Source organism: Lagenorhynchus albirostris, chromosome X, assembly GCF_949774975.1.
Source record: "Lagenorhynchus albirostris chromosome X, mLagAlb1.1, whole genome shotgun sequence".
NCBI classification, from domain to species: domain Eukaryota; kingdom Metazoa; phylum Chordata; class Mammalia; order Artiodactyla; family Delphinidae; genus Lagenorhynchus; species Lagenorhynchus albirostris.
In genome coordinates this window covers 687,034-905,449 of record NC_083116.1, presented here as the reverse complement: position 1 = coordinate 905,449, position 218,416 = coordinate 687,034, and the positions used below count along the sequence as shown (strand labels likewise).

Below are 218,416 nucleotides of genomic sequence, written 5' to 3'. Positions count from 1 at the left end.
CCTGTTGCTGGAACTGTCCGGATAACAAGTGATCGCTCAAAAACGTGGCCAGTATGTAACGAGATGACCACTGACACCCTTTCCAATCACTGAAGTTTACAGAACTGCACTGCGATCGGGCTTACAGACCACCCTGCTCAACGGCCCCTGTCTCTCTCAGACGTTTTAATCAAGCAGTCGAGAAGCCCCAGTGGTTATCTCTCTAAAATCATTCTCATATTCTTCCTTTTTGCTGCCCTCCCATTAATACCCTTTGTTTTCCAGTCTCCCTCACAGCTGGAATACAGACTCTGATGGTCTCTCCTGCCAGATCGTAAAGCAAAAGGATGACAAGCTCCAAGACTTAAATTCTTGGCTCGAAGCACGGTTGGAAAACTAGGCTTTCTATGATAGTGCTAAGACTCTCTTCTAGCTTACGTGCGCAGGCTGAGGTCATCCACAACAACCCTGGGCTTAACACTGCGAGTTGCTGAATTATTCCACCGGGTCTTGTAAGTGAAACAAAGGGCACGCTTCGAAAAGACTGGGCCTGGAGGGTTGGAACGGGGACATCGGATGGCGTTGGGCTGAATCTGAGCCCCACTGGGAGGACCACCAAGGAGTCAGACTCCTCGGGAAGGAAGGTTTCGATCACCTCACCAGGCCCACAACGCTGATCAGCTAAGGCATTGTCTTTCCCCTTTCTTTTCCCTACTGTTTTCTGTAGGATGGGTTGGTGGCAGTGAACTGGAGCTAAGTGGCATCGTTCAGCCTGTCAGGCACCCGCAGTAGTGATAGCAGGTTTCTCACCAGAACTAGTTCTGAGTTGTGGTTTGGGGTGTTTTTTCCTGGCTGTTTAACCTCAAAGCTGGTTCTCCAATCCTCTCACCATTTCTGTCAGAGACCCAATATCATTCTGATCAGCTCTTTTTCTGCTTAAATCAGTCAGGATCAGCTTCTGTTGCTTGCAAATTAAAACCCTGACTAGTACAACATCTACAAAGAGTGTGTGGTCAGTCCAAGTTTCCTCATCTCTAAAACACGCCAAAACTGAATGAAGAAATAACAAATATAAAAGGAGAAATTAAAGTTAGAAAAATTAAAAAGTAGGACTTATTAATAATCAAAAAACGGGTTCACTGCCAAAACAAAAATCAATAAAACAGAAAACACCAACTAACCTAACCAACAGGGGAAAAAGGAACAGAGCACAAATGCGCAATGACAAGGAAGCAATACCTCTGAGAAGAGTAAAAACAAATTTAAAAAATCAGAAAAGCATTTCATAAAATTATATGTGATAAATTTGATGGCTTGGATGAAACAGACACTTTTCCAGGAAGAGTATAATTTATAAAACTGACTCAGGGAGAGATAGACTAAACAGACCAATTTCCATAAAAGAAATAGAGTTGACAAAGATCTAAACACACACAAAAAAGCAACAGATACAGTTTAGAGGGGAATTCTGCCAAAATTTTAAAGGGCTGTTAATTCCAACTCTACTTAAAATATTCTAGAATATGGCAAACTTCCAAATTTTTATATGACCCAAGTATAACATTTATGCCAAAATCTGCTAAAGATTGTACAGAAATAAATAAAGCCAAATTTAAAGCCAAAGACCAATCTCACTTATGAATGTTGATGCAAATATCCAATATAAAATATTAGTATGAATAATCCAACAACACAATGAAAAATACACCTTGCCCAACTGGGGCTTATTCCAGAAATGTAAAGGTGGTCTAATATTAGATAATCTATTAATAGAATTCATTGCTTTGCTAGATTTAATGAAAAAGTCATATGACCATCACTAGAAATGCTGAAAAACTTCTTAATAAAATTCAACAATGACTTCTGATTAAAAAAAAACTCAGTAATACAGGAATTGTAGAATATTTCACTAACATAAAGAAAATATATTCTCCTAGCCCCAAAGTCAATATTTTTCTTTCTTTCTTTTTTTTTAAAGTATTTAAAAAGAAAATTGTTTTAAGATTTTTTAAAAAATTTGTTCTTTGGCTGTGTTGGGTCTTCGTTGCTGCACATGGGCTTTCTCTTTAATTGTGGCAAGCGGGGGCTACTCTTTGTTGCGGTGCGTGGGCTTCTCATTGTGGTGGCTTCTCTTGTTGTGGAGCACGGGCTCTAGGTGTGCAGGCTTCAGTAGTTGTGGCTCGCGGGCTCAGTAGCTGTGGCTCGTGGGCTCTAGAGCTCGCGGGCTCAGTAGTTGTGGTGCACGGGCTTCATTGCTCCGCGGCATGTGGGATCTTCCCGGACCATGGCTCGAACCCGTGTCCCCTGCATTGGCAGGCGGATTCTTAACCACTGCGCCATCAGGGAAGCCCTCTTTCTTTTTTTAAAGAGCAGCTTTATTGAAGTATAATTGGCACACAAAGAACTGTACATAACTAATGTGTACAATTTGATGAGTTTGACATATGTAGACACCTGTGAAATCATCACCACAGTCAAGGTAGTAGACATATCCATCACCTCCCTAAGTTTTCCTGTGTTCCTTTGTGTGTGTGTCAATGTGTGTGCAGTAAGAACACATACATGACATCTACCCCTCTAACAACTTTTAAGTGCATAATATAGTATTGTTGGCTATAGGCATTATGCTGTCCAGCAGACCTCTAGAAATAATTTATTTTGTATAACTGAAACTTTATACCAATACAGGCCAGCAATTCCACTGGTGGGTATATGCTCAAAAGAATTGAAATCAGGATCTCAAAGAGATACCTGTCCTCCCATGTCCATCCATCAGAACATTGTTTACAAAGCCAAGACATGGAAACAATCTAAGTGTTAGATGATGGATGAATGCATAAAGAAAATGCGATATGTCCATACAATGGAATATTATTAAGCCTTACAAAAAGGCAATCCTGTCATTTGTGACATATGGATAAACCTGGAGGACATTGTGTTAAGTGAGATAAGCCAGACACAAATGGACAAATACTGCATGATTCCACTTATATGAGGTCCCTAGAACAGTCAAACTCATAGAAGCAGAGAACTGGATGGTGGTCACTGGGGGACAGGGGGAGAGGGAAATGGGGATTTGTTGTTCAATTGGTATACACTTCTAATATTTTTCTTAATAGGAAAACATTGAAGGCATGCCTATAAAAGTCAAGATCAAAATAAGCTTGCCCATTGTCAATACTACTGTTTCACATTGGGGTGTTAACCAACACATTTGGACAAGAGGAAAAAAACCAAGATACGTAAGAATTGAAAAAGGAAGTGGTAAAACTCTTTCTATTTTGGGGACTTCCCTGGTGGTCCAGTGACTAAGCTCCGAGCTCCCAATGCACGGGGCCCATTCCGTCCCCAGTCGGAGAACTAGATCCTGCACGCCACAACTAAAGAGCCCACATGCCGCAACTAAAAGATCCCGCCTGCCACAACTAAGACCTGGCGCAGGCAAATAAATTAAAAAAAAAAAAAACTCTTTCTTTTTGGGATGACATGATCTTATACACAAGAAATCCCCAAAGAAGAATCAACTGAAAAACTACTACAAAAAGTAAGAGAATTCAAAGGTAAGAGGATAGAATATTGATATGTTGGAATTATATTGGACCAATTTTGTGCATCTTGGCGCCACCTGCCTTCCAGGCCCAGCTGCTCACTCAGTGGGGAGCCATGGCCTCTGCTGAGAGACCCTCCCACCCTTCCCAGGCCCGAGCCAGTGAACCCTCAAATACTCCAGTTCCTTCCACCACTTCTGGATTCAGATGAGACACCAGGCCAAAAAACACTGGCTTTCCCAGTGGCTGCCCCAAAAGGCACTGAGAGACAGGAGCCGTAAGGGAACTGGCAGATACATTTATCTCCCTTCTTTGTTGCAAAAGACGGTTTCAAGGTGAATCGGTTCTACAGAGCCTGTCCAAATCCATCCAAATATCCCAACCAGTGGCTGTGTTTTCTCACGAAGCTATGGCCAACTCAGTAACACACGAATTTGCACATTCTTTCCTTTCTTCCTTTTTCCCATCACTCTCACTGCACTGAGATTACAACCCCAACAAAGCCTTGGCAAAGAAGCCTTGGCGCAAGTTCTGTTTTCTAAGGAATTCAGGTGAAGACAGAAACCAATAGCCCTATGAATACAAACAAACAAACAAAAAACCCCAAACAGGCATAAGCCTAATAAGAATTGTGTAAAGACCAATGTGAAAAAAACATAAAAGCTGACTTGGATAGAAAGGCTCTACACCATGATGTCAGTTCTAAGTTCATTTAAAAATCTAACTTAACTCTCCTCCCCAGTAATAACAGGTTTTGTTTTGAAATTAAGCAAGCCGATTCTCAAGTTCATGGGGGAAAATTAAATCAAAACTAAACTCTAAAAACTCTTAAAACTCTATAACTCTAAAAACTCCAAAAAAAGAACAATAAAGGGGGACTAGCCATATCACTATTCAAATCAACTGTAAAACCTCTATAATGAAAGCAGCTTAATAACGGCACATGAATTGACAGAGGGAGCAATGGAAGCTGAACCAGAAACTGAAACAAAAATAAATGTGGTATTTGTCTTTCTCTTTCTGACTTACTTCACTCTGTATGACAGACTCTAGGTCTATCCACCTCATTACAAATACCATACGCTAACACATATATATGGAATTTAAGAAAAAAAAATGTCATGAAGAACCTAGGGGTAAGACGAGAATAAAGACACAGACCTACTAGAGAATGGACTTGAGGCTATGGGGAGGGGGAAGGGGAAGCTGTGACAAAGCGAGAGAGAGGCATGGACATATATACACTACCAAACGTAAAACAGATAGCTAGTGGGAAGCAGCCGCATAGCACAGGGAGATCAGCTCGGTGCTTTGTGACCGCCTGGAGGGGTGGGATAGGGAGGGTGGGAGGGAGGGAGACGCAAGAGGGAAGAGATATGGGAACATATGTATATGTAAACTGATTCACTTTGTTATAAAGCAGAAACTAACACACCATTGTAAAGCAGTTATACTCCAATAAAGATGTAAAACAAATAAAAAAATAAATGTGGGAATTTCATATATAATAAGGAAGGACAGTATCTCAAATCAGTGGGGATACAGATGAACTTTTTAATAAGTAGTGCAGGCAAAACTGTACAGCCATTTGGAAAAAAATAAAGTCGGATCCATTCCGTACACCTGCACCAGGATAGACTCCAAATGGACCCCAAATCTCAATGCTGCCATCCAGCTGCCTGCCCCAGACTCGGCACCCAAGGGCCCGAAGCGCTGAGCAGGTGACCTCCCTGGGGAAGAATGGCCCTGGGCCTTGCCTGAAGGGCGAGAAATGTGCCAAGTCGCTGCCCTGATGGGGCCACACCCAAAGGCAACCACCCCCGCAGTGCAGCCACACTGGAGTCCCAAGCCTTTGGTGGGATGGAGCCGAGGGCCACACTTTCAAGTCAACCCAGGCTTTGGAGACCCCATCCCCGGCCACGTGCAGACACTTGGGTCTCCCCTGTAGACCCCCATGCCCTCAATAAACCTGAACACTCAGGGAAGAAAATGAATACAACAAAACAAGGGGCTTCCCTCGTGTCACAGAGGTTAAGAATCCGCCTGCCAATGCAGGGGACACGGGTTCGAGCCCTGGTCTGGGAAGATCCCACATGCCGTGGAGCAACTATGCCCGTGCGCCACAACTACTGAGCCTGCGCTCTAGAGCCTGTGCTCCAAACAAGAGAAGCCACCGCAGTGAGAAGCCTGCGTACCACAACAAAGGGTAGTCCCTGCTCACTGCAACTAGAGAAAGCCCACGCGCAGCAACGAAGACCCAACGCAGCCAAAAAATAGATAAATAAAATAATTAATTAAAAACAAACAAACAAAACCATACAAGCACCAGAAGAAACCACAGGTGAATCCCTTTAAAACCAGGGAGGGGGAAAAGGCCTTCCTAAATCTGACTGAGAATCCAGAAGCTGTAAAAGAAAATACTGACACATTCTACTACATACACTTTTTCCCTTTGCACACACATACACACACACACACACACACACACACACACACACACCATAAGCAGAGTCAAAATACAAGTGACAAACTGGGGAAACGTATACAAATCTCTTCTCACAAAGGACTTATCACCCCTCAGAAACTGCGACTAAAAGGACCAACATGTCAAGAAATGTTCAACCTCCCTCCGAATAAAAGAACTGCAAATTGAAACGACGCAGAAATACCATTTCTCACCTATCAGATGGCAAAAATCCCCAAGTTGAACAACACATGCTGGAAGGAATGCAAAATAGAACATTTGTTAATGTCTACTACATGTATAGATTCATAGCCCCAGCAATCCCAGCTCTGGGAATCATACAGATATACCTGCACAAATACAAAATGTCACATATACCATGCGACTAGTTGTGGCAATGGATGCAAAATCAAAAGAGCGGAAACAACTCAGGTGTCCAAAATAGGGAACTGGTTGAATAAACATGCTACAGCCACACAGCAGGACATTGTACAGCTGTCAAAAATAGTGAAGATCTCTGCTCACTGACATGGGCAGAATTCTAGAACAAAATTTTTTTTTGAGAATTTTCAAGATCTACTCTCTTAGCAACTTTCATATATACAATTCGGTGTTACTAGCTATAGTCGAGATGCTGTATATTATATCCTTAGGACTTATTTATTTTATACCTGCGAGCCTGGACCTTTGGACCACCTTCTCCCACTTCACCCCCCAACCGCCATCCCCCACCAATCTTTCCTCTGTATCTTTGAGTTCCTGCTCAACATTTTTGTTTTTTAAGATTTTACATAAAAGTGAGATCACATGGCATTTGTCTTTCCCTGTCTGACTTACTTCACTTAGCATAATGCCCTCAAGTTCCATCCATGTTGCTGCAAAGGGCAAGATGTCATTCTTTCTTACGGCTGTATGTATATGTATGCACCACAGCTTTTTTTTTTTTTTTTTTTGCGGTACGCGGGCCTGTCACTGCTGTGGCCTCTCCCACTGCAGAGCACAGGCTCCGGACGCGCAGGCTCAGTGGCCATGGCTCACGGGCCCAGCCGTTCCGCGGCATGTGGGATCCTTCCGGACTGGGGCACGAACCCGCGTCCCCTGCATCGGCAGGCGGACTCTCAACCGCTGCGCCACCAGGGAAGCCCTGTACCACATCTTTATCCATTCATCTGTTGATGGGCACTTAGGTTGCTTCCACACCCACCTTGAATATTGTAAATAATGCTGCAATGAACGTGGGGGTGCAGATATCTTTTCAAGTTAGTGTTTTCGTTTTCTTTGGATAAATATCCAGAAGTGGAACTGGTTGATCACATGGTAGTTCTATTTTTAATTTGGGGGGGAATCTCCATACTGTTCTCCGTAGTGGCTGCACCAATTTACATCCTCACCCGCAGTGCAGGAGGCTTCCCTTTTCTCCACACCCTCTCCAGCATCTGTTATTTGTGGCCTTTGTGATGGTGGCCATTCTCACGGGGGTGAGGGGACATCTCACTGCAGTTTTGATTTGCTTTCCCCTGATGATTAGTGATGTTGAGCATCTTCTCATGTGCTTGTTGACTGTCTGTATGTCTTCTTCTTTTTTTTATTGGAGTATGGTTGCTTTACAATTTTGTGTTATCTTCTGCTGTACAGCAAAGTGAATCAGCTATATGTATACACATGTCCCCTCTTTTTTAGATTTACTTCCCATTTAGGTCACCACAGATCTCTGAGTAGAGCTCCCTGTGCTTGTCTGTATGTCTTCTTAAATGAACAGACTAAGATAGAGAATGGGATACTGTGTAAGAAAGTGGGGCGTAAGAAGCTATGAACAGGGCTTCCCTGGTGGCGCAGCGGTTGAGAGTCCGCCTGCCGATGCAGGGGACACGGGTTCGTGCCCCGGTCTGGGAGGATCCCACATGCCGCGGAGTGGCTGGGCCCGTGAGCCGTGGCCGCTGAGCCTGCGTGTCCGCAGCGTGTGCTCCGCAACGGCAGAGGCCACAGCAGTGAGAGGCCCGCGTACCACAAAAAAAAAAAAAAAGAAGAAGCTATGTACATATGTCCTCGTATTTATAGAAAGAAATACTGGAAGTGTGAAGGAAAAAACTAAGAAAAATGGTTACTTGAAGGCTAAGGGCAATTAAGATGGATGAAGACAGAGGTGAGGGTGAGATTTTTCATTTTTGAATCATGTAAGTGTGATACTTATTCAATAACAGTTTAAAAGCTGAGATAAAAGCAGAAGAAGCAACTGAACAAAATTGCCCCAAAATAGACCCATGAAAGGATTTAAGACTTAGGTTGCAATTAAAATCATGCTGTACAAACATAAATACAAATGTCTTTTTTATATGAAAAGATGTTCAACCTCACTCATAAAGAAATTCAGTTAAAATAAAATACCATTTATCAACTATTGACTTTACAAAGATCAAAACGTTTGATAATACACTATATTTGGGGCATTGCAGAGAGACAAGCACTTTGATATCTATTGGCATTTTACATTCACATACACTTTGACTAAGAAATTCCACTTCTAAGCATTTTTTTACAAGCAGAATTAATTGCACGTGACTACACAGACCAATGTACAAAGATATTCATGGCAGCATTGTTTATAGTAGCATGGGACTGGAAACAAGAAAAGGTCTATCATAGTAGCTGCATACAGTGAAATATTATGAAGTTGTTAAAGATAATGAGAAAGATCTCTATGTGCTGATATGGAACAATCCCCAAAATATACTAAGAAAGAGGGTTATAAAATAGTGAATATAATATACTACCATTTGTTCAAAAAATATGCTTGTATATGCATGGAATATATCTGGAAGGAAAATCCGCAATGCTTGCAGCTGGAGGGGGAAACTTACTTTTCACTGTATATACTTTGATATGCTTTGATTTTGAATCATATGCATATATTCCTTAAAAATACACTCTCTCTGGCAACATATAATGAAAATATATAGAGAGGAAGGACTCTTCAACAAATGGTGTTGAATCAATTGATTAACTATTTGTAAAATACAGTGAGTACAATAAATACTAACTGAAGAACATGAAAACACTAGTTAGAAAAGGTATCTGCACCCCTATATTCATTGCAGCATTCTTTACAACAGGCAAGATTTGGAAACAACCTAAGTGCCCACTGATGGATGAATGGATAAAGATGTGTATACATACACGATGGAATAGTACTCAGCCATGAAAAAGACTGAAATCTTGCCATTTGCAGCAACACGGATGGCCCTAGAGGGTATTATGCTAAGTGAAATAAGTGAAAGACAAATACCAAATACCATATGATTTCACTCATATGTGGAATACAATAAACAAATCAAACAAAACATACAAAAACAAACACATAGATACAGAGAAGAGAGTAGTGGTTACCAGCATTATGCTAATGTCAAAACCAGAGAAAGAGTACAAAAGAGAAAAACTACAGACCAATATCCCTCATGAACAAAGTCACAAATACCCTCAGCAAAATATTAGCAAATTAAATCCAGCAATACATGAAAAGGGGCTTCCCTGGTGGCTCAGTGGTTAAGAATCCGCCTGCCAATGCAGGAGACACGGGTTTGAGCCCTGATCAGGGAAGATCCCACATGCTGTGGAGCAACTAAGCTAAGCCCATGTGGCACAACTACTGAGCCTGTGCTCTAGAGCCCGCAAGCCACAGCTACTGAGCCCATGTGCCACAACTACTGAAGCCCGTACGCCTAGAGCCTGTGCTCCCAACAAGAGAAGCCACAGCAATGAGAAGCCCGCGCACTGCAACGAAGAGTAGCCCCCGCTCGCCGCAACCAGAGAAAAGCCCGCGTGCAGCAACTAAGACCCAATGCAGCCAAAAATAAAATAAAATCAATTTATTTAAAAAAAACAAAAACATGAAAAGGATAAAACATCACAACCAAGTGAAGTTTATCCCAGGAACTCAAAGCTGGCTCCGGATACAAAAATCCATCAGAATAATTCACCATAGTAACAGACAAAAAAAAAAAAAAAAAAGAAAATGCATATTATTATTTTTACACATGCAAGAAAGGCACTTAACAAATCCAATTCACGATAAAAAGTTTCAGCAAGCTAGCAATACAAGGGAAGTTCGAACTGAGAAAAGGCACCCAACAAAAAACCTACGGCTAATGTACTTAAAAGGTGAAAGACTAAATGCTTTCCCCCTTAGATCAAGAAAAATCAAGGGTGTCTGTTCTCATCATTTTTATACAATATTGATAGTATTGAAAGTTCAAACTATAAATAAATGAGTTTAGCAAGGTTGCAGAATACAAGGTTAATAAACAAAAATCAACTGACAAACGAATTCTAAAACTGGTATGGAAAAGCAAACGACCAACAATAGCCAAAACAAATCTGAAAAGAAAAACTAAGTTGGAGGGCTAAAACTGCCTGCTTTCAAGAATTACTATAAAGTTCTTGTCATCAAAACAGCATGGTGTTAGCATAAAGATGAACAAAGACATAAAGGGAACAGACTAGAGAACACAGAAATACATAAATATGACCAATTGATTTAAAAAAATTTTTTTAACATCTTTATTGGAGTATAATTGCTTTACAATGGTGTGTTAGTTTCTGCTTCATAATAAAGTGAATCAGTTATACATATACATATGTCCCCATATCTCTTCCCTCTTGCGTCTCCCTCCCTCCCACCCTCCCTATCCCACCCCTCTAGGTGGTCACAAAGCACGGAACTGATCTCCCTGTGCTATGCGGCTCCTTCCCACTAGCTATCTGTTTTTCGTTTGGTAGTGTATATATGTCCATGCCACTCTCTCACTTTGTCACAGCTTACCCTTCCCCCTCCCCATATCCTCAAGTCCATTCTCTAGTAGGTCTGTGTCTTTATTCCCATCTTACCCCTAGGTTCTTCATGACCTTTTTTATATTTTTCTTAGATTCCATATATATGTGTTAGCATACGGTATTTGTTTTCTCTTTCTGACTTACTTCACTCTGTATGACAGACTCTAGGTCCATCCAAGTTGCAAAAGTAATTCAATAGAATAAAGACAGTTTGTTCAATAAATGTAATTGGTTTGCAAGAAAATGAATCACAACATGAATGTTACACCTTGTACAAAATTTTTAACTGAAATGAATCATTGGTCTAAAGTGTAAAACTATAAAGTTTTTAGGAGAAAAAACACAGGAGAAAATCTTCAGGATCTAGGGTTAGGCAAGAGTTCTTAGATTTGACAGTAAACATGATCCATAAAAGAAAAATTGACAAATTGGACTTAATCAAAACTTTAAAATCTTTGTTCTATAAAAGATACTGTAAAGAGAAAGAAAAGACAAACTATAGCCTGGTAGAAAATATTTGCAAATTATATACCCAACAAAGAACTTGTATGCAGAGATAAAAGTAGTACCTGGATCTTAGTGTTGTTTTGAAGATTAAATGAGATAATTCAAGTAAAGTCCTTAGTGTAGTGTCTGGCACATACAACCACTCAATAAATGTGAAGTATTATAATTTTATTATCATCATTGTTACAGCATTCTTTAAAGTTGAGAAAATAAAAGCAAGATAACTGTTCATCAACAGAGAAATTGTTAAAATATGTCATGTCTATGACCAGGAATGTTACGCAATGGTTTAAAAGAATGAAGCAAATCTATACATACTAACTTGGAAAGATGTCCAGGATTGCTGTGAAAAAAGAAAATCGCAGGACAGTTTGTATAGTATGATCTCATTTGTGCAAAAAGAAAATTGTATCTTCTTCGAAAGTTTTAAAGAATAACACTAACCAAACTTCTAACAGTTGTCATCCCTAGGGAGGGGCGTGGAAGGGAATGAGGAGGGGTGCACAGGAAGGGTAGGATGTGGGGAAAATTAAAGAGGGTCTTTCACTTTTTACTGTATTTATTCCTAGATCGTTTGGCTGTTTATAAGAATAAGTTCGTATATTTGTGAAAGAAAAAACAGAAAAGCATCAACCATCTTTTAAAAGAGCAGTAATTCACCTGTCAGAATGGCAAAAAGTCTACAAACAATAAATGCTGGGGAGGGTGTGGAGAAAAGGGAACCCTCCTACACTGTTGGTGGGAATGTAGACTGGTGCAGCCACTATGGCTAACAGTATAGAGGCTCCTTAAGGAAGCAGAAATAGAGCTACCGTATGACCCAGCAATCCCGCTCCTAGGCATATATCTGGAAAAGATGAAAACTCTAATTCTAAAAGATACATGCGCCATAGCAGCACTATTCACAGTAGCCAACACGTGGAAACAACCTCAATGTCCATTGACAGAGGAATGGATAAAGAAGATGGGGTACGTATATCTACAACAGAATATTACTCGGCCATAAGAAAGAATGAAATATTTGCAGCAACATGGATGGACCTAGAGATTATCATACTAAGTGCAGTAAGTCAGAGAAGGACAAATACCATATGATTTCACTTATATGTGGAATCTAAAAAAAAATACAAATGAACTTACAAAACAGAAATAGACTCACAGACGTAGAAAACAAACTTATGATTACCAAAGGGGAAGGGTAGGGGATAAGTTAGTTCAGGATTAGTAAATACACACCACTATATATAAAATAGATAAACAACGAAGACCTACTATATGGCACAGGGAACTATATTCAATATCTTGTAATAACCTATAGTGAAGAAAATCTGAAGGTGTACAGCTGAAAGTAACACAATATTGTAAATTAACTATAGTTAAATTTAAAATTTAAAGAGCAGTGATAAAACTATCTTTCATAGATTCGAGAATGAAACACCAGCTTACCTCGGACTGAAGGACTTACCTAAATACAGACTTAGCTTCCATCTGTGGTTTACAAACATTAACAGAGAGCTACTTGGCTGGCAGCGCAAAGAACTAAGTTATTGCCCTAGTTGTGCCACTAAGTAGCTTCGTTATGTCATTGTGTAACACATGTGAGACTCTGGACTTCTGGAGGACAGGGATAAAGTCTCTTTTGCTCTCTCTAGCCAATGGCATAGGGCCTGGTTCAGAGTTGGTGCTCAATTAAAAGGAAGACGGAATGAGCACTCCCGACAGGATCTGAGTGAAAAGCGGCTTGTGAGCACTGACAAATGATCGCCATCTAGTGGCAATACGGGATTCCTACAGAACTTAAAGACGAGCGGAAACTGACTATGGGGTGTGTTTCAGGGACTCCTTTCAACCAAAGAGCATCGACTGTCGAAACGACTATGTCCCTCATTATAAAAAGTTCCCAACCATAGCCTGAGAGGCCCAGGTTTATGTCTTGGAGTGTTGGTAAGATGATATCTAGGTAGTCTTGTGTCCTAAGTCTCCTCCTTCACCACCCCATCACATGCCCCACACGCCTATAAGCTGTGCAAAGTCCACACCTGCCACACCTCCACTGCACCTCAAGAGAACGAAGCTCATGTAATAAGAGGTATGGACACCCATGCCTTCCCGAGGTGGATGAAGTACTAATAAAGTTTCCTAAGCCAGTCTGGTCAGGACAAGATAGAAAACAGGATTGGAAAAAAATCTGCCACGAACTTTGCAGTCCAGGTTCGGCACCTTCCTGCATCATCTGACAATATGCCGTAAACATTTAAGATGTCTCACATTCCGAAGGGCAACAAGGAAAGCTACCTCGAGCTGGCTTTGTAAGTGCTGCGCTCTGTGACAGACCCTCATCTGAATATCATGAGTCTTCAAAGCAGATGCACCGTTAGCGAAGCAGCTGGTGCCTTAGAGGCTGAGCAATAGTGGACCTCGTGTCTATAGACTCGGGGACTCAAAAAGAATGATGAAGGTAAACAGTGGTAGTAATCAGAAGAATCTAGGTGTGTCTACATCTATGGCATCTACACGCTAAGTGGAACATGCCTCTAAAACGCTGCTCAGCAGAACAAACGGCAAAAAACTTCGCAAAGAGGGCTTCCCTGGTGCCGCAGTGGTTGAGAATCTGCCTGCCAATGCAGGGGACACGGGGTTCAAGCCCTGGTCTGGGAAGATCCCACATGCCGCGGAGCAACTGGGCCCGTGAGCCAAAATTACTGAGCCTGCGCGTCTGGAGCCCGTGCTCCGCAACAAGAGAGGCCGCGATAGTGAGAGGCCCGCGCACCGCGATGAAGAGCGGCCCCCGCTTGCCACAAGTAGAGAAAGCCCTCGCACAGAAACGAAGACCCAACACAGCCATAAATTAATTAATTAATTAATTTAAAAAAAGAAAAAAACTTCGCAAAGAGTCGCAAGAGACGGACACTAGTGTAGTCCCGGGTCAATGGAGAAAGGGGTCTGAGCAGCTGTACGTTGCTTGTCCCGAGGACGCGGGTGGACATAATGAATGTTCGAGCTGTGGCTCGTACATTTAAGGTGGGCTCTCCCGAGTGCCCCTTGTCTCATCCTAGCAAAAGTCCATGGTTACCGGAGGTTCTCGAAAAGTGCAGTGTCCGCAGAAAGGAGAAGCTGAGAAGCGACACCCTGAGGAAGGCTGTGGACGGTCGTGTCCGACGACAGCTCCGCGGGAAGACGGTGCTCGCGACCCCGGGGGAAAGCGGAGCCTCCGCGCCCGCCCCGTGCAGGCGGCACGTCCCGGGGTCCCCGTCCCTCTCCCCCACCGCGGCACGGCGACAGGGCCGCTCTTTCGGGAGGTTCCCCCGGCCGCTCCCGCACCGAGACGGACGCCCGGGCTCGCCCCACCCGCCTCCCTCCCGTCGGCTCAGCGCGCTCCGGCTCGACGTGCGATCTCGCTTTCCGTCCGCCGGCCTCGCCCGCAGCCCGAGCGCGGGGCTCCCGGGCCACTCCGAGGCCACCCCGCGGCCACCCGGGGCCCCGAGGACGCGCGGCGACGCCCCTACTCACGTAGCGCTGCAGCTTCCTCTCGGGGGGCGACTTGACGAGCCAGCCCGTGCACACGGCGTCGCCCGCGCTCATCGTGCCGCGCTTCCTCCGGCTGGGCCGGCGTCCGCGGCGGGAGGAAGTCGGCGGGGATGCCGGCGGGGCGGGCCCAGCGCCTCCCGCCCGCCCGCCCGCCCTCCAGCACCGCCCCCGCGGCCCCGCGACCCCCGTCCTGAGGGGACGGGCGCCACCCCCGGCCTCGGGCAGGAAAGCCCTGCGGGCCAGAGCCGGTCCCCCGCCGCCCTCGCCCCCGCCCGCGGTCAGCCGCGTCTGAAGGGCTGGTGCCCGGGCCTCGGGGTCACGAGAGCCGAAATCTAGACCCCGCACCTGCAATGTCAATGCTTAGGGATGAAGAAAAGCCTAACTGCCCCTTGACTTCCCGTTTCCACTTGGTGGTTTGCAAATTACTGCTTCTGCTGTGCCCCTCCCCCGAAGACCTCTTTATCCGGTGATGAGCTCTGCAGCAAAACTAAATCCAAATCATCCATAATCAAAAGGTTCAAAACTGGAAGTGCGGTTTGCAGTCTCTTTGACCCGAAGGCTTTAAAACATGGATCCAAGAATGATGGTGCAGGCGGTGTGCTGAGCCCGGTAAGTAACAGCCACGCACATGACACTTACGCAGACATGCGGCTGCAGGGCCGGTGAGTGTGCACACCACTGGACAGGCATTAGCTCCCTGGATTCATACACACTATCAAGTGGGCTTGATCATGATCTCAGTTGTGCGCGTGAGTGAAATGAGAAACAGGATCATATCACCCTCCAAAGTCGCACAAGTAGGAACTCAGCTGAGAGGCAGCCAGGCCTCTCTGTGCTGCTCTTCGAGGCACACTCTGCCCTTTATGAACACACTTTATAAACAGAAAAGCACGGATATCAAATTTCGGGGCCGCATCCACAATGCTAATCCAAGTGATTAGTATGGCGTCACCTGGCCAGCTCCCTGACCTGTAGTGCTCTTTTCCCTCGGCGTGACACCTCTCCCTTAGAAGTGACACTTGGAAGAAACAAATGCCACATCTTTGACTTACAAAAAGACTTCTCAGCCTCCTACCATACATCTGAAATTTCCACAGTGATGACTCTTGTATGGTCGGGTTCGTGTGTTGTTCTGTAATCAGTCAGGGTTCAGTGGAGGGAACAGAGTTTGCTCTAGGTGTTTCAAGCAGAAAGGGATTTAATTTAGGGAAGAAGGTGCTTATAAAATCAATGGAGTGCTGGAGCATTGGGAGTCTGTGGGCGCTGAAAGCAACAACAACTCACTCCTGGCAAAATAATACTGCTATCCTATCCCTCCTACAAAACTAAAAAGCACTCCCTAAAACAGGACACCAAAAGGCCCATCCGTCACTGTAGCCATCTCTAGTTCAGACACCACCTCACTTCAATATCCTAAAACCTAAAGAAAAACATAAAGCTAACCTCTATCAGTCTTTATTTGACATACATAAAATCTGGAGAGAAGGAATATGGGAAAAGTTTATATGTTCACCACACACACACACACACACACACATAGACGCGCACACACAGCTACTACAATTCTCCTTTCTATAACTGATCTTGAGATCATAATTTCATTGGTCTTTATAACTTCCTTCTTCACTACAGTCCCTGTCCTCCTTTTGCTCTCCAGCCTCAGCTGTTCAGAATTCTTTACCTGGTAAGTCAACCAAACCTTTATTCCCACTGAGCCTGAATCCTTAGTGGTCCTGCCTGGATGTGACAGTAGTAGGAGATGCCCCAGAGGATCCCTTGGATTTGAGACATAGTCCTTCCCAATCCCCTGGTATAACAGTGACCCTGTTTCAACTTGGCAATCAATGTCAACCATCCAAGCCTGCTCAGGAGACCTGTGGTTCAGTGGCATAAAGACCCTAAATGGCAATATGATGGGACCAGCGTGTGGGTCCTGGTTGAAGCATTCCTACCTTGGAAACCAACAGAGCTCTAAGCTGCTCCACGCTGGGAGTAGATGAGTAGGTGTGACGGTGAGAGGAGTCCTTCCCACTTCTTGATTGTGGGCCCGTGGATTCTGGCTAAGGAGGAACAGCACCATATAGCGGCCACCAGCTCACCTCCCCCTTTCAGTGTCTTTTCACCCACCTAGCGTAGGAAGTGAGCCTTCACTAGACTGACCAGCACAGATCCTTTCAGGCCAAGGGTTTCAGGGCAATCTCTCAGTGTCAGCACGTAGCACACGTCTTGTGTCTTATAGTGATTGCCTTGGTCGGAAGCACTGTTATGTGAAATATTGTGAAACTGAGTGCAGGACAGTAAGTCTACGGGTGGCCATGCTAGCAGAAAGGTGGCCCATGACAAGTACCTATTCAAGTGAGGACAAATTGTGGCCCCTTCCCCACAGATGTGGTCTGATTTCATCAGTCGCCACAAGGTGGTGGGCTCGTCCCCCAGGGAAGGCTACCTTATTGGGAACTCGGTGTGGGTCTCTGCTGTGGACAGGCAGAGTACTTAGCAGCAGCAGTGACAGTGGCCATGACCACATCAACTGATGGCAGTTCCTGGGAGGGGAGCCTCACCCCTGCTGATTCCTTTAACCTCTGTAAACAATCTCCCCATTAGATTCTCCTCAGTTCAACCCATAGAGCCTCTCATTTGCTTCCTTCGGAGACCCTGACCAACAGACCTATGAGGTTACACGTGGGAGTCAAGGGCAAGAGTGTCACCCACAGCAGGGGCCACAGAGGTTGATCAAAAGGAAAATACGATGGCAGTAGAGGGCATGATTTCCTTCAACACTCCAGGAACCCACAGTCTGTTTCTCCTTTTAGGACTTGCCAAAGCTCCATGTAACGTTGCAGTGCATCGAGTGGCTGGTACCTGCCGCAGAGACTTTCCTTGCCTGGGGTTCCACTAAAAACACGTCACCTTACAGATTACTTGCTGAAGCACTGGTGGCACAATTTCATGTCGTATATGTTGCCTGCAGAATCTGAAGAGCCCCAGCAAATGCGGTGCCCCTTTCTGAGTGGTAGGTGGTATGCAGTGCAGCAACTCACTGAATATCCAGTATGGTCCAGACCATCTCAAAACATCACTAAGGGTCAGCCTCTTGAGTTTTCATGGGCTTTATCTCCCACACTCTGGCATACAGGTGTCCTAATGAAGCATCTCTGCTACCTCTTGTCCACCAGGTGCAGTAAGCGTGATGTCTTCGGTGTAATGGCCCAGCATGATGTTCACCGTGATTGTTGAAACAATCGAGTTCCATTCATCCGAGATGATGACAGAGAGTCACAGGATGGCTTGTTTGCACTCCAGCCTGGGGAGACTAGATAATTTGAATAGCAAGTGGTTTTTTGGAACCTGGATTCCCTTTGTGGCTTACCCATTTCTCATTTATTTAAATTAGGTTTAGGAAAAACAAATACCGTATGCTAACACATATATATGGAATCTAAAAAAAAGGGGCTCTGAAGAACCTAGGGGCAGGACAGGAATAAAGATGCAGACGTAGAGAATGGACTTGAGGACAAGCAGAGGGGGAAGGGTAAGCTGGGACGAAGTGAGAGAGTGGCATGCACATATCTACACTACCAAACGTAAAACAGATACCTAGTGGGAAGCAGCTGCATAGCACAGGGAGATCAGTTCAGTGCTTTGTGACCACCTGGAGGGGTGGGATAGGGAGGGTGGGAGGGAGATGCAAGAGGGAAGAGATATGGGAACATATGTATATGTATAGCTGATTCACTTTGTTATAAAGCAGAAACTAACACACCATTGTAAAGCAATTATACTCCAATAAAGATGTTAAAAAAATAAAATAGGTTTAGTTTGAAATAGATAACCAACAAGGATCTACTGTATAGCACAGGGAACTATATTCAATATCTTGTATTAACCTATAATGGAAAAGAATCTGAAAATAATATATATATATATAAAACTGAATCACTGTGCTGTACATCTGAAACTAACACGATATTGTAAATCAACTATACTTCAATAAAATAAATGAATAAATAACATTTTTTTAAAAAACAAAAAAGAGCAAGGCTCCCCAACCAAAAAAAAAAAAAAAGGTTTAGTTTGGCAGTTCTTTAAGTACTGTAAATCTTGTAACTAGGAGGACTTATGAAAATAAATATCCACTATTAAGGAAGAGTTTCTATTTTAATTATGTTATGTGGGGCCAAGTGGCCATGCATCTAACTTATTCTCTGTGAAAAGAGAGAAAATTTGAAAAGAAAATTCTCCAATTTCTGGATGAGGGACAAACATGAGGAGATAGCTATACGTGTGTGTGAAAGGCCAATAATGTAAAATCCGCAAGTAAAATCTGCAAACAAAAAGAATTATACACCATGACCAGGTGGGGCTTATCCCAGAGATGCAAGGCTCATTCAGTATATGAAAATCAGTGATATCCACCATATTGACAAGCAAAAGAGGAAAAGTCACAGGATTATATCAATTGATGCAGAACAAACCCAATATCAATTCATGACAAAAACTCTCACAAAACTAGGAATGGGGGGAATTTCCTCAACTTGTTAAAAAACATCTATGGAAGACATATGACTAACATCATATGACTAACTTTGTACTTAAATGGTGAAAAACTGGGCACTTTCTCCTAATGGTTGGGAACAAGGCAAGGCTATGTGCTCTCACTACTCTTATTTAACGTAGTGTTGGAAGTTCTAGCCAGTGCAATAAGGGAAAAAAAGAAAAAAAAAGAAAGAAACAAAAGGCACACAGACTGGGAAGAAGAATTAAAAGTGTCTTCATTTGCAGATGATATAATTGTCTTCATAGAAAATCCAAAGGAATCTACATGAAAAATTCCCATAACTAATAAGTGAGCTTTACAGGATTGCAGGATACAAGATCAACACATAAATCTCTGTACACAATTTCAAGGCTCATTATATAACTACAGTGATCAAGATTGTGTGATATTGGTAGAGGAATAAACACATAGATAAATGGAACGGAGTAGAGAACCCAGAAATAGACCCACATACATTTACCCAACTGGTTTTTGACAAAGGTATAGAAGCATCCGCATGGGGTATGCCACTCCCAGAAAGGGGCCCACCAAGCATCGTACTTTCTTCGTGACAGTGGGTTCGAGGTACAGCAACTTGTTTTTCTCTTTGGAGGGACAATGCCAATATGCTTCAGTCCACTGGTGCCCAGAAACTTCATGAAAGTTTTGGGCCCCTGAGTTTTTATGGGGCTTATCTTTCACTCTGTGGTGAAATATTTGCTACTGCCCGTGCACTAGGTCCAGTCAGCGTGACGTCATTAACGTGGCAGACCAGTATGATGGTTTGGGGGACAATGAGATGATCACGTCAATGCCCAGGGACTTCATTATGGTAATGTGCCCGATAATTGAAGGGACAGTGACCGGGGCTTTCTTTTGACCCTCTTTCCATAATTGTGCTCAGTCCTTCAGGAAGCCTCTGTGGGAATTCATCCAGCTGCCAATTATGCGATCAGGAACTGGGGAAAGAGCCACAGGGGGTCCACAGGGAGAAAGACGCAGACTAAAGACTCCATTTCCGACCAGTGGACCACAGTGGAAAGTCGGAGGAAGGTTTAAAGTACCCAGTTGTGTTATGTGTACCTGGCCTCACCTTCGCTTGAGGGCTGAGTCTGTGAATTGATGGGGTCCGGGAATTAGATGAGGGGCCATGATTTTCCATCGTGGTGATTCAAGGCAGGCTGCCGTTCACCAGATCTAGAGTTTTTGTTGGTGGTGGTCTACTACAGGTGGCCTTTTAACAGGATTCCATGATTCATCACCCTGAAGATCCTTGGGGATAAAACATTCTTGCCATCTTTACATGGCCTTATCCTCTTCTGTGTCCTTCTTCTCTTCTAAGGATACTTGTCGTTGGATTTGGGGCCCACCTGAGTCATCCAGGATGACCTCATCTGTAGATCCTTAACTTCAGTACCTCTACAAAGACCCTTTTTTCAAGTAAGTTCGTTTTCATAGAGTCCAGGGGTTAGGTCCGAAGTGGGGGGCCAGTCTTCATCCCACTATAGATGTGAAGCCATTGAAGGGCTTTGAGCAGAGGAGGGACATGGCCTGACTCACAAGTTAATGGCTCTTTCCAGGGGCTGTGTTGAGAAGACAATATAGTTGGAAAAAACAGAAAGAGGGGGTAAGTGCAGGAGGCGAGTGGAAAAATGTAGGAGAGCCATGGTGATGACATGGACTCCAGTGACAGTATTGAGGGTGGTGAAAAACTACCAGATTCTGGATCTTTTGAAAGCAAAGCCGAGAGGATTTGCTAACAGATCAGATGAGGAGTGTTGGAGAACCATTAGTGAGTACCTGAAATTTAGCCAAATATATACCAACGGAGCATTATAAAATTATGGGATGGGGAGTGTAATTAACTGCTCGTGGATTGGTTGATATTGAGGACTTTGGCTATGTATAAAAAATCAAGTTAGAGCATTAATATTATTACTACAGGAGGGAAGAGGGCTTGAACCTGGAGCTTGCTTGGCCGTTCAGTACCACAGCCACGAACCCGCTTTGACTGTCCAGCAGTTCACATGGAGCCCCGTCGTGGAGCTGAAATCTAGCTGTGCTGTAACCGTAAAGCGCACACCAGAAAGACTTGGTACAGAAAAAAAAACACAAAAAGAGCGTAAAATATGCCATTCACAATGCTGTGTATTGCTTATATGTTGAAATGATAATATTGTGGATCGCTGCGTTAAATAAAGTTTGTTATTAAAATCGATTTAACTTTTAACGTTGTACTTTCTTTTCCAAATGGCTGCTGGAGAATTTAAAAGTCCACAAGTGGCTCGCACTCTTGTTTCTATCGCCAGTGCCACTCTAGCTGGATGGGAATTACAAGCGGCAAAGGACGCTATGCGCCTCAACGTCTTCATTTTGCCATCGGGACTGATACGACAGCCACCTTCAAGGGTCGGCGAGGAAGCAAGGAGCGCTCAGGCGGGTGCCCGTGCGCTCCCGTCCGGGTAAAACCTCAACGAAGGAGAGCGAACCGCTGCCGGGCCATGCCCACAGACTACGAGCCGCCCCGGCGAGCTGCGCAGGCGCTCCTAGACCTGGCCGCCGAAGGCGGGGAGAGGCCCAAGGCGCACGCGCGGACGCGCTAGCGTCCCGGCCGCGTCCACCAATGAGAGTGTGCAGCCGTCCCGCGCGCGCTTGGGGCTCTGTCCCGCGAGCCCGGCCCCGCCTCGCCCCGCCCCGCTGCACGACACGCACGGGGCGGCGCACAGGTGGGCGGGCCCTAGTGGCGCGGCCTGACGGCGGCGGGAGTCCGCGGTAGCTTCCTCGGCGCTAGCCCACGCGGCTCGCACGCTCAGCGGGGCAACATGGCGGACGCGGAAGGTACGGGTGGTTCTCTCGCGGGTGGCCGGGCGGGTTGCCGCGGGCCGGGGCCAGATCCTTCGGCTAGGGGAGCCGGGGGTGGGGGGACAACTTCGAGGCCCGAGCTTTCCGCTAGCTCCAGCTGCCGGGCCTCCTGCCGACCTTGTCGCTTGGCCTTGGCTCCACGGGTGAGGGCGAGAGAGCGAGAGGCCCCCGCGGTGACGTGACGCCACCAGCCCGGGCCTCCCGCCGACGGTACAGTCCCCTTAGGGCCCGGGCCGCCGCCGCCAGCTCGGACGCCGCGGTCAGCGCCGCGCGATGAGGGGAAGCAAAGGGGCCGAGGGGCTCGGGCGTGCGCGGAGCGCTAAGTCGAGAAAAAGTTCTAGGGGCCACCAGCCCTCGGGGACCGTTGGGCGGTCGCTTACGGGCCCGCGGCCAGAGCGCCGTGGGCGTTTCAGCCCCGCGCGGCCACGTGGTGAGCCGGGATGGAGGGCGACACGTGCGGCTGCTGTCTGGAGCCCGCCGTGCAGCCGCGCACTCGGCCTGACACCGGCGGCTTCCCCTGTGATCCTAGACAAGCATCCGTTTTCTACCTACCCTTGTTTTAAACTTCATTGTCTTTATTTTCGGGGAAAACTCCTAATTCTTGTGTGTGTGTTTTTTTTAAGTACTTATTTTACCGAAGAAGCATAAGAAGAAAAAGGAGCGGAAATCCTTACCAGAAGAAGATGTAGCAGTGAGTACGAATATGTTGTACTTTGCTTTGACTGAAAAGAAAGGTTTCTTAGCTGACAGATTACAGAAAAGAACTGTTTTTAAAGGCTTTGGAGGAATGGGCTGTAATTGAGTGGTCGTCGTGTAGAAAGTACTTTCTTTGCGGTCAGGCACACCCTGCTAAGTGTTGCTGGCCGCACCAAGTGCTCCCCCTGAAATTCTCTTATCAGACCCACTGCCCCGCTTTCTCTTAAAATTGCTGTGCCCGTCGTGGTGGCACTTCGCTTACGCTTCTCAGCTCTTTGTTCATTTCTTTTTCCTTTGGAGGTCCCGGGGAAAAGGCATAGACTACCTTGCTTTTTATTTCAAAGGTATAGACTTCTGTGGTAGTAGTGGAACTGTTCAAAGTCAGGTGGGAAGTCTAACAGGCTGTGTTTCTGTCCTGTGGAAGGAAATACAACACGCTGAAGAATTCCTCATCAAACCTGAATCCAAAGTGGCTCAGTTGGACACATCTCAGTGGCCTCTGTTGCTAAAGGTATGTGTTTCGCATCAGGTCAACGCTTGGCTTTTACATTGTTTTTGAGTATTAAACAGTTGATTGAGAGTGCATCCTGGACTTAGGAAATGCTAGATGAGGCCGTCTAAAACACTGTTCCTCAACGTGTCTGAGATGAAGGACCAGGGTTTGTTCGGGTTTTTTCCCCCTTCATTTCCAATGTACCCAACACTTGTAGAATACAGGTAAATTTTACAACAGTGTCACACTGCTATCACATTTTATAATCAATTCTCAATTTCTGTACTTAGCCTCACCTTACAGACCTGTCCTGGTTTGTGGAGTAGAACATGCTTGAGAGCATACGGCCAGTGCCTGGCATGTTAACTTGCTCCCTAGAAGTTACTGGCTATCGTGTTGGGTTTTAACTAGGGTACTTCGGTGATGAGTTAAATTACAAGTTTCACAAATGACATAATGGGCGCCAGCTACGAGATTAGGAGGCAAATTTATTGAAAGACTCCTTGACAGACTGTTTGAGTAAATCACTAAATATGAGGTAAAAGAGAGATTTGCATATAGAATTGAATACAGTTGAGTTTCTGCTTGGCCAGATGTGTCTGCCATTTAGACAGCATCTGCTTCTCTATTTTTACCTGCTGGTAAACCAGGTTGGCAATGTCCCTACTGTCATGGAACTTAAAATCTAGGGGTGGGAGATACAGTTAAAAAAATCATTGCTGCTTGTGGAAAGTACCAAGATGAAGCTAAGGGGCTTCCATTGACGGGAACCCTTTCAGGCTTGTGGTGGAGCCCTGGAAAGGAGAGTGAGAAGGGGCAGACGTGAGGAAAGTGGGGTAGGAGTGCCTGGGGCAGGTGCAGACCAGTCAGGTGTGCGGAGCCGTGTTGCCAGTCCCCCTCCATTTGGTCCCGGAGAAAATCAAAGCTAGTCCATATTGTACTCATAAGCCTGCACAGTGAAGCCCAGTTTGTTCTGTAGTACCCCAAGAGGTCTTTCTGGAGGAGGATCAAATTTGTCGTATTCTTACTCATATAGGTAATTTTTCCAGCATGTGGGGAGGCTTAGCGGTCTGTCACAGCACATAGTGGAAATATAGGAGTAAGATCTAAAACAAGAAGCTGAAGCGTCACCATATCATGGTTCATGGTGGTCCTGATTCTTGTTTCCCACATGTTAATGATTTATTGTTTGTTTTGTGTTGTATCATTGCTTTCTAGAATTTTGATAAGCTAAATGTAAGGACAACACATTATACACCTCTTCCTTGTGGTTCAAATCCTCTGAAGAGGGAGATTGGGGACTATATCAGGTAAGTGTGTTGGAAACAGCACTGTCCAAACTTCCGTTCTTTTCAAAATGACCCTTTCACATCAGTTATTCACGGAGGTAGCGGTGGCATCGCCCTAAATACACTATCCTGTACCCATGGTGAACTCTTCTTTTTCACTCTTCAGATTTAGTTTTCATTAGAGGACCAGAGCCAATGACACAGTAATTTCTTTCCCATTCTAGGACAGGTTTCATTAATCTTGACAAGCCTTCCAACCCCTCTTCCCACGAGGTGGTAGCCTGGATTCGGCGAATACTCCGGGTAGAGAAGACAGGACACAGTGGTACCCTGGATCCCAAGGTGACTGGTTGTTTAATAGTGTGCATTGAACGAGCCACTCGCTTGGTGAAATCCCAGCAGAGCGCAGGTATGTGGGAGAGGGAGGGAAGACGGGGCTACTTTGAGATTGGAAGGCTTTCTGTGTTTCCTTTCCTTTCTACCTTTTGGCTCTCAGAAATGATTTCTTCATTAGTAAAATCATAAAACAAAAACAGAAAACAGAAGCAAGGGATATTCTTGGTGTGTGTGTGCCTTCTGTCCTCAGCCAGACCCTGGTGGGGCTGCCTTGTTTGGAGTTCTAGGTGCTTTTTATGCACACGTTGAGCCCAGCTCCAGGCCTGTCACTCCACGCTCCTCTAACCGCCCTGCTGCTTCTGCCTAAAGTGCCTCTCCTTCATTGGCATTGGGGAGAATTCTACTTGACCTTCTAAGGTGGTCTCCAGTCAGGCTCTCCACGGGCGCTCCGGCTGTCCCTGTCAGCATGTTGAAAGTTGAGCTCTCGATGAGATAGCGTCTTCAGTCCTTTCTCACATCTGCACCGTGAAATCTGTCTTAATGCAAATTTTACAGAAACAGGAGTTCAAATTGCCTGCTTTTTCTGGCTGTACAAAATGGGAGTGATATAATCATATAGAAAATACAGAAAACTCAGTGGCCACACCTGACTACTCTTTTGTCATTTTACAGGCAAAGAGTATGTGGGAATTGTCCGGCTGCACAATGCTATCGAAGGGGGGACTCAGCTTTCTAGGGTAAGTCTGTAATTGTAGGGAAGGCACCTGTTAGCAACTGGGGTCTCTGAGGCCCTTGCCCTTGTCAGTGGGCTGCCGTGGCCAACCTGCTCATGTCCTTTCTGAGGAGAGGCTTCTGCTCAGCACTGAGCCATCCCTATGTAGTTGAAGAAAGAGTCAAAAATTGAAAGGCCCTTTTAGATCCTAAATGATTGAAAGAGACCTTTTGTGTTTCAAGTGTGCCCTTAAACTCCCCAAATCTGCCCTTTGATCTTATTTGAGTTTTGCTTTGTGCTTATTCTCAGGCCCTAGAGACCTTGACGGGTGCCTTGTTCCAGCGACCCCCGCTCATCGCTGCAGTAAAGAGGCAGCTCCGAGTGCGGACCATCTACGAGAGCAAGATGATCGAGTATGATCCTGAAAGGAGATTAGGTGGGTCCTTAGGCCTGTGAGGCACTGAGCCCACGTAGAGCACACGTGCGTAGGAATGAATTCTGGAGAATTAGTCTCTTAAAAGTAGATGCCTTTAGTATGTGGTGTAGTCGTGGCCTGTGTCCGTTGTCTCTAGTTTTGCTGGTGCAGATAGAGAATAACTCTGGGTTTCTCAACCAGTGGTGTGTTTACTTGGGAAAATATGTACTACTTTTGCATGTGTCTTAGGAATCTTCTGGGTGAGTTGTGAGGCCGGCACTTACATTCGGACGCTGTGTGTACACCTTGGTTTGTTATTGGGAGTTGGTGGTCAGATGCAGGAACTCCGGCGGGTTCGTTCCGGAGTCATGAGTGAAAAGGTACGTCATCGCGGGGCTAAGAGTTTTAGAGCCGGCTGTTACTTGGGTCCTCCAGCCCTTGGTGGAACTCTACCTGCTTCACATCCAAGAAAAGGCAGTTTCCAAAGTGTTGAGTTCAGTTCAGGGCAGCTTCCCTGTTCTGTTAATTAAACTTTGGGACATTGAAACACAGGCTGGCGGGGGGGTGACTGGATGGATAGCATTACTCTATTCATTTACCTCCTAGCCTACAGATATGCCTCCTTAGATTTAATAGACCAACAGGTAAAGAGTGACTCCGAAGAGACCGGAGACTAATGAGCTTGGACTAGCAGACGAGACTAAATTCATTCCGTGTTTGGAAGTGTGAGGTCCGTTTGCCTGTCGGGGATACAGTGGCACTCGAGTAATTTTCATATGTGGCTACTTTCCAGGACCACATGGTGACGATGCACGATGTGCTGGATGCCCAGTGGCTGTATGACAACCACAAAGATGAGAGTTACCTGCGGCGAGTTGTTTACCCTTTGGAAAAGCTGTTGACCTCTCATAAACGGCTGGTCATGAAAGACAGTGCGGTAAGTTCTGTTTGGACCAAATGTGACCTTGAGAGATGAGATATGGTCCGTGTCCTGAACACTTCATTCTGTTTAAAGAGATGAAATTGGGCTTTGTGAACTTGTAGCTATTATTTTCCCTTGGTTTATTTTCTGGTTTCGTAGATTGGACACTGGATTCATTTATTTGTTTTTTTGTTCTTGGAAGCATTTATGATTAACTTTTTATTAAATCAAAAAGAAATATAAATTAAAGTAGAAGTTTAATGCTAGGAGTAATTTCATTTCGAAATAAGGCAAATACTTTAAAAGTAAGTAACTTGGTTCAAGAAATAGACTATCAGTGGTACATAAACTTTGCCCTCTTGTAAACTGGTAGTTCTGCATGTGCCTAAGACACCTTGGTTTATTTAAATTATTGCTAGAAAAGGTTGTTTTGATGGGGATAAAAGGTTGAGACTAAAGAGTTTCAGAGATACGATAAGTTAGTTCTCCATTAAAGGCTTTGTTTTGTTTAAATAAATCCTAGTTTGAGGTCATAAAACCTAAATGTCACAGAGATTATCAAGCTTTTTTTCTTAGTATACTTACTAAATAACCTTAGAGTAATCTTAACGATGAAAGGAAATCTGCAGTTATTTGTGTTGCTTTGGGTTTCCTCTTTAGTAGTTGTTTAAGGTTGAGTAGTCCAGAATTGTAAATAGCCTTATTTTTAATGGTATTATGGTCAGAGAATACGGCCTTCTGTAAGTTAAGATGCTTTGTGGCCTAGTGCGTAATCAATTATTGTTAAACAAGTAGCAATAAAAATTTTTTCTAACTTTTAAAGATATAAATTTTTGTATATATTTAATAACTTGAGCTTGCTCGTTCATATTTAGATCTTAAATTACATAGATGTTTGATGACTGTATAGATGTTATAGTTTGTAGTAAAAGACATAAAAACTAATGAGGCATACCAAAACATGCCCCTATAGCGACTGAAAAAACTTAATCACGTAAAACAGAACAACATAAATGTGATCCCCCGTTGCGCTGGGGTCAAACTGGTCGCTTCTGGGTGAATTTCAAGGGAGGGTGGAATATGGTGAGTGAAGACAAGGTGGCACGAGGCGGGTTGGACGCATGGAGTGCTGTCGAGCTCGGGGAGAGTTGGCCTCGGCAGTCTTGCTTGTGAGTTAACTTTGGGAACCTGTCATTATCCAGATTTCCCAATAAATCTGATACACCTCCCAGCTCTGTCAGAGGTTTTTCCCTTAATGATTAGAGGCATAGAGAAGAGCAATTAAGGAAAACTGAGGCTGGGTGTTGGTTTAGTATGAAGGCAGCTCTAAGTGCCCTGGGTAGGAGTGGCTGTTTACGGCCCCCGCTGACATTTCTGAGTCGACACGCGTGAAGCGCCTGGCCCGTGCTGGGTGGTTGCCGTGAGCCTGAGTCCCTTCATAAGCTAGACCGCGGCCAGTGGCCATGGGTGTCATTGGTCCTCTGTCACGGGTGGGGGCGGGGTGCAGGGCGGCGGCCGCCTGGGGCCGCGGCGCTCACCAGGGACACCACCCCGCAGGTGAACGCCATCTGCTATGGCGCGAAGATCATGCTCCCGGGCGTCCTCCGGTACGAGGACGGGATCGAGGTCAACCAGGAGGTGGCGGTCATCACCACCAAAGGGGAAGCTGTCTGCATGGGTAAGAGGCGAAGGCGCCCTTGGCCCTCCTGCGCCGCTGCAGCCAGGCTCACTAACGGGCTCCCCTGGGCCTGGCCCCTCGGGCTCATCCGATCGCTGTGTCGCTCTGGGTCTGTCGGGGTGCTCACAGCAAAGGGCCATGTCAGACAGGCATAGGCGGCAGGGAGGTAAGTGGGGCTTCCTCTCGCCCCACTGGCTGCTGTTAGGAGCTGTGTCTCAGCAGTTGGGCTCTCCTCGGCTCTCCAGTGAAAGGAGGAAATCATCAGCGAAGTGGGGGTGAATGGCTGTGGTAATTAAAGAGCCTTCAGTCCACTCCTTGTCTGCTTGCAGCACTACCTTGTGAAAGTTTAGCTACTGTCGGATTGTCCCTGTGTGTGGCCTGAGCTCCAGGCAGGACACGCATGTCTTTGGGGTTCCTTATTGAGGTGTCCCTTCCCCTCTGGCTGCTTGCTCACAGCTGAAAAGGAATTCTGATGACATGCTTTATTTCTTGTGCAAATTACACAGGTTAAATAGCTGTGGTTTACTTATTAAGAGGTCCCTTCTGAGGACCTAGGAAGCATTGATTTTTATGAGTGTGATTAGTGTCAGTATTTTTTGAACTCGATAAGTAATGTGATTTCACAGCCTTTCTTCCCCTAATGGTGGATTTCCTCCATATGCAATGCTCAGCAAAGGAAACCTCAAGGCAGGAGAGCTTAAGAGTTTTAAATAGGTTTTTAAAAGTTGTGTAAAACAGTGGCATTCGGGCTCATTGATTATGGAGTCTTTCCCCTTCAAGTCGTTCTTTTATCTCTTTCCAACGCCTGCAGCTATTGCATTAATGACCACGGCAGTGATCTCCACCTGTGACCATGGTATCGTAGCCAAGATCAAGAGAGTGATCATGGAGAGAGACACTTACCCTCGGAAGTGGGGTTTAGGTCCAAAAGTAAGTGGGACTGGGCGTGTGCCCTGCTGCCTTATTCTGTTTTGCCTTGTTGAATCCTCACTTGGGCAGCTCCCACTGTGTGTCCACTGCCACGTCCTAGCCTCGTGCTGGGCTCTGGGGAGTCAGTGGTAAGGAGAAACGGGCCTGTCTCAGACCTTAGAGATTTCAGTCTAAGGGGGACAGTAGATAGGCAGTGCTCAAATTGCACAGTGGCGTGGTGAGGGCCTTAGGAAGGGGTGTGGCGGGTGCCTAACGCGCCAATCAGCAAGGGGTGTGGCGGGTGCCTAACGCGCCAATCAGCAAGGGGTGTGGCGGGTGCCTAACACGGTCCCCGATGAAGCCTTCTGAAGCCTTCGGCCTGGCCGGGGAGTCAGGCTGAGGGATCTGGAGCCACGCCCGTGTGCGGTACGTAGTGTTAGATGTTGAGGTGAAGCGGGGAGGGAAGAGTCCAGGGCTGCTGGAATAGCATGTGCAAAGGCCCTGTGGTCAAAATGACACTGCAGAGGCTCCCACTGGTACAAAAAGGTTTGCAGCCTTTCGTAAGTCCCATGTTTGCTCCTATTAGAGGGAGGGTGAGTTTGGAGCACTCTGCTGAGAACACCCAAGGGGGGCACCTTAGTTGCTGTGTGTGTGTGGTTGTGGTACATGCTTTATGTGTTGACACTGTACTAACGTTGAAACCCTGACGGTCCACCAGGCAAGTCAGAAGAGGCTGATGATCAAGCAGGGCCTTTTGGACAAGCACGGCAAGCCCACGGACAACACGCCTGCCGCCTGGACACAGGAGTACGTGGACTACAGGTAAGGGCGGGCGGGATGTTTCCCAGCCACGTGGTGGGCAGAGGGCACGCTGGCTGCAGTGCTATAGTGACCGCAGGGGAGGAGGGGAAGGCGGGGAGCCCAGACGTGGGAAAGGGGTGGATTTAGTTTGGGGGAAACGTGTAGGACCTGAGGGGACTGGCCTTGGGGCGTGTGGAGTAGCCGCTTAGGGCGTTGGGCAGCACGACAGACAGTTAACCCTTTCTAGTCTGGCTCATGGCACTGCAGCAGGAGTCAGTCTGCGACAGCAAGTGGTGAGTTGTTCTGTCCAGCATCAGGGTGTTGATGGTGGCCTTAGGCTTGCCGGATCTGCTGGGAACGACTCTCACCTGTCGCTCCTCTTTCAGCGATTCTGCCAGGAAAGACGTCAAAGCCCCCCAGGTAGTTGCCGAAGCAGTCAAAGCCCCAAAGGTGAGTGGCGTGCTCTGAGGGCTTCGCCATGTGCCGTCCAGCCACACGTGCTGGCTCAGCGGGGTGGGCCTTCCTGCCCCCCTCGGGCTCTGCAGGCTCCAGTTCACGTTCCCTGTCGTGTCTGCTGGCAGGGGTGTGGGCTCAGCTGAGGCCATGACCCCGGAACAGGGTTGGGTCAAGGGGCGGCACAGGCATGTTGAAGTAGAGGCCGTGACGCTCGGGACCGGACAGACCCCTCCGGACGGCACCAGCTCAGTGTTGGACCGGCCGCGGGAAGCACTCGGGGGCTGCGGGCTGTTGGTGTTAGACTGCAGGATGGCTTGTCTGTACCTCGGGTGGCACAGAGTGTCCTGAGAAGAGCTGCTTGTGCCCTGCTTGGGGCCCGCGCTTGCCTGTCTTCTCTGAGCACTCGTGGGAGCGCCCCTGGGGGGCATGCGGTCCTGCCTTTGGCTTCAGTGAGGACGTGGCCTTTCTGGCCCGGCCCTGTGTTGCTGCCCTGGCGCTCCTGCTGTGCCCCTGGCTTCCTGGTCTTTGAACCCTTGGTAAACAAAGCCCTGTTGGGGTCTTTGAAAACTTCCTGTTGGATCCAATCAGCGTCTTCTCTGCTGGCTCCTCCCCTTTTGACTTACTGAAACTTTCTCATCCGCATTTGCCCAAGATCTTAACATTTGATCAATTGTCTCCACCTTAGCGGAAGCGAGAGAGTGAAAGCGATGAAACCTCTTCAGTGGCTCCCCAGTTGGTCAAGAAGGAAAAGAAGAAGAAGAAAGACAAGAAGGCCAAAGCTGCTCTGGAGAGTGTGGACGAGCCGGGAGATGGGGTGTGTACAAACACGTCCAGGGCCCAGGGCTCTCTTTGTCCTTGAAGGGGAAGGAATTGCCCGCTGGTGCCGGCTTGGTTACTCGGGGAGTTGCCCTGTGGGAAGGACGGGGCCGGGCCCAGCTTTTTTATAGTAGCGGCTCAGAGTTAGGGTTGTGTTGATGGTGGGTGGGGAGGGTGCATGGCTGGGGGATCTAAATGCAGGGGCACCGTGGAAAACGCGGGATTTGTGTTATGTGCAAAATTTACGTATTGCAGGATATCCTTACGGATCCTGAAAAGGCTTAGTTGACTGTGTGGAACTTCCCTGATTTCCTTTGGGGAGAGTGGCAGTGCTTAACAGACGCTTGCTTTCTCTTTCCCCCAGGACAGTGACACCACCAAAAAGAAGAAGAAGAAGAAGAAAATAAAAGTGGAAATCTTCGCTGACTAGTGGACGCCACTTGAAGCACTGTGTCCAGGTGGGAGGAGGAATTAAAGCCTTATTGAGAAAACATAACTACATTTGTTCTTGAGGGAATGAACCTGAGATCCCGGAAAGGGCGGAGAGTCCGGCGCGTTGGAGCAGCTGCTGCGACCTTGCTGACGTCCCCTGGCGCGGTCATCCCATCTTGTCCTGTTTTAAGGACACCGGTGAAGGGGGCGGGTGTCTCCCCTTCAGACCCGGCACTGCCCGGTGAGCATCCGCAGCTGTTTCCTGGGGGCCGTTTTCACGTCATGGGCCTCTCCTAGTTTGCTTCCCCCTTCCCTCATCAAAAAAGTTTATAAAAATCAAGTCTGCTCAGCAAAATGGTATAGGGCAAGTAAAAAAAAAATATAACTGAATCATGTTATTAATTGAGGGGTAATCATTTTTCCAGTATCTTGTGAGGACTCTAGTGTCAGTCTCCTCTGTCACCCCGTATTTCCCTTCTAGATGGAGGCCTGGCCAAGGGCTCTGTCGTTCCATCTCATGAGTTATTTCCAGTCACTTCTTCACTGCTTGTGTATATAGGCACCACTTCAGACACTTAAATCCACCTGTGAGAGAACCCCCAAAAAACCATGTCTCTGTTCTTTGTTTTAATCCTCAGTTAGCTTCATTGCTGGGAGAAGGTTGTAATTTTTACTTATTAAAGTTTACTTATGAAATTTTTAAAGTATTCCTGTTGGATTTTCTGATTGTTGATCTCAAACTAGGAGGACAGAAAATATATTTTGATTAAAAATGTTGGGTTTCCCTGGTGGCGCAGTGCTTGCCGATGCAGGGGACACGGGTTCGAGCCCTGGTCCGGGAAGGTCCCACATGCCGCGGAGCGGCTGGGCCCGTGAGCCATGGCCGCTGAGCCTGCGCGTCCGGAGCCTGTGCTACGCAACGGGAGAGGCCACAACAGTGAGAGGCAAAAAAAAAAAAAAAAAAAAAAATGTAGGGACCTTTATGTCCTAGTTGAAATTTGATGCTTTTGCTTTATGTTTGGTTACTTTTCTTTCTCTGGTTCTGCGTCTTGTAACACTTCCCTTTGGGCCCGTCATCTGGCATGAGATCAGATACTCTGGAATCTTCATCAAGACACTGACGAGATAAGAGGGGACTCATCACAAATTAAGTGATGTCCAAACTACTTGAGAGGAGAAAGGTTCTCAGTATTACGTGGTGGGTGTGCAGGGCGGGAGGTGCCAGTGCCTGTGTCTGTTGACAGCCCTCAAGTAGCTGCAGACACATCTGGGCGCAAACTCGACGAAGGGAGCCGCTGAAGTTTTTGCTTGGGCTGGAGGCCGGGTGAGTGACAAGAGAGGGCGCAGTGGTGGAGGATGTTTAGGAATCTGAGGGCCTTGGTGAGAGGTCTAGAGCAGTTTGTGGGGAAGTGCTGCACTGCTGGCTTGTCACGGCCTCTGCTGCCCGGGACCCTGAGCGCAAGTTGCACAGCTGGGCCCTAGACGTGCCAGGATGTACGCCTCCGGGAAGTTCAGTGTGTGGGTTCCCATCTGGGGTGCTCGTCTAGATTCAGGAGGCCTGCAGTGTGACTTCTGAGGGCACAACTGCATCTTAGTTCTTTGGGGCTAATGTGACTCTCAGCTGTGTGAACAAGGGAGCAGAGTATTTTGTTCTGGACACATTAGTTTAAATCTGGGCAGCAAGTCTGGGGTGCTCTGAAAACCATGTTGAGAATAGAAGACAAAGCTAAAAGGAGTGGTTATTAGGAGGAAAGATAGATCTGGTAGACATGTCGAAACCAAGGCCAATGCAAGTGGAAGCAAGGACTTCAGAGCACTCTCCCCACTGGAGCAGAAACTGGACGGTCCCCTTACACCTTTGCTCCCAAAATGTTTTTTGTTTGTTTGTTTTGTTTTTTGCGGTACGCGGGCCTCTCACTGTTGTGGCCTCTCCCGTTGCGGAGCACAGGCTCCGGACGCGCAGGCCCAGCGGCCACGGCTCACGGGCCCAGCCCCTCCGCAGCACGTGGGATCTTCCCGGACCGGGGCACGAACCCGCGTCCCCTGCGTCGGCAGGCGGACTCCCAACCACTGCGCCACCAGGGAAGCCCCCAAAATGTTTTTATATGTTACACACACGTATGTGCTCACATGCACATGCCTGGCCCAGCACACAGGCACCAGCCACGTGCATGTAGGCTTTTAGCCTGACTGACCTCTATAAGGTCCTCACAGGCCTGAGGGAGACTTGTGAACCCAGCAGAGGCGTCTGGTGTTGGTACCATCCTCCAGCAGCTGCTCCCAGAGGCTTGGGGCACAGGTCGAAACCCAGAGAGTTAAAAGGTACAAGGTCATTGGCGTTTTATTTTAACACAGCAACACTTTTATTGCTTTTGAGGGTTTCGCTAGAGCAGACCTCATCCTATTGCACAGCTGTTTCATTTGGCAGTTTAGAAAGTTGCAGTTAAAGCTTTCTTCAAAGCAAAGACAAATGAAATGCCCAGTGTGATTGAAGGTAAAGGAGTGCAGGCTTCAGAGGGACAGGGTCCATTGCTTTTCCTCCCCGTGTGTACCATCTTTGATCAGCAGCTGTGTTTGGATAGTACTTCCGGACCCCAATTTCCAGAGATCCTTTGGAAATCCTGATCCACGGGGCCCCATCTATCAGGGAAGTCAGAGCCCAGCCCTTCAGAAACCTGAACAAGATGGATACCCACTGGTCATGAGGATAGTTGCAGAGAGCTGGAAGCTGACACAGAGCTAGCTGGGGCGATCCTGTTTGTCGTAAAGCAAGGGGAATGGAGTTCCTAAGGCTCGACAGGGGCCCATAGTCGTTCCCCCTGTTCTGCAAGCTTAGTAAACCCAGGAGACGGGCACCCACTGCGGAGAACTGCATGCCCGGTCAAAGGCTTCTTGCAATTTCTTAAGGGTTTCATCGACGCTGTTATTGACCAGTGAGAGGTCAAAGTAGTGAGCATACTGGCCACGGATGGCCTCGGAGTCCTTCTGCAGCTGCTGCAGGGCTTCCGTCTGTGGAGGAGACAGAGAAAGGGAGGGAGGGGGAGAGAGGGCGTCATGGATGGAGCAGGGATCCACCCGTCTGCACCCCAGCACCACCGACTCCAGTAAAACGTACAAGTACAGTGAGATTGTGTTTCCCCTCTAGCAGATTTCACCGAAGATGAAACTGCATAACATGCTCCTGGCATAGGGATGACCTCTCTCAACGTTCCCAACACAATCCTGCCTGGAATCTCTCCTACAGATATATTTGCACGTGTCAAACGCCGTACGCACAGGGCCATCGACCGTCGTATTATTTATAATAAGTTTTAAACCTAAATAGCCATCAAGAAGGCAATGAGGAGACTAAATGAGTGTCTGCTACATCCACACGATGCAAGACCACACAGCTACTGAGAAAGACCCGGGGAGGTCCCCACGCACAGGTTCAGCGCAAAGCAAGGCGCCTGCAGGGTGGTGGGTTTGGGGCGGCTCGGCTCTGGGGAGCGGGGAGGCCTTTCAACACGGTCCTGGCCTCCTTCCCGCCCCTCCCCGCACAGCACGCAGCACGTGGGCCCAGGGCCGCCTCTGTTCTTCACAGTCCCTGCCCTGCCCCCAGATGCCCCTCTTAAGCCCATGTCGCACCAGTGTCAGGATCTGCTCTTCTGGAACAATGGCCTGGCTAGTGCATTAACAACTGTGTGCTGAACAGACGGAACAGGCACACGTGCTCTGGCCCCTGGCCGGGCGGGAAGGGGACAGCAGCAGGCAGGGTTAGGTTTAGGGTCGGGAAGCTGAGCTCTGCCGGCGCTCTGGCCAACGATCCGGACCGATGCCCGGTCCTCACGGGCCTGGAGAGCGGCCCCCACCACCACCCAGCACAGACCCTTCATCCCACCTGAGTGCCCTGGTCAGTGGGTGCGATGAACACAATGAAGGGTGAAAGTTCTGCCGTCCGAACAATCTTCAGGGTCTGGAAAAAGGGAGTGGAGGAAGAAGAGAGGGGAAGAAAAGGAGTTAGCTGTCGTGACGGACCTTTGCGATTGGCATCTTCGGGCCTTGCCAACCCCCGCACCGTCTCCAGCATTTCTGGTCCTGCTGTTCTTCCGCCAGGTGATCCCAGGGAAAGCTCGTGGCACAGATCTGCACTCGTGGGAGGGTCCCACGAGCTGTGCCCTTCAGCACCCTTTTCCCATCTGCTCCTGCCTTCCATGCCTACCCACCTGGGGCTCAATGTCAAGGATGGCGATCTTGTCCTGCTCGTGGATCTGGTGCACTGTTTCAAATTTGGTGCCAAACATGTTGCCCTGGTAGCTGCCAAACTCCAAGAACTCGTTGGCAGCGATGCTCCGCGTCATCTCCGCTGTGGAGACGAAGTGGTACTCCTTCCCGTCTTCTTCACTCTTCTTGGCCGGCCGTGTCGTATCTGTGCACGAGAACCCAAATCCCTGAGCAACTCAGGGCCTCCTGGGCTCCCGAGGGCTCGGACGCTGGCGTCGCCACCGCCACCCCAGCTGCGTTTAGCGCACGGAGTTTCCCGGAGGGGTGTCTCACACAGGACCCCGAGGGGCTGACTTTGGGAAACAAAGAGGACCAGGAAGTCCCCCATCCGCCCAGAACACATTTCACTGTCAAGAGCCAGAGTACCATCCTCCTCCCTTTATGAAGAAGCATCTCTCAAACACCAACCCCAGGGACACGGAAGCTCAGAAATGAAGAAATGACAGCTGAAAATATTTTAGAAACAGATCTCCGGGCTACAGTCAGGATTTCTGGGAAGTACACTGAAAGTCTCCTTTTCGTTGTTGGGAAAGAAGAGTACTCTGGTTTGCTTTAAACTCACACTGTTAAATGCTGGAATGTCCTTAAGTCACAACGTTTACGATTACTCATGAAAGTGATCCTCTGAGTAAAACGTGCTACGGATGCTGTAGCTTGAGACGCGACCCCCTGGTCGCCTGCGTCATCCTCTGGTCTGTCTCAACGGGCACCTTCTCCTCAATCCACAACTGCCGCGCGTCTTTCTTTCCATCTTATAAAACGATGACTCTTCTTTGACCTGAGTTATCCTCACCTCTTACCCTTTCTAACTCACTTCTCATTCTAACTTACTGAATGATGGAACTGTCGTGGTTATTTCTACCTCCAAGGCCTTCTGCTTTCTGACCCCAGTGTGTCACTCTGTCCTCAAAGGCAAAATGGAGAAGGAATAAAAAAAATACAAATAACAGGTTTAGAATCCAGTTTTCTACACAGATTCGCTCCTGGGAATGCAACTAATCTAAGCGTCCGCCTGACTGCTGGCCTGACCCTTCTACAGCAGCTGCTGGGGTTACGGGGGCCTTACTGAGCGCTACTTTGAGAAAACATTTCATGAAAATTGGTGGCTGTCCTGTAATTTCCTTAGCCACTCAATGGACCGGAAGAGAGCTCTCAGAGTGATTTAGGCATATGAGAAAGTGTTTATAATATAAATTAAAATGAAAGAAAGTAACATAAGTTTTTAATAACATATTATTTGTTTAATCTTTTAAAGCAGTATAAAAATGTTGACCGCTGCTTCTCTTATGTAGACAAACAGCACAGCTACTTTTTTAGTGGGAGCAACTATGGGCACAAATTTGTATCTTTCCAAATTGGCTTTTCTTTTTATAATCAAACATTTTTTTAAAAAAAATCACAAAGGAGGGACTTCCCTGGCGGTCCGGTGGTTAGGACTCAGCGCTCTCACTGCTGGGGCCTGGGTGTCATCCCTGGTCAGGGGACTAAGACCTTGCAAGCGGCGCGGTGCAGCTGAAGAAAAACAAATCACAAAGGAAAAGACAGATGGGCGGCAACGTGTCCTTGAGGCCCCCGAGCTACTCACACGGGGCGGGGTACGCGAACGTGTCCGGGCTCTGGCTGAGCAGGGCGCTCTTGATGTGGCTTCGGCCCACGCCGCTGGCTCCTGCAGACGGGGAGACAAAGGCTTCCATTCCTTGCCCCAGGCACAAAGGCGGGGCTAGGAAGAGGGAAGGGATGGGCTTCATCTCTCAGACCCTCGAGATGAGCTACAGGTCAAAGCGAGTTGCGTGGCTTCTGGGCTGGTGTCAGGAGGGCGGGGGCTCCAGGCGCCGGGGTCCCAGTTAGGATTCCGAAGACAACTGGCATTTCCGCAGAGGAGCCAGCCACCACATGGCATTTTCCGTTTATTTCTGAAGTATATTTGCCTTACTGGACTCTGAATGGAACTGACTTTTACTGGAAATTTAAACAGAACCCTCATACAGGTCCTCTAACCAACTCATGTTTTCACTCTAAAGATGGGGAGGACCCGGAAGCATAGGCCTGGAGCACCCCTACTGCCGCCAGACGGACAGACAGCCCGAAAGAGTTAGTTGCTGAAAACCATGTGAGGTTTACCCTATGTTGTAACGTGAACCCGGTAAGGACTCAGAAAACTCCTTATATCTGCTCCACGTGGAGGACCCAAGACACCTGCCTTCCCGTTTCCTTTTCTTCCTCACTGCCCTTGTTTTTTTGTTTGTTTGTTTGTTTTGTTTTTTTGAGAGAGGGAGTGAGGGAGGTTACGTACTGCAGGCAGGGAAATAAGAACAGAAATGCAGAGATGTACTCTAAGTGGCAAAGCAACGAGAAGATACCGATGAGCACGAGGGTCTTCCTCTTGAACGCAGGGAGCCGAACAACTTCCTCGTAAGAAACAACATCCAACTGATCAAAAACTAGAGACAAAGGAAAGCAAGCCGTGTTCATGCCAGAGCTGGGCACACAGCGAAGGCTGCGACCGGCTACACCGGCTCGGACAGCATCAGGGACAACCTGGATCGTGGATGCCCTTCCTTGGGGTCTATTTTTTGGTTTTCCCAACCCCCGCACCATATAAACTCAGCACGGCTGTTGGTCAGTCCTCTGGACTCGGATTTTCTCTAATCTTTTGGCCCCCAACCTCTCCACTTCTTCTCCACAGTTCGTTACCCGACACGCCTGTCATCTCCCCTTATCTCCAGCTCGCGCTGCTGTCCCTTCCTCTCTGCCACCAGCGCGATGCTCCGGCCACATCTGCCTCACTGGAGGCCCCTGACATAGCTTTTAGGCCCTGTGCTTTGCTCCTGTCTTTCTCTAGAATGCTCCCGGCAGGAAGGAGGCATTCAATAAATAGTGGCGCAATCGCAGATTATTCTTCACTTGCTATCTACAATCCACTCAAACGCATTTATAATGTTCATATATTTCCAAACATGGCAGCTAAGGGACAAAGTGTGAATTAGTTCTAAGGAAAACAGGCCACTGTCTGGGGCTGCTCAGACCCTGCAGTTGGCCACACTGATGGCACTGATGTACTGAGAAGGGTCTGGAAGACTGTTGGGTTGGCTCCCTGGGGGTGAGAACGATGTGCCGGGCAGCGGGGAGGCTGGGGAGCGTACTTGCGCTGTGCTTGGCCAGGTACTTGTCTTTGTACTTTTTCTTCTTCCCGAAGGGACTGCAGCTCGGAGCCTCACTCGGAGCAGACTGAGCCCCGCTCGCCACGCGCCTGGAGGGAAGAGATGACCGAGGACACTGGTGGCTTCTTGGTGTAAAAGCCCGGGGTCATTCGCCTGTGCCGTCCCTTCTACACAGAACCCCCAGACCCATGTGCCTCCTGCCCTTTGTGTCATCCCAGACCCCGTCCTCCTCCGGCAGAGAAAGAGGGGGCTGCAGTCCCAACGCGGGCTTAGGGACCTAAAGCTTAGGGAAGGCATTTGTGGCAACACAGATCCACGGATGAAGGGAGAGCCAGTCGTCCTCCTTCACCCATAAGGGCCAGTCAGGCTCATCAAGGCATCATTGGCCCCCCCCACCCCGCCCATTCTTCCAGGAAAAGTGGAAGGTTGGCCCGGTTGAGAAACAGAAACTATACACAGGATGAGATTTCCGTAGCTGAGCAGCGTGGCGGCCATGGGTCCCCGCCATTGGCAGCTCACCACTCCTGCAGCTCGGGGGAGGGGATCAGGCCCGCCGACCCCTGGGAGGATCCTTCCACCCGTCCCTGCCACCAGTTGCTGTCATCCTTGTTGATGATCTGGATGACGTCCCCGGTGACGAACTTCAGCCCCGCCTCCTTGCAAGGGATCAGGTTGTCCTTTTTGGGATCATAGTCAAACTGTGCTCTCATGAACATCTGAAAAAGAAGGCTACTATCTGAAATGCACTTGTTTCCTTGTGAACGCGCCCGAAGTCCTGACCCCACGATCTACTTCTACACGGAAGCTTGTCAGTTACAATACACGGATACACGTGCTCACCATAGCATTATCTATGAGAGCGAAATATTAGAAACAATCTGATTTTCCAAGAATGGGGAATTAATTAAATACGGCCATCTACAGAAATATATTACCATGCAACTATAAAGATCAATTTGTAGAAGAGTATTTAATGTCCTGGGAAAATGCTGCTGATATAACATTAAATGAGAATATCATTAAATAAAAACAATACCTAGTATGCTTGAAATTTTAAAGGAGTATTTCTTTCTACATAGAAACAAAAAAGACCGAAAGAAGCTATATCAGAATTTAATACCAGTTACCTCTGCTAGGAAGATTAAGGGTAAAAATCCAACCCAAAGAAATAAAGAAATAATAAAGAGCAGAAACCAGTGAAACACAAACTAGAGTTGAAAGGATCAAGAAAGGCAACATTGGTTCTCTGAAGACTCATGAAATTAAGGCTGATTAACAAACTAGAGAAGACACCATTTCCCAGCAGAGAGCACAACGTAACACCACTATCACAACGGCCAAGATGAAGGAAAAAAGCCCAGATAATTCTAAGTGCTACAGTGACCACGTGGAAGAGCTGGGACTTGCAGCCGTGAATGGAAAACCCTGGAAAGTAGTTCGGCAACATCATGAAAGAGGCACGCAGACTACAGCTCGTCAGAAATGCACCAAAACTCAGGTACAGAGAGGTTCATGGCAGCACTAAGTTTTGTAAGAACTAAAAAGCTGGAATCACAGAAGGCCCTCCAGAGCACAGTCATACAACAAATGAAGAAGAAGGAATCACCTGTTGCTACAGCACAGACTTCACACCGAGTGAACAAAATGAGACACTAAAGGATTCATACTGCATGAGTCAATTTACACAAATTTCAAAAAGGGGCAAAACTCGTCTCTGGAGTTAGAAGTCAGGGCTGGCGGGACTGGAAATGGGCACGGGGACTCTTACGGTGCTGGTCACGTGGGTGTGTTCAGTTTGTGAAAATTCATCTACTTTTACACTTACGATTTGTGTCCTTTATTGTATATGTGCCCATATATACCAAACCTTCAATTTAAAACAAGTTTTTTAAAAAAGAAAATTATACCATCATACGATAAGTGACCCGTGACAGAAACTTCAGAGTTATTTTTTTAAAACTTCCTTCTTCCACATTTATCTGTCAGGGCCCCGCAGCCTGCCAGTTTGTAACACATGTTAGTTTGGTTCAGAGAGTACCTGGCAGCTATGCTTGTTGAGATATTTACAATCACATCACTTCAATCAAATTCGAAGAATACACACTGGGCCTGAATCCTGCCATCATCACAACAGAGAAGATGGTGCCACCTACCTGCAGTGCAGGAAGCCGATTTTGCTGGTTGGGAATTACTTTCAATGAGATCATTCCTTTGGTTTCTTTCTATTAAAAAAGAAAGGTGAAATAAAATCGTCATGTAAAACGAGCCGGGGTGACTGGGGGTTTCATTAAGTCATTTTTCCCCTCCCAAAGTCCTGGGCATTTTTTTCCCAATAGCCATCTTTACTGTACACTTTGAAATCTTGTAGCACAATGCTTCCTCCAAGACAGAAGTGTCATGTGCCCCATAAACCAGCATAACGAAGAATAACGAACAAAGGCTAATAGTTTTCCCTCCTCCGCGCAGTCGGCCCCCAACAGGTCCCTGGCACACGGACAGCCACACACTTCTCCACAGCAATGAAGGGCCAGTCATGTGCCTAAATACTTACACACAAATTCAGACATGTGTATGTTTGCTAAACAAAAATGGGATTATACTATATGCATTACTCTATGACTTGCTTCCAGGTTGATACCTGACGACCTCACTCACTCTGCCTCATGGCTCTGCCGCATCCCTTGCTCAGCCACCATCCCCATTACTGGGCGTGTCCACTGTTGCCAGTTTGTTTTATTACAATCTGCCGCAGTAGACACCCTTTAACGCGTGTCCTTATATATTTGCATTTGATTTATACAGAATAGAACCCCATGATGGAAATGCAGAGTCAAAGGATAAAAACAATTTTATAGCTATCCTCAAATTACTTTTCTAAAAAACTATAAAAATTCCACTCTCACCAGGAGCATATGAGAGTCCCTTTCCCCTGAAATTCTTGCCAGAATTACATGTTAACGTTCGTTTTAAATTTCTGCCAATCTGATGGGTGGAAATTATTTCACGGTTGCTTTATTTTGTAATTTTATTACCATAACCAAAATTGAGCACTTTTCAAGAGCTCATTGGCCACATGCTTTTTCTTCTTATATATTTTGCCCAGTTGTCTAGTTGGTTGGTTGTCTTCTGAAAGCCCAGAGTCCTAACCACTGGACAGCCAGGGAACTCCCTAGTTTTTTGTCTTTTTATACAAAGTTTAGAAGCACTTTAAATATTAGAGTTGTTAACTGTCTACCTATTATATGCACAACAAGTATTTCTCCAAGTGTATTGTTCATGGTAACTTTTGCCAGGACACAAATTACCTTTTACATAGTTGATTTTATTTACATAAATCAAAAAGAAGCACAAATGTTGAATGTTTGCATACTTGAAATGGTTTTTAATGCAAGACGAAGGGATACAGCTGTGCCATCGGCTCAGAGAAAACACGTGCATCACGTTCTATTGAGAAGCAACCATTAGGCCAAACTGCTCCTCGTGTTGGTGACCATGAAACGATCCAGCCAGTGTCCCGGTGGGAAACAGGTGGCCCACTCCAGAGGGTGGGAAGACGCTGAATGAAGGGTCTGGGGCACGTGGTCCGACACTGTTTGCAATTGGTGGATATGTCTTGTAAGAGTCGAATTTTCATCTACCTGTTCTCCCTGCAGTGTTTTCTTTTCTAGTCTTTTCTTTGTGGAAGGAACTGGGTCGTTGGTCCTATAGAGTTGCTCATAGGTGGGTTATGCCTACTTCAGAGTTATATCTTACAAACCCCTTCACCCTCCACATTCATTTACCAAGGTCCTGTCCATTCTATTTCGGTTGTTTCTTTTCTTCTGCTTGTTTTGGGTTTCATTTGTTTTCCTTCTTCTAGTTTCTGTGGGTAGAAGCTGAGGCTGTTGACTGAAACTTTCTCGTTTTATAATCCAGGCGTTTCCACCTTGGTCCGAGTTCAGTGGCATTCCACAAAATCTGATACACTGTGCTTTCATTTCTATTCATTTAAAGACAGTGTCTAATTTGCCTTGCGATTTCTCCTATGGCCTGTGACTTCTTTAGAGGTGTGTTAACTTCCAAATATTTAGGGATTTCCAGGTATCTTTCTGTTTTTTATTTCTAATTTCATTTCATTGTGGGTGGACGGTGCATTTTTGTATGGTCTGAATCCTTTAAACCTGTTGAGGCTGTCATGTGGCAGAGGGTACACAGTCTATCCTGCAGGATGTGGCAGTCCTGACAGTGTTTGCTTCAAGTATTCTGAATCCTCTGTCATCAGGTACATGAATATTTAGGACGTGAGGCATTTCAAGAAGCAGGGTAAACCCGGTCCCTGTTATTTCATCTGGGTCAGAGGTGAGGTCTATCCTTAAACAGCCATGCTTCAGAGCTCTCTAAGGTTCAGTTTCCTCAGCTCTGGTTCAAAGTAAACTTTTCCCTAAGTTGCTGTTTTCTGCTTCATTCCCTGGCTGGTACCCTGGCATCTCCTTGCTGAGTGCCTGAGGGGTGCTTCCTACCAGCCGTGACCAATTACACCCGACTACCCCATGTGTTTTTTCCTGCTTTGGTTACAGGAAGGGTCTCTGCTGTGTTCAGGGGCGGACAGGGATGGTGAAGAATCTCGAGAGGCAAACACCCAGCACGATGCCCGGCACAGCTGCGTCTAAAGAGCACATTCAACGTTTCACCTATTATAGCTCAGTTGTTCTCTGTAACAAATCTATGACATAAGAACAGCAATTACTACCATCTTCATTTTACAGATGACCTAGAGAAGTGAATTCACCTGCTCCAAATCACAGGGCTAGAGTAAAGGAGAGCGGGATTCAGAGCTGCCATTGCAGTCCAATGCTCTTTCTAGACAGACACTCTGGGTCTTTTGCCTTGTTTTAGAAGTTTACTAAATGAAGACAGAGAGCTGTCATTTCTTGCACAGAATAAAGATTAGCAGTGGTAAGAGGCCCTTCAATGAGGTATAAACACTTTCACAGAAAAACAAGGTACACAGACACCAATGCGGATCGATGCTTCACGAAGACAAGGGCATAGTGAATACCCACCATTGCCTTCTGCAGCTGATCTACTGAGTGATTAGTCACGTTCGTGCCGTTGATTTCTAGGATCTCATCTCCGACGTGAAGGGAGCCTACCAACAGAAGAACAAACGTTCAGACGAAAGAGGTGTCAACAGAAGTCAAAACGCCACAGAGAAGAAACCATGATCTAGAGCATGTTGTACGACAGACTGTAGAACACACAGGGTTGAAACCATTCAACCATGAGAGATGGGAATGTTCTGTTCATGGCCTTCAGGGACCTAGCAAGACAGGCACTTGACGGTTTAAGATTATGTCATCCTCCTTGACCTCAGGACTCCAACTGCAAAATAAAAGCACTTGGTCCTGAAAGTGTCCTGGAACTAGAGTCCCCCTGACGTCAGGGGGCTATGACACAGCTGAACACACTCCAAGGAACAAGAAAGCTCAATGTTTCTCTGTTGTTTAGCTAAGACCTCCAAATGCTACCAAGTGGTAAAGTTAATCGCTGTTTAGATTCTATGTGAAGAATGGGTATCAATACCTGTGCTACCCTTGATGCACAGAAAAGCACTTTTACTCAATGACGCATCTGCAAATTGACGGCAGCTTCACATGGCGATACAACAGTTACTTGTCGTTATTTGTTAATATCTATTTTCTCAGTTTATTTATTTTTCTTTTCTTTTCTTTTCTTTTTGGCCGTGCCATGTGGCTTGTGGGATCTTAGGTCCCCGACCAGGGATGGAGTCCGCACCCTCGGCAGTGAAAGCGCGGAGTCCTAACCACTGGACCGCCAGGGAATTCCCTATTTTCTCAGTTTAACTGGTAGCCTCAGGAGGTCGAGATGGTCTGTTTTCTTCACTGCTATGTGTTCACAGTCTAGTGCAAGGGGTTGCATATAGTAGTTGCTCAAATGTTAACTAACTGCAGAAGTATTGGCATAAATAAGTGTATGAGAATGCTCAGAGGGAGCGACAGTGGCGCTGGGCGATTCATCATTCGAAAGAGCCAGTCATTACGGTACAAAAAATCTCTCGGCACGCACACAGATGCTCCCTGTTTTGAACACTATAAGCTTCGTGCCCCTCGGCCCTGGACAGGGAGTAAAGGATGAATCCCTGAACAAAACACGCCTGCACCTTGTCTGTGAATCATGCCGCCGTGGAGGATTCTGGCCACCGTGCAGGACTGCTTCTCATTCAGCTTCAGCGTGATTCCCTGGAAGACAGACGAGGGCACAGCAAGCTTAACTGCAGGCTCTTTCTGAGTTGATCTTTAAGACAACTTAAGGCAACTTCTTGGGAGAAATATTTTGTCTGCACACGAGGTGTCATCAGTTGGCAGGGGCAAGAAGCCTGCCATGAGGGGCCTGGGGTGGGGAGGAAGAGGGATTACCATGGGCTCCGCGGTGACCTTCTCGAACTGGATGAGCCGCACCTTCCGAGCCTCCTGGCCCTGGACCCGGGTGGGGCTCCCCGGGGCGGCGGGCCCGTTGGTGTACATGTCCTCCGTCACGGCACTCAGCTGGGGTGACACAGTCTGTCGGGTCAAAACAGCAGAGAAATGTATGAAGCAAGCAGCCGTCGGGTCGTTGTTGCGCGTCCAAACCCCAAAGGCTCAGCAAACCAACGCTTATCTCCTAAGGCTGGTGGCCAGTTGCATTAGACTTGATGTGAAGCATTATTTATCCAAGTGGCTACCCCTGCCATCAGCCCGAGACGACACATCAACTGTGACCCCTTGACCCCGACCATGAAGACAGCAATGCTGGACGGATTACACTCTAGAAAGATGTCTTTAGTATAAATCTGAAGTAATTTAAGGCCCGTGGCCTTGGCAGGAGGGCACACAGAGGGATGGATTTTGTAATCCATGGTGTTGGGTCAACCCCGCACAGGCCAAGGGCACGTTGGTCCCCACATCACTTTATATACAGAACCAGTTCCAAACGTGCAAGGTAAAACCACCAAGCTTTGAGAAGAAAGCACAATACATCTTCAAAACCTGGGAGGAGGCAGAGAACTGTAAAAAAACGAAAGCTAAAACTACAAATACTTTAAAGTTAAGAATATCTGTTCGTGGAGAAACTCCACTGAGACAGGCAAAGGTTTAGTAGACACAGAGAGCAATAATCAAACAGCATACAACTGATCTCATCAAAACTAAAAACTTCTCACCAAAACTCTCAGCCTGAGAGTACAAAGACTTATACCTACAACATGTAAAGAATTCTTCTCACTCAATAACAGGATGATGAGCAATGAAAAGATGGACGAAACGTCTGAACAAACTCTTCACTAAAGGCCTGTGAAGAGCCAACATCACCATGATACCACTCCGCAGCCACTAGGGAGCCTACAGTGAAAAGGACAGATGTTGGAAACGCCCAGACATCGCCGGTGGGAACGCTAAATGGCGCAGCCCCGTGGAAAAGAGTGTGGCGATTTCTTATATCAAGTTAAGCATTCATTGACCCTATGCCCTGGCAACCCCACTCCTAGGTGTTCACCCACAGAAAGGCTTGCACACAGAAGTTCACAGCAGCTTTATTCACTATAGCTGAAAAGTCCACCTGCAGGAGGAGACCATTCATGCTGTTTTAGAACAAGCAAAAAAAACTACAGTAAAAAAAATTTAAGACAGTGGTTGCCTCTCATAGGATGGGAAGGGGTAGGCTGGGTAAGGGCATGACAGACCTTCTGGAGTGGTGATGTTCCAAACTGTGACCAGGGTTGCGTTGCACAGGTGTATGCATTTGTTAAAACTCATCCAGTGCATTTCACTGTATGTAAACTTAACCACAAAATTTAAAAAAGAACCATAAATACTGAACCCTAGCCGATGATATGCATGCTGAAGCTTTTAGGGGTGAAGTGTTCTGATCTTTGCAACTTATTTTGAAGTGCAAAACAAAAAAAAAGGTGAATGGATGGTTTTGGGATAGATATGTGATAAAGCAAACATGGCAAAATGTTAATGGTAGAATCTAGGAGGTATGGCTAATGGAAGTTGCTATAAAATTGTTTCATCTTTTCAGTGAGATTGAAAATTTTCAGATAAAACATTGGAAGGGAATGGCACTAAGACAGTGACAAGGCCATGGAGCAGGGAACTGGAACCCTCGTGTGGTGTCCTACTGTGGATGGACTTTGGGGTGCTTCCAGGTTTGGGCTTTAAGAACAGTGTCGCTCTGAGACCACACGCCAACGAGAATAAGTGGCTGCTGGACAATATGAATAAATCTCCTTGAAACGCTCCTTCTCCTGATACAACAGTCAATCAAAAACCATATGCAGAAGGAAGAAGCCCGACCCTGGTTTATGTGAGGATTGAGCTGAAAATGGATTGTGGCTGCAATCCAGCCACACCTGGGGGTGCCCCTCAGAGACCGTGGGGAGGGAAGATCTTCCCAATGGGTGGAGCCGTGAGCAGGACACCTCGTCAGCCACTTGGTGGCAAAGGAGAAGCGGGAATATCCCCAGGTGGGAACAGCTAGACCTATCTGTCTGTCTACAGAATGAGGGAAGTACTGACAAAGAGAAACTGCCTTGTGTAGCAACTAGAACTTCGAAAACCTCTCATGCCGTTGAGTCATGCGGCACTGCTATTAAAGCAGAATTGTCTAACAAAGGGCCATACTTAGGAAAGTGACTTATGAAACCTGGGAGCCCAGAACCACACAGAACTTCAAGGCCGTCTACAGTAGATAAGCCATTAATACAGTTACCACTGCATCTGTGCGGGGGCGTCCTAGCACACAGACACCATGTAGCCCTGAAAAGGAGGTTCAGAGGTTAATCTGGAAGACATATTAAGTGGAAAAAAAAGAGTGAGGAAAGGTATGTTATCATCAGCATAAACCGTGAAAGATAAGAATATCTTCATATTTGCTTGTAAATGCATCATCTCCCTCTGGAAAGAGACATGAACAACAGGGAGGAACTGGGTGACTAGAGAAGGAGGTGAGAAGTAAACTGTATTCGTTTCATTTCAAATTAATTTCTAAACAGGCAAATGAAAGCCTATTATTCCTAAAGCCCTACAAAGTACAATGCTTTCTATTCTGGCAAGATAGAATTTTCCTAAGTGACTGTGATTTAGGTTCAAGTTGGCAGCCTAAGTACTTGCGTGTAGCCTGGACCCTGTTTAAATGAGACCAAAGGGGGAGGGTAAATAGAAACCCACAGACAAAAAACAGGAAGTCATCAGGGATGAGAGATTTCAAAAGTTTTTCCAGAAGACAGCAGAGCCTGGAACGTGCACACAGGAGGAATTGGCCGGGGCAGAACGGGCTGGGGCTCGGGCTTCTGAGAAAACGTCTCCTGAAAAGCTGCCCACCCAACCTACAGCTCCACTTTCAAGGCAGGAAGAAGGAAGAAGGGCCAGGCCAGTGGCATCTGTCCCAGAACTTCCCTAGTGGATATCTGCTCATGGCTCATCAGCCAGAACTGCAGAACACAGCGTGGCCATCCCAGGCTGCAAAAGGGGCTGAGAAAATAAGAACTGAGTTGGGCATCTTGCCGCCCCGAACAAGATCAGGGAAAAGCTGGGTCAGCAAGAAGTGGACTAAAGCTGTTGGGTCAGCAACCGGTCAGAATAATACAAAAGCCTTCACTAACTTTCCCTTTTTACAATCTACCTACAGCAAGTCACGAAACGACATTAAGGTCCACACACACATGACAGAGAAGAGATGAAGGGAAGGGCTACCGATCCTGTGACTACAGTGAGAGGGAAAGTTGACGAAGGAATGAATGTAGAATTTAAGGTTCTGCTTTATTTTGTTTCGTTTAGTAACAATCAGAAGACCCGTCCCTGTGGAACCTGCCCCCCTGCAGATGGGCACACGCTCTCCAGCTCACTCTCCACGGCACCCTGGGAGGAAAGCTAAGCATGAGCTGTGGATCCTCCTGCATCTGGGATGTTATTTTTTACCCACAAGTGGCTTCACTCACCCGATCCCTGCAGGTTACATGAAAAAAGTACCTCTGGACGACGTGTAATGTACGTGATGTAAGGGCACAGGCCCTTGAACAGCTGAGACAATTTTGAAAAGGAAGACAGTAGAAGGAATCAGTCTACCTGGTTTCAAGATTTATATGGTTACAAATAATCAAGACGGTGTGGTCTGGTAGAGGGACAGACATAAAGATCAATGGAACAGGAGAGAGAGCCCAGAAATAGACCCACACAGATACGTCCAGTTGATTTTGACAAGGTGCAAAGGCGATTCAACGGAGGAAGGGTAGTCTTTTCAACAAATGATGCTGCAGCAATTGGACACCCATAGGCAAAAAAAGAAACACTGAACTAGACTTTAAAATGGATCATGGACTTAAATGTAAAACGTAAAACTACAAAACTTTTTAGAAAAAAACAGTCATCAGGGTTTAGGGCTAGACAAGAGTTCTTAGACTTGGCACCAACAGCGGGATCCATAACAGGAAAAACTGATAAATTGGAAAACTTTACCCCTGTGACAGCCTAAGTGAAGATGATGAAAAGACAAGATGTGGACTGAGAGAAAACATTCCCAAAGCCCACATCCAATGGAAAACTCTAACGTCTAGAGTACATAAAGAATGCTCCATACGCAACAATAAAAACAATCTAATTAGAAAACGGGCAAAAGACATGAACAGATATTTCACTAAAGAGGATATGTAAAAGGAAGGATGGCAGATGAGGACATGAGAAGACGTTCAATGTCATTAGCTATCAGGGAGAAATGCAGATTAAAACCATAATGAAATATACCACTACACACCTATCAGAACAGCTAAGATAAAAATTGGCGACAAGACTAAATGCTGGTGAGGGTGCAAAGAAACTGAACCTCTCATCCATGGCTGGTGGGAATGTGAAATGTTACAGCCATTCGGGAAGAGAGTTGGGAACTTTCCTAAAAAACTAAATGACTACTTTACAACCCAGCAATGGCACAAGACAAAAGTTTGTACAAAATGTGTACATGAAGGCTCATAACAGCTTTATTTGTAGTAACCCCAACCTGGAGACAAGGAGAACAGCCTATAATAGGTGAGCAGTTCAACAGACTGTGGTCTATCCATACCTCGGGACGCTTCCCAGCAATAAAAAATTGCATACAATATGATTCCAGTTATATAACATTCTAGAGATGGCAAAATTATAGAGGAGGAGAACAGATTAGTGGTTGCCAAGGGGACACGGGGAGATATGACTATAAAGGGGTGGCACCAGGGAGGTCTCTGTGCTGATGGAACAGTTCCATATCTTGATTGTGGTGATGGTTACATATATTCAGACGTGTGACAAAATGGCACAGAACTACACTCACACGTCATACCAATGTCAAGTCCATGGTTTTGATGGGGTACTATTTTTGAGCTTGTAGTAGACAGAGGAGAAGTTATTGCATAAAAGAACTAGCAAAATGGCTGGCAAGTCGCACTTGTCTGCAACCGAAGAGCTATAACTAAGAGCACAGTACCAAAGAACGGACAGAGGCAACAACCAATCCTTGAGACATCTGCAGGGTACAGGATCAGTTTCCAGACTCTGGGATGGGTAAGTAAGAGGCCACAACACACAGTGACCAAAGAGTTCCTCAAAGCATTGCCCATGGCGACCTGGAACCATGTGGTTAAAACTCTTCAAAGCTAGGTAGCTATTGCCACAGACCCATTTAAAGAGAATGAGATCAAATAGCTCTCTAAGTAGACTCAAGAAAACCAGAGGAAAAGCAGCGTCAAGCTGGAAGGAAGAATTCTTTCTCTCAAATTAAGCATCTGTACTAGTTGTATATTTTTACCATGCACATGTGTTAAGAGATTGAATGTACAGAATGAGGAATTCAAGGATTGCTGACTGAATGACTGCTGTGAATACACAAAGAGCTCAAGTCTCAAATCTCTGGCCTCAAAGCATGAAATAAAACTTAGGACTTTCCTTGATCCTGACTTACAAATCTTTTTTCACTAGTAGTTGTGGGGCTGAGAAAGCTGAAAACCCAACTCAGAAATTAATCCTATGGACCTATCAGCATCTACCATTTATCTGTGTCAGTAACCAAAGCAGGTACTGGTGGCCATAAAACCTGAAAACATAGATCAGATTATTTTATCATGTGCTGTAAAGTACCACCAATAAACCACTTATGATGATTCACCTGTGTTTCAAGACGCGCTGGGCCCGTCTACAGTGACAGGTTCGAAAGTCTCAGTCCACGGAAGACAAAATGACCTTTGCAAGGGGCCGACGCCTACGTGATTGTGTGCCTGGAACAGGCAGATAAAGCGGCACCCTCCGCTCATCGCCTTCTCATTCGACTCCATGACACAGATTGCTTTTAACACATCAGCCTTTAAATTAAGGACTCAGCACCCAGGAAAGTTCAAGACTTGCTATCTCAAAGGCTGGTCTTTTAAATGTGCTTATTCATCAAGACGTCCCCCTTCGAGATGACTCAGAGCCACTATCATGCTCACCCAGAAGCTGCAAATGATGAGTAAGATAAACGGAACCCTCCGACGTGGCGACCAAAGAACCAACTAGCAACAGTGAGGCTTCCCTGACTGCTCAGCAAGAGGGGGCCAGCCTCTCCTCAACAGCACCTGACATGCAGGAAACTCCCTCAACCAGCCCCCTGCACCCCTCACCACAGACAATCCCAGGAGCAGGGCTAGACAGACAGACAGATGCGCACGGAGTCAAGGTGCTTCCTTGACCCCAGCCGTGGGTCTGAGACCACACCAAAGGCAGGACACGTCCACAGAGTTCAGCTGGCCCAGACCCAGCTTTGAAGAATGGGAAGGTTACCCGCCTGCCACTCAGGGTAACTAACTTGTCCAGGTTGACAACTTAGACTGCAGTCTGTCCCCTGTCCCATCTGTCCATCCGTCCACTGGCCACGTGCCGGGCACCTGTCCTGCCCCTGAACTGCTCTAACTTTTCTTGTTTCCATAGCTGGTAATACATTCATTCCAACGTGCTACAAATATTTCGTTTGTTTACTTTGTCGCCCCAAAGCTGAGCCGTCTTTCAATCCTTACCAGCCCACGACCACCAAGTGATGCTGAACAACGTGGTCAAAGGTACTAGATGGCATTTCGCAGAGTTCACTTCACAACTTTGAGACCAGCCTTCTTCCCCGCCGCCCCAGCAGGACGGGGGCAGCTCTGCAGCCTCTCGGCCTTTAATCACACACACTGCTGGGGTGGCAACGCCTGTGCGCTGAAACCCCCTTCGGAGGAAACATCTGCAGCGGGTTCAAAGGGCAGAGGCAGTGGCTCAAAGGAAGTTGGGATTAAAAAAGAGATGAAAAACAAACTTGGCAGCGGGTGGCTTTCCCACCCAAACAGTCGGATTAAGAGCCGGTGACAGCGAATGGAGGAAAGAACAAACATTTGTTCAGCCTACTGTTAGGCTCCTTGCCAACTGTTTCCATGTGGAGACTTAGAAGAAGGCCCAGGCCAAGAAGGCAAGTGATCGCCGCAGACGGCAGGCAAGGTCAGGCTCCACTTTGGGAAAGAAAACAAGAAAGACTATGAGAAAACCAAGAGGGCTCAAGGTACCAGAAACAGCTGAGCACTGTTTCACCACAAATGACAAGAGCTGGGGAAGAGTTGGGGAAAGAGGAGCGCCTCCGAGCCAGAATTTTCCGGCAAGTGACTTTTGAGCAAAAACCTATACAGACGACCCTTGAGCGATGACGGGTTTGAGCTGCACGGGTCCACTGACACGCGGATTTTTCCCATAGTAAACACTGCAGTGCTACACAATCCGTGCTTGGTGGCCTCCGCGGATGGGAGTTGTGGTCACAGAGGAGCCGTTCCAGCGGCAACTGCGTATGTACTTTGCTCATGTGTATTTCTCTATGGGAAGGAAAAATGGAAAAGTGAAGACTCAGAAAAGAGAATGTCATGTTACAAAAGTTGTATTCTGGTTCCCTAATTCAGAGCATTTCTTCCCATTTCCCACCCCTGGGGTCACTTCCCCTCCTTTTTTAGCAACAGTGAAAGATTTGAGCAACTCACTGCTTAGGGGAAAAAAATCTCTGCAGTCAATGAAATGTCAACTGATTTCATCTCCCTTTGCCCCAGGGGACATTTGGTAGCAGTGTCTCAAGACCCCCGTCAACCCTGAATGTCCCCTGCCTGGAGCGCTATTCGCCAGTGACGTCCTGGCCCCTGCACAGCAGGTGATGCTGCGTCTCCCCGCCCAGGAGCCCACAGACAGCTCTTCTGAGTGGAAACTCACCTGCAGCCTGACATTTCTTAGGTCATTTCCCATGTGGGACAGGCCCAAGTGAACTTTCAGGGACTTTCAACGTATTGCTTCAGTTCATGGGAGAAGGGCTACTTCAAACAGGACTGAAGAGAAAAGTAGGAATTTTACAACCAATCTTATGTGCACTAAGGGATTGCAAAAAAGAACAAGGTCAGAGAGAGCTCATAAAACGTTTCTCCAAGGAAGGAAACATGTACTTAAATATGGGAGACAGGCTACACTTCAAACCTACTGCAAAATTATATTTTGACAATACTTTTTTTTTTTTTTTTTTTTGCGGTAAACGGGCCTCTCACTGTTGTGGCCTCTCCCGTTGTGGAGCACAGGCTCCGGACGCGCAGGCCCAGCGGCCACGGCTCACGGGCCCAGCCGCTCCGCGGCATGTGGGATCTTCCCGGACCGGGGCACGAACCCGTGTCCCCTGCATCGGCAGGCGGACTCTCAACCACTGCGCCACCAGGGAAGCCCGACAATACTTTTTCAATACCAAATGTCGACTATAATCAGAGGTGAAACTTTGGGCTTCCAGTCTTTAGAACTTTTATAGAAAGCAATCTCCCTAAATGAAGCCTTTGGCAACGTGAGTTTATGAACTCCTTTAAAGCCAACAACTTCCTTACAACTTTTCTTGGTTCTTGCCAGGACAGCAAAACGTGCTACTGCTGCTGGACAGGCACTACGTCAGGTCAACATCACCGCAACCCTCTAAGCAGGTCCACTTTACAGAGAAGAGAAATCAAAGGCACAGGCAGAGCCCAGGGTTGGCAGCAGAGACTGCTAAGAGCCCCAGAGGGAGGGTGAACGTCAGGACGTGAGAGTCAGCAGGTTCGTGGGGTCAGGCCACCTTTCATCGTGTGGAGATTCTTCTTCCAGTCTCCACACCTCGGCAGGTCTGGACGCTTTGCATTCAGTGCTTTACCAGGTTTTCTTATTTCATGTTCAAATCCTTTCATACACTCAAGCAAAGTGACTAAGCAATAGACTGTATCTGGTATTTTTGCAGGATCAACTCACAGCTCCACAAAAACTGCTTATTACTGAGGGCAGTGAAAGGGCCTCTTTTCAAAACCGCACACGACTTCTCCAGCCTCCCCACCAGGCGCAGACAGGTCTACACAGGGTCTGGGCACGGAGTTACAGGTGACACTCAGGTTTTGCTAAGTGAAAAGAGCCAGAAAGAAAAGCCTGCATATGTTTGGAGTCTATTTATAAGACAGTCTGAAAAAGGCAAAGTGGTAGTGTTTTCCAGAAGTTGCCAGGGTGGCTTCCAGGTTTCCGGGGAAATGAACCTAAAGGACCATCAGGGAACTTTCTGGAGTGACACAAATGTTCTACATTATGATTACGGTGACGGCCACATGATGGGATGCATCTGTCAGATGTCATTGAACTGCACAATCAAATCCGTGAATTAGATGTATGCTAGAGTAAACCTCAATAAAGTTTCCAAAAGAAAATTTAATAAAGAGAGGTGGTTTTTTGGGGGGGAGTGAGTTAAGGCTCAGCCAAGTGAGCTGACTGTGGGGAAGAAAAAAAAATCCCGTGTCCAAACTTGTGAGGAACCAAGTCGTTTTAGAGCCTGAGCCCCTCCTAGGGTACATGCTGCTGCATAACTTCCAATTTTGTCTTGGCAGCTGAATAACCAAGGCCTTCCCCACGGGTTCATCCTGACTTGCAATGACAGACAGGTGTGAATGCGGAGACCTGAGCTGATGCCACCCAGCCCAGAGTCCACAGCTCCACAGTCTGCTTTACTTTGCGGATCTTCAGTTTCCTCATGAGTGAAAGCGGATGGCTACGCTGAATCGCATGTCCACCTCTTAAGTCACTTATTAATTCAGCAAACATTTCTGAGGACCCACTTACCAGGCATTTAAAATGTAAAAAGTGAGTGTGAAACGGCCCTGCCCTGGAAGATCTTGTAGTCTAGGAAAAAGATTCACACTGTGAGTTCTGAGGCTGAGTTATCAAAGGCAAGATAGCTTCTGCCTGGCCCTCTGTCTCTGTCTGTGTGTCTCCGTGGACATCCTTTCTTGGAACCTGGCCACCGTGTTGTGAGAAGGCCAGGGGACATGGAAGGGCTGCTGGCCGGTGCTGCTGATGGCTGACAATGAGACAGAGCGTCGGCCTTCAGATGAGTGAGTGAGCGAGCATCCTGGTGGCCGTGCCCTTGTGGGAGAGACCCTGAGTGACAACCTTACCTTGCTGGGTCCTCGCCACACCCAGAAGAATTAGAGATAACAAGAAAATTATCAACCCTTCCCTCTGGGAATCTTTGAGGATGGAGGTGATGAGCTATTTATGGGCCATCATAGGAATCTGGGGGGCAGAGTTACCTGTGAGATGACTGCCCACAAACAGACACAGGGGTCCACCCACCTGCACCCCAGCACCAGGGGCCCTGCCTAAATGCACAGGGACGGTGAGTGAACACTTTGGGGCCAGCGTTGGCTTTTACAACCCTTTCTGCTGACACAACCACCAAGCAGTCCTACTCTCGGATCTGCTCCTTACAGTCTTTCTGTGACCCTGACTTCCGTCCACGAAGAAGTTTCCCTTGACCTTAATCAGCTCTCGGTCGAGGCCGCGGCCTCTCCCGATTCTCGCCTAGAGGCGCTTCTGGGGGCCACCAGCCACCGCGCCCGGAGTCCCGCCCGAACCCCGCCGCCCGCCGCGGCCTCCACCCCGGGGGCAGGACCCCCGAGGGCAGGGCGGCGGGCGGGAAGGGACCGCGGCCGGAGGCGCGGCCTAGAGACGAGGACCGGCCTGCATCCCGCGCCGGGCCCCGGGGGCAGCTCACCTCGGGCCGGCTGCGCTTCTGCAGCAAGTGCTCCAGGTAGAGGTCGGAGAGCGCCGTGCGCATGGCGCCCCCGCTCTCGCCCTCGCTCGCCTTCAGCGTCATCTTGCGGGACCTGGGACGCCGGGCGCCGGGACGCGGGGACGCGGGGACACGGGGCCGGACAGAGCCTGGAGCGGCAGGGCCCCGGGCCTGCGGCGCGGAGGCGGCTGAGGCGGCGAAGGCGACTGGGAAGCGGCGCGGCTGGTCAGTCACCACCCCGCAGGCTGTGCGCCGAGAGCGCGGGGGAGGAGCTCCGCCCACGTCCCACCCTCGCCACGCCCCTGCCCCCGCCTCCCGTCTCCCCCCCCCCGGGCCCCGCGGGCCCCTGGCGCGCTACGCACCTGAGGGCCGGAAGGAGGCGCTGTTCCCGCCGAGGCCCCTGCGGCTGAATCCCAGAGGGGTCATAGGAAAAAGCACACCGCTCCCAAACCACAGAGGACCCACAGCCTGGGGCGGGTTGAGCGCTCGACCTACACCCGGGCCGAATTCGTGGGGATGGCAGGGGAGCATCCGAGGGCTGCGACGGCCGCCCCTCCGACTCCAGGCTCCACCCAGAAACCGATGTGGGCACAGGACTTCGAGAAAAGGCCTTTTAAGGCTCCTGTGCTGCTGTTATCTGTCTTAGGCTACAGCTCCTACTGCTAATGCCACAAAAAATTGAGGGATCAGTGGAAGCGAAGAAAGCCAACATTCCTTCCGAATCCTAGAGCAGAATTCCTTATACCCTAACGCCTTCGTGGCGTTAAAACAGAAGCCTAGACGACAGACTTTCTGAACAAAACAAACATTTTCTGTGCTTACAGAGCTCAGGGCTGTCCACGATCTGTACACACCTTTGCCTGATAAACACCTGGCCCCTTGACCCCAAGGGAGTAACCTCGCAGTATTATAAGCAGTTCATTACTCTATGTAATCTTATTTGGACCTTCCAGTACCTCATAGACAAGAAGGGCAAATCCAGGGGCAAGAGTTTGCAGCCAGATCATCCAGTTTTCTCTGCTAAGAGGCTGAGCTCACGTGATTGCTGGCTCCCTTCCCCAAGATTACCCTGAAGGAACTATAGAAGGCTGAGATACACACACACACACACACATACACACAGAGGCAGAGACACAGACACAGAGGGAGAGAGAGCTATTGAAATTAAGACAGTGCGATACCAGTGCAGGGATAGATTAATGGAGCAATGAGATAGATTAGAAAACGCAGAAACGCACCCAGTCATGTGTATAACTGTGTATACGATACAGGTGCCATGTTAGGTAAGTAAAGAGGGACTTTTCATTAACCAAAGCTGGAAAATGGTTATTTATATTGAAAGAGATGAAGCTGGAACCCTCCTCCATGTTATATGCAGAAAAAAAATCTATTCCAGATGGATTAAGGACTTCTGTGTCAAAAACACAACTTTAAAGCTCTTGACAGAAAACATCAGCAAAGAACTTTTAGACTTTGGGATAGGGACAAACCATTGACTATAAAACAATATTGATCAGTTTGACTTTAGCATTAAGAACTTTTACTCATCAAAAGACAAGCTAAAAAGCAAAAAAGATAAGTTGTGCTTTTGCAGAAAATATTTTCAATACACACAACTGACGAAGAAGTCCTACTATGAACATATAAAGGTCTACAAATCAATAAGGAAAACACAAACAATCCAGCAGATAAATGAGTAAAAACCACGAATAAACATTTCACAGATGGAGAAACCCACGTGAACAATAAACATATGAACAGATGTTCAACCTCATTAGTGATCAGACCACAATGAAATACCACTGCACCTCCATTCAATTATCAAAAATTTAAATGTCTAACAATATCAAGTGTTGGAGAAGATGTGAATCCATATGAGTTCTTGAATATTGCTGCTGGGAGTACTGCTGTTGGCAGTACTATCTAGGAGAACAGTTTTGCATTATCTCATAAAACTGAACAGGACCTTCTGAGCCAGCAATCCCACTTCTGGGATAGGTTTTGTGAAACTTGATAATCTAATTTTAAAATATGTGTGGACTTGTAAAGAACAAGAATTGCCAAAGCATTCTAGGAGAACAATGTGGGGGAACTGCCTTCTAGATTGCAAGACTTATAACAAAGCTATGTTAATTAGGAGAGCATGGTGTGGGCACAGAAATAGACAGACCATTGGAACAGAAGAGAGACGAGAAATGGTGACATGACAAGAGGCACTGTAGAGCAGTAGGGAAAGGACACGCTTGCAGTAAGGGCGACTGGGGAGCCATAGGATCAAAACAGAAACCGAGACTGGTTACAGGTGCAGGCAAACACGCTACCTGAACTACTGCCGTCGGAGACTTCCGAGGGAGTGAATTCTCGAGCAAAATGTAGTTAAAAGTTTTTGTCGAGGCAAAGCTCAGCGTGGAAAAGTACTGGGAGGGCAAGTCGGCTGACTCAGGATGCATGGTCATACAGCTGGTCTTTTTTTCAACATTCCCATGCCTTTTTCTGCTCGGCTGGTTCCAGTTCAGGGTGCTCAGTGCTCAGAATCAGGCTTTGCTCCTTGGAATTTATTGCAGCTATCTGCTTTTCTCAATTCCTAGAACTGCCTTGAGGCACACAAATTCAGTTCAAAGTTCATGACTGGAAAAATATAGTTTCTCGCAATGTTTTTAAAAAATGAAATTAGACTTTACCTCACACCACACAAAAATGTATTCCGAGTAGCTGAAGGACCTAAAGGTGAAAGGCAAAACTATAAAACTTTTAGAAGACAATATAGGAGACATCCTTTATGACTTTGGGGTAGAAAAGCACTTACGCAGAGGAAAATGATTGCCAACTCGCACTACATTAAAATAAGCACTTCTGCTGATCAAAATACGTCATATCGAGAATGAAAATACAATCCTCAAACTGAGGGAAGATATTTTCCACAGCTATAGCCTACAAAATATTAGTATACAGAGTATAGAAAGAATTCCTACTGACCAATAAGGAATAAATGAAACTAAAATTAGAAAAATGGGCAAAATTCATAGAAGAGGAAGACAAATGTCCTATAAACACATGAAAAGGTCTTCCATCTCATCAGTTATCGGGGAAATGCAAAGTAAGAAAACAATAAGATATCATTACTTATCCGCCAGATTGGCAAAAATTTAAAAGGCTGGTGATGTTGCATCTTCTCAAGGATGCGGATATATTTAATAATTGGTGCCTTTGACTCAGAAAGTCAATCACAGTGTGATAGTCTTCAGAGGAACTCTTGCACTTGTACACTACAAGACATGCATTAATATTTAGAATAAAAAAGACAGAAACAATACAGATGTCCGTCTACAGTTGATGGTGTAAATGATTAGAGGTCTTTTCTTACAACTGGGTGGAAATGGGCTACAGGCATCGACGTGGAGGAATCTCAAAACAGAAAATCACAGGAGAATGCATGCCTATGATTTAGTTTTTATAGTTTAAAAAGAGGCAGGGCTCTGGTGTGAGGAGACAGGATGGGGATTACAGACCCAATGCAGCCAAAAATAAATAAATAAATACATTTATAAAAAGAAAAAGCAGCTTAAAAATTCTGGGGCACCAAGCCTAGGGGTACTTCAGGAATTTTTAAAATACAAGCAAAATTAAATAATATATTGCCAAACATAACTGGCAAAAATGTAAAGAAAACCAAAGAAACAACGCAATGTTCAAGAGAGGCGGAACCTGGAAACTCGTACAAGCGCTACGTGGACCAGCGTAAGGCTTTAACATGCTCACGGCCTGTGACCCAACGACTGCACGTTCAGCAGTTTGTCTTAAGGAACAAGCTGGGCAAGATATAAAGACTATAAAGATGTGTGTAAGGATGCAGCTCTTCTTTTCATTATTACTTAGACTTCCCTCCCCGGCTCCCATGTGCTGAGTAGGGGGGGAGAATTTAAGTAAACATCCAATCTGATTTAAAGGTTAGTGCAAGCTGATAAGTTAAACTGTCACTTCAAGTTTGATCAGAGGATGGTCTCCTCCTGCTGTGTGGAGTGTGGGACAAAGGGTGTGTGGCTGGATCTCACCTCCGCATCAATGAGAACATCCATTCGGTCTTTCTTTCTCTTCGCATTTTTCAGGAGTAAATTCCTAACCCCGTCCGTGCCCGTGCTTAGGCCCAAAGTCTGGGAGGCATCCTCAGAGCCTCCCTCTTTCCCACCCCTCACCCGACCCATAATCAAACCCTGATGCTCCTTCCTTCACCCTCTGTCTGGATTCCGACTCTTCCTGCAACTCCGCCAATTCCCACCCTGGTCCCAACGAAACTGTCTCTCACCTGGATTTCGGTAAACCTCCCAGCTGGTCTCCCTGCTTCTGACCTTCTCAACGTGGCAACTGAGATGACCCTTTAAAGACACCCATCAAATGACGTCCCTTCTCTGCTCCCTGCTTTCTGTTCGCTCCCAGTAGAGCCCAGATGCTTTCTGAGGCCCACCAGACCTTACTCTCATCCCAGCCCCTGGCCCTGCTGTGCCTTCCACCCGAGCCAGGCTTGGTGTTTGTTTTGTCACCTTCCCAGGACAGGAGGTGTTCAATAGTGCCCACGGAGTGAATGATTTCCAACTCAGAACAGCAAAGGGGAAAGCAAATGAATAATGTGTAAAACTATCACCTGCATTACATTTGCAATAGTGAACAAGTACAAACACCCTAAATTATTATTATATGGGGGGTGGTTAAACGACTTCTGTCGAATCCACTGCAAGGAATACTATGCAACACTTCCTGATATGGAAAGATAGCCACGATATGTCATACAGTGAAGGAAATATGTTTAAATTTGTTTCAGCACCTCTCCAACTTAATTGGCCACAAAGCCCTATTGTGTCATAACTTTTTTGTTTGTTTGTTTGTTTGTTTTGTGGTACGCGGGCCTCTCACTGTTGTGGCCTCTCCCGTTGTGGAGCACAGGCTCCGGACGCGCAGGCTCAGCGGCCATGGCTCACGGGCCCAGCCACTCCGCGGCATGTGGGATCTTCCCGGACCGGGGCACGAACCCGTGTCCCCTGCATCGGCAGATGGACTCTCAACCACTGCGCTACCAGGGAAATCTGACAATTTAATTTTACCTGATAGATACTTCCTCAATGCACACAAATAGCACACTCTGCACTCTCTTGGAATCTTCTAGTACTTCATTGGACTGGTTCACCTATGAGGATACTGGGAAAGGAAGAGAAAATGACTGCTGAACTGAGTTTAAATTCCAGTACACTGTCTTGGTCTGCACAGAGCTACTTTGTAGTTACATCACCTTTTCCAAGATAGGATTTTGGACAGCTTCTTTTCTTATCACGAACCAAGTAATTTCATATTGCAAAAACTGCGTTCATGACTTGAGAAAGTAAGAGTAAGAGTGTGGTATCAGAGTGTGATCAGATAGTTTTTCGTCTTTTGTTTTTAAAGTTTCTCTTAAAAAACTTACTAATTAAACAATACGTTTTGTTGTGGAAAGATTGGAAAGTGCAGACACACAAAAATAAACGTGAAACTACATAACAACAACAATAGTGATAATTAAAGTCACCTATTCACTATCACAAGGAGATGACCAATGTCTAAATCTTTCGTTAGGTCCTTAAAAGTTTTTTTCCCTGTACGTATAGTTTTTCACAACAAATTGGGTGAAATTGCATATCCTCTGTTATAATCTGCTTTTTTCCACTCAACAATATTTCATGAATCTGATTCCATGTAATTACCCTCCTACAGCAACGTTTTGGTGACTGTATAGCTCTCATTGTATGAATGTTCACTGCTTTCTTTAACCAGCCAAGAATCATTTAAGTTGGTTCTATTTTTTCACTAGTATAAACCGTACTAAAAATTCGTTAGATTGAATACGTGTGTTTTTGTGTACTTGCCAGGGCCCCGAGAGGTTAGCCAGGCTTCCATGCTGATTTCCTCAGGCAGCAAGCAGCTAGCCTAAGCCTTCTTTACAGCCACCGCTAATGGTTATAGAGGGTGAATAAAGAGGCGCAGAGAAACTGTTTGCAATCCTGACTGTGAAATGCACTCATAAAAAATCAAGTATTATTCGGCGTCTAGCATGTGCCCAGTCCCAAGTGCCAATTTTTCCTGGGACTTGATGCACCCCGTATGACTAGAGACTCAAACCTTCCTTTGATTTTGCAATATTAAAAAAAATTAGGCCTTGAAGTGTTTTCTTCTGTTGAATTATTTTGGTTGTTTTCTACCAAAAAATTAATTATGTCTCCTGCATCTATCATTTTTTTCTCTAATCTTACTTTCACTAAGGTCTTTGTTTATCCAGCTTTTTGGATCCTTTTATATTTTGTCATCCATGTCTTCTTTTGTTTTGTTCTTACTGTCCTTGTTTGTTCCCAGCAAGCAAGGGTTTACTGGTTTTTCTCGCCAGGCTGAGCCATTTACTTCACAAAGGCAACATTTCTCTCGGCCTGTTGCCTGCCTGTCTTCACAGAAGTCCCTCCGTGTGTGCGTGTTTCAGCAAAGCCTCAGATGTTTCTGATGCAGCCGGCCTGTTGGCCAGAGTTTGAGCAACAGTGATTTAAAAGATAGAGAATCAAATGTATGTTGACTTGAGTCCTGGCTTCTTTAGTTGTGAAATGCAGTCTTCCTCTGTGCTTGGGAAGAAGGAACAGGGTTGGTGAACACAGAGCCTGTACTTCCTGCGGCGGGGGAAGGACAACTCTGAAGGGGGTCACCGGAGGCCTTGCAGGGCTTGCAAGGCGGTTCAGCTTCTCCCTTCCTGCCCCTGCCCCCCGCAGGCGTTGATCCCTGATAATACCCTGCACACCACACTCCCGCCACACAGTCTGCTTCCAGAGTATCTGGTTCTCTCAAGTCTGGGTGTGGCTCTTCTTGGTTAAGAGAGCTTTGAACCGAAGTAGACCATGTGCCCCTGGTCTCCAGCTTCCACCCCCACCCCTGCCCCATACAGTGATGGCGCAGGAAGAGGGCAACGGCTGTAAACCCTTCCCTTTGAAAAGAGGAAGACCGGGAGGCCTACAGCACTCCCTGCTCTGTAGTCATTCTGGAATCCTGCTGGCCAGACATTGATCAGGCCCAGCTCTTCCTCCGAGAAGGGGGAGCTCCCTGCCTGTGGCCCATCCTCCAGGACGCTCCCCGGTCCACTATTCTCTGTGGCCATGCCTGAAGCAAGTGTCCTTCCCATGGCCGATCCGAGCTCTGAAACAGTGAATAGCTCATTTAGTTCTGTTTGGCTCCTGTGAGTTCTAGGTGCCAGGAACCATATCCAGGTTTGTTTCCTAGACATGGTTCTTGATCTGTGGTCGTTTTGAGGTTATCAGGAGCCTCAGGTGGGGATGCCACACCCTTCACCTGATCTTTGACCTCGGCCACTTTATTGGAGTCCGCAGTTTGAACAGCCCTGAGCCACCAGGTTGTAATTATTCAGTTGTCTTATTTCTCTGTCTCTAGTAATCAGGACAGAGACAGGCAAGTGGTCATGTCTTAGTAAATACTGATTGAATTAATGAAATTCAGGCTTTGCTAGCTAAGCTTAAGTATTTTGTTAGCTATTTCAGGAATCTCTTTGGCTTCATATGATTTAATAATAAATATTCCAGCAAATTTTCAGGCAGTTGAAAAGTTAATCATATGTTTTCCATGTATAGTTCCTAAACTAAAGGGAAGGATAATTAGGAGTTAATGAAGTTAGTGTAAGAAAAAAGAAAGATCAATTGCAAACACTGGTCTTTAAACGTCATGTGTCGGTGGTTGGAAACATAGGGAGTGGGTTAGAGAAAAAAAGAGAACGTGCAGGAGACTTTTTCAAAGGGGCACACATGGGCTTTCAGAGTGGTGTTCCCACAATCACCTTCCTCAGAACTTTCCCTTAGTTACAGATGCGCAGGCTGGTGTGGAACTTGGCTGTTCCTGCCTCTCCCTCGGTTCCCCCTCTCCTCCCCCCAGCAGCTTACGTGAGGCAACAGAGGGTCCCCATGATCGCTGAAATGATCAGAAAAGCAAAAATGGCAGCTGTAGGGATGGAGCTCCTGATGAGATCCCACAGGTAATCACTGAAGTTGCTCAGCCAGGACCTGGAAGTTTCTGCAGGAAGAGCATAGACAGTCACTGAAGAGAGCCCGAGTAAGTGATGAAGCTGGGATTTGAAACCTGGTTCAAGTTCAAATAGTTGTCCCAGATCTCAGGTTCTTATAGTTGCCCAGGGCCTATATTCCTAACAACTTTGCTGTGCTGAGAGATTAAAGGAATACACTTTTGGGAAAACAAAGGTATCCTCAGATGGACATCATCTTTTCCTCCTTGTATGTGAAATAGGAACAATAATGTCCGCCCCAGATCGCTTAAAGGTTGTTTGGAGGTGTCTGTGAATCAATGGGGTACACTGTGAGCGAGGAGCACGACTTAATAGACACCATGCTGTTGCCTAGAGGGTGTTCGGGAAGCTGAGGGCCCTGGGTGTCCCGTGAGGAGAAAGGAGAAGGCCGCCTGCCCAGTGGCACCAACAGGAGGAGGCCGGGGCGGCCGGCAGAAGGAGGTTCAGGGTCTGCTGATCAGGGGAAGAGGCAGGGCAAACAAAAGTGTCTGTGGTGTGAAGTCAGGAGGGTTCACCACTCACAACGGTACCCTTTCCAGCGATGGGAAGGAACTCGGCACCACGCTGGGCTTCGGGAGCAGCTAAGCCATGGGTCAGCGGCTCGTCAGCTTTAGCTGAAATTTCGCTTCCTTTCTGAAGTCCTTCTTGACCCCTCCCCCCAGACAACTTTAATTATCCCTTTGTCCTCAGGGAGTGTTTGTCATATTTTATGGAAGGTTGACACCTGTGGCTTTGGCTTAGTGGGTTCATGCTTGTTGAACCAAACCAGAAATACTTTGCTTTCCTGTGAACATTTTTTTTAAAATACAGAATCACTCTTTCCTGACCGGAGACAGGAATCTTACGTCCTATGAAGATAGGAACATTCATCGTAACAGCAAACACACCCCTTGAGCGTGGTTCCAATCCATCCTGGTCTTGTTTTCCGAAGGCAGATAAAGGTGACAGAGACAAAGCGACAGTTTCCAACAAGAGGCAAGTCAGAGAGCACAGCAGAAATCCAGTGCTCAGCAGCTTTGGGGGTTCCATGCGCCCTCCCGAGGGCCTGCACCGAGGGGAGATGGCTTTTCCCTTGGCTCGTCCCAAGGCAGCTCTGTCTGAAAAGTCAGAAAATGGTGGTTTAGATTTTATTGCAAACCTAGAGCTATTATGAACACAAGAAAAATTCACTTACTGACACTGTTGAATCCTGAACACAGTCAGTTTCCAAGGCAAAAACCAACCCGCCTTCAAGAAACAAAACAACACGAGACAGAAATTGACTGTGCTCCATCGGATCAGGTACCTGACATCCCCTCCTCAACCACATGCCCCTTTGGGCTTTTCCAGCTCAATTAGTGGAAACTCTTAAGTTGTTCAGGCCAAACCCTGTGGTGTCATCTTTGACTCCACGTTTTCAGTCCCACATCCTTTTCATTTCGTTTTGTTTTGAGTTGGGTTTATTACTGAATCAGCAAATAAGCAGTATAAATGGTTAACCAGGTATGAATCTCAGTGGATAAGGGGGCACAGTCCATCATGGGGGTGGCGGTGGCCCAGAAGTTCTGCAGTCACAGGAGTTCATAGCTTCCTGCTTGCTGCCACTGAACAGCCAAAGAGATCTCACTTTGTTGTAAGTCAGGTAGTATCCTACTGACTTCCCTGACCTCATGGCCTATTATCTACTCTTGATCGCTCCACCTCAGCCTCATTTCCTCTGGAACAAGCCACACGTGCTCCTCTCTGTTTTGTTCACATAGGCTGTTCAGGTGCTCAATAAATATTTTTTGAATGAATGAATGGGTGGTGAATTTGGGCAGATATTGTTCATTGCCTGTCATCACCACCCCCTCTTCACTTATTACGTGCAACCAGAGAGGCTAGAAAAGCGGAATCCGCTTTCTCCCAGCCAGCCTTGCTGCTAGCAATGGCTGTGGGACATAGTTTTGGACACTGAAGCATAATGGAGATCTGATGGGTGGCTTCTGGGAAGACTTTCTGCTGTCTTGATAAAAGAAATGGTGCTACCATTTCCCCTTTGTGTTGCCTTGAACATTCTTTAAGTGTTACCTGGGGTTGGAGGAGCCATCCTGTGACCATCAGGCAATGGACACAAGGAAAAGGCCAAGAAAATGACACCTATTCTGGCTCTGACAATTTTAAGCCACTAAACCAACACCTCTATCTGCCCACCTCTCAACTACTAGGTCTGAGAAAAATAAACCCCTATTTGAGCTTTCTATTACTTAAGACATTTAGAACTGACATTCTCACCCACTGTTGAGACCCGTGTCAGGTAAGGTGGCAAAGAAGCCAGTGAGTCAGGCCTCCGTCTTAAGAAGAAGCTGGCCAGAGTCTTCCTTCAAGGTTTCTGAAGTTCCAAATAGAATTCTACTCCTCCTTATGATGTCATCTACCGCATTTGATCTGCCCCCAGTCTCCCTCTATTTGACAGCTAAGCATACAGATGTTTTCTTCTGTCTATGCATAAATATTTGTGTCGATACTGAAACCCATCCTCATGGTAGCCATATCCTCTTGGGCTTGAAGCTTTCTAAGATATTTTGTTTGCCACATGGTATCTACTGCACCTTCAAATAGTGTATGTATGGGATTTTAATAGATGATAAACGTGGCATTTCATTTCAGTGGGGAAAAAGAGATGGTTTAATGTGACGACTGGCTATTCATTCGGATGCACTGACTGAAGTGACAGCCATACACACAAAAATAAACTCTAGATGGATCAAGGACTAAACAAAAATAAAACCATATACATATCGGGATAAAACAGGAGTGGAGTTTTTTGTAATCTTGGGGTGAAAAAAGCTACTTTGAATATGTCATAAAACCCCAAAGCCATAGGTGAAAATAATGATAAATTTATTGCATAAAAATGTAAAGCTTTCATACAGCAAAACATTGTAAAGAAAGATAAAAGATTAATGACAAACTAGGTGAAAAATTCCACAACATATATGACAGATAATAGGTTAATGTCCTTAACATACAAAGAACTCTTACAAATCAATTTTTTAAAAAGGATGATCAGCTCCATAGAAGAACTGGCATAAATGAATCAGTCAGAAAAGCAATGGATAAATAAATTGTGATATATATTATCTAATGGATTACTCTACTGCAATTAAAGTGAGCCACTAGGAAATATATGCAATAAGGGTTGTTTCCAGTTTGGAAGTGTTATGGGTAGTTTTGCCCTGTCTCTTGGTTCACATGGCAGTTCTGGGTCTAGGTCATTACCCAACAGAATTGCCACAGGCTATCTTTATGCTCAACTTTTGTAGATAATGCCAGATTGTTTTCCAAAATAATTATACCACTTTGAGTTTATTTTTGTATATGGTATGAGGAAATGTTCTAATTTCATTCTTTTACATGTAACTGTCCAGTTTTCCCAGCACCACTTATTGAAGAGACTGTCTTTTCTTCATTGTATATTCTTGTCTCCTTTGTCATAGATTAATTGACCATAGGTGTGTGGGTTTATTTCTGGGCTCTGTATCCTGTTCCATTGGTTTATGTGTCTGTTTTTGTCTATTTTTGAGCCATTACCATACTGTTTTGATGACTGTAGCTTTGTAATACAGTCTGAAGTCAGGAAGCATGATTCCTCTAGTTTTGTTCTTGTTTCTGAAGATGTTTTGGCTGTTCAGGGTCTTTTGTATTTCCATATAAATTTTAGAATTGTTTGTTCTGGTTCTGGAAAAATGCCATTGGTATTTTGATAAAGATTGCATTAAATCTGTAGATTGCCTTGGGTAGCATTGTCATTTTAACAATATTAATTTTTCCAATCCATGAACACAGTATATTTGTCCATCTGTGTCATCTTCATCAGGGTCTTGTAGGTTTCTGAGTACAGGCCCCCCCATTAGCCAAATCAGCTGGAGTATGATTGCAAACACTGAACTCGTAAAAGTGATCCCAGGAGATCTGGGCGATGCAAATACAGCATTTCTCACATTAGGTTCACTACATTCTGCTGCAGCCTCTCCCGGATTCTGGTTGGTCACAACCTCTAGAAAACTTATAAAAGGGGGGTTTGTGGGATGGGCCAGAGGCCAGACTACTGCCTTTACTCCTTCTAGTGCTAATGGATGTCAAGGTTAAGAATCTCTCTCTCTGCTACTGGATCAAGGCTCCATTTCTAATTTTTTAAATGTTAGCTTCACCTCATAAATTATAAAATTTCATTGTTCACATTTTTATTTCCAGTATAAAAGCACAACTCTCAAAGGCATTTGTTTTCACACATCAATGTTTTGTTTAACTGATTCTTGAGGGAACCAGCGGGAAGACAAAAGAGCTGGTTCCAAGAGCATTTGAAAAATAAAGATGTATGTGGTCAATGGGAAAAGAATGCCAAAACAAGATGATTAAGTTAGACATAAAAGTGGTTAACCTTTTACAGGGAGTCAAACCGTATCACCTTATTGATTTCTGTAAATTAACCTCTAACCTTAATGGACTTTTACAGGACAGTAAACCATTCCCAACCTTATCTGTCAGGGATGGGGCGAGGTGGGGGTTCCTCTTGGGCAGTTAGGGTACAGAATTTCCTGGTACATTTTGTTGTGTCGTTTCAGCAGGAAATTAGCTGAGGAGGGAGTAAAATGAGTGCATGATTAGAATTACAATGTTGTATCTCCTATCCCAGAGAGCCATGGATTTTCCTCATTTTTCTGTGGAAATATTAAAAATATGTCCTTTAGAAGCCTAGTATGATCATGACCTTTCTTGGTCACCACAGAGGAGGAAGTGGTGGCCGTGTCCAGAGGAGAATGCTTTCCAGCTGAGTTTCCTCATTGCTTTTTGCCTGAGTACCTTGGAAGGAAGGACCAATCAGGGAGCGGCCGCAGCAAATGCGCAAGAGGTAAATTGGATGCAACAGCCCCAGAGAACGCAGGACACATGACGATTGATTTGGGAGGCTTCAGGGCATATCTGCCGGGACTGAGGAATTGAAATATATAGAAAAACGATGGCACCGTGGGCAGCGTGGGGCAGGAAGTGACCCGGAGGGCGGGCTCAGAGGGATGCTGGACCCGAATCAGGAAAGGGCCCGGGGCCAGGAAGGAAGGACCGGGCCTCAGTACTGCTGCTGCGCCTCGCAGCCCAGAAGCTCCAGCCTCAGGGCGATGTGGTGCGCCCAGCTCTGCGGGTGAATTCGAAGGAAGCGGGTAAACAGCGGGGGGTCTAGAGCGTTCACCACGGGTGTGAAGGAGTCTTGATTTCCCTGAAAAATCTGAAAGAGGAGAGATAGCATTTGTTGGTTGACAGGAAAAGAGTTATAATGTTTACACACACACACACCCGAGAGGCTCCCCAAGTCCATTGGCCTCCTGCTTGGTCTGTAACTCTCCCTAAGCTCCGCCCCCTCACGGGCACCCACTCCAATGCCCATCGCCCAGCACGCACGCTTTTTTCCACTTCCAATTGAGGGACCCACGCTTCCGGTAGTCCAGGATTGAACCCTGGGAGGTGACTGGATGACTCGGTCCCCTGCCTCTGTACCTGGGAAAGTGGTTGTGACATCTAGAATTAAGAGCATCCTTGCTAACCTCCTGTGGAGGCCGTGCCTCCAGCTATGGCTTCCCTCTGGAATCTTCTCACCCGCTTTCCCAACTAATTCAAGGAAGTTGTAAACATCATGATATTTTACTCCCAAATACTTCAGCCTGCCGAGGCTTTGGGTCTCAGTTTAAATGTTATCTCTGGAACAGGACTCTTGTTGACTCTGAATCTCCTCTTGTTCATTTCCTTTACACCATTCAGAATCTTCTCATTTATCTGTTTACCTGCTTATTGACCATTTCATTTGTTTTCACCACCAAATGTCGGTTCCATGACAGCAGAGACCTTGGTCACTGACCTTCCACACGTACAATATATATAGTATATACGTAGCAAATATACTGTAAACATTTGTTAAAGTTTGTGTGTTTGATAAAACTTTCGGGAAACAAAAGAGATTCTTGGATAAATATTTGTGGCATACTTTGGAGGCTTGTACATCTTCTGTTAGACTTATTCCTTGATCTTTTCCCTCAAGAAACTGAAAGAATAATACAAGGAACACTTAAATCTCCTTTAATCTACAACAGACTCCTAGTCTCTGGTCTTTTTTTGTCCTTCATGGTGTTGACATTTTAAAAAGTCTAGGACCATTGCGTTGTAGAATGTCCCACATTCTAAATTTGTGTGACTGTTTTCTTATTATTAGATTTCAGTTCAACATCGTTAGTGAGAATATTAACTAGGTGATGTGCCTTTCCCACCATATCACATCAGAGGACACGTGATGCCGATTCCTCCAGAGTTTGACCCTTAGTTAAGGTGATGTCCACCAGATCTCTCTTTTATAAAGGTAATAACTTCCCTTACCTAACAATCTGTGGGGTTAGACTTTGAGACTGTGTAAATATTCTGTTCCACATTAAGCTTTCATCCAATGGTTTTAGTATCTACTGAAGCTCCTTACAAGTATTATATACTGTATTGATGATTGGTTTCTTAATTTTGTCATGTCTTCTACATTTATTAGCTGGAATTCTTCTGTGGAGAAGAACGTCTCCTCTCCCTTTATATTTTTGATGATGATAATGGACTCCAAGATGTTCCAGTAACACCTAGCAGTTTCCTGGCTCTGGTCTTGAAATCTCTAAGGAGCCCAGGTTCCTTTTACTAGGAAATGGTATTTGGAAACCAAGACTGTTCTGGGTTGGCTTAGGCTCTGCTCCAGGCCAAGGCTCACGTACGCCATGTCTTCTCAGCTTGGACATTTTTATCTCATGGCAGAGAGCAGAGGCACCAGAGACTGAGCCAAACACAGGATCACATTGAAAGCTTCTGTTGGAAAGTGGTTTATATCATGTCTACTTACACTGCATTGGTCAACATGAGTCCTACTATGAAGCCCAAAGTCAATGGAGTTTTCAAAAAAGGAGGAAGTGAAAAATCAAGAGTAATAGCTTTGTGACTTCCCTGGTGGCCCAGTGGTTAAGACTCCACCTGCCAATGCAGGGCACATGGGTTCGATCCCTGGTCTGGGAAGATTCCACATGCCGTGGAGCAAATAAGCCCATGCGCCACAACTACTGAGCCTGCGCTGTAGAGCCCACGAGCCACAACTACTGAGCCCGTGAGCCACAACTACTGAGTCCGTGTGCCTAGAGTCCGTGCTCCACAACAAGAGAAGCCACCGCAATGAGAAGCCCGCGCACTGCAATGAAGAATAGCCCCTGCTCGCCACAACTAGAGAAAGCCCGGGTGCAGCAACAAAGACCCAATGCAGCCAAAAATAGATAAGTAAATGAATAAATAAATAAAATAAAAGAATAATACCTTTTACCTCATCTGCTATTTTCTGTTCATTCATCACAGCAATGAGGTGATTTTACAATATGTAGTCAGAGATAAGAGGTTTGGGTGGCTTGTTAGGTTTCTTAGTCCACAAGCACCCTCTACTGTTGATAAAGAGAAGTGCAATTTCTGTAACAAATGGGATAGGAAGATATGTCTTGTGATTTTGTGACTCATTTTTGCTTTTCCAGAACACTTAATTTCCACCACTGAAACTTATGGTATTCTTTGTCTTCTAGTTATTCTGTGAGTTATGGGTGGTTTTATTTTCAATTTTAAAATATATCTACAGAGAGATAGTTAGATAGAGAGATGGTTTTTGAAGGCTGTATGGAGAGATTTAGGCAGCTGCCATTATTTGATGAGAATGTACAACTCACTATTTGGAATTTTAAAATGCTATTTTAAATTATTTTTCTATTTGTTTCTGGCATGTAGAAATACAATAAAATTTTCTATTGATTTTGTTTTCAGCAAGCTTGCAAACTTATCTTAGTAATTCTAATAATTTAGATAGATAGATTCTTTTGGATTTTCTATGTATGCCATCGTATCTTCCACATATTATGAGAGGGCTTTTTTTCCCAATCCTAACACATTTTATTTCTTTTTCTTACCTTACTGCATTGCTTAGGCCCTCCAATACAGTTTTTAATAAAAGTGGATGGGGCAGATTAAAGATGGCTATGAATTTTTTTGATACTCCTCCCATGGAGAGGTAGGTGTATTTTGACTTTTTTTTTTTTTTGGCCGTGCCACGCAGCTTGCGGGATCTTAGTTTACCGGCCAGGGATTGAACCCAGGCCATTGCAGTGAAAGCGCAGAGTCCTAACCACTGGACCTCCAGGGAATTCCCTTTTTTTAAAAAAAAATTGAAGTATAGTTGGTTTACAATATTGTGTTAGTTTCAGATATACAGTAAAGTGATTCAGTTATATATACTTTTTTTCCAGATTATTTTCCATTATAGGTTATTACAAGATATCGAATATAGTTCCCTGTGCTATACAGTAAATCCTTGTTGCTTATCTATTTTATGTATAGTAGTGTATATCTGTTAATCCCAAACTCCTAATTTATCTCTCTTCCCCCCACCCTTCCCCTTTGGTAACCATAAGTTTGTTTTCTATGTCTGTGAGTCTATTTCTGTTTTGTAAATGAGTTCTTTTGTATCATTTCTTTTAGATTCCACATATAAGTGATATCATATGATATTTGTCTTTCTGTGTCTGACTTACTTCACTTAGTATGATAATCTCTAGGTCCATCCATGTTGCTGCAAATGGCATTGTTTCGTTCTTTTTTATGGCTGAGTAGTATTGCATTGTATATATGTACCACATCCTCTTTATCCATTCCTCTGTCCTTGGACACTTAGGTTGCTTCCATGTCCTGGCTATTGTAAATAGTGCTGCAGTGAACATTGGGGCGCATGTGTCTTTTGATTTGTTTTAAGTTGGGGGGGCAATTGATTCTGCAGGCTGATAGAGTATGGCGGCAGAGGTGATGCTGTGCCAAGTTCAAGAGGACTGACGGCTTCCACCTTGGTTTCTTGGAATCTAGCTTTTATGTAAGAAGAGTGACTATCCTAAGACCACCATGCTGAGAGGCCCTGAAGAGACACCAGTGGATGAAAAGGTCAAGGAGAACCAAGATACCAGGTAGGTGAGCAAAGAAGCCAGCTAGGAAGTAGATCCATCCGTCCATACCCACTGAAACCCCATGGATCACAGACAAACCAGCCAGACAGATCAACCTAAATTCCTGATCCACAAAATTGTGGCCAAGTTTCAGGGTAGTTTGTGATGCAGCAATAGATAAATGGTATCTTATTTTTAATCTCAAAGGGAAACCTTTCTGTGTTTCACCTAAAATATTATATTTGCTGTAAAATTTTTGTGAATATCCTTTATCAGATTGCGTAGTTTCCCTACTAGTCTTAGTTTGCCAGATTTTCCCATTAAGAATAGATATTGAATTTTATGAATCTTTTTCTCAGCATTTATTGGCTGTATAATCCTGAAGTTCATTAATGTGATGGATTGCATTAATTTTCTAATGTTAAGCCAACCTTGCATTCCTAGGATAAATCTAACACATACATATTGCTAATATTTTGTTTCGGATCTATGTTCATGAGTAAAGTTGGCCTATTATTTTCTTTTCTAATAAAATTGTCTTTGTTGTCATCATTTAAAGAGTTGGATAATGTAAATACAAGCTTTTTCCATTTTCTGGAAGAATCTTTGTAATAATGGTATTATTTCTCCCTTGATAATTTGGTAGAGTATTTAGTATAGCCATCTGAATCTGGAGGTTTCTTTGTAGGAAGATTTTTGAACACCAATTCAATCTTTCAAAGGTTGTAGGAGTTTCCGCACTTCCACTGCAGGGGGCCCAGGTTCCATCCCTGGTCGGGGAACTAAGATTCAGGAAGTTGTGGGGCGTGGCCAATAAAAAAAAATGGTTGTAGGAGTTTCAGGGTTTTTGATTCTTTCTTGAGTAAGTTATATTTACTAGAAATTATCCATTTTACCTAATCTTCCAAATTTACTGTCATAAGGTTAATAAATATCCTCATTTTTTTATGTTGGCAGGATTTTACTGGGTGGTAAAATCAGTCATGCAAGTTGGAAATTTTGTTTGTTTGGGCTGTGGCTGCACAGCTTGCGGGATCTTAGTTCCCCCACCAGGGATTGAACCCAGGCCCTCTGCAGTGGAAGCTCAGAGTCTTCACCACTGGACTGCCAGGGAAGTCCCTGAAAAATTTTTTTAGTTTTTGCTTGAATGCATGAAAAATATTTCACCAGATTTTCTTTCTTTTGGGGGCAGGTTTCAGATTTTTCCTTTTAGCATCACATGGATATCATTAATTATCTTCTGATTTTCATTATTGCTTAGAAATCACCTGTCAGCTTGTCACTCTTATTATGGTAATGTATGTGTCTTCTGGTTCCTTTTTATTGTGGTAAAATGTACATAACATAAAACTTATCATCTTAACCATTTTAAATTGTAAAATTCAGTGGCATTTAGTACATTCACCATTATCTAGTTCCAGAATATTTCTATCACTCCAAAAGGAAATCCAGTACCCATCAGGAAGCCACTCCCCGTTTACCCTTCCCTCCAATCTCTTGTAATCACTAACCTGTTTTCTGTCTCTCTATATTTTCCTATTCTGGATATTTCGTATAAATGGAATCATACAATATGTAGTCTTTTGTGTCTGACTTCTTTCACTTAGCGTATTTTCAAGGTTCATCCATATTGTAGCATGCATCAGCATGTCTATGTTTTTTAATGGCTGAATAATATTCAGCTGTATGGATAGACCAGAATTTGTTTATCCACCAGTTGATGGACATTTGTGTCATTTTCACCCATTGGCTGTTGTGAATAGTACTGCTATGAGCATTTGCCTGCAAGTTTTTGTTAATTGCCTATTTTCAGTTCCTTTGGGTACATACCCAGTAGCAGAATTGCTGGGATCATATGGTAATTCTATGGTTTCTACAGTGGCTGCCTATTTCGCATTGCCATCAGCGGTATGGGTTCCAATTTTTCTACATCCTTGCTAACACTTCTTACTTTCTGTATTAAAAAAAATTATAGCCATCCTAGTAAGTGTGAAGTAATATCTCATTGTGGTTTTGATTTGCATTTTTCTAATGACTAAAGATGTTGGTGTTGATGTGCTTGTTGGCCATTTGTATATCTTCTTTGGAGAAATTCCTATTGAAGTCCTTTGTCTATTTTTAAATTTGGTTGTCTTTTTGTTGAGTTTAAGAATTCTTTTCATATCTATTTTTCTTCTGTTGTTTGTGATTATGGTTCACATCTAAAAAACCATTTGTAAAATCCAAGGTCATGAAGATTTACCTCTATATTTTCTTCCACGAGTTTTAAAGTTTTAGTTCTTATATTTAGGTATTTGATCTATTTTGAATTAATTTTTGTATATGGTGTGTGGTGACTTCATTCTTTTGCATGTGGCTATCCAGTTTTCCCAGTATTATTTGTTGAAGAGACTATTCTTTTCCCATTGAATGGTCTTGGCACCCTTATCGAAAATCAATTTACTATAGATGTATAGCGTTATTTCTGGACTTGAATTCTATCTTTATGTCACTACCACAGTGTTTTGATTACTGTAGCTTTGTAGTAGGTTTTGAAATTGGGAAGTGTGAATCCTGTAACTGTTTTTTCAAGATATTGTTTTTGCTATTTTGGGTCCCTTGCAATTACAGATGAATTTTAAGATCAGCTTGGCCATTTCTGCAAAAATGGCCATTGGGATTTTGATAGGGATTGCACTGAATCTGTAGAAAGCTTTGGTTAGTAGTGCCATCTTAATAATGTGTTCCAATCCATTAACCCAGGATGTCTCTCCATTCATTTAGGTCTTCTTTAATTTTTCAAGCAATGTTTTGTAGTTTTGAGTGTATAAGTCTTGTACCTCCTTGGTTAAGTTTATTCCTAAATATTTTATTCTTTTGGATGATATTGTAAATGAAATGTTTTTCTTAATTTTCTTTTCAGATTTTTCACTACTAGTGTATGGAAACACAACAGATTTTTGTGTGTTGATCATGTATCCTACAACTTTACTGAACTCATCTATTGGTTCTAATAGCTTTTTGTGGGTTCTTTAGGATTTTCTATGATAAAATCATATCATTGGTGAAGAGAGACAGTTTTACTTCTTCCTTTCCAATCTGAATGCCTTTTGTTTAGTTTTATTTTTTTTGTAATTTCTCTGGCTATAACTTCCAGTACAGTGTTGAACAGAAGTGGTGAAAGTGGTCATCCTTGTTTGTTTGCCACTTCTCCACTATTTCTTTCATTCATTCTGGATTCCACTTATATATATATGGCTTTCTCTGTATAGCATATGTCTCAATTTCTTTTTCATATGTTTCACCTTCTGTGCTCCATTCTCAGTAATTTCTTCAGATATATGTTCCAGTGACTAAATTCTCTTTGGCTGTGCCCAATTCACTATTAAGTCTTTCTTTGATTTTTAAACTTCAACAATGATGTTTTCTAATTTCTAAAAGTACTGTTTTTTCCAAAACTGCCTAATAATTTGTCATTTATTTTTATGTTTCCATAGCTCATTGCTTTAAATATTTTGTGCATAATTACTTTATGATATATATCTGATAATGTCAATATCTGGTATTCTTCAGATTCTAAATTTGTATTGATTGTTTCTGCCCATTTGTAGTCAAGTTGGCTTGTTATCTTGTATGTTTGCTGATCTATGTTTATGATCTTATCATTTTAATATGTAGGAATCCTGGAGACCTAAACTGGGAATGCTTTTTCTCTAGAGAAATCATTCTTCCAGAAGCCAGGAGGTGCTACTTATCTGCAACTAGTTCTGCTACTTTCTGGGTTTCATTACTTAATGCAGAAGTCTCACATTCCATTCTTGCATTTTGCTCGAAGCTTGGTCTCCTGAGAACAACACTAATATAAGCATTTGCCTTTACGAAAGTTCCTCCATTTTACATTTTCTCATTTTTCACCTCTCTTTGCTCTGATTTAAGCTCATTATTTTAAAATAAAAGCTCATTTTTTTGTTTGTTTTGTTTTTTGCTGTTGGTGGTGAGGAGGCTGGAGAGTCCCCTTTCTTCATTGAGTGTAGCAGTGCATTAAGAAGTATGTACTATAGGGCTTCCCTGGTGGTTCAGTGGTTGAGAGTCCGCCTGCCGATGCAGGGGACACGGGTTCGTGCCCCAGTCCGGGAAGACCCCACATGCCGCGGAGTGGCTGGGCCCGTGAGCCATGGCTGCTGAGCCTGCGCGTCTGGAGCCTGTGCTCCGCAACGGGAGAGGCCACAACAGTGAGAGGCCCGCGTACCGAAAAAAAAAAAAAAAAGGTATGTACTATCAGTGCTATAGCCTTTTAAAAATTTTGGTAATATATACATAACATATATTTTAACATTTTAACTCTTTTTAAGCGTACAGGTACGTTTGACAACAAGTACATAACATGTACATTCACAATGTTGTGCAACTATCACCACCAACCATCTCCAAAACGCTTTATCTTGCAAAACTGAAACTCTGGGGAATTCCCTGGTGCTCCAGTGGTTCGGTCTCTGTGCTCTCACTGCTGAGGACACGGGTTCAATCACTGGTCAGGGAACGAAGATCCCACATCCCACAAGCCGCGCAGTGCGGCCAAAACAAAACAAAAAACCAAAAAATAAAAACAAAAACAAAACTGAAACTCTGTCTCCATCAAACAATAACTCTCCATCCTCCCCAGCTCCCAGACTCTGGTAACCTCTATTCGACTTTCAGTCTCATTGTAATTGTTAATTTTACATGTCAACTTGTCTAGGCCATACGTGTCCAGATATTTGGTCAAACATTATTCTGGGTCTGTTGGTGAGGATGTTTTTGGATGAGATTAACATTTAAATAGTAGAGTGAGTAGAGCAGATTGCTGTCCCCCCCACCCCAAGCGGGTGAGCGTTATGCAATCAGTTGAAGGTCTGAATAGAACAAAAAGGCTGACCCTCGTCTGAGTAAGAGAGAATTCTTTTTGCATGGCCCATTTGAATTGGGACATTGGGTTTTTTCCAGCCTTTGGGCTCAAACTCAAATATTGGCACTTCCTGGGTTCAGACAGGAACTACACCACTGGCTCTCCCCGTTTCCAGACCTTCACACTCAGACTGAAACTTTCACCATTGGCTCTCCTGGGTCTCCAGCTTGCTGACTCACCCTGCAGATCTCGAGACTTGTCAGCCTCCATAATCATGTGAGTCATTCGGTTCTGTTTCTCTGGAGAACCCTGACTACTATATAAGTAGAATTATATAATATTTGTCCTTTTGTGTCTGCTCTAATTAATTTAGCCATGCATGTTATAGCATGTATCAGAGATATGCCCTTTTTAAAATGGGAATGTCCTCTAGAACATACATTATCAGTACTCTGGTTCACTAAACTGCCAGAAGCAAAAATGTTTAATCCAGCCTTGAGGGAACAAGGAATTCTTGGAGGAGATGATGTTTATCTGAGACTTGAAGAATGCACCAGGTGAAAGGGTCAATAAGAAGTACCTAGAAAAAATGTTCTAGGTGGAAGAAACAGTACATATAAAAGCCTAGTGTGAGAAAAAACATGCTGTTTTTAGGGACTTGAGGGTTCCTTAGTATGGGTGGAGCTTAGAAAGCCAAGGAGCAAGTAGCAAGAGACTATGCTAGAGAGGTCGGTAAGGGCCACCATCCTGAACGACACCAACATCTGTGAGGATAAGCAGCTTTTGGCTCTACTCTGCTCTTTCCTGGGATGATACATTCTTGCTTGGAGTCACTGTGTCCTCCCAGAATGCCTTTCATAGTGTCCTATTACTATAGATACTCAGTAAAGTTTATCCTGAAAGTCTGGTCATATATCAACCTTGTTATGTTTCTAAATGTCAAGTTCTAAGACAGGCTTTGTGCCTTTCCTGTGAGATTAGCATACCTTCACTTTGCCATTCTGAAGAAACAGAGTCCAGTTATGGCCATCTTGACTACTGGATATGAGGAACTCCTTCACGTACATGCTGGTGAGCAGAGATTTCACCCCCTGGGTGGTTATTCCTGTGACTCTCATTGTCTTCCGGAAGTCCACTTGCAGCCACTCTTTTTGATTATTTGCCTGGGGAATGCACCAGGTGCATTAGAGTAGTATCTTTTTGGTCACTATCTGCTCCCAGAAATCCCCAAATCCCTTCTTAATCATATCACAGCACTTATCACTCTGCATATTAATTATCTGTTTGTCAGTCTCCCTTATTAGACTCGAAGCAAATTGAGGGCTGAAATTTTTCATGATTCATCTCTGTATCCCCAGGGTTAGCCACTTAATAGGGGCCCAGTAAAGGTTTGCTGAATGAATATATGAGTAATATACAGACTGACTAGAGTATTAAAAGTTTGGCAATGTGTTATACAACGTATTTTGTTTAAAATAAGCCCCTGGGGGAACAGAGACCATTAACTCCATCCATTTCCCCAAGCTAGTCAGTGATTGAAAATCACAAACTGAGTGGTCCCAGAAAAGAACTGTGCCAATGAACTGTACATGACTATGACCCTTTGCTTTGTTGATATTTCTCCGTAAAACTGGATTTCAGCCACTCCAATTCTCCGACAAATATTAGCCCAGTACTACATATAGATATTCTGTTTCTAGGAGGTTCAATTAGGGATCATTTTCCCCATTCACATGGCACACCCACTAAATAAATATCTGTGGGGTTTTCTGTGTATAGTCAACTTTCCTTGACACTCTTTGTGGGAACAAGCAGGTGATAGAAGTAACTGAAGAAACAGTCAAGAGCTTACCCTATCCTTTCCCAACCACTACTCCTTCTTCTGCATCAGTTATATGGCAAATTTGTTCCCTCTTACCCGGGGTCTCCAGGCATTAGTCCTCCCTTGGAGGTGAAGTCGGGCTTGTGAAGGAGACCAGGTGGCAAACATATTGCTTAAGTGGGATGAGGCAGTAATCTGTGCATCTGATATTGCTTTACTCTCCATTCCCAGTGCCATGTTGCAACCTCAGAGAAATGAAAGGAGAATGTAATCACAAGAACAAGTTGCAGCTGAGGTTCTGCTGGCCTGTCTCCACTGATATGTTCTAGGGCTATTGTCATCACGAAGTCATTTTCCAGGCACTAACTTTTGCATGCTACTGTTAAGATGCCCCCTATTTTCTTGTCAGCTCTGCTCAGCTCTGTTGGACTTTGATTTGCCTTGTTAATAGTAGTGTAGGAGGTGGCTGCCCCTGGGGAATCCCATGGTTAGGATGACCAAGTCATGGGTTTGCCCAGGACTGTACTGGTTTTAGCATTGATAGTTCTGTGTCCTGGGAAATCCCCCCAGTCTCGGGAAAGCTAGGATGGTTAGCCATCCTACTCATGGTTGGGAGAGGTAAGGACATGGGATGACTTGACACTTACTGTTTAAATCACAGCCCATCAACTCCATGCGAAGAGTGCTGCGGATGCTGTAATGCGTTGGGTGCAAGCGGACATACCGAGCAATAATTGGAGGGTTAAAAACATTGTGTTTTATCCCAGATGAATCCACATTGCCAAAGAAGACCTGTAGGGAGGTATTAGCACAGATACATGTAAAATGAAGAAAGAATAAGAAGCAATTCCTCCCAATCATATCTTTCTTCTAATTTGCTCTGTGCATTTCTCAACAGCACCGAACACCCAAATAAAACCATTCTGGCCAGCCAGATGTTAGAATGTAATATGCAAAGGAGAAAATCACAGGGAGAAGAATGGAACAAGGGAGATTAGGTCTGAGCAGGTTAAGTGTCTACTTTGGGGTCCTGTAAAACGGTCATTCATCAAAGTTGTGGAAGCCATTTAGGCCTTTGCTAATCCAGTGTGGGCCACAGACCAGCTGCATTAGAATCACCTGGGAGCAATTAGACACGCAACATCTTGAGCCCTATTCCAGATCTACTGAATCAAACCATACAGTTTGAGAAACAATAGCTTAGGGCAGAGTCGGCTGCAGCTGTGAAAGGGGACTTGGAGTAGGCGGCCTGCCATATGGTCTCAGGATGACCTTCCAATAATGTGTGTGTGAGTGTGTGTGTGTGTGTGTGTGTGTGTGTGCTGTGGGGCGTTAATTAACGATCCCTTGTGTATGAATTCATGAGACACATGTTAATATCCAACTTCTGGGGTTTAGGAACTTGACATGTCTAGGTTCTACAGAAAAGTACATGACATATTTAAGGAATAAGGAACACAGTTTGAGAAATATGGTAGTAATTCCAATTCAAAAGGCCTAGATTTAAATCATGGTATATAGAAAAAAGAAAGTTGAAAATCCTCTCTCATAAAACACCTGGGATTCTCTATCTGCTTGAATACACTAAAACAGGAATCAATGTATGGCTGTTATATAATCAGACATCAGAGTTATAGTATTATGGGGAATTTAAAAAATTGTTCTTCCATGTAACAATTTTTTCTTCCTATGGGATAAAAATGTTAATAAATGTATAGCATTGCCCCAGAAATCACAGCATTTAAAAAATATTTTTATTGGAGTATAGTTGATTTACAATGTTGTGTTAGTTTCTGCTGTACAGCAAAGTGAATCAGTTATACACATACATGTATCCACGCTTTTTTAGATTCTTTTCCCACACAGGTCGTTACAGAGTATTGAGTAGAGTTCCATGTGCTATATAGTAGGTCCTTATTAGTTATCTATTTTCTATATAGTAGTGTGTATATGTCTATCCCAATCTCCCAATTTATCCCCCCCTTACCCCATGGTAACCATAAGTTTGTTTTCCACATCTGTGACTCTACTTCTGTTTTGTACATAAGTTCATTTGTACACTTTTTTTTCGATTTCACATATAAGTGATATCATGTATTTGTCTTTCTCTGTCTGACTTACTTCACTCAGTATGACAATCTGTAGGCACAGCATTATTTTTGATAAATAGATCTGCTTCATTTTTAACTCAATTATTGTGTCTTGATTAGATACCTTCTTAGGAAGACAATGTATTAATTCAACAAATAGTTAATGACTACAGAAATCCTAGACTCCATGTATTAGGTGCCAGAAACTATGTGCTAGGTGGCTTCACTGGTGAATTCTAATAAATGTTTAAAGAATTAATGCCAATCCTTCCCCAAACTCTTCCAAAAGATAGAAAAGGAGGAAAAACATCCTAACTCATACTATAGGGCCAGCATTACCTTGATACCAAAGCCAGACATATATACCAGAAGAAAGAAAATTACAGACCAATAGCCTTTATGAATATCGATGCAAAAATCCTCAGAAGAATTCTAGCAAGCTGAATCCAGCAGCATATTATAAATATTACATTCCATGTCCAAATAGGAATTATCCCAGGAATGCAAGGATGGCTCAACATAAGAAAACTGATTAGTCAAAACCACATTGATAAAATGAAGGGGGAAAACACCCTCATGATCATCTTAGTTGATGCAGAAAAAGCATTCAACAAAATCTAACAACTTTCATGATTAAAAAACAAACAAAAAACACCCAGCAAACTAAGAATAGAAGGGAAATTCCTCAACAAAATAAAAGGCTTTTATGAAATACCCTAGCTAATGTCATACTCAATGGTGGAAGACTGGAAGCATTTTCCCTAACATCAGGAACAAGAGAAGAATCCTTGCTTTCCGTGCTTCTACTCAAGACTGTAACGGAAGTCCTAGTCAGAGCAATGAGGCAAGAAAAAGAAATGAAAAGCATCGAAGTTGGAAAGGAAGTTAAACTACTTCTATTCTCAGATGACATGTTCTTCTGTACAGGAAACCCTAAAGAATCCACAAAACACATTAGAGTTAACAAACGAATTCAACCAAGTTGCAGTATACAAGATCAACACACAAAAATCTGTTGTGTTTCCATATCCTAGCAATGAAAAAATAATCCAAAATGAAATTGACAACAGTTCTATTTCACACAACATCAAAAGGAATAAAACACACAGAGATAAATTTAGCCAAGGAGGTGCAAGGCTTGTGACTGAAAACTACAAAGCACTGCTGAAAGAAATGAATGATGACCTTAAAAAGAAAAGGGGAAGGACAGCAGATTTTGTGGACGGGAAGACTTAATACTTTTAAGATGGCAATCCCACCCAAAGTTGTCTAGAGATTTAATGAAATCCCTATGGAAATCACAATGCTCTGTTTTACAGAAATGTAAAAGCCAATCCTAAATGCATACGGAATTTCAAGTGACCTTGAATAGCCAAAATAATCTTGGAAAAGAAGAAAAAAGTTGGAGGACTCACACTTCCCTATTTCAAAACTTAGTCCAAAGCTACAGTTATCAAAACTATGTGGTACTAGCATAAGGATAGACACATAGATCAGTGGAGTCCAGAAATAAACCCATAGATCTATCCCATGGGTTGTAAACTCAAATGAGTTGAAAACAGGTGTTCAAACAGAACCCTGCACAGGAATGTTCACCAGAGCACTATGCCCAACGGGCACAAGGTGGAAGTCACCCAAATGTACATCAGCTGCTGAGCGGATACACAACATGTGTGGTCTAGCCATGCATTGCAATGTTATTCAGCCTGCTGAATATTATTCAGCCAGGAATATTATTCATTTGGAAGCAGATATATAGTCGTGATGGTGGCCCAGCACCGCCAGTGTATACTTGGTGCCCCTGGATGGTCCGCCATTAGCTGCCTTCTCTGTACAAAGTTCCCATCTGGTGGACAGTGAGAGTTCCACCAAAGAGAGGGTCCAGCGAGCACAGCGAGCAGGATCCTGCCTGCGCCATTTCTTTGCAGGCCCAGGACCCCGGCGGAGGGGGTGGGGGCGGGGTGAGGTGGGGTGGGGGAGGGGTTATGGGAAAGCAGTGACCTCACAGGGTGCTCCCCGACCAATGAGGGCCCGGCCTATGGTCGCTAGGATACGGAGGAGGGGCCTGAGAACACCGGTTGTCTTGAGATGCTGGGACCAGCAGGCACAACCGACCGCCCCTCATCCCGCCGCACCTCATCCCAGCGCACCGCAGAGCGAGGCCGTCGCAGAAAGCGCGCCCAACGGCCAGCATGCCAGGGAAGAGGGGCCGTCGAGGGTCACCCGGTCGCCGCTCCCACACCGCCCGAGCCGAGCTGTCCTTCTCCGTGAGCCACATGGAGCGCCTCCTGCGGGAGGGCCACTATGCCCAGCGCCTGAGCTCGTCCGCACCCGTCTACCTAGTGGCCGTCATCCAGTACCTGGCGGCCAGGGTCCTGGAGCTGGCGCGCCATGAGGCCCAGAACAGCAGCAGGAGGCGCCTCACTCCGGAGCCGGTGGACGTGGCGGCCCGCAGCAACGCGCTGCTCAGAGACTTGTTCAGGACTATAGCACCATCTCCCAGGCGGCCCCGGCCCAGCCCTAGCTGCCCAACGACACCTGGGTTCCCGGCCCCTGGGGGCGCGGCCGTCAGGCGCCAGGTCCGCTCACCGACCGACCGCACAGCCCGGGCGGCCCCGGCCTGCCCGCCGCCTTGGGCACAGTCACTGCGAGTCAATAAAGTGTTTCAAGAGACCCCCTGCGCATGCTTCACTCACTTGGAGTGGGAGGTGGTGGTGGTGGGACACCCCTCGTCGGAGGGATGGGGGCGGGGGTCTGGCCGGAGTTGGGGGGTGCGGGGCGTGGAGTCGGGGGTCACAGACAGAGAGGAGCGGTCTCCCACGGTGACAGTGCATGGGGTGGCCCTGGGTGGGAGAGGCTGGCTGCGGCGGGGGTGGGGGCGGACAGGGGCCTGGGGTGAGGCCGGACAACAGAAGGCTGCCCCGCTGGCTCTGAGCAAGTCGGAGCCAGACCAAAGTCCCCAGAGGGACGGGGTTCCTTGCGGCGGCGCTCAACACCGCGAGGGCGGTGTCGTGATAGGGTGAAGGTGCCAAGGCGACCGACCGCCCTGGGTGCGGGAGGCAGGGGTAGGTGGACAGAGCGCTTGGCATGGACTCCCATGGGGCAGGGGCTTTGACGGGAAGATTGAGGCATGATCGGGATTGGGGTGGGCAGGACACAATCAACACATAGGCAAAGTCGGAATTAGGGTCACACAGGGTCAAGAGTTTTTGGCTGTGTTCCCCTAGAGATGCCAAGAGATGCCCTGCTTGGCAACCTGCGTAAACAAGCTGTCACCTACCGATTGGAGCCCTGGTCTGGGAAGATCCCACATGCCACGGAGCAAGGAAGGCCGTGCGCCACAACTACTGAGCCTGTGCTCTAGAGCCCGAGAGCCACAACTACTGAGCCCGTGTGCCACAACTACTGACGCCCGCGCGCGTAGAAGCCATGCTCCACAACAAGAGAAGCCACCGCAATGAGAAGCCCGCGCACCGCAAGGAAGAGTAGCCCCCGCTCGCCGAAACTAGAGAAAGCCCCTGCACAGCAACAAAGACCCAACACTGCCAAAAATAAATAAATTAAATAAATAAATTTGTTTTAAAAAGCTGTCACCTAGCAACAGGGGGCGCCCAGCCAGGCCCCGCCCCAGCACCATTGGTCCGCTCACAGAACCCCGGACAGCGGGCCACGCCCCGCCCCAGGGCCCCCGATTTGCATACACCACCCGCAGCCTGTCCCGGCCGGGCCTCCGTGCTTGCTAGTTTGCATATCACCAGGGCGACGAGAGCTCCGGGCGGCCGAGCCGGCGCGGTCGCGTGGTGGGCCGGAGCCCGTCGCAGGGCACGTCTCAGCCCGCCGCCGTCGCCCAGCACATGCGCCCACTTGCGTCAGCGCGCCCGGAAGTGCCTAAGCGGCGATCATGGCGGCTTCCGCGGCCGGCCTGGGTGGTGGTGCGGGCCCCGGGCCTGAGGCCGGGGACTTCCTGGCGCGCTACCGCCAGGTGTGCAACAAGCTGAAGAAGCGGTTCCTGCGGAAGCCTAACGTGGCGGAGGCCGGCGAGCAGTTCGGCCAGCTGGGTCGCGAGCTGCGCGCACAGGAGTGCCTGCCGTACGCGGCCTGGTGCCAGCTGGCCGTGGCCCGCTGCCAGCAGGCGCTCTTCCACGGGCCCGGGGAGGCGCTGGCGCTGACCGAGGCCGCGCGCCTCTTCCTGCGGCAGGAGCGCGACGCGCGCCAGCGCTTGGCCTGCCCCGCCGCCTACGGGGAGCCGCTGCAGGCCGCTGCCGCCGCCCTGGGCGCCGCCGTGCGCCTGCACCTGGAGCTAGGCCAGCCGGCTGCCGCCGCCGCGCTCTGCCTCGAGCTGGCGGCCGCCCTGCGCGACCTGGGCCAGCCGGCCGCCGCCGCCGGCCACTTCCAACGCGCCGCGCAGCTGCAGCTGCCCCAGCTGCCCCTGGCCGCCCTGCAGGCGCTCGGCGACGCCGCGTCCTGCCAGCTGCTGGCGCGCGACTACAGCGGCGCCCTGGCGCTCTTCACGCGCATGCAGCTCCTGGCGCGGGAGTACGGCAGCCACCCGGTGCCGCCGACGGGGCCGCAACCCCCGGCGCAGCCGCAGCCCAAGCCGCCGGCGCCGCAGCCCGGGGCCGGCGCGGCCTCCGCCCCACCGCTCGCGCTGCTCCTGCCCGGCGCGGGGGCCGCGGCCGCGGCCGCGCCCTCCCCCGCCGCGCTGGGCGCCTTCGCCGACGTGCTGGTCCGCTGCGAGGTGTCCCGCGTGCTGCTGCTGCTGCTCCTGCAGCCGCCGCCCGCCAAGCTCCTGCCGGAGCATGCGCACACCCTGGAGAAGTACTCCTGGGAGGCCTTCGACGGCCACGGGCAGGACAGCAGCGGCCCGCTTCCCGAGGAGCTCTTCCTGCTGCTGCAGTCCTTGGTCATGGCCACCCACGAGAAGGACACGGAAGCCGTCAAGTCGCTGCAGGTGGAGATGTGGCCCCTGTTGAGCGCCGAGCAGAACCACCTCCTGCACCTCGTTCTGCAGGAAACCATCTCCCCGTCGGGCCAGGGGATCTGACGAGTCCCTCCCAGCGACTCTGTGCCTGTCCCCGAGCCTCACGCACCCGCCTGCGCGTTTACGGGGACACAAGAGGCGTTGACCCGGCGCTTCTGCCTTTGCAGTGTATCTTACCCCTGTTGCCACCAGAGGAATGTGGTTGACTACAAGTTACGTTGTTTCCACAATAGCGGCAGAAAAAAAACCATATGGTAGAATCGGAGTAGAGTCTCCCATTCTCTTCCCCAGAAACTGCAACAGAACCATGAGAGTCCCTTCCGCCCCCTTTCCTCTTCTGTTTTCACCCAACTGTCCCCACCCACCCCTCTTCCCCCGCAAGGCTCCCCTCCCCCCGCGTCCTTCTTTCCGACTGAGGGTTAATTTGCACAGCTCTGGCTCGCTACTTAAGCTGCATGATTTTTTCACGATGACTCTGATTAGCGTATTTCGATGTCCGCCTGCATGATCGCCCAGTTCCCCCTGTGTTTCATGCGCCCCGTACGTGTTCGTGGGCATCATTGGATTCAGTACTACGCTGTTGTCGCTACAGCCCTCAGTCCATGATAAAGCCATTCTGACCCTCCTAGCTTGTGGTTCGTATTTACCTTATCTGTAAAGTGGGAATAGCTTATCTACCTGGCAGGAGGCGGCAAGCAGAAGCAGATAGCTCCCTTTTAGCTCCAAGATGGATTCGTTCATTCGAAATGGACAGTGTGCCTGTGAATCTACAGAGATCATTTGCGATGTGGTCCTTTCTCAGCTGCCGTGCGAATGTGTTCGGTGCAGAGCGGGGTGGGGGTGGGGGTGAGGGTGAGGGCGGGGTGGGCTCCAGAGCAGAGGTGTCAGACGTGCACTGGAGTTTGCATTTCTGGCTCCACTTCGAGAGGTACGGGTAATCCACGTGGCAGCTTTTATTTGTAGTGCAGGTCCTTCTACAAATCTTAGTTAACTCCAATATGTAAAATCGGCATGCTGCTTGGGTATCGTGTGATCGTGTGTATGCCAGACTGTGCCCTTGTTCCCCAAAAGCAGGATGGCGTTCCATTTTTAAACACTAAATTTCCGAGGCTTTTTGGTCCAAACGTTGCATGCAAACCGACTTAGCTGTTTTCTCAAATTCAGTTTTATTTCCTTTAGTGTTGAGAGTGATGGTAGGAACTCTTCAGAATGTAATCTCATTCATTCGGCTTGGGAAAACGCATCCTTTGGGCTGAAGTTGTAGACGGCACTAATCTTTTGAGGTGAGATCTAAGGACACAGTTTGGGAACAGATCTTGGTTTTGCGTATTTGGGGGGGAGGGGGAATATGTGGAGTGTTGTCACTATGAGTTAAGTGTCCCAAAGTGGATGGGGCTTTTAGGGTATTCCTTTCTCCTTCTATTTCAGCAGTGTGGAAGCAGTGGCTGAGGAAATGTAGGGGAGGCCCATGTGAGACAGATTCAGCCACCCTTCCTGTGCTCTCCCTTGGCTGCCCGAAGGGTCTTTCCGAGCCCTGAAAGCCTAGTCCAGCTTGTTGCCACGGTGGTAAGGGTGCGTGCTCCCCTGTGCTCTTGCTTTTGCTGGCAGACTCTTGTCAGCCTGGGCTGCAGCTCTGGCCTCCTTCCTATTGTCCTTATGACAAGAATGCTTAGGAGTTACGGGCCGTGACTGGTGACAGCATTTGGGTTTGGGCGCAAGGAGAAGCCTCCTTAGACCTCTGGTCTAAACTCCTTGCTTTGAGGAGGTGGGGGGAGGGATTACCAGAGAGCCTGGTATTGGGTATACAAGCATTAACTATAGAAAACGCTAAAGATTTTTTTCCGTTTGCCATTGGTTCATTTATGTATCTCCCTCAGAAACTTCATAGCACGGAGAGCTGGGCCAAGGCCAGATTTCAGTGATTTTGACAGAAATCTCTTGCTATATATCAACTTATGTTGACAGGACATGACTAGTTTTCTTTTTAACTTGAAAACCAGAGGGAAAGATCTGCATCATTGAAATGTTCATTGACAATTCAAAATTAACATTCAAAATATTATGAAATATTGAAAATAGTGGCAGTGAAGCAGTGATCCTGAAAGGGTGCTTGGGCTCCCCTTTATAAGGGACTTCTATGATGAGAAATGTTCCTTATGAAAAAATATTCTGTATGTAAATGGTACAAAGATATTAAGGCATTTGAGAACCACTATACTGGAGGAAGACGACTAAGACTGAAATTTGTAAATTGGGCAAAAAGCTCTGAGATAGAAGGGTTCTGGTTAATGTGAACTGTCTAGGCATCTCTACTGCCATTAGACTAGACCAACAGTCCACAAACACTTTCTGTAAAGGAGGAGAGAGAAATATTTCAGTCTTTTCACACCACATAATCTTCCTTGTTTGTTTGTTTTTGAAACTTTAAACACGTAAAAACCATTCTTAACTCACAGTCCATATGCAAAAGCGGGTTGTACTCCAAGTCCATGGGCTCTAGCTTGTGCAGCCCTTCACTAGAACTTAGAACATAGTAGTTACTCAATAACTGTTCAAGGAATGACCCTCATGAGTGTAGTTAATAACTATTTTATCTTTGTCATTGAACAAGAAAGTTTGAAAATAAATGAACTAGTCATTTAACTCCAGATTCTAAGAAACAAGAAGATAAATGAAAGTGAATTTTTAAAATTTTAAACAGAAATTAATTAATTAGAAAACACCACCTTCAAATCTATGTTTGATTTTAAGACCAAGAGTTGATTCTTTTAAAACCCAATAGAATAGATAAACACCAACTCTGATAAAGGGGGAAAAAGAGAGATACATGTGTGCATGTAGGTAAAGATATATGGCATGGGAAGGGAGATAGAACTTTAATGTACACATTTACAGCAATTAACTATAGGTAACAGAGAATGAGAATGCCAGTAATCAGATAAGGAACGGAAAAGATAGTTCAAGTATCTACCACTAAACGAGGCACAGTGGCTTTTCCATCCAATTTTCATTAAACAGATGATTACTACGTTAATTAAACTATTCTAGAGCAATAGTTTAATGGAAAAAGATGGAAGCTTTTACACTGTTTTCAAGGTTAGTATAACTCTAATGCCAAAGCCTGATAAGTACAGCCCCCCAAAGAGGTAAAACAACTTTATTGATTGGTACAGATAGAAAAATTCTAAACAAAATGTTAGCAAATTGGATCCAGCTAAACTTTAAATGACTGAGACACTATGACTTAAGGGCAGTTTTCCCAGGAATGCAGCATCACGTTTGCTGGAGCCCCAGCTAGGACTGGCTTGTGAGAGCCAATTGTGGGCGTCTGCTCCCAACTCTGCATTCAATGACACTGTGTCAGCAGCTTGAAATCAGGTGTGATGGGAATATTTACATCATGGAAATCAGCAAACACTACAAATAAAGGCCTTTGTGCTGACTGCCCCCCACTTTGCCCCAGAGCTGGTTGTTAAACATTCGCCAGCCCACCATTGAGTGTGAGTATAATCTGACAATAGCAAAGAGAAGAAATGTGATCCTATCCAAGATGCTGAGAAAGCATTTGATGAAATTCTACAGCCATTCCAAATAAGGTAGGAGTAGCAAGAAGCTAAAAATATTCGAAACTAACAGCATGTTAAACAGCAAAATATGGGATCCATTCCCATTAAAGTCAGAAGCAAGATCTGCTAATATTTAATAAACATATGCTAATATATCTATATCTGTACATATATATCACACTGAAAACAAAAGAAGAGCAAAGAGCATTTTGGTCACCATCCAAGTCTACAAAGACTAGTATCTGCTGCAGCCGCTGATGGACAGTGCACTTGGTGTTCAGAGGAAGAGATGAATGGGATAACAGGATGAGGCACTCTGCTTTAGACAGGAAATTAAAGATGATAACAGGATGCTCTGTGCTTTGGACGAACAGGCCGTTAGGTAGTTAATATGCATTTCAGGAAGAATTTTAATGAACCCTGCTTCTTGCATCTTCCCGTACATAGAAAAACACTATAATCGTGAACTCGAGGTATCTGTTCTTTGTGAATAGCAGTAATATTTTACCAAGATTTATGCTTGACCGCATGTATTCCTTAACAAAAAAATCATGTAAACTAGCCTCCCCTCAACCCCTTTGGAGCAGTTCCTCAGAGCTATCTGAGAGGCTGTCTCCCAGGCTATAGTCATCAGTAAGACCCTGAATAAAGCTTGATTCACAACTCTCACGTTGTGTATTTTTCTTTTAGTTGACAACACAATATATAATGTTTATGTGTTTGTGTATGTGTCTGTGTGTGCGTGTATTAATCACAAAGGCATTTAGAGTGATTACTACTTCCTGTTTACCAGGTCCTGTCAGCATAATGTCATCCATGTAATGGACCAGTATGGTATTCTGTGGGATGTCGAGATGTTTGGGGTCCCTAGGGTCTATATTATGATAAGGAACAAGGGAAGTGGCATTGCCTTGAGGCATGGACAGTAAAGTTAATACTGTTGTTCCTACTTCATAAATGCAAATCTATTCTGATTTTGGTTGTCAATGGAAATGAAGAAGAAAGCATTTTCCAGGTCTGTAGTTCCATATTAGGTGCCTGAGGCTGTGTTAATGCGCTCCAGAGGAGATACTACACCTGGAATTGCAGGGTTTTTGTCATCACCACCTGATTAAATTTGTGATGATCTGTCATTTTTCCATGACTCGTCTGGCTTTTGTAGTGGCCAAACAAGGGCCCTAAGGAGACTAGCCACTGGCTTGGGAAGCAACTATTCAGGGTGTAGTCACTGAGAGACTTGTATGCAGAGCATGGATGACTGCTTCAGAGACTGGGGAAGGGTTACCTCTTCAGGCAAAGGAGGTTCAGGGCAATTTGGAGGTTTGCAGTTCTCAGCCTCATGCATGTCTGCCTACATGTACCCATCCCGGGACTCCCCTGGTGGTTTAGTGGTTAAGACTCCAGGCTTCCACTACAGGAGGCACGGGTTGGATCCCTGGTCGGGGAGCTAACATCCTGCATGCTGTGCAGCACAGCCAGTTTTAAAAAAATGTACCCATCCCTGGTCTCAGAGTTCCATTCCTCTCCACCAGTGCCCTTACCTTAGCATAATAGGCCTGGTGGGACTGACCATTTAATTGTCACTGTGACTCTGCAGTTCACATGCTCAGCTACTAGATTTGGTATTAGGTCCAAGTATCTGCCTGTAACCACAGGACATGGAAGGCTCCTCCAGAGCTCCATGGATGCATCCTGATTCTCTGTGTATGTTCATGGGTGTTCTTTGCATATATTCACAACATTTAATTTCTTTTTTCCCTATGTATGCTGTAAAAGGAAGGGCCATAAAAAGAAGACAGGTCACTCTACAATCAGGTATGCTAAACTTGTTGCCATAGCAACTAAATGCCACTGTCAATTTAATCTCCCAATGTCTTCCTCACCATCTGTAGCTCATCCCATTGTATCACTCACTGGTGATAATCTGAGAAATTGTGATGCCACCGCATGTCATAGGTTACTCCGCATCCAGTCTTCTCCCCAAGCAGGGAATTATACCTGTGCTCCTTGAATATATTAGCAACATAACCCTAGAATTCCATTTTGAAGGTCTGTTTCCTGGGGCTACTTTTGGCAGCAATTACTGTACGAGGCAGGGTTCCAGCAAGAAACACGGAACACTAAAATTCGTATAATTTGAGGAAAAGTTAATAAAGGTACTAGCTAAGAAGGCGGGGGCAGGGTGCTGCCATCCCTAGGCCTGGAAGGCTGAGGAGAAGATTAGGTAGACAAAATGAGCAGAAATTCTGTGCATTCCTCCTATTGAGAAGTGGGGTCTAGGTCCCTTCCCCTTGAACGTGGGTGGATGTGTGACCTGCTTATAACCAACAGAATGTATTGCAAGTGATACTACATGACTTAAAAGACTAAATTAGAAAAGGTGACGTCATCTCCACCTTGCTAGTTGGGCCAGTCATGCTGGGAGAAGCTACTTCAGTCAACAGCCCCAGAGGTCGCTCAACACCAACCACCAGACATACAAGTAGAGATGCTTCCAAATGATTCCAGCCCCTAGCTGTCACATCTTCCCAGCTGAGGCCCCAGATACCATGGAGCAGAGAGACAGGCCATCCCTGCTGTGCCCTGTCCAAAGTCCTGACCCACAGAATCCAAGAACAAAACGAAATGGGCTTTTCTCATGACGCTAAGTTTTGGGGTCATCGGCAACTCAGCGATAGTAACTGGGACATGTAGAGAAAACCACTTTGAGGGGAGCAGTGGCCTTCAGTGGAGAGTTACAGCCAAGGGAAGAAATACCCTGATATTCCACATGCCAGGCTCACAGAAGAAGAGGCGTGGTAGCGAAGCAGGAAAACAGATCTGAAGGGGCAAACAGAAGTCATCTTGCATGGGGCCATTTTAGGATTTGAACCTTATTCTGAAGACAAGAGGGAGACATTGAAAGGTTTAGGCAGGGGACTGATAGTATGATCCCCAAAACGATGTGCAGCTTTTATTAGAGAAGAGACTAGAAACAGAAGAAGACTAGTTAGGAATGTAACATAATACGTCAAGTGCGAGGTGATGGGGCCTCGGGCTGTAGTAACAACTGTATAAATGAAACAGAAGAGATGGGAGAGGTGTTACCAAGGAAGAGTTGGCTGGATGTGTGGCTGTTCATCAGGGGGTGCAAGAATGAGGGAAAAGTAGATGATGAAGCTACGGTTTTGAGCCCGCTTGCCCTTTTGTCACTTCAGACCTAGAATATCCATAAGCAAACTGACAATCTTATCAATCTACCCAGTCAGGAATCACATGTTTCTCTCAGCAGAGCACCTGTTCATTTCTATTACCTATGAGATCCTTGATGCTGACACTTTTTTGTCCATATGTCCGTAGTCACTCCTATTGCCCATGAGTGGAAAATTCTTTTTTGGGGGGTTAAATTTGTGGAAGCTATGAGTGTTTGTTCCATACCTGAAATCTGTCAAAAGCTCTTTAAAAGATTCATGCATTCTCTTAAAAGGACTAATTACATACCATTAAGGTCCCAGTGGAATTCCCTCGGTAACTCCGCCACTGCTTTCCATCAAGGCTATACATGATGATAAATTGAGAGATGTAGAGGCTGGAAAACTTCTGACGGGCGCCCTGGGTCATGATGCTGTGAATAATCATTGGTGTCAACAGATCCACCTACAGATGAAAACAACCCTTTATTTTAAATGTATGTACCACCTTCTGAAATCATTTATCAGCTTAAGAAGAATCTACATGGTTACAGATACACCCAGTATTACCTTGGAGGTGCAGGTGAAGCAGAGACCAATGCTGAAATGTGGATGCATGTGAAGCTGTGGAATAAATGATGGGAACATGTAGGAAATGTGCTCACTGAGTTCCCAGACTACTTCCTGACAAAGGAAAGCACTTCCACATCATTGAGCTCCAATTTCCTCTGCACACATCCTTTGTGCTGCACAAATTTAGTGCGGCTTCTTCTCTGTTTCCATTTCACTTTATATATAATTTCATTATAGTAAATTATTGCACCACATTGTAAAGTTTTCATGCTTTTTGCCTTCCTTGTTAGACTGAGATCCTTAATGCAGTAAACCTGTCTGAGTCACCTAACCTCTCTATGTCTCAATTTCTTTATCTGTAAAGTGAGGGAATGATGGTATTTATGGCAAAAGGTTACCAGAGGATTAAAGAGTTAATACATTACATGTGCTGAGCTCACTGCTGAGCAGTAACGGAACAGTTACTACCTGTTAGCTTTTATATTCTCTCTAGCCCCAGCACCTAACGTAGCATCTGACGTAATACTGATGCTTAGCACATGTTTTGGAATGAATGAGTGAATAACAGTGGGTCTTAAAGAGGTGGGCATGGGTCACGCAAGCATTACAAGGCAGTAGCTATTACAGGAATTTTGACATCTGTTACTGCCCTAACAAGCCACTCAAACTTAACTTCTCCCAGATTGGACTGGTCATGACTCTTGTGCTTAATGACTATCTTTTTCAGTTGACTGTAAGCTCCATCTATACATACACTCATTCATTCAAAGAATATATTTTTAGCATTTGTTATGTGCCAAGCACTGTTCTAGGTACTGGGAATAGAGTCGTGAACAATTAAAAAAAGAGTCCTGCCCTCATGGAACTTAAATTTGAGCTGGGGAAACAGACTATATATTATATATATGTTTTATTTGTTTACAGCTACACAAAGAAACAGTACAGTTCAACATAAGTCATGATTTTGTACCCGGTACTTTCAGTTGCTTATGCCACTTATTGGCTGTGTGACATGGGACAAGTTATTTAACTTTTCTGTGCTTCACCTTCCTTATCTGAAATGAAGATTGTTGTGATAGGGATTTAGTCGCTTGATTTGTTTTCAGTACATAGTAAGGAAGCCCTGTATACTTTAATATTTTGATCATGATTTTGATAAAGTATAAAAAAGTTTACTGATCAAGTCAGTAAACTGTGTGAAACTGGAAGACTAGAGAATACTTTGGGAGACAGAGCTTGGCAAGCTGGAACACTGGCCAAATCTAAGAAGCGGAAATTTAATAGGCTGTATCACTCAGGGTTCTTTGGCTATGCTTGGAAAAGGTGCTCTGTTTACTAGTCTCATCAGACTGTATCCAGTGAGGCAGATAGATTTCCCCAAATAGAAATGAGGATGCTATTACAAAAAGGAAATACATAGAACAGATGCAGGGCAGCCAAATAGATTAAAATGTCCACTATGCGGTGATACATATAAAGTTGAAAGTGATAACCAAAGAAATACAAGGTGAGAACATCTGGTTTGGCAGCTTCACAAACAAAAAAAATACTTAGGAATTAGCGGTCAGGTCAAATTGAGTCATAATTGGCAGTGCCTACAAAACAAAAAAAAATGAGCTGATGTGGCATTAACAGATGTACTCTTTGTGTCTGCTTGCTGGTAAGCTAGCTCATCTTTCCCTGATCCCTATTTATTATTTTATTTTAATTTTTAAAATTAATTAATTAATTTATCTTTGGCTGCGTTGGGTCTTCGTTGCTGCGTGCGGGCTTTCTCTAGTTGCGGCAAGCGGGGGCTACTCTTTGTTGCGGTGCGCAGGCTTCTCATTGCGGTGGGTTCTTGCTGCAGAGCATGGGCTCTAGGCACGTGGGCTTCAGTAGTTGTGGCACGCGGGCTCATTAGGTGTGGCTCGCAGGCTCTAGAGCGCAGGCTCAGTAGTTGTGGCACACTGGCTTAGCTGCTCTGCGGCATGTGGGATCTTCCCGGACCAAGGCTCAAACCTGTGTCCCCTTCATTGGCAGGCGGATGCTTAACCACTGCGCCACCAGGGAAGTTCCCTATTTATCATTTTAACCTCAGGGAAAATAGGAGAGCAGATGCAATCTTGCAAAGGAGTAAAGTATGTAGGGGAATTTCCTCAGCTGACTGAGAAAAAGATGAAAGCTGACGGACTAGAAGAGGATGCAGGTGGGGGAAGTAGGTGGTAAAACGTGTGTAATTAGTCCTGACTGATCACATGTTGACGTGAAAATATTTTTGGATATTTCGGGTTAAAGAAAATGTATTATTATTATTGTTATTTTTTTGGCTGTGCTGTGTAGCTTGCAGGATCTTAGTTCCCCAACCAGGGATTGAACCCAGGCCCTCAGCACTGAAAGCACAGAGTCCTAACCACTGGACCACCAGGGAATTCCCAAGAAAATGTATTATTAAAATGATTTTCATTTTAATGATGTCCCTTTTTTTAATGCAGCTACTAGAAAATGTAAAATTACATGTGTGGTTTGCATTTGTGGGTCACATTACATTTCTATTGGACAGCACTGCTCCAGAGGAAATGGGGAAGTGAGAAAATATGAAAGGCTGGGTCATTTAAAAAGAAATTGAGTTAATCTAGGACACTTTCAGTTATGGCTCCAAGTTGGTTTATCAGATTGGACTAACTTCAGTAGGTGTTTCTTACTACTGGGTGGTGTAGAAATGTGAAGAAGAAAGATTCAGTTTTAGAAAATGAAGAAGCCACATTTTCTTGGCTTGTGGGATGGGGGATTGAGCCATTTGTTTTTGTATTAAAATGAAGGGACTGGAGGACTCAAGGACATCTAGGCAGTTGAAGGCATCTAAAGATAGAATACAGTCTTGGGAGGTGGTAAGTTCAATGTTATAGAAAATATTCAGAGATTCTAATCCCAACAGAAAGATTAAAAACACAGTGTACTCAATTCTATTCCTGAGTCTTTCATTCCTGACTCTTTTGGTACAAATCATAAACCACTCTATTCTTCAGTTCTTTCCTCGTCTATTACATGGAGTTTGATGAAAATGACTTTGGTATAAAGGAGATATAAAACTATAAAACGCTTTGAGCTTGCAAGAGGAATGTGTGATGTGATGGAATGCGATGCATTTTCTAACCTTGATCCAGGAAAAGGGGTCCTTGGTGCTCCAGGCATTGATTGATCCAGAATAATGAAGTCTGGCCAGCTTTGGGGCCCACTGTCCTTTGCCCAAGAAAGGGGAGAGAGATTAGATTCAGCTGGGTTGGTCCTAGTCATTTAGGAATAAAATTACTCTCTTGAGAAAGGTTAATGCTAGCTGTGGAGACGTTAAAGGCATAAAGCATATTAGTATCAATGACCACCAATGTGGCCTGCGGGCTGTAGATTGAGAACTCTCATCAATGACTACTACCAGGCCTGTCCTTGTTGTCCATTGTATTTTCTAAAATTTAATAATTTTGTTGATTGTTAGTACCTCTAGTTAGCTAATACTGGAATGTGTTACCATCACTATCAAATAATAATATTATTTCTTTATTACCTAACGTATGTTCACTGGAGAAAAATTAGAAAATAAAATATAAAAATAAAACGTAAGTAAAAATAAAAATAAAAGAAGTAAAAAACAACATACTTCCGCCCAGAGAAAAATAATACTATTTTAGTATATAACTTTCAAGCCTCTTTTTCTTTCTTTCTTTTTTTTTTTTTTTTTTTTTTGCGGTACGCGGGCCTCTCACTGTTGTGGCCTCTCCCGTTGCGGAGCACAGGCTCCGGATGCGCAGGCTCAGCGGCCATGGCTCACGGGCCCAGCCGCCCCGCGGCATGTGGGATCCTCCCGGACCAGGGCACGAACCCGTGCCCCCTGCATCGGCAGGCAGACTCTCAACCACTGCGCCACCAGGGAAGCCCTCTTTTTCTTTTCTTTTTTTTTCAAAGTGGCCTTACAATTTGGTAATTCCTCCAGCAATTTGTTTGTTTGTTTTTCAAGCCTCTTTTTCAAATGCAATTTTTTCCCTCTAAAACAGAGTTTGGCCAACTTTTTTCTGTAAATAATTTAACCTTTGCAGATCATCTTGTCTTGTTGCAATTACTTAAATGCTGTTGTAGAGCAAAAGCGGCCACAGATGATTGTAAATGAAAGGGTGTGGCTTCTTTATGGACAGTGAAATTAGAATTTCATATAATTTTCACATGTCATGAAATATTATTCTTCTTTTGTTTTTTTCCCCCAATAATTTAAGAATAGAAAAGTGATTCTTAGCTTGAAGGCCATACAAAATCAAGTGATGGGCTGGATGTGGCCTGCGGGCTGTAGTTTGAGAACTCTCTCTAGATCCAGTTCAAGCTTTCTATCACTGCTCACAGAAAAATGTAGCTTCTTGCTACAGTGAAGAGAATGGACTCAAGGGAAGCCATATGGAAGGCAGGCAGGACATTTAAGGAGGCAGTGGCATTACTCAGGTGAGAAGTGATGATGGCCTGAATTAAGATGCTCACACTGGGAAATGGAGAAGAGAAAATAGACTTGAAAGGCACCTATGGAGACGGATTGGTTATCTGAATCTTTCCAATAGAAATAAAAAAGATATAATCAGCCCAGTGCTTTACGAGAAAGGAATCGTATTTACCATATTGTCCTGAAGCTGTAATCTGAAAATCTCTAATGCGTCCAGAAGCCATTCCCAGTGGAGTCTGACATTCTGAAATCACATGAAGGGAGCACAATAGTTAGAAGTGCAGAAAGTATAGCTGCACAAATGCAAGTCAATGAGAACACCAACAAATGCTCATATTTTTTAGTGTTTACTATGTGCCAAGAACTGTACTAAATATTTTATTGTACTATATCATTGAATTCACTCCAACAGGTAGGTGCTACTGCTACTCACATTGTGCAGCTGAGGAAACTAGGGTCAATACGTAAGTAGACCAGTGGTTCTCTTACTTGTTTAGGGTGAAAACTCAAATTCTTCCAAATGATATTTGTAAGTTATCTTTGGTAACTGAACCAAAACTAAGTTTCAAAATTTGCTCTTGGAGCTTCAGGGTCAAAGTGTTCAAAGCTTCAAGCATATCTGCCCTCCTCTGAGGGCTCTGATGATTTCTACCAGCAATATTCATTTTAGATTTGGAAAGGACTGTGAGCTGGTATTCGTTTCCCGACAAAAGCAACCGTCCTAGGAAGGGGGAAAGAGGTATAGAGGTAGGTGCCACTCACTCCTGTTGTACACCAGGAAGAGCGTGCTCATCCCAGCTTGCAGGTGCTCGCCAATAAGACATTCTATCCGCCAAATTCCAACTTTGGATGGTAGCATTTCCACTGTCTCAAAAACACCTTATCAAAACCAAAAGGAACAAAAATTATTTCTTTTCACACAAATGGGCATAAGATACACTGGCTTATGCAGAATATCAAAGGAGATCTACCCAAGTCAGTTGCACCATTCTTGGACCCCTCAAACCCAGAGTGCTTGGCATGTGACCCCTACAGCTGGAGGCCCTGGAAATTGAGTACTGACCCCAGGAAATGGGAGAGACTGGGTGACGGGATGCTTTGGTGGTGGAGACAGGAGAAAGATTGGCCTGCACTCAGTGCCTTTCGAAGCCAGAGGTGTATTTCTCATTGACGAGATGTGGGCTCCCTGCCTTGAGGGGTAAAGTAACTCCAGGAGCAAGAAGCTAGAGGGTGAATGCTGAGGGGCTGAGGAATCAGTCACAGTGACCACCCAGAATAAAGGTGGAAACAACCAGGTCAAGGGGATTTCATGAGGGACGGTCCCAAAAGGGAGTCTCTGAAGAGCCCCTGAAAGTACCCCACCAAACATAGAGTCAGATTGAAATATCTGCCTGGTGCAGACAGTGGTGCCATCCCTCGCCTCTGCCCTTGCCCCGCTGCGGTTCAGACCAGCAACAGCCAGGAGTGCAGGGGGAAGCATAAGGTAGCGAGACAGAAAACTCAACCAACTTGGAGGACGAGATACTGAACTTAAATCAAGTTCAGAATTTTGATTAATATCTTGGAGTAGACATTGTAATTTGTGACCTGAACTATATTTGTGATGTAAAGTGACTGCAGGACTGTTTATTACTTAAGAGTGAGCAGAGTATGGTAGGAGGAGCTTCAAGATGGCAGAGGAGTAAGACGTGGAGATCTCCTTAGCCCCCGCAAATACATCAGAAATACAACTACATGTGGAACAACCCCTACAGAACACCTACTGAATGCTGGCAGAAGACCTCAGACCTCCCAAAAGGCAAGAAACTCCCCACGTACCTGGGTAGGGCAAAAAAAAAAAAAAAAAAGAAAAAACAGAGACAAAAGGATAGGGACGGGACCTGCACCAGTGGGAGGGAGCTGTGAAGGAGGAAAGGTTTCCACACACTAGGAAGCCCCTTCGCGGGCAGAGACTGCGGGAGGCGGAGGGGGGAGCTTCGGGGCCGCGGAGGAGAGCACGGCAACAGGGGTGTGGAGGGCAAAGCGGGGAGATTCCCGCACAGAGTATCGGTGCCAACCAGCACTCACCAGCCCGAGAGGCTTGTCTGCTCACCCGCCGAGGCGGGCGGGGCTGGGAGCTGAGGCTCAGGCTTCGGTTGGAGTGCAGGGAGAGGACTGGGGTTGGCGTCGTGAACACAGCCTGAAGGGGTTAGTGCACCACGGCTAGTGCACTGCAGGCTCGCCCCGCATCCGTACCCCTCCATCCCCCTGGCCTGAGTGAGCCGGAGCCCCCTAATCAGCTGCTCCTGTAACCCCGTCCTGTCTGGGTGGGGAAGAGACGCCCTCAGGAGACCTACACGCAGAGGCAGGGCCAAACCCAAAGCTGAGCCCCTGGGAGCCGTGTGAACAAAGAAGAGAAAGGGAAATCTCTCCCAGCAGCCTCAGGAGCAGAGGATTAAAGCTGCACAATCAACTTGATGTACCTGCATCTGTGGAATACATGAATAGACAACGAATCATCCCAAATTGAGGAGGTGGACTTTGGGTGCAACTGTAGACTTGGGGTTTGCTTTCTGCATCAATTTGTTTCTGGTTTTATGTTTATGTTAGTTTAGTATTTAGAGCTTATTATCACTGGTATATTTGTTTATTGATTTAGTTGCTCTCTTCCTTTATATATATATATATATATATTTCCTTTTTCTCTTTTTGTGAGTGTGTATGTGTATGCTTCTTTGTGTGATTTTGTCTGTATAGCTTTGCTTTTACCATTTGTCCTAGGGTTCTGTCTGTCCATTTTTTTTTAGTATAGTTTTTAGCACTTGTTATCACTGGTGGATTTGTTTATTGGTTTGGTTGCTCTCTTCTTTTTTTTAAATTGCTTTTTAATTTTAATAATTTTTAAAAATTTTAAAAATTTTATTTTATTTATTTATTTTCCTTCTTTCCTTTTTTTCTCCCTTTTCTTCTGAGCCGTGTGGCTGACAGGGTCTTGGTGCTCCCGCTGGGTGTCAGGCCTGAGCCTCTGAGGTAGGAGAGCCGAGTTCAGGACATTGGACCACCAGAGACCTCCCGGGCCCATGTAATATCATACGGCGAGAGCTCTCCCAGAGATCTCCATCTCAACGCTAAGACCCAGCTCCACTCAATGACCAGCAAGCTCCAGTGCTGGATGCCCCACGCCAAACAACTAGCGAGACAGGAACACAACCCCACACATTACACCTAAATCAATTAGAGAAAGAAGAACAAAAAACCCCAAAGTTAGCAGAAGGAAAGAAACCATAAAGATCACATCAGAAATAAATGAAAAGTAAATGAAGGAAACTATAGCAAAGATCAATAAAACTAAAAGCTGGTTCTTTGAGAAGATAAACAAAATTGATAAACCATTAGCCAGACTCATCAAGATAAAAAGGGAGAAGACTCAAATCAATAGAATTAGAAATGAAAAAGGAGAAGTAACAACTGACACTGCAGAAATACAAAGGATCATGAGAGATTACTACAAGCAACTCTATGCCAATAAAATGGACAACCTGGAAGAAATGGACAAATTCTTAGAAATGCACAACCTGCCAAGACTGAATCAGGAAGAAATAGAAAATATAAACAAACCAATCACAAGCACTGAAATTGAAACTGTGATTAATAATCTTCCAACAAACAAAAGCCCAGGACCAAACGGCTTCACAGGCGAATTCTATCAAATATTTAGAGAAGAGCTAACACCCATCCTTCTCAAACTCTTCCAAAATACAGCAGAGGGAGGAAAACTCCCAAACTCATTCTACGAGGCCACCATCACCCTGATACCAAAACCAGACAAAGGTGTCACAAAGAAAGAAAACTACAGGCCAATATCACTGATGAACATAGATGCAAAAATCCTCAACAAAATACTAGCAAACAGAATCCAACAGCACATTAAAAGGATCATACCCCATGATCAAGTGGGGTTTATTCCAGGAATGCAAGGATTCTTCAATATATGCAAATCAATCAACATGATACACCATATTAACAAATTGAAGGAGGAAAACCATATGATCGTCTCAATAGATGCAGAAAAAGCTTTTGACAAAATTCAACGCCAATTTATGATAAAAACGTTCCAGAAAGCAGGCAGAGAGGGAAATTACCTCAACCATATATGGGCCATATATGACAAACCCACAGGCAACATCATTTTTAATGGTGAAAAACTGAAACCATTTCCACTAAGATCAAGAACAAGACAAGGCTGCCCACTCTCACCACTATTATTCAACATAGTTTTGGAAGTTTTAGTCACGGCAATCAGAGAAGAAAAAGAAATAAAAGGAATCCAAACTGAAAAGAAGAAGTAAAGCTGTCACTGTTTGCAGATGACATGATACTATACACAGAGAATCCTAAAGATGGTACCAGAAAACTACTAGAGCTAATCAATGAATTGGGTGAAGTAGCAGGATACAAAATTAATGCACAGAAATCTCTTGCATTCCTATACACTAATGACAAAAATATCTGAAGAGAAATTACGGAAATACTTCCATTTACCATTGCAACAAAATGAATAAAATACCTAGAAATAAACCTACTTAAGGAAACAAAAGACCTGTATGCAGAAAACTATAAGACACTGATGAAAGAAATTAAAGATGATACAAACAGATGGAGAGATATACCATGTCCTTGGATTGGAAGAATCAACATTGTGAAAATGACTATACTACCCAAAGCAATCTACAGATTCAATGCAATCCCTATCAAACTACCAATGGCATTTTTCACAGAACTAGAACAAAAAATCTTAAAGTTTGTATGGAGACACAGAAGACCCCAAATAGCCAAAACAATCTTGAGAAAGAAATATGGAGGTGGAGGAATCAGACTCCCTGACTTCAGACTATACTACAAAGCTACAGTCATTAAGACAGTATGGTACTGGCACAAAAACAGAAATATAGATCAATGGAACAGGATAGAAAGCCCAGAGATAAACCCACGCACATATGGTCACCTTATCTTTGAAAAAGGAGACAAGAATAGACAATGGAGAAAAGAGAGCCTCTTCAATAAGTGGTGCTGGGAAAACTGGACAGCTACATGTAAAAGAATGAAATTAAAACACTTTCTGGGCTTCCCTGGTGGTGCAGTGGTTGAGAGTCCGCCTGCCGATGCAGGGGACACGGGTTCGTGCCCCGGTCCGGGAAGATCCCACATGCTGTGGAGCGGCTGGGCCCATGAGCCATGGCCGCTAAGCCTGCGTGTCCGGAGCCTGTACTCCGCAACGGGAGAGGCCACAACAGTGAGAGGCCTGCGTACCGCAAAAACAAACAAACAAAAAAAACACTTCCTAACACCATACACAAAAATAAATTCAAAATGGATTAAAGACCTAAATGTAAGGCCAGACACTATAAAACTCTTAGAGGAAAACATAGGCAGAACACCTTATGACATAAATCACAGCAAGATCCTTTTTGACCCACCTCCTAGAGAAATGGAAATAAAAACAAAAATAAACAAATGGGACCTAATGAAACTTCAAAGCTTTTGCACAGCCAAGGCAACCATAAACAAGACAAGAAGACAACCCTCAGATTGGGAGAAAATATCTGCAAGCGAAGCAACTGACAAAGGATTAATCTCTCAAATATAGAAGCAGCTCATGCAGCTCAATATCAAAAATAAACCAACTCAACCCAAAAATGGGCAGAAGACCTAACAGACATTTCTCCAAAGAAGACATACAGATTACCAACAAGCACGTGAAAGGATGCTCAACATCACTAATCATTAGAGAAATGCATATTAAAACTACAATGTGGTATCGCCTCACACTAGTCAGAATGGCCATCATCAAAGTCTAGAAACAAATGCTGGAGAGGGTGTGGAGAAAAGGAACCCTCTTGCACTGTTGGTGAGAATATAAATTGATATAGCCACTATGGAGAACAGTATGGAGGTTCCTTAAAAAACTACAAATAGAACTACCATATGACCCAGCAATCCCACTACTGGGCATATACCCTGAGAAAACCATAATTCAAAAAGAGTCATGTACCACTATGTTCACTGCAGCACTATTTACAATAGCCAGGACATGGAAGCAACCTAAGTGTTCATCGACAGAGGAATGTATAAAGAAGATGTGGCACATATATACAATGGAATATTAGTCAGCCATAAAAAGAAATGAAATTGAGTTATTTGTAGTGAGGTGCATGGACCCAGAGTCAGTCGTACAGAGTGAAGTAAGTCCGAAAGAGAAAAACAAATACCATATGCTAACACATATATATATATAGAATTAAAAAAAAAAAAGGTCCTGAAGAACCTAGGGGCAGGACAGGAATAAAGAAGCGACACAGAGAATGGACTTGAGGACACAGGGAGGGGGAAGGGTAAGCTGGGACGAAGTGAGAGAGTGGCATGGACTTATATATACAACCAAATGTAAAATAGATAGCTAGTGGGAAGCAGCTGCATAGCACAGGGAGATCAGCTCGGTGCTTTGTTACCACCTAGAGGGGCGGGATAGGGAGGGTGGGAAGGAGACGCAAGAGGGAGGGGATATGAGGATATAAGTATACGTATAGCTGATTCACTTTGTTATACAGCAGCAACTAACACACCACTGTAAAGGAACTATACTCCAATAAAGATGTTTAAAAAAAAAAGTGAGCTTAAAGTCACTGGGCTTATCAGAATTTTTACACAGAAACAGGGGAAGTTTACTTTCACTATTAAACCTGTTTTAAAGGGACACTGGAGAACTAAAATGAAATTATGTTTTGATCAACATTGTGAGGAGTGCTTAATCAATATATTGCTTTCATACATAAACAAATCAGTCTTTGGGAAACTACTGGTGCCATGTGGGATTTGAGGTGGTAGAAAACTCCCTTTTTCCTAGGAAAGTGCTGTGACAGCAATTATCCATTTATTCTGTTCTATTTCCTTTATAGCACATTATCTGTATCTGAAACTATCATGTTCACTTGCTAATTTATTTATTATCTCTCTGTAGGGTAAAGTTACTTGAAAAAGTAAGCTACCCGAGAGCAGGGAGTTGGTCTGCTTTGTTCACTGGACATATCCCCAGGGCACAGACCTTTAAAGTAGGTTTTCAGCAAGCACAGTAAGTTGAAGAAAGAGCACAAAGTGGCTCGTACCCGGGTAGAGGTTGTAGACTGCCATTTTATACTCCTCCTTTTTCCGTACAGTGAACACATGTCCACTGAAATGAATAGAATGGATATTTTCATTGCTGCCCATGCTGAGCAGATACCATCGGATCTTTTGATCCTGAGCCATTGCTAAACCAGGTAGTGTATCCATCACATAGCCATTGATTGCTGGAGAAAGAACACAGAGAAAGCTGTTAAAATCTGTTGTATAAGTGTCTTTCCCTCCACTCCAGTCAAAAAATATTGATCCCTATGAGGATTCCACTCCCATACATATAGTCTCAAATCATACAATGTCGAAACCTCAGGCTCAAGGTTCATTTCACAGCGAGTAATATTTGGGTGTGGAATATATTACCATGGAAGCGATACTTTTCTCTAAAAGTGGGGTCCTCCATCTGGATGTTGCAGGGAGCCCTGCAGTTCCTTTCCATGTTTTCAGTGAAGTACCAGCTCTTGGTCTCATCAAAAATAGTGAAAAACAGAGCAAATTCCTGCACTGTCACTTGTCTCCCATGGGCAGCGCTCAGAGTGTTTGTGCGGCAGATCAGAAGGGGTCCAATCAAGCCTGAGTGCACATCTTTTTCCTGAAAGACACCAGTCCTGTGAGCAAAAGTTCTCTCACCCATGAACCAGAGTGGATTTCTCATCAACTTTTATGCCACTCCAACCCACTCCCCATCTTCCCACAGTACAATTTCTTCCTCTTTAGTAGATTCCAGAGCGATATGTCTAAGCCATAAATATGATGACACCTCCCCTATTTAAAGCTTCCCATTATGCTTAGGATAAATACCAAACTTCCAACATAACACAAAGCCTCTTTCTTTTAAACCAGAAAGAGGCCAGCACAACACAGACCTGCTTACCAGATCAACATCAGAAAAATACGCCCAGGCTTTGCAGTCAAACTCATCTGTAGTTGGTGCCATATGATGCTGCACTTTCCAGAAGTAAGTTTTGGTTTCATTAGGCTCGACAAACTTTTTTCTAGGTTCTGCTCCTTGCCTCTGATCTTCCTCATAAGAAATAAGGCTAGAATAGAAGGAGTAGGGACGAGATGCCTGGTTTTTAAATGTTACCTGCAGAGCAAGAAAAAAAAAAGAAAAGAAATTAAAAAAAGCAAGTGTTATGTTTTAAGATCTTGTAAAGTTCTTAGGTTAGGGTTTATAGCCCTAATAGCAATGACGATTTGGGGGGTTTTTATCCAGGTTTTTAATAGCTGGAGGAAATGGTACAGAGTATGGATGTTGTTAGAACCCAAACCTAAAGATCTACAAAAGAAACTGAGACATTTTTGAATTCCAAAATCTTTATGGCATGAACTCAAAGTTGCAAAGGAGAAAATTTCTAAATACTTAAAAGCAATTCCAAAGTAAAAGGGAAAATATCACCACAGGGGTTTTAAGAGACCCTAACTCCAGGAACTGATACTCTTAAATTAAGGTTCTTCATGACAAATGCCAGGATGAATACTTATGATATTTAAAGAAGACTTGTTTTTCAAATTTAAAAAAATCATACATTTTCATGGGACATATGGAAAGTAAAATAAAATTGAAGTCAGAAAAAAATTCACTCACAATCCCATCATTTTAGATCCTCCTATATCCTTCATGTAAACAATCAATTGGGACAATGGATGACTGTTTCTGGAAAAAATAAAACTACCTTGATCTTTGGCTCACACACACCAAAAACAAATTCTAGTCTACAGGAATTATCGATGGATTAAAAAGTTAAATGTTAAGAAATTAAACTGTAAAAGAAAGTTGAAAAAAGTATAGGTGATTTTAAGAAAAAAAATCTCTGTATAGGGAAGGATTTTAATAAACAAAAAAGCTATGAAAGTGTCATAAAGGAAAGATTTATGGGTTACTACCTAAAATTTCAAACCTGTTTTATTTTAAAAACCATTATATACAAAATTAAGAGAAAACAAACTTGGAAAAATATTATTCACTAAAATGATCAATGATCATTAATATATCAATGATCTATAATATACAAGGTAATATAAATGAACAAGAAAAGCACTCCCTCCAAAAATTTCAACTATGCAAATAACATTAATAGATAATTCATTAGAGAAAATCTTAAAATGTTCATGTACATTGCACTCCTGGAATTTTATCCTAGGAAGAGGGTTGTGGCTGCAGCATTACTTAAATAGCAAAACAAAAAACTATCTAAAAGGTTGTTCAAAGTAGGTGGTTAAGTAAACCATAAAATCATATAATGGACTAATATTCCATCATTTAAAAATATACGTAGGGTTTTTGTTTCCTGGTGCGCGAGGAGAGGGGATTCAGAGCGCTGTAAGGAGCCCCAGAGACGGCCGCGAGCCGCGGCTAACAGCGCGGACCCCAGAGACGGGCGGGAGACGCTAAGGCTGCTGCTGCCGCCACCAAGGGGCCTGTGTGCGAGCACAGGTCACTGTCCACACCCCGCTTCCGGGGAGTCTGTGCCGCCCGCCACTGCCAGGGGCCCGGGATCCACGGACAACTCCCCCGGGAGAACGCACGGCGCGCCTCAGGCTGGTGCAACGTCACGCCGGCCTCCGCCGCCGCAGGCCCGCCCCGCACTCCGTGCCCCTCCCTCCCCCCGGCCTGAGTGACCCAGAGCCCCCGAATCAGCGGCTCCCTTAACCCCGTCCTGTCTGAGCGAAGAACAGACGCCCTCCGGGCGACCTACATGCAGAGGCAGGGCCAAATCCAAAGCTGAGCCCCTGGGAGCTGTGAGAACAAAGAAGAGAAAGGGAAATCTCTCCCAGCAGCCCCAGGAGCAGCGGATTAAAGCTCCACAATCAACTTCATGTACCTGCATCTGTGGAATACATGAATAGAAAACGAATCATCCCAAATTGAGGAGGTGGACTTTAGAAGCAAAGATATATATTTTTTCCCCCTTTTTCTCTTTTTGTGAGTGTGTATGTGTATGCTTCTGTGTGAGATTTTGTCTGTATAGCTTTGCTTCCACCATTTGTCCTAGGGTTCTATCTGTCCGTTTTTTTTTCTCTTAATAATTATTTTTTTATTTTAATAACTTTATTAATTTTATCTTACTTTATTTTACTTTATCTTCTTTCTTTCTTCTTTTCCTTCCTTCCCTCCTACCTTCCTTCCTCCCTCCCTCCCTCCCTCCCTCCTTTGTTTCTTTCTTTCTTTCTGCTTCTACTAATTCTTTCTTTCTACTTTTCTCCCTTTTATTCTGAGCCGTGTGGATGAAATGCTCTTGGTGCTGCAGTCAGCAGTCAGTGTTGTGCCTCTGAGGTGGGAGAGCCAACGTCAGGACACTGGTCCACAAGAGACCTCCCAGCCCCACATAATATCAAATGGCGAAAATCTCCCAGAGATCTCCATCTCAACACCAGCACCCAGCTTCACTCAACAACCAGCAAGCTACAGTGCTGGACATCCTATGCCAAACAACTAGCAAGACAGGAACACAACACCACCCATTAGCAGAGAGGCTGCCTAAAATCATAATAAGTCCACAGACACCCCAAAACACACCACCAGACGTGGACCTGCCCACCAGAAAGACAAGATCCAGCCTCATCCACCAGAACACAGGCACTAGTCCCCTCCACCAGGAAGCCTACACAACGCACTGAAACAACCTTAGCCACTAGGGACAGACACCAAAAACAACGGGAACTACGAACCTGCAGCCTGCAAAAAGGAGACCCCAAGCACAGTAAGATAAGCAAAATGAGAAGACAGAAAAACACAGCAGATGAAGGAGCAAGATAAAAACCCACCAGACCTAACAAATGAAGAGGAGGCAGTCTACCTGGAAAAGAATTCAGAATAATGATAGTAAAGATGATCCAAAATCTTGGAAATAGAATAGACAAAATGCAAGAAACATTTAACAAGGACCTAGAAGAACTAAAGATGAAACAAGCAGTGATGAACAACACAATAAATGAAATTAAAAATACTCTAGAAGGGATCAATAGCAGAATAACTGAGGCAGAAGAACGGATAAGTGACCTGGAAGATAAAATAGTGGAAATAACTACTGCAGAGCAGAATACAGAAAAAATAATGAAAAGAACTGAGGACAGTCTCAGAGACCTCTGGGACAACATTAAACACACCAACATTCGAATTATAGGGGTTGCAGAAGAAGAAGAGAAAAAGACAGGGACTGAGAAAATATTTGAAGAGATTATAGTTGAAAACTTCCCTAATATGGGAAAGGAAACAGTTAATCAAGTCCAGGAAGCACAGAGAGTCCCATACAGGATAAATCCAAGGAGTAACATGCCAAGACACATATTAATCAAACTGTCAAAAATTAAATACAAAGAAAATATATTAAAAGCAGCAAGGGAAAAACAACAAATAATACACAAGGGAATCCCATAAGGTTAACAGCTGATCTTTGAGCAGAAACTCTGCAAGCCAGAAGGGACTGTCAGGACATATTTAAAGTGATGAAGGAGAAAAACCTGCAACCAAGATTACTCTACCCAGCAAGGATCTCATTCAGATTTGATGGAGAAATTAAAACCTTTACAGACAAGCAAAAGCTGAGAGAGTTCAGCACCACCAAACCAGCTCTACAACAACTGCTAAAGGAACTTCTCTAGGCAAGAAACACAAGAGAAGGAAAAGACCTACAACAGCGAACCCAAAACAAATAAGAAAATGGGAATAAGAACATACATATTGATAATTACCTTAAATGTAAATGGATTAAATGCTCCCACCAAAAGACACAGACTGGCTGAATGGATACAAAAACAAGACCCATATATTTGCTGTCTACAAGAGACCCACTTCAGACCTAGAGACACATACAGTCTGAAAGTAAGGGGATGGAAAAAGATATTTCATGCAAATGGAAACCAAAAGAAAGCTGGAGTAGCAATTCTCATATCAGACAAAATAGACTTAAAAATAAAGACTATTAGAAGAGACAAAGGAGGACACTACATAATGATCAAGGGATCCAAGAAGAAGATATAACAATTGTATATATTTATGAACCCAACATAGGAGCACCTCAATACATAAGGCAAATACTAACAGCCATAAAAGGGGAAATCGACAGTAACACATTCATAGTAGGGGACTTTAACACCCCACTTTCACCAATGGAAAGATCATCCAAAATGAAAATAAATAAGGAAACACAAGCTTTAAATGATACATTAAACAAGATGGACTTAATTGATATTTATAGGACATTCCATTCAAAAACAACAGAATACACATTTTTCTCAAGTGCTCATGGAACATCCTCCAGGATAGATCATATCTTGGGTCACAAATCAAGCCTTGGTAAATATAAGAAAACTGAAATTGTATCAAGTATCTTTTCCGACCACAATGCTATGAAACTAGATATCAATTACAGGAAAAGATCTGTAAACAATACAAACACATGGACGCTAAACAATACACTACTTAATAACGAAGTGATCACTGAAGAAATCAAAGAGGAAATCAAAAAACACCTAGAAACAAATGACAATGGAGACATGATGACCCAAAATCTATGGGATGCAGCAAAAGCAGTTCTAAGAGGGAAGTTTATAGCAATACAATCCTACCTTAAGAAACAGGAAATATCTCGAATAAACAACCTAACCTTGCACCTAAAGCAATTAGAGAAAGAAGAACAAAAACCCCCCAAAGTTAGCAGAAGGAAAGAAATCATAAAAATCAGATCAGAAATAAATGAAAAAGAAATGAAGGAAACGATAGCAAAGATCCATAAAACTAAAAGCTGGTTCTTTGAGAAGATAAATTGATAAACCATTAGCCAGATTCATCAAGAAAAAAGGGAGAAGACTCAAATCAATAGAATTAGAAATGAAAAAGGAGAAGTAACAACTGACACTGCAGAAATACAAAAGATCATGAGAGATTACTACAAGCAACTCTATGCCAATAAAATGGACAACCTGAAAGAAATGGACAAATTCTTAGAAAAGCACAACCTTCCAAGACTGAATCAGGAAGAAATAGAAAATATGAACAGACCAATCACAAGCATTGAAATTGAAACTGTGATTAAAAATCTTCCAACAAACAAAAGCCCAGGACCAGATGGCTTCACAGGCAAATTCTATCAAACATTTAGAGAAGAGCTAACACCTATCCTTCTCAAACTCTTCCAAAATATAGCAGAGGGAGGAAAACTCCCAAACTCATTCTACGAGGCCACCATCACCCTGATACCAAAACCAGACAACGATGTCACAAAGAAAGAAAACTACAGGCCAATATCACTGATGAACATAGATGCAAAAATCCTCAACAAAATACTAGCAAACAGAATCCAACAGCACATTAAAAGGATCATACACCATGATCAAGTGGGGTTTATTCCAGGAATGCAAGGATTCTTCAATATACGCAAATCAATCAACGTGATACACCACATTAACAAATTGAAGGAGAAAAACCATATGATCATCTCAATAGATTCAGAGAAAGCTTTTGACAAAATTCAACACCCATTTATGATAAAAAACCTGCAGAAAGTAGGCATAGAGGGAACTTTCCTCAACGTAATAAAGGCCATATATGACAAACCCACAGCCAACATCGTCCTCAATGGTGAAAAACTGAAAGCATTTCCACTAAGATCAGGAACAAGACAAGGTTGCCCACTCTCACCACTATTATTCAACGTATTTTTGGAAGTTTTAGCCACAGCAATCAGAGAAGAAAAGGAAATAAAAGGAATGCAAATCGGAAAAGAAGAAGTAAAGCTGTCACTGTTTGCAGATGACATGATACTATACATAGAGAATCCTAAAGATGCTACCAGAAAACTACTAGAGCTAATGAACAAATTTGTAAAGTAGCAGGATACAAAATTAATGCACAGAAATCTCTGGCATTCCTATTCACTAATGATGAAAAATCTGAAAGTGAAATCAAGAAAACACTCCCATTTATCACTGCAACAAAAAGAATAAAATATCTAGGAATAAACCTACCTAAGGAGACAAAAGACCTGTATGCAGAAAATTATAAGACACTGATGAAAGAAATTAAAGATGATACAAATAGATGGAGAGATATACCATGTTCTTGGATTGGAAGAATCAACATTGTGAAAATGATTCTATTACCCAAAGCAATCTACAGATTCAATGCAATCCCTATCAAACTACCACTGGCATTTTTCACAGAACTAGAACAAAAAATTTCAGAATTTGTATGGAAACACAAAAGACCCCAAATAGCCAAAGCAATCTTGAGAAAGAAAAACAGGGCTGGAGGAATCAGACTCCCTGACTTCAGACTATACTACAAAGCTACAGTAATCAAGACAGTATGGTACTGGCACAAAAACAGAAACATAGCTCAATGGAACAGGATAGGAAGCCCAGAGATAAACCCACGCACATATGGTCACCCTATCTTTGATAAAGGAGGCAGGAATATACAGTGGGGAAAGGACAGCCTCTTCAATAAGTGGTGCTGGGAAAACTGGACAGCTACATGTAAAAGTATGAGATTAGCTCACTCCCTAACACCATACACAAAAATAAACTCAAAATAGATTAAAGACCTAAATGTAAGGCCAGAAACTATCAAACTCTTAGAGGAAAACATAGGCAGAACACTCTGTGACATAAATCACAGCAAGATCCTTTTTGACCGACCTTCTAGAGAAATGGAAATAAAAACAAAAATAAGCAAATGGGACCTAATGAAACTTCAAAGCTTTTGCACAGCAAAGGAAACCATAAACAAGACTAAAAGACAACCCTCAGAATGGGAGAAAATATTTGCAAATGAAGCAACTGACAAAGGATTAATCTCCAAAATTTATAAGCAGCTCATGCAGCTTAATAACAAAAAAACAAACAACCCAATGCAAAAATGGGCAGAAGACCTAAATAGACATTTCTCCAAAGAAGATATACAGACTGCCAACAAACACATGAAAGAATGCTCAACATCACTAATCATTAGAGAAATGCAAATCAAAACTACAATGAGATATCATCTCACACCAGTCAGAATGGCCATCATCAAAAAATCTAGAAACAATAAATGCTGGAGAGGGTGTGGAGAAAAGAGAACCCTCTTGCACTGTTGGTGGGAATGTAAATTGATACAGCCACTGTGGAGAACAGTATGGAGGTTCCTTAAAAAACTACAAATAGAACTACCATATGACCCAGAAATCCCACTACTGGGCATATACCCTGAGAAAACCATAATTCAAATAGAGTCATGTACCAAAATGTTCATTGCAGCTCTATTTACAATAGCCCGGAGATGGAAACAACCTAAGTGTCCATCATCGGATGAATGGATAAAGAAGATGTGGCACATATATACAATGGAATATTAGTCAACCATAAAGAAACAAAATTGAGCTATTTGCAATGAGGTGGATAGACCTAGAGTCTGTCATACAGAGTGAAGTAAGTCAGAAAGAGAAAAACAAATACCGTATGCTAACACATATATATGGAATTTAAGAAAAAAAATGTCATGAAGAACCTAGGAGTAAGATAGGAATGAAGACACAGACCTACTAAAGAATGGACTTGAGGATATGGGGAGGGGGAAGGGTAAGCTGTGATAAAGCGAGAGAGAGGCATGGACATATATACACTACCAAATGTAAGGTAGATAGCTAGTGGGAAGCAGCCACATAGCACAGGGAGATCAGCTCGGTGCTTTTTGACCGCCTGGAGGGGTGGGATAGGGAGGGTGGGAGGGAGGGCGACGCAAGAGGGAAGAGATATGGGAACATATGTATATATATAACTGATTCATTTTGTTGTAAAGCAGAAACTAACACACCATTGTAAAGCAATTATACTCCAGTAAAGATGTTAAAAAAAATATATGTAGGGGGCTTCCCTGGTGGCGCAGTGGTTGAGAGTCCGCCTGCCGATGCAGGGGACACGGGTTCGTGCCCCGGTTCGGGAAGATCCCACATGCCGCGGAGCGGCTGGGCCCGTGGGCCGTGGCCGCTGAGCCGGCGCGTCTGGAGCCTGTACTCTGCATCGGGAGAGGCCATAACAGTGAGAGGCCCGAGTACCGCAAAAAAAAAAAAAAAAAATATGTGTGTGTGTGTGTGTGTAGGAAGTGTTTTTAATGACATAAGAAATGTTTATGACATATTTATTTAGAAAAGAAGGATGATCCATTGTGTAATTTTGAATACATAAAGAGAATACATAGGAAAAACATAAGAACATACAGCAAAATGATAATTATGGTATTATTTTTCAACTTCCTTATTTTCTATACTTTAAACTTTTTCAAAAGTGAGAATACATTATTTTTATTTAAAAAATTATTGGAGTATAGTTGATTTACAATGTTGTGTTCGTTTCAAGTGTACAGCATAGTGAATCAGTTATACATATACATGTATCCACTCTTTTTTTTTTTTTTTTTGCAGTACGCGGGCCTCTCACTGTTGTGGCCTCTCCCGTTGCAGAGTACAGGCTCCAGACGCGCAGGCTCAGCGGCCATGGCTCACGGGCCCAGACGCTCCACGGCATGTGGGATCTTCCGGGACCAGGGCACGAACCCATGTGCCCTGCATCGGCAGGCGGACTCTCAACCACTGCGCCACCAGGGAAGCCCTATCCACTCTTTTTTAGGTTCTTTTCCCATATAGGTCATTACAGAGTATTGAGTGGAGTTCCCTGTGCTATACAGCAGGTTCTTACTAGTTATCTATTTTATATATAGTAGTGTGTATATGTCAGTCCTGATCTCCCAATGTATCCCTCCCTCCCCCCTTCCCCCTTGGTAACCATAAGTTTTGTTTTCTACAACTGTGACTCTATTTGTTTTGTAAATAAATTCATTTGTACCCTTTTTAAAGATTTCATATATAAGCGATATCTTATGATATTTCTCTTTCTCTGTCTGACTTCACTCAGTATGACAATGTCTAGATCCATCCATGTTGCTACAAATGGCATTATTTCATTCTTTTTTATGGCCATTATTTTTAGAATCAGAAATCTAAAATACACACACGGGATTAATTTTCTTGTAATTTCATTGTCCTCAACTTACCATGATGTTGTCTTCGACTTCTGCTCTTATATATGGTCCCAAGAGTCCCAAATGTTCATTTAGTTCTCCGCGGTATAAGGGCTGAGTAAAGGAGCCATCAGCATATTCCTCAAATACCACCTTTTTGAACTGAGGGACACCTCCATTCTCAGCTCTGGAGAAAAAAAGCAGAGGAAAAGCAATATCCTCATGGACCAGGTGGGTAGAAATGCCTCACATTGTTGTGTTCCCTGTATTTGAGATACATTTGGTAGAATTGATGATGAATTGGAAATGTAATGGAGAAGGGAGGGAGAAAGAGGGATTAGAGATAACCTCCCGGTTTCTGATTTGGGCAAATGGATGGATGGTGATGCAGTTCACTGAGATGGAGAACCCTAGAAGGGTAGGTTGCTGTATACAGTTTTGGACACATGGGGTATCTATGGGAATTATATTGGGAAATACATGGAGACTGGGAGTTCACAAAAGAGGTCTACATGAAGATTATCTATATTTAGATGGTAAAAAAATCATGGAAGTGGCTTATCAAAGCCAATAGTCAATTTTATGTCCTCATCTTACTCAACATCTAAGCAACATTTTGCATAGTTAACCACTCCATCCTCCTTGACATACTCTCTCCAGGCTTCTCTAGTATATAAGATCCATGAAAGCAGCGGGATTTGTCTGTTTTGTCCACTGTTGTACTCCCAGCAGCTGGAACAAGTGCCTGCCACATAGTAGGTGCTCAAAAAAGATTTGTTGAACATTGAATGGATGTAGGGTTTATAAACATACTCTAAATATGAGAGCCTCAGTGTTCAGTCCTTGGACCACTTTTCTTTGCTTTTTAAAAATTCTGTAAAAACTGTGAACTAAAACTATACAATAAAGTGCATAAAACATAAATGCTCTTGATACAAAAAATGCAACCACCACTAAGATCAAGAACTTTGCCAGCAGCCCAGAAGACTCACTGTTATCTGCCTTTTCAATCACATCCTCTCCCTTCCCACTAAGTGTAACCCCCATTCTGATGTTTATAATTATTTATTTGATTTTGTTCATAACCGTACCACTTATGTATACATACCTAAAGAATATAGCTTAGTTTTGCCTATTTTTGAAGTATGCAAATGGAACCATACTGCATACATTCTTTTGTTTGTGATATTTTTTACTCAGCATTATGGTTGTGATTCGTCTATGTTGTTGTGTGTAGCTATAGTTTGTTCATTCCTATTGCTGTATAGCATTCCATTGTGTGAATATAATGCAATCATGTGCATTTGAGTAATTTTTGGTGCTTATACATAGTCCTGCTATGAACCTTCCTATGAATTTCTGCTGGGCACATCTAGGAGTGGAACTGCACCATTTTCCATTTTCATCAGCAATGTATGAGAGTTCCATTTGCTCCAAATCTTCACAAACACTTGACATTGACTGTGTTTTTACATTTTTGGCCATTCTAGTGGTTGCATAGCAGTGTCTCTGTGGTTTTATTTTGCATTTCCCTGATTAATAATGAGGTTAATTTCTTATGGGTAGTAGCCATTTGGATTTCCTCTTGTGGAATTGCCTATCCAAGTTTGTTTCCTTCTTTTTTGTACCAATTTTTCTATTGGATAATCAGCCTTTTTTTCTTATTGATTCAAAGGAGTACTCTATACATTCTTGATATGAGTCTTCGTTGGCCTTTTGTGCTGCAAACATCTTCCCTTCTGTGGCTATTTTTTCATTCTCTTTTTGTTATCTTTGGATGAGCATAAAGTCATAATTTTAATGTAGTGAAATTTATTTAAAAATTCTTCATGGTTAGTGCTTTTTGTATCTTGATATCAATTCTCTTTCTTTTCCTACCCTGAAGTTATTAAGATATTCTTTTACTTTTTTTCTTTCTAAGAGATTTAAGGTTTTATATTTATGTTTAGACTTGTAACCCACTGTTAGTGGATTTTTGTGCATAGTGCGAGTTAGGGATCCAGTTTAATGTATTTCCATATGGATATCAAAAAATTTCAGCACATTTATTGAAAACTGCTCTTCTGTGACACCTTTTCCATAAATCAAATGCCTATAAATGTGTGAGTCTAGTTTTGGATTTTCTGTTCTCTTTCACTGACCTATTTGTTTACTCCTAAGCCAATTATCACATTACTATAGCTTTAAAATAAGTCTCAATGTGTTATACAGCAATTCCTCCTATCTTGTTCCTTTTCCTCAAGAGGGTCTTGGCTATTCTTGGTGCTTTGCATTTTCTTAGTAACTTTAAAATCAGGCTTGTTGAGTTCTGCAAGAGAAAATACTTGTTGAGATTTTCACATAGGTTGTGCCGAATCTATAGATCGGTTTGGGGATAGTTTACATTTTCATAATATCGCATTTTCCAGTACATGTACATGGTATATCTTGGCATCTACTTAGGTCTTCTTTAAAGTTTCCCAATAAATTTCCATAGGTTTTTCCATAGAGGTCTTGAAAAATTTTTGTCATACTTATTTCTACGTACTTGTTACTATTTCATTCCATTGTAAATGACATGTTCTTTTAATTTCATTTTCTATATCGATATACAATAGATTTTGTATATTGATTTTCAATTCTACAAACCTGCTAACCTTCCTAGTTAATTCTAATCACTTATTTGTAAACATTTTTTATATGTATAAAATCATATCATCCGTACTCAAGGACAGTTTTATTTCTTTCTTTTCAACCTTTATACCTTTTATATGTGTTTACTGCTTGAGGGTTCAGTACAGTATTGAATAGAAGTGATGATAATGATTGAGAATTTATCTATTTCTCTATTTAAGTCTGTCAAGTTTTGCTTTATGTATTTTAAAACTATATTATTAGGTTCATAGTAATTTAGGAATGTATGGCTGCCTATTGAATTGACTGTTTTATTATTATAACATTTCCTCCTTATCTCTACAAACCTCTTGCTTTAAAGTTTCCTTTCTACTTAACTGAGTACTTAGATTTTTAAAAAATATTTATTTATTTATTTGGTTGCACTGGGTCTTAGTTGCAGTTCGCTGGCTCCTTAGTTGCGGCATGTGGACTCCTTATTTGTGGTTTCTTGCTTATTTTTCTTGTTTTATTTCATACCCAGTATCTTTGTGTGCTAGAAGTTGTATCTGGAATATTTGTGAAAATAACTTGAGGCCTAGAATGTTGGTTTCTTATACTAGAGAGGTTTTATGTATTCTTCAGCCAGATGTCTGCAGGCACTGCCAATCCAAGACATGCTTAAATTATGATCAAGAATAGAGATTTCATGGACAACACAGATGACAGAAAACTGGGCTGTAAGTCAATGAAGTGCAAGTTAACTGGTTTACCATTACTTTGAGGATGTAGCCCTTTGGGGACCTAGCATAAAGTGGGCACGGTTTACATCTACTTTTACTCCCTTATCATCCCATCAAGTCTTATTTGAATGCTATTAATAAGCTCATAACTCCTAAATTTATATCTTTAGCACAGACCTCTTCCTTGGATTCCAGACTCATATATCTAACTGCCTACTCAACATCTCAACTTGGGGACTTCCCTGGTGGTCCAGTGGTAAAGAATCCACCTTCCAATGCAGGGGACGTGGGTTCGATCCCTGGTCGGGGAACTAAGATCCCACATGCCACGGGGCAACTAAGCCCATGTGCCACAACTACTGAGCTCGCAAGCCTCAACTAGAGACCCCATGTGCCACAAACTACAGAGCCCACGTGCCCTGGAGCCAGCATGCCACAACTAGAGAGAAGCCCGCACGCCACAACGAAGAGCTCATGCGCTGCAATGAAAAGATCCTGCATGCCTCAATGAAGATCCCTCGTGCCGCAACTAAGACCCAATGCAGCCAAAAAAATTAAAAGAAATTTTTAAAAAACACAACTTGGATCTCTAATAGGCATCTCAAATTAAATATGTACAAAACAGACCCTTGAGTGTTTCCTCAAATAAATCTGTTCTGCTTCAAGCCTTCCACATCTCATTAAATGTCACTATCATCCACCTAGTTGCTCAGGACAAAACCCGAAAATCTTCTTTGAGTCTTCTCTCACCATTCCTCTCCATACTCAATCTAACAGCAAGCCCTCTCTGCTTATCTTTAAATTATAATCAACATCCTTACATTCCTTTTGATTTTTACCACCACTACCCTGTTCTAATCAATAGCTTGATCAATGCTGGTGAGACTAATCTGGTGGAGAGTGAGAAACTGATGATGTAAGAGAGAACAAGGGACTTGCTGAAGCAACATTTTTTATGAAGGGAGAAAGGATGGGATCAAGTGCAAAACTGGACAGTATATTGGTACAGATGTCAGTAAATGTGGTGTTGGAAGTCTGGAGTTCAGTGCAAAGCATCAGCTAGGAGTGAGAAGGGGGTGTTGGAGAATGGGCAAAACGTGTTGGAGACTTAGGGAAAAAGCAGAAAATGTAAGATAGAGGTCCAGGAGAGCAGGAAATATTCTACGGTTGCTGTGCAGCAATAAGGGCTCATTTGAGGTAGAAAGCAAGGCTGGGAAGTGACAATGACTAATGAAGAGGGATAGCATCTACCCTTCCTCTAGGTCCTATATTATCTGACCACTGCTCATCTCTGCCACCTCATCTCCCTACCCCTGCACACACTTCCTTACTGTACTACATTCATGTTGGTCCTTTTTTGTTCCTCAAACATGCTAAACTTGTTTCATTCTCAGGGCCTTTGCATTTCCTGTTCCCTCTGCCGGAAATGTCTTCTCTCAGACCTCTGTTAGCTGACCTCTTATCATCATTTAGGTCTCAACTCCACAAAGAGAATTTCTCTGACCGTTACAGCTAAAGTAACACCCCCGTCACTCTACCATATTATTCAAGTCTACCTTTTGAACGGCACCAAGATTCCCCTATTTAGTTTTCTACTAATTTATTGTCCCTTGCTCTCCCAGGTAGAATGTAGGCTCCTACTTTGCTGCACTCCAGTGTCTATGCAAGTGTCTGGCATATAATAGGTGCTCAATAAATATTGGTTGACTGATTGACTCTCCTTATGTTTATCTTCCAAATGTCTCTGTGCTTTCTCTCCCCTGCCCAACCTCCCTCTGCTCCCCTAACAATCAAATCCTCCCACTTTGCCCTCTGGATCCCCAGTACTATGGAAAACAACTTTCCCTGCATCCTCAATCTCTTTACCACACACTTCACTGCTTCCTCCTGCCTCTATCAGGGCTCTCTCAGGAGACTAAACCTTACCCTGCAGCTCATAGGGCTGATAGGTGAGGCTGACTTTCTTCCTGCTCCCCATGGCTGTTTCTGACCCCCTACCCTTTTGTAGACCCCTCTTCTTCACCATCCCACCAGAGTGAGTTTCATGCCATCTGGGTTTACCATCCCGTAACTCTCATTGTTAGTGTCATCATCTAATCTCCCATTTGCTCCTCAGCTTCATCTAGACTTTGCCATCTGGTTCTCAGTTTCCTCAGTCTTTGGAGTCTCACTGCTGGTTGTGCCTTTCCTATTGTTTCAGCACCTGGTAAAATCAAAGGTCACAACAGTAGGACAAAGGAATAATCAATGTACCCATACCTGTTTCTTAGTGCATGGGGGGATCTATTCATCCCATAATCCCAGAGCCGCTCCACTGCAGCAATAAAATAGTGTCGCGTTCTCTTTTGAAAGCTGCGGGGGTCCTGATTTTCACCCTCATCATAAATGTCAAAATCTTCTCTCTTCGTATCAAGTGAGAAAGTATCATCATAGTCAATTTTGTCTTCCTCTGGCTGAAAAGTAGTAAGGGTTATTTCCCTTTGATGGCGTTTCAAGACTGTTGGATTTTGAGACCACAACCTTCCAGTCCCTCCTTGCTTTACCCAGGTGGCTTCTCTTTGGGTCTTATCTTGTACTTCATTTATTGCTGCTATTGAATGATTGTTTTCACAAGGGTCCAGGGGCAAAATGATGTCTTTTGTCTTAAAAGCTCTGTGTTTTTGTGACTTCTCTAGGGATTTCTCTTCTCTTGGTATCAGGGTAGCATATTGGTTATCCCAAGCAAGGGGACCCAGCAGCTTGGGGGGAGTATTTTCAGAGCTTTCTGTTGCCCATTTCAGAAAGGGCACTTTTCCAGGTCTATTTACTTTATTCAGTTTAACAAGTCCCTGTGTTTTCTGAAGGAATATCTCTTCCCTGAGATCCAGGTGGGCAGGAGAACCATTGCTAGTTTTTGTATGGAAAAAGTCTTCCTGATGAACAACTTTGCCAGATGCTTCAGGCAATCCTGGTTTCAAGAGAACAGTGTTCTCAAGTTTCTTGTACATGAGTAAGTTTGTGGCCCGTTTCCCTAGGGCGCTGATATTTCTTTGACCTCCAATTACTTCCAAGGTTAGGAAGGCTAAAGAAAGGTTATTTCTCTTGGCTCCTTGTAAGAAATGACTGCTTTCTTGGACCCCAGAACTCCTTTCCACAAAGCTATAACTACAGGCGGATGCTGGAGGATGAGAAGAGTTGTCTTGGGATGGAATCTTGGTCACATCTGTAGGTCTGATTGATGGGAATACTGATACCTGTGCAATGGGTAATGCAGAGCCATTTGTTTGAATGTCATGACTCCTCATAGAACAACCTGATAAGAATGACTGAATAATGGCCCTTTTCTCCTTCCTGTTGTACTCTATCTGTGTGACGGTGCCCTGGGTCAAATATTTCATGTTTTTGGACCACTGAGTTGAGGTGTCATTCAAAGTTACCCCCCTTTCAAGCTTTATTTCTTCCAGTGGGAGTCTGAATTGTTTCAAATCCCGCTTATCACGTTGAGGTATAGCCTTCTGCTGACTTGGAATAGGAGACATCTTTGTGGTGCTTGGATATTTATCTAGCGTTTTCTTTGTTTGATTTCCCAAGTCTTCCAAGTTTGCTTCCTCCCTTCTTTTTGAGAAATGGGCCATGTGAATCCCTGCTCTTTTTGCTGAGCCATTCAATGACCTGGTGTCTTGAAGTACTGGAGAATATGTCTCCTCATCTAAACCTTCTACATTTTGCTTAGTGCTTAGTGAAAAAAGGTTCTTCAGAAAATTCTTAGTTCCAGTCACTGTATACACCTGAGGCAAAACTACATTCTCTTGGATTAATTTTTCTTTCCTTTCTATCTCTTCCTGAGACTTTTTTTCTTGATTCTGTGTATCATTTTCTTGGACATTAGCCAAGTTAGTAAGAAATACGTTCTTGCTATTTGGAAAAATCATCGCTTTAAGACCTGTGCCCTTGCTAAATTCATCCTCTCCTACTACCACCTTATTCTTCTCTGACAAGAAATTCTGATCTTTCACAGATTTTTCTGATCCCGAAGATGTTAATTGCTTTGGATTGGGCCTTTGCCCAGAACTTAAGGAGTTCTTGCCATGGGTCCTTTTTATCCAATTTGTTGAATCTGGCAAGAACAGAGTCTTGAAGAACGATGTATCTGGATATTCTGCATCTAGTGGCACAGAGCCTTCTTTGTTTTGGTGGATCATTTCCATATTTTTTGACGAATTAGTTTTATTTGACACATGATTTAGTCCCAAAGCTGTAGTATTTTTGTCCATAAACATTTCATCATGAATTAAGGAAGTTACTTCTTGAAACTCAGTATTACTTTCTAACATAATATCTTGCAAGACTGATGTACTATTATCAATTAATAATGCTGGGTCATCAATGTGAGTCTTTGTATTAGTTGTTGAGTTAACTGGTGCCTTGTTTGTCTTTACTAAAGAGATATTAACTTGAAATAAAGCATCATCTTTGGTCAATGAAGCAGGTCCACGAACTCTTTCCTCTTTAAATAACCTATCACTCTCCACTGATAATACATTTTCTCCCAGTGAACTTTCTTGACTATTTGTTAAAACTGCTTCTAATGACTTGGAATCATTATCTTCTTTACTCAAGCCCAAAGGTACACCAGACCCAATAAAGTGAGATGAATTTTTGCCAAATACATTGGCACCTAATTGACTACTAAAATTAACTGGCATATTTGGGGGTCCTAAGGAACCTGTCTTTTCAGTACCTGCTGACAACTTGTCTGATGGAATTGTTGGTGGAGTCATTAGGTTGTTCGATGAACTAGAAATTTTAAAATCAAGTTTCTTCAACTCTACTGTTGTTATAGTTGTCCCCAAATTCTCATTCAATCTTAACGGCAGCTCTGGCTCAGGCGTAGATACTCTTTTCCCACTGTGATGGAGCTCTGGTGTGAGATGTGCCACTTCAGACGGGCGCTTGTTTCTTTCTATTGCTCTAGGTAAATGATCATTAGCCTTATTTCTGGCTTCTTGGAGATCAGATAAGGATAATCCATGTGGAGTAGGATTCTGTCCCAAGAGCACCAGCAAATCACTAGAGGAGACATTTTGTTCTTTAAGCAGCTGCATTCTCTCTCCAGACTGAGGGTCAGTCTTCTCTACATCATTTTCTGGAGTTGTGGTGGCTTTGAATTGCATTTGCCTAGTGCTAGGGTGCCTTGAATTCTGGGAGAAGCTTCTGGGTTCAATGACATTGTTTTCATTCAGCAAGAAGGTTGGAATATCTTCATATGTGTCCTCATAATAATCACCAGTATTCCTGTCACAACTATAAACCTTCAGTAAGGCTGTCATGCCTCTGTTCCGAAAGTCTGAGTTGTGGCACCCCAGAACCCACAGACCTGGAGATGAGGAAGAATAAGACTCTGGTTACTCATAACCCAGGTCCCAAGCAAGATCTGTGTTAGAGGTTCTCTTCTATTAGCAGATAAATGAAAAAATACTACTCAGTACCATTATATAGCAGGTTGTTAGGTTAAGTCCCTGACACATGGAACAGTAGTACAACAATGGTAATAAAAGTGGTTTTGCATTGCTGCTGTTGTGGTATATCTGTTTGTGACCACAAGAAAGGGCTGCGATTTAAAATGAATATATATATATATATATGGATAAAAATGGAGAAATGTAATTATACACAATAGTGGAGAGTCTTACTAGTCACACAGAACTCTTTGGTGACAAGGGAGCAGGACTTAGGTTTAGGATACAAATAACATAAAATCCCACCACAGTTCTAGCAATATTAATTTCTACTATGAACAGGATTATCTGAGTAAAAGAATTTCATGGTGGTAAAGTATATGCATAAACATAAATGAAAACAAATACACCTTTACTAAGCTATCCATCAGGTACCTGAACAGTCTCATCAAGTCACAATATTTGCAAGCAAAATCTTAACTGAATACAGCTTTTCCTCAAAGAGAAAACTTTTCTCAAAGTATATTTCCACAGAGCCCTATGAGACAATGGGATGCCCATGGAAAAGGTTCCTGTGGTCAAACATTCTGGAATTAATGCACACTGCAATCTATGTGCAGCCAGATAATCACTCGAATGGGAAATGAGAATAAAGAGATTTTCTAATATACAAGGATTCAGAATATCTACCTCTAATTCAGCCATTCTCAGGAAGTGATTAGAGAATGTCTTCTACCAAAATAAAGGAGTATATTAAAAAATACGAAGACATGGGATACAAAAACCCAATTTCATGATATTTAAAGCATATTTTTGATGGTATAAAACCATATTGGTTCAGAGTAGACCAGAACTGGAGCTGAAATGAGTAATTTAAATAAGGTTTTTCACTTTAAAAATTCCACTGTTATAACTTAGATAAATCTAATACTTCCTTTTCCTGAGGAAGACAGTAATCGGTTGAGAAAAGGGGAAATGAAACTCCATAAACAGGTCTAGAATGACATCCACCATACTCTGAGAAGGGCCTGGGATTGGGAATAGTGATCAAGAGGAACTTTAGTTATATCTGTACTGGTTGAATTTTTGTAAGGAGAACATATTTTTGTATTACATGTGTGAATAAAAATAAATTAAAACATTATAGTAATTAATAAATTTCAATCCAAGAGCTTAAAGAAGAGTTGATTCTGATTAAAACTCAATAAAATAAATAACCAAATAAAAATAAGAAATTCCACACATATAAAATTTGAAATAAGGAAGGAGATATAACCACAGATGCAAAGAAAATTAACTTATATTTCCCTTGGAGACACCTCAGCTGCCAATCTCCCACTCCAACTTCCGAAACAGGCATAAGACGCCTGGCCAAGTTTGAGATTTGATCAGCACTACAACTATATGGACCTGCCTCCAACGTCAGTGATATAACTGGGGCTTTCAATGAACTAATTAATTTTTTAGGCTGATGTTCAATCCTGGAGCTAGTTCCTATCAAAGTAACCGAGAGAGACAGAGCCCAGCTGATCACAAGTGGGTAGGAGCACACCTCAGGCTTCATTAGGCAAGAGCTCTTTAATGATAGTGCAATATCCCTAGCATGTGCAATATCCCTAGCATGGAATATTAACCAATTTTTTAAAATGATGATGTTCATCTATATTTAGTGATATAGAAAAACATCAAATACATTATTAAGTGAGGGGAAAAAAGATTACAAAACATGATATAATCACCATTCTACTATCTGTTTCTGTGAGTTCTACTTTTTCTTTTTTTCAAAAAGATTTCCCATAGTAGTGATTCCATACAATATTTTTCTTGGTCTGGCTTATTTCACTTAGCATAATGCCCTCCATTTATCATTATTACAAAATATTGGCTATATTCCCTGTGTCATAGTATATATCCTTGTAGCTTATTTATTTTATACATAGTAGTTTGTACCTCTTAATCCCCTTTCCCTATCGTGCTCCTCCCCCCTTCCCTCTCTCCACTGGTAACCACTAGTTTGTTCTCTATATCTGTGAGTCCGCTGCTTTTTTGTTATCTTCACTAGTTTGTCGTATTTTTTAGATTCCACATATAAGTGATATCATACAGTATTTGTCTTTCTCTGTCTCACATATTTCACTTAGCATAATACACTCCAAGTCCATCCATGTTGCTGCAAAGGGCAAAACTTCATTTTTCAATGACTGAGTAGTATTCCATTGTGTGTGTGTGTATATATATATATATATATTCCATTGTATATATGTATGTATGTATGTATGTGTATATATATATATATATATATATATATCCATCTGTTGATGGACACTTAGGTTGGCAATTGTAAATAGTGCTGCTATGAACATTGGGGTACACATCTTTTTTTTCAATTAGAGTTTTCTTTTTTTTTTTTTTGGATATATACCCAGGAGTGGAATTGCTGGGTCATACAGTAGTTCTATTTTTAGTTCTTTGAGAACCCTCCATACTGTTTTCCATGGTGGCTGCACCAATTTGCATTCCCACCAATATTGTGTTAGCCTTTCATTTTTCCACTTCCTTGCCAACATTTGCTATTTGTTGTCTTTTTGATGATGGCCATTCTGACAAGTGTGAGGTGATATCTCATTGCGGTTTTGATTTGCATTTCTCTGATGATTAATGATGGTGAGCACCTTTTCATGTGCCTCTCAGCCATCTGTAAGTCTTCCTTGGAAAAATGTCTATTCAGGCTTTCTGACCATTCTTTAAATTGGGTTGTTTGTTTTTTTGATGTTGAGTTGTGTGAGCTGTTTACATATTTTGGATATTAACCACTTGTTGGTCATATCATTTGCAAATATTTTCTCCCATTCAGTAAGTTGTCTTTTTATAAAAATATTTATTTATTTGGCTGCATTGGGTCTTAGTTTCAGCATGTGGGATCTTTTGTTGTGGCAGGCGGGCTTCTCTCTAGTTGTGGCGCATGGGCTCTAGAGCACACATGGGGTTAGTTGCCCCGTGGCATGTGGGATCTTAGTTCCCTGACCAGGGATCGAACCCACATCCCCTGCATTGGAAGGCGGATCCTTAACCACTGGACCACCAGGGAAGTCCCAGTAGGTGGTCTTTTTGTTTTTGTTTTGTCGATGGTTTCCTTTGCTGTGCAAAAGCTTTAAGTTTAATTAGGTCCCATTTGTTTATTTTTGCTTTTATCTCCTGTAAGAGACAGATCCAAAAAAATGTTGCTACTATTTATGTCATAGAGTGTCTCATCTATGTTTTTTTCTAGGAGTTTTATCGTATCTGGTCTCACATTTAGGTCTTTAATTTATTTTGAGTCTATTTTCGTATATGGTCTTAGAGAATTTCTAATATCATTCTCTTACATGTATCTGTCCAGTTTTCCCAGCTCTACTTATTGAAGGGACAGTCTTTTCTCCATTGTATATTCTTGCACCCTTCGTTGTAGATTGACCAGAAGTGTGTGGGTTTATTTCTGGGCTCTCTATCGTGTTCCATTGATCTATATTTCTGTTTTTTGTTTTGGCTATTCATTATCTTTTGTGTTTACATATAGATTTAAAAATTTTTTGTTCTAGTTCTGTGAAAAATGCTATTGGTAATTTGATAGGGATTGCATTGGATCTGTAGATTGCCTTGGGTAGTATAGTCATTTTGACAATATTGATTCTTCTAATCCAAGAACATGGTATATCTTTCCATCTGTTTGTGTCATCTTTGATTTCTTTCATCATCATCTTATAGATTTCTGAGTACAGGTCTTTTGCCTCCTTAAGCAGGTTTATTCCTAGGTATTTTATTCTTTATTATGTGATTGTAAATGGGATTGTTTCCTTAATTTCTCTTTCTGATAGTTTGTTGTTAGTGTATAGAAATGCAACAGATTTTCTGTATATTATTTTTGGACCCTACAACTTTACTGAATTAATTGATGAGCTCTAGTAGTTTTTTGGTGGTGTCTTTAGGATTTTCTATGTATAGTGTCATGTCATCTGCAAATAGTGATAGCAAATAGTGACAAAGAGTGACACCTGTTGGTGGGTGAAGCTGGTCCCAAGGCTAGAGCAGGCTCACTGGAGGGCAGGGCCAGAGTCCAGGGGATTCTGGGGCTGGTGCCTGCCCACTGGTGGGTGAAGCTGGGTCCCAGGGTCTCTGGCTGGGGGTCGCTGGGGGTCCCGGGTCTGGTGCCTGCACACTGGTTTGTGGGGCAGATCCTGTGCCCTCTGGTGGACAGGGCCATGTCCAGGGGCAGCTGTGGGCTCAGGGGATCTTAAGGCAGCCTGTCTGTTGGTGGGTGGGGCTGTGCCCATGCCCAGTTAGTTGCTTGGCATGAGGTGTCTCAGCACTTTTGCCTACAGGCAGGGATGGGTCCTGAGGCTTATAAGCTAGAGGGAGGATTTCACAATGGTGCTTACCAGCACCAGTGTCCTCCTGGTAGAATCAGCTCCCCAAATGGCTGCCACCAGTGTCTGTGTCCCCAGGGTGAGCTGCAGTTGCCTCCTACCTCTCTGGGAGACTCTCCAGATCAGCAGGTAGCTCTGACCCAGGCTCCTATTACTGCTTCTGCCCTGGATCCCGGAGCATGTGAGAGTTTGTGTACGCCCTTTAAGAGTACAGTTTCTACTTCCCACAGCTCTCTGGGACTCTCGGGCGTGAGCCCTGCTGGTCTTCAAAGCCAAATGCTCTGGGGGCTCATTTTCCCAGTATATGACTCACAGGCTATGGAGCCCAACATAGGGTCAGACCCCTCTCTCCTTGGGGAGAACCTCTGCAATGGTACTTATCCTCCTGTTTGTGGATTGTCCACCTGGGTTTATGGAACTTGCCTATATTGCGACTCCACCCCTCCTATCCATCTTGTTTGTTCCTTCTTCATACATTAGTTGTAGAAGATCTTTTCTGGTACATTCCAGTCTTTTCCACTGATGGTTGTTCTGAAAATAGTTGTGATTTGGTGTGCCTGTGAGAGCAGGTGAGCTCAGGGTCTTTCTACTCTTCCATTCATTCATCAATGGACACTTAGGTTGTTTCCATGTTTTGGCTGTTGTGAATAATGTTGCAATAAACATGGGAGTGCAGATATCTCTTCAAGATCCTGATTTCATTTCCTTTGTATGTATACCAGAAGTGGGATTGCTGGATCATAGGGTAGTTCTATTTTTAATTTTTTGAGGAACCTCCATACTGTTCTCCATAATGGCTGCACCAATTTATATTCCCACCAACAATGCACAAGGATGCCCTTTTCTTTCTTTCTTTCTTTTTAAAAAAATATTTATTTATGTATTTGGCTGTGCTGGGTCTTAGTTGTGGCACACAGGATCTTCATTGTGACATGCAGGATCTTTAGTTGCGGCATACAGGATCTTTAGTTGCAACATGTGGGATCTTAGTTGTGGCATGCAGGATCTAGTTCCCTGACCAGGGATTGAACCCAGGCCCCCTGCATTGGGAGCATGGAGTCTTAACCACTGGACCACCAGGCAAGTCCCAAGGATTCCCCTTTCTCCACATCTTTGCCAACACTTATTATCATGTGATTTTTTTGATAATAGCCATTTTGACAGGTCTGAGCTGATATCTCACTGTGGTTTTGATTTGCATTTCCCTGATGATTAGCGACATTGAGAACATTTTCATATACCTGTTGGTCACTTGTATGTCTTCTCTGGAAAAATTTAATGGTATTCCATAAATCCTGTAGGCTTTCTTCATTCCTTTTTTTCTCCTCTTGACTGGATAATTTCAAAAGATTTATCTTTGAGTTTGCAGATTGTTTCTTCTACTTAATCAAGTATGTTGTTGAAGCTCTCTATTGCATTTTTCATTTCGTTCATTATATTCTTTAGCTCCAGGATTTCTGGGTTCCTTCCTTCCTTTCTTTCTTTCTTTCCTTTCTTCCTCCCTTCCTGCCTCCCTCCCTCTTTCTCTCTTTCTTTCTTCTGCAGTTCAGCAGCTCCAGTTCCAGGGAGGGCACAACAGCATAGTCTCCATGCAGTTCTGTCAGTTGAGGTCAATGTCAGTGAAGACTGTGGAGGGTCCTTGATGGTCAAGGCTGTGAGTGTCTGTGATGGAAGTAGTGGTGAGGGTTGTTGGCCTCCTAGATGGCAAAGGATGCTGGGGTCCTCTTGATCACCTTTTCACCCACAGACTGAGGTCCTAGCTGAGGGGATTCTTCTTGGTGCCGTGTCTGGCATGTGAGCACACAGGCCTTGATGGCAGTGCTGGGTTCTGGGACAGAGATGCACATGCATTGATGGTGGTGCCAGTGTTTGGGGTGCAGGTTCCAGTTTCAAAGGCACAGGCATGAATGAAGCTGGGGGCCACATCAGCTCAGGTCCTGGTGGGTGGGGTGCAGTGGTGTCTTGGTGCTTGGAGGGGCAAGGTAGAGCAGCAACATGGGCCCCAGGGATGATGGGGTCCTCAGGCTCTGAGTTGCAAGCACACCAGCAACTCAAGCCCTGAAGATGGTGGGTGCTGGGGGAGGCCTAAGCCCTGAGGGGAGGATGCAGCTCCTCCTCTGGGGGCAAGGCAGCGGCTTGGACTCTAAGCAGGTCCATCAGGTGGTGAAGGCTGCTGGTGTTCCTGGTGGTGACAAGAGGTGTTACAGTTCTCCTGTTGTCCTTTCCCCATGGGAAGAAATCCCTTAGAGGGGATCCCCTTTGGCACCAAGCTGCTTCAGACTGAGGGACAGAATGACACAAGTCAAATTTTTGATACGCTCTTCTATTTGGCCATCCTCATCTTTGTGCTCCACAGTGTTTCTGATACTTCTTCATTCTGTTCTAGATTTGTCCAAGAGCTATTTTCATTGGTATGTACACAGTGCAAATATTATTCACAATTTCAGGAGAAATGAAGACTTTTTAGACAAGCAAAACCTGATAAAATTAATTAACCAGCAGACGTGCAGTATAAGTGTTAAGGAGATACACTATAAATGTAAGCGCATAGATAGGTTGAAAGTACCAGAATGGAAAAAGTATATACCACACAAACATTAACCAACATAAAGGTGATTGAGGCACATAAACTTCAGAAAAAGCAGACATTATGGCAACAAGTACTACTTCAGAAAAAGAAGGACATTTCACAATGATAACATGGTTAATTTAACAGGAGTACATAACAATCTTAAATTTGTAAGCACCTGATTTTATTTTGCCTCATTTATTTTGAAACAACAAACCCAACAATTACAGGTAGAGCTCTTAACATAGTTCTCTCAGTAACTGTAAGAAGCAGACAAAACATCAGCAAACTTATAAGGATTTTAACAAAATGATAAAGCAACTTGACATACATGGAACAGTCCACCCAACTGCAAAGACACATTCATCTTAAGTTCCAACAAGCCATTAGCCAAAGGAAACCATATGCTGGGCATAAAGCAAGTCTCAGCACATTTCAAAGAACTGAAATCATGTAGAGTATGTTATATGACCACAGCGAAGTAAAAATACGAAATGAGCAACAGAAAACTAGAAAATATCCATATGTTTAGGAATTTAGTAAACCAGTTTTAATAATTATGAATAAAAGAAGTCACAATGGATATTAGAAAATATTTCTAATATTTTAATATAATTGATAATAAAAATGACTCATCAAAACTTCTGATATGTGGGATTTTTCCCTGCTCTTACCAGTTTTATTCAAAATTAAGGCACAGAAAAAAAGAATTAAAAGGCATAAGTGTTGGAAAGGAAAAGCTGAAACTGTCAATATTTGCAACAATTTGATTGTGTACAAGAAAATCTTATGGGACTCTATAAAATAACTGCCAGGTCTTACAGTGAATTTAGCAAGGCTGCAAGATACAAGGTCAATATACAACAATTAATTGTATGTCTTTTGTGTATATGTTCCAGCAAAACGTTATTTACAGAAACAGGTGACCAACCTGCTCACTAGTTTCTTTTTTTATTGAGATATAATTGATAGATACCACTGTGTAAGTTTAACCTTTACAGTGTATTGATTTGATACATTTATATATTGCAATATGGATCACCATCATAGTGGTAGCTATGTGCCTTTATCACATCACATAATTATCATCTTTTTGTGGTGATATGCGGTTAAAGCAGGGTGTAAAGTGAGCTGCAAGAATGATGTACTGATAGGGAATTCCCTGGCGGCGCAGTGGTTAAGAATCCACCTGCCAATGCCGGGGACACGGGTTTGAGCCCTGGTCCGGGAAGACCCCACGTGCCGCGGAGCAACTAAGCCCATGCGCCACAACTACTGAAGCCCGCGCACCTGGAGCCCGTGCTCTGCAGCAAGAGAAGCCACCGCAATGAGAACCCCGCACACCGCAACGAAGAGTAGTCCCCATTCGCCGCAACTAGAGAAAGCCCGCACGCAGCAACCGAAGACCCAATGCAGCCGAAAATAAATAAATTTTTAAAAATAAATAAATAAAAATTTTAAAAAAAGAATGATGCACTGACACATACCACAACGTGGATGACTCTGGCTGAGTGACAATTATGCCAAGTGAAATAAGCCAGACACAAAAGGACAAATAAAAGGGATCAGACTTTTCCCTCAAGACACATAAAGCAGAGTTTTAATTTGTCTTTAGAATTTAAGTGATCACCAAAGTAGTTTAAAAGCTTCTCAAAATATTGATATTTTAAATATCTTTCTCTGCCTACACACAGACACACACACAGACACACACACACACACACACACACTTTCTTTCTTTGGTTTCGACAATTACAACCATATTATGCATACTGTTTTATAATATTTTTGCAGGTATTTAATTCATTCATTCATCGAAAAAACGTTTATTAAGCGTCTACTATAGGCCAGGCACTGTAAACATTCGGGATTCAGTGATGAGCAAGATAACAAGGTCCCTGTCCTTAGAGACCTTACAACTTAGCTGGAAAACAGATAACAAAGACATAAACACGAATAAACAAGATACTTTCAGAGGTGTTACTGGAGTTTTGTCAGGTTCTTCACTCACTTCTTACAAAACTGCATTTCTTGAAGTAAGATAAATTTCTGGGTATGAAGGTGAATCTATATTTTTATATGCTGAGATTGGTTTTTATTCCCAAGAAATTTCCCCATGAGAATTTATCTCCAGAAAAGCCATAAGTGTAAGAGAATAACTACAGTGTGTAGGTAGTTTTATGTGCTTCCCTCTGCAGATGATGGGGGTGGGAGGGACAAGGAGCCCTTGTTACTCAGCTGCAACAGTGTGTGTTAGATTTAGGCCGGGCCTCTGTTCCTCCTGTACACTGGGCTGGTGCTCTCAAAAGCAATGAGATATCATCTCACACCAGTCAGAATGGCCATCATCAAAAAATCTAGAAACAATAAATGCTGGAGAGGGTGTGGAGAAAAGGGAACACTCTTGCACTGCTGGTGGGAATGTGAATCGGTACAGCCACTATGGAGAACAGTATGGAGGTTCCTTAAAAAACTACAAATAGAACTACCATATGACCCAGCAATCCCACTACTGGGCATATTCCCTGAGAAAACCATAATTCAAAAAGAGTCATGTACCAAAATGTTCATTGCAGCTCTATTTACCATACCCGGGACATAGAAGCAACCTAAGTGTCCATCATTGGGTGAATGGATAAAGAAGATGTGGCACATATATACAATGGAATATTACTCAGCCATAAAAAGAAACAAAATTGAGCTATTTGTAATGAGGTGGATAGACCTAGAGTCTGTCATACAGAGTGAAGTAAGTCAGAAAGACAGAGACAAATACCGTATGCTAACACATATATATGGAATTTAAGAAAAAAATGTCATGAAGAACCTAGGAGTAAGACAGGAATAAAGACACAGACCTACTAGAGAATGGACTTGAGGCTATGGGGAGGGGGAAGGGTGAGCTGTGACAAAGCGAGAGAGTGGCACGGACATATATACACTACCAAACGTAAGGTAGATAGCTAGTGGGAAGCAGCCACATAGCACAGGGAGATCAGCTCGGTGCTTTGTGACCGCCTAGAGGGGTGGGGTAGGGGGAGGGTGGGAGGGAGATGCAAGAGGGAGGAGATATGGGAACATATGTATATGTATAACTGATTCACTTTGTTATAAAGCAGAAACTAACACACCATTGTAAAGCAATTATACCCCAATAAAGATGTTACAAAAAAAAAAAAGCCTTGCGGTAGTTATGGAGGGAGAGAGAGGGCGAGAAGCTGACAGCCACATTCGTCCAGAAGGCTGCACAGTGGTTTGATGTTATGTGTGCAAAAGGAGATAATGATGTACTTCCCAGCAATACCAATGTTCACAAGGCACACGGAAACACGTTTAGTCCCTGCGTGTTAACTGCATGTATAAATGTATATTCACCACTACAGTTTAGTAAACACACTTAAACTTTTGGCTGATGGCAAGTAAAAGCACTTTTTAGAACAAAGACTTTTAACTTAAATACTTGATGTGGTGTTGTCTTTAAAATGCCTTGTAATTACCAAAATCACTTGAACCATTTAGTATCTACCCAAATGTAAGCTAGTGGGCAAAAGAACATGTGAATGGCTAGTGAAGCAAACACCACTGTTAGTAAAAGAATAATATAAATAACTAACCTGGGTTTTCCATTGACATGAAGACAGTTTCTCCTGAGAAGGGGAATAGGGTAAGTGTGTCTTCATAGACCATTTTGTGTTTGAAGGTATATCCAGAGAAAAAGACGGACAGGAAGTCAGTCTGTGCTCCAACACTTAGAATATACCAGTATGCCACCTCATGCAAACAAACCGACAGTTGCAAGCTATCAAAAACATAGCCATTGATGCCTGTAAAGAGAATGGAGAATAAAAGATTTTAGCAGTACCTGCATGTATTACTTTGGACTGTCATGATCTGGTTAGAAATGATTATATGTTATGCCCGTTACCTTATTCCCAAGAAGAGATAACATTATACCTTTCAAAAAAGTAAATTGTTAATACTTGATCAGCTAGGTTCCAATGTCAAAGTGTGGAGAGTCACAGACCATCACAGTACTGATGGATTTAGATGCTGTATGGTGGGCGCAGGCTGATGAGCAGCAGGACGTTTGCATGCTCTCAGAGTATCTCCCTATACACTGCTTATTAGCTGCAAGGAGAAAAATAATAACTACACGGAGGAAAAAACCAGAAAAAAACTCTTGATCTGGTGATCAAAATTAGTATCTGCTAGTGTTCCAAATTCAAGGAAACAGGTATCAAAGAAGCAGGACAACTAGATCCATAACTAGACCCTGAAACAGAGAGAGGAAATGCTACAAAATATAGCACTGATGGATACAACTGGAATATTGGCTACCAATTAGGTAAGGTTATTGTATAAATGTGTTAGATAATGTATTCTATGACTGTTAAATTTTCTGGATTTCATAACTGCACTTTGGTTATATAAGCAAATATCTTTATTCATAGGAAATACACAATGAAGTATTAAGAGATAAAGGGGCACGATATCTACAAGCTATTCTCAAGTTGAAAATAAGTAATAAAAAGTATATATAGAAGAAAGAGAGAATGATAAAGCAAAAATAGCAAAATCTTAAAAATGAGTGAATCTGGATAAAAGGTATATATATATATACCCATTAAGGGTATATATATATATACCTATATATCTATATATATATACCTATTCTTGCAGCATTTCTGAAAGTTTGAAATTATTTCTAAATAAAAAGTAAGTAAAAGTAACACAGATTTCAATTTATAAACAGAATTGTTTCTGAAAGCCTCTTCCATACATCTATCTGTCCATCCATTCAATAAACATTTGTTTACCTGCAAGGTGGAGGCCCACAAATCCACTAAGCAATGCTCAGACACTAGCTTAGTGCAACTAATTGAGAAGCAAAGTTTCTTGCCCTACAAAGTGTTAAAAGATATTTTAAAGTTATTGTAATTAAAAGCATGGTCTGAATGCAGTATAGATGATTATGTCAATCAGAATACAGAGTCCAGAAACAGACACAGATATAAATGGAAATTTAATACATGACAAAGAGAGCACCCCAAAACAGTAGCAGAAAGAATGAACTATTTGGTAAACGCTGGTGGAAAATATGACTATTCATATGGGACCACAAAAGACCCTGAATAGCCAAAGCAATCCTGAGAAAGAATAACAAAGCTGGAGGCCTCACACTTCCTGATTTCAAACTACACTACCTTTGTAGTGATCAAAATAGTATGGCACTCGCATAAAAATAGACACATAAATCAATGGAAAAGAATCAAGAGCCCAGAAGGAAACTCTCACATATATGGCCAACTGATAAATGACAAGAGAGCCAAGAATACTCAATGGGGAAAGGATAGTCTCTTCAATAAATGGTTCTGGGAAAACTGAATAGCCACATGCTGAAGAATGAATTTGGACCTTTACATTACATGATACACAAAAATTAACTTGAAATGGATTAAAGACAAGCATAAGACCTGAAATTGTAAAACTCCTAGAAAACATAGGGAAACTTGTCTTTGCAATGATTTTTTGGATGTGACACCTGAAGCACAAGCAACAAAAGTAAAAATTATTAAGTGGGACTACATCAAACTAAAAATCTTCTGCACAGCAAAAGAAACGATCAACAGAATGAAAAGGCAACCACCTATGAAATGGGAGAAAATATTTGCAAAGCATGTATCTGATAAGGGATTAATGTCCAAAATATATAAAGAACTCATACAACTTAATAACAAAACAAACAAACAAGCAAAAACAATTTGATTTTAAAAATGGGCAGGGGAACTGAATAGACATTTTCCCAAAGAAGACATACAAATGGTCAACTGGTACATGAAAAGATGCTCAACAGCACTAATCATCAGGGAAATGTGATCCTCAGTGAAATAAGTCAGAGAAAGAGAAATACTGTATGATTCCACTTATATGTGGAATCTAAAAAATATGAACTCATAGAAACAGAGAGTAGAATTGTGGTTACGAGGGGCTGGGGTGTGTGTGTGGGAAATGGACAGATGTTGGTCAAAGGATACAAACTTCCAGCTATGTAAGAGGAATAAGTTCTGGGGATCAGCATGGTGATTTTGTTAATAATACTGTATTATATACTTGAAACTTGCTAAGAGAGTAGATATGAAATGTTCTCACCACAAAAAAGAAATGGTAATTATGTGATCTGGTGGAGGTGTTAGCTAACACTATGTGTTATACACCTTAAACTTTTATACAATTTTATATGACAATTTTATATTAATAATGCTGGAAACAAAACAAAACAAACAACAACAGTCTGTGTATAAAGGGTAAAATTTCAAAGGTATTACCCCCGCAATGGGAAAAGACGTGTGCATAACTCCCAAAATAGTAAAGAAAAATCGGAATTTAAAAACACTTAATTGATCAAAAAATAAAGGAGAAAATACTAAAAATTTAGAAAAAAAGGAAACACAAATTACTATAAATAAATCCCATGTAGATAGGATAAACTCCCCATTTAAGAGGGAGATGGTCTAGGACTTCCCTGGTGGTCCAGTGGTTAAGACTCTGTGATTCCACTGCAGTGGGCACAGGTTCAATCCCTGTTCAGGGGAACTAAGATCCTGCATGCCAGGCGGTGCAGCCAAAAGAAAGAGGAGAGAGAGAGAGAGTGAGAGAGAGAGAGAGCGCGAGAGAGCGAGAGAGAGAGATGGTCTAATGGGATCTTGTCCTCAGCACAGATTCTCCCAGGGTCTCCGCACAGATTTGCTGGGGCCATTGGCTCCTCCTGACTGGCAGAGTCATCCTTGGGGGGTTTCTCCTCTATTCATATGGCTTTCCTTCCTGGGGCTGCTTGGCAGAGAGTCCCTGGCTCAAGGCTCAGGGGTTTGGAGCTGGCTCCAGGTTCTCTGATTATTTCCAAGTTTTAGCAATTATGGATAGAGCTGCTGTATACATTCATGGACAGGTTTTTGTGTGAACCTAAGTTTTTATTTCTCTAGGGTAAATACCCAGGAGTGGGATTGCTGGATCATATGGTAGTTCTATGTTTAATTTTTGAGGAACCTCCATACTGTTTTCCATAATGGCTGTGCCAACTTACATAGCCACCAACAATATACAAGGATTCCCATTCTGCACATCCTTGCAACACTTGTAATCTTTTGTGATTTTGATAACAGGCATTCTAACAGGTGTGAGCTGATATTTCATTGTGGTTTTGATTTGCATTTGCCAAACTGTCTTCCAGAGTGACTAAACCATTGTACACGCCCACCAGCAATGCATGAGGGCTCCTGTTGCTCTGCACTCTTGCCAGCATATTTAATATTGTCCGTTTTGTTTTATTTTAGCTGTTAAAATAGACATGTAGCAGTATCTCACTATGGTTTTAATATGCATTTCCTTAATGGCCAATGATCGAGTATTTTTTCATACGCTTATGTGCCTTCCATATATCTTCTCTGGTAATGTGTCTGTTCAAATCTTTTGCACATTATTAGGCATCTGTTTGTTTTCTTACTGCTGAGTCTGAGAGTTTACATCTGGATATGTGATTTGCAAATATTTTCTACCAATCTGTGGCTTGTCTTTTCATTCTCTTTAACAATATCCTGTGTAGAGCAAAAGTTTTTCATTTGATGAAATCCAATTTATCAAGTTTTTCCTTCTATTAATTTTGATTTTGGTGTCATTTATCAGAACCCTTTGCCTAACTCCAGGTCATGAAAATTTCCTTCTATGTTTTCTTTGAAACTTTTTGTCGTTTTACATTATACATTTATATTTTTAAATATAAATTTATTTATTTATTTATTTATGGCTGTGTTGGGTCTTTGTTGCTGTGCACGGGCTTTCTCTAGTTGTGGCGAGCGGGGGCTACTCTTTGTTGCAGTGCGTGGGCTTCTCATTGCAGTGGCTTCTCTTGTTGTGGAGCACGGGCTCTAGGCGCACGGGCTTCAGTAGCTGTGGCACATGGCCTCAGTAGTTGTGGCTCACGGGCTCTAGAGAGCAGGCTCAGTAGTTGTGGTGCACGGGCTTAGTTGCTCCACAGCATGTGGGATCTTCTCAGATCAGGGCTCGAACCCATGTCCCCTGCATTGGCAGGCGGATTCTTAACCACTGCACCACCAGGGAAGCCCTTACATTATACATTTAGATCTATGATCCATTTTAAGTTAATCTTTAAGTGTGAGATTTAGGTTGAGGTTCATCTTTTTGTATATGGGTGACTAATTGTTCCAACACTATCTGTTGAAAAGACTATTCTTTCTCCATTGAATTGCATTTCCATCTTCATCAAAAATCAATTAGTCATATATGTGTGGGTCTATTTCTGCACTATATATTCTATGTCATTCATCTTTGTCAATACAATGCTACCTTGGTTACTGTAGCTTTATAGTAAGTCTTAAAATCAGGTAATATGAGTCCTCCAATTCCATTTTTCTTTTTCAAAATTGTTTTGGCTATTCTAATGCTTTTGGCTTTCCATATAAATTTTACAATATACTTTTCCCTACCAACAAAAAAAATCCTCCTGGGATTTTAATAGGAATTGCATTATATCTATAGATCAATTTGGGAATAGCTGACATCTTCACTCTATTGAGTCTTCCAATCCATGAATGTTGCATGTCTCTCCACTTATTTAGGTCTTTTAAAATTCCTTTCATCAGTGTTTTCTAATTTTCAGTGTACAGATCCTGCATGTTTTGTTAGATTTAGGCCTAAGTATTTCATTTTTTGAGCTATTATAAATGGTATTATTTTTGTAATTTAAGTTTCCAATAGTTGGCTATTGTTACATAGAGATATGACTGACTTTGGTATGTCAACTTTGTATTCTGCAATCAGACTAAACTCACTTATTAGTTCTAGGAGCTTTTTTGTGGTGATCTTGAGATGTTCTATGTAGATAATCATGTCATATTCAGTTTTAGTTCTTTACTTCCAATCTGCATGCTTTTAAATCTTTCTAGTTTCCTTCCCCAATTTACCTGCTGCCAACTACTTTTCAGGGTTCTCAGATAGCTGCTCCATGCATTTTGTATGGAACAATCCTTAACTATCATTCAGTAGGATAGACAGGGTGATTCCATCTTAAACAGAACCAGAACTGCAAAATGCATATATTTTTAATTTTAACGGTTTCAATCAGATTGGTTTCAAAAAGACTGTGCTAGCTATCCACTAGCATTGTATGCTAATACTCTTTTACTCACAAGCCCACTAGTAATAATTATATTATAATTTTGCCAGTCTGACAGGTATTAATTGTTATCGCAATGGTATTCTATTTTGCATTTCTCTGTAGTGAGACTGACATTTTTTATCAAATTTTTGACCATTCTGACTTGTGTGTGTATATAAACACATACACATATGTGCTCCCACCCAAATTCATATGTTGAAGGTTCTAACCCCTAGTACCTCAGAATGTGACTGCATTCAGAGATAGGGTCTTTAGACAGGTAATTCTTTAAAATGAGGTCATTAGGGTGGCCCTAACCCTATATGATTCGTGTCCTTATAAGAGGAAATTTGTACACAGACATGTGCACACACAAAGGAAAGACCACCTATAAGCCAAGGAGAGGGACCTCAGAAGAAACCAATCCTGTTGACACCTTGATCTCGGACTTCTGGCCTCTAGGCTTATGAGGAAATAAATGTCTACTGTTGAAGCCACCCAGTCTCTGGGACTCTGTTATGGCAAGCCTAGCAGACTAATACAACATATATGTTTTGTTTTATTTTTGTTTTATTTTTTGTGGTGTGTGGGCCTCTCACTGTTGTGGCCTCTCCCGTTGCGGAGCACAGGCTCTGGACGCGCAGGCTCAGTGACCATGGCTCACGGGCCCAGCCGCTCCGCGGCATGTGGGATCCTCCCGGACCGGGGCACGAACCCGTGTCCGCTGCATGGGCAGGCGGACTCTCAACCACTGTGCCACCAGGGAAGCCCCGTATATGTGTTTATATATTATTATATAATCATAGAAAAATATGTTTTAACATGGGCTACTGGACACAAAATGATTAGTGGAAAGGTATAATATGGAAGGAGGAGGGAAGATAAGAGGGAAGGGGAAGCCAAATAAATATCAAAAAGATCATGTTGTACACTTCAAATATGTACAATTTTTATTTGTCAATTATACCTCAATAAAGCTGCAAAAAAAAGATGTTGGTTTTTTTTAAATGTACAATGTCGTGATTAATTTGACTGTTAAATTGTTATAGCTGGCAAGTTTTTTACATAATGTAAAATTGCATTCCCTTTGTATTTCATGTGTAATTTACTGATTGAGCACATTTCATATTAAGGATGGCTTATGTATGTTTGGGTAAATGAAAACTGTGTGTCTGATTTATCCTTTAAAAATAAACTTCACTGACTATTTGATGCCTTCTAAAAGAAAATATATGCATTATATGATCATATTTATGCATTTATATAAAATTGCATATGTTCATATGTAATAATGTTTAAGGAAATATGACTCTTATGTGGCACATAAATTAACTGCCCATCAATTTGGTGTCTTCAGTTTCCCTTTATCCATTACCCACTGGACTCAAGTGCTGCTTTACTTACTGTGCATGATGTTGGAGACTTGGAACTCAGGATCCTGGGGCTGCACTCCATCTGCATTGGGGAGGAAGCGCTGAATATTCTCTGTGAGGTACCAGCTTTGATTCTCATCAAACACAGAAAACAGGATGACATTTCTCTTGTCTGACATCATCTATTAATTACATGGAATGAAAGGAAGAAAGAAATGCTACTAGTATTGTCAGGTAGAAATTAGCAGCCTATGATGGAAGTGATGGCATGCATATGATGTATCTACAATCCTCTGGTTCAATGCCATTTCTCCCTAGGGCCACTATTATGGCATGTCCCAGGGCCTGGGAGCAGTGAGTATGTGTTTAGAGCAAATGTGTCCTCAGGGCAAGAGGGTAACTGGACCCATTAAACTTAGTCTCTTCTGGGCCCAAGGCTATATGCTGGCTGATTGTTTTGGGAGAGTCTGTAGCCTCATTCTCTCCATGCTTAGATTAGAGAAGTTTCACTCTTTAAAGACCCAAGTGATTATTCAATGTCTTTCTTAAACAATTTAGTCAAGTCAAGTAAGGTGAATGCCTTCCCTAAACTTTCATCTAGCAAATGCCCTTCCACAAGACTACCAATCTGTGAAAAATTAAAAATACAAAATAGAAGTAAAATAACAAAGCTAAGATGAACCATAAAATGTTTACTAACACTAACACTTTTAGGTTTTATGTTTACAAAGTTGAAAGTTTTTTGGGGGGAAGGAGCTGTTTGTATATGAACCGAAGTTATGAGTTAGTCACTTGCTAATTGAATCCGCTAAGAATTAATGTATAAACTTCACTAATATGTATAAATTTCATCTTGTGTAAACTATTACTACAGAAATTAAAATGCTGAGGGGAGGAGATTGGAGAATATAGGTACATTTCAGTCCTCTTCCAAAAACTGATGGAAAACTATAATTAGGAAAAATTAGGAAAGATACTTGGCCAAACTGATGCCTCTCTGGGTTTGTGTGCCACGTGTTTTACCTGCATTAAAGTTCATAAAATGTTTTCAGACTAGTAGGAATCCTATATATCATAAATAACCAAATGGACATGTAGTCAAGCCTCAGCAATATGGCAATGAGTTATTTTGCAGCCAAGCAATGAGTTTTTGTGAAGAATCAAGCTTTTTAAATTCAGAGTATTTAACTTAATTTTTTCTAAAATGGCAGAAGTGGTCCAAATTCTAAGCATATTCTGAAATATTTTACATATTGCCTTGAATTTTGCTCAACAAATATTTACTGAACTCCTACTAAAATACCGCACACTATGCTAGATGCTGCACATGTGTTCATTTTGTGGTGTCTTTGAATCTCCCACAGTGAGACGTCCAGGGGTGACGTCTAAGCTATCGTATACATTTGTGGGTCATCTGAAAATAGGTGGTAATTGATCATGTAAAAATGGGCAAGATCACTTACAGAGAGAGGAATTTTAGACTGAGAATGAGTATTATAGAAATAATCTAGGGCCCGGGCTCTCCTATCCATCCAGCAGGCAAGTTTATTACACCAAAGTCAAATTCAATAAAAGCAGTGAGAAACCCAGCTCATTTCTTTTTTTGCTCAATAGTGCAGACTACTATATTTTCTGCAGGCTATAGGTGGATGTACACTGAGAGAACATAGGAAATACTATCTGCAAGTTCATGTGCATCATCATTCCATTTTAGCTTCAGACCCAGCACTTGGAAAGAGATGAGCTCACCTGGTTTCCTCTTTGATCTACAGATTCTTTGTAGCAGATGAGGAGAGGGCCAATGAGTCCTGAAGCTAGATCTCTCTCTAGATTAACGAAGCTTGAGTAATATCGGGTCAGGCACCGAGGATCTGATTTAGTTGGCCCATCTTCTACAGTCACTGTCCATTTATATTTGAATATCTCTCCTGGCAGAATGGGCATATCTTTCAAATGTTTCACACCTACCCACACCCAAACCCCAAAATAGCTTGATTAGAAGTATAACAAGGCACATATTGGTAATTGTGTCGTTATTACAATGGCTCTACAAATTTATATGTACATATAAATTTTCTCAATAAGTGAAAACTAAATTTGCACCTCTTATAAGTTTAAGATTCACACAACTTTTTACAACAAAAATAGGTTCAGGAGGGCTTCCCTGGTGGCGCAGTGGTTGAGAGTCCGCCTGCTGATGCAGGGGACACGGGTTCGTGCCCCGGTCCAGGAAGATCCCACATGCTGCAGAGCGGCTGGGCCCGTGAGCCATGGCCGCTGAGCCTGCGCGTCCGGAGCCTGTGCTCCGCAACGGGAGAGGCCACAACAGTGAGAGGCCCGCGTACCGCCAAAAAAAAAAAAAAAAAAAAAAAAAAGGGTTCAGGAGATTTCTGCTAGCATGTTAATTTGAGTTGAAATGAGCAGGTCTACCCACTAATAGAAATAATAGATAATAATATTTTTAAACATTTTTTTAAACATTTTAAATACATAACTGAAAATGTATAAAGAAGAAAAAAAAAACCCAAGTGCCAAAAAGAAAGACACAACAAAGCCAGAGTGGCCTGAATAGATGCTGAAAGACTGCACACTGAAGTTTTAACTCACATGTGGTATCAAGACTTGTGGTATCTGGCCTCTGTGAGGAATGGAAGCAAGAATTAAAATCTGCCCTTGGGCTAAAGGGTCCTCAGGACAAGAACTGTCTGATTTTAGTAATTAAAACTCACTTTTGCATATGTTTAATACCTAAAGATCCAGTCTATATCCATTCCCTAACCATAGGTCAGGGTTAACGTAATAGGGAGTAAGGGTAGATGGGTATTAGAGGAAAGGGCAAATAGAGTTTTGCTTAGTAGGTCCTGCTGTGTGAGCGCTCTCTCTCTGACTACACTGTTTGGTCACCAATGCTTTCTGTGTGGCAGGTGCTGAGATGCTGGTCTTTTCCTAGGGTACATGTATGGTTTCCTTGGAGTAACCTTCGGGACCTCAGCACCGTATACATGAGAGATGCTTACTTCAGTTATCCTTCCGCAGCCCTCCTCCCTCCCCAGCTCTTCTTATGTCTAGTGATGTATGCAAGAGCCTGTTGTTATTTCTGGCATCCCTCACCCTGTCAGGCTGCCTTCTTAGGCAGGGTATCTTCAAAAGAGAGCAAGCCAGCTACTTGCAACAGTATCTACTTTTTACGGAGAAAACTCATGCATCCTAGCCAGGTCAAACAGCAGAAGGGCAGACTGCTCCACTCTTACCCTCTCTTCTTATCTGCTAGTTATAAGCAGTAAAGCCTTCAGAGTTTTCCACATAAAAAGCAAGTTACCAGGAATTGTATTTGCGTATGCCTCCAAATTTCAGGGTACACATTCAATATCTCCCCAGAATTCTGTTGCATTGCCCTTCTCCCATAAAGGAACTGCAAGTCAATTTAGCATTAGAATTTTCATCAGCAACAATGAGTATCAGAAAACAGTGGATTGAAAATTATTTATAACCAGCCTATCTATACATCATATAATACTGAAGGACTCATAAAGTTTTCTCCCTATATACTAAATGTATTCAGAAGTATATTGAAGGTATACTTCCAGAAAAACAAAAGAAATCAAAAACCAGAAATGTACAAGATAGGAGCAGTAATGGCACTAGCCTACAAGTCCAAATAAAAAAAAATCCAAAGATGGCAGCTTTGTAGCAGGCCTAGAAAGCATATAATCCAAATTAGAATAGTCAGCTGGTGAACTACAAGAACATCTTTAGCAGAAAAAAGAATCAGATACCAATAAACAGCATGATTAAGAAGCTGGAAGACCTAAGGGATATGGTGAAAAGGCATACATTTCTTCTCCTGATAAAAGAAAAGAAAGTCGGGGCTTCCCTGGTGGCACAGTGGTTAGGAGTCCACCTGCCAATGTGGGAGACACAGGTTCGAGCCCTGGTCCGGGAAGATCCCACATGCCGCGGAGCAGCTAAGCCTGTGCACCGCAGCTGCTGGGCCTGCGCTCTAGAGCCCACGAGCCACAACTACTGAAGCCTGTGCACATAGAGCCCATGCTCCGCAACAAGAGAAGACACTGCAATGAGAAGTAGCCCCCGCTCACCACAACTAGAGGGGGCCCGCGTGCAGCAACAAAGACCCAACGCAGCCAAAAATAAAATAAATGTATTTTAAAAAAAACACTGCAACAAAATATTAAAAAAAAAGAAAAAAAAGTCTTTTTTCAGGAATACAAACACAAAAATTCCAAGATCAGCATGGTCCTAATATAAAGCAAACTAAAATTTACCATGATTTTGAACTACTGGTAGAGAATAAAGAAGGATAATCCATTTGGCCTTAACAGTAAAATCATTGGAACTGTAGACAAAAGAATAATCATAGCATATCACCTAGTTCTGCAGTAAACTCATATACTTATAATAAGAAACATACTAAAATAATATAAATGCTGGCTTTTTGACTTTGAAAGTTTAGAATAAATATATAGAAAAAGCAAGGAGTTATTTGAAATTACAGTGCAAAATGTAAATGTTATCAACTTTAGTTTTATAAAAGTAAAGGTATAGCTGGCAGCAGTGGGGGAATGGAAGAATAGAGGAGAAGAAGTGGGAAACTGTTGTTAGTACCTTAATGTATACAAAACGTAGGTATTTAGCATGTTTTTTTCAATTCTAATGATAGCCAGTTGAGGAACTAAAAGCACTGATGAAAGTCTAAAACAAATGGAATGGAAGAAGCACAATGCTAAATCCTCATTTAACACAAAATAAACCTATAATGTCTAAAGCTGAAAAACAAAGGAGTAGCATATAAATGATTTTTTAGAGCTATAGAGATAACTACCAAAAATCTAAAACAGAAATGCTTAAAAATGGATGCCTCTAGGGAGTGGAACTTACAGCCTTTCAATATTGTAAGCATGTATTATTTTGATAAAATAAATGTTCATCCCCAAGTAAAATTAAAGCAACAATGAAATACCACTTTTCACCCACCAGATTAGCAGGATTTTAAAAGACTATTATCTTCTAGCTATCAAGGATGTGGGAAATTATATTTTCATACATGACTAGTAGAAATGCAACTTATTACTTCATTTGGGGACAAAGGCCTGGCTATTAAAAACAAAAATACAAATATTGTGACTCACAGGAAGATCAGTGAACCCCAAGTAGGATAGATATGAAGAAAATCACAGCCAGAGAAAAATGGCATACAGGGGAAGAATGACGGAATAGAATTTAGCTATTATAAAGGCAAGAAGATAGTAAAACAATATTTTGAATGTGCTAAAAGGAAAAAGAAACCCTCTCAACCCAGAATTCTATGTCCAGCAAAATTATCCTTCAAAAGCGAAGGCAAAATAAAGACATATTTTCAAATAAAATAAAACTTAAGAGAATAAGGATGGTGGGGTGATAAATGTGCGTGGTTTTAGTTGTTATTGCGGCTGTGCCCTCATCTGTACCTACAGGTAAGGAAGAGCTATAAAATTGAGGTAACACTTACCTTTTGGAAATCTCCCTGGGTGCAAAGGACTGACATCAGTGATTCCATGAGGGTAGATGTTATATGGTCGGCTTGCTTTATTCTTAAATATAATCTGAAAGTATAAATGAGATATAAGATTAGGTACAAGACAATTAGGATCAACAAGAAAAGTGTGGCCTACCTCCAGAAAACAAAAGCTGCCTTGTATCTATAGTATGGGGCTTTGAGCCTAGATAAAGCTCAAAATGTTTGTTCTTTTCATAAAATTGCTCAGACAGCTACTTAGGTTTCTCACTGAAGGTTCCTTTCCATTTATTTAAAATTATTTTAATCACTTCAGGAAGAAATTCCTTGCACCTTCTGATATTAGTAATTGAAATTTGGATGTCTGCTGAGGGTACTGCTTCCCCTCAGCCTTTCCCACCATTTGGGCCCTGAATTCCCCAACAGTGGAAGGGAAAACTGGTTCAAGTGATAAAATCTTCACTGGATGCGCAGGCATGACCAGGAGGACTGCTGATTACAGCATTAAGCAAGGGTGGCAGTTGGAATTGTCTGATTGCACGAGCTTTAAAAGAGAAGTAGGATAGAAGAGTGATAACATGGAAGCAGCATTAAGAACTCTGAACATATCAGCTGGGCTCTATGCCTGAGGTTCTATGATATGAAGATAAAAAACCAACTTCTGGGCTTCCCTGGTGGTGCAGTGGATATTTATGTTATACTTTATTTTATTGCTCATAGTCTTCCAGCTTGGCTGTTAGAAGCTCCTATATTTCTTTAACTGTCCCATCCTTTTATTTTTTGAGCACTTTCTTACTTTCTGGAACCACAAGATTCTCCAGGCTCATCTTATGTTTTCCCTGGCCCAGCCCTAGAATCATCCATTCTCCAAATGGCCTTGGTTCCTCTCATCAGAGAATGGTATTAGAAACCAAGATCTGGGTGTGCTCATTGCTACTGGGATGTCATTGCTTCTAGATCCTCTCAGTGGACAGCGCAAGGAAATATACTAACCTAAACATACACACACATGTGTAATTATTTCTGTATGCATCCATCTGTATCTATATTTGGTGAACATGAACTCATAGTAATGTCTCCAACTGTAATCCAGTATCACATGATTTATTCTAGCCTTTCCTTTTTATTTATAATTACCCTCTTCAACAATGACAAATATAGCTCCCACTGTCATTCATTTACTTAATCTTCAAATAATAACAGTTTTGTTTATTCATTTCCAATCTTAAAACTTTTTTTCTCCTAAGAATACTGGCTAGGATTTCTAGTAAAATATTAAATAGAGGTTGTGATACTTGTTACTGTTTCTTGTCCTGATCTGATCTTAAACAGAAGGATTTCTCAGTTTCACCACCAAGTATGTTTGGTGCCTATAGATTTTCTTCAGATATTTATCAGGATAAGGATGTCCCTTGTGATCTCAATTTCCTATGAATTTTTATTATGGATGGATGTTGAATTTTGATAAATATTTGTATGAAACTATTGAGATTTTCAAATTATATTTTACCCTTTTATGTGTTAATATGGTGGATTACCATATTTGATTTTCTAATGTTAAATTCATCTAGTACTCCTCCGATAAATCAACCAGGTCATAATGTATTATCTTTTTAATATATTGCTCCATTGGGTTTATTAATTTTTGTTTAGGATTTTTTGAATCCATGTTTATAATGCAATGGGTCTGTAATTTTAATTTTCCTTTCTCATACTGTCCTGCTCAGGTTTACAACTAGAACTGGTGGGTCTTTACTTTTTTCTTATACTCTACATTTAAAATTTTAATATAAAATTATATATTCCTTGAATATTGGTATAAATTGCCAATAAAATGGTAATTCTTGTTAGGTTGATAGCGACTTTCTTTCAACACATTAAAGACATAATTTCATTGTCTTCTGGCTTCCTTTGTTGCTTTTGAGAAGTAAGCTGTCAATTTATGTGGCAGTTTTCAAACATGGTTCCCAAATTCTTCGACACTCCTCCCAACAAGAGGTAGGCCAAAGTTTCCCTCTCCTTGATTCTGGGTGGGCTTTGACTGCTTTTACTCAGATTATGCCATGAGATGCTGTGTGATTGCTGATGCTGGGTCATTAAAGGTGAGGCACTTTCTGACTGGTTTAGTGGAACACACACAGTTGGAGTCCTGAGCTGCTAATACGCTTTCTGCTTTATAAGTTGGCCTTTTTAAGATATTTCACATAAATTAAATCATGTAATACGTCTTTTTTGCTTGGCTTCTTTAACTTATCATAATGTTTTGAGTTTTATCCATGTTGTATCATGTATGAGTAGTTCATTTCTTTTAATTGCTGGCTAGTGTTCCAATTATATGGGTACACTACATTTTGTTTATTCATTCACCAATTGGTGAACATTTGAATGGCTTCCAATTTGGGGCTATTATGAATAGTGCTGCTATGAACATTCACATACAAGTCTTTGTGTGGACCTATGTTTTCCTTTCTCTTGAGTATATGCCTAGAAGAAATTGCTGGATCACATGGTAATTCCATTTTTAACATTCTGAGGAATGGATAAACTGTTTTCCAAAGTGGCTGCAAATTTTTACATTCCCATCAGTAGTTTATGAAGCTTCCAATTTCTCTGCATACTCACCAACGCTTGTTATTATCTGTCTTGTTGATTATAGCTATTTTAGTGGGTGTGAAATGGTATCTCATTGCGATTTTGATTTGCTTTCCCCAATAGCTAATAATGTTCAGCATCTTTTCATGTGCGTATTGGTCACTCCTTTATATATCATCCCTGGAGAAGCGTCTATACAAATCCTTTGCTTATTTTTCAGTTGGATTATTTGCCTTTTTAATTTATTTTTAGAACATTTATTTGTTTGTTTTGGCTGTGCCAGGTCTTAGTTGCGGCACGTGGGATATTCATTGCAGCATGCGGGATCTTTAGTTGTGGCATGCGGACTACTTAGTTGTGGCATGCATGCGGGATCTACTTCCCCGACCAGAGTTCGAACCCAGGCCCCCTGTATTGGGAGCACAGAGCCTTACCCACTGGACCACCAGGGGAGTCCCTATTTGCCTTTTTATTATTGAGTTTTTTTTATTATTGAGTAAGAGTCCTTTATAAATTCTGGATACTATTCCCTCATCAGATATATGATTTGCAATTATTTTCTCCCATTCCATGGGTTGTCTTTTCACTTTCTGGTTGGTATCCTTTGAGGCACAAAAGTTTTTAATTGTGATGAAGTCCAATCTATTTTATCTTTTGTTGCTTGTTGCTTTTGATGTCATATCTAAGAAACCATTGTAAAATCCAAGGTCACAAAGATTTACTCCTGTATATTCTTCTAAGGGTTTTAGTTTTAGCTCTAACATTTATATCTTTGATCCACCTTCAATTTGTGTATGGTATAAGGAAGGGGTCAAACTTCTTTCTTTTTCATGTGGGTATCCAGTTGTCCGAGTACTATTTGTTAAAAATACTATTCTTTCCCCATTGATTGGTCTTAGGACATTTGTGAAAAGTCAAGTGTTCACATCCTACACTGCTGGTGGGAATATAAATTGTTGCAGTCACTGTGGAAAACAGTATGGAGGTTCCTTTGAAAAAACTAAAAATAGAGCTACCATATGATCCAGCAATCCCACTCCTAGGCATATATCCAGAAAAGATGAAAACTCTAATTCTAAAAGATACATGTACCCCTATGTTCATAGCAGCACTATTTACAATAGCCAAGACATGGAAGCAACCTAAATGTCCATCTACAGATGAATGGATAAAGAAGACATTGCATATATATACAATGGAATACTACTCAGCCATAAAAAAGAACAAAATAATGCCATTTGCAGCAACATGGATGGACCCAGAAATTATCATACTAAGTAAAGTCAGTCAAAGAGAGACTAATTTCATATGATATCACTTACATGTGGAATCTAAAAAAATGATACAAATGAGCTTATTTACAAAACAGAAACAGACACACAGACATAGAAAACGAACCTATAGTTACCAAAGGGAAAACAAGGGGGTGTCAAATTAGGAGTATGGGATTAACAGATACAAACTACTATACATAAAATAGATAAGCAACAAGGATATACTGTATAGCACAGGGAATTATACCCAATATTTATAATAACCTATAATGGAGTATAATCTGCAAAAATAGAGAATCACCATGCTGTACACTTGAAACTAACACAATACTGTAAATCAACTATACTTCAATTAAAAAAATAAGTCAAGTGTTCATAGATATGTAGGTTTATTTCTGGACTCTCAATTGTCTTCCATTGATCTATATATCTATCCTTATGCCAGTACCACACTGTCATGATTACTATAGTTTGTGGTAATTTTTGAAATTGATGTGTGAGTCCTCAAACTTTGTTGTTTGTTTTCCCTCAAGATTCATTTGTTTATGAAGGGTCCTATGCAATTCCATCTGTATTTTAGGATCAGCTTGTCAATTTCTGCAAAAAAGGCAGTTGGGATTTTGATAGGGATTTAATTTGTATCTATAGACAAATTTGGAAGAGTCTTAACAGTAAGTGACTCTTCCAATCCATAAATATATGTTTTTCCATTTATTTAGATATTTAAAAAATTATCTCAGTAACAATTAGTTGTTTTCACTGTACAAGTGTTGCACCTTTTTTGTTACATTTTTCCCAAGTTATTTCATTCTTTTTTTATGTTATCATGAATGAAACTGTTTTCTTAATTTCATTTGCAGATTTTTCATTGAAGTGTATAGAAATACAACTTATTTTTTAGTATTGATCTTGAATCTTGCAAACTTGCTGTACTTGTTTATTAGTTCTAATAGCTTTTTAGTAGATGCCTTAGGATTTTCTGCATAAAAGATCATATCATCAGCAAATAAAGACAGTATTATTTCTTTCTTTCCAATCCAAATGCATCTAATTCCTTTTTATTTTTTGCCTTATTGCATTGGCTTCCAGTTCAGTATTAAATAAAAGTAACAAAAATGGACATCCTTTTTTTTTTTTACTGTATGATCTCACTTATATGTTGAATCTAAAATACAAAACAAACAAAACAGACACAACAGATTCAGAAAACAAGCCAATGGTTGTCAGAGGGGAGGGTGGTGGAAGGGCAAAATAGGTGAAGGGGGTTAAGAGGTACAAACCTCCACTTAAATAAGAAATATGCCATGGAGAGGTCATATACAGCCTAAGTAATAATATTGCAATAAATCTGTATGGGGACAGATGGTTACTAGACTTACTGTGGTGAACATTTCATAATGTATGCAAATATCAAATAACTATGTAGCACAGCTAAAACTAACATAATATTGTATATCAACTATATTGCAATACAAAAATAAAATAGAAGCCTTTTCTTCTAACTCCAGTATCAGTCTAGAGTCTTGCAGCAGTGGAGGAAGGTTGCTCTTGCTGGAGTTTGCTACTCACCAATTTTCTGGTAATTTGATGTTTGTGGTACCCTCCATTTCCTAGTATCGTATGAATCATGTGTAACTTTATTTGTACTCCTTGTACACCTCATGGTTTTTTTTTTAAGATGTGTGGACAGATTTTGGTTCAGGTAGATGATATTCTATGGACCTTGGCATAACTTATCTGTTATTTCTTATTTTTTTAAGTTATTAATTAATTTATTTTGGGCTGCGTTGGGTCTTCATTGCTGTGCCTGGGCTTTCTCTAGTTGCGGCGAGTGGGGGCTACTCTTCGTTGCGGTGCATGGGCTTCTCATTGTGGTGGCTTCTCTTGTTGCAGAGCACGGGCTCTAGGCACACGGGCTTCACTAGTTGCCGCGTGTAGGCTCAGTAGTTGTGGCACACGGGCTTAGTTGCTCCGTGGCATGTGGGATCTTCCTGGACCAGGGCTCGAACCCGTGTCCCCTGCATTGGCAGGCGGATTCTTAACCACTGCACCACCAGGGAAGTCCACACTCCTATATTTTCTTATCAAAGGTTCCTCATCTGTTCAATTGTGTTCAAAACCAGCTGAGTATGTAGGGCCTTTCACAACATCTTTAACCGCATCCATTGAGCTTATCACTCACCACGCCCTTCTACAGCAGCATTATTTTCTTGCCAAACCAGACTACATATCGCATTCACTCTTCTTGAAATATGTCCTCTCCACAAGTCCTGTTCTCTTTTTTCCTTACTAAATTGTAAACTTCTTATGAAAAAAGACATTGTCCAGTTTGTTTTTGCATCCTCCATACTTGGCATTGATTGAGTTGATTTTCAAACACTCTTCAATTTTATTCTGAATTTGACCCTTGTAGGTGGGAATGCCCACCTAGTATAAGCCATACCTTTATATTTAGGTTTTCACGCAGAAGGAAAACGCTTTTCTTTCATCTGCTTTCCCTCCAAAATATGCCTAGTGTTTCTAAATCTCTTTTAAAATTTTAAACAGAAACCTCAAAAAACTTCTAATGACTAGGAACCCAAATCATCCTTTCTAACCCGTTTGTGGGACAGTCTGCACTTGGGGTCAACAGTGAAGTTAGGAGGCACCCTCTGCAGGCCTGGCCTGGCCTTGACCCTTTGCTGCGATGCCAACAGTAGGCCGACCCAGTTCAGAGCTGGGGCAATGCTTCCGTGGACATGTTCGCATCCATCGTCCTTCCCTTGTCTTCCCTTCGTGTCGTCCATAAGCCTCGACCCTGAACACAAATAGCAGGATGTGGAAATTACCTCCCAAGTCACCGTCTATCCTTGTATGGAACGCTGGGGTGTCAAACTTGGCTGCCAGCCTTCCTAAAGACAATTTTAGCAGCTCCCAACGATTTTAGGCAGGAGCTGCCGATGGCACAAAGTTCTCAGGCAACTTCTAGAACCTCTCGCCAGCTTCCCCTGCTGCCAGGTTACCATTTCGGTCAGGCAGAGACCCTCCGGTTCCCCTTTGACCGCTGGACCGGGCGTCCCAGTTAGTTCTGGGTGACTTAAGGTCACGTCAAGAAAACAACTGAAAGGGCAGATTCGAGGACGTGGAGACCGCCCCGTGCCCACCCGGCACTTTGCCGAGTCTCCGCAGGTGCAGCGGGGTGGACGGGGGGCCACAGCGTCTGGGCAGCAACGGCGTGATGGGGCGAGTGGGGCCTCGGCGCCCCTGGAGCTGCTGCCCCTGCGCCCGCCCTGCCAAGAGTGGACATCTTAACTTGTTCCTAATCTCAGGGGGAAAACATTTAGTCTTTCAGCGTATTATAAGTTTTTCTTAGATGTTCTTCATCAAGTTAAGGACCTTGCATTGTGTTGCTAGTTCACTGAGTTTTTTCTATCACGAATGGGTAATGGAGTTTGTCAAGCCCTTTTTCTTCACATATTACATGATCATGTGCTTTTGTCCTTTATTCAAGTAATATGTTGTATTGCATTAATTTTCATATGTTGAACCATCCCTACATTCCTGAGATAAATCTCACTTGATTATAGTATATAATCTCTTTAATATGTTGCTAGATCTGGCTTAATAATGTGGAGGATTTTTGCATCTATATTCACAAGGAATTTTGAACTATAGTTTTCTTTAAAATTTTTGAGACTTGGTTTGTGGCCTAATGTATAATCTATCCTGGAGAATGTTTCTTGTGCATTTGAGAAGAATATATATTCTATTGGAGTTGGGTGGCCTGGTCTGTAGATGTCTGTTAGGCCTAGTTGGTTTATAGACAAAATGAAATTAGCCATTTGTTGATAACTGTTGAAGCTGAGTGATGGGTTCAAAGAAGTTTATTTTACTATTCTTTCTACTTCTGGGTATGTGTGATAATTTCCGTATAAAAAGTAAAAAATAGTCCTCAAGTTCTCACATTAACAGAAAAGCCTTATAGGATTCAGCATATATAAGAGCATAACTTACAAACATGAAAGAATGAGGTAGACCTACATATACTGATATGAAATGATATCCAAGATACATTGTTAAAATCTACATAGTGCTTCTATTTTTGTGTGAAATATGTGCACATACACTTGTATATGTATATACTGTTTCTGAAAGGGGATATAAAAAACTGAGAGCAACGATAGCTGGTCAGACTATGGGACTGGAAGTCTGGGAGGAAGGAAAGCTTGCTTTTTCTTGCATAATCTTTTTTGCCTTTTGGGTTATTTGTACTGGCTAATTCAAAAATAGGTAAATAAAATTCATGAAGAAAAACTGTACGTTAATAGTTAATTAAAATTTTAAAGAAGTAAAATGAAGGTAGACATGCCCTACAAATATCAAAACACATCACAAGGTTGCAGTCATTAAAACAGTGTGGTAACAGATCAGTTAAACAGAACAGATTTTATCATTTTAGTATATAATAAAAAAGGCATTTTAAAATTAGTGAAGAAAGGATTGATTGTACCAATTGGCTGTCACTTGGGGAAATCCCTATTTGACACGATGCTCTATACCCAAAAGTAACTTCCAGAGCAATTAAAATGCTTATTGTAAAAATAAAAATGTAAATGTAAAAGAAGAAAATATAGTAGACCATATTTATAATCTCTTAGAGGTAGTGAAGATGTTCCTAGGCAGAAAACATAAATGAAAAATATCCAGAAAAATATAAACTTAAAGATTGAGAAAAGATCTTGACTACATAAAGACTGAAAATTTTTATAGGACAAAAGACATCACAAAGGAGTTAAAGTACAAGTGACAGACTGAGAAAAATATTTGAAAGACAAATAACAATGTGTTAATATTTATAATGCATAAAACCTTTTACAAATATATAAGCAAAATATAGCCATGTTAAGAACCTGCCTGCCATATCAGTAAACAAAGGATGCCGCAGCCATCAGTGAGCCCTGAGGTAACTCAGGAGAGGAAACAAAGAATGCCCGGCTGTCTAGCAGTCATCAGACTGCAGCCACACCCAATGGTGCAGCTTAAGGAAACGCAGGATGAGAAAGCACAGGATACAGATAGCTGAGGTGCAGTTCAAAGGAATGATTTCAATAAGCCCAGACTCTTGCATCTTCCCCTACATAGAAAAGTACTAAATTCCTTAACTCGGGATACCTGGTTTTCTTTAATTAACAGTAATCTTTTGTTCCTACTACCTGCCATTTGTTGCAAAACTCCTATATACCCTGGCTCCCCCCTTGCCTCCATGGAGCAGTTCTCTCAGGGTTACTTGAGACACTGTCTCCCGGGCTTGAAGTCCTAAGAATGTCCGCCAAATAAAACATAACTCTCAACTTTTAGGTTGTGCATTTTTTTACCATTGACATGCCATCTATCTATCTCTAAATTGATTGTGAAAACATAACTCCCTATTTTTTAAAGCCACTGTTATTTGAAGCATAAGTATTGTTAATATGCTATATCAAGGGTCAGGAAACATTTTCTGGAAAGGGACAGATAGTAAATGCTCTAGGCTTTGTGGGCTATATCTACTCTCTGTCACATATTCTTCTTGTTCTTTTCCTTACAAGTCAAATGTAAAATCCTTCTAAAAGTTGTAGAAGGATATGTATGAAAGTCTAAGCAATGAGTATTTCAAAGGAGTGTCAGGTTTAATGGGTGGCATTAAATATTTTGTTCTATAATATTTTAAAACAAATTTATAATCCACATTTGCGTAACATTTATAATTTTTAAAAGATCCTGCCCATTGGAGACAAGGCTGAATTATGAAGTTTTTAAAAACTCAAAACCCTCCAGACTTTGTCTTCTTACCCAACCTTATATCTTTTCCTCAACTTACCAAAAGTGTGTCTCCAACTTCTCCATAAAGTAAAGGTCCCAGGATTCCTGATTCATACTGAATAGCTTCACGAGTCTTAAATGTTTCATCTGTGTAAGCTATAAATCGGACTTTTTTGTACTTCCTACCAATCCGCTGAGGACCATTGTTCAAATACAGACTTTTATAACTTCTGTGTGAGACACAAAAAGATGAGAGGTTGGAATAGAGAATTCTAGGTAAAGGACAGGTTGCTAAAATCCATTCTAAAATAGCTCATATGATTTAATCAAGGAAAGGAGTGAGAAAAATATAAGCATCCCTGATGTTTAACTATGTTAATTTACCAAACATATTAATGCCCTTGCCATTTGATTCTATACCTGTACCTAACCTTAAACATGGCTTAAGGATTTGTTGTTTTGAATAACTGGGAAGAATTTTTGATTATGGGGAAGAGATAGCACCAAGAGTCAAAAGGTACTTGCCTGTCATTGGAGGTAAGGACTGAGGGAGCATAGTCCCAGTCGTCCTCTTCAGCAGCAATGTAGTGGACCCAGGTTTTAGGATGCTTCTTCGCAACTGAGCGGATTTGGATAAAGGGAGGAGCGCTGTCACCATCAAATCTGACCACATCCATGTCAGAGTCATAAAAATCATAATCTTCTTCTTCATTACTCTTCATCCATTTGCGGGGTTCTTCTGGGCAGCTATCTACTGTGACATAAGCTTCCATACCATCTGGAGTCAGACAAACGAATGTCAGGTTCCAATGAGACTTTCTTGCCTTAACTCTTATGACTTTGTTCTTTCGTGTTAGGCCTTCAAGGCCTTCTCTTAAGTGTTCCCTTCTCCACACCAATATCCTTTCTTGCCATTGTCCTATATGTATTACCTTCCCCATTATCTGGTACTTTCTGGTTTCTTCCTGTGGTCTTTGCACTCACCATTTCCCTTCTGCCTGACTCTCCTCCAATATATGTTTTACCCCTTTTTCAAGACTCACTCATTTGCTCAGAATATCCATTTGTATTTGCTATATAATGCTCTGGGCATCACTACTGATATCCTGGAGCCCTTATGATTACAATCTAGACAGTGTACTTTTTTCCTTTTCCCTAAATTTCTCATAAAACATCTCTTCAGCTATGACCCAAAATCCCTCTCTCCATAGTACTGAAGCCTATTTAATGTGATCAGGCTGGGAAAACAATGATACACTGTCCTCCTCACTCTTGCCACCTCATTTTCCCCTGCCTATATCACAGGTAGATTCACCAGTACATTCACAAGTACTACTAATAATCAAGCCCTCTTATACTCAAGGTGAACTATTTGCTCTGAAAACTGGCAACTAGGGAATCTCAGTTGAGGTCTAACTAACATAATCCTATACTGGACAGTGGACAGTAAATTCCATTAAAAGAAGAGCTGGATATTTATAATACTCATTTTTAAGATCCACAGATATTACCATGTTGGTGGGAAGAGATATGACAAAACAGTAGAAACTGGCCAAGGTCCATCAGGAGTGTCTGAGCAGTAAGGAGTGTTATTGGTGAGATCTCCAAAGAAGCCTGGCGATGGTTCCTCACAAGAAATGTGTGCCCTTCAAGGAAAACTGAGTGCACTTCAGGGGTGGTGCCCATCCCAATCACATGCCAATAGACTGATTTCTTATGACATCCAATCAGACCTGTAAAGTAAGAATAACACAGCTATAAGCAAGAAGTAGAGAATTTGAAATGGAAAACACTTTCTAGGATAGGATGAACAAATTGTCCTTACAAATTTTATTATCTTGACTTGGAACCAAACTTTCCAAGGACACTGGGGTACTGTCAAACTAACAGCTCTTGCCAAAGTCATCAATGACTATCATGCTGCTAAATCCAATGGGTATTTTTCAGTCTTCATCTGCATCTGTTGACCATTCATTTCTTCTTGAAATTCTCTCCTCCCCTGGCCTCTGTTTCAACAGAGTTTTGTTCCCCTAAGGCTTAGACTGCTCCTTCTTCTGTCTCATTTTGTGACTGCTCCTTCTTTACCCATCCATTAAATGATGGACCACCCCAGGGCTCATCCCTAGGCCTTATTCTCTCGTTAATCAAATTTTCTCCCTGAATAATATCATTCATTCTCATGGTATTAACTCCAGACTGATACAGACTGATACCTTCTCAATATCTTCACCTGGATATCTCATAAAACCCACAGGTACAAAACCAAATTTTCAATCTTTATCACCTCATCTTATTCCAGACTTCATTTCAGTGAATAGTACCATCCTGAATTCAATTATGCAAGTGAGAGTTATTCTTGTCCCCACTCTCACTTCTCACATCCAATCTAACGTCAATGATGGCAATATAATTAATAACAGTAATGTTTACTGAGCACTTGTGTAACATCAAGCACTGTCCAAAGTATTTTACAAGTTTTAACTCCCAATAACCCTACGAATGTAGAAACTATAGTTATCATCCCTCACTTAGAGGTGAGGAAACTGATGCCCAGAGAGGTTAATTAACTTGATATGTGAGAGCAGGGACTTGCATGTTTTGAAAGTTAATTTCTTTTCTAATTCTGAAATCATGCATATTAATTATAGAATTCTTGAAAAATATAGAAAAGAGTTAAGAAAATATCCTTCCTCGTCCTTCATTATTTTCTTGGGTGTCTGAATTTTCCAACTTCCTCTTTCTTGGTTTACTCTCTGGTTTTATTGTAGCACATATTCAGTGGCTTCTAAGGGCTACCATTTCTGAAAATGTCTTTATTCTTCCCCCAAAGTTAAGTTATAGTTTGGCTATGAATTCTAGGTTGAAAGTAACTTTTCCTTTAGAACTTTTAAGGTATTGGTTTATTACATTGCCAGTCTAATTCTCATGCCTTTGTATGTGACCTGTTTCTCCCAGGGGAAGCTTATATATCTTTTCTTTGTTCTTTGAAATTCCACAAACCTAATTTTGTGTGGGGATACTTTTTTATTTATCCTGCTGGGAAATTTTTATATAAAGACTCAACTCTTTTTTTAACACTTCATTCTATCATTTCTTTGATTTTAAAAATCTCTTTTTCTTTTGCTTTCTGGGAGATTTGCTTTCTCAATCTCTTTTTCTTTTGCTTTCTGGGAGGTTTGCTTTATACCACTTTCTATTAAGTTTGTATTTTGACAATCATATTCCTAATTTTGTGAGCATATTCTTGTTTTGATTGTTTCTTTTTCATATAATCCTATTATTACTTTTTTTTTACTTACTAGAAACCTGTTTATTATAGTTATTATAAAAGGATGTAACTCAGGAACATCCAGATGGAACGGATGATAAGGCAAGGCATACTACTTTTCTTTATCTTTGCATATTGTCTTTGTGTTTCAGGCTTTCCTTAAATATCTGTTCATCCTTGGATGCCCATTTACATTTAAGCAAAAGAAACCTTAATTTTCAGATAACTGAGGAGAACTGGAGAAGACAGCTCTGTGGTGAATGCAGAAGCTCTTGAGGATTCTTGAGCAGGCTGTACATACCTGGCAGAGACCTGTTTATATAGCCATTGATTGTGTGCATTGCAGATGCAGGATCCACTGCCTGTGTCAAGGACTCATTTTTTCCTGAGTGCCAACTTTTCCCTGTTGAGAGAGGATGCGAATAGAGGGCCAGCTAAGTGTCTGTCTCATGTCAGCACAGTAGGCACAGATGATTTGCCCTCAAAGTCAGTAAGAAAAAGGGAGAAGACAGTTACCAAAAGGCAGCTATTTCTCGCTCAAAGTAATGATCTCTCCCTATATTTATCCATGACACTACTTGGAAAGGAATAATGACAGATGATAACTAGTGGAAGGGAGAATATCGGTTAATTTGCACCATGATGATTTCATTCTATTCATTAGCTGACTTATTTAAAAGGAGGCACATGAAAAGCATCCTAGGAAAAGGCTGCCAGTACCTGTCCCTGTCCTAACTGCTTCATCCAGTTTGCAATAATGAAAGCCCAAGAACCCAAAAGCTTTCCAACCTCATCCCTGGAATTAACAAGAGTGAAAGGCACTATAAATATTATTATTAGCAGCTCCTTGTGCAAAGGATTGAACCTTTCTGAGGCACCCAGCCTTTGGGGAACTCTCATAAGTTCATTTATCCCTTGATCCACTCATTTGCTCATTCAGTTAAACATATTTACTGAACACTGCTGAGCACTAGGCACTGATGACAAAGAAGACACAGCCTCTACCTTCTAGGCGCTTACAATTTAGCTCGAATAGACAGAGAAGCAGACAATTATAATACAGAGTGAAGAGTGATGTAAGAGAGATAAGAACAGGCTATTATGGGAGCAGAGAGGAGAAGGAACCTCACTTTGCCTGAAGAGAAAGGAATACAAGGTCAAAGAAGATAAATATTAAATAAAGCCAGCAATGATGATTTAGTGTCATAAGGAGGAAGCTCAAGGTGCTGTGGAAATATATAAAGAGGCAACTAACCTGGACCAGAAGGAGGAGAAACTTGGTGTGAAGCTGGAGACAGGCTTTCCAGGCAGAAGCAACAGCATAAGCAAAGGTCCGGATACAAGAAAAAGCATGGCGTGTTTTGGGTGTTACACAAAATGTGTTCGGTGTGGCTGCAACTTGAACGGTGATGAACGGTGAGGCAGGAAGAGAAGCACAATGAGGCTAGACAGGTCGTCAAAGACTAGGTCATGTATCAGTGTGTTAAGACGTTTACATTTTGCCTTGATGTAAAATTGAAGGATTTTAAGGGCTGGGGTGACAAGATCAGATTCACATTTCGGTAGGCTCCCTTTGGCTGCTATAGTAATAATGAAGTGTCAGGGGGCACAAAAAGACAAGGAGACTAGTCAGGAGAGAGACGATGGGGGGGGGGTCTCACTTCAGAAGGTGATCATGACGGCGACGAGGACGAAATCACCCGCTTAATCCTTACAACCATCCTATGAAATAGTACTTATTATTTCACTTTTCAACTGGATAAAACTGAGACACAGAGGGGTTAAGTAACTTGCCCAAGTTACTTAAAAGTAAGAGATGAAGATAAGAAAAAGTATACTCATAGAAACACAGAACACGAGGGGGGCTGCCAGGGTCTGGGGAAATGGGGAAATGTTGGTCAAATGGTACAAGCTTTCGGTTTTAAGATGAACAGGTTCTGGGGATCTAATGTGCAGTGTGATGACTATAGTTAATCATATTACATTGAACACTGGAAATATGCTAAGGGAGTAGATTTCGGGTGCTCTCACCACACACAAGAAATAACTCTGTGAGGAGATACGTTAGTTTGTAGTAATCATTTCTCTATCTGTATCTATTTATCTAAAATCATCATGATGTACACCTTAAATATATATGATTTTTAGTAAACATTTCTTTAAAAGGTAACAGGGGGCATTTAGAAAGTAAAGCAATAAGTCACTTCAAAAAGGGCTTGTGGGACCAAAACTAGGAGCTCTTAAATGCTGTGACCAAAGACTGAAATTCTCCAAAGGATGTGATAGTCACTCAATTGGGCTGTGTTTTCCTGAGGAGATAGAAACCTTAGCCACTCGTATCCATGATTGGCGATGTGGGAAAGGAAATAAATGTCTCCCACGTTTAACCAAAACTAACAAACAACCAAACAAAACAAAATTACATACATGAAACGTTGTCGCGGGTACAGGCCTTGCCCCTAGCCCTTCACACCAGACCTCCTGGTTTGACACGTCAGCCAGGTTTGACACCAGACCTCCTGGTTTGACACGTCACCTGCTGGTTTGACATGTCAGCTCCGCCGCTGGGAGCAGAAGCTGCCCACGACGCTCAAGGCCAGACAGCCGCAGCAGGCCGTGTGCAGAGACGCTGTGCACGCACTGCGTCTGCAGCTGCGCCTGCCGGGAGAGCTCCGCCCCTTCCCTCGTCCCTATAAAGCAGCCCCGCCTACGGCCTGTCGGAAGGGCGTTTGCTCTAGAGTCCAAGCTCGCACTTCTCCATTCTTTGCACAAAGAATAAAACTTTCCTTTGCTTCAAACCGGAAAAAAAAAGAGAAAGTAAAGCAAAAAGTGTTTGTTGATGGATTTAATAAGAGGGACAGGTTACCCAGCTACTCTATCTTCTTACTTCATAGCTGCCAGTGGAACTCAGCTTGCATTTTTTCCTTGGAATTCATTTTCATCCCTGTCTGCATCATTCCTGAATGATAATGTCGTTTATGATCTTTCTGTAATCACTTCCTCTGGACATTAACAGCCCTCATGCTCAAGTACCACATTAAATTAATATATTTCATTTCTTTCAGGAGACCAAAATTCAGACTGCAGCTCACTAACCTTCATCAAACACAGCAAAAAGTAGTACAAATTCGTGCAAGGTCTGTGTCCTTTCTTTGGTCAGACTCCCTGAAAAAGAAGTGAGAGCACTTATCTTCTATTGAAAATCCTCTCATAGGAAAATGACACTACGAGGATACATTACTTCATCAACTGCTTTGTCTCTTGGTTTCTTACTAACTTTACCATAACATTATTTCCTTGGTGTCACATCTCCTATGCCAGTAATTCTAAAATTATTCGGGGTAAAGGACATTTTTAAAAATTTCAGATTTGTTGCAGACCCTTGCTTTTATAAAATACACTAAAAATTAATTACTAAAAAAGAAATTAAAAAGACATACAAACTACAAGTCCATATAACCATATTTCATATATATGTATATTCAGAACAAACAGAAAACAGAAAAAGAGGGCTTCCCTGGTGGCGCAGTGGTTGAGAGTCCGCCTGCCGATGCAGAGGACGTGGGTTCGTGCCCCGGTCCGGGAGGATCCCACATGCCGTGGAGCGGCTGGGCCCGTGAGCCATGGCCGCTGAGCCTGCGCGTCCGGAGCCTGTGCTCCACGACAGGAGAGGCCACAGCAGTGAGAGGCCCACGTACCGCAAAAAAAAAAAAAAAAAAAAAAAAGTTATGAGCAAAATAACTACTGTCTATGTTAAACACACACTCACACTTTAAATGAACACCATGTATATCAATATTTAAAGTTATCAATGTTACAAATAAGCTTGCTTCATGCTTTAACTGTTGAATTTGTTAGCTGTCTTTCTTAGCATACTTTTTCACTTGATTGGGAAGTTTTCTTTGCAGGTTTATTTTGAGTAGGAAGATTTTTGTTTATAATGTTCTTTCCTCTCTTGTACTTTTTTTTTAAATTAATTAATTAATTTATTTTTGCCTGCATTGGATCTTCATTGATGTGCACCAGCTTTCTCTACTTGCAGCGAGCGGGTGCTACTCTTCGTTGCAGTGCACGGGCTTCTCTTTGTGGTGGCTTCTCTTGTTGTGGAGCATGGGCTCTAGGCATGTGGGCTTCAGTAGTTGTGGCACACAGGCTCAGTAGTTGTGGCTCATGGGCTCTAGAGTGCAGGCTCAGTAGTTGTGGTGCATGGACTTAGTTGCTCCGCGGCATGTGGGATCTTCCCGGACCAGGGCTCGAACCCGTGTCCCTTGCATTGGCAGGTGGATTCTTAACCACTGTGCCACCAGAGAAGTCCTCTCTTGTACACTTGATGCTTGGAAAGTAAAAGTTAAATTGGACGAAGAAACTAACTCACCCATACAAATTTAAAATACAGGTAAAGCTATCTGAAAAGATTTTAATTTTTTTATTATATATTTTTTAAATTATCAAGTAGTGAAATTGATGTCTTTCGGTAGGTGAATGGATAAATAAACTGGTCCATTCAGACAACAGAATACTATTCAGCACTAAAAAGAAAGAAGCTATCAAGCCATGAAAAACATGGAGGAACCTTAAATGCATGTTACTAAGTGGAAGAAGCCAATATGAAAAGGCTACATACGGAAAAGGCAAAACTATGGAGACAATTTAAAGAACAGTGGTTGCCAGAGGGTAGGAGAGGGAAGGATGAATAGGCAGGGCACAGAGGATTTTTAGGGCAGTGATATGATACTATATATGACATATATATAATACTATATGATATATGATACTATATGACATATATGATACTGTATGATACTAATATAATGGACACATGTCATTATACATATAATCCAAGTCCACAACATAGTGATTCTATGTTTCTATACATTACAAGAGATCACCACAATAAGTCCAGTTGCCATCTGTCACCATACAAAGTTATTACAGTGTTATTGACTATATTCCCCATGCTGTACATTTCATCCCTGTGACAAATTTATTTTGTAACTGGGGGTTTGTACCTCTTAGTCTCCCTCATCTATTTCACTCATCCCTCCACCTCTCTCCCCTCTGGTAACCACCTGTTTGTTCTCTTTATCTATGAATTTGTTTCTGTTTTGTTATTATTATTATTTGGCCATGCTGTGCAGCATGTGGGATCTTAATTCCCCAACCCAGGACTGAACCCATGCTCACTGCATTGGGAGCATGGATTCTTAACCACTGGACCACCAGGGAAGTCCCTCATTTATTTTGTTTTTTAGATTCCATATATAAGTGAAATCATACAGTATCTTCTTTCTCCCTCTGGCTTATTTCACTTAGGATAATGCCCTCTGGTCCATCCATGTTGTCACAAATGGCAAGATTTCATTCTTTTTCATGGCTGAGTAATATTCCCCACATCTTCTTTATCCATTCATCTGTTGATGGACACTTAGGTTGCTTCCATATCTTGGCTGTTGTAAATAGTGCTGCAATGAACATTGGGGTACATACATCTTTTCGAATTAGAGCTTTCATTTTCTTCTGAAAAATACCCAGAAGTGGAATTGCTGGATCATATGGTAGCTCTATTTTTAATTTTTTGAGAACCCTCCATACTGTTTTCCATAATGACTGTGCCAATATACATTCCCACCAACAGTGCACAAGGGTTCCCTTTTCTCCACATCCTTGCCAACACTTGTTATTTGTGGTCTTTTTGATAATAGCCATTCTGATATGTGTGAAGTGATAGCTCAAGGTTTTGATTTGTACTTCCCTGATGATTAGCAATGTTGAGCATCTTTTCATTTGTTCATTCACTTGGCACTATGTTGTGCACTTAGAGCTATAATAGTGTTGTAGGTCAATTATACTTCAATGATTTTTTTTTTTGGCTGCACCGTGCAGCTTGTGGGATCTTAGTTCCATGACCAGGGATTGAACCCGGGCCCTCAGCAGTGAGAGTGAAGAGTCCTAACCACTGGACCGCCGGGGAATTCCCGGGAAAAAATTTTTTTATAAAAGGTTTAATTTAAATTACTATGATTTTTAGAATAAGAACTTATAAACATGTATAAATGCTTGCTTTTCTCAGATTTTTATGTTTTTGGGTTACAGATGACTAACCTCCTGAAGTGGTCTATACGCCATTGATCACACACTTGGATGTATTTACCTTCATGGAGGTTTCAAGGCACCTAACACAAAATTATAAAAGGCACTACTGAGACAGCCCATAGGATATCTGAAGTAGAAAGCAGAAGAAGAGAAGAGAGAGCTAATTCCAGAACTTGGCTTTTCTTGAACGTTAGAGTGCATTCTGGCTACATAGGATGGGCATCTGTTCTTCTCGGAGACTACATTATTCTCCTTTCCCTGGCAGGACACTAGGGAAAGGAAACCTCTTTCAGATGTTTGTACTTGCCGGCTTATTTCATCTCAATCCTACTCTTTCTTATACTTACCTTCTCTACAAACCAGCAGGGCTCCAATGAGGCCTGAGTTCACGTCTTTCACCAGGTCCACATGAGAAAGATATGAGTAGGTGAGACATGGTGGGTCAGAGGCCGTTGGACCATTTTCTTTCAGGACCTGCCAGACGTAGGTATGACTTTTACCAGGAATGACTTTATCATCTTCCTTCTCCCTTTGGCTGGTTTTATCCTCATATTCAGCACCTAAATCAAGGAGGGATAAAATTGTCCTTCCTATGCCCATTGCCCACTCAAGGAAACATCAAGTTTATTGTCACCAGTAGACTCTACACAAGAAACAGTGTTCCTGAAACTTAATTTGGAATACTAACAAGTAGCAGCTATACATGGGGAGAAGCCTTATATGTTGCAGAGGAGTTCTTGACCACTAATGCAAACATGAGCAGTTGAGTGGTCCTCTGAGACCTCCAGATTGTAACAATAATACTGCTTTCATTATTGCATCTTTTTACCTAATTCAAGTCAGTTCAACTCAGTAGACATACATGGGTATGTACTCTTGTCCCAGACTCTTTACTGAGCACTGGTGAGGGTCAGGGAAGGGTGAGACGCAGAGATTTTTTTAAATGTTGTTTTTAACTTGGTTCTTCTCTGGCGGGCCAGACCATAGCAGGGGCAGATATTTTCTGGCTGTCCCATCCTTAGTGATGTTAAAATTGACCCCTGCATTATCCTGATACCTTTATTCTACACTGAGCACTATATGTTTTCATTGTTAGTGACGTGTCATTGCTTCTACATCATTTCAGTGGACTGAAGTAGAAAATATTGAAACTCATTGACCATAGCACTTATACTTCTATTGAACTATTTTTCTAGCAACTCACCTTAGCTTCTCAGATTCATCAGGGTCTCTGAGACTCCAGAGCCTCCCAAGGCATTCAGGGTGCTCCTCATCTATACCCCATCGTACCCCACAACAGCTATACATCTAATAGAGGGACCTCTCCAGCAGAGCTGTACAAGAGACCCCCTGCACTGGCCCACTATAAAGTCAGCCTCTTTGCTAAAGGGGTGCCCCTCCAGTGAGCACTACGGACAATTGGCTTCATCCAGAAGCAACAGCAGACCAATACCTGTGCTTGGCAGATCCTGGGGGACATTTAGAAAAACGTGAGTTGTACCTCAGGTTGGAGAGTGTGGTTCAGGTGTCTGTGTGATTGTGGGTTGGTATAAAATTCTGAATAGTGAATACATTTGCATAGGGAGGGAGGGGATCATGGACGGGTAAAGAAGGGGCTTCAACTATATCTATAATGTTTAATTTCTTAAAATAAAGTAAGCAAACATGGCAAAATGTTAAGATCTGCCAAAGTGAGGTAATGGGTACATGTTTGTTTGCTCTATTATTTCCTGTACCTTTTTTTGTTTGAAATATTTCATTAGGAGAAGAATGTCCTTTTTCCTAATACTAAGGTTGGGGTTGGGGGGTTGATGAGAGGCCAAGAACGCGTGAAAATTATACCCGTCTTGGCAGGGCAGACGGTGAAAAATTGTAGGGTCAGTACATGGTGGATCCCAATGAGAATGAAGAATTGTAGGAGTGGGCAGTGAGAGAATGACAGCTGGAAAAGTAGGAAGTGATGTTCAGAATGTTGAAAGCTTGAACCTGAGATTTTGGGTTCTTCTCAGGTTGCTAATAACAAGGTCTATCCTTCGGTGAAGACAAAGTTGATTTGTCAAGACCAAGTGAAGTAGGCGGCGCCTGGGAAAAAGCATTGTGCACAGCCCTTAAAGTTCACAAATCTACTGATGTCTCCATCAGAGTCTTACCTGAGCTTATATATCAGCCACCACAAATATTCTAAGCAGAATGTGTTTTGTGTAATTTGTATCTTCTATTATATGAGGAAGAACACTGTTGGGACATTTGAGAGTTCAGAAAGTCTGCCTGTCTGCTTCCAGTGTCCTGGTTAGCCCTCTAGTCAACCCCCTGCTGCTGCTAGGTCAGCCTTGCCCCAGGTCTGGCCTAGGCCCCCAGAAGCTACCCTGCTGAGACATCCCAAATTCCTGGGTGTCCAGCAGGAGTTGAGACCCACATTCTGACTCCCCATGCCAAGGATTTTTGTTGGTCTCAGTCGTGAAAGGCCACAGCTCAGTGACCCCTGGGCATGACTACTCTACCACAGGACAAATGCTGTGTTTCAGAGGCTACTCCACTTCACTCTCTGGTGCCTTCAGCTATTTTTCCTTTGCCTGATGTCTGCTCAGCAGCTTCAGGTTGGTACTTCTTAACTCGTATGCCCCCATACTGTCTTTCACAGCTCCCTCAAAGTTTGGCAGCTCATGGCCAACCTCATCTCATTCCTACTCAGAGCCTCATTTTGTGGACCTACTTACAGCCTAGGTTGGTGTCTTAGAACGCCACTCGTCCAGAGAAGAAATTAAAAGCCTTTCTCTAGTACTGGGTTTCCATTTTCAGCTCAAGACCAAACTTGAAATTTCCTTTGACAGACACTCCATGTGAACTAGCTATCTTGGCATACAGCATATGGCCACATCCAACAACAATATGGCAGGGAAATGTACTCTTGCCACTCTGGGGGAGGAGATGACTATTTGGTGAACTGAAATATAATTTACCAGAGTTGGTTTGGGAGATAAAAATGACAGGCTTGCAAAGCTATAGAGATAGAAATCAGATCAGAAGTTGTCTGGGACTGAGAGTGGGAATGGGGCTTGAACTGCAAAGACAGAACTTCTTGACATGGATTGTGTTGATGGCTGCAGAACTGTCTAAATTTAGTAAAAGTCATCAAACTACTTTAGATGAGTGGATTTTATGGTATGTAAATTATACCTCAACAAAGCTGTTTAAAGATGCTGTAGGGAAACCATACACAAAAATTAATTTAAGATGGGTCACAGACATAAGTATGAAAGGGAAAATAATAAAACTTCTAGAGGAAAGCATAGAAGAAATTCTTCATGACCTTGGGATAGGCAAATGTCTTAAATAAGACACAAAGCTCTAACATAACAGGAAAAAAATGTGATACCTTTTTTGTGCTTCATTAACTGTTGAATTTTCGTGCTTAATTAACTTTAAGAACTTCTGTTTACCAAAAAAGAAAACTATTAAGAGAGTAAAATTAAAATTCAAGCTACAGACTGGAAGAAGATATGCAAATATTTATATCTGTCAAAGGATTTGTATTCAGAATATATAAAGTACCTCTACAAATCAATAAGAAAAAGATAAACAACTCATTTTTTTTTCAACAGGAAAACATTTAAACAGTTGATCAGATACTTTACAAAAGGATATCAGAAAGGTCAACAAGCATATGAAGTTGATACTCAACATCATCACGTCACAGATTTAACTTACATCCTGGGGCCCCCAGGCTAGTCTAAGAAGGCCAGGAGCCTGTGGATCATAACATATAAATACACAGGCTCGTGCTAGGATCGTAAATCGCATGGGCATTAGGCCATTGACTCACTGTGTTGTTCCTGGGAAGAACCACTGTAGCTGTATGTGTGAGAGATGATAGTCTGTTTTTCCAGAACTCACCAGGCTTAGGGTGCAAAAGAGTCATCTCTATGGTCAGCTCCCAGCTGCAGAATTGTGGGAACCCTGGTCTCTCTAAAATGCCCCCAGATGAGTTCTGGAAGCTTCCAAGTAGATAAACCTCATAGAAATAGCCTGCCAGGCACAAGTCAGAACCTGGGATGACTTTTCCTCTATAGCACCTGCCCCCTCCTGTCTTTCACCTTCCCCCAGTCCAGATCTGCCCTGACCTAACGAGTGCAACCTAGAAAACTAATGCTTTCCAATTTCAGAATGAGAAATTAGTCAACGCATAAGCATAGTTAGACCGTACAATACAGGGCATGTGCTCCAATAATTTCTTAATGATTTACTTGAATCTTCTTGATCTGTATATGCCATAGTCTATCTGGGCAATATCACAGTCTGTTGTGGCTCTCCCTTCACTCCCTTCCTGCACTGCGAAGGTTAAGGAGAAGCTAGTTGGGGTGGGGACTGTGGCCAAACAGGTTGCTTGCTGTAATGAGGTCAGCTTGTGCTTCTGCTAGTTGGCCCTAATCACATATTTAGAAATTGGTGGGAGGGGAGGCAGAGGAGATATCTGGAAAGTCTGAATCTAAGGAAGGAGAAGGAGAATTCTGTTTCATTTCTATACCATGGGCCTTGATCCTCCCTAGGAAGTTTTCTGGGCATAGGAAGGCAGATACAGTGGGATTTTTTTTTTTTTTTTTTTTTTTTTTTTTTGCTTTATGCAGGCCTCTCACTGTTGTGGCCTCTCCCGTTGCGAAGCACAGGCTCCGGACGCGCAGGCTCAGTGACCATGGCTCACGGGCCCAGCCGCTCCGCGGCATGTGGGATCTTCCCGGACCGGGGCATGAACCCACATCCCCTGCATCGGCAGGTGGACTCTCAACCACTGCGCCATCAGGGAAGCCCCTACAGTGGGATTTTTAACATCCGTGGCCTGGCTCCCCAAGGGAGAACAGGGAACAGCAACAAACTTTAGGGTTTAGACTGAAATGACAAGGTTCTTGACTTCATGAAATGGGCCTAGGTTTGAATCCCGAATCCACCTTTCAGTAGCTGTATGCCCTTATACTCAATACTCTTCTGTCCCTAGGATGACAGGACAATAGGAGGGCATTTGACTCACCTTCAGAAGACTTCCAGTAGGATACGCCGATAGCATGAAGACTAACAGGATGAGAAGCCATATTCTTAAGTGTAATGACCACCGTGTCATAAACCTCAGCCTGAATGGTAGGACCCAGCAGACCTGAAAGAATGAGATGTCCCCCAAAGGTCATTTGGAGGGTGGCACTCCAGAAAACCTGTTATCACAAAAGTGATGGTCAAAGTCACAGTAGAGAAGCATGCCCCTATGGTTATTGATAAAAAGTAGTAGCTGAATGAATGAATACATAAACTGCTATAACCAGCTCAGCCTCATAGTTGTTCTGAAGACAGATTTCCGGCAATTCATTCAATGCATTTATTCTTTCAACTAATAATTGAGTTCCTACTATATTCTAGAAACTGCCCTAGGCACTAGAGATGCAGTAGTTAACAAGACAGATCATGGAGATCACATTTAGAGACATTAAGCATGTAAATAAAGAAAGAAGAAAATTGTAGGTTGTTATAAATGCTATAAATGATGATGGCGTGCTAGAAAATGATGAGGCAGGAAGCAGAGGACACTTTAAATATGGTAAACTAACATGTGGTTGAAGCAAAGTGAATGAGCAAGGGAATAGTAGAAAATAAGGTTATCGAGGCAGGCAGGGCACGTAACATGTAGGACTTTGTAGGCTACAGCAGCTTGGATGAATTTGGAATTTAGAAGAAGCAGACTTGGGACTTGTTTTGGAGGAAGAGTGTAAAAAATATTAATAAACAGAAACATCAATTAAATAGAGTTGGGAGACCAGAAGGGGGCGCTCTCACACCCTGTGACAATAGCAGAACCCAAGGGGAAGAAGACGCCTCATCTTTCCTGGCAAGGACTCAGCCAATGAGCAGCCACAGACTCTTTGTTTACTCTAGCCCTTCCAACTTCCTTTTCCCCTCTATAAACTGTGTTCCTCTCCCTTTGCTATTCAGGGACTTGTTTGTAGCTTGCCATGGTTGCAGATCCCAGATTGCAATTCTCTGCTGATCCTGAATAAACCCATCTTTTCTGGAGAAATATCTGGTGGTCTATTTATTTCAACAAGGTCAACAAGTCAACAAGACTTGCTCATGGGTTGGATATTGAAGATGGGGGGAAAGAAGTGAGAGAGCCAGGAATGACTCCTGTGATTTTGGTTTGTACAAGTGGGTGGTAGTCAGGCCATGGCACAGAAAATTTAGAGGAAAATCAAGACTTCTGACTTATATACATACTAAGTATAAGATGCCTACAAATGGTTTTATTGAATGGACTGGATTCAATGGGATGAAAATATGAAATAGGCTTATTTTTCATAGTTTTTAATTGTATGTGGAATTTCCCTTTGTTGCATTTTGAACAGTCCCACTTTTTTTCCAGTAACCTTCACATAGTAAGAGTATCATTTTTAGGTACTAATAAATCCAGTCTGGTCTAATGTCAAATTTTTGATGTCACCTGCAATTTAAGGGTCCCTCCCTCCTGCAGTTCAGTTCTGAAACAGGCTCAGAAACCTGTAATGGGAAAAGGTAGTTTGGTTGGCAGCTTCACCGCTTTCTCATTTTACTGCCGCTGGACTTTCTAAAGTTGGAGCTAGTGGACAAAGGACAAGAGTGCAAAAAGAGACATGCTGACAAGATCTTTCTTGGCTTTGGTACCCCCTGGATGTGGCACATGCCAAAATTCTGGGTCTTTCTTTCTTAGAGAACTTATATGAGTTCTTTGGAGACTCTCTCCCTCTCAATATGGCGACGCCCTACTCCACCTCCCCCTGGCATGGGATCGCCCTCTCCAGCTGTCACTTTATCTCTCCCCTCAGTTTCTGCTTCTGACAGTACAATCACATAGACCTTTTCTGTTGGGATCACCTAGCCCTGGCAGGAAGTCCTCTCAGGCAGGGTCTTCTTGAGGCAAGTCTTGTCCTATGACCTTCCTGGTCTCACACGTAACAGTTGCAGTGCAGTTAGCCTCTGCTATAGCCCACTCTCCTTATTACGCCATCAGGGGAAGCTCCCCAACACTCTGGCACTGAAAGTTTTTCCAGATAAAAATCAGGCACTAGTCAGTATCTTCCAAGCTCCAGAAGAACTATGTCAAGTTTTCTAAATGATTCTCCTGAAGCCTCCCTCACTGCAGCTTGACATGAGGGAGAGGCCGCCCTCCCCCCATGGGAATATACAAAACACCAAAATGCTTTCAAAAGAAATCCTCAAGGGGCTTCCCTGGTGGCGCAGTGGTTAAGAATCCGCCTGCCAGTGCAGGGGACATGGGTTCGAGCCCTGGTCCAGGAAGATCCCACATACCACGGAGCAACTAAGCCCGTGCGCCACAACTACTGAGCCTGTGCTCTAGAGCCCGCGAGCCACAACTACTGAAGCCCACGTACCTAAAGACCATACTCTGCTACAAGAGAAGCCACCGCAATGAGAAGCCCGCGCACCACAATGAAGAGTAGCCCCTGCTCGAGGCAACTGGAGAAAGCCGGCACAGCAACACAAGACAAGACACAAGGCAGCCAAAAAATTAATTAATTAATTACATTTAAAAAAAAGAAATATTCAAATCTAAACTCTTTCATAAGTTCCTAACCTTCTTTTATGTAGGCTGGAGGTATATGATGGGCTAAAGGTTGCTGAACCAATTTTGGACCACTACCTGACCAAGTCCTGAATAGGTGGCCTGATATCTCTCTTTAGAATTTGGGGGTACTTGTCACCTATAATTCTGAGCAATCATTCTAAGGTAGGAAATGTCTCATCTTAACATCTTGTTACATGCTTATTTGACACCTAAGTGGAGGTATCAAGCAAGCAGTCTGAACTAGAGATATAAACTTGGGACTTATTGGCATGTATGATATTTTCAAGCCATGAGACTGGATAAGATCAGCTAGGGATTGGAAGCAGAGAGAAAATAAAATGAACCCAGGTCCAAGATAAAGGGCACTCAAGCAGAGGAGGAGGGCCCAGTAAGAAGACTGAGACCATTCAGCCAGTGTATTTCCCCGAGAGGTGGTAATAAGGGAAGCCTGGCCAAGAAAACTGCAGCCCCAAGACTGGGGAATCCTTGCAAGGAAATAAGATACCCAGTTTCATAACAATGAGTCAATATTGTTTGCATTACCCATCCATGGTGGCCTGGGCTTGGCAATGTTGAAATGCTGATCCATGAACTCTACAAACACAGTCTTTTTGTACATGGCTGAAGTGTTGAATGGAAAAGATCTTGGCACTCTAGGAGAAAACCTGTGTGAAAAAAGGAAAAAGTCATTCATTTTGGTTGACCCTTCTTTGAACCCACTTTAAAAAACAGCTATGGGACTTCCCTGGTGGTCCAGTAGTTAAGACTCCACGCTTCCAGTGCAGTGGGTTCAGGTTCGATCCCTGGTCGGGGAACTAAGATCCCGCATGCCGTGTGGTGTGGCCAAAAAAATAAAACATAATTTAAAAAACAGCTGGAAGTAATGCTTCCATCCCACTCTCCTCTACTGTTAACAAGGCAGATTGGAAGCTGTATATGAAGTCACAGAGAAAACTGCTGCCCCCCAAATTAGAGAGACAGGTGAATGCAGAGAATCACAACTTACTAGAACAGAAACCTTCAAGTAGAAATGCCTGTGGGAACCAGTGCTGTAGTAGGAAATAAAATAAATAAATTTTAAAAAATAATAAAAATAAAAAAAGTTAAAATATGCCAGAGCATTCTGTTCTTATGCCTGCCCTCATGAGAAATTATTTTACCAGAGCTTATCATTCTGGGATTTTAATCACAGCTTCATCTACCTGGAAGAAGGAAGATACCCAACATCACCCTGCTTCTCCTTCCATGTAGAGGAAAGGAAATACCCAACTCTAGCCAGCCTGTGTCAAGGGGTGAGACTGAGAAGCAGTGGTGAAGTCCACAGTCCGGGGGCACAGGCTCACTGAAAGACTGAGACCTGATCACAGGGCTATAGAGCACTTCCCCTCACCTCACCACCACGTTACTAAAGGCCTAATTTACCGAAGTTCCTTTTATCCAGTGCATCACATCCATCATTCAACAAAAACTTACAAGGCACACTAAAAGGCATTAAAAAAGAACCCCACAGTTCATAGAGACTGAACAAGCAGCAGAACTAGAGTCAGATATGACAAGAATGTTGGAAGTATTAGACCAGAAATTTAAAAGAAAACTATGACTAATATGTTAAATATTTTCATGTAAAAAGTAGACAACATGTAAGAACAGATGGATAATAGAAGCAGAAAGATGGAAATTCTAAGAAAAATCAAGAAGAAATGGTAGAGATCAAAAACACTGTAATGGAAATGAAGAGTGCCTTTGATAGGCTCCTTAGTAAACTGGATATTGTTAGGAAAAAATCTCTGAGCTTGAGCATATAACAACAGAAACTTCCAACACTGAAAAGGAGAGAGAAATTTGCTCCTCAAGGGCTATAGATCATACCCTGAGTCATATCCCTGAGTTGTTTTGCAGATACTAAGACCCCCACCGGGCGGAAGAAGGTAAGGGCATGCTGACCACCAGCGTGTAGACCCCAGACCACTGGAACCAGAAGGCTGATGATGTTGACTCCCTCCCGAAATACCACCTGGTTACCTCACCACCAACCCGTCAGAAGAACGTCCATAAGCTGATCAGGTATCCCGCCACCCTCTCCCTCACCTTGCCTTCAAAAGCCCTTCCCCGAAAGCCATCGGGGTGTTCGGGTCTTTTGAGCATATGAGCTGCCCGTTCTCCTTGCTTGGCCCCAGGTTGGGCGTCTTGCAATAAATGCTGCACTTTCTGTCAAGGAAACTGCACCAAACAACCAAGTAAACTGAATGACTTAGACAGTTGATGTTAGCCAGCCTCAGTCGTTGGCACCCCAATGCTGCCAAGATGGACATATAAATGGAGGAGCCATGATGGTGACTGTGCGTGGGCTCAACATCATGGACTCACCACGGCTGATCTAGCTACTGCTGTTGTAGATGTCCAGCTTGCCAGGGACAGAGACCAACGCTAAGGCCCTGATATGTCATCATTCCTCAGGGAAACTATCCAGGCACTTGGTGAGCCTCGGTAAGCTGAGCCCCAATGAACTCCTCCCAATAAACTTCCCGCACACATACATACACAAAAGAAAAGAAGCAGACAATCCTTTTTTTTTTTTTTGAAATTTGTGTGCTTAAAAAGCTATAAAATCACCCAAGGAAACACAGAAGTTGTCACTACTTGCACAATGTTGGTTGGCAACATTCTTTTTCATCCCATGTGCTTTCAGATAATTCACCGACAGCTATAAATCTGTGGCAATGCTGTCACCCGTGATTAGCAGAACCCCGCTCAGAACGACCGAAAACTTAAAAGGCCCCAAAACGGTGCTTCCCAGCGAAACGGTAGGCGTGAGGCTGTCAGAGCTCTTCCGTGAGGCACACAGTGGCCCTCCGCCCACCCAAACTGCGGCTATGCTAAGGCGAAGCTGGTACCCAGCAGGGTGGAACCATCTGGTAGGTCCCCGAGTTTGTGCCCCTGGAGCTCTGATGAGGGGTGTGGCCCAGAGACGTAGGTTTGAACGGCTCTGGTGAAAAATAAACGTGCATCGAATGGCAGACAGAGCAGACGCTGCTATGCGAGTTTCTGGGAGTCGCGCTCAACACGAACGGCAGGCGACGGTGGAAAGAAGAGGCATAGACACAGGCAGACACACCAGACGGCCACTTGCAGAAGGAAGCCCTGTGAGCCCTAGACAGTGTTGAAACTAAGGAGGAAGGACAAGCCCAGGAAAGGAGGGAGACGCCCCTTCAGAAGACACAAGGGTTTGGCCGAGCCTGAAAATGGTGAGCCGGCACCTAACAGTTTAGCAGCTCTTGCTTCACATAAAGATTGTTGCAAGCGCGAGAGAAACTGGCCAAGCGACAGTCACAGAGGAAGACCTCAGCAGCCTTGGAGGGATGGGGCAGCAGATGGACTGAAGACACTCCTTCCAAGTGTGCACTGTTTTGCGTACACCTCTCTCAAGGAGGAGGCAAAGATGAGACTGACTTAATTCTCTCCTCCCTGACAGCCCTCCCCTCCCAGGGAGCCTTGCAGCTCACTCAATCCCAGGGTTTCCAGGACACCCGAGAAAGCACATGCCGGGAGCAGCTCGGCCAGCCCAAGGCCAGGACAAGTGACTCTATGTACTGGCTGAGGGCCAGAAGCCAGCGTACTGATAAGGAAGCCCTTCCAGTAAAAGGAGCTGATTTACGGAGGCAGGCGTGGGGATCTGCATGGACCAGAGTGCACGAGCAGGCTGAATGAGCAGATTGTCAGAGGCCCATCTCATCTACTCGTGCTACACAGCCACCTTTACCTTAAGTCACACCCACAGTCATGTGGGGGGTCCCTGACTACCAGTTGCTGGGGGGGAAGAAGCCTGAGATTATGTACAGTTGGGTCAGCTTGGTATTCAGGTACGAGCCAAAAATTGACTGCTGTTGTATTACAGCCCCACTCAGGGGTGGATTCAATAGACAATGGTGAAGGATAATCTCCCGGTGGGCCAAATTCTGGCTAATGTTGGTTGTTCACTTTGAGCAGAAAGAGAAAACCGCCCAAGGTTCCAATATATACAGACTAGTGGACAGCAGCAAATGGCTTGGCTGGCTGTTCAAGGGCCTAGAAAGAAAAGGACTGGAAGGTCAAGGACAAGGATGTCTGGGGCGAAGGCATATTAGTGAGTGGGTACAAAATAAAAAACCTTCATGTTATATGTTAATGCCATCAGAGAATAGCTACTGTGGAAGAAGTGCAAAACAATAACAGACAAAATGACTGACGATTACCATTAGCCAGCCTCTACATGGGCCATCTCAGTGCTGGCAAGATGTGAGCCAAGCGGCTGTGGAGGCGTGGAGAGAATGAATGCATGGACCCAAAAGCAAGGGTTCCCACTGACTAAGGCTGATTTAACTTGTGTTGCCTCCCCAAATCCAACCTGCCAGCAACAGAAACCAATGCTGAGTTCCTAACTGGGCACTGTCCATCATGGAGACCAGCCAGCGATTCGGTGGCAAATTGCATTGGATCCCTTCCACCCTAGAAGGGCTGGCTCTTCATTCTGAAGAGAAGAGACATGTATTTCAGGGATATGTTAGCTTTCCTGCCTGCAGGGCCTCAGCCAGCACCACTGTCTGAGGGCTCACAGAGGGTTTGATTCACTGATGTAGGATCCCATATGATATCATATCAGACCAGGAGACCACTGTACAGCAAAGGAGGTGCTGGAGTGAGCCCATGACCATGGCATCCACTGGCTTTATCAGATGCCACCCCATACAGAAGCTGCCAGACAGAGAGAGCAATGGAATGACCTCTTAAAGGCACAGCTAAAGCTCCAGCTTGGAGGCAGGGCTCCATAAGGATAGAGGGTCAACCTCCAAGGTGCTGGATATGCATTGATTCGAAGATGGTTCTGTGGCACCAATGAGAACACACGGGTTTAGGAACCAAAGAATGGCAGCAAAAGAACCTCTCTTCCCCCGTGACCCACCCGGGGAGTCTGCGCCGCCCATCTCCACCTGCAGCTCTGGGCTCGGCAGTGTAGAAGGTCCTCACAGCACAAAACACAAGAGGCTCACTGAGTGAGAAGCAGGGGCGCCGCCTGGGCACCTGGGGCTACCGTACCCAAGGAGCGGCGCGCCAGACGAGGAGCCCCCGGGGCACGACCACCAGGGGGGAGGGCTGTCTCACGCGAAGCAGGCAGGAGTGAGCCACACCCCAGGGCAGCCACACCAGGTGAGGGGCGCGATGAGACGGCCCCTGGGGCCTGGAGAAGCTGCCCCCGACGCAGGTGAGCACATGGACAGTGAGTGAGCGGGGGCTGTGATGGCGATGGGGAGGGGGCGGCCCGGAAGGTACTCGAACCCGGCCACCTGGGGGGTGGGTGCTGCTGGAGGACAGCCCTCAGCTCCGGTAACTTCGAGGAGCGGCCCGCCGGGCTCATGCCCCGCCCACAGGGCCTGGACGCCCCTTTTCCAAAGCAGCCCACTGGCCCTTCTCAGGGAGGCCACGCCCATTCCCAGAGCGGACCACAGCCCCTTTCCGGAGCAGGTCACGCCCCCTCCCCAGGATAGCCACGCCCCTCCCGGAATAACCTCGCTCCTTCCCAGGATAGCCGCGCCCCTTCCCACGAGAGCCAGTGCTTAATGACTGATCAGTACGGAGACACAGGGGGCCTGGCCGCGTTGGCCCAAGTGGGACAACGCAGAAGGGTCTTTCCCGCTCCAGAGCTCCTTGTAGGGCTGGCCTGCACTGCGGCCCAGCTTCTCCCTCCGCCCTCCCCTGCTTTCCCAGGTATTGATCCCAAGAACACTCTAAATAAAATTCCTGCACGTTGATATCCATCTCACAGTCTGCTTCTGGGGAACCCAAATGGTGATATTAATTCATATTTAAATGTGCTGTAATTTCATCCATCTCTAGAAATTTCCATGGCATTAGCCTAGGCATAGACCTACATGGCTTTTAGTCATTTAACATTATTTGATGCCTACATCATTGAGTATACTCCTCCCTTCGGTTCATTTGTCCCACCTCCTGGCCACTTTGAGACTATGCCCTTCCACAGTCATCAACTCATCCCTAGTTTGTTCCCTTCCCCTTTTCCCACTCCATCTCCTTGGTTCTCCTGAGTCTCCCCTACTCAGTTTCTCCAAAGTTTCCATTGGTTTCTAACAAGACTCAGACCCATGTCCAGAGATAGGTATTTTGACATACACTAGCACAGTACTTTCACTTTAATATTTATGACTAAAATGAAAATATAAGACATAAAAAATGTTTACTAGATCAAGAGCTTGGACGAGCAGAGAAGGAACAGGATCACGAGCACACAGAAAACAAATTTTTCTCTCTCTGAGGGAAGAGTGAAAACCAAAAGCCAGATAAAAGATCAAGATTGTGAGACAGAAACAGAAGGCCTAGGCCCTAGTCAAGTGGGACGTGATTTATGTCTCAGATTCAGGGTAATCTGCACAGTAAGTGACAAAATGTTCCCGGGTTCACAGATTTTACTCCTTCCTAACTTATGTGGGTTTTTTGTTTGTGTATTTCCCTTGAGGTTTGATATATAAATCTTGCCAAATATATTTGGCAACAATGTCCTTGACCTGAACTGTTCTTTCACATTTTATCTAAAACCAATCGGAAAACCTATTATATTCCCTGACCCTTGCTTAGAAGAAGTTGAGCAGCTGCAGGAATAGATAATACAAAACTGAATTTTCCCAGATGTTTGTTTCAGACCTTGGCAGAGGTTGTCAGGATGTGTCCAGAGTCAGCTTATCCTGTTAATCAGTATCAAAATAATCTAGACTATAAAATGGTGTCTTCAAAATAAAAATTCTATCAACTTTTTCCTGGTAAATACATGTGACTGCCTATAAAACAACAGAAAGCTAGATAATAAATCATTTTCTCCATTCAATTCAATTTTACACTCGGTCTATTATTCACTATACCTCAGCCTGCGTGTTAGATGAAAACTATAATACAAGCACAATGTATTAAGTACAAATATTTCAATATTAATCTTCAAAAAGACCAACATTCATGGATAAATGGTCAATGGTTCATTTAGATACCAGGCTACCGACCATCTGGGCCTCTACTTCAGGATCATTAACACTGCACAACCACAGGCTTGGATCGCTTCCTTAAACCATACACAAAAGTTAACTCAGTGTATCAAAGAACTAAATATAAGAGCTAAAACTACAAACCTCTTAGAAGAGAACAGGTGTAAATCTTTGTGACTTTGGATTTGGCAATGGCTTTTTAGATATGACACCAAAACCACAAGCAACCAGTGGAAAAAAGAATAGATAAATTGGAGTTCATTAAAATGAAACTCTTTGTGCTGGGAGAAAATATTGAAAACAGGTATATCTGAAAATTCACTTCTATCCAGAATATACAAAGAATTCTCAAAACTCAACAATAATAAGACAACCCAATTTAAAACTGGGCCGAAGATTTGAATAAACATTTTATTACATAAGATACAGGAATGGTCAATTACACATGCAAAGATGCTCAGCATCTTTAGTTATCAGAGAATGTAAATTAAACATACATAAGATACCACCACATAGTCATTAAAATGACTAAAATTAAATACTGGTGACATCAAATATTGTCCAGTATGTGTTGCCACTGGCACTTCCATGCATTGTTGGTGAGAGTACAAAATGGTACAACCATTCCAGAAATCTGTTGGTAGTTTCTTATAAAGTTAAACATGCATTTCAGCATGATCCAGCAATTTCACTCCTAGATATTTATGTAAGATAAAGGAAAGCAGATGGCCACACAAAAACTTGCACAGGTATGTTCATAGCAGGCTTATTTATATTAGCCCCTGGAAACAATCCAAAGGTCCATGTGGCAGGGAAAAGATATACACATTGTGATATATTCCCATAATTGAGTAGTAATCAGCAATAAAAAGGACAGAACAACTTCATGCAACAACCTAGGTGAATTTCCAAATCACGGTGCTTAACATAAAAAGCCAGACACTGAAGAGTGCATACTGTATGAATCTACTGACATAAAAGCCCTGTAACTCCAAAAGCGCATCTGTAATTCCAGAAAGGAGCTTATTGCCTGGTGCCAGGTAAGGGTAGAGAGACTCACTGAAAAGTTGCAGGAGGGTTGACTAGGGTGGTGGTTATGTAACTTGCATGCGTTTGCCAAAGCGTATCAAACTGTACATTTGAAAATCTGTGTGTTTCATTGTATGTAAACTACACCTGTGGTAGGCAAAATGTTGTTCCTCGTGACCTTTGCCGTTTGGTGTTATGCTCATGAATATGTTCTGTTAGACAGATCCGAAGCATGAAACAGACTTGATGCACTCTTGCTAGCATGAAGATGGAGGGTGCCCCATGGAAACTGAGAGAAGGAACTAAATTCCAATTCAGCCCGGAAGTGGATTCCCCTACAGTCTCCAGTAAGGAGCAAAGCCCTGTCAACACCTTGATTTTGGCCTTGTATGATCCTGAGCAGAGTATCTAGTTGAGCCCACCTGGACTTCTGACCCACTGAAACTGTGAGATGATAAATGGATGTTGTTGCAAACTGCTAAGTTTGAGGTAATTTGTTACACAGCAGTAGGAAACTAACAGGATGCTCAAAGCTGATCCAAATACCAAAAAAATAACTTGACAACCAAATTAAAAATGTGATTAAAAATCATGCTTCTAAAGGAAATCAAAGAGGATATTACAGACTCTACTGAAAACAATGAAAAGAAAACTCTTCATAACATAACCTATGGGATATGGAAAAATTGTTCTCAGAGAAAAACGTATAGCTTTAAATGCCTTTACTGTTAAAAACAAAGGACAAAAGAAAGAGAAAAGAACATATTATTTTCCCTCAGATATTAGAAAAAATATAGCATGACAAGCCAAAAGAAACTATCATTGATAAAGATAAAATATGAAAATAAATTAAATATAAAAAATAACCAGGGACTTCCCTGGTGGCGCAGTGGTTAAGAGTCCACCTGGCAATGCAGGGGACACAGGTTTGAGCCCTGGTCTGGGAAGATCCCACATACCGTGGAGCAACGAAGCCCGTGCGCCACAACTACTGAGCCTGCACTCTAGAGCCCTTGAGCCACAACTACTGAGCCTGTGCTCCAGAGCCCATGCTCCGCAACAAGAGAAGCCATCGCGATGAGAAGCCCGGGCAACGCTACGAAGAGTAGCCCCTGCTCACCGCAACTAGAGGAAGCCCGTGCACAGCAACAAAGACCCAATGCAGCCAAAAATAAATAAAATAAATTAATTAATTTTAAAAAATAATGAAGAAGAACAAAAAAAGCCAAAAGCTCATTATTTGAAAAGACCACCCCCAACAACAACCAAAGAGAAATCCGTTATAAACTTGTTCATGTAGAAAAGGTAAATAACAAAAATTTAGGAATTTAAGAATGAGAAAGGGCAAATAGCTACAGATGATGTGGAGTAAAAGAATCATGAGAGAGTGCTATATGCAACACAGTGGCAACAAAATTGAAAAAATAAAGGAAATGATTTCCTAGAAAGGTATAAAATTATTAAAGCTGACTCCAAAAATAAGTTGAATTTTGATTTGACTAGTTAACATAGAAGAGCCTGAAGAGATGATTAAAGATATTGCAAATGTCACTTGGACCAAATGGATTCATATGTGAGTCTTATCTAACTTTAAAACAACAGATAACTCTAATGTTATCTGAGCTATTTTAGGCAATAGAAAAGGATAGAACACTCACCAATTCATCTGATAAAGCCAATAAAACTTTAATACCAAATCTAATAATAATAGTAAAAAATAAAGTTATATATCCAGAAAAAAATGAAAACAGTAATTTGAAAAGATACATGTACCCCAATGTTCATAGTAGCACTATTTACAATAGCCAAGGCATGGAAACAACCCAAGTGCCCATCAACAGACAATTGACTTAAGAAGATGTGTTTTACACACACACACACACACACACACACACACACACACACACACACAATGGAATACTACTCAGCCATTAAAAAGAATGAAATCTTGCCATCTGTAGCAACATGGATGGACCTAGAGAATATTATGCTTAGGACCTAGAGAATATTATGCTTAGTGAAATAAGTCAGACACAGAAAGACAAATACTATATATTTCACTCATATGTGGAATCTAAAAAATAATACAAATGAACGTATATGCAAAACAGAAACAGACTCACAGATATAGAAAACAAACATGGCTATCAAAGGGGAGAGGGAAGGGGGGAGAGACAAATTAAGGGTATGGGATTAACAGACACAAACTACTATATATAAAATACGTAAGCAACAAGGATATACAGTATAGCACAAGGAACTGTAACCATTATCTTCTAAAAACCTATGATGGAATATAATATGTAAAAATACTGAATCACTATGCTCCTTACTTCAAACTAACACAATATTATAAATCAACTATACTTCAATTAAAAAATAAAGCTATAGATCAATCCCACATAATAAAGGCACACAGTGTCTAAAAAAATATTAGCACATAGAACCCAACAATAATCAAATTGTATGAACATTAGATTTTACTCCAAGAATGTAAGGATATTCAATGTCAGGAAGTCTATTGACATAATCTATTTGTCCTCAACATATTAAAGGCCAAAATTCATATGATGCTAGAATGCTGAAAAGCCATTACTAACGAAAATTTTATGGCAAGGAGTAACAAAGACCACTTATCAAGAACAAACAGCAAATGTTATTCTAAAAAGCAAAATATGAAGACTGTTTCAAGTAAAATCAATAAGATAAGAAAAAGAAATAACTGATCAAACATTGGAAAAGAGCTAGAATCTGTCTTATTTTGAATATGATTCAATACACATAGAGACTGCCATGTAAAATTATTAGAATTTATATGAGAATTCAGTAAGGTAGCTAGATTTGAGATGAATATACACAAACCAATAGCTTTTCTCTATTCTGGTACTTAACATCAAGAACATAAGAGAAAACATTTGATTAACAATAGCAACGTATTTATAAAATGCATAGGGATAAATGTCATAATAAATTACTTACACTTATTATATTAATAAAATTTATGTATAAATTTAATGAAATTTAATGAAATAGATACTAATATATATGAGAATTTTACATGATGAATGTTTTTATTCAAATCAGTGACAAAAGATGTATTGTTTGACAAACGGTGCCTTGCGATAGGCTATTAATACTTGTAAGAATAAAATAGTTCTCATAATCTAAAAAAAAGTGAAAGCGCCCAAAGAAAAATGGGCAAAACGTGTGAATAGTCAAATCTCAAAATATAAATGCAGTAGTCAACAAGCATTTAAAAAGATGTTCAGCCTCATTAGAAATAAAAGGAATGTGATTATTGTAATGATGAAATATCACTCCATACCTACTAGATTGGCAAAGATTAAAAAACAAGGTAAAACTTATTGCTGATGTGAATGCAGGGAGAAGGGCACTCCTATATGTTGATGGTAGAAATGTTTGAAGAGTTCTAGCCTTTTTGGAAATTAAAACTAAAAAGGAAATATTCCCTTCATTCCAGCAATATCCCTCTTGAGAATCTGTCCTATAGGAATAAAAGCATCAGTATGTAATGATATAGGATATAATGGCCAAAATCCTGGAATAATAGGGAATTTTATTTAGCCATTAAAAAGACTGAAGTTATGCCAACTGACTTGGACAGAATTCTATTAGGTGTTAGTGAGTGAGAATAGTGTGTAATATCCCATTTTTGTAAAACAATGACCAAGAAAACCTTTATTTGCATATATGTGCATATGTGCGTGTACATAAATATATATTACCATACTAGGGTTACCTGATTGGGGATAATCAAGAAGGGGGCTCAAGTAGAAGGAGAGTGGGGAGCAAAGCAAAAAGAACAGAAAAGATTGTAACGTATATATGACATGACCATATTTAATATTTACATTACCATTATATATGTATTGGGTTTAAATCTTTATAATACACATTTAAAGAAAACAAAACAAAATTTAAAACAAATGACTTCAGCATTCAACTCAATAAGCAAAAAGTTAGATCAACTAAATGAACCAAAGGAAGCTAGGAAGAAGAAATGAATTGATGAAAGTAAAAACAGAAATTGATAGAACCAAAAGATGGGTCCTGACAAAAGCAATAAAATCGAGAAACTTCCTGGAAATATTATTTATGAGAGGTAAAGAGAACATACACAAGCTAAGAATGGAGATATAACTACAGACACAGAACAGTTTAACAATATCCCAAGACTATTATGTAACTTGATACCAATACATTATCAAATCTAGGGATAACCGATTGCTTCCTAGGAAAATGTATATAACCAATATTGACTGAAGAAGAGGTAGAAAAATCTGAATAAATCAACAACCATAGATAATATTGGAAAGATTATTTAATACTACTCTCCCCAAATGCACCAGAACCCAGAAAAGATGAAAAGTTTCTGAACTCCTGGCTAATACTCTCCTTACAGCAAAATTGCATGTAATATTGATGGGTCTTAGGGCTCTTCTCCCTGTGGAAGCTGTGGGGTAGGCTGAGGGAAGTTTCGGTCTGTCTCTTATGCTGCTTGCCTCTTCGCCCTCACTCGACTCCACTCTCTAGTTTCCCGTGTGGCAGCATGTGACAAAGAGAAGCAATGGACAAAACAGCCAGAGTCACAGCCCCACCATCCTGACCGGCCCATCTAGAACAGGCCTTTACCTTGTGTCCACGTGCAGCTCACTGAGCAGTTCACTTTGCATATAGTCCCAGGACAGTTCCACCGCACCCAGGTAGTATCTTCTGATGGCACCAAAGCTGAAAGGCAAAAGGCACAGAAAGAAGCAGGTGGAGAGCTCAATTTGCATGGCTCTGATTGCTAGAAAATGTTCGACTGGAGAAACGAAAGATTAATTCTTCTCTAAAAATATCTTTGGCTCCCAGGAGAAAAAAGGTAAATTTTGTATGATTTAGTGAAAAGTCCCACAATTTTCTCAAAGGACTTTAGGGAACTTGACTGGCTGGAGTGACAGCAGCATTAGCGCTCAGCAGTGACGGATAGGATTGCTTCCTTTTTGGCAGTGGGAAGCAGCCACAGGAAGAACTGAGTAGGAAAAGGGAGGCTGAGCTAAAGCTTAACCCGTTCACCTCTGAAAGCAGCAGGGGCACAAGAATGCTGCTTTGCTCAGAACCTTTGAGGAAAGGAAAGAGGGGGCTGATGTTGTTGAAGATTCTGGAATCCACCTGCACCAGCAGGAGTAATATTCTAACAGTCTCCCTGCTTCCGCCCTTGCCCCTCACAGACACCAATGAATGACCTTTAAAACCATAAAGCGGATCCAGTTACTTCTTTGCCCAGAAACCTCCACTGGCTTCTGGCCTCACTCAGAGTATAATCCTACATTTTGACCATGGCCTAGAGTCTTCCCCATGATCTGCATGTCCCTTCCCCCCACCTCCAAGGTTTCATCTCACTCCAGCTACTGGCCTCCTTGCTCTTCCTTAAAACACCGAGCACACCCTTGCACCTGGACCTTAGCATCTGCTGTTTCCTCTACCTGAAACCCCTTTTCCCAGATAGCCACACGTTTCCACTCCCACATGTCCTGCAAGTCTTGGCTCAAATCTCACCTTCTAATGAGCTCAAATCTGGACCAGCGCCTTGACACTGTAAGTTCTCTAGCCCCACCGGCACTACCGATATCTCTCTTGGCTGCATTTGCTTACAGAGCACTCATAACTACCCAGCATCCACGTATCTATTTCCCTTGCATCGTTGCTACCTGATGCTTCTTAAGGTTGTTTACATTTGGCCTGAGTATAGGCTATATCTCCTTACATCAAAATATAGCCATGCTGAGCTCAAGCAGAGAACCTACTCAGTTTAATGTATATTAGGAGGCATGAGAGCCTCCCAAGGGCCTCAAAGTATAGGAGCTAATAAGAATCTTGATCAGGGTTTCTATAAGAAGTGTTATCACGGACAGTCCACTTCTGCACGGATAGGAATGTGTTTGGGAGCCATTGGCAAGGTATTGTCCAGCTTGGAAACAATCAGGAAGAAGCCCCTTGGGTAAACATTTGCTGAGACCTTCTCTCTGCCAGGCACAAGTTTGCAGAGATAATAGCTGGCATGTAATATATTCCAGGAACTGTTCTAAGTGCTTTCTAATGCAGCAAGCATTCTTGTCTTCATTGTACAGGTGATGAAACTGAAGCACAGAGACGTTAGGCAACTTGGCCATGGTCACACAGTTTGTAAATTGTAGCATTCATACCCATTTAATTGGGCTCCAGGAGTCTTGCTCCTAACCCTTTTACTATACGTCCATGCTTCAGAGATGAATAAAATCCAGTTCCTGTCTTCTGGGAGTCATGCTGCAGCAGCGGGGACAAAAAGGTAGATACATAGTCACAATACAGAGTGATAATTCTGTCATGAGCTTTACACATTATGTGATTTAATCCTCACAATAAGACTGCAAAGTGAGTACAGATGAACCATCTGAGGGGCAGAGAGGTTAATGGTTTGCCAAAGAGCACACAACTACCCATTTGTCCTAACCAGACAGTGTCTTAGGCACTGGGTGCAGAGCAGTGAAAAAGAAACAACTGAGAAACGGTAAGCAATACCTGAAAAACAGGAATACCTTACGTATGTTAGGAGGTGAAATAAGTACTGTGCCCAAAAGGAAAGTAAGTAGGAGAAGGGGAAGGAGGGGTGTACTAGGCTGCAATTTTAAATGATGGTCATGGAAGGCGTGCCTGAGGAGCAGGTGACCTGTTAACTGAGGGCGAGAAACGACTGTGATTTGGACTGGGACGGAAGCAGTGGAGGGGCGAGCAGGGCTGGATTCATTGTGAAGGTGGCGCTTCTGCTGGTTGCTGATGAACTGGGTTTGTGGGCTTTGAGAAAGAGGAGTTCAGAATAAACAGCAAGGGTTTTGCAAAGGTGGCGTTGCCGTGAACTGAGACGGAGTAACAGCGAAAGCTGTCGCTTGGGGCTGGGGCGGGGAGGTGCGCCGCGGCACGTGGTTAAAGGGCTCGGCGGGCGCTGCGGGCAGCGAGGGCTTTCCTTTCTGAGCCCGTCTCGGTCACTGGGACTGCAATGTTTCTTAAATGTCTGTCTTCTTCCAGTAGCACAGCGTCGGGCACAGAGCGGGCACTGATAAATACGTGCTCAATGTTAACATGAGCAACCACTACAAGCCCGCTTTCTTTATTTTTAGTAAAGTAAGGAGTGAAGCAGTCTTCACTGTCGAAAGGCCGCACTGCGGTCGCGCACGGGGAACCCCCTTCCAGGCGAGCTGCGAGCTAGACTGCGTGCTGCGGCATTACTCCTCCGTGAGAGACCTTCCGCGCACGCGTGTCCCGACGCGCCTGGGGGTCGGCGCCGCGGGGCTTCCGACACCGCCCTTGGCGCCTTGTGAAGCGGCCGCGCCCGGGGAAGGGGACTAGCCGCCCCGTGCCCCGCCCCGCCCCGCCTCTTCCGCCGCCGCCGTGGGAATGGAAACATCTACCCCACGTGCCGGAAGCCAGCTAGCGCCGACGGTGGCGCGCCACTCCGCGCCTTACCGAGCCGAGCCCCTACAGGTGTCATCGCGAGACGAGCTCGCCGAAATGGCCGCAGCCAGTCAAGGTAAGGACGGGCGCTCGCCGGTGGCGCCGCGAGGAGCCGACTTCCCGGGCTCCGGAAGAGACGGGCTCCGCGCCTCCCAGGCCCAGCAGTGCCCCTGGGGGGCCCGAGCGCCGCAGGGGCGGGGCGGGCGCCTGGAGCTCCTCTGTGGCCCGGCCGCTCCCGAGGTCCGGCCAAGGTCAGTGGCCGGGCTGGAGCCGGACTTGCCCTCGCTGTTGACTCCGGCCGGGCTCCTCCGCCTTCCGGCCCCGCCCCCGACAGCCGCGGCCTGGAGACATTTTGTCCCTGTTCCCGGAAGCACTCTGGCACCTTGAGACTAAGGCAGCGTCTTTGTCCCTTTGGAGTGTCTTTTCAAACACCGGGCCGGCGTCTTTCCGCGTGCAGGCCGCCTCTACTTGTGCTGTTGATGGTTTTGAAAGAGTACACGTGGTATGGTTCTTGGAAATCGCCTATTTAGTCCGCGTAGTGAAGGGGAGAGTCCGTGAAAAAAAAGCCTGTAATAAAATACACACTGGACCACGTCTTTCAGTTGTGCTTCTTATCCTACTTCTTTGAATGCTTCAGGCTATGTTCAGTTCAGTTCTGGCTCACAGAACCTGGTTCAGTTCTGGCTCACAGAACCATTATCAAAAACTAATTATATAAATTTAAAATTACATAAATTATGTTAAAAACAGGGTGAAAATGCTCAAAATTCATTACTTCCTTATTGTTTGCCATGTTTAGTTATTATCTGTACTCTTGAGGTTCTGGACATCTGTTGTGTCTGTGTGGTGGAAATAACGTAGCGTGATAAGCCGCGTCTCTTGCCAGCTCCGCATTCAGCGCTGTCACACGTCAGTGACGTCACACCCTGGATGTTGGTATACACTACTAGTCAGCCCTCCCCCCACCCCAGCGCGCTTGTGAAACGTTTACCTGGGGACTTCACTGGCGGTCCAGTGGTTACGCCTTCACCTTCCAGTGCAGGGGGTGCAGGTTCCATCCCCGATGGGGGAACTAAGGTCCCACGTGCCTCCTAGCCAAAAAGCCAAAGCATAAAACAGAAGCAATATTGTAACAAATTCAATAAAAACTTTGAAAATGGTCCAGATTAAAAAAAAATCTAAAACAAACCAAACCGTTTACCAGCACACCTGAATTGAGGTGACTCAAAGGTGTTGGAATGCACAATGGAATTATTTTCCTGCAGAGCAGACTGCCCTTATTTAGTTAAAATGTATAGTTTGCTCAGATATTTGCACCTAGGAAATTGGTGGGAGAAACTTTGAGGCTGACATTAGGAATTTCAATCTTTATCATATTGATGATCACATAATACTGTAATCATTGCTCTCCTGGGCTCACAAGCAAGGCTGCTGACTGGTCGGTATAGTGCTTAGCAGTGTGTGTTGAATGACTGAGTGACTTTGGGTGAACTCAGTGTCTGTGATTTGATCCCTTTTGGCTGGAGCCCTCTATTGAGCTAAGGAGCTTGTTAAAATGACGTTAAAACAAAACTCAAAACTCATTCTTGTTTTCAGTGATGTTCTTTAACCCAGGGAGAGAGTTTGTTCTTCAACACAGCAGTAATGTTTTGCGGTTACGTTAGAACAAAAATTTTCATTTAACTACTTGTGAGGCCATAGAAGGCCCAGTTCCTTAAACATCCATATTTTGGCTTTGCTAAATTAGTATCTATGGTCCATCTTGAATTAATTCTTCAGTTATATTTTGTGATTGTGTAAAGTAGGGATTGAGGGTTTTTTTGTTTGTTTAATACACATACCTAATAGTTGTAACACAATTTGTTGAAAGGACTTTCTTTCCCTATTGAATAACTTTGGTGCCATGTGAAAATCAAATGACTGTATGTGTAGATCTACTTCTAGACTCTATATTCTCTTCCACTGATATATTTTTATATGCTTAGGTCAGTTCTACACTGTGTCAAATAGGGTACTTTTCTAAGTCTTGAAATTAGTTACCTGTGTGTTACTGTAGTTTTATAAGAAGTCTTGAGATTCTTTGAACTTTGTTGCTTTTTCCCCCACAATTGTTTCGGCCACTGGCGGCACACTGTATTTTGCTAAGTGATTGCAGCAGTATCTCCCCATTCCATATGCTGTTTTTTTCTGTGTGACTTTGACACTTCTCCTGCTGAGTACTGGGGTCTATATTCCCTCTCGAATCTGAGTGGAAGTTTGTGACTGCTGCAACAGAATACAGTGGAAGTAACACTGCATGGCTTTGGAGGCTAGGTCTTAAATGGTAATATAGCTTCTGCTGAGCCCTTGAGTTTCCTTACTCTCTTACTCCCTTTCTTGGGACAGGCAGCCTTGACCCTAGCCACCATGCTGTAAGGAAGCCCAAACTAACCCAGAGCAAGGCAGCCTGTATGTGTGAATGTAGTAGATGATTCCAGACGCCTGCCTGTAATTCTTCCAGCTGAAGCCACAGACATATGGAACAGGGATGAGCTGTATCCTGTCTGAATTCCTAATCCATAGAGTCTGGGAGTATAAAAGTGATTGTTTTGCTCTGTGAATGAAGTTTTGGGGTAATTTGTTGTACAGCCATAGTAACTGGAATACTACTCTAGGTCCTTTGTACTTCCATATAAATCTTAGAGCCAGCTTCTCAATTTCTAGATAAAAACTTACTTTTTGATTGAGATTGCAACTCTGCAGTGTTTCCTCATTTACAGTGTAGAGTTCTTTTGCCTCTTTCACTAAATTTATTTTCCCACAGAGAGAGGGATTAGACATTTTGTTAACTCTTTCCCTTTTGGGACAAATAAATCACCCTCTGAGCCTCTACTTCTTAATTACAAAATGGAGTTAATAAATAGTACCTTGTTCTGTACCTACTTTGTTCTGTGGATTTAATTATATATACATGTTTATTCCTTAGCACATTGCCTGGTAAATAGTAACAGCTCAATTAAATGTTACCTCTTTTTCTTAATGTCTTTATTGGAGTATAATTGCTTTACAATGGTGTGTTAGTTTCTGCTTTATAACAAAGTGAATCAGTTTACATATACATATGTTCCCATATCCCTTTCCTCTTGCGTCCCCCTCCCTCCCACCCTCCCTATCCCACCTCTCTAGGTGGTCACAAAGCACCGAGCTGATCTCCCTGTGCTATGCGGCTGCTTCCCACTAGCTATCTGTTTTACACTTGGTAGTGTATATATGTCCATGCCACTCTCTCACTTATCCCAGCTTACCCTTCCCCCTTCCCGTGTCCTCAAGTCCATTCTCTAGTAGGTCTGTGTCTTTATTCCTGTCTTATCCCTAGGTTCTTCATGACATTTTTTTTCTTCTCTATCCTGCTCTGCCACTAGGTTCATCAGTACCATTTTTTTAGACTCCATATATGTGAGTTAGCATACGGTATTTGTTTTTCTCTTTCTGACTTCACTCTGTATGACAGACTCTAGGTCCATCCACCTCACTACAAATAACTCAATTTCGTTTCTTTTTATGGCTGAGTAATATTCCATTGTGTATATGTGCCACATCTTCTTTATCCCTTCATCTGTTGATGGACACTTAGGTTGCTTCCATGTCCTGGCTATTGTAAATAGTGCTGCAGTGAACATTGTGGTACATGTCTCTTTTTGAATTATGGTTTTCTCAGGGTTACCTCCTATCTTTATAATCACTGGAGATACACATAGTACTGAGAATTTGTGGGCTATTGAATAGTATTGAGTTACTCCTGAAAAGGAGAGGCAAATGAAGAAAACCCATTTCATTTAGGATGCATTATTAAGTATTACTACCAGTTTTTCCTAGGTCCTTTTGGCTGTTTTTAAATTTCAGGGGAAAAACTGGAGTACTGATTCTAAATTGTCTAGGTTTTTTTCCTCTGAGATATTTGTTGATTTTAGTCTGATTTTCAAAAGTTGCTGGTCAGAATTTCAGAGTCAGTTTACTCTTTAAAATAGATTAATATTTAGATGTCCATATTACAACTGTCTCTGTTTCCTTAAAAATCTCTTAATCTAGGTTAGGAATGTTAGTGATTTATTGTAAAAGTAACTTTTCTTATTCAGTATCTTAATTCTTGTAGGAAACTTTGAGGGAAAATTTGAGTCACTGGATCTTGCAGAACTTGCTAAAAAGCAGCCATGGTGGCGCAAGCTGTTTGGGCAGGAATCTGGGCCTTCAGCTGAAAAGTATAGCGTGGCAACCCAGCTGTTAATTGGAGGTGTCACTGGATGGTAAGTGATGTAAAAATGTCCAGTATCTTTTTTTGCATGACTCAGTGTTGGGGTTATAGGAACCATCTCTTTTAACCAATGAAAATACATTGACTTGTGAAATTGATCATTTAATAAATAGTATACATCTAAACATAATGTTAAAGTGCTATTTAATGGTTACACATAGTGAGTATTTACTACATGTCAGGTACTATTTTAGATATTTATATAGGTATCTCATTTCCTTCTCACAGCTCTGAAATTGTTACTGTTATTATCTATCCTCATTTAATAGAAACTAAGGCTTAGAAAGGTTTACTTGACCAGGGCCACATAGTAAGTGCTTTCTATCACTGTAGATCACGTTGCATCTTCTAGAATTATATATAAATGGAATTATACAGTATGTATCTTTTTTGTTTGGCTTCTTTCACTAATTTCGAGGTTCATCTGTGCTGTCGTGTGTATCACTAGTTCATTCCACGTATGGATGAACTAGTTTGTTTATCCATTCCCCTTTGATGAATATTGGTTTGTTTGCACTTTTGGGCTAAAATGCTGTTAACATTCGTGTACAAGTCTTTGTATGAACATATGCTTTCATTTCTTTGGGGTAAATATCTAGAAAGACTTAGGCTGAGTCATAGTAGGTGAATGTCTTAACTTTTTAAGAACCTGCCAAGCAGTTTTCTAAAGTATTGTCTTACATCTTACATCTCCCCTAGCAGTGTATGAGGGTTCCAGTTTCTCTACCTCCGCACTAACACTTGGCATAATGTCTTTTTTTTGAAGTATAATTGATTTACAGTGTTATATTAGTTTCAGATTGCAGTGTAGTGATTCAGTATTTTTGCAGATTATACTCCATTAAAAGTTATTATAAGATAATGGCTATACTTCCCTGTGCTATACAACATATCCTTGTTGCTTATCTATTTTATACATAGTAGTTTATAGTTCTTAATCCCCTACCCCTATCTTGCCCCTCCCCACTTCCCTCTGCCCACTGGTAAACACTAGTTTGTTTTATATATCTTTCAGTCTGTTTCTGGCATAATGTCCTTTTGATTACAACCATCCTAGTGGCTGTGAAGTGATATCTCATTGTATTTTTTTGTTTTTGTTTTTGTTTTTTTATTGTGGTACGCGGACCTCTCACTGCTGTGGCCTCTCCCGCCGCGGAGCACAGGCTCTAGACCCGCAGGCCCAGCGGCCACGGCTCACGGGCCCAGCCGCTCCGCGGCATGTGGGACCCTCCTGGACCGGGGCACGAACCCGCGTCCCCTGCATCGGCAGGCGGACTCTCAACCACTGCGCCACCAGGGAAGCCCTCATTGTGGTTTTAATTTACATTTTCCTGATGAATGATGATGTTGAGTATCTTCTCATGAGCTTATTTTTGCTATCCATATGTCTTTGGTGAGGTATCTGTTTAGATATTTTCTGCATATTTTTATTGGGGAGTTGGTTTTCTCTCACTGCTGAGTTGTGAGAGTTCTTTATGTATTCTGGATACAAGTCTTAGATACGTGATTTGCAAATATAATCTTCTACTCTGTAGCTTATTATCTTGACAATGTCTTTCAAAGAACAGAAGTTCTTAATCTTGACATACAATTTGTCAGCTCTGTTTTATAGCTCTAGCTTTTGGAGTCATGTCTGACAATATTTGCCTAATCCAGGGTCACCAAGATTTTCTTCGATGTTTTCTTCTATATGATATATAGGTTCAGATTTTTCATTTAGTTCCATGATCCATTTTGATTTACTTATTGTATATGTTGTAAGGTAGGAATCCAAGGTCTTTTTTTTTGCATATGGATATCTGATTGTGCCCACATGATATGTTGAAAGACTATACTCCTCTACACTGAATTGCCTTTGTACTTATGGTGAAAATCAATTGACTATATGTCTTCTTTGTTAAACTGATTTGTCTGTCTTGGTGCTAATATCACACTGTTTTGATTACTGTAACTTTATAATAAGTCATGAATCAGGTAGTGTAAATCTTACAACTCTGTTGCTTTTCAGAGTTGATTTGACTGTTCTAGGTACTTAGCATTTTCATATGAATTTTAGAATCAGCTTGCTGCCGATTTCTACAAAAAGCCTGGTGAGATTTTGACTGGGATTGCATTGATCCATAAACATGGTTTATCTCTCCATTTGACTGTGCCGTGCAGCTTACAGGATCTTAGTTCCCCGACTAGGGATTGAACCCACACCCTCAACAGTGAAAGCTCTGAGTCCTAACCACTGGACTGCCAGGGAATTCCCTGTTTCGGTTTCTTTTAATTTCTCTCAACAATGCTTTGTAGGTAGGTCTTTCGCATCTTATATCAGATTTATCGCTAAATATTTCATATTTTTGATGTTATTGTAAATGCTATTACTTTTAAAATTTCACTTTCTCATTGTGCATTGCTTATATTATAGAAATGCAATTGATTTTTGCATATTGATCCTGTATACTGCAATCTTGCCAAAGTCACTTACTAGTTCGCAGAGTTTGGGGGTCCCTAAGACTACCCTCATGTTTGATAATTCCCTAGGAGAATCCACAGAACCCACTGAGAGCTGGTATACTCATGGTCACGATTTTTTACAGCAAAAGGATACAGATTAAAATCAGCCAAGGGCTTCCCTGGTGGCACAGTGGTTAAGAATCTGCCTTCCAATGCAGGGGACACGGGTTTGAGCCCTGGTCTGGGAAGATCCCACATGCCGTGGAGCAGCTAAGCCCGTGCACCGCAACTACTAGAGAGAAGCCCGCGTGTTGCCATGAAAGATACCAAGGGCCGCAATGAAAGATCCCAAGGGCTGCAACTGAGACCCAACACAACCATAAATAAATAAATATTAAAAACAAAATCAGCCAAAGGAAGAGGCACATGGGGCAAAGTTCAGGAAAGTGGAGTCTGTATGTTTAAAATGGGTTTCTTGGGACTTCCCTGGTGGTCCAGTGGGTAAGACTGCGTTCCCAATGCAGGGGGCCCGGGTTTGATCCCTGATCGGGGAGCTAGATCCTGCATGCATGTCACAGCCAAGAAGTTCGCACCGCATGCTGCAACTAAGAGCCCACATGCTGCAACTAAGAAGTCTGCATGCCGCAACTAAAGATCCCACATGCTGCAACTAAACATGCTGCAACGAAGATTCCCAGTGCTGCAACTAAGACCTGGCGCGGCCAAGATAAATACATACGTACATACATAAATATTTTTTTAAAAACAGTTCTTTAAAATGGTTTCTTATAGGCAGCATATAGGTGGGTCTTCCTTTTTTTAATCCAATTTTACAATCTTTTCATTTTAATTAGGGTGCTTAGACTCTTTACCTTTAAGTTTATTTTTGTTATCATTGGGTTTAAATTTACCATCTTGGTGTTCTGTTCTTTATTTTCTTTTGGATCAAATATACGTGTGTGTAATAAAAATAGGTATACTGTGTATGTGTATATATATGTATATTTTTTAATTAAGGTGAAATTTACGTAACATGAAAGTGGCATTTAGTACATTCACACCTTTGTGTAACCACTGCCTCTCTCTAGGGTCAAAACATTTTCATCACTCCAAAATAAAACCCCATCCCTGCTGAGCAGTTACTCCCCATTCTCTCCTCTCCCCAGCCCCTGGCAACCATCTGTCTGCTTTCTGTTTCTATGGATTTACCTATTCTGAATATTTTATATAAATAGAATCATACAATATGTGACCTTGTATGCCTGGCTTCTTTCACTGAGTATCATGTTTTGTTTTGTTTTGTTCTGTTTTTTTGGGACTGCACCGAGTGGCATGCAAGAACTTAGTTCCCCGACCTGGGATTGAACCTGTGCCCCCTGCAGTGGAAGCAGGGTGTCTTAACCACTGGACCGCCAGGAAAGCCTCCTGAGCATCGTGTTTTTGATGTTCATTCACGTTGCAGTGTGTGTCAGGACTTCTTTCCTTGTTATGGCTACATCTCGCCAACACTTATTATTTTCATTTAAAAAAACCATTTTAATATAGCCACCTTAGTGGGCATGACATGGGTGTGAAGTGGTGACTAACGATGTTGAGCATCTTTTCATGTGTTTGTTGGCCATCTGTACATCTGCTTTGGAGAAATTGAGTTGTTTGTCTTTCTGTTCTTGAGTTGTAAGAATTTTTTATATGTTTTTGATATTAGATTCTTTTTTTTTTAATACACACACATATACTTTTTTTTTTACAAAAAGTGGAACCCAACTGTACATAGTGTGTATTAAGTTGCTTTTGCCACTCAACTTTATATCACTAATCTCTTTCTGCAATTGTAAATATTCATCTATAAGGCTTGTTTTAAAATTAATTTTTAAAGCAGCATAACCCTGTTATCTATTATATAGTCAGGTTTTACATTACATTTTGAAAAAAGCATAACTGATCTGATTTAATTAGAAAAGGGGTCGTAATCCACAAGATGGCAACCCCATAGCTCCAGGGCAAGTTTCTACAGCACAGTCCTCATCATCATTTCAAATGCTGCAGAGTATCCCACAATATTGCCACATCATGATTTATCAAACATATTCACTACTGCTGAGCATCATGTTGCTCCCAGTATTTCCTAATCAACTACAGAGCTGCAAACAATACCACTGTGGACGATTTACGTGCACATCTATGATTGTTTCTTTGGAGTGATTTCTTTTTTTTTTTTTTTTTTAGATTCTTACCAGACATGATTGCAGATATTTTCTTCTATTCTTTAAGTTGTCTTTCCACTTTCTTGATAATGTCCTTTGATGGACAAAAGTTTTTAATTTTTATGAAGTCCAGTTTATTCGTTCTTTTTTGTTCTTTCGTTGCTTGAATCACATATTTTTCATAATTCTGTGTCTCTTAATTGTGTAATTTTAATGGTTGCTTTAGGGTTTATAGGATGTATCTTTTACTTACCACAGTCTATCATCAATAGATATACCACTTCATGTAGCGTGTAATGCTCTTACAATAGTATACTTCTGGGACTTCCCTGGTGGTCCAGTGGTTAAGACTCTGCCTTCCAGTGCAGGGGGTGTAGGTACAGTCCCTGGTCAGGGAGCTAGGATCCCACATGCCTCACAGTCAAAAAACCAGAAACATAAAACAGAAGCAGTATTGTAACAAATTCAATAATGACTTCAAGAATGGTCCACATCAGGGCTTCCCTGGTGGTGCAGTGGTTGAGAGTCCACCTGCCGATGCAGGGGCACGGGTTCGTGCCCTGGTCCAGGAGGATCCCACGTGCCGTGGAGCGGCTGGGCCCATGAGCCATGGCCGCTGAGCCTGCGTGTCCGGGAAAAAAAAAAAAAAAAAAAGAATGGTCCACATGAAACAAATCTTAAAAAAAAAATAAAACAGTATACTTCCATTTTACCCTTGGTTTTCATTATCATACATTTAACCTTTACATTTTTTCATTAAATATTGAATTCTTATATTTTTAAATAATGAAAATGAAACCTTTTGTATTTACCCGTATAGTTTATTTCTTGTACTCATCATGCTTTTGTGTGTATCCAGATTTCCATCTGGTATATTTTCCTCCACTTTTAACATTCTTTGTACTTTTGGGCTGCTGGTGATGATTTATTTTTCAGCTTTTGTATATCTGAGAAAGGTCTTCATTTCATCTTTGTTTTTTGAAAGATATTTTTACTGGGTATAGAATTCCAGAGTGACAGGGTTGTTTCTTCCCCCAGTACTTTAAGAATGTTCCATTATCTTTTGTCTTGCATTATTTTCTATGAGAAATGTGCTATCTCTGAATTTTATTCCTCTGTACCTAATATGTCCCTCCCCCCGCCTTTCAGGCTGCTTTTAAGATACTTATTATTTGTTTTGTGCTTTGAGTTCATTAAGCTGTTTGGATCTATCAATTTACAGTTTTCATCAAATTTAGAATATTTTCTCATTATTTATTCAAATATTTTCTATCCTTCAACAGTTCTAGTTAGACATATTATTACACTGCTTGAAATTTTCCTGTAGTTCACTGACACTGTTTATTTTTTTTAACTTTTTATTTTGGGATAACTATAGATTCACAGGTGCTTGTTAAAAATAATCCAGAGTCTCTGCACCACAGATACTGAGCCTGCGCTCTAGAGCCCGCATGCCACAACTACTGAAGCCTGCGTGCCTAGAGCCTGTGCTCTGCAACAAGAGAAGCCACCGCAATGAGAAGCCTGCACCCCAGCAAAGAGTAGCAGCCCCTGCTTACCACCACTAGAGAAAGCCCGTGCGCAGTGACGAAGACCTAACACAGCCAAAAATAAATAAATTTTTAAAAATGCAAAAAAAAAAGTCCAGAGAGCCCATCCTTCAGTTTTCCCCAGTGTATAACTATAGTTCAATATTACAGCCATGTTCATGTATTTTTCTGTTTCATTTTGATAGTTTTTATTGCTATGTCATGTTTACTGATCTTTACTTCTACAGTATCTAAACTGCTGTTAGTTCCATCAAGTACAGTGTTCATCTCAGACATATAGTTTTCATCTGTAGAAGTTTGATTTGTATCCTTTTAAAATATGTTCCTTGTCCCTACTTATTATGTGGAATCTTTCCTCCAGCTTCTTGAACATGGAATACAATCATAATCACTTCTGATGTTTTTGTCAGCATTCTGTCATTTGTGCCATTTCTAGGTTGCTTTCAGTTGATTTCGTTTTTTATCATTATGGGTCTGTTTTCCTGCTTTGCCTGCCTGGTAGTTTTTAATGGGATGGCAGTATTGTGAATTTTACCTTATTGGGTGCTAAATATCTTTTTTATTCTTATATAATTGAGTCTTGATTCTTGTTCTGGGACACATTTACACATCGCTTTAAAAAAATTCCACATGTGTTCTGTACCTTACTCTATAGAACTAATTTTAAAGATAAAAGAGTCTGAGAAGAAAATTGCTGGAGTTTATATATACTTCATTTTTTTCTCCCAAATTTCTTTGGAGGGGAAAAGCACGTTTATCCATGTTGGGTTTTTGAAAAAAAGATCGGAGAAATAAGAGCTAGTTGACGATCCAGTTGGTTGCCTTTATCATGAGTGAATCTTAGCTGCAAAATGTCAGTTAATGCCTTCATGTCAGGGACTTAGGGCCAGTGGATACAGGGTACAGGCAGTTTACTTCAGTTTATAATCACATTTAAGAACTGAGATGAGTCCTAATGGGTTATTTACTAGTCCTATCATTCCTCCAGTTTAGGAGTCCCTTCTGAGATATACCTAGCTTTTGTTTAAAAACATTTAAAATCCTTGTGAGGTCCTCCATGCAATGTTTTATTGATATTGACATATTTTTTCTCCTAATGAAGTGTACCAAGCAGTAGGTGGTAGAAAACGAGGGCAGAGAGGTAAAGGGAGACTGGATGTAAGTGTAGGGCTTTATAAGCCGTCTTCAGGGCAGAGTTTTCTGTCAAGAGCCATGTGCCGACCAGAGAAGATGGCACTGAGAGCCTGTCCCTTATCCCATGCGGCCACTCTGGCCTCATACACAGTCATGTGTTTACTCGCTTCAGGGCTGCGCCCTCCTTGCCGCCGTTTCTCTTCCATATTGCTGACTGGAGTCTCTGCTTTATCCTTTCCTGTGTTGATCCATTCTCCGCAGTGTAGCCAGAGTCATCTTTTAAAAACACGGCTTGGGAGTTGAAGGGATTTGCTCAAGACCACAAAATGAAGTGAGTAGTAGAGCCAAGATCCGAGTCAGGGTCTTCGTGAGCTTGGAGCCTCTGCCGTTCCCTCGTTCTGGAGGGGATGGGCTTTATGCCTGGAGTAGGAAGGAGCTGGGCCATCCCAAGGTAAGCAGGCTCTGAATGTTGTTAGAAGTCCATGCTTGTGTTTGTCTGACAGCTTGTTAACTTGATTTTTGTAGGTGCACTGGTTTCATATTCCAGAAGGTTGGAAGGCTGGCTGCCACAGCTCTGGGAGGTGGATTTTTCCTGCTTCAGGTCTGTATGTGGAGTCTTTCCCTGGTTTCACGTACCATTTGAAATGCTAGTAACCTTTTGAGTCAGACTCCTTCAATTACTAGGTGGATTGCATTTTGTCACTTATAACATGGGGACACGTGCATATTCCAGGGTTTTCAAGACCACTTGAAATATGAAGCAAGGGTGATTTCAGAAATCCCAGGTGTGATGCAAGTGCCCTGTGATATGATTTATTCTTAGACACAAAGTCGATGAGAGACATGAGGGCTAAATGACACTGGTCAGATGGCCTCTGCTGGCCCGTGGCGTGGAGTTTGTTTTGAACCACTGGCTGCTGGCTCCCTGAGGCTGTGTGTGTACAGTTGGTTTGCAAACCTGACTCCACATTGGAATCACCTGGGAATTTTATAGAACACTGATGCTTGGGGCCTGCCCCCCACCTCCGTCTGATTTCACGGGCAGTAGGCCTGCTTGTATATCGGAGTATTTTTAAAGTTGCAGGTGATTCTGAGGTGCAGTCAAGCTGGAGTGTCCAGATCCACAGCTCTTTGTCTCCTCTCGAAGGTAGCAGCCCTCGTTTTAGTGAGGTCATCCCACGTTAGAATCACAATTTGAGTGAGTTTTCCAGATGCGTCAGGTGAAAATGAAGTGTGTGGAAGAGGCCAGAAGAGGCCCGCTTATGACTGGAGGGCCGGGGCGGGTGTGGTACAGCATCACTGCATCACAGACGCCCTCAAAACCCAATGCTTAAAATGACCATCTTTTATCATCTCAGTTTCTGTGCATCAGCAATTCGGGGAGGGGAGGTGGGCGCTTGGGCTGGCAGCCTCAAGGGGTTCTAGCCAGAGGTGACTGGAGCTGGGTGAGCAGGGAGCTGGGGCGGGTCCAGGCCTCTCCCTCCCCTCCCTCACTCGGGTCTCAGCTCCTCCTGCGGCCTCAGTTCTCTAAGCGCCCTTGTTTCAGAAACATGGTGAAAGCTGCCCGCCCTTTTCTGCCCAAGCCTGGGAACTCCATAGCATCACTCTGGCAGCATCCTGCTTGTGACTAGCAAGGCACCAGCAGCTGCCCCCGGACCCGTTCCCTGCGTAGCTTCTTGGCTCCCTCCCTGTGGCTGTTAGCAGACAGGCCCCTCCTCACCCCTCCTGTTGCCTTCTGGGTTGCAGTCATCTTTCCTTCCTCGCACCCCTTCAGGTGCAAGTGCAGTGACAGCTCTCTTGCACTAGACCCACAATCCTGTTCTGTCCCTGTGGTTTCCCTGAGTATCTTCATATTGCTTTGAAATGCCTTAATCTGAGTGCACCCTCTGTTTCTTTTGGGGGTTCTGACTGACAGAAGTAATGGGCATTAGAATAATCTCCAGGAAAGACCCTTGCACTGGGATTCTGGTATTGCTTGGGTCAGATGTGCAAGGAGTGCAGTGCAGGTAAGACATGGGGGTCTGTGCTGTGCACGCATGTGCCCTGTCACCAGGGTGTTGGGAGACGAGGGGTGTGGTTTGACATAAGGATCCAGTTTCCTTTCATCCGGATTGTTGTCCCAGCAGCATTTAGTGAATAAGTCTTCCTTTTCTCAATATTTGTACCGTTGCCTTTATCATACATCAAAGTTCATATATGTGTGGCTCTGACTCTCCTTCCTGTATCTGCTGAGCCTTGATAGTGGGCAAGACAAGTTCCTCCACGTATTCTTCAGGATCGTCGTGGCTGCTTTCGTACTTTTGCTTCTCCATCTAAACTTTACAACAGGCTTGTCAATTCCTTTCAAAGATTCTGTTTAAATTTTCATTGGGGGACTTCCCTGGCAGTCCAGTGGTTAAGACTCTGTCCGCGCTGCTATTGCAGGGGGCGTGGGTTCGATCCCTGGTTGGGGAACTAAGATCCCGTGTGCCGCACGGTGCACCCAAAAAGAGGGGGAAAAAAAGAGTAATAAGAAAAATGTTTGACTGGAATTGCATGGGAACCATATAGATAAATTGGGGGAGAATTAATATCTTCTATGATATTGTATCATCTAGCTGTGAACACAGGCTTCGTCTCCATTTATTTAGGTCTTCTTTAATGTCTTTGCCTAGACTCCTCTTATTTTTTCCACATGGATCTGGTCCATCTGTGGTTCAGTCTAGATCCGTTATAAGAGCTTTAGTTGCTCTTGTGCTTTTCCCCGGGCACTCACCCCGAGCCCTAAAGCTGTCTCCCAGTTGGACTCCGAGTGATACAACTACTGATGTAGAACATCTTTTCATGTGTTTATTTACTGTCCAGATCTCCTTTTTGGTGAAGTGTCTATTCAGGTCTTTTGCCCGCTTTTAAATTGGATTGTCTGTTTCTGTACGTTTTGTTCTGTCCTATTAATCTGTGTGTCTTCTCCAATACCACACTGTCTTGATTGCTGTAAAATCAGGTAGTGTGATTCCTCCAACTCTGTTCTTTTTCAAAATCGTTTTGGCTGTTCTAGTTCCTTTGTCTTTTCATACACATTTTAGAACCAGCTTGTTTACATATCTGTAAAACATCTTGCTGGGATTGGGATTGCAATAACTCTGGCTTAATCATTTCTCTTTGAGTTCTTTCTTCAACAGACATTTTGTAGTTTTCAGTGTACAGATCCTATATGATTTTTGTTTAGATTTGTACCTAGTATTCGATTATTTTGCAGCTATTGTAAAACCATAAATTTCATTTCCATTTCCAATTCAAATTGCTAGCATATGGAAATACAATTTATTTTGTGTGTTTATCTTGTAGTGTACAGCCTTGCTAAACTCGCTTTTTGTGTGTAGGAGTTTTTGTTTTTTGTTGGATTCTTTGAAATTATGTAGACAAACATGTCTACAAATAGTGACATTTTGACATCTTCCTTTCTGATCTGGACGCCTCTTACCTTATGTTCTTCCTTGTTGCACTATGACTTCATTTCCAGCACAGCGTTGAATAGGAATAGAGACAGTAGACATCCTTGCCTTTTTGTTAACATTGGATGAAAGTATTCAGTCTTTCACCAGTAAGTATGATTGACGTTAGTAAGATGCTGTAGTAAGATGCTGCTACAAGTAGTCTGTTCTTTTCAGTACTGAGCAACATCTTGTGTAAACATGACACAACTTGCTTATTCATTCATGTGCGGATGGACATTTGCTTTTATTTCCGGTAAAGCTGCTGTGACGAGCTGCCATTCTGGGTATAACATAATGGCACGTGCAGTTTCAGTGTTGGCGGATGAAGCCGAACGGCTCTCCTAAAAGGCTGCTGGTAAACACTCAGTAAGGGTGTGATAGGAGTGTCCATTTCCCACATCCTTATCAACACTGTATATTTTCAGTGTTTTACTCATCTCCAATCTGATAAAGAAAGTATAGCAACTCAGTAATTTTAGTGTTAATTTCCTTGATTCCTTGTGAAGTTGAACTTCTCCCTTTTGTTGACCACTTTGTTTTGTGAGTTGCCTTTACCCGTTTTTCAAATGGGGTTTTTTCCTTACTGATCTCCAGAAGAACTTCACTTTTTATAAGTATTAATGTTTTGTTTGTTAGATATATTGCAGATGTTTTCTCCAGCCTGGTTTGGGTGACTGATTAGTTGGTTGGTGCTGTTAACTAAAAGAGAGACTAGAGGGAGAGCAACTGACTAGACAGTGGAGAAGAATTTCAGTTTTAGATATTTTGAGCTATCCAGGGAGTTATGATTTATCATATCAGAAATTTGGAGGAGAGAAGTGATACACATGGAGGATTGACTGATGGCCTAATCAGTCTCTTCGTTCCCTGGGTAACACTAATCCATCAGGAAACTCCATGTGTGAAGGGGTCTTATCCTGTCCGCACATTCTTTATGAAATGCTTCTCACTGAGTGTGTGTGCGCGCCTGCTGTCTTGAGCAAGGGAAGTAGCCATGTTCTGTAGGTATATTTGGATGTGCTTCTCCCTTACAAGAAATCGCTCATGAGAAATCTCTGTGATTTCTTTCTGAGCAGCAGTGATTACTACATGACACCTTTGCCCTGTTCACATTGTTGAGAAACTCAGGCTTATGTCGCCTTTAAGGTTTCTTTACCTTACGTCTTGACTTCCAGTTCTGATTTTCATTTACCATTTAATTTTTTTAAGCTCACTTGAAATTTTATCGAGATGGGTAAGAGTATAAATAAAGTAAAAGAATCGCCAGCAGTCACCGAAGGCCAGTGTGTGGATTTCCGTTGACAGGCATAGGGCCTCGCACATAGGGTGGGTGCTCAGTAGATGTGGAGTGAATGTCGTTGAAATACAAAAAACTGGACGGCAAATATCTCCAAAGATAGAAACTCAGAAGGATTTTTGGTAACATATTTCAGTGATTTATCCTGTGTTTCTCCTTTATTGCTGTCGTTTTTTAAACTAAAGCTTGCAAACCATACTGGCTACATCAAAGTGGACTGGAAGCGGGTAGAGCGGGACATGAAGAAAGCCAAGGAGCAGCTGAAGGTCCGCAAGGGCAGCCAGACACCTGCGGAGGTCAAAAGCAAAGCAGACGAGGTGAGACTTGTTTTGTTCCTGTGCAGTGTGTGAAGGGTGCAGACAACTTTGTGTGTAAAACATGGGGTAGACACACCAATATGTCAGCCTCAGATGGAATATCCTCACCTCAGTGGCAATTTAAAAGCTTAAACCTACAAGGACCAAGGACCAGTAGGTTAGGCGGCGTTTATTGCTGAGCGAGAGTGCAAAGTGCTGCAGACACATCTGTGGGCCGAGCATCCCTTGAAGAGGTTCTTGTTGGGCTTGGAGCGCCACGTGCGGGGTGGGGGAGATGTTCCTTGTACAGCCACTCTGATCACTTTGAGTCAGTCACATTTTGTCTCCATACACACACATCTCTGAAACGTCCAGAGTGTGTAGCCCAGGGGTTGACGAGCTTTTTTTGTAAAGGGCCAGATGGTACCTGTTTTCAGCTTTGTAGGCATTGTGATCTCTGTCACTACTGAACTCCACTGTGTAGCGTGAAAACAGCCATAGACGATGGGTAGGCAGGTGGGTGTGGCTGCGTTGCAATGAAAGTTTATTTAAAAACAGGTGACGGGCTTCCCTGGTGGCGCAGTGGTTGAGAGTCCGCCTGCCGACGCAGGGGACGCGGGTTCGTGCCCCGGTCCGGGAAGATCCCACGTGCCGCGGAGCGGCTGGGCCCGTGAGCCATGGCCGCTGAGCCTGCGCGTCCGGAGCCTGTGCTCCGCAACGGGAGGGGCCACAGCAGTGAGAGGCCCGCGTACCGCAACAAAAAAAATTAAAAAAAAAAAATAAATAAATAAAATAAAATAAAAATAGGTGACTGGCTGGATTTGGCCCACGGGCTATAGTTTGCTAACCTCTGATCTAAGGCATGAAATCAGGTCAGATTATACTGGAGGGACAGGAGAAGGGCTTCTTTTTTAAAAGGATGTATTTTGTTACTTCTTTATTACCTTTGGAAAAATGTCAAATGTCCCAAAGATATAAGTGCACTTAACCAGGGAGAAATAAACCGGGATCAAGGTGTCAGGAAGGTGCCTGGTTAAACCTACAAGGACCAAGAGAACAGGAAGGGAATACCAGGAGACAAGAAATATTAGCAAATGTTTGAAAGTTGGAAAGCACATAGATGAGTGGTAGATAACTTAGCAGAGGAACTTCCCTGGTCCAGTGGCTAAGACTCTGTGCTCCCAGTGCCGGGGGCCTGGGTTCAATCCCTGGTCAGGGAACTAGATCCCGCATGCCGCAACTAAAGATCCCACATGCCGCAACTAACACCTGGTGCAGCCAAATAAATAAATATTGTTTTTTAAAAAATGACATTCCCTTTAAAGAAGAAAAAAAGAAAAAGACGATTCTTTGTGGTGGCGAGTGCTCAGCCAAAGGTGTCCATTGCCAGAATACTACTCAGCCATATAAAAGTATGACATTTTGCCATTTGCAGCAACATGGATGGACATAGAGATTATCATACTGAGTGAAATAAGTCAGACAGAGAAAGACAAATATCATATGACATCACTTATATGTGGAATCTAAAATATGACACAAATGAATCTATGAAACAGAAGCAGACTCGCAGACATAGAGAACAGAGTTGTGGTTGCCAAGGGGGAGGGAGGGAGGGACTGGGAGTGTGGGGTCAGCAGATGCAAACTAGTATCTATAGGATGGATACACAACAGGGTCCTACTGTAGAGCACAGGGAACTCTTCAATATCCTGGGATAAACCAGAATGGGAAAGAATAGGAAAAAGAACGCATATATATGTACAATGGAATCACTTTGCTGCACAGCAGAAATAAACACAACATTGTAAATCAACTACATTTCAATGAAAAAATGAGCACATCTTACTTTATGTAAATTATACCTCAATAAAGTGTAGTAAGATGGAAAAGTTCGAAAAGAAGAACAAAAAACCCCTCAAATAAATAAATTTTTTATAAAGAAAGCTGTCCGTTGCCCAGAGTGGAACGTGGCATTTGTGCACTTAGATAAGTCCTTCCTCCTTCCTCCCTTCCATCCCTCCTCAAGCTCAAGGTTATGAAACTTACACTTTTTTCACTTCAAAAATTTTTTTTATTTTTCAGACATTTACAAAAGTAATACATGATTGTTGAAAACTTCTTTAATGATACAGGAATGTATATAATAAAAAGTATAAGGTTAATGTTTGATTAGAACCAACTGTTGCCTTACAGTGTGCACTTATATAAAGTAACCAGAAGGTTTGGAATTGGTTCATTCCACAAATGTTTGTAGTATCCCTCTTTGTGGCCTGGCCCTCTCACAGGCCCCAGGGAGAGTGGCTGGTCCCCCCAGAGAGCCCGTATTCATATTTGGGGAGCAGGAAATGAAAATGTTCGGGTTAGTGTTTAGCAGCAAGGAGGCCATTGGTCATTTCTGCGAGAACAGTTACAGTCGGGTGGTGGAGTTGAGAGCCAAGGTGTAGCAAGTTGAGGAATGAGTAAAGATGATGAATGAAAGAGGTTATGTCAGGAAATTGTATGATTTTTGTCATTCCCCCTGAGGGCAGATGGCAAGAGACAATGCGTCAAATAGGGAAGTATAGTTCCAGCCAAGTCGGGGAGGAGTGAAGACACAGGCACAGTGGGAATGAGGGGGCTCGAGGGTCCCAGGAGGCTGGGTGGTGGCGTGGGAAAGGTCGGGGTGGGGTTAGGGAGATGAACCCCTGTACTTAAGTTCAGGAAACCAGTAGGCCAGGCTACAGGGTGTATTCCCCTCGTGAATACTTTTCTATGGTAGCACTTGGGAGAAAGTTCCCTCTGGGATGGAGGTCGATAGAGCACATGCATGGGAAGCTGTAGGAATGTGAGAAAATAAGGTTTCAGAGGAGCGTGTATGGATAGATGGACAGACGCGTGGGCGGGAGGAACGTGTGGACAGGTTTGGAGGAGACACCAGTTTACTGAATGTGGTGCCTTCTCTCTTTGCAAAGTCCCGTCTGAAAAGCATCCCTTGAATGTGATCACTGTGCGCTAGCACCCCGCCACTACCTTATCCAAAGACACGTCATCTCACCTTCTGATCTGCGTCCTGCTTCCTAATAATATCCTCAGCAAAGTAATCCACTGTGCTATCTTCTGTTCCTAGGTGGTGTCGTTTGTGAAGAAGAATGTTCTAGTGACTGGTGGATTTTTCGGAGGCTTTCTGCTTGGTATGGCGTCCTAAAGAGGATGACTTCACTTCCTTACTCCTGGTTTTTCCAGCCAGCGGCCTCTTCACTCCGTCATAGGATAGCAAAGCCTCTCCTCTTCGTCCTCCTCTCCCTCGCCTTCCTCCCTGCCGTGGCGTATCTGAATGGCTTCTGTAGGCATCTGTTGGTACAAGTGGATAATGGCCCCACCATGACCTTGACGGCAACGGAAGAGACAGTAGACATTAACTCTTCTCCCACCACACTCCCCCCTTGACTAATCTCTAGGTCAGCAAGAATATTCCTTTGTCCCCTATGTAAGATACTTACCAGAACATGGTACAAGATGGCTCACCATGGAGCATGAGTGGACCCTCAGAGGTTGTCCCAAACTTGATTAGGAAAAGAAATAGCAAGCATATAAGATACCTTACTATGTCCTGCCTGGGAAGGAACTGAATACATTTGCCTGTAAGCATGAAAGATTTTGGTATCTTGGTGTCTACTTTCTTTTGTAGTAGATTTTAGGTTACAGAATGAGAACTACTTGTACTGGCTCTAATTATCCTGACAGAATGGGAGCATGCGCACTACAGTTGAAAAATCTGCATATGGAATGAACTTGTGCTAAAGATACATATGCTGAGCTGAAGGTATTGTGTTTGGTGGGAAGGTCTTCAGGGAAACCAACCAATAGATACATTTAGGATGGTCAGACTTAGTGAATCACTTAGAGGCGTTGCGGTATTATCTACAGATGTTTTCCACCATACAGGATAATGCATCTCATGCTGGTTTCCAAAGGATTTATTTATGGTAAAATAAGTGACTTTAGGTGGAAGAGGGAAGAAGCTCTTGGATTTTTATTTAATAGAAAAGGTTTTAAGCTTTGAAATGTGAAATATTCTTTACCTCTTGTCAAACATCAGGGGTGGCCGTAGCTCCTCTGTGCCGGTTCTACTATTTATCCAGTTAGTGTGAAATATACAACATTGGAACCAGAGTTTCTAAATGGTGGCATTCCAAGCATTAGGAATTGAGAACAGTAGCAATAGCAACAGCACATGTGAAATAAATTATTTCTATCATCAAAGGTAATCTGTCTCAGGAAGACCCCAACTCTTAGAATTTTTCTTTAAAATAAAAGTTTATAGATATATCCATGCTTAGAAACTTAACACATTTTTCTGTACTGGCCTTCTGTTGTACCATCTAGAATACCCACTGCAGGAAGGCAAGGCTTGTGTCTTCACCATCATATCCATGGAGCCAAGCACTTAATAAGTACTCAGTATCTGTTGAATATATGAATAATGAGCTCATAGGAAAGTATCTGGAAAAGGCACTGATCCACAGGATTGTGAGACTTTAGGAGTTCTGAAAATTCGGAAAACTTGGAATTAACTTCTTAAACTTGCAGGTGACCCCTTGCAAAATGTATGTTCTTAAGGCCTTCCTTTTAAAATGTTTGCCTTTTAACTTACCTTGGGAATGATGTATTGAATTTGGAAATTGTAGCTACTAGTGGATGTGTGGAATTTTTTAGAATTCATCCATTTGCATCTTTCTCCTTATGGTAGTATTTTAAGGCAACATTAAGTTTTGCTTGTAACATGTATGAATTATATACAAATCATAATGCTATGAGCCACATTGTTCCATATTTTTGTAGAAGAACTCAAATTTTTTTCACTTTTTATTATGGAAACATTCAAACATATATAAAAATACAGAAAATAGTACAATGACCCCCATGTGTCCATCAACCACCTATAATGATCATCAAATTATATCTTGTTTTATCAATTGTTTTGAAACAAATACCAAATGTGTCATTTTATTATATTTTGGTATGTGTCTGTAAAAGGTAAGAATTCATCTTAAAAATCATAAATGCAATACTCTATTATTATACCCATCTGACCCCACCCAGACCAGTGGAATGGGGGCTGCAGGTAGTGGGGTGGGGTGGCCTTTTTCCATCTCTCTTTCCTGTGATTATTGGTGATGACAAAGATTAGCAGGTTGCTCTAAGCTGCTTTGAGCGGGTTATAATAGATAATAGACTGAAGTAAGATTCTAGCTTCCACCTGAGGGACATGGTTGAGGTCAGTGTTACGGGTTGGCCTCATCCTATTGCAATCAGGATGGCCCTGAGTTCTGCCCGCTGAGTGGGGCCACCACAGGTGGAGGGGCAGAGTGGGTGCTGAGGTTGAACAGTGGCGGCGCTCTGGTGCTCATCACTGGTGGCATTTAGGAGAGCTCCCTCAGTCAGTTAGGGGAGCCTCTAAATGGAGGCGCTGTTGTCAGCAGCTTTGCTTCAGGTGGCGAAGCGAGAGGTTCCCCCAAAGAACAGCTGCCACCCCTTCACGCAAAACTGAGACACCAGGGCCAGGCGACTTCACCCGTGGGCGCTCTGTTTGCATGTGACTGGCAAGGCCTGTTTCACGATGCATGTTTCTCCAGTACCCAGAATCCAGTAACATGCTGTGCCTCCTTAGTGATGGGGGCTGAAGAGATGGCAGATTTTCTTTGACTGACGGAGGGATTAAGCGTTTCCAGTCGTCACTTTGACCGTGTTTGGGTTTTGGCTCCCCTTGTTCGGGGCTTCCCTGCCTGTAGTTGGGCCTGGACTGGAGAACCTCTGACAGCTGGTGGCCAGAGTGCCTATGAGGGTCTTCTCCCTTTTTTCTGCTCACCCCAGAGCCCCCATGTGCTCCTTCTGTCCCCTCCTGGCATCTCTGCCACTCTGGACCACCCTTTGACCCAGCGTCCCTCCTTGTGATGGACCAGGTGGGATGGGGAGCTATAAGCAAAGGAGGGGGAGAGGGATCCGGTCCAACAAGTAGACCCCCGTGTCTTCAGTCTTTCTAAGGCTCTGTATCCTCACTGCTAACACGGTTTGAGCGTGGGGACACCTCCGCCTGAGTGGCCCCATTGTCCTGAGTGTCACTGTCATTGACTTTCCTCCCGTTGCCCATCCGGGCCACTTCTCTGCTCCCGCCCCTCAGCCTCAGGACACTCATTAACAGGCTGACATTCCCCCCTGCTGGACCTGGCAGAACACAGGACATGACTAAAGGAGTGAATCTTACATAATTCTAGCTAACATACTCTTGGGGTGGGTGCTCATGGTTTTGAAATGCTTAACTACTGTGAAAATGTTCTCCCCATCATCCTTTTGTTTGACTTTTGCCGGAAAGATGGACGTGACTAATGGTTGAACTCTTATTTGGAAACCTACTTTTGTGTCGTTTGGGAGATGTAATAAGTTTCTGATTGAAAAAAATGGTGTAGGGATAGATTTTAAATATCTGAGAATCATTAATGTTTCACGATGAAACACTAGTTTCTTCTCTCAGGGAAATTTACTTAGGGCCAGTTTTGGACCCTGCAGGCAAAATTAGACTGCTGCCCTCTCTGCTCCCTCCACCAGCTTACCAGCTTCATTTCTTTGTCATGGTTCTAGGTCTGGGGGCTTCTTAATCACTTATACAATAGTAGTGTGAGCTCTTGGAGAACTGGGCAGAAAACATACCTTATTCTGGACCTGATTTCCCAGAAATCATACAGTGTGGCTTATGTCTCTGATATTTGATACTTAAGGAATCATGAATTTCAAGAGCACTATTTTTCTAGCGAAAACTGAGTGTTGCACTTTCTTCACGTTTTTAGAAAACTGTAAAGTCAGCTTATTGAAACACCAAAACTACCGTCCTGAATTTGAAATGGTCAGAAATGCCATTATGATGATTGAGAGCAGTGGTTTGCATCCTTGCTTGCCTGCCTGCCGTCCTGGAGACTCTGGTTGCACTGGTAGCGGCGGGGCAGCCTCAGATGTTTGAGGAGCATCTAAGGTTGGGAACCACTGAACTACAGACTTGGAAGCTGGTGTAATAACGTCACAGTTCTGCTGAACAGGCCTTTAATACCTTTTAAATTAAGTGCCATACAATTTCAGATGCCTTCCAAGTACTGAACAGAGTATAATATTAGTTTATTAAATGTTATAGGAATTGTGTGGAGTGGATGCATGAGTGGCATGATGGCTGACCAGGGCCTTCTGTCATCAGTAGATGTAAAGCTCTTGGACAGAAGGTTGTGGGGTAATGGAGTGTTCATATGGTGCCACCATATCACCCCACAAATGAGCTCCCGTGACCAAGGGAAAACTACCTTTCCAGTGGAGAGGTCTGTCTCAGTCATTAGTTAACCAAGTGATGAAACAGCATCACTCAGAGCCCACTTACAGCAGGCTTTTAAGAAGTCTCTAAGTGGAGGATGAGATCGTATTTCTCACCTTCCCAGCTCTCCCCTGAAGACTGAGATTCAGTGCTAATCATGGTCCCTAATAAATAAAAAACGGTTGGTGTTAAGCTTCTTTGATGTCTCTTTTATTTCCCTGTATGTCATAGTAATAGCTAAGAAGAAGTAGATTGAAATCAATGTCTGCTAATAGATGTTGAATGAAACTGAGACAGTTCTGAGTTTAAAGATAGGCAGGAATAATTGTTTGAAGCTTTAGGAGCCCTAAAGAAAGGAGTATACTTGGGGAAAAAATTAAAAGTCTGAAACTTGAGTAGTTAACTCAATAAAAATAATTTTGTAGTAAAGCACAGGACAGCAATCTCTTTGATCATGTAGTGATTGCTAATGTGAATCCAACACCACTATCAATTGATACTTTTAAATGTAATTTAGATTTGTATATGATGTAAATGTAGTTATAAAATGTTTCATTAAATTTTCTACTATTAACACAAGACTTCAAATGATTTTATGAGAATATAGCACTCTTTCCCTAGTTTGTGGACCAAACATCTCTTAAGGCAGCATTTCTCCAAGTCTCTGGAGAATGTTCCCCTCCCGAGAGATGCTATCTGCAAAACGGGTTTGCTGGTACAAGTTGGCAAGTATTGCATACAGTAGTCCTTTCCAAAGAATCATACTTCACATGAGCATATGAAAAGCTTTGAAGTCTTCACAGGAAAGAAACCTGTTTACTTCTGTGTAACCTAGCATTCCCAGACTTACCTTACCAGGCAAGCCTTTTTTCCACCTGTTACAGCAATTCCTAGAAATGCTGCGTTAAAGAACACGTGGTCCCAAAACAGTAATGGTATTTGAATATCAGGGACTATCTTAGTTTGTTCACAGCAATGTAGCTTCTCTCTAGCATGCTGGCAGAGGGAAGGAGGGATCCTCCCTGTTATGGACTGAATGTGGTTCCTCAAATTTCATGTTGAAATCCTAACCCCTAAGGTGATGGTATTTGGAGGTGGGGTCTTTGGAGGTGATGAAGTCATGAGTCTGTTTTATGAGGGCACTGATCCCTTCGTGAATGGGATTAGTGGCCTCATAAAATAGACCCCAGAGAGCTCCCTTGTCCCTTCTTCCATGTGAGGACATGGCAAGAAGACAGCCATTTATGAACCAGGAAGAGGGCCCTCACCAGACACTGAATCCGCCAGCACCTTAATCTTGGACTTGCTGCCTCCAGAACTTTGAGAAATAAATGTCTGTTGTTGAAGCCACCTGGTCTATGATCTTTTTGTCATAGCAAGCCGAATGGACTGAGACAAGGACCCATCAGAATTTGTTTCAGCTCTTGCTTAAGAACTCATCTTTTTTCTTTATTTGTGGGGGAGGGTAGAGTGATGGTGGTTCTAGCACCTATTTGAGGAAACCAAATGGCCCCTTCGATACTGTCCCCCCTCAACCACTATGTGAAGTCACACAGCTTCAGCAGCCTTGTGTTAGCACCATCAGGATCTACTGGAATAGGTTTTGATTATGAGGCTATAAAGTGTAGATAAACCACTTAAGAATTCTAGTTCTGTTGCTGCCTAACTTCCAAAGAATTTGTTTCCCCAGTTCTCTCCTGATGATAAATTAAGAGTCATTAAACATTCCAAGAATCATTTCTATGCCTTTCCTGCCACTCACTGAACAAATATTAAGTGGCTTCTGAGCTACACACTATGGTGGGGGATGCAAAAGTGGAAAGAAATATTCTTACTGGCATCTGGAAGGACACTTTGCTCCAAATTATTGGACACTGACTGGGTCACACAGGTGAAGGGCTCAGTCCCACAAGACTGCACCCACTTGGGACTTCCCTGGTGGTCCAGTGGTTAAGAACCCGCCTTCCAATGCAAGGGATGCAGATTCGATCCCTGGGGGAACTAAGACCGTGTGCTGCAACTACTGAGCCTGCACGCTCCAGAGCTCGTGCACCACATCTAGAGAGCCCGCAGGCCTCAACTAATGACTTTGTGCGCTCTAGAGCCTGCGTGCCGCAACGAAGATCCCTCATGCTGCAACTAAGACCCGATGCAGCCAAATAAATAAATAAATATTTTTTAAAAAATAAATTACTGTTTGTTTCTGTAAGTCACTGAGATGTGAGGTTATTTGTTGTGTGGGTAAAGTTGGTCAATACAGAAATCATCCAAAAGTGGCAATTTGAGGAAAGGTTGAATTTTACAAAAAAAAAAAAAAAGACTGCACCCACTTGTTCAGACACCTGTTCCAAGTCCAGGTTGTTACCTGTGCTTCTGACCAACTGGCTTTAAATCTGAGTTTCCCAACGACACCTCCTTGGGTTCAACTGATTTACTAGTGCAGCTCATAGAACTCAGAGGAACATTCACTTAAATGTTTACCAGTTTATTATATAGGATATTATAAAGGATATAGATGGACAACAGCCAGATGAAGAAGTGCGCAGGGTGAGGTCCAGCAGGGCCTGACACACAGGAGTTTCTGTCCCCATGGAACTGGGGTGTATCCACTCCTGACATGTGGATGCATTCTGGTTCACCAACCTGGAAGCTCTCTGAACCCCATCCTTTTGGGTTTTTATGGAGGCTTCATTACACAGTGTTAAAATAAAAACTCATGTATGCACCCAATATAGGATCACTCAAAAGCCCACGACGAAAGATAAGGAAAGACACTATATAATTATAAAAGGATCAACAGAAGAACAGGATATTACACTCATTAACATATATGCACCCAATATAGGAGCACCCAGATACATAAAGCAAATACTAGCAGACATAAAGGGAGAAATTGATGGGTATACAATAATAGTAGGAGACTTTAACACCCCACTCACATCTGTGACAGATCTTTGAGACAGAAAAATCAATAAGGCAAGAGAGATCCTAAATGATACAACAGAACAGACTTAATATTTTCAGGACATTACGTCCAAAAAAAGCAGACTACACATTCTTTTCAAGTGCACATGGAACATTCTCTAGGATTGACTACATACTAGGGCACAAAACAAGCCTCAACAAATTTAAGAATATAGAAAATATTTCAAGTATCTTTTCTGACCACAACAGCATGAAACTAGAAATCAACCACAGAAAAAGAAACGAGAAAAAAACAATTACATGGAGACTAAACAACATGCTACTAAAAAACCAATGGGTCAACAATGAAATCAAAGAAGAAATTAAAAAATACCTTAAGGCAAATGACTATGAAAACACAACCATACAAAATCTATGGGATGCAGCAAAAGCAGTTCTTAGGGGGAAGTTCACAGCAATACAGGCCTTTAAGAAACAAGAAAAATCTCAAACAAACAACCTAACCCACAACCTAAAAAAAATCAGAAAAAGAACAAACAAAACCTAAAGTCAGCAGAAGGAAGGATTTACTAAAGATCAGAGAGGAAATAAATAAAACAGAGATTTAAAAAACAATAGAAAAAAATCAATAAAACCAAGAGCTGGTTCTTTGAAAAGGTAAAGAAAATTGACAAACCTCTGGCCAGGCTCACCAAGAAGACAAGACAGAAGACTCAAACAAAATAAGAAATGAAAGAGGAGAAATCACAACTCATAACTCAGAAATACAAAAAACCATAAGGGTATACTATGAACAATTATATGCCAACAAATTTGACAACCCAGAAGAAATGGACAATTTTCTAGAAACATACAGCCCAAAAAAACGGAATCAAGAAGAAACAGATAATTTGAACAGACCAATCACTAGAAGTGAAATAGAATCTGTAATAAAACAAACAAACAAAAATCCCAACTCCCTACAAACAGAAGTCCAGGGCCAGATGGCTTCACAGG

At 42.9% G+C, this 218,416-nt stretch overlaps 8 protein-coding genes and 3 non-coding genes across 13 annotated transcripts in view; 7 read left to right on the top strand and 4 right to left on the bottom strand.

Annotated features, from left to right (window-relative positions):
- GAB3 (GRB2 associated binding protein 3) overlaps positions 1–14,928 on the bottom strand; it is a 58,374-nt gene extending 43,446 nt beyond the window's left edge. For all 3 annotated transcript variants that reach the window (XR_009538412.1, XR_009538413.1, XM_060137211.1), the window contains exon 1: positions 14,836–14,928. Coding sequence is in view for 1 of the 3 variants with exons in the window: in XM_060137211.1 (XP_059993194.1) it covers positions 14,836–14,907 (72 nt within the window). In the remaining 2 variants the exon portion in view is untranslated. The remainder of the gene's footprint in view (positions 1–14,835) is intronic.
- A 7,179-nt stretch (positions 14,929–22,107) lies between these two features.
- DKC1 (dyskerin pseudouridine synthase 1) lies at positions 22,108–32,914 on the top strand. The gene is made up of 15 exons (XM_060137869.1): positions 22,108–22,228; positions 22,876–22,943; positions 23,373–23,459; positions 24,660–24,751; positions 24,955–25,139; positions 25,739–25,803; positions 26,088–26,214; positions 26,443–26,573; positions 26,987–27,130; positions 28,673–28,793; positions 29,605–29,723; positions 30,421–30,524; positions 30,890–30,953; positions 31,645–31,773; positions 32,140–32,914. Exons 1-15 carry the CDS (start codon positions 22,213–22,215, stop codon positions 32,203–32,205), a joined length of 1,518 nt encoding a protein of 505 aa, XP_059993852.1. The 5' UTR covers positions 22,108–22,212; the 3' UTR covers positions 32,206–32,914.
- Positions 26,673–26,808, top strand: LOC132514157 (small nucleolar RNA SNORA36 family). The gene has a single exon (XR_009538649.1). It is a non-coding gene; the product is annotated as a small nucleolar RNA SNORA36 family (small nucleolar RNA).
- LOC132514159 (small nucleolar RNA SNORA56) lies at positions 30,727–30,855 on the top strand. Its single transcript, XR_009538651.1, has one exon. It is a non-coding gene; the product is annotated as a small nucleolar RNA SNORA56 (small nucleolar RNA).
- Positions 32,915–34,532: 1,618 nt separating the features above from the next.
- On the bottom strand, positions 34,533–56,972 carry MPP1 (MAGUK p55 scaffold protein 1). Its single transcript, XM_060137834.1, has 12 exons — positions 56,723–56,972; positions 46,048–46,191; positions 45,792–45,870; positions 44,674–44,759; positions 41,785–41,853; positions 40,151–40,347; positions 39,614–39,720; positions 38,831–38,911; positions 38,056–38,136; positions 36,413–36,615; positions 36,088–36,162; positions 34,533–35,216 (listed from the first exon to the last, which is right to left on the bottom strand). Exons 1-12 carry the CDS (start codon positions 56,822–56,824, stop codon positions 35,040–35,042), a joined length of 1,401 nt encoding a protein of 466 aa, XP_059993817.1. The 5' UTR covers positions 56,825–56,972; the 3' UTR covers positions 34,533–35,039.
- Positions 56,973–64,630: 7,658 nt separating this feature from the next.
- SMIM9 (small integral membrane protein 9) lies at positions 64,631–65,861 on the bottom strand. The gene is made up of 2 exons (XM_060137454.1): positions 65,720–65,861; positions 64,631–64,822 (listed from the first exon to the last, which is right to left on the bottom strand). Exons 1-2 carry the CDS (start codon positions 65,859–65,861, stop codon positions 64,689–64,691), a joined length of 276 nt encoding a protein of 91 aa, XP_059993437.1. The 3' UTR covers positions 64,631–64,688.
- A 3,913-nt stretch (positions 65,862–69,774) lies between these two features.
- F8 (coagulation factor VIII) lies at positions 69,775–187,909 on the bottom strand. Its single transcript, XM_060138837.1, has 26 exons — positions 187,629–187,909; positions 175,465–175,586; positions 172,345–172,467; positions 167,669–167,881; positions 164,325–164,393; positions 161,530–161,631; positions 159,472–159,693; positions 158,486–158,738; positions 158,019–158,190; positions 148,308–148,401; positions 144,551–144,765; positions 142,833–142,983; positions 135,871–136,080; positions 122,106–125,202; positions 116,545–116,698; positions 107,386–107,598; positions 106,875–107,103; positions 106,502–106,684; positions 100,122–100,238; positions 99,532–99,603; positions 98,037–98,122; positions 94,638–94,793; positions 81,168–81,312; positions 80,617–80,765; positions 79,685–79,861; positions 69,775–70,077 (listed from the first exon to the last, which is right to left on the bottom strand). The coding sequence occupies exons 1-26, from the start codon at positions 187,772–187,774 to the stop codon at positions 69,922–69,924; spliced, it is 7,026 nt and encodes a 2,341-aa protein (XP_059994820.1). The 5' UTR covers positions 187,775–187,909; the 3' UTR covers positions 69,775–69,921.
- LOC132513544 (histone H2A-Bbd type 2/3) lies at positions 84,803–85,134 on the top strand. Its single transcript, XM_060138016.1, is given in 2 exon segments — positions 84,803–85,096; positions 85,099–85,134. Coding segments are annotated over 2 exon segments (330 nt in total).
- Positions 86,452–91,826, top strand: F8A1 (coagulation factor VIII associated 1). Its single transcript, XM_060138838.1, has one exon. It carries the CDS (start codon positions 86,512–86,514, stop codon positions 87,652–87,654), a length of 1,143 nt encoding a protein of 380 aa, XP_059994821.1. The 5' UTR covers positions 86,452–86,511; the 3' UTR covers positions 87,655–91,826.
- Positions 163,426–163,553, top strand: LOC132514158 (small nucleolar RNA SNORA25). The gene has a single exon (XR_009538650.1). It is a non-coding gene; the product is annotated as a small nucleolar RNA SNORA25 (small nucleolar RNA).
- A 2,486-nt stretch (positions 187,910–190,395) lies between the features above and the next one.
- On the top strand, positions 190,396–210,794 carry FUNDC2 (FUN14 domain containing 2). The gene is made up of 5 exons (XM_060137425.1): positions 190,396–190,545; positions 194,602–194,752; positions 202,616–202,691; positions 207,049–207,180; positions 210,269–210,794. Exons 1-5 carry the CDS (start codon positions 190,413–190,415, stop codon positions 210,344–210,346), a joined length of 570 nt encoding a protein of 189 aa, XP_059993408.1. The 5' UTR covers positions 190,396–190,412; the 3' UTR covers positions 210,347–210,794.
- The last annotated feature ends 7,622 nt before the right edge of the window (positions 210,795–218,416 follow it).

Excerpts from the sequence above, each read along its gene's own strand:
- MPP1 (XM_060137834.1), bottom strand. The coding sequence starts at position 56,824 with ATGACGCTGAAGGCGAGCGAGGGCGAGAGCGGGGGCGCCATGCGCACG. Across the intron at positions 45,871-46,047 it reads AGGTCACCGCGGAGCCCATG|GGAATCACGCTGAAGCTGAA; the intron begins GTAATCCCTCTT and ends TCTGTCTTCCAG. Across the intron at positions 41,854-44,673 it reads ATCAGCTGCAGAAGGCAATG|AAAGAAACCAAAGGAATGAT; the intron begins GTGGGTATTCAC and ends CTTTTTTAATAG.
- SMIM9 (XM_060137454.1), bottom strand. The coding sequence starts at position 65,861 with ATGGAACCCCCAAAGCTGCTGAGCACTGGATTTCTGCTGTGCTCTCTG. Across the intron at positions 64,823-65,719 it reads ATTGGAACCACGCTCAAGGG|AAACTTCCAGGTCCTGGCTG; the intron begins GTGTGTTTGCTG and ends CTCTTCCTGCAG.
- DKC1 (XM_060137869.1), top strand. Across the intron at positions 24,752-24,954 it reads GAGATTGGGGACTATATCAG|GACAGGTTTCATTAATCTTG; the intron begins GTAAGTGTGTTG and ends TTCCCATTCTAG. Across the intron at positions 25,804-26,087 it reads GGGGGACTCAGCTTTCTAGG|GCCCTAGAGACCTTGACGGG; the intron begins GTAAGTCTGTAA and ends GCTTATTCTCAG.
- FUNDC2 (XM_060137425.1), top strand. The coding sequence starts at position 190,413 with ATGGAAACATCTACCCCACGTGCCGGAAGCCAGCTAGCGCCGACGGTG. Across the intron at positions 194,753-202,615 it reads ATTGGAGGTGTCACTGGATG|GTGCACTGGTTTCATATTCC; the intron begins GTAAGTGATGTA and ends TGATTTTTGTAG. Across the intron at positions 207,181-210,268 it reads TCAAAAGCAAAGCAGACGAG|GTGGTGTCGTTTGTGAAGAA; the intron begins GTGAGACTTGTT and ends TTCTGTTCCTAG.
- F8A1 (XM_060138838.1), top strand. The coding sequence starts at position 86,512 with ATGGCGGCTTCCGCGGCCGGCCTGGGTGGTGGTGCGGGCCCCGGGCCT.
- F8 (XM_060138837.1), bottom strand. The coding sequence starts at position 187,774 with ATGCAAATTGAGCTCTCCACCTGCTTCTTTCTGTGCCTTTTGCCTTTC. Across the intron at positions 136,081-142,832 it reads AGTCTCCAACATCATGCACA|GCATCAATGGCTATGTTTTT; the intron begins GTAAGTAAAGCA and ends TTCTCTTTACAG. Across the intron at positions 100,239-106,501 it reads AGTCTACAACCTCTACCCGG|GTGTTTTTGAGACAGTGGAA; the intron begins GTACGAGCCACT and ends GGTTTTGATAAG.